The sequence below is a fragment of the Hemiscyllium ocellatum genome, chromosome 13 (genome assembly GCF_020745735.1).
Source record: "Hemiscyllium ocellatum isolate sHemOce1 chromosome 13, sHemOce1.pat.X.cur, whole genome shotgun sequence".
In the NCBI taxonomy this organism is placed as follows: domain Eukaryota; kingdom Metazoa; phylum Chordata; class Chondrichthyes; order Orectolobiformes; family Hemiscylliidae; genus Hemiscyllium; species Hemiscyllium ocellatum.
The window spans coordinates 13653600-13941957 of record NC_083413.1 but is presented as its reverse complement, the minus strand read 5'-3'; the positions used below and the strand labels follow the sequence as shown (position 1 = coordinate 13941957).

The following is a 288358-nucleotide window of genomic DNA, read 5'->3' as shown; positions in this document are numbered from 1 at the left end:
GGGAAATGAGGAAACTGGAGAAATCTGAGTTCATCCCTTGTGGTTGGAGGGTTCCGAGACGGAAGATGAGGCGCTCCTCCTCCAGCCGTCGTGGTACTATGGTCTGGTGATGGAGGAGTCCAAGGACCTGCATGTGGAGTGGGAGGGGGAGTTGAAGTGTTGAGCCACGGGGTGGTTGGGTTGGTTGGTCTGGGTGTCCCAGAGATGTTCTCTGAAACGTTCCACAAGTAGGTTCTGTTTCACCAGGCCATCTTAAAACAAAATTCTCAGATGTGGGCATAAAACCACATCTTCTGGACTTTTGTTTCTTGTTTTGTCTATTCATATTTCAGAATGTACCAAGTTGTTTTGTTCCTATTTCGCATCTCTAGCAGTTTTACTATTTAATTTTTTTGGGAATGTGCTGAGTTTGTGTTAATTAATCCAGTTTCCTGGGTGGTTAGTTTGTAATGTTGACTTATACCAACAGCATGGGTTCAATTCTGCCACTAGTTGAGGTTACCATGAAGAACTCTCCTTCTCAACCTTTCCTCTTGCCGAAGTTGTGGTGACCCTCAGGTTAAACTGTTGTCATCAGAATCACTTGCTAATGAGTACAGTTGCCTGCCTAGGAAATTCCATGTCACTGGTTATAGATTCTGTGGTTCATATGTGGCTATTGAACCTGATCCTAGAGCCACATCTCTGACCACATATTTGTTCGCTGTTTCCAAGAGGTGAAATCAACCCTGGCCTTGAGATGCATTAGGTGCTGAGTTGTGAGACTTTCCTATTTCAGATTTCCAGCAATTTAGTTTCATAGTTCATGCTTTTTTTTTGAGAATACGGTTGTGTTGGGTTCTGAGTTATTGTACTTTGCTGTTTCAGATTTCCAGCAGTTAATTTGTATAGATTATTGATTATTTTTTGAGATAGGATTCTGTTGTGTTCTGAATTGTTGTATTTTATTGTTTCAGAATACTAGCAATTTATTTGTATAGATGAGTGATTTGTTTTGAGAATGGGATTGTGTTTGGTTCTGAGTTGTTATACTTTCCTGCCTCACTTTACCAAGAATTTATTTTCATTTTTTTGAGAAAGGATTGTGCTGGGTTCTGAGTTATTGTACTTTGCTGTTTCAGATTTCCAGCATTTTATTTGTATCGATAATTGATTTACTCTTTTGGGAATGGGATTGTGTTTGGTTCTGAGTTATTGCACTTTCCTGTTTCACTTTACCAGCGATTTACTCTCATACTTTGTTTTGAGAAAGGGATTGCTTTGGGTTCTGAGTTATTGTACTTTCTTATTTCAGATTTCCAGCAATTTATTTGTATCGATAATCGATTTACTTTTTTGAGAATGGTTCTGAGTTAGTGTACTCTGCTGTTTCACTTTACCAGCAATTTACTTCCATAGATTTTGTTTTGAGAAAGGGATTGCGTTGGGTTTTGAGTTATTATACATTGCTGCTTCAGATTTCCAGCAATTTATTTGCATGGATAACTGGTTTACTTTTTTGGGAATGGGATTGCGTTGGGTTCTGAGTTGTTGTACTTTCCTTGATTTCCAGCAGTTTAATCGTTAAGTAGTTCTTTCTGAGAGTGGCAATGGGTCGATGTCCGGGTTGTCAGTTGCCTCGCGCTCATTGACGGATGAATGGGGGTGGCGCTCACGTGACGCAGAGGGGGCATCCCCGGGGTGACGTCACGGCGCCGATGTTGCAAGGTTCTAGAACGCGGTGTTGCGAATTTTTTTGTTTCTAAACATTCGGCGGCGGCTGGAAGTGGAGCCGGGGCTGGAGGGAGGGCGGAGGGGGAGAAGCAGGAGGGAAACCCATGCCCTGGCCCGGCTATCCTCCTGCTTGCTAGCCATGAGCCACCCGCCATCGGCCGGAGCGGGCGGCGGCGGCGGCGGGGTGAGCAAAACCGGCAAGCACACTGCTCCTTCCCCGGGCCCGAACGGCCTGTCGGCGGCGGCGACAGCAGCAGCGATTGCATCCGCCACCACCGCCGCTTCCTCCTCCTCCTCTTCCCCCGCTGCTGCTGCTGCCGCCGCCGCCGGGGCAGTGGGTGGCTGCGGGACGGCGGCGGCGATTATCGGTGTCGGTTCTCCCCCTCCTCCGCCCTTGCACCATCACCAGGCGGCGGCGGTGGCTGCCGCTGCTGCTGCTGCCGCCGCCGCCGCCCAAGAACTGACCTCGCTCTTCGAATGCCCGGTCTGCTTCGACTACGTCCTGCCGCCGATCCTGCAATGCCAGGCCGGCCACTTGGTGTGCAACACCTGCCGGCAGAAGTTGACCTGTTGCCCGACTTGCCGGGGCTCCCTCACCCCCAGCATTCGCAACCTGGCCATGGAGAAAGTGGCTTCGGCTGTTCTCTTCCCCTGCAAGGTAAGATGCTGTCACTCAGTCGGTGGCCCCTAGCGCACATTCTTCGTTGTATTTTTAAACCTCACCCTCCGCCCCCCCCCCACTTTGCACCACTGTTACTTTGGGTTTAAGACTGAGCAGCCCTCTGACACCCATTCAGTACCTCCAGGCATGTGCCCTCTGACATTGTTTATAGTTGACACTGTTTAAAAGCCCTTGTGTGAAATCCAAGGCACCTTTATCTACCCCCAGCCACATCCAAGTATGGTGGTGGCGTTCTGCATTTACTCCCCCCTGCTATTTAGGTGCCACTGGATGGTAAGCCAATGTCCCCCCTTAGTTGTCTCTGTACCTTTTGGGTTGGAATAATTTAAAAGGAACTTGGAAGTTCTGCAACAGGCAAGATTGTGGCCCAGGTGCAGGAGAATAGTCCTGAAATAGATGGCTGGTTTATTCAGCTGGTCCTGACATGATGGGCTGAACGACCACTTTCTGTTTATTACCTGCTTTAATGCAGTGTGAAGCAGGTCCTTTGGCCCAACAAGTCCACACCGACCCTCTGAAGATTAACCCACCCAGACCCATTTTCCCTCTGGCTAATGCACCTAACGCTACGGGCAATTTAGCATGGCCAATTCACCTGACCTGAAGGTCTTTGGATTGCGGGAGGAAACCCCGGCACACTCGGGGAGAATGTGCACACTCTGCATAGATAGTCGCCCGAGGCTGGATTTGAACCTGGATTCCTGGTGCTGTGAGGCTGCAGTGCTAACCACTGTGTCACCGTGCTATGCTGTCACTTTTCTGTTCACACAGGCAACATTTACAGATGTTTTTACTCTAGCTGTCTGGATAGAAACTTGGGAGGGAGGGCAGGCCATCTGAAGTCAGGCTGTGGTCATAATTTTGCCACAAGAGCTGAGGCACGTGGGTACACTTTCTGCCAGCTTTGCGGCATCGACAGCAGATGCCTCCCCATGTGTCCCACAGCCAGGTTTGTTTGTACGTGCACAAGGGAAGGCTGTTGCCACTTCTGCCAACGTTGCTACCACGGTGTTGGTTCTGGCTGTGTGAGGTTTGTGAGCTGATGGCATGACCGTAGGAGCTCTGAAGAAGGTGCCAAGAGACAACTGATTTTTGGTAGCAGATGAGGGAGCAAGTTGTGAGGGGAGGGAAAAGGCTGCAGGACCTCATCGAGTGAGAGATAGTGAATGATGTGAAACGACAAACCCGGGGGGAAGAAAATGACTTCAGATTAAACCATGAGAGGGTAATATTGGCCCAAGTTAAAGGTAGCAGATGACGGGTGTTAGCCTGAAATATGGACAAAGTGGAGTACAGGCATCTCTGTTGCGTAGAAGATGGAACATTTCATTTAAAGAAATCAGTGGCTGCTTTTGGATACAAGTAGATCTATGATTTTAGAGACATAAGGTAGCATAGGCTGTATGGCCTATGGTTAGGTAATTTTGAAGATCTGTTACTTTGATTTGGGCTAGAATTGGTTCTGTATAAATTCTTAACTCTGATGTGGTACATTTCAGATTTGAGAATGAAGCATCTGACTGATCATTTAAAATGTACTTGTGGCAACTTCGTTAAAATTACGCAGATTAGTGAACCGTCACTTTAATTGTGAAGATTCAAGACAGTTATTCATTCTTGTCAGTTAATGTTTGTGCTTATGGAAGGTGGCTACCAGGAAACTCAGTAAAGTCTAGTCTGACCATGTGTCAGAATCATTCAGTGATCAATGTCAGAACTTGTATTTCTGTGCAGATATATCTTTGAAAATTTGTAGCACAGTTTGCAGTCTGCTAATTCACCTAACCTGCATGAGTTCCTCAGTATAGTGTCCTCGGCCCAACTACCTTCAGCTGCTTCACCAATGATCTCCCCTTCATCAGAAGGTCAGAAATGGAAATGTTCACTGATAACTGCACAATGTTCAGCACCAATCATGACTCCTCAGATACTGGAACAGTCCATGCACAAATGCAACAAGATATGGACAACATCCAGGCTTAGGCTGACAGGTGGCAAGTAACATTCGCATCACACAATGACAGGCAATGACCATCGCCAACCAGAGGCAATCTAATCACCACCCCTTGATATTCAGTGGTGTTACCATCACTGAAATGCCCCCTGTCAACATCCTTGGGGTTACCATTTACCAGAAATTCAACTGGACTCCCCACATAACCACAGTGGCTACAAGAGCAGGTTAGAGGCTAGCAATGCTGTGGCAAGTAATTCACCTCCTGATTGCCCAAAGCCTGTCCACCAACAACAAAGCACAAGCCGGCAGTGTGAAGAAATACTCCCCACTTACCTGGATGGCTCTAACATCAAGACATCATCCAAGCCAAAGCAGCACACTTGATCAGTGCCTCATCCCCAAGCATCTACGTCCTCCATCATCGATGCTCAGTAGCAGCTGTGTGTACTATCCACAAAATGCAGTGCAGACATACACCAAAGTTCCTTGTATAGCACCTTCCGGACCCACGAACACGTCCTTCTAGAAGGTCAAGGTCAGCAGATACATGGGAACACCAACAGCAAGTTCCCCTCCAAGTCCTGACATGGAAATGTATTGCCGTTTCTTTACAGTTACTGAGTCAAAATCCTGGAATCCCCTCCATAAGAGCCAACCTACAGCATGTGGACCGCAGTGGTTCAAGAGGTAGCTCACCACCACCTACTCAAGGGTGACCAGGGATGGGCAACAAACAAGGCTGGATTAGAGTGGTGAAATCTACACCTAAAGTTTAGTAAGGCCTAGGAAGCTGTGAATACTGATTCAATATTGGAGATCAACAGATGTTTGAATGCAGAGTGAATAAAGGTATACTGCAATGGGTTGGGAACATGGATAAAAGTTGAACTTTGTCTTGTGGTTATCTACTGGTTGGAATTGGCTCGAGCTCAAAGAGTATAGGATTGTAGCTGAGCAGGCTTAAAGGGCTCTCTGGGCAATGTCCTGTTTTTATGTTCTTGTGATAATCCATTGGCCTGGCTAATGATGAGCTGGTTTGCCCACACTGGAGGACTGTTATTGTTGACTTGGAGGTACCTTTTATGGGGTTCAGACATTTCTGCACAGAGGCGTGTATAGCCTATCCTTGCACAGTGAACACACTGAGCCAGCATCTGCAAGATTGTGATGAGAGGTAGGTTTGGTAAGGGGAATGAATTTCAGCTTGAAGCTATGGTAACCAGGGACACTGTTGCAGAACTGCTTTCCAAAAGAGAAACTGTGCAGATGCTGAAATGAGTGCAGGAAATGCTGCAAAACTTCATCAGGGTTGGCAGCATCTGTGGAGGTAGAAACCGAATTAATGTTTCAGCACAGAACAGAAAGGTCACCGGAAGTTTCTCGTTTAACGTGCTGCCTGATCTACTGAGGCTCACAGGATTGTTACGATGCACAAGGCTGTTTGACCCATCGTATCTTTGCAGGAACAATTCCCTGAGGGCCCTTGCTCTGCCTCCTCCCCATAATCCTACACATTGTTCATGTTCAGGTAGCAAACCCATTTCAGATCCTGATCACTCATCGCTGAGATGTGGGGTGAAGATGTATTTCTTAAGGAATATTACTGTGAGGGTGTTTGTTGATTTGCTATTTGCCCTGAGACAGTGTATGGTTGCCTCATTGACTCCGTGCGATCTGAGTGCTTCAGTTATGACCTTGACGAAGGATTTCTGGGGTTACGACTGAAGGGTGCTATATATCATAGTCAAGTGGATGCAGGATTGGATGATTGTGTTCTCAAGATGTTGTTGTTGCACATGAATCAAGCATAGTAACATTGGAGTCAATGGGAATTGAGGGAAAATCTTCCTACTGGTTGGAATCTGATCAAGCTCAAAATATGGTTGTTCAAGGTCAATCCTCTCACCCCAGGGTGTCTCCGCAGGAGTTCCTTGGGGTAGATATTTTCCAAATGATTTGTTCATGAATGTAATCGCACACATCCTGGAGCAGTTAGGATTTGAACGTGAGCCTTCTAGCTCAGAGATACAGGTGCTACCGCTGTGCCATGAAAACCCTATCAATTAACACGCACCATACAACCGGAGAAGCAAACCTCAGCTTTTTTTTCTTAAACCTATACAGCTGTGTTATGGCACACCTCTGGAGCAGGTGGGTCTTGAGCCCAGGATCCCAGGTTCAGAGTTGGGCATCCTTCCACCACACCACAAGAACCTCGTTCCTCATGGTAGATGTTTTACTAATCCATTCCGAGATGTCATTATATACCTGTGAAGCAGGTGGGGTTTGAGCATGAGCCTTCTGGCTCAGAGATAGGGACACTACCACCGTGCCGCAAGAGCCGTAGATCCTTCTAGACATCCTCCGCTGCTTCACCAATCACTTTCCCTCCAACATATCAGAAACAAGAATGTTAGCCCATACTTGCACCTCAAGTTCCCAACTCCTCTAATGAGGCAGTCTTGGGCCACAGGTAGTTAGACTGAGGCAACGTTCAAGATCTGAAAGGCTAACTGTCTTCCTCTCCATGGACACTGCTGGACCTAGCGAGGGTTTTCCCAGAATTTTCCATTTTTATTTAAAGTTAGGCTTGGGCTGACAAATGGCAAGTAACATTTTGTGCACCCAAGTGTCAGGTCATGACCAACTCCAACCATGCAGAGTCTGACTGTCTTCCCTTGACACTCAGTGGCTCTAAAGTACTGAATGCCCCACCATTAACATCCTTGCGGCCAGGTGTTATTGACCAGAAACGCAACTGGACCAGTCCATATAAATACTCTGGCTGCAAGAGCAGATGAAGACTTGGGCATTCTGTGGTATTATCTCTCTTCAACTGTCCAAAGCCGGTCCACAGTCTAGAAAGCAAACGTCAAGGATGTGAAGAACACTCTTCACTTGACTGGATGCACCCAGTTCCATCAAAATTTCTGAAATGTAACAGCAGGACAAAGCAGCTGGCTTAACTAACACCACGTCCATCACCTTCAACCTTCACTGACTCTATCAAGGCACAACAGTGTTGTGTGCTATGTGCAAGAAACACTGCAGCAACTCACCAAGGATTATTTGAGTGGACCTTCCAAACCTACGATCCCCCGACCTGGAGGGTGGATTCACAAAGACACTACCACCTGCAAGCTGCTGCCTAGCCTTGTACCATCCTGACCTGGAACAATATTTCTGCTCATTATCACTGTGTCAAAGTCCCTTCCATGTAGCATCATGGACCTTCCTACACTACAGAGAGAGTGCAGTGGTTCTCCAGGGTAATCAGTAATGGGCAACAAATACTGAGCGAGCCAGCAGTGCCCACATCCTGTGACATATGAAGAGAGACTGGATTGGTTAGGACTATGTTCGCTGGATGTTCAGAAGAGAACCTACAAACTTCTATGTGGATGAGACAGGACAAACACCAGGAAGGATTTTGCTGATGACACAGGAGTCTGAACCATGGGTTGTAGTCGAAAGACTGGGACTGAGATGAGAAGAAATGTCTTCATCCAGAGAAGAGGGAGCCTGGGGAATTCTCTACCACAGAAACCATTTGAGGCCAAAATATCCAATGTTTTCAAGAAGGACTTGGATCCCTTTAGCTCTAAGGATATGGGGAGAGGCAGAAGCAGGGTATTGAGTTACATGACCAGTTGTGATGATATTAAATGTCAGCAGGCTTGAAGGGCTGAATGGCCTACTTCTCCTACTTTCTACATCGCTATAAAGAAGTCACTGTGACAGAATTGCGCAAGCTAGAGTGAGGGGTTGTGCAGCCCAGGCAGAGGAGTGGCTGATCTTAGAGGCACTAGTGATAAAGGCAGTAAAGTAAGGTACAAATGACAACACTCCATTAATGATCTAGATGAAGGAACTGAGGGCATTCTGGCTAAATTTGCAGATGATACAAAGATAAGAAGGGCAGGTAGCATTGAAGAGGTGGGGAGGCTGCAGAAGGATTTGGGCAGGTTAGGAGAGTGGGCAAGGAAGTGGCAGATGGAGCACAATGTGGGAAAGTGTGAGGTCATGCACCTTGGCATGAAGAATAGAGGAATGGGCCATTTTCTAAATGGGGAGAAAATTCTGAAGTCTGAACATCAAGTCCAGGATTCTCTCAAAGTAAACTTGCAGGTTGAGTCTGTAGTTAGGAAGGCAAATGCAATTATGATATTTATTTTGAGACGACTTGAATATAAAAGCAGGGATGTATTTCTGAGGCTCTATAAGGCTACATTTGGAGTGTTGTGTGCAGTTTTGGGCCCCATATCTGAGGAAGGTATACTGGCCCTGGATTGTGTTCAGAGGAGATTCACAAGAATGAGCCCAGGAATGAACAGCTTAACATATGAGGAATGCTTGAGGACTCTGGGTCTATACTCGGTGGAGTTTAGGGGTGGGGGTGCATCTAATCGAAACTTACAGAATATTGAATGGCCTGGACAGAGTAGGGGTTTCCATTGGTAGGAGAGACTAGGACCTGAGGGCACAGCGTTAAAGTAAAAGGAAGAGAGAGGGAGAATCCCCTTCAGCCAGAGTGTGGGGAATGTGTGGAATTCACTGCCACAGAGGGCTGTGGAGGCCAGGTTATTGAGTCTATTTGAGACTGATAACCCTTGACAATCAAGAATCTATGATGAGAAGGTGTTAAGACGGATCTCGAGGGTCCCGTCTTTGCGTATTCGTTTAGAAGGAGAGACAGAGACTTTACCGTTCGGCTCAGGCAAACGTTTATTACAGAATTTTGACTGGTAGATGATGCAACGAATTGTACAGCATGAATTCGTTGGAGAAGGCGTTCTGTCTTCCTCTTCGGATCTGGTGTAGTTATACTTCGCGCTTCCTCGAGTTCCCGGTCAGGTTCCCCTCGTTCGGTTCTCCCATTGGTCTGTTCACCTGTCTGTGAAGGGATCAGTGTCTCTATTGGTCGCACCGAGATACCTGTCCAGCTCCTGCTGTGCTGGACAATGGGCAGGCATCCTGGGCTCGGCAGTTTCCGATCTTACAATTTAATAGTCCATTGTTTGGAAGAGTCTCCTCATTGCTATGCGTCTGACAGGCTAGGCGTTTTCAATAGTTCTCCATAGTTGAATCAACAGGTATTATCATTTAACATAAGTTCCGATGGAGTTTTTCGTCAGCAAAAGACATTAACAAGTACTTTATCGATTAAGTGTTGTATTGGTGCAATTTACACTATCCGATAGTTACCGGTTTCCTTTATTAGCAATGAGTTCTTAATCAGGATGGTCTGAAACTGACTGACATGATCTAATCACTGAGGAATGTGGCCTCGGGCAGGCAGTCCTGCAGTTGCTGGGTTTATCCCACATGGCTGTGGTTTAGCTGTTACCTGACAATGTCTGTTCTAGTAATGATGCTCCCCTCCCTAGCCCCAGTGTGGGTACCCCGATAACAGATTATCCCCAACAAAGGCTAGAGAATGGGGATGAGTAACTTATCAGCCCTGATTGGCACACCAAGACGCGATGGGCTGAATGACCTAACTTCTGCTGCTATGTCTTTCTGGTCGATGAAGAAAAAAATGCCAGCAAGTTTGAAAACTTCACATCCGTAAATCTTGTCTCTCCTTATAGTCAAGTGCACTTGCCTGTCCATTGTAACTAGATGGATTTGATATAATTACAATTATAATTAGATACAGATAAATGCAGGAAGGATGCCTCCGTTAGCTGGAGGATGCAGAGTGAAAAATGTTTAGAACCAGGAACTGTAGTGTCAGGATGAGAACTAAATTATTTAACAGATGAGAAGGATTTCCTTCACGCAGGGTGGTGGTAAATCTGTGGAATTCTCTGAAGGCCCATCCATTGTGTATTATTCCGAGACACAATGTGCTAGATTTCTGGATATTAAAGGTATCAAGGATATGGGGAAAATAGTGTTGAGATAGAAGCCATGATCTGGTTCATTGGTGGAGCAGGCTCATGGGGCTGAATGACCATTTCCTGCTCCCATTACCCATATTCCTAATTGATATTTCAATAGGAGAAAGAGCAGGGCAGTGGAATTGATTGGATGGCTGCATTAAAATAGTTAGCATCAGCGCAATGGGTCATAAGGCCTCCTTGTAGTAATGTTTGATTCTCTGGCTCAGGGTCAGAGAATCTGTGGAGAGACCGAGTGAACCACAACGTACGTTTGTTGGTCTGCTTTACACTACTTGTTTCTGACTGCTCCTATGTTGTAGCTCTTTTGACATTGATTCCAGTGCACAGGCCTCTCTCTTTTAATAGCTCACACATATTGTTTCACACGTGGCCCTCTAACACATCCGTCATCAGTTCTGGTGAACATGCAGGGACCTTGTAGTAAATTTATTTGTTTGCTCAATGTTTGCAGTGCATCAGTCAATGGGATTATTTTATGGAGCCACAAAGCACAGAAACAATCCCTTTGGTTCTCTGTTGAAGAGTCATCTAAACTCAACGTTAGCTTCCTTTCGATCAGCAGATGCTGCCGAACCCCCTGTGATTTCCAGCATTTGTTGCTTTCAGTCTAACCAGTCAACATGGGCCATATTCCCAAGCCAAACTTAGTCCCACTTACCAATGATTGGCCCATCTCCCTCTAAACCTTTCCTATTCATGTACTTACCCAAATGTTGTTTAAATGTTGTAACTGTATCTACATTCATCACTTCCTCTGGCAGCTCATTCCTGTGAACCTGTGTTGGTGGGGAAAAGTTGCCCCTCATGTCCTTATTCCCCTCTCACCTTAAAAATATGCTCCCTAGTTTTGAACTCCCCTCCCCCCCCCCCCCCCCCCCCCCCCCCCCCGCACCAGGGAAAACCCCTTTGCTATTCACTCCATTTATGCCCCTTATGATTTTGTAAACCTCTGAGGTCAGCCCTCGACTTCCTGCACTCCAGTGGGAAAAAAAGTCCTGCAAAACCCAGTTTTAATGGATGCATCTAATGAGGTATTCAAAGTATCCAGTGTTCCCACACTGCATGAAGAGTGCTTTCACAAAAAAATGCATACGCTGTTAGTTTTAAAGCCTGCTTTGGCGAACAAGGATTAACACAGGATTCTGATGAGCTCAGTGAGTTTTGTTGAAAGTGGTAATATGTTACAGATCAGTGTCCTGCTCTGTTTCTAAGAAACTAGCCTAATCTGATATTCTGGTAGTTCAGTAAATTAAATGCTGCAGTGTTGAAAAGGCACAACTTGCATTTATATAGTGCCTCCCCAGGGTGGGGGAACATGGTGGCCTTGTGGTAATGCTGCAGGACTCCAAAGCTCCAGGCTAATGCAGTGGGGACACGAGTTCAAATCCTAATCAGGTTGCTGGTGGAATTTGAATTTGGTGAATAAATCTGGAATGTTCACTTAGTCTCCGTGGATGACTATTATTGATTGCCATTTAAATCCTCGCCAGTTCACCAGTGTCTTTAGGGAAGGAAATCTGCCCTCTTTACCACCTCTTGCCTACCTGTGACTCCACATCTGTCTTAGCTCTTGATTGCTGACTGAGCTGCCCACTTGTTGCAAGGCTAATTAGGGATGAGCAACAAATGCTAAATATACTAATGATACCCACATTCTATGAATAAATAAAGGCAGAGGGGGAGGGTATTTCAAAGTATTTTGCAACTATAGCAGCATAGAAACAGGCGTAGGCCAATCAGCCCCTTGAGCCTGTTCTAGCATTAAATGACCTAACGTTATAGACCTGTTTTGGCCCCAATCCCTTAATACCTTTTGCATTTAAAAAAGATCAATCTCTTATTTAAAAGTAACAATTCATGCAATGTCCGTTGCCATTTGAGGAAGAGTTGCAAACTTGTAGAGTCATAGAGCCCTTTCAGTGCAGATGGAGGCCGCTCAGCACGTCGAACCCTACTGACCCTCTGAAAAGCATTGCCTCCCACCCCGTTCCTGTAACCCCATACTTCACACAGCTAATTCACTGGGCCTGCTCATCCCTGGTCACTATAGGGGAAATTTAGCATGTCCAGTTCATCTAGCCTGCGCACCTTTGGACCATGGGAGGGAACCGGAGCACCTGGAGGAAACTCATACAGACATGGGGAGAATATGGGAAAACTCCACAGGTTCACCCAAGGCTGGAATCGAGCCTGAGTCCCTGGCGCTGTGAAGTAGCAGTGCTAGCCACTGTGTCACTCCCTTTCTGTGTAGAAGTATTTCCTAACGTCTCTCTTGAGCTTTCTGGCCTTAATTCTCAGACTATGCCCCCTAGTTCTCGAATCCCCAATCAATGGAAACAGTTTATCTTTATCTACCCTGTCATTTCCAGTTATACCTTGAAGACATTGATCAGATCATTCCTTGACCTTCTAAATTCTAGAGAAAATAGGCCTAATTTGTGTAATATCTCATCGTCCTCCCCTGAAGTCTAGATATCATTCCTGTAAACCTACAGTGTACCCTCTCCAAGGCCAGTATATCCTTCCTAAGGTGTGGTGCCCAGATCTGCTCTGTGTTCCAAATAAGGTCTTACTAGTTATGGACTAGATCACACTCCCTCCTCACCTAGACCCTATTATTTTTGTGTTTTAAAGGCAAGTGTCAGGTGTTGCCTTCTAGATACAATTTGAATGGTCAGACTACCAGTCTTGGATCAAGAGCACTTTATTCATACGTTACAGTTAAAACACAACAAAAAGAAAGAAGAAATCGGAATAACAACTCTATTGGAAAACTTAACATAATGCGTTATTTAACTACTGAACAGCAACTATTCCAATTTAGTAACATCGCATAAACGCACCATTTACAAAGGCAACTTCAGCAAAATAGATTTTCTCACATGCAATTGTAACAGCAGGAAGAGTTCCCCCACCTCCTCCCCACTCCACTGCTTCCTCTTTTCTGCCCCTCCCCAAAAAAAATCAAAACCCAGCTTTTAGCTGTGACAGAGAGAGGAAAAACAGCTTCCACATCCAGCTTCAAGACCCACCAACAACTGCTGAAAAGTTCAGACTAAAAATCCTGGTTTTGTGGGAGCTTGACCCCACCCATCCGGGCTGTTTCTAATGTTTCAACTTTTTTTTGTAAATAAGGTGCCTCAAACTGTTTACTGCATTAAAATAATTTGGCATCTCTGTCTTAAAACCTCTCTTCAGGAAAAAAAAGGACAGGACAAAATACACCTCTTAAAAGCTGGAGTATCACCATCACAATGGAGTTTGTATAACTGCAATGTAACGTCTGCATCCCTGTACTCCAGTTCTCTTGATGCAAAAGCCAGCATTACATTAGCTAACAATTCAGTTGACACTAGGTTCTTAGGGGGAGAGTGTCCTTGTCTCCAACCCATCACTCTTGTTGTCCACCAGTTCATAAGAAAACACTTACCAAATCCCTTGGTGGTGTTGACTGTTCCAGATTTTCTGTCTTCCTCGAAGGAGATCGGTGTGGACTTGTTGGACCGAAGGGCCTGTTTCCACACTATAGGGATTCTAAGATTATAAAGTTTCGTAGTGCATTTGCATAGCAGGGGGTGGATACTTCTAGCATCATGTAGCACACAAGGAGGCCATTTGGCCCATCTGACTGCAAGTTCCTTTTGAAAAGTATATCCAATTGCTTCCATCCTGGGAGTATAATGAGCTACAGCAAACAAAATTTGTTGCACATCAACATAAGGAACTATTCAAACAGGTTACTAAAAGCTGGGAAAATTAGTAGTTTCTTTAAAAGCATCTTAAAGGAAGGTGGAGAATTTGAGAGTAGGGGGCTCTGAAGGATATAGGGCCTCAGTGTCTGGTGATGAAACCATCATTGGCAATGAGGAAATAAGGAGTGCACAACTGACCAAACTGAACAAAGACTGCTCTTGGAGGCTCATGGGGCTGACAGAGGTTGAGCAGCCAGGGAGGGATTTGAACATTGAGGTTCACATTTTCATTTTAAAGTGCATGTCTGGAAATCAGTTAGCACCAAAATAGTGAATGAGCGACCTTGCTGGGGGAGCAGATCTTCAGTACTGCAGCTGGAATATGATCGGGGCAGAAACCTTCAACTGTGCCTGGTGAGCCAGCTTAGCTGGGCAATGCCATCTGGAGTAGTGAAAACCTTGGGAAAAGTCTGAGTGGGATTACCCGCTACAGTTTTAATAGCGAGAGAGCGATGGTCGGTTTCAGGAAACTTCAGTTCTTCATGTCTCTGATTTGCACTCTTTTCAGCACATCATGGTGGCAAGCACTCTGTCTACCCTCCCACTCGCCCCAACCTTCCAGGGACACAGTAGCCAACTTGGAGTCATTTACCAGAAAGCAAGATTGCAAACAGGCTCCAACCATCCCTGGTAACTTCTATTGTCTGCCCTTCTTCATTATGACTAACTTCAAAGTGGCAACTTAAAAAAAGCTGATTCTACTGAGGTGGCCCACTACTTACTGTGAATGTGCCTTTAAAAGTTGTCTTGAATTTTGGTCAGATTGAAACTAACAGCATATATTTTTGTAAAAAATCAATTTTACCAGTATTTTTGGAGTGGGGGATTTTTTTTGTGGCTTTTTTAATCCTTTATTTTAAGTGCCGAAAATATGATGCTTCGGACGGATAAAAGTTCTTAATACTCCAGTTCTTGATTATCATGTGCGGAGCTATCAATGTAATTTGTGCTGTGGATCTGTGCAGTTGTTATATAATTGGAAGTGATTGACGTTGCGTTGGGGGCTTGGTATTCATTTCAGCAGCTCTAGGCGCAGCTGTTGCACGGAAGATTTATTGCTTTGAAATTTCAGAGTCTGAAAGATTGGAGCACCAGCTCTTGATTGATGTGTCCATGAGACAGTTCTGAGGCAGCGTGACTTTGTTGGAGGATGTCTCATTTTATGGGACACTGAATCAAAGATCCAATCCCCACCAATCCAATCCAATTCCAAATGGATGCAAACGTCCTGCAGCACAATTTAAAAATAGAGCAAGGGAGCCTTATAGAGCCTCCGAAGTACATCCCTCCCTTGCTGTCATAACCAACGTTGCTTTTAAAGATAATCTGACCATTAGATTAGATGACTTACAGTGTGGAAACAGGCCCTTCGACCCAACCAGTCCACACCGACCTGCCGAAGTGCAACCCACCCAGACCCATTCCCCTACATTTCCCTCTGCCCCTAACACTGCGGGCAATTTAACATGGCCAATTCACCTAACCTGCACGTTTTTGGACTGTGGGAGGAAATCGGAGGAAACCCACGCAGACACTGGGAGAAGGTGCAAACTCCACACAGTCAGTCACCTGAGGCGGGAATTGAACCCGGGTCTCTGTTAAACACTCTGCCACCGTGCCGCCCACAAATTAGGATCCCATAAATGCCTTAGTGCTATCTCGTTTCCTACATTGTAACAGCGATTCCCCTTCAAACACTTAATTGACAGTTGCTTATCATAAATGCTAGTTCTCTTGTCAATACTTTAGCCTTTTCAGCTACAGGTTTGGGAAGTGGGGCTGCTTAGTTGAACTTTCACTTAGCTACTTAAACTGTACCGACATTAAGCTTTGGCTGCTTGTTTGCATCAGGATTTGTTGAGCATGGTGTTCCCAAGTTGTTTATAGCGGTTAATGATTTTTAATCCTGAAAGATTTTTTAACGTTTTCTGTAAAAGTTTTACCAGGTTGGAATTGGCTAAAGTAGCCATTGACCGTTCCAAGCAGTTGGCCAAGGAGGTGAGGGTCATAGTTCCTGAATACCTGCACCCCTCCCACCGCTGCATTCACACCCAGGCGTCCCACCTGGTGTCCACCAGTGCTCCAAAAGTGTTTGATTTCAAATAAACCTATTGAACTATAACCTGGTGTCATGTTATTTTTGTCCTGGTCCACCCCAGTCCAATACCGACACCTCCACATCATGACTCTCTGCCTTTAGAGAGAGAGGTGGGCACTGTGGAGGCTGGAGTATATTATTTTCCCCTTCAACTCCATATTGATGTATTGCGCCCCCCTCCTCTCTCTACCCTACCCTATTTTTGTTAATGTTGCACAGACCCTGTTTGTAAACTGTTCTTTAAGTGGCATGGATGATTTGATTTTTTTTTTCTCATATAGAGTCCGAAGTGTACAGCATAGATATTAGATTAGATTACTTACATTGTGGAAACAGGCCCTTCGGCCCAACAAGTCCACACCGACCCGCAACCCACCCAGACCCATTCCCCTACATTTACCCCTTTCACCTGATACTACGGGCAATTTAGCATGGTCAATTCACCTAACTTGCACATTTTTGGACTGTGAGAGGAAACCTACGCAGACACGGGGAGAATGTGCAAACTCCACAGCCTGAGGCAGGAATTGAACCCTGACCTCTGGCGCTGCGAGGCAGCTATGCGAGCCACCGTGCCGCCCTCCATCTTCCATACCAGGAACTGCAAGTCCATTTGGATAAAGGATCCCTGTCAACTATGGCCCAAAGGTGATTAAACCCTGGTCCTGATGTTTTTATAGAATTTCAGAGACTGTTTGCCCTCCCAGTTGCCTTCCTTTCCCCCAGGATCTTCCTTCCACAGCCCTCTGGGTGCCCTGGCATGCTCCATTTTCTGCAGCTACTCCCTTGCCTGCAACTTATGTTTCTGCTTTGTGACCCTGAAACCTCTGCTCCAACCACTCTGTCATATTCCTTGCTCATTGTATCAACATCAGGCGGTACAGTGGCTCAGTGGTTAGCACTGTTGCCTCACAGCACCAGGGTTCCAGGTTCGATTCCAGCCTCTGGCGACTGTCTGTGTGGAGTTTGCACGTTCTCCCTGTGTCTGCATGGGTTTCCTCCAGATGTTCTGGTTTCCTTCCAAAGACCTGACCAGGTCAGGTGAATTGGCCATGCTAAATTGCCCAGAGTGTTAGGTGCATTAGAGGGAAATGGGTCTGAGTGGGTTACTCTTCGGAGGGTCAGTGTGGACTGGTTGGGCCGAAGGGCCTGCTTCCACGCTGTATGGAATCTAATCACTAATCATGACCTGTCACATGAAGGGTTATTGTGCATATCTATATAAAGCAGTCTCCATCAGGCAAAGTGATGGAAGATCACGGTGACTGGGCGACAGCCTTTGTCTAGATACCTTATGTGAAGCCTTCTCCTGGATGTAATCATTATGTACTAAGTTAAAATAAAATATAGTGGTTGCTGGCAGCCTTGCTTCTTGCATTCCTCATCCTCTTCAGCGTTGGACACAGCCAAATGAGATCCACAGAATCCCCTTTTACTTCATGCACTTGTGTTTCCATGGTCTCCATTAATATTTAACTATCACCATTTCAATGTGTCAAAAAAGAAATCCAAAGTTTTCCACGACCTTATCAGGGAAAGAAGTTGGCAAAACAAGGAGGTATTAGGACAGGTTTGCCAAAGAGGTTAGAGCGAGAGAGATAAGGTGGTGTACAGAGCAATTTTCAGAGCAGAGAGCCCAGGCAACTGAAGGCAATAATAGGGAGCCTGAAATCTTGCAGACATGATATACTTCAAAGAAAATGTCTGATTAGTTAGAGTTACAGAGTTGACCGGTACTTGACCAGACTTGTGGACTAGTTGTCCCGGTTAGGGGACTAGTTCCCCTTGTATTCAGGAAGACGTTTTATTAGATTCCCTACAGTGTGGAAACAGGCCCTTCGGCCCAACCAGTCCACACTGACCCTTCGAAGAATAACCCACCCAGACCCATTTCCCCTCTGACTAACACTGGGCAATTTAGCATGGCCTGACTTGCACATCTTTGGACTGTGGGAGGAAACCGGAGCACCCGGAGGAAACCCACGCAGACACTGGGAGAATGTGCAAACTCCACACAGACAGTCGTCTGAGGCTGGAATCAAACCTGAGGCCCTGGTGCTGTGAGGCAGCAGTGTTAACTACTGAGCCACCGAGCCACCCCAATTCTAGCATTAACTGTGAACTTGACAGTTTTCTTGTTCTGTAATAATTCCTGGCTCTTTGACAGCAGACTAAGTTTTGTCAGTAGTGGCTGTTTTGTTAAGAGTGAATAGCATAGAGGTAAGCAGTAAACAGATTAGGAAGGTGTGGCAGGTGACCTTTTCTGAAGGACTTGCTGAACCAATTTGAATTTTTTAACAACAATAATTCAGCAGCTTCTATGTATAATAAATAAATTGGTAGACTTATTGTGTCAAGTATTGCAATTTGCCTGTCCTAACATGGCTCTCGTATGATTTATCAAATGACACTCATGTGAAACACCCTGGTTTATTTTTAAATGTTGGATTTACTATTATAAATACATATTGCTTTTGCCCAAAGCAATCTTTTTCCTTTGCAGCCATAACCTTCCGAGTGCTGGATCCTATCAGAACCCTGAATGCACTGTCTCTGAAACTCTGGGCTATATAGTCGAGAGATGGGTGGGGTGATGTTGATGGTTATGTATTCATTAGCTTGAGTCCGTCTCTGACCCCCCGACCCCACCCTCTGTTCCTCAGTATCTCCGTATGTAATGAACAATACTAATGTTTAACTTTAGCAGGAGTGTTCAGGAAGGAGTGAAAGCGTTGCAGAGAGACTGCAGAAAATATTTTGCAAGAATGCTTTTGCAGACTGTGGGACTTGAGCTGCTTTTTTTTCTTTATTCATTCATGGGATGAGGGTGTCATTGACGAGACCAGCATTTATTACCCATCCCAGAGGGCAGGTAAGAGTCAACCATATTGGCAGTGGGTCTGGATTCACATGTAGGCCAGACCAAGTAAGGATAGCAGTTTCCTTCCCTAAAGGACATTAGTGAACCAGATAGATCTTTCCAAAAATTGACGATGGTAGTTGTTAGACTTTTTATTTCCAGATTTTTGTTATGATTAAATTCAAATTCCACCATCTGCCATGGTGGTATTTGAACCTGGGCCTCCAGAATATTAGAGCTGAAAATGTGTTGCTGGAAAAGTGCAGCAGGTCAGGCAGCATTCAAGGAACAGGAAATTCGACGTTTCGGGCATAAGCCCTTCATCAGAAAGCCCTTCATTCCTGATGAAGAGCTTATGCCCGAAACGTCGAATGTCCTGTTCCTTGGATGCTGCCTGACCTGCTGCACTTTTCCAGCAACACATTTTCAGCTCTGATGTCCAGCATCTGCAGACCTCACTTTCTTCTCCAGAATATTACTTGCGTTTCTCGATTAACAGTCCCAAAAATGATACAGTTAGGCCATCACTCCTGCCCGGGAGGTAGGCATAGACTACAGAAGTTGAGGCTGTTCTCCTTGGAGAAGAATGAGGGTAGATTTGATTGAAATCTCCAAAATTGTGTCAGTTATCTGGAGAGAGGGGGAACGAAACTGTTCCAATTAGCAGTAGAGTGATTGGTGAAAGGAGCAGCAGTGAAATGAGAAAGAAGTGCTTTGGATAGTTTTCGGGTTAAACCCTGTTGCATTACTTGAGAGTGTGGTGGAGACCAATACAATGGAGGACTTCCAAAGAGAATTGAACAATTTATCTAAAAATAGAAAATTTGCAGGGCTGCCCTGAAATGAAAGGAGATGGATTTAGCTGAGACACTTTTGCAGTGAACCAGCACATACACGGCAGGTGGAATGGCCTTTCTGGTAACTGTTCCATGATCCTACTATTCAACTTCGACCTATTCACACGTGAAGGTTGAAGTGTTTCAGGAGCTGTGTCTCTCCATTGGTCACCACCTTCAAAAACTGAATGATGGAAATTAAAATGGAAAAGGCAAACCTTTTGATTATGCAACAGAAGCATTTTCGTCCAGTCTTAATGCAGTCTTCCTTTGACTTCATGAGATTCTAAAAACAGGTACTGCCAAGTTCAATACAAACCTCAACATAGGAGAAGTGCTGAATTGGGAATGTCACATCAATTCCAGATGCTCTGGGGTCATGAGCTCAAATTCCACCATGGCAGTTGATGCAAGTTAAATTAATAAAATCTGGAATTGGAAGCTAGTATTATAGTCTCAGAAATGGTGACTATGCTTAATTGTTGTGAGCGGCCATCTAGTTCACTAGTCTTTTTGGGAAGGAAGCCTGTAGTCCCTACCCAGACTGGTCAGTTTAAGACTCCAAACCCACAGGGATGTTGTTGATTCTTCACTGTCCTCTCAAATAGTCTAGCAGTTTACTTTCAGTTCAAGGACAGTCCAGAAAAAGCAACAAATGGTGACCTTTCCGGCAATGCCAACTTCCTGTGCAAGAATAAAGAAAAGTATGCTTTGATCTCCAAAGGAGTAGGCCACTCAGCCCTTTTGAGAGTGCGTTTGTTTCTCATTCAATATGTCCATGGCTGATAATCCAACTCTGTACACTCTTCCTGCATCACCCTCTTGCATACAACAGAACGAATCGTAGAATAGAATCCCTACAGTATGGATGCAGACCATTTGGCCAGTCCAGACCAACCTTCCAAAGAGCATCCCACCCAGACCCATTCCCCTACCCTGTCCCTGTAATCCTGAATTGCCCATGGCCAACCACCTAGCCTGGACATACCTAGACACTATGGGCAATTTAGCATGGCCAGTCCACTGCACGTCCTCTGATACGCAGGGAGAATGTGTAAACTCCACACAGTTACCAGAGGCTGAAACTGAACCCGGATCCCTGGCACTGAGGCAGCAATGCTAACCACTGAGCCACTACACCGCTCCTTTGATCCCCTTAGCCACAAAGCTATATCTACCTCCTTCTGAAAACATCCAATATTTTGGCCTCAACCGCTTTCTATGACAGAGAATTCCACAGGCTCCCCACTCTGAGTGAAGAAACTTCCCTTCATCTCAGTCCTTGATTGCCTACCTTGTATCCTTAAACTGTGATGCCAGTTCTGGAAAAAATCTTTCCTGTGTTTACCTTGTCAAGTCAAGTTAGAATCCTATCGAAGATTAGCCATTTTCAAACAAATAATTGATGAAGCCTCCAAACTAGGCATCTGTTTGATCAAGATGGATCTGCCCATCAAGGACCAAGGGGTGTGTGTGTGTGTGGCCAGAAGATGGAAATGAGGTTTGAATGAGTACTTCGCATCACTTTAGAGAAGAACAAGATCTAGAAACCGAGGAGGGGGTCTATAAATATCTGGACAAATTAACATTGAGAGGGGAGTGGTATTTGTGGTTTCAGCAGGCTTGAAATAGAATAAGACTCCAGCTCTCATGGGGTGTATTGCATGCTGCTGTGAGAAGCAAAAGATGAGTTTGCAAGAGTTCTGACATTCATCTCCAAATCCTTTCTGACCATGGGAGAATCATAGAATCCATACAATGTGGAAACGGGCTGTTTGGCCCAACAAGTCCCCACCAACCTTCCCAACGAGTATCCCACCCAGACCCAATCCTCTACCCTATTACCCTACAGTTTATCCCTGACTAATGCAGCTAACTTACACATTCCTGAACACTGGGCAATTTTGCATGGCCAATTCACCTAACATGCACATCTTTGGACTGTGGGAGGACACTGGAGCACCCGGAGGAAACCCACACGGACGTGGGGAGAATGTGCAAACCCCATACACAGTCACCTGAGGCTGGAATCGAACCTGGGGCTTTGAGGCAGCAGTGCTAACCACTGAGCCACCATGCCACCCCAAGAGGTGTTAGAGGACTGAAGGACAGCTAATGTACCATTCAAGATGGGGAGGGAAATACAGGTCGGTGAGCCAGACATCAATGGTAGATAAGCCTTTTGAGGGTGGGGAGGGGGAAGAAATCCGAATTCCTATCCAATTGGCAAAGCACTGATTTACCTGCACTTCACTCAAACTACTGTCCTGCATTGACTGTTTAAAACATGGTGTCCTGTACATTGGGAAGACCAAGCGTAGACTGGGTGACCACTTAGGAAAACAGTTGCGCATTGCCTACAGAAATGACCCTGAGCTTCCTGTTGCTGGACCCCGAAACGTTAACTCCGATTTCTCTCCACAGACGCTGCCAGACCTGCTGAGCTTTTCTAGCAATTTGTTTTTGTTTCTGATTTCCAGAATCCGTAGTGCTTTCGATGTTCACTTCGCATTTAAAACTGTCTCTAGTTGGTAGCCTGGACTTAGTGAGAAATGTGTCAAACTGGGAGGTGAGGGAAGGTGGAAATAGAGCTCATTCACTAATTACACACACAGATTAACTTAGTCAGGTAATGAGGGGCATTAGTCATACTTTCATTTTGAAAGAATGGCTTGTATTGGCATAGCGCTTCTCATTACCACCGGATGTCTCAAAGTACTTTGCAGTCAACACACTTTTGTAGATAGGCAAAAGTGGGTACTGCAGATACTGGAGATTTGAGTGGTGCTGGAAAAACACTGCAGGTCTGGTAGTATTCAAGAAACAACCCTTCGTGGTGAAGAGCTTTTGCCCGAAACATCGATTTTCCTGCTCCTCAGATGTTGCCTGACCACCTGTGCTTTTCCAGCACCACTCTAATCTAGACACTTTTGAAGATGTCATTGCTCATGTGATGTGAGAAGTATGATAATTTCTTGCAAAGTGAGCTCATGCAAACAGCAATCTGATGAACAACAGACGTTCTGGCTTGTTTTCGGTGTGTTGATGTTCAAGGGATAAATACTCTCTCTGTCACTGAGGACAACTGCTCATTTCTTCCTCAAAATGGTGGCATAGGATTGTAAATATCATCCGAGAGAGCAAATTGGTCTTAAGTTTAAAGTCTTCCGAAAAACGGCATCACCGACAGCTCAGCAGTCTACCATTGCTCCACTGGCAATGTCAGCAAAGTGTTTTACATCTGAATTGGAGCACTGGGGATCCAGGTTCGATTCCACTCTCTGGTAACTGTCTGTGTGGAGTTTGGACTTCTGCATGAGTTTCCTCTGGATGTTCCAGTTACCTCCCACAGTCTAAAGATGTGAAGGATATGTGGATTGGCTATGCTAAATTGCCTGTGGTGACTAGGGATTGCAGGCTAGGTAGATTAGCCATGGGAAGTGCAAGGTTACAGGCATCGGGCATTGTGTGTGGGCTGTTCTTTGGAGTATCAGTGTGGACTTGATGGGCTGAATGGCCTGCTTCCACCTGTGTGGATACTATTAGAGTGGAACTTGAACCTTCTAACTCCGAGGCGAGAGTGATACCAGTGAGCTGGGGATGACTCAGAGGCAAGGGGAGCTAGAATCACGTAGCACCCTGGTAACCTGTGGGTAGGTCATGACTGGCCACGGGTCAGCAGGGAGGCGCTCAATAGTGTTGAGTCACTGGTTAACTATAAAATATAGTTAGTTGGAAATTTCTGAATCTACTTCGGTCGCATTGTGGTTTTTACTGTAATGGGAAAGGCCAATCATTGCACGTATTTACTCCCAGTTTGGCTGGTTTATCGAGTTCAGCCAGGCTTCGCACTGTGGTTGCCACCCACATGACAGACGCTGTGCACAGATACACAGTGCCACGTAGGCTGTGGGACACGCTGTTTCCATTTCCTCTGTTGTTGTCACTTCACATTTCACTGGTGATTCAGCATGGGGTAGATTTACTGTTCTCCACCAACCGGCCTTCGAATGGCACAACCCTCATTTCTCAGCACTTTTTAAAATATATTTTCTGGGGTTTTTTTTGGCTCATGCAGGTCTGTTTATCTCTGTTACATTTAGCTGTTTTAATCAGGCAGATCGAGTGATGGATTTGAAAGTCTGATTTTGCAAGGGGCCTGCAGTATCTTAATTTCAGTCCTTTTCATAATGCTGTTCCCTGTTCAAGCCCTCGCTCCCTCTCACGCTCCCCTCAAAAGTTACTCTAAAATAACAGTACAGGTGGGCAACCCTTTATCTGAAATCCGAAAGGCTCCAAAGTCCAAAGGTTTTCTTTTGTGAAGTTTTTTTTTCTCATTAACAATGTTGTTTGGAGTGCACAGTTAACCCAAGTCGACACCCATTCGATGTGAGTCACTCAGGTGTGATGTGCGGGAGTGTGGCCCAGCAATGGCAGGCTTCAATTCTGTTTCAGGGCCTGTTTTATTCAGTAACTCTGCTCCTCCAGTAATTTTTTTTTAATTTCACCGTCAAACTGTCACTTGTTCTGAAATTCAAAAACTTCCAAATTCCGAAAACCACTGGTCACAAGCATTTCAGATAAAGGGGCCTGTTCAGCCACTCCCTACAGCTCAAATCCTCCAATCCCGGCAACATCCTTGTAAATCTTTTCTGAACCCTTACAAGTTTCACAACATCTTTCCAATAAGAAGGAGGCCAGAATTGCACGCAATATTCCAACGGAGGCCTAACCAATGTCCTGTACAGTTGCAAGTCCTTGAGGCAGCACTGTTGTGCCAATCTATTTATTCTAACTGGAAAAAGTGGTGCAGAGTATTGAGTACAGGAGTTGGAAGGTCATAATACGGCTGTATAGGACATTGGTTAGGCAACTGTTGGAATGTTGCATGCAGTTCTGGTCTCCTTCCTATTGCAAAGATGTTGTGAAACTTGAAAGGGTTCAGAAAAGATTTACAAGGATGTTGCCAGGATTGGAGGATTTGAGCTATAGGGAGAGACTGAACAGGCTAGGGCTGTTTTCTCTGAGCTTCGGAGGCTGAGGGGTGACCTCAGAGGTTTACAATATCATGAGGGGCATAGGTAGGGTAAATAGACAAAGTCTTTTCCCTGGGGTGGGGGAGTCCAGAACTAGAGGGCGTAGGTTTAGGGTGAGAGGGAAAAGATATAAAAGAGACCTAAGGGGCAACCTTTTCATACAGAGGGTGGTACGTGTATGGAATGAGCTGAAGTGGTGGAGGCTGGTAAAGTTGCAACACTTAAGAGGCATTTAGATGGGTATATGAATAGGAAGGATTTGGAGAGATATGGGCCGGGTGTTGGCAGGTGGGACCCGATTGTAATGGGATATCTGGTCGGCATGGATGAGTTGGATTGAAGGGTCTATTTCCGTGCTGTACATTTTTATGACTCTATGATTGTGCTCCTGTAGTCTACCTGGGAATTTATAGTGTAATCAGAGTTTGGGATATTCTCACTTTCTGTCACACTCGCCACAACCCCCCCGCCCCCGAAGGATTAAAGGTGAATTTGGTTAGCCGTAGCACTATTTATAATGTGTCTTATATGTTGATGAATCTTATTGTCATCAGTTGTCAACAGTGTGTCTGTTGAATCATTGTGTTGTCAGTTTGAGGAGCGTATGTTAATGCATGTACAAGAAGGCAGTTCATGGAACTAACCCTATTACGGTCATTCTGGGGTTTCTGCCTTGGCCATTTAGCTGAAACAAATTAACTGTTGCTCTGTATGCCACTTCTGTAGTGGGCTCTGAGTTGAGCCCCACTGTCTCCAACTTGGACCAAAGTCTGTCATGAGGAGCGTTATATTGGCTGGGGTGCCACCCTGCACAGTGCTGGGACTGAGGATAGTAACAGGAGTAGACCATTCAGCCCGTTGAGTCTGTTCTACCATTCAGTGGTAGCATGGCTGGTCTTTGGCCCATAGCCCTTAGTACCTTTTACTTAACAAAAAATATATCAATCTAACAACTGATCCTCTATCCACTGCCATTTGTGGGAGAGTGGCAAGCTTCTCCTACCCTCTGTGTGTGGAAATGCTCCCTAATGTGTCTCCTGAATGGTCTGGCCCTCGTTCTGAGACCATGTCCCCTAGCTCTCGACTCCCCAACCTTGGAAATGGTTTATCTTTATCTACTGAAAACTCTGATGAAGAGTCATCTATATTCAAAACATTAGCTTGTTCTCTCTCCATGAGTACTGCCTGACCTGCTGTGATCTCCAGCATGTGCTGTTTTCAGTACAGATTTTCCTAACTGATCTTTATCTACCCTGTCTTTTACTATTAATGCCTTGAAAATCACCCTTAATGTTCTAAATTGTCGAGAAAGTTTGTCTAATGTGTATAATGTCTCCTCAAACCTAACCCCTTAAGTCCAGATATCAATTTTGATTCACTTGTACCCCTCCCTCCCCAAAAAGCCAAAATATCCTTCCTGAAGTGCTCTGATCTGCTTGTTTGAGGTCCAACCAAAGTTCTGTACAACTGTAGCATAACTTCTGATCCTCGTTTTCCAGTTCCCTCAATATAAAGTCATCATTCCATTAGCATTCTTGATTATTTTCTATGCCTGCTTACGACATCTTAAAGATCCACACTCCTGAATCCAGGCACGTCCCGCCCAGCAGTGAATGTCCAATGTCAGTTGTTCCCAAACTGTTTCCCGCTTTGGTTCGTCGGGATTTGAACCCACAATGTTGGCATCATCTGCCTCTCAAACTGGTCATCCAGCCGACTGCAGTGGCGGGAGTGTAACACTCAGAGATGGCACCATCCCAACGAACATTAAGCTAAGACCTCACTGGTCCATTCAAATTTCCCACTGCTCTAAAGAGAAACAGTGGGAGGACTTCACCCCCAGTTCGCAGACTAATTAATATTTATTCTGGAAGCAGCATCACTGGCAAGTGCATTTTCCACTTATTAACACCTTGCTACTTCTCACATGCACAGTTTGTTACTTTTTTCTCCATTGCTTCCATCTAGAAAAACTTAATTTGCTCCACAGTGAGTAGACAAAACATATATTAATGCAAGTTCTTTCTTTCGTGGCAGGGTGAGTTTTGTGTCATCAATAAATCTTCCTTTTTTAATATAAAAAAAAGTTGTAAGCAGACATCATTTGGATTTCACAACAAAACAAAGTGCTCTTTAACAAAAGTGGCATGGTGGTACAGTGGTTAGCATTGCTGCCTTTCAGTGCCAGAGACCTGGATTCAATTCCTGCCTCGGGCAACTGCCTGTATGGAGTTTGCATGTTCTCCCAGTGTCTGCGTGGGTTTCCTCCCACAATCCAAAGATGTGCAGGTTAGGTGAATTGGCCATGGGAAATTGCCTGTAGTGTTCAGTGAAGGAGTAAATGTAGGGGAATGGGTCTGGATGGGTTGCTCTTCAGAGGGTCGGTGTGGACTTGTTGGGCCGAAGGGCCTGTTTCCACACTCTAAGTAATCTAATCTTTTTTTAAAAAAAAAGCAAAATACTGTGGAAACCTGAAACAAACGCAGAACGCTGGAGGAACCCGGCAGGTCTGGCAGCGTCTGTGGAGAGGAACAAAGTTAACATTCCTAATCTGGTATGACTCTTCAGAACTCAATTCTGCTGTTAGTTTTGGAGTAGTCATGCTGGACTCAAAATGTCAACTCTATTTCTCTCTCCACAGATACTGCTGAGTTTTCTCCAGAATTCTATTTGTTCCTACCTTTTTACTCCTTACCTAACATGGGAGTAAGGTGATGTTCACTGAGCTGCATTTCAGTAGCTCACATGGACAATATTTCGGTGGAGATACTCAGATGTCTGGGTCAAAGTTGATTTCTTGTATGAGGAGTGGAAAGGGAGGAGGGTACTGTCATTAAACATTGTTTGTTTCTCTGTCCCCTCCCAGTATGCATCGACTGGATGTCTGCTGACCCTCCATCACACTGAGAAGCCAGACCACGAGGATGCCTGCGAGTATCGACCTTACTCCTGCCCATGCCCCGGGGCTTCGTGCAAGTGGCAGGGCTCCCTGGAGCAGGTCATGTCTCACCTGGTGCACGTCCATAAGAGCATCACAACCCTGCAAGGGGAGGACATTGTCTTCCTGGCCACGGACATCAACCTGCCCGGGGCGGTGGACTGGGTCATGATGCAGTCTTGTTTCGGGCGGCACTTCATGCTGGTGCTGGAGAAGCAGGAGAAGTACGAGGGCCACCAGCAGTTCTTCGCCATCGTGCTGCTGATCGGCGCCCGCAAGCAGGCCGAGAACTTTGCCTACCGGCTGGAGCTGAACGGGAACCGCCGGCGCCTGACCTGGGAGGCAACCCCTCGCTCTATTCACGACGGTGTCGCCACAGCCATCATGAACAGCGACTGTCTGGTCTTTGACGCGGCCATCGCTCACCTCTTTGCTGACAATGGCAACTTGGGAATCAACGTCACCATTTCGACTTGCTGTTCGTGATATTTATGTGGTGGAGGTGTTTGGGGTTGCTGGTATTGTGATGATCTCTTGCTTATTTTATTTTTGGTTGTCTTCTCTAGATTAGACACAAAATCATTGTGAAGCTTTACTGACTGTGCCAATTTATTTAAATTATGTTGCCATAATAGCTTTTTTTAAATAAATATATATATATATTTCAGATTGGTTGCAATTCTTTAGATTTGCTTGTCACTCAGGTATCTAGTCCTCACCATTGTAAAGCCATGACCTACTTTTAAGGTCTTTTTATTCATTTATGGGACATGGACATCGTTGGCATTTATTGCCCTTTCTGAATTGCCCAGTTAAGAGTCAACCATGTTGAGAATATGTCGCATGTAGGTCAGACTGGGTAAGGATGGCATCTTTCCTTCCCTGAAGGAAGTTAGTGAACCAGATGGGCTTTTATGACAATCAACAGTGTTTATAAATGGCCACCTTTAATCTCGATTTAAAAACCAAAAGAACTGTGGATGTCAGAACCCAAAACTGAAAGTGCTGGAAAAGCTCAGTGGGTCTGTCAGCATTTGTGGAGAGAAATCAGAGTGAGACTTAACCTAGCTTTTCTCTTTTAAATTCCAGTTAATTTTCTATGGCAGGATTCAAGCCCAAAGATTAGCCTGGGCTTAGAGAGTCAAGTGACATTACCACGACCCCACAACCTCTCCATGATGTGTAATACACACTTTAGATTTTTTTTAGATTGGATTCCCTAAAGTGTGGAAACAGGCCCTTCAGCCCAACTAGTCTACACCGACCCTCCAAAGAGAAACCCACCCAGACCCTACTCCCCCTGACTAATGCACTTAACTCTATGGGCAATTTAACATGACCAATTCACCTGACCTGCACATTTTTGGACTGTGGGAGGAAACCGGAGCAAACCCACGGAGAATGTGCAAACTCCACACAGAAAGTCGCCGAGGCTGGAATCGAACCCGGCTCCCTGGTGCTGTGAGGCAGCAGTGCTAACCACTGAGCCACCATGCCACACTTGTTCTCTCTTTTCCATCTCTTTTTAACCCTGTTTTGTTTTACACTACATTGCTTTCAGACTTTAATTTTTTACTTTCCTGCTTTTCCCTGATAAGTTGAGAAGCAGAAATAAGCTATGCAGCCTCCTGAACTGGATCCATCATTATCTAGGTGCTGGTGGGCCACTGCTAACTCAACTCTTGAGTTGCTGTAGTCCCATGCATGTTTTACGTGCCTGTTGTAAGCTGGAGTTGTGAATAATGATGGAAGAGCCTTCAATTTTCTTTGTCAGCTGGCTAACAGGAGTGTCTCCTGCTCTTACTGCTTGCCAATGATGTGTGCTGGGAGGATCTACAGGTTGCTGATCATCTGTGTAGCTACTTTAGGAACACACCTTCCTTGGCCACCGAGTCCTGACATCAAAGCCCCCAGCTCCTGACTCAAAGGCAAGAATTTGTTTCTGAGGATAATTTCCTTTGTGGCTGTGGTTCATTGGGTACTTCTAGCACAGCAACCCAATAAATTATTTGCGTTTAAGGATAGATAGGTGATGGTAAGTAGGTACTTAGTCAGTGAGGCTGCGACTGAATGGAGTAAAATAAATACTAGCAACGAATGGAATGGAAAGCCGATTGAGTTGGGAGCAGGAGTAGGTCATTCAGACCCTTGGATGGGACAGTGACTCGATGGTTAGCTCTACTGCCTCACCATTTCGGGGACCTGGGTTCGATTCCATTCTTGGGCGACTGTGCAAACTCCACATAGACTGTCATCCTGTGTCTGCATAGGCTTCCTCCCATAGTCCAAAGTTCAGCAGGTTAAGTGGATTGGCCATAGTGTCCAGGGATGTGCAGGCTAGGTGGGTTAGCATTGGGAAATGCAGGTTATAGGATTTGGGGAGGGGGAGTTGGTGTGTGTGTGATGATCTTCAGAGGGTTGGTGTGGACCCAGTGGGCCAAATGGCCTGCTTCCACACTGGGGATTCTCATCTACTGTTGATAACCTTTCAACCCTTGCCTATCAAGAATCTCACCAGTTCTGCTTTGAAAATATCCAAAGATTCTGCTTCCATGCCTTTTGTGAAAGTTTGTTCCAAAGGCTCAAGACTCTGTGTAAGAATGTATTTCTCTTGATGTCTGTCTTCATAGGAGATCATTTACTTTGAAATGGCAACCCTGAGTTCCTGATTCTTCCACAAGTGGTTAACTTCCTTTCCACATTCACTTCTGGAAGTAAGACACTTCCGGGTCGAATGATCCAGTGTGATACCGTGGTGCCATATTGTTTGAAGTTGGCCAGTTCTGCATAGGATGGTGACCAAATCTCCAATATGGTTTCCTCCCCATACGGTTCCTCATTGGGAAGTGTCTTATAGTTGCATTTATGGGTATTAATGGCACATGTCTTCAATGCAGATGCTGACAAGCTATTACAATATATAACCTTAAGCATCACCCCCTCCATCCCCAAGCATTGAATGTGAAAAGGCAGCATGATGGTTCAGTGTTAGCACTGCTGCCTCTCCGCACCAGGGACCAGGATTCTATTCCACCCTTGGGTTGCACATTCTGCCTATGTCTGCGTGGGTCACCTCCGGGTGCTCCCACAGTTCAAAGATGTGCAGGTTAGGTGGATTGCCCACACTAAATTACCCAGTGTGTCCAGGGATGTGCAGGCTAGGTGGATTAGCCATGGGGAATGCAGGATTTCAGGAAAAGTCTGGGTGGGATGTTCTTTGGAGGGTCGGTGTGGACTTAATGGGCCGAATGGCCTGCTTCCACAGTGTAGGGATTCTAAGGCAGGATGTGTTCACTGTAGCAGTGGGTGCAGAAGTAACGGGTTTAACTCCAAACTTATACACATCTCCAGTTGGAGTGAGGCAGCTCAGTCTAATCAGATTTATACCAAGGTTTATATTCGCCTGGTCGCTCAGCTGTTGCCATCTGTTGCAGTTCCTTCCTCTTTCTCTCGTCAGAGGAAAGTTCTGTGCAACAGTAGGTGAAGGAAGTTCACTGGGTCACATGTAGAGAAAGTTCTCCGTACTAATGTTGAATTTTTTTTTTAGTTTTTAAAAGAAGCTGGTTTTCAAGTATCAGTTGCACTTCAGCCCCACGTTTCTAATTGATGGGTACCCCAAGCCAGGGTGGCGATCAGATGCAGGAAGGTTAGAGGTCCTCCTGGTGGGTGTAGCCAAAGTGACTATTGAAAAGTGGGTTGTCTACGGGGTCATTGTGCCTGGTTGTATGGCCCTCTTTCATGTTTACGTCCGCACCCAGTTGTCCATTTCAGAGAGCACAGACAGTGTCTACTAGCGCAATAGAGGCCTTTAGAAACCAGTGGATACCATGGGACTTGAGTACATCACCACCCACAAAATGATTATATAGTTTGACTTTTAAGTTTCTGTCCTGTAAGTTTCCATTGATAGTTTAGACTTTGTTATTAGAGTAGAAAGTGCTTGCATGTTTATTCAGCAAGGTCAAGCTCATTTGTAATTTGGCAGCGTTAGTCCAGGAACATGAGCCAGAATGTGGTGGAACTACAGTACTGAGAAAACAATGGCTGCAGTTAGTTTCTGTCTCTCTCATATAAATATACATACATACAGACACCTATGCATATGCACACGTACATATACATGCAGGTATGTATATATACGCACACATGTGTGCATGTGTATGTATTTTATATACCTATACACGCACACACCTATACAGGCACACTTGTGTTGGTGTGAGTATCTATGTATACACGTGTACGTTTTCTTGGCTGGTTAAAAATCTTAATGTTTAACTTTTTCACATTTTCTACATCAAAGATTAAAAATGAATGTAAAGACACAACGTTTACAGATGGGCTTCGGTCTGATCTGTACTTCCTCTTTTTTATATAAAAAAACTAAACCCTTCCACTCCTGGCCAGCTGGGATAAACTCCACTACTTCTTGTTAACCTACATTTCACTTCTTTCACCTCAAACTAGAATGCTAAGCAATTAAAAGTGTAAAGGAATTGCATTTTTTCCCAATGACTAACCTTACATTCCTGCACCTAAACAATTTTTAAATAGTGTCTGCTTTCCACATCATCTCTTTCCATTCTTTCACCTTCTATCCCTTCCCGTCTTTTTCTACTGTCCTCCTTTTTCCTCACTGCTAATCTGCTTTCCTCCATCTTTTTCTCCCTGCCTCCACCCCTTTCTCTCTTCCCCCACTGTCTGTCTCTTCTCTCTCAACAAACGGTTAAGCAACTATGTGCGGTTTGTACTCGGATTCAAGTTGTCATCCGTTGGTCCCCATGTTGTTTTCACTTTATTGTTGTAAGGGAGTGGAATTCAGCCACACACTGTTCCTGATCTTCATGAAGTTTGCTGGATAAATGCCAATGTAACTGCCTGATGTGGAAAATAGGGGGAACACATTGCCCCTGAAATAACTCAAGAAAAGTGATGAACCAAATAGATAAGATGCCCTACAGTGCGGAAACAGCCCATTTGGCCCAACAAGTCCAAACTGACTTTCCAAAGAGTAACTCACCCAGACCCATTTCCCTCTGACTAATGCATCTGACACTATGGGCAATTTAGCATAGCCAATTCACCTGACCTGCACATCTTTGGATAGTGGGAGGAAACTGGAGAAAGCCCACGCAGACACGGGGAGAGAGTGCAAACTCTACATAGTAACCAGAGGCTGGAATTAAACCTGGGTCACTGGCACTATGAGGCAGCAGTACTAACCACTGAGCCACCATGCCACCCCACAGATGTTAACGGCTGAGGATACTGGGATTGTATTCGTTGGAGTTTAGAAGATTGAGGGGAGACTTAATAGAGACGTACAAGATAATACATGGCTTGGAAAAGGTGGACGCTAGGAAATTGTTTCCGTTAGGCAAGGAGACTAGGACCCGTGGACACAGCCTTAGAATTAGAGGGGGTCAATTCAGAACAGAAATGCAGAGACATTTCTTCAGCCAGAGAGTGGGGGGCCTGTGGAATTCATTGCCACAGAGTGCAGTGGAGGCCGGGACGCTAAATGTCTTCAAGGCAGAGATTGATAGATTCTTGTTGATTCGAGGAATTCAGGGCTACGGGGAGAACGCTGGTAAGTGGAGTTGAAATGCCCATCAGCCATGATTGAATGGCGGAGTGGACTCGATGGGCCGAATGGCCTTACTTCCACTCCTATGTCTTATGGTCTTAAGGATAGGAATTTTAAAAATGGATGTAAAGTGACACTGAACTAAGCAAATGACTAGAGGAAATATGAAGGCATAAAGGAGAGTGCTTTGGGCAGCATGGTGGTTTAATGGTCAGCACTGCTAACTCACAGCACGAAGGACTTGGGTTTGATTCAGCCTTGGGTGACTGTGTGGAATTTGCACATTCTCTCTCTGGGTTTCTGCCTGGTGCTCTAGTTTCCTTCCACAGTCCAAAGTTGCACAGCTTAGTTGGACTGGCCATTGGTAAATACAGGGTAGAGGTGGGATACTCTTCAGAGGGTTGGAGTAGTCTCAATGGGCTGAATGGCCTCTTTCAGTGCTGTAGGAATTCTCTGAGATGATGAATGGCAGAATGAAGTGAAATAGTGTTATGCAGAAAGTGTTGGTTCAATCTGAGCAGTGGCTGAAACAAACATTTAGAAAAACTTAATTTAATCAAACAAAGCCAACATGGTCTTGTGAAAAGGGGATCATGTTTGACAAATCTGCTAGCATTCTTTGAGGATACAAGAAGCAGAGTTGAGAAAAGGGAACCTTTGGACGCAATGTCTTTGGCTATCCAGAAGTCATTCGATAAGGTGTCATTTTAAAAGTTATTGCACAGGATAAGTAGTGGGAGTAATGCATGGATTGAGGAATGGTTAACATATGAGAGGACAGAAAGTCATAGAATCCACACAGTGTGGAAGTAGACCATTCGGCCCATCAAATCTACAGCTAGTATTAATGGGTCTTTTTCAGGTCGAATACATGTATCTAGTGGAGTTTTCTTTATATTGATTTTCAGTATGTGAGTGTTGCTGGCTCAGCCAGCGTTTATTGCCCATCCTTAATTGAGGAGGAGACAGTGAGGTCTGCAGGTGCTGGAGATCAGAGTTGAGAGTGTGTTGCTGGAAAAGCACAGCAGGTCAGGCAGCATCCGAGGAGCAGGAAAATCGACCATTCGGGCTGGAGCCCTTCATTAGGAATGAGTTATCAGGTAAGTGTCATCCTTAATTGAATTAAGAGTCAACCACATTGCTGTGAGTCTGGAGTGATGTGTAGACTAGACTGGGTACGAACGCAGCTTCTTTCCCTGTTGAACATTAGTGAACCAGATGGGTTTCCTTCCCCTGACAACTGGCAATGGTTTTCATGGTCATCATTAAACTCTTAATGCCAGATTTTTATTGAATTCAAATTCCACCATCTGCCAGGATTCAAACCCAGGTCCCCAGAATATTTGCTGGATTAACAGTCCAGTGATAATAACACTAATTCATCACTTACCCACAATTCCTAGGATGAAGGACTTATCTTATTAAGAAAGATTGAACAAGAGAAGGTGCAGGATGTTGCCTGGTTTGGAGGGTAGGAGATATGAGGAGAGATTGGACAAACTTGGTTTGTTTTCACTTGAACATTGAAGGATGAGAGGTGACCTGACAGGAGTTTACAAAATGATGACAAGCATGAATAAGATAGGTAGTTGGACTCTTTTCCCCAGGGTAGAAATGCCAGTTAATCGGGGATATAGATTTATGCTAAAAGGGGTAAGTGTAAAGATGAGAGGTAAGATTTTTACACAGATAGTGGTAAGTGCCTGGAATGTGCTGCTAGAGGAGGTGATGGAGGTGGGTACAATAACAATGTTTTATTATGAATGTTGAATGAATAGGCAGGGATTAGAGGAATACGGACTACATAGAAGCAAAAGGTTTTTAGTTTAGAAAGGTATCATGTGTCAATGCAGTCTTGGGGCCAAAGGGCCTGATTTGGTGCTGTTCCTTGTTCAGCTAATAGCTAATTCAACTAACTGAAATTTAGAAATATGAGAGTAATCTTATTGAAATAAAACCCTGAGGGGTCTCAACAGGTGGACTGTGGGTAGCTGTTTTCACTTTGCAACCAAGATCAGTAGGTCAGGGAACATCCGAGGAGCAGGAAAGTCGATGTTTCGGGCAGAAGCCCTTCATCAGGCTTATTCCTGCAATGCCGACTCTCCTGCTCCTCGGATTTTGCCTGGCCTGCAGCGCTTTTCCAGCGCTACCCTTTTCGACTCTGATCTCCGGCATCTGCAATCCTCACTTTGTCCTGCAACTAAGATTAGTCCCAAAACCTCAATTATATATTATCTATGTGAATGACATGGATAATAAGGCAGTTCAGTTACTGTACTCAAAATGTTAACTCTGCTTTCTTCCCGCAGATGCTGCCAGACCTGCTGAATTTCTCCAGAAAGTTTTCAGATCACCAGCATCTGCAGTTCTTTGTTTTATCTCTGAAGTTGAACGAGACTGTTGCCAAACCCAGTTTCATATTTCACCGAAAGACAACCTTCTGCTCCCAGATATACGAACTTCACCAAGATTATGTATTGGCTCCTTCATTATTGCTCCTCATCTGTGGAAAGAAGGCAGAGTTAACGTTTTGAGGCCAGTAACTGAACTGCCTTATTGTCATGTCATTGACAGAGATAATATATAACTGAGGATCTGGGACTGAGCTTGAACAGGATGGCGTTGGAAAAACACAGCAGGTCAGGCACATATTTGCCTTGCCTTACCCACTGCTGATTCCCTCGTCCATGTTTTTAGAACATAGAGCTTAACAGCATAGTACAAGCCCTTTGGCCCTTGATGTTGAGCCGACCTGTGAAATTAATCTGATGTCCATCTAACCTACACTGTTCCATTATTATCCATATGTATGTTCAAATGCCCATTTAAGGCATTTAATGCCCTAAAAGTCGGCGAGTCTACTACTGTTGCAGGCAGGCCGTTCCACGTCCCGACTACTCTCTGAGTAACGAAACTACCCCTGATATCTGTCCTAAATCTATCACCCCTCAATTTAAAGCTTTGTCCCCTTGTGTTAGCCTTCACCATCCAAGAAAAATGGCTCTCACTGTCCTCCCTATCTAACCCTCTGATTATCTTACACGTTTCGATTAAGTCACTTCTCAACCTTCTCTCCAATGAAAACAGCCTCAGTTCCTTCAGCCTTTCATCGTGAGGCCTTCCTTCCATACCAGGCAACATCCTAGTAAATCTCCTCTGAGCCGTTTCCAAAGCTTCCACATCCTTTCTGTAATGTGGTGACCAGAATTTCATGCGGCACTCCAGATGCGGCCTTACCAGTGTCTTATGCAGCTGAAGCTTAATCTCGTGGCTCCGAAACTCAATCCCCCACCAATAAACATCAACACACCATATGCCTTCTTAACAACCCTATCAGTCTGGGTGGCAACTTTCAAGGATTTATGCATCTGGACACCAAGATCTCACTGTTCATCGAATTTTACCATTAGCCCAGTCCTCTGCATTCCTGTTACTTCTTCCAAAGTACTTGCACTTTTCTGCATTAAGCTCCATTTGCCACCTCTCAGTCCAGCTCTGCAGCTTATCTATGTCCCTCTGTAACCCACAACCTCCTTCAGCACTACCCACAACTCTGCCTGCCTTAGTGTCATCTGCAAATTTATTAACCCATCCTTCTACGCCCTCATCCAGATCGTTTATAAAAATGATGAACAGCAGTAGCCACAAAACAGATCCTTGCGGCACACCACTGGTAATTGAGCTCCAGGATGAACATTTCTCATCAACCACCACCTTCTGTTTTCTTTCAGCTAGCCAATTTCTGATCCAAACTGTTAAATCACTTTCAATTCCGAAACTCCTTATTTTGTGTAATAGCCTACCATGTGGAACCTTATCAAATGCTTTATTGAAGTCCATATACACCACATCAATGCCTTACCTTCATCCACCTGTTTTGTCACCTTCACGAAGAACTCAATAAGGTTAGTGAGGCCCAACCTACCCTTCACAAAACTGTGTTGACTATCCCTAATCAAATTATTCCTTTCCAGATGATTATAAATCCTATCTCTTGTAACCTTTTCCAACATTTTACCCACAACCGAAATAGGGATTGCTGGTCTATAATTACCAGGGCTGTCTCTACTTCTCTTCTTGAACAAGGGAACAACATTGGCTATCCTCCAATCTTCTGGCACTATTCCTGTAGACAATAACACCGTAAAGCTCAAAGCCAAAAGCTCTGCAACCTCCGTCCTGGCTTCTAAGAGAATCCTGGGATAAATCTCATCTGGCCCAGGGATCTTACCTATTTACCTACTTTCCAGAATTGCTAACACCTCTTCCTTGCGAACCTCAATCCCATCTAGTCTAGTAGCCTGTACATCAGTATTCTCCTTGACAACTTTGACTTTTTCTACTGATGAAAAATATTCATTTAGTGCTTCCCCCATTTCCTCAGACTCCACACACAACTTCCCACTACTATCCTTGATTAGCCCTCATTCTTCTATTCTCTATATACTAATAGAAGGCCTTTGGGTTTTCCTTGATCTTATCCACCAACAACTTCTCATGTCCCCTCCTGGCTCTTCTTAGCCCTCTCTTTAGATCTTTTCTGGCTAACTTATAACTCTCAAGCCCTCTAACTGAGCTTTCACACTCATCCTCAAATAAGCCTTCCTCTTCCTCTTGACAAGAATTTCAACTTCTTTAGTAAACCGTGGCTCCCTTTCTCGACAACTGCCGGATAGGTATATACTTATCAAGGACCCACAGTAGCTGTTCTTTGAATAAGCTCCACATCTCAAGAATGTCCATTCTATAGTTTCCTTCCCCTTCTTATGCATTCTAAATCTTGCCTAATCGCATCAAAATTGCCTTTCCCCCAGTTATACCTCTTGCACTGTGGTATATACCTATCCCTGCCCATTGCTATTGTAGACATAACCAAATTATGGTCATTATTGCCAAAGAGCTCATCTACCTCCAAATCTAACACCTGGCCGGGTTCATTTCCAAATCCAATATGGCATTGCTCCTTGCTGGCCTGTCTACATACTGTTAGAAAACCCGTCTGCACACATTGAACAAAAACTGACCGATCTAAATGACTTGAATTATCGTATTCCCAGTCAATATTGGGGAAGTTAAAGTCCCCCATAACAGCTAGTCTGTTACTCTCGCTCCTATCATAATCGTCTTTACTACCCTTTCCTCTACATCTCTGGAACAATTCAGAAGCCTGTTGAAAACTCCCAACAAGGTGACCTTTTCTTTCCTGTTTCTAACCTCAGCCCAAACTACCTCAGTGGATGAGTCCTCAAACATTATCTCAGCTGCTGTAATACTACCCTTGGTTAACAATGCCACTCCCCTGCCTGTTTTACCATCTTACCTGTCCTTGCTGAAACATCTAAATCCCGGAATCTGCAACAACCATTCCTGTCCCTCCTCTAACCATGTCTCTGAAATGGCCACAACATCAAAATCCCAGGTGCCAACCCATGCTGCAAGTTCACCCACCTAATTCCAGATGCTCCTGGCATTGAAGTACACACATTTCACACCAACTTCCTGATTGCTGGTGCCCTCTCGCAACCTTGTAAACCTATCCCTGACCTCACTACCCTCAACCTCCTGCACACTGGAAATACAATTCAAGTTCCCATCCCCCTGCTGCATTAGTTTAAACCCCTTCCAAAGAGCATTAGCAAATGTCCGCCCGCCAGGATATTGGTACCCCTCTGGTTCAGGTGAAGACCATCTTGTTTGCAGAGGTCCCACCTTCCCTAGAATGAGCTCCAATTATCCAAGAATCCAAAACCCTCCCTCCCGCACCATCCCTGTAGCCATGTGTTCAGCTCCGTTCTCTGCTTATTCCTCGCTTCACTAGCACATGGGGCAAGCAACAAAACAAAAATAACAACTCTGTTTGTTCTAGCTCTAAGCTTCCATCCTAGCTCCCTGAATTTCTGCCTTAGATCCACACCTTTCTTCCTACCTATATCATTGGTGCCTATGTGGACCATAACTTGGGGCTGCTCCCCTCCGCCTCAAGGATCCCAAAAACACAAAAAGAGACATCACAAACCTTGGCACCTGGGAGGCAACAAACCAATCATGAGACTCTCTCATTCCCACAAACCCTCCTGTCTGTCCCCCAACCATGAAGTCCCCAATGACTAAAGCTCTGCTCCTCTTCCCCCTTCCCCTCTGAGCTACAGGGACAGACTCTGTGCAGAGACCTGTGCCACATTGCTTACCCCTGGTAAGTGCCCCCCCTACAACAGTATCCAAAACGGTATATTTGTTGAGGGGAACCACCACAGGAGATCCCTGCACTGCTTACCAGCTCCCTTTCCTACCCCTGACGGTAACCCATCTACCTTCTTCACATGGCTGTGGATTAACCACCTCCCTGTAGCTCCTCTCAATAATCCCACTGCCTCCCGAATGATCTGAAATTCATCCAGCTCCAGCTCCAGCTCCTGTTCCTTAATATGGTTCTCGAGGAGCTGGAGTTGGATGCATTTCCCACAAATGAAGTCAGCAGGGACACTAGAGGTGACCCTTACCTCCCACACACTGCAGGAGGAACATTCAACTGCCCTAACCTCCATTCCCAATATTCTTAATTCTCAAATAGTCTACTGGAAAAAGAAGACAAATGAAATAAAAGAAAACACTTGTCACCTTACCAACCAATGTACGGATCTTTTTCTTTTGGTTAGCGGAGGAGGATGGGTGGGAGACACGACTCGAGTAGTGTTTTGGATAAAGCAACCGCCCAAATATGTGACCTCGCAAACTCCCAACTCCTGTACTCAATACTCTGACCAATAAAGGAAAGCATACCAAACGTCTTCTTCATGATCCTACCGACCTGCGACTCCACTTTCAAGGAGCTATGAACCTGCACTCCAAAGTGTCTTTGTTCAGCAACACTTCTTGGGACTTTACCATGAAATGTATAAGTCCTGCTAAGATTTGCTTTCCCAAAATGCAGCACCTCACTGCTCTATTCACTGATCATTTAGTGCTCACTGGTTGGCATTCACTGCCATTTTAGTAATATCATTGCTTTAAGGTTCTCATATTTTTCTGGAATCAATCTGAACATCACACAGGGCGCCTCTCACCTTCAATGCATGATCTGGGCCGACATGGCCCTTAATGTTAAAGTTCACTTGAGAATGTAACTTTAAAAAAGTTCTGGGATTTACATATGAAAGAACTGAAACCAACATGGCCATTCTAAAAGATAAGTGACTTAACCAGCAATCCAGGTCTTTTGCAATATGTAATTTCAGTTACATCACATTGTAAATATTTGACATAAATTCTGTCTTATGATCTTATACTCCACAACCACCTGATGAAGGAGCAGCGCTCCGAAAGCTTGTGCTTCCAAATAAACCAGTTGATTTCTAACCTGGTGTTGTGTGATTTTTAACTTTGTACACCCTAGTCCAATAACGGCTCCTCCAAATCATATTTTTCTTACTTCCCTCACTGGTCTCACCCAGGCCTAGACCTGTAATTTCCTCCAGGTCTTCAACCCTCTGAGATATCTGCACTCCTCAAATTTTCTTTGAGGACCAAGCCAAATTGAGGAGGGGAATCTCAGAGGAAAGGGTATGGAAGAGCCATTTGCTGTCCCTTTAAACTCACTGAGTCCAGCACGCTGCAATAGAATTGCCCAGGATACAGGGTGGGCAGGAAAGAAGGGGGAGTATCAATTATTCTGGGCATGTCCAAAAGGTCTAATGGTTGATTTAGTTCAGAGAAATAGCAGTCATTAGCTGATTAAATTGTCAATGGGGAAGTTCTGCACCAGATTGGCTACTTTGGGTATCAATGATCTTGACTGAGTATCTCCAATAACAATTGTTCCAACGTTGGTGGGCAGGTCTTCAGTCATTCAGGAATTCAGCTCCAGGATTTGTAGCAAAAGTGAGGACTGTGGATGCTGGAGATAAGTGTCGAGAGTGTGTTGCTGGAAAAACACAGCAGGTCAGGCAGCAATCGAGAAGCAGGAGAATCGACATTATCAGGAACGGGGCTGTGAGCCGAAGAGTTGGTGAAATAAATGGGAGGGGGTGTGGGACTGGGGGGAAGGTAGCTGAGAGTGCCGTAGGTCGATGGAGGTGGGTGTAATGGCGGTAGGCCAGAGATGAGGGTGGAGAGGTTAGATGGGAATGAAGATGGACAGGTAGGACAGGTTTCGAGGACGGTGCCAAGTTGGAAGTTTGGAACTGAGATAAGGAGGGGGGAGGGGAAATGAGGAAACTGCTGAAATCCACATTGATGCAGTGGGGTTGGAGGGACCCGAGGCAGAAGATGAGGTGTTCTTCCTCCAGGCGTCGGGTGGTTAGGGAGTGGCGATGGAGCAGGCCCAGGACCTGCATATCCTTGGCGGAGTGGGAAGGGGAGTAGAAGTGTTCGTCAAGAGGGCGGTGGGTTTGGTTGGTGCAGGTGTCCAAGAGATATTCTCTGAAGTGCTGTGTGTAGGTGTCCTGTCTCCCCAATATAGAGGAGACCGCATCGGGAGCAGTGGATACAGTAAATGATTTATGTGGAAATACAGGTAAAACTTTTGATGGATGTGTAAGGCTTCTTTGGGGCCTTGGATGGAGGTGAGGGGGTGATGTGGGTGCAGGTTTTGCAATTCCTGTGGTCCTCACCTTCCACCCCACAAACCTCCGTATAAATCACATCATCCTCTACCATTTCCGTCACCTACAAACAGACCCCACCTCCAAAGATATATATTCCCTCCCCACCCCTATCCACTTTCCGTAAAGACCATTCCCTCCGCGACTCCCTTGTCAGGTCCATGCCCCACACCAACCCACCCTTCCCTTCCAGCACCTTCCCTGCCACCACAGGAATTGCAAAGCCTGCACCCACATCTCCCCCCCTCACCTCCGTCCAAGGCCCCAAAGGAGCCTTCCACATCCATCAAAGGTTTACCTGCACTTTCACACATGTCATTTACTGTCTGTTGCTCCCTATGTGGTCTCTTCTACACTAGGTAGACAGGACACCTACTTGCAGAGCACTTTAGAGGATATCTCCGGAACACCAGCACCAACCAATCCCACCGCCCTGAGGCCAAACACTTGAACACCCCCTCTCACTCTGCCAAGGATATGCAGATCCTGGGCCTCCTCCATCGCCACTCCCTAACCACCCGACGCCTGGAGGAAGCACGCCCCACCTTCCACCTTGGGACCCTCCAACCCCACGGCACCAATGTGGATTTCATCAGTTTCCTCATTTTCTCTCCTACCTTATCCCAGTTCCAACTGTCCAACTCGGCACTGCCCTCATGACCTGTCCTACCTGTCTATCTTCCTTCCCACTTATCCGCTCCACCCTCCTCTCCAACCTATCACCATTACCCCCAACTCCAACTACTTATCGCAATCTCAGCTATTGTCCCTCCAGCCCCACTCCCTCCCATTTATCTCACTACCCCCTCAGCTCACAGCTTCATTCCTGATGAAGAGCTTTTGTCTGAAACGTCAATTCTCCTGCTCCTCGATAATAGACAATAGACAATAGATGCAGGAGTAGGCCATTCTGCCCTTCGAGCCTGCACCACCATTCAATATGATCATGGCTGATCATCCTTAATCAGTATTTTGTTCCTGCCTTATCTCTATAACCCTTGATTCCACTATCCTTGAGAGATCTATCCAACTCTTTCTTAAATTAATCCAGAGACTGGGCCTCCACTGCCCTCTGGGGCAGAGCATTCCACACAGCCACCATTCTCTGGGTGAAGAAGTTTCTCCTCATCTCTGTCCTAAATGGTCTACCCCGTATTTTTAAGGTGTGTCCTCTGGTTCGGCACTCACCCATCAGCGGAAACATGTTTCCTGCCTCCAGAGTGTCCAATCCTTTAATAATCTTATACGACTCAATCAGATCCCCTCTCAGTCTTCTAAACTCAAGGGTATACAAGCCCAGTCGCTCCAGTCTTTCAGCGCAAGGTAATCCCGCCATTCCAGGAACTGACCTCGTGAACCTACGCTGCACTCCCTCAATAGCCAGAATGCCTTTCCTCAAATTTGGAGACCAGACTGCACACAATACTCCAGGTGTGGTCTCACCAGGGCACTGTACAGCTGCAGAAGAACCTCTTTGCTTCTACACTCAATCCCTCTTATTATGAAGGTCAGCATGCTATTAGCCTTCTTCACTACCTGCTGTACCTGTATGCTTACCTTCATTGACTGGTGTACAAGAACACCCAGATCTCTCTGTACTGCCCCATTACCTAAATTGATTCCATTTAGGTAGTAATCTGCCTTTCTGTTCTTACCACCAAAGTGGATAACCATACATTTATCCACATTAAACTGCATCTGCCATGCATCTGGCCACTCACTTAACCTGTCCAGGTCACCCTGTAATCTCCTAACATCCTCCTCACATTTCACCCTGCCACCCAGCTTAGTATCATCAGCAAATTTGTAATGTCATTACTAATACCATCTTCTATATTATTAATATATATTGTAAAAAGCTGCGGTCCCAGCACTGATCCCTGCGGTACCCCACTGGTCACTGCTTGCCATTCCAAAATGGAGCCGTTTATCACTACTCTTTGTTTCCTGTCAGCCAACCAACTTTCAATCCAATCAAGAACTTTGCCCCCAATACCATGTGCCCTAATTTTGCTCACTAACCTCCTATGTGGGACTTTATCAAAAGCTTTCTGAAAGTCCAGGTACACTACATCTACTGGATCTCCCTCGTCCATCTTCAGAGTTACATCCTCAAAAAATTCCAGAAGATTAGTCAAGCATGATTTCCCCTTCATAAATCCATGCTGACTCTGACCTACCCTGTTACTACTATCCGGATGTGTCGTAATTTCATCCTTTATAATAGACTCCAGCATCTTCCCCACCACTGAGGTCAGACTAACTGGTCTATAATTTCCTGCTTTCTCTCTCCAACCTTTCTTAAAACGTGGTACAACATTAGTCACCCTCCAATCCGCAGGAACCGATCCTGAATCTATCGAACTCTGGAAAATAATCACCAACGCATCCATGATTTCTTGAGCCACCTCCTTCAGTACCCTGGGATGTAGACCATCAGGCCCCGGAGACTTATCAACCTTCAGACTTAACAGTCTCTCCAACACCAATTCCTGGCAAATATAAATTCCCTTCAGTTCAGGTCCTTCAGCCACTGTTACCTCTGGCAGATTGCTTGTGTTTTCCCCAGTGAACACAGATCTGAAGTACCAATTCAACTCTTCTGCCATTTCTTTGTTCTCCGTAATATATTCCCCTGTTTCTGTCTTCAAGGGCCCAATTTGGCTGGACTAGCTGTGCTTTTCCAGCACCACACTCTCAACTCTAGAATTTCTGCTCCCCACCCACCTCAAACACACAATCACTCTTACTTTCTTTAAGATGCTCCTTAAAACCCACCTGTGTGACCTAATATCTTCTCGACTTACAGTTCACTCGCCTCTTCTCAATGTCAATACGTTCATATTCCATCCCAACTGCAGGCACATTTAATGTAATAACATGTCCCGAAGGTCTTCTCAGGGAAGATAAACATTGGGAAGAGGTGTATGAGTTGATGCATCTGTAAACTAGAGTGTTAGGTAGAGATGTAGAACAGACACCAGAAAGAATCTGAAATACAACATTTTAACGTGAAATGGAGATGTTGAGCATCCAAATATCAAGGTGATACACTTCTCAGCAAGTTTACGCCAGTTTAAACAATGAGCTGTAAACCAAGGATGAGCAGGATTTATTCCCAGCTTCTCTGGAGAAAATTATATATGAAATAGGATCAGGGTTGGACCATTTGGCCCTTCTAGCTTGCTCCACCTTTCAATAAAACGGTCAAAAGTTTTAATCACTATCTTCTGCGAGTATAAATGGTGGGAAAATGCATGCCTCACTGCATTCTCAGTTACATAACTCTAGTCTTGATCATAACTGATCCCTTTTGATTTGTTGACACCTTTTCAGCCTGTCTTAAAGTTATTTGTTTGATTTTAAATTGTCTTCAATTGGGTAGGAAGTATGACTTAGGAAAAATAGCAACCAATTTACAAAATGCAAATGACAGGATTCTTTATTCTTGAAGGCAGTTGAATAAGTAAATTTAGGCCAAGACCCCAAGTTCCCACCTATTTTCCTTTCAAAAAGAACTGCAGCAATTTTTCTGCTTGCATGAGGAGGCACGCGGGCCTCGGATTTGACAACATTGCCACCAGAAAATGACACCTTCTGCAATTCAGCACTTGCTCAGAATTGTTGCTCAGAATTACAAGCTGACGTCTTGTAATCAGGTTTCTCGGGTTGGATCTGAGTCCTGAATGTTCTGATCACATTATGGCTCATTTAGTTTTACTGTACCCTCAGTACACGTGACAATAAATTCAGTTCAATTCAAGAAGGAGGTGCAAAAGACGAGTGACAGGAAAATAAGCAAAAATACGCATTAATAGAAAAGGATGAGTGATGACTGGAAGTAGGTGAGGCAGCATAGTTACATCTGAAGGGCTGGTGAATCCAAAACATTACCTCTGACTTCTGTCCACAGACGCTGGCAGACTTGCTGAGTTTTTCCAGCAATTTCTGTTTTTATTTTAGATACTTGGGAGTCTGCTCGTGGGCCTTATCAAATTATAGCTGTAGACCCAGGGTAGACACAATTTATGGGTTTAGTTACTCAGTCTGATTGACTCTCCTCTGCAAAAGGTGATAGGAAGTTCATGTGCAACAAAGACCCCAGCTTACCCCTTTTGGGCTGAAAGGCCTGTTTCTGAGCTGCAGACGTGCTGATAGATTATTCTTCCATCCACATGGTGACTGCAACTGTCCACATGGCATTAGCTGAGACTTGACCAGTACAGAGTACCATTGTAGCAATAACCTCCCTGCTCTTATATTCTCATCCTTGATCAAGTAGGGAACATGTCCATTATTGATCATCTTATTTACCTGTCCTGACCATGTTTTAATAATATTCAGATAATTCAACATCCTTCTGGTAGATGAGGAATGAAAGCTTTCTACTGTATTGAGGGGTGCGGGCTAAAGGCAGATAAATGGACTTAGGCCACAGATCAGCCATGATCTCAGGTGAATAGCAGAACAGGCCTGAGGAGCTGAGGGGCTGTCATTTAACTCTCCACCCTTCAGGCACTCTGCCTTTATTCCTGATGAAGGGCTTTTGCCCGAAACGTCGATTTTACAGCTTCCCGGATGCTGCCTGAACTGCTGTGCTTTTCCAGCACCACTAATCCAGAATGAGGGGCTGAATGGCCTACTCCTTATTACATGATGAGCAGTCAAAGATCTGGAATTCTCTGCCAGACAGTGTGGTGGATCAGGAAAGTGAAGGGAATTGGATAAGATGGAAAAACATCTGCAGGATTGGAGGGAAAGAGCCAGAGGAGGCTGGGTGGGGGGGGAGGAACCAGAGGGTGGAGGAAAAGGATTGCCAAATTGCTTGTGCACAGAGACGATGGGCCGAATTGCCACCAAGGGTAAGGTAATCCCACTCAATGCTGGGCGATCAGAAGACCCAGCAGCCCTGGGCCGAACGGCCAGCCAAGGAGGCGGGGCCGGTTGGGGCCACACCCCATCTCCCTCACGTGGCCGGATTGGCAACATTCGGCGGGTGTATCAGATTGAGGGGGGGCGTGGCGAGCCAATGAGCGAGCGGCCCGGTCACTATGGCAACGGGTCACAACAATGGGCGAGCGAACCCTCTGTGGCGGTGCTCAGGATCAGGGTCGGTGCGAAATCCGACACGAAGCGGAGTAAAAGGGAAAGCAGCGGCGGCGGGGGGAAGCAGGCTGAATGGTTCGTACTCCCCGTGGAGCCTGTGCCATAACCAGCCTGTCCCGCGATGAGCGAGTCCAGTGTGAGCCAGACGGAAAGCAGCGACAGCCAGGACCTGGAGAGTTCAGCCCAGGATGCGGACAAATCAGGTAACCTCTGTCAGACAAGGAAAACTAGAGGAAACAATGCGACTTCATTCATCCCCCCACTGCCCGACCACACAAGGGAGGCCACTCAGCCCCTCCGAACCAGCTCCGCCCTTCTGGGACATCTGAGCATGCGGAGGTGCTGGTGTTGGGCTAGGGGTGGACAAATCACACAACACTAGGCTACAGTCCAACAGGTTTATTTGGAAGCACTAGCTTTCTGATCGCTGCTCCTTCTTCAGGGGAACATAGGTAACTGTGATTGATGCCCCCTTCCCTCCCCCCCAGACTGGGTAATCCAGAGCCTCCTGGGCACGATTAAATTCGATTAATGAAATCTTTAAGGGATCTGAGATGCTCCTCCGAATGGACTCAATGGGCTGATGGTCTGCTTGCGCGTTTTAAGCATTCTATGATTCTATCTAAGGTCAGCAAAGGTGCCACAAAATATCATGGTTTGTCATAAAGACCGATCTGTTTCACTAATCTCCTTTAGGGAAGGAAATCTGCCGTCCTTACCTAGTCTGACCCACATGTGACTCCAGACCCACAGCAAAGGGAGGTTGACTCTGAACCGCTGTCGGAAATGGCGGAAGATGAGGCGCTCTTCCTCCAACCGTCGTGTTGTTATGTTCTGCCGATGGAGGAGTCCAAGGACCTGGAGTGGGAGGGAGAGTTAAAGTGTTGAGCCATGAGGTGGTTGGGTTGGTTGGTCCGGGTGTCCCAGAGGTTGGAGGAAGAGCGCCTCATCTTCCGCTTGGGAACCCTCCAACCACAAGGAATGAATTCAGATTTCTCCAGTTTCCTCATTTCCCCTCCCCCCACCTTGTCTCAGTCGGTTCCCTCAACTCAGCACCGCCCTCCTAACCTGCAATCCTCTTCCTGACCTCTCCGCCCCCACCCCACTCCGGCCTATCACCCTCACCTTGACCTCCTTCCACCTATCACATCTCCATCGCCCCTCCCCCAAGTCCCTCCTCCCTACCTTTTATCTTAGCCTGCCTGGCACACTCTCCTCATTCCTAATGAAGGGCTCTGGCCCGAAATGCGAATTTCCTGTTCCTTGGATGCTGCCTAACCTGCTGTGCTTTAACCAGCAACACATTTTCAGCTCTGATTTGCAGCATCTGCAGACCTCACTTTTTACTCACTGGCAAGGCCAACATTTGGTGTCCATCCCTAATTGTTCATGAACTGAGCAACCTGTTAGACCATTTCAGAGGCTAGTTAAGAGCCAACCCCTTTGCTATGGGCTTGGTGTCACATATAGGTGAGAACAGGTAGAGAAGGGAGATTCCTTTCCCTCAAGAATATTTGTGAACCAGATGGGTTTTTACAATCAATGATAATTTCATGGTCACCATTACTGAGACTAATTTTCAATTCCGGATTGTTAAAATGTAATTCAACTTCTACCAGCTGCTGTGGTTCCCAGACATTTTGCCTCGGCCTCCATCTTCCCTGGTTGAACTATTTACCCTTCATTACCTAAAGTGAAGGGTCAAAGGCATAGAGGCTCTAAGCTTCTATAGGTTGCAGTCTGGCATGTTTCTAATCAATACCTACTATATCCGTGAACTACAATAGGTAAACAGGTATTGTTCCTAACTAGCATTGGGTGGGTTCTGTTGTGTGCTGGATAACCTTCACTTTATTATAATTATAACACAAAATGTAGCTCTGCTTAATTTACAGAATAAAAATGAAATATCTGCTACTGAAAGCTGCATTTTGTATTAAATCTTATTCAGATGATAATGGATGAGGCACTCAATCAAACTCCATTGACCTCCATGTTGATATTTCAATTTTCACCCTTAATTAATAACATTAGATATTGCATGAAGATTAATTCCATAATTTCCTGTCTAAACATTTTAGCCTGTTTCTCTTTGTCATTCTCGTGAGTTTTAAGTTGACAATTATGCTGACATTAGTAAAACTGAGCATTCCATTGATCTGACTATTCTTTTGTCTAAAAATTATCCACCTTTACCATTTTTTTCTCTCTCCTCTTCAGTTACTTCAACCACATCAAGTATAGCAGAAAGCTTCACACAAACCGAATCAACATTCATTGATGGGTAAGAATACACTGCAACTGGAATTAAAAAGTTCACATTCTAAATATGTGATGGAATTCACCACAGAATCTGAAATGGTAACGGGCAGTTTTTTGTTTAATCACCTTAAGCATTAACTTCTTTAACCGTTTCAGATGCTGACTAAACAACTTTTGTCCTTCTGCCATTTTTTACTCGTTCGTTCTCAGGATTAGGACATCACTGGCTAGGCCAGCATTTATTGCCCGTCCCTAATTGCCCAAAGGGCAGTTAAGCAGCAATCACATACTATAGATCTGAAGTTACATGGAGATCAGAACAGGTGAGGATGGCAGATTTCCTTCCCTAGAAGACATTAGTGAACCAGATCAACAACAATCTGACAATCAACAACACTTTCATGGCCAGCATTAGACTCTTAATTCTAGGTTTTATTAACTGAATTTAAATCCCACTATCTGCTGTAGCCTGATTCAAATTTAGGTCCCCAGGATATTAGAAACAAAAACAGAAATTGCTGGAAAAACTCAGCGGATATTGCAGCATCTGTAGAGAGGAATCAGAGTTAACATTTCAGGTCTGGAGACCCTTCCTCAGAACTGTTTCTGATGTCTGAAATCTGTAGTTCTTTCATTTCTTTTCTCCCAGAATATTACTTGGGTTTCTGAATTAATAGTCTACCATTAGTCTGCCACAAGGCTATGACTCACATGACACAGTCCTGGTATTAATATCAGATTTTCAGCATTAATTTTTGTATGACATTTTAAATTAGGATTAAATATAACAATGTATTCAAGGAATTGAAAATCTGAAAACACTCGAAGCTTGTCAGGTTTGGGTCCATGCCAAGAAATGTCAGCTCTGCAGAATGGTTTGAAGAGTGTGCAAGAAACAGCAACAATAATGAAAACGAAAAAAAAGGAGTTTCACTAATCTAGCACCTTTTACCAGGAGAAATGATCGGATAAGATTAGGCACCAAGCAATGGGGGTTCTAGAAAGTTTCATGAAGCTGCAACAATTGTCACTGGCTTCAACAATAATTATATCGTTACAGATCATGCGAAATCTTGCGAGATCATGCGAAATCCTGCGAGATCATGCGAGATCTTGAATTGTAATATAGTTCTACATGAATGCAAGACCTTTGTTTTCTTTATTACAGGTGTTATAATTGCAGCTGATGTTATTGGACAGGTCAGATCTCAGACTGAAACCTGTCTTGATGGAATGGACTTTGCTTTTTTGGTTTTAGCATGGAGGGAAACATAAGTCCACAACGCTGCAGATTTGGTTTTAATGATAAAACAGAAGTTTATTATGCCAAAGAAATGAAGATAAAATAGAATGAACAGAGCTAATTACATATAACACATGTTGAGATTTCAAAACACGTAAACAAAATCCTGTTATTCCCAACACCATCCCATTACAGTACTCAAACACCAGAGAGAATTCCTTGCTGTATCCCACACGAGGTCTACCTCATTTGTGAGTTCAATTCCTGATCTTTGAGACTCTGATAGCATCTTCTTTAATCCATCATATAACTGACCTGAGGCTGTTTCAGTTTCACTTCACATTTGCTGTGTTTTAGCTAAGTCTTTATGATTTTGGAACTTTGGAACTAAACTCCTTGCACCGAGGTAGACTATTATTAACAATTCTAAATTATCTTCTCCCTTCCTCAGAAGCATCTAAGTTAAGTGAAGTCATAGAGTCATGCACCATGGAAACAGACCATGTGGTCCAACCAGCCCACACCAACCATGCAAATCTTCAGCTAACAACCCTGTAGAACGACCCTAAACTGTTTTAAATTAAAACACCATTTTCCGAGCTATGATATTTCCTGTAAGAAGACGATTGACGAGGGCAGTGTGATGGACATGATCTATACGGACTTCAATAAGGTGTTTGACAAGGGTTCCTCATGATAGACTGGTTAGCAAGATCAGATCAAATGGAAGGAGAACTAACCATTTAGATACAGAAGGTGGAGGGTTGCTTTTCAGACTGGAGGCCTGGGACCAGTGATGTGGCACAATGACCGGTGGTGTGTCTGCTGCCTTTCCTCATTTATATAAATGATTTGGATATGAACATAGGAGGTGTGGTCAGGAAGTGTGCAGATGCTACCAAAATTGGTGGTGGTGTGGACAGCGAAGAAGGTTACCTCAGAGTACAACGGGCTAATGGGTTAAGGAGTGGCATATGGAGTTTAATTTAGATAAATGTGAGGTGCTGCATTTTGGCAAGTCGAATCAGGGCAGGACTTATACACTTAATGGTAAGGTCCTTGGGGTAAGAGACCCTGGAATGTAGCTTCATAGTTCCTTGAAATGTAGAGTCGCAGGTAGACAGGATTGTAAAGAAGGCATTTGGTATGCTCGCCTTTATTCGTCAGTGTGGTTCATGCATGGAATGAGTTTCTCAAGAAGGGGTGGATGCAGGTACAGTTCAACATTTAAAAGTTATTTGGATAAGTACATAAATAAAAAAGGTTTAGAGGGCCAAATGTAGGCATGTAGGACTGCTTTAGTTTGAGAATATGATCATTGTGTGCTAATTGGACCAAAGGGTCTGTTTCTGTGCTTTTTGACTCTATGACTCTATGAAACAGGCAGCTTTTAATGACAGTCTAAAAGGAGTGGAATAGAAAGGAAATTCCAAACCTGAGAGCCTAATCATCTCTGAACAGGTTGATTAGAAAATAGTGTGTTACAGCATGCAATAAGACCTTCAGCCCTTAGAACAGCCAAAAAGTGGTTTTCATTTTCACCCTTAAACCAATAATATGTTGCATGAAAATTAACATCCCAATTTCCTGACTAAACGTGTAACTCTGTCTATCATTGACATAAGGTTTAAATTGACGATTAAAACTATACTGACATAAGTGAAACTTCTCCTGACTCTTTCTCTTTACTTAGATTAGCATTTGGTGCCATGTAAAGGTTAGTCCTACTTTCTAGCTCTGTAGTATTGTAGGTTTAAGGTACTTCAAGTATCTATCCAGATACTTTTTTAAAACATAATAAAAGTTAATGCCTCTGCCATCCTTTCAGACAGAGATTTCCAAACCGCACTATTCTCATCCACATTTCATGGACCTCTCCAAACAGATACCTATTAAAAGTAACAGTGATAGAAAGGTATAATTCTGTGAACTGCAAACAACAGAGTATTTGCACTTTTAATTGCATGTTTGTTTGAGTCTGTTTGTATTGACTTTTGTCTCTGTGAAACAGGCCCAGTGAAATCATTCCGGACATTGTGGGCTTTACTGTTCCAACTGTGGATTCTGACCAACTTCCACTAACATCAGTTCTCACACAGACTGATTCCAGCTGGCTGCTCAGTCAGAGCCACAGGAAATTTGGTAAGGAGCTGCATTGTCTCTGAAAGCAAACACTGAAACAAGGATGGAGAAAAATGACTGTTCGCCTGAATCAACACATTGTCTTAACTGTAAAGGGTGACTGAAACATCACCTGTCCCTAAAAAAAATTAAATTGTCTCCAATGATAATTGAGACAACTTGTAAAATGGGCAAGTTTTCTTTTCTGTAACATTTAGGATAGTTCAGTTAAAGTGAACACTGTTTACAGTTTTTTTTTGGCTTTTCCCAACACATTCCTCTCTATGTATTTACATACTGTACTGTCGCCTGCAGTATTGTACATATTCCATGCTGGCATTTAGACAAAATTATGGACGAACTTGATCTGGAAGTCTGCATTCTTCACTACTTCTCCAGTTCCTTCTTTGTGCATTGATTATAGATAGTCCAATTTTACAGTGTTGCTTCAATGACAAAAATGACTAGCTTTTACATAACACCATTAATTTAACGAAACAGCTCAAGGTTTTTTTCGCAAGAGGAAGTGTGACACCAAACCACACAAGGAATAGTAGGTTTTAAAAAAAGAATTTGAAAGGGGCAAAGGTGATAGAGTGGAGGGGAGGTTTAGGCAGTTGAAGGTATGTTCACCATTTCCACAGCAAAGAAAATCAGTGGTAGTGGGGGGGGAATGTGGGTGTGTTGTGTGAGTGGCCAGATTGGAGGTACACAGAGATCCTGCAGGGCTAGAGAAGTTATGCAGAGCCAAAGTCACTGAATCCTCAAATGTTCGACAGCAGAAAACGCCTTAATCAAAATTGCAAGTATATAGAGTGGTTGTTTACACCACACTCCTGTACTGCAGTGGACTGTGTATGAGCAACACATAAGAGCCCTGGAGAGATTCCAATAGCATTATTTCTCCTCTGAATTAAATGGGAAGCCTATTGAACAAAGGCTGGTCTCTTCCTTGAAGCCACTGCCAAAGCATTCAGGCAAAATCCCTGCAAAGTCAATTTTATTGAACTGGACATTCCGCCTGGATGGCCAAAAGGAGTTTTCCCCACCAGGCCCTGTTTTCACCACCACCAAATGGCCAAGTTGCAGGAAGGTACAAAGAAAGCACTTTAATGACACCCTGATGCTCTCCTTGAAGTGCTGCAGCATTGGCATTAATGGCTGGGAGGAGCCTGCTGCCAATGGGTTGAAATAGTGACAACTTATCCATTAAGCTGCTTCATGTTTTGAGTCATGAATTCTTAATGATGAGGCAGAGCATCAGAAGAGAGGGGAAGAAAAGAAAGCAGACACTGCTCTTTATATCCTCCTTTCTTGAGGAACATCCTGCTCCATGCCTCCAAAGATTTGTGGGATAAGAATTTGTTATTTCACATGAAGATCTGTGGCAGAGACTCAGAAGGTTGAGTTGATGTATTGAGGGACAGCTGAAGGTGACATAATCTCAGAGTAAACAGTCACCCATTTAAGAAAGAACTAAGGAGGAATTCACTCTGTTGGAGAATGGTATATCTGTGAAATTCTCTACTGCAGAGGGCTGTAGAGGCTGGTTTATTAAGGATATTCATTGCTGAGACAGATTCTTAATCATTAAGGGAATCAAGACTTATGGGGGAAAAGCAAGAAAGTCATGATCACATTGAATGGCAGATCAGACTCAATGGGCTGAATGGCCTACTTCTGCTTCTACATCTAATGGTAACTGCAACTCACTGGTGAACGGAGCTTGTTAATTATACTGAATTTAATAATGCACAAATATTTCAGTCCCATGTTTGCAAAATCGTAAACATTGGGCAATCTCTGAAATATCTTTTTAAACCAGGATATTTTTCATGAACAGTTCATGTCCTGTGATAGTCTATTTACAATCTAAGACCTATAAGTTTGTAAGTTATTTATATGGGCTGGATTCTTTAATTAATAACAAGTTGGGTTCTGGCATTACCACTTTAACTTGTGTTCTGTTTCCAGAAAAGAGACACATTCACTGAATGGAAACAGAGCTTGAGCTACAGGGGAGTATGATGTGAATAGAATGCTGTAATGGCTTCCTGCAGAATCTGCTTTCTAACATATTGTTCACTTGAATCTCATCCATTTTTTATGATCATGCCTCAAGAGAAACTCGAAATTTTAGAGAGAAGAGAATCAGAACTCTTTAGCCAGCTCTCAGCGTTTTTTAGCTCAACATCCACAGGTATTTCTATTGATATAAGTTAACGTTTTGCATCAAGTTAACCAATTTCCAGGGGCTTTCATTTATCCTTCCACACTCAACTGCCCTTACCCATCCCCACTTGATGTGGCACTATCCAAAATCCTTCCTCAACCAAGTTGATTCCTGCAAAGGTGGAACAACCTGTCAGTGGGAATAAATAAAGCAAAATCATGCTTCACTTATCCTCTGCACCCAGAATCAAATTAACCTTAGCACAACAAGGTTATAGGCAATGACCTAGTGGTATTATCACTGGACTGTTAATCCAGAGACCCAGGTTATGACCTGGGACCTAGGTTCAAATTCCACAATGGCAGAATGGTGGAATTTGAATCAAATAAAATATGGAATTAAGTCTCATGATGACCATGCATCCATTGCTGATTGTCAGGAAAACCCCATATAGTTCACTAATGTCTTTTAAGGAAAGAAACTGCCATCATCTGGTCTAGCCTACATGTGACTTCAGACCCCTAGCAATACAGTTGACTCTTAACTGCCCTCTGGGTAATTTGGGATGGGCAATAAATGCTGACTTAGCCAGTGATGCCCTCATCTTATAAGGAGACATCTTTGCCAAAGGCCTGGCATATTATAATGTTTGCAGTGGGCCTTACACCCAAAACCAAGAGGCTTTGAGCAGAGGGTGCAATGTGCCAAATGAAGGCTGATATCTGAATTGCATCTCAATCTCAACGTTCTTTCTGTGAAGAAAAGAGTGGTTCCCCAGTGCTGAAAAATAGGACGCACTGTGAGATAACATTTATGCAAATTGTCAGGAGTCTCAGGTCTTCTGGCTTCTCTAGCTCAACGCACTGAGGCCAACTGCAAAAACCCTTAACTGGGGAGATAATGACCAAATGGTATTATCACTGGACTGTTAATCCAGAGACCCCAGGTAATGCTCTGGGGACCTGCATTCAAATCCTGCCATGGTGGAATTTAAATTCAATAAATATCTGGAATTAACAATCTCATGATGATCATGAATCCATTGTCAGGAAAAGCCCATCTGGTTCGCTCCTCTCCTTCAGGGAAGGAAACTCTGTCCTTACCTGGTCTGATCTACACGTGACTCCAGACCCACAGCACTGTTGACATTTAACTGCCCACTGGGCAATTAGGAATGGGCAGTAGATGCTGGCCTAGCCAATGACTCCCTCATTCTGTGAATGAATAAAATCAAATTCAACTACTTGGCTCAGATGGGTTAACAGCCAGAAGTAAATCGTAGTATTTCTGGTCTCTGATATAATATCCAGCTGTTCATGTGCTTTCTAAAAATTGTTTGCAGTGTTAATTTGACATAATAATACTCTATGATATTACTTTGAATTTACAGCATGAAAGCAACCTGTTTGACCCAGTGTTGCCATATTTGTTCTCTGCACCCATCTCTTTCAACCTACTTCATCTCACCCTGCCAGAATAACTTCTTCTGTCCCTTTTCTACCTCATGCTCTTATTTACTTTAAAAATATCTTTTGTCTCATACATTCCAATCATTTCTCTTAGAATTTTAAAAACCCTAGATTTGGATTCTACCCACAAGTGGAAACGCTATGTTTATGCTGTGGTCATTGATGATCTTAACAATCTTTATTTGGTTGTCCCTCAATCTTCTATTTTCCCTGCGAGAACAATCTCAACCAGACTAACTTTCCCGGCAGGTCTTTACTCTCAGTTGGTCTGATGATTGTAAATCACTTTTGCAGATCTCCACCATCTCTAAGTGTTTTTTTCTCTGCAATGCAGAGACCAAAACTGCTTTGAGGTTTATAATGTACGTTGCACACTTGTTATATTCCCTCACCATTCTGTGGCACACACACCTGCAGCTTTACAGTTCCAACACTGGTTAGAGTTTCTCTCATTCAGTAGCCTTGGTGATGCCCTCTGAGGCATATTTACCGTCTGTTGTGAATTTCAACACTTATACTCACTTTGCCCAAATGGTTAGGGCCACTATTACTGCATCAGTTATATCCTTGATGATGAACAGTTGACAAAAGCACAGATAAACTTTCGGGTAACAGAATAGTGTTAAATTTATACATGACAACATAATGTTGACACTTGCACACTTAATGTGTTTTCTCATTTCAGAGCCTTTCAATAATCGAGTCAGCATGAATATTTATAGCATGGAATGAGGCCTTTCAGCCCATCCTGTCAATGCTAGTCACTAAACATTTATTTTAATCTCATTTTCCAACACTTGGTTTGTAGCTTTGTGTAGTATGATGTTTGAAGTGCTCATCCTATTGGTCCTTAAATTTCCTCAGGGTTCCCGCCTCTCTCACCCTTTCAGGCACTGAGTCCCATATATCCACAACCCATTGAATGAAAGATTCTTTTCCTCACATTCCCTCTAATCCTCCTACACCTGACCTTAAAACAGTGCTTCTGGTTATTTAAAGGGAAAGGTTAGTCTCTATCTTCCAGATCTATGACTCTCAGAACTTTATACATCTCAATCAGATCTCCCCACAGCCCCCTTTGCTCTGAGGAAAATAACCCCAGCCTATCTAATCTCTCTTCATCACTCCAGCCCAGGCAACATCCTGGCGAAACTCTTCTGCACCCTATCTAATGCAACCAATCCTTCCTATAGTGTGACATCCGGCACTGCACAGCACTCCAGCTGTAAAATTTACAGCCCAGGAGCAGGCCCTTCGGCTCAGGAATGAAGGGCCGAAGGGTCTGTTCATGGGCTGTAAATTTTCTATCCTTTGTTCTAAAGTTATATACAGCTCCATTGTAACCTCTTGTATTCAATACCGCGACTAATAAAGGCAAGTATCCCCTGTGCCTTAAATATTCCCTTAACCACCTGATCTGCCTGCCCTGCTGACTTTAAGGAGCTATGGAAGTATCTGTTTAAAACCTCAGCTTTATCTTCCTGCTTCATTTTATTCTTTCATGAAATGTTACCCATCCCTAAGTTCCCTTGAACAAAGTGAATCGCTGGGCCAGACCAGGTTGAGATGGTAGACTTTCTTCCCTTAAGAAACCAGATGCATTTTTACCACAACCAGTGATGGTTATCATTTTCACCTTAGGCTAGCTTTCAATTCCAGATTTATTAATTGCTCAGTGATACCATAATCCCAAAGCCTTTGGAGTCGTCTGGAGCGGTATTACTGTAGTGGTCAAGTCACTGGATTAGTAATGTTCGTGTTCAGAATCCCACCAGGACAGGAGGTGCATCTCGAATTCAGTAAAAATTGTAGGTTGTTGGAAAAACCGAACTGATTCACTAATGTCCTTTAGAAAAGGAAACAACTCTCCCCACCAGGTCTGGTTTACATGTGACTCCAGACCCACAGCCAATGTACTTGACTCTCAACTGCCCTCTGGGGCAATTAGGGGCAGGCAATAAATGCTGGGCTAGCCAGAGATGCTCTCGTCCTGTGTGTAAATAAAGCAATTTAATAAAAAGCTAGCCTAGTGGTAACCATGTAACCACAGTCAATTGTCATAGGAACCCATCACTAATAGTCTTGAGGGAAGGTTACCATCCTTACCTGGTGTCGCAATGTAATTCACCAGTAATGCTGGTCTAACCGGTGATGTGCACATCCTACGTATGAATAATAAAGAAACTAGTCCAGTGACATTATCACCTGGCCACCGTCTCTCCAGATTAAGTAAATATTCATGGGATATGTAAAGAGAATAGTGTCTGCTATTTGCTTGCATGAGGATTACTGCAGTCACAACTAGATTTTAAAGCACTAGGTCTATCATTTGATGAATAACATTTGGCTGGAAGGCCTCATCATATTAAGCTCCTCAAGATGTTGAATGTTGACTAAATACCAAAATAAAAACGGAGAATGTTCGAGAAACTCAGCAGGTCTGGTGAGAGAAAAGCAGAGTTAATATTTCAAGCCCAAAGATTGTTCTTTGTGACTGGTTCCTTTAACTTCCGAAATATTAGCGCTCTTTCTCTCTGTACAGAGTTTCCCCAGCATGCTCTATTTTTATTTCAGATTTCCTGCATCTGCAGTGTTTTGTTTTCACTTGGCAAAGTATCACTCAGTTTGGTGAAGAGAGGTTTCTCAGAAAGCAAAGGCTGGATGATTTGTTCTGTGTTGGTTTCAGATAAAGAGTATGAGTCAATCCTGGAAGACGATGTCAGTGATGTAACTTCAAAAGGGAGCCTTGATGACATCATTGTTCATTCTGAGGTGAGCAATGTGATTTACAACTGCTCAGAGCTCTGGATGATTCACATTAAACACTTGCAGGTTAAGGGATTTGTAGATCCTTCTCTTCCCTCTGTAGTGTAGAATGTAGACTATTAAGGGCTCTTGTGATGCAATGACAGTGTCTCTACCTTTGAACCAGGAGGCCCAGGTTCATAGAAAATAGGCAACCCTTCTCCACTTTTCAATGTAATCATGGCTGATCATCTAACTGAGTATCCTGTTGCCACTTTCTCCCCCCATGCCCTTTGATCCCTTAAGCCCCAAGATCTATGTCTAGCTCCATTCAAAATCTTGGCCTTAACCTAGGTGAGGAGGTTGAGGGGTGGCTTAGTAAATTTGCAGATGACACAAAGGTTAGAGGTGCAGTTGATATTGCAGGCTGCAGCGCGACATAGGATGCAGAGCTGGCCTGAGAAATGGCAGATGGAGTTCAACCTGGATAAATACGAAGTGATGCATTTTGGAAGATCAAACTCGAATGCTGAATATAGGATTAAAGACAGGACTCTTGGTAGTGTGGAGGAACAGAGGGATCTTGGTGTTCAAGTACATATATCCCTCAAAATTGCCACCCAAATGGGTAAGGTTGTTAAGAAAGCATATGGTGTTTTGGCTTTCATTAACAGGGGGATCGAGTTTAAGAGCCGTGAGGTTTTGCTACAGGTCTGCAAGTCCCTGGTGAGACTACACTTGGAATATTGTGTCCAGTCCTGGTTGCCCTACTATGGGAAAGATACAGGGGCTTTGGAGAGGGTGCAAAGAAGGTTTACTAGGATGCTGCCTGGATTGGAGGGCTTGTCTTACGAAGAGAGGTTGACTAAGCTTGGACCTTTTTCTCTGGAGAGAAGGAGGAAGAGAAGAGACCTGATCGAGGTGTACAAGATAATGAGAGACATGGATACAGTAAATAGCCAGAGACTTTTCCCTAGGGCAGGATTGACTGGCAGGAGGGGTCATAATTTTAAGATATTAGGAGAAAGATATAGAGGGGTCATCAGAAGCTTCTTTATGCAGAGAGTTGTGAATGCATAGAATGCGTTGCCAGCGGTGTTGGTGGAAGCAGAGTCATTAGGGACATACAAGTGACATGCACATAGATAGCAATGAGTTGAGGGGCGCATAGGTTAGGTTATTTTATTTTACACTAGGATTAAACCTCGGCATAACATTGTGGGCCGAAGGGCCTGTTCTCTGCTGTACTTTTCTATGTTCTATGTTGTATGTTCTACGTTAACTCCTTTCTGTGAATCCCACAGACTCCCCACTCTGGGCAAAAAATGTCTCCTTATCTCAGTCCTCAGGCCCATATCCTTAGTCTATGACCCCTGGTTCTAGACTCCCTGGTCATCACGAACATCCAGGATTTGTCTCATCTAGTCCTGTTAGATGTCAGGTCCCACCTGTTCTAGAGGTGTGTGCGAACATCTCTGAACGGGTTGCTTAGTAAAACAAACAGACTGCAAACATTGCATACAGCCCCACATTGAAACATCTAACATCAATAAAGCATATTGCCTCCTGTGTATGCCTTCTGTCAAATGCACTGATCTGCAGTATATTGCATGCCTGACCAGCTGTGCTTGTATTGAAGCTGCAGGCTATACACATTGCCTCCTTCAATGGACCTGTGTATCATCAGTTTACCACAGATCCTATGTGCTTTGAGCCAATTCAGATCACTACCTCAATTCTCTGATTGATTACAAAACAGTGAGCTCCCTCAGATTGACTTATCTTGAAATACAATATGGTATTGTCAAAAGCTAAGAAGGACCCGAGAGTCCTCACCCACGAATCACAAAAAAAAAACTAACCTCCAAGTTTGATGGATAAAAAGAAAGGCAAATAGAATGTTAGCTTTTATTTCAAGAAGAGTGGAATATAAAAGTAGGGAATTTTTTTCCAAAATTGTGCAAAGCACGAATAAGACCGTAATTGGAATACTGTGAACAGGTCTGGGCCCCCATCTAAGGAAAGATATCCCGGCTTTGGAAGCTATCCAGAGAAGGTTCACCAAGCTGATACCACAAGACCATGAGATAGAGGAACAAAATTAGGCCATTCAGCCCATTGAGCCTGCTCCACCGTTCAATCATGACTGCTATGTTTCTCGATCCCATTTTCCTGCCTTCTCCCTGTAACCCTTGATCTCCTTACTAATCAAGAGCCCATCAAAGTCTGTCTGAAACATGCTCAATGACCTGGCCTCCACAGCCCTCTGCAGCAATGAGTTTCACAGATTAACCACCCTGTGGCTGAAGAAATTTCTCTTCATCTCAGAACGAAAAGGTTGCCCCTTCACTCTGAGGCTGTGCCCTTGGGTCCTAGTCTCTCCTACTAGTGGAAACATCTTCTCCACATTCACTCTATCCAGGCCTCTCAGTATTCTGTAAGTTTCAATGAGACTAGCAGGTATGGAGGGAGCGACCAGGGTTAGTACATTAGGCCTGAACTCCCTGGAATACAGAAAAATCAGAGGTGACCTTATTGAAACATACAGGATTCTTAGAGGTCTTGACAGAGTAGCTGCAGAAAATGTTTCCCCTTGTGGGACAGTCTAGGACCAGAAGGTATAATCTGAGGATAAGGGATCACACATTCCTATAGGAAGGATGTTGTGAAACTTGAAAGGGTTCAGAAAGATTTACAAGGGAGGACATACTTTTAGGGCGAGAGGGGAAAGATTTAAAAGGGACCTTAGGGGCAACTTTTTCACACGGAGTGTGGTATATGTATGGAATGAGCTGCCAGAGGAAGTGATAGAGGCTAGTACAATTGCAACATTTAAAAGGCATCTGATGGGTATATAAATAGGAAGGGTTTGGTGGGATCTGGGCCAAGTGCTGGCAAATGGAACAAGGTTAATTTATGATATCTGGTCAGCATGGACGAGTTGGACCAAAGGATGTGTTTCTATGTTGTACATCTCTGTGACTCTATTTAAGACAGCGATAAGGAGGAACATCTTGTCTCAGAAAGTTGTATACCTGTGCAATTCTTTATCTCAGAAAGCTGCAGAGGCTGGGTCATTAAGAATATTCAAGGCTGAGACAGGCAGGTTCTAAATGAAGAAGGGATTTAGGGGAGAGTTGCAGATTATCAGATCAGCCATGATGTCATTAAATGACATAGCAGACTCGATGGGTTGAATGGCCTATTCCTCCTTTTTACGTGATGAACTGATCAGACGTGCTGATCCTCAGTAGGCTACACTTTTGGTTAGGATAGCACAGCATCGTCAAGTTTCAGAGAAGAACATGCTAAAGTCTACACTTCTTCAAGTCAACCACTTGCTTCAGTGTATTGAAAAGGCTCTTCATCATTTGTGTTTAAGGGTGCGCTTAACTAAATTGAAATAAGAAAAATAATACAGCAACGTAACCACTGAATGTTGTAATTGTTATTCAACTGCTCCCCTTCACTCATCGGACCAACATTACTATCTTTATTGCGTTGATATTTGACGTCAAGCTGTAACAAAGGTGAACTGCCTAAGTTTAAATGATTCCAATGGCTTAGCCATACAGACCAGGAGGGTTTAGTCCTTGGTCTATGTTGAGGGAATGTTTCTCATTTCCATCAATAGAAAAGGTACTGTATCCACTCTCAGTGTGGTCTGACTAACACAAACAAAATAGCAGCAATGCAGCTTAATTATATTGTGCCCTTGACACAGGAAAGTAAGTCACAGAATCACTGTAAGGTCAAACTTACACATGGGAGCCACATCAGGAGATTTTCAAAATTTGGTCACAAAGGGAAGTGTTCAGGGGCATCTTAAAGGAGAAAAATTACAAAGTTTAATGGAGAGATTTAAAGAAGAAATCCCAGCGTTTACTGATAGACAGCTGAAGATGCAGACACCACAGAGATTAAAATTGGTGAAATGCCAAGAGGCAATGCTGATAAGACAAAGGGCTGCAGGGGTACAAAAGACACCAGGCCCTGGAGGAATTTAGAAACAAGGATGAGAATTTTAAAACCAATGTGTTGATTGACTTGGAACTGATATCGCTTAACAGGCATAGGAGTGACAGTTTGGTGTGTGTAAGAACAAATGCAGTAGAGTTTTGGACAACCTCAAACTTATGGACAGTAGGATATGGGAGATCAGACAGGAGCCTCTTGAACTAGTCAAGTCTAATCTTTTAAGGTACCATGGGTATACAGTCCTAATCTTCCCCTTATGTGCTGGAAGTAGGCATCAGTGAGGACAAGATTGAAATGTGGCTACAATGTCCTTATGAACAAGTCTCACTGTGAAAACTTATAGATTGAATAATGGATGCCTGTAAAACATACCGGAAAGTGACTGGTAGATTTATAGATGTATGAGTGACAAAATTAATTTTTGGCTGGATTAGATTTCTGGCAATAGGCTTTTATTTGGTATTTATTATAAGCCCACTGCTCACATGGTTCCCTTGGCTACATCTTCTCATAGTCTGGAACCTGGAAGAATTCCATTCTCCCCTTTCCTTCAATGTTTCTTTTCCATTGGAGCAACTTTCTGAAAACTTTTTTTTTCTGAACTGAAGACTTCCCCAACAGTGGTTGGTGAGGGCTTTGACCCTGGCTGCCATTTTCCCCACACCAGTGATCTCAACCATTCCACCCAGTCCCACAGAGACAAATTGGGATTCCCCTTGGTCTTGTTATTCATTCATGGGATGTGAGCACCTCAGTCTGAGCCAATATTTATTTCCCATGCCTAGTTGCCCTGCAGAAGGTAATGGCGAGATACCTTCGTGACTATTGCAATGTACCCACAATGCTGGTGAGCGGAATGTTCCAGGATTTTATCCCAGCAACAGTGATGGAATGGCAATACATTTCCAAGTCAGGATGGTGAGTGGTTCAGAGGGGAACTTGCATCTGGTGGTGTTTCCATGTATCTGCTGCCCTTATCTTTCTGATTTGATTTGATTTATTATTTTCACATGTACCTCGGTACAGTGAAAAGTTTTGTTTTGTCTGCAGTAAAGGCACATCTTACCATACAAAGTGCATTTGGGTAATGGAACAGAGTGCAGAGTCTAGAAGGATGAGAGGAAATCTGATTGAAGCATATAAGATGCTAAAGGGGATTGACAAAATCGACGGAGAAAGGATGTTTTCCCTTGTGGGGAAGTCTGGAATGAGAGGTTATAGTTTTAGGATAAGGGGTGGCAGATTTAAAATAGCATTAAGGAGGAATTACTTTTCTCAAAGGATTGTAGATCTGTGAAATTGTGCAGTGGATGGAGGGGCACTGAAGAAAATTGAGGAGATAGATAGATATTAATAAATAATGGGTTAAAGAGATATGAGGAGCGGAGAAGAAAGTGGAGTTGAGGCCAAGGTGGGATCAGCCATGATTGTATTAAATGGTGGATAGGGGCTGAATTGGCTAACCCTGCTCCTCATTCTTACGTTCCTTATCTTCCTAATCAAATATAGAACAGATTAGCATACTTCCTTACCGTGTGGAAAAAAACACCAGAATATATATAACAAAGACAACAAATTGATGAGAAACACATTACATGGTTCGACAACCTCCTAACAGCTTTTGATTAACATTTCACTTCAAAAATAAGTAGCACACAGGCAGGACGACTCTTCAATGGCAGATGCCAATGGTAAATGTAGTGAGTACCAGACAATATAGAAGGAAACAGATTTCACAGAATCAGAGCAAGAGGCTATTCAGTCATTGTGATTGCTTTTGTTTTGCATAATGTCTAGTTTGACCAGTCAAGTAATATACTTTCATAAATTTTATAAGGTAAAGCATTTTTTTGGAAAACATATACATTGAGGAGAAAGCAAAGCCTACCAGAATACAATACTGCTTCACAATGAAGCTGTGCACATATATTTTTTCCTGTTGAACATTGCGTAATGTGTTTGTTGATTTTTAGTCTAAGCTATCTTAGATTACTTACAGTGTGGAAACAGGCCCTTCGGCCCAACAAGTCCACACCAACCCGCCGAAGCACAACCCACCCATACCCCTACATTTACCCCTTACCTAACACTATGGGCAATTTAGCATGGCCAATTCACCTGACCCGCACATCTTTGGACTGTGGGAGGAAACCGGAGCACCCGGAGGAAACCCACGCAGACACGGGGAGAACGTGCAAACTCCACACAGTCAGTCGCCTGAGTCGGGAATTGAACCCGGGTCTCAGGCGCTGTGAGACAGCAGTGCTAACCACTGTGCCACTGTGCCGCCCACTATTCTGGTAAATATATTCATTTTACCATTTGAAGATAATGAGACTCATGTTTTGGTATATGGTATATCATTGTAGGTTGGGGTACAATAGGAATGCATTTTTGTTTGATCAGAGATATCACTATCATGACGTTTATCATCATCAGCAAAGGATGATGAGAGATTTGTGTACATTTATTGGGATTGGTTTGGAGATGCTGGTGTTGGACTGGGGCTGTACAAAGTTAAAAATCACACAACTCCAGGTTATAGTCCAACAGGTTTATTTGGAAGCACTAGCTTTCGGAGCGCTGCTCCTTCATCAGGTGGTTGTGGAGAATAAGATTGTAAGACACAGAATTTATAGAAAAGTTTACAGTGTGTGATGTAACTGAAATTACATATTGAAAAAGGCCTTGATTGTTTGTTAAGTCTGTCATCTTTTAGAATGGCCATGTTGGTTTCAGTTCTTTCATATGTAAATCGCAAAACTTTTTTTAAAAGTTACATTCTCAAGTGAACTTTAACAATTGTTGTCATGTTGGCCCAGATCATGTATTGAAGGTTTTAGCTCTCTGTGTGAGACTGTCTGTGCCACAATGGTCAGACTGATTCTAATCAAAAAACGGATTCACAGAATCTGACATTGGATTCATGCAGTTTTTGAGCAAAGTAACATGTAGTTCTGCAAGTAGAAATTCACCCCACAAACTTATATATGTATATGTACCTGTGGATGTGGGTGGGTGGGTGTGTGTGTGTGTGAGGGGTGGGGTTAAGAGTGTCTGTGAGAGGGTGTGTATGGGTGTGAGAGTGAGTGTAAAGGGGTTTAAGTCTGTGAGAGGGTGTGTGTGTGGGAGTATATGTGTGAGTGTATGAGAGAGGGTCTGCGTGAATGTGTGTGTGTGTGTGTGTGTGTGTGTGTGTGTGTGTATGTGTCCATCTGTCTGTGTGTGTATAGTGCAAGGGGGTCACCTGTAGTGTGACATGAACCCAAGGTCCTGGTTGAGGCCTTCCCCATGGGTACCAAACTGAGGCGATGATGGTGTAGAGTGCTGAAACATCCATTGTGATGAGGAATGTTCCTGGTTTGACTGGTCCGTGGTTATTGTTCAACTGAACAACCAGCAACACTACAGGCAACCACCAGCCAACCCGACCAAACAGCACACCCATGAACTGAACACACTGGTCAGGACTTTGGACCCAGCTCTTCAGAGTTCCATACGCTCAGTCATCCCATGTACTTCTCGTGTAGGCAACTCCTATTACCTTCTGAAGATACACCAGGACACAAAGCCAATACACCAGGACGTCCCATCGTATCAGGCAATGAGACCTTGTGTGAGAACCTCTCTCGCTATGTTGAATTCGTCTTGAAACCATTGTACAGGGGACCCCCAGCTTCTGTCGCAACACTACAGATTTCTTATAGAAACTCAGCACCCTCAGACCAGTCGAACCGGGAACATTCCTCGTCACAATGGACGTTTCAGCACTCTACACCAGTATCCCCCACAATCACATCACGGCTACAGCCTCAGTACTCAACACCAACAACTGCCAATCTCCAAACACCATCCTACAACTCGTCCACTTTATCCTCGATCACAACATCTTCACCTTTGACAACCAGTTTTCATCCAGACACATGGAATAGCCATAGGGACCAAATTTGCACCCCAATATGCCAATGTTTCCATGCACAGATTTGAACAAGACTTCTTCTCTATGCAGGATCTCCAACCAACATTGTACACCAGGTACATTGATGACATTTTCTTCATCTGGACCCATGGAGAGGAATCACTGTAAAAACTACACAGTGATATCAACAAGTTTCATCCCACCATCAAACTCACCATAGACTACTCTCTACTATCTGTCTCCTTCCTAGACACATGCATCTCCATCAAGGATGGGCACCTCAGCACCACGCTGTACCGCAAACTCATGGATAACCTCACAATGCTACACTTCTCCAGCTTCCACCCGAAACATATTAAACCAGCCATACCATATAGACAAGCCTTACGCATACACAGGATCTGTTCAGATGAGGAGGAATGCGATGGGCACCTGGACGTACTTAGGGATGCCCTCATAAGAACGAGGTATGATGCTTAATTCATCGACCACCAGTTCCGACCTGTCGCAGCAAGGAACCGCAATGACCTCTTCAGGAGACAGACAAGAGCTGCAGCCGACAGGGTACCTTTCATTGTTCAGAGGTCCCAGGAGCCGAAAAACGTTGCCATGTTCTTCGCAGCCTGCAACACATTGTCAATGAGGATAATCACCTCACCAAGACCTTCCCCACACCTCCACTGCTCGCCTTCAAACAATCACCAAACCTTAAACAGATCATTGTTTGCAGCAAACTGCCCAGCTTTCAGGACAACTCCATACAACCTTGTCACGGTAGACACTGCAAGATGCGACAGAATGTCGACACAGATACCACCATTACACGTGGGGACACCTCCCACCATATACGTGGCAGGTATTTATGCAACTCAGCTAACGTTGTCTATCTCGTACACTGCAGGCAAGGATGCCCGGAGGCATGGTAGATTGACAAGACCGAGCAGAAGCTACGGCAATGGATGAATGGACACCGCACAACAATCAACAGACAGGAGAGTTCCCTCCCAGTTGGGGAACACTTCAGCGGTTCGGGACATTCAACCTCGGACCTTTGGGTGACCATCCTGCAAGGCGGACTTCGGGACAGGCAACAACGAAACATGGCCAAGCAGTGGCTGATAGCCAAGTTCAGTATCCCTGGGGGTGGCCTCAACTGAAACCTGGGGTTCATGTCACACTACAGGTGACCCCACCACGCTACACATACACACATACATACACACACACACACACACACACACACACAGACGCACACTCAGACAGATACACGTAGACACTCCTACACACACACATTCATGCAGACCCTCTCTCATACACTCACACATATACTTTCACACACACCCTCTCACAGACTTAAGCCCCTTTACACTCACGCTTACACACATACACACACCCTCTCACAGACACTCATAACCCTCTCCTCCCAACACACACACCCACATTCACACATACATGTGGGTGGCACGGTGGCTCAGTGGTTAGCATTGCTGCCTCACAGCACCAGGGTCCCAGGTTCAATTCCAGCCTTGGGCAACTGTCTGTGTGGAGTTTGCATATTCTCGTCATGTCTGCATGGGTTTCCTCCCACAGTCCAAAGATGTGCAGGTCAGGTGAATTGGCCATGCTAAATTGCAGATGCTGGAAACCAGATTCTGGATTAGTGGTGCTGGAAGAGCACAGCAGTTCAGGCAGCATTGGAGGAGTAGTAAAATTGACGTTTCGGGCAAAAGCCCTTCATCAGGAATAAAGGCAGAGAGTCTGAAGGGTGGAGAGATAACCTAGTGGAGGGTGGAGTTGGGAGAAAGTACAATAGGTGAGTGGGGGAGGGAATGAAGGTGATAGGTCAGAGGAAATGACCTGGGAGTTGCAGTAGGACAGGGACTCCCCGAGATTCTTGTAGAGAGAGGAGGAAAACTTCTTCAAGGCAGGCATCCTTGCAAGAGGATTTGCAGTAGGGTTAAAATCAACTTAGTAACAACAATGACTGCAGATGCTGGAAACCAGATTCTGGATTAGTGGTGCTGGAAGAGCACAGCAGTTCAGGCAGCATTGGAGGAGTAGTAAAATTGACGTTTCGGGCAAAAGCCCTTCATCAGGAATAAAGGCAGAGAGCCTGAAGGGTGGAGAGATAATCTAGAGGAGGGTGGGGAGAAAGTAGCATAGTGGCATGTCGATTTTACTGCTCCTCGGATGCTGCCTGAACTGCTGTGCTCTTCCAGCACCACTAATCCAGAATCATGCTAAATTGCCCATAGTGTTAGGTGCAGAGGGAAATGGGTCTGGGTGGGTTACTCTTCAGAGGGCCGGTGTGGACTTGTTGGGCCGAAGAGCCTGTTTCCACACTGTAGGGAATCTATTCTAATCATATATAAATTTGTGGGGTGAATTTGTACTTGCAGAATTACATGTTACTTTGCTCTATAACTGCGTGAATCCATGTCAGAATCTGTAAATCCATTTCTTCGATTAGAAACAGTCTGACCATTCTGGCACAGACAGCCTGACACAGGAAACTAACACCTTCAATACATTATCTGGGCCGACATGACACCAATTACAGTCATAGAGTCAAAAAGGTGTACAGTATGGAAACAGACCCTTTGACCCAACCTGTCCATGCCGACCAGATATCCCAACCCAATCTAGTCCCACCTGCCAGCACCTGGCCCATATCCCTCCAAACCCTTCCTATTCATATGCCCATCCAAATGCCTCTTCAATGTTGCAATTGTACCAGCCTCCACCACATCCTCTGGCAGCTCATTCCATACACATACCACCCTCTGTGTGAAAAAGTTGCCCATGAGGTCTCTTTTATATCTTTCCCCTCTCACTCTAAACCTATGCCCTCTAGTTCTGGACTCCCCGACCCTATTTACTCTATCCATGCCCCTCATAATTTTGTAAACCTCTGTAAGGTCACCCCTCAACCTCCGACGCTCCAGGGAAAACAGCCCCAGCCTGTTCAGCCTCTCCCTGTAGCTCAGATCCTCCAACATCCTTGTAAATCTTTTCTGAACCCTTTCAAGTTTCACAACATCTTTCTGATAGGAAGGAGACCAGAATTGCACGCAATATTCCAACAGTGGCCTAACCAATGTCCTGTACAGCCGCAACAGTTCACTTGTGAATGTAACTTGTGAAAAAAGATTTGCGATTTACATCTGAAAGAACTCAAACCAAAATGGTCATTCTAAAAGATGAGAGACTTAACAAACAATCCAGGTCTTTTTCAATGTATACTTTCAGTTACATCCGAATGTAAACTTTTGTGATAAATTCTGTGTCTTACAATCTTATTCTCCACAACCACCTGATGAAGGAGCAGCGCTCCAAAAGCTAGTGCTTCCAAATAAACCTGTTGGACTATAACCTGGTGTTGTGTGACTTTTAACTTAATTGGGATTGTCTGAGATGGTTGACCCAAAGAGATGATCTTGCATCTTGCCCCAAAACACAGTACATTGTGTTGTAGGGGAAAGGTGACTATTGATCCACAATAGCCAATATGAGAAGTCTCACTCAAGTTATACTGACATCAAGTCATGCATGTAATATTCACCAATTACTGTTAATTTATCCCATAGTCCCTGTGCTTTTCCCTGATTGTAACTGTGGTCTTTTTGTTGAAGTTTATTGACGATAAAATATCTGGAAGACTATTTGATTCTGACATCTACTCATTGCCCAGTGTTGGACCACCAACTATCCTGGCTTATAAACAAGAGTCCAAAGAGCAACCGATTGATTATAAAGCGATAAGACCAAAGGTAATTGTGACTCCATTATTCAGCCCGTAGTAAGTTTTATACTTTAGGATTGTGAATCTCCCAGGCAGTCAAGACTCTATCAGATGAATGAAATATAAGAAAATAATTTCTTAAATGCAAAAGGAAGGGATACATTTTATAGCCTGCCTTTCATGCATCGAGTATGTCCCAAGGCACTTAACATCCAATTTGTCTTGTATGTAGTCACTGTTATAGAAAACACAGCAGCCAATGTACACACATCAACTTCCCTTAAACAGCCTGCACTTTTTAGTGCTGTTATTAAGGGATAGCCATTGACACTGTACACCGGGAGAACTTGCTTGCTTATCTTCACTCATGCTTCAGTTGGGTAGTCTCTAACATGAAGGCTGCATGTTCGAACTCACTGTAGGAATTGGAACACAAAACTCTAGGCTGATCCTCCAGTGCAGTACTTTTGTTATTCACTCACGGGATGTGGGCATCGGTGATTAGGCCAGCATTTGTTCCCCATCTGTAATTACCCAGAGGGCAATTAAGATTCATTGCGATGGGTCTGGAGTCATATGTAGGCCAGACCAGTTAAGGATGGCAGATTTCCTTCCCAAAAGGACATCAGTGAACCAGGTGGGTTTTTCCTGACAATTGACCATGGTTTCATGGTCATCATTAGACTCTTAATTCCAGATTTTTCTTTCAGTATTGAATTCAAATTCTACCATCCGCCTGGGTGGAATTCAAACCCAGAACATTAGCTGAGTTTCTGGATTAATCGTCTAGCGATAATACCACTAAACTATCACCTGCCCACTGCTGCATTGTTGGACTGTCTTCTAGATAAGATGTTAAATTAAAAAATGTCTGTTGTTTTAGGTGGTGCTGCAAGATGACCCTTTCAAAGTAGAGTCAGGAAGTTATCCTTGGTGTCCTGCCCAATTGTATCCCTCAATCAACATCACAAATGAAACAGATGATCTAATTGTTACTGTATCATTGCTTACGGAGTTTGGCTCTCATACTTCCAAACTTGGATGTACATCATTGGCTGTTAAGCATTTCGGAATATCCTTAGATCATCACAGATGCTATATAAATGCAGGTCTCCTTTTTGAAATTGGGCAGTATCTGTTGCGTTCACCTACATCTGAGAGCACTCCCTCAGTACTGTACTGCACTGGAGTGTCAGCCTGGATGTTGTGCTCATGTTTCTTTGCAGAGATTGTGGTGAACCAGCCACAACCTTTTCACTCAGAGGTGAAAATGCTACAACGGAGCTATGACTGACATCTCTTCTACACCTTTCTGTAATATAGCATGCAAAAGGTAGAAGTGCTCCTGTTGACGCCCTTGGAGTATCCACTCCTTTTAAATGGTTTATTTGCATCAGATTTGGTAGTTGCTGCTCCTTTGACTGGGCTGCATCAAATACCATTACCCTCTTGCAGAGGATGCAACAGGTAACAAAGGATTCATGGGTGCTAACTTTGGATATCAATGGGGTATAACCAATGTGAGCATGAAGCTTCAAATACATCTTGCCTTATAGTGCTGGTGAACTTCTAACCTTTGCAGAATTAATGTTGTGTTTCTGTTTCAAGCTTATTGGAAGATTGCTCCCAAAACCACTTGTTTTACAAGTTTCCCACTCTTTTAGATTAGATTACTTACAGTGTGAAACAGGCCCTTCGGCCCAACAAGTCCACACCGACCTGCTGAAGACCCATTTCCCTGCGTTTACCCCTTCACCTAACACTATGGGCAATTTAGCATGGCCAATTCACCTAACCTGCACATTTTTGGGCTGTGGGAGGAAACCGGAGCAAACCCATGCAGACACGGGGCGAATGTGCAAACTCCACACAGTCAGTCACCTGAGGCGGGAATTGAACCCGGGTCTCTGGCACTGTGAAGTAGCAGTGCTAACCACTGTGCCACCGTGCTGCCCACCAAATGCCTTTGGATTGTGCCAAAATCTGCCAAGACCCATTGCAATGAAAATAATGTAGAATTAAAATTGTGCTTTAAAATATGTTCCTTGCTGTATTTAGAAACGGGAAGCTAGTGTAGTGTAATATTTACAGTTGATTATCACAAAATTCTGCTAATCAGAAGTTGCCATCTGAGAGATACCTGATTTTAAATAACTGAATTCTCTCAGGCAAACAGGACAATTTGCTCGATGTATTAGTTTACCTTTTTTGGTAAGCAATTATTTTCAGAATAATTAAATTTGCCTATTTTAGCTAAGTTCTCCTCTTCCACGGGACTCACTACAATGAAACAATGTTTTTGAAGATAATGTAGAATTAAAAATGTACTTTAAAATATACTCCTTGCTGTATTTAAGAACAGGAATCTAGTGTTGTGTAATATTTACAATTGACCTTTGCAAAATTCTGTGAATCCAATTTGCCATCTGATTTTAAATAACGAAACTGATTCTCTAAAATAAACAGGACAATTTGCTCGATTTATTTGTTTACATTATTTTTTGGTAAATTTTAAAAGCAATTATTTTCAGGATAATTAAATGTACCCATTTTAGCTAAGGTCACCTCTTCCACAAATAAAATTATTTTTGCCTGCCTTCCCAGAGGTTGGTGGTGTGTTACAGGTCACTCAGAGTGTGAGTTGCTGTCACATCATGTACTTTTACATACTTTGAGCTCAGGACAGTGATGGCAGAGATTCCAACAATCTTAGATCGGCGTGGATCTAGGGTCTTTTTGAGCCAGGGCCTTTGATAGGAGACCAGCAGATATTCCTATCTGCCAGTCATAATGGCAGTCTCCTGTGCTGTTGGGACTCCCATGGGAAATTCCCAGTGAATCTTCTTTTAATATATTGGTGGCTTGCTTCAAGTTGGATTGGACCAAGTAAAGCAAATAGCCAGGGTACACAAAGTACCAAAGGCATCTCCATCCCTGATACAGAGACAATTGATCATAAGTAACCTGAAGAACACCATTACCCAAGTGTAAAAAGAACAAAGGAGGGAGGATTGTAGTTCAGGATTCCTTTCCTTATTTCCCACAAAATCCTTGGATGTATTTAAACAGACCCTTTTCTCTTTTAGTTTAACTAAATGGTCTCATTTCCTTTTACTTTGCATATATTTCATCTCACTTCTGCCAAATCCAGGACACTCTTTTTGCACTCAGTGTGGAGTTTGCACATTCTCCCTGTGTCTGCGTGGGTTTCCTCCCACAGTCCAAAAATGTGCAGGTTAGCTGCATTGGCCATGCAAAATTGTCCATAGTGTCCAGGGATGTGCAGACTAAGTGGGTTAGCCATGAGAAATGCAGGGGTCCCCGGTTGTGGGGCTGGGTGGGATGTTGTTCAGAGGGTCAGTGTGGACTTGATGGGCAGAATGGCCTGCTTCCACACTGTTTCTAATTCTAAGATGACTCCCCTGCAGGGCTGTTAAACCACTGGTTCATTGCTACTTGAGTGTTAGCCCCCATCCCATGACTGCACTCTCAAATGATGGACCAATCAATTTGAAGGATGTGGTCTGGGAGGGAAACAATCTCAGAGAACACTGGAGAAACTCAGTGAGTCTGGCAGCATCTGTGGAGAGAGAAAGAGTTAACACTTCAAGTTCCGTCTGGCTCCTCTCCAGAAATGAGGACAGAACTGAGTGTTAACTCTTTCTCTCTTCACAGATGCTGCCAGCCTTGCTGAGTTTCTTCAGCGTTCTGTGTGTTGAGTCCTGATTCTTTATCTCCTAACTTCTGGAAAGAGAGGACTGGGAAGAAGTAGTTATTCAATCTAGGAATACTGTCCTGGCCTAAAAGTAAGAGAGAATTGGAACATATGACATGGTAACAGCCCAATATGCCCCTTGAGCCTGTTCCATAAGTTCAACAGACCATGGCTGACCAACTACAATGTCTTTCCCTCTATGTCTTGGTCTCATTTGTAATATGTAGAGAAAATGAAATTTAACAAAAGAAATGTACTATTATGTATATTCTGTATAATATCACATCGCTGTCTTCAATATAGGTAAAGAACACTTGGTTAAAAGATTTGAAGGAAATCAATGATTTTAAGGAGTATTGGCAGTGGAGCCGAAATAAACTAGTAAGTGTGATGTTTTCTGATGTTGATACTGAATGTAACTATTTCACTATTGGCTCAGCTCTATATCAGCAAAGCAGTGACTCTATCAGTCCATTACAATAATGAATCATTACATTATATCCCAGCAATATATATATATCATACATATCCCAGAACCAGTGTATCTAACTATGAACATAAGATGTAGGAGCAGAAGCAAGCTATTTGGCCCATCGATTCTGCTCCACCAATCAATCTGATCATCCTCAATTTTCCTGCCTTTTTGTCAATAGTGTCTATATGCTATTAGTGTAAAAAATGAGGTCTGCAGATGCTGGAGATCACAGCTGAAAATGTGTTGCTGGTCAAAGCACAGCAGGCCAGGCAGCATCTCAGGAATAGAGAATTCGACGTTTCGAGCATAAGCCCTTCATCAGGAATGGGAGATGACCTGGGGGGTGCAGTGAGAGAGAGACTCACTGAAATCCTTGTAGAGGGAGGAAGAGAGCTTCTTCAAGGAAGGCATCCTTGTAAGAGGATTCGCAGTAGGTTAAAATCTTCGAGTAAAAAATGAGGTCTGCAGATGCTGGAGATCACAGCTGAAAATGTGTTGCTGGTCAAAGCACAGCAGGCCAGGCAGCATCTCAGGAATAGAGAATTCGACGTTTCGAGCATAAGCCCTTCATCAGGAATGGCTATTATCCTGCTAACTCAGGACGGGGTCCTTAAGGGTTCCCATGTTGATGTTTTAAATCTATGCATTGTCAAGCTATTTGAAAATGCAAACAGTGCTTCCATTTCATAAGGGACATAGGGGTGTTAGTGTGAAGCATTAGGTATATTGTAAATAATGGTTTGTAGAAGCTGCTCTCACACTTCCCTCAGGCTAATAAATTAAATTAACATGACACTGAGCTGGCAAGAGCATTATCTTGGGAAAGTGTGCAGTTGGGTTTGTACTCATCACTCCTGTCCAAGGTCCTCACCTTGGTCAAAGAGAGATGTAAGTGGGAGGAACTGGGGAGACGATTCTAGCCTCACCTGCTCATTGGAAAGCTGACGGGGCTGAGTGTTAAAACACTAACCAACCCCACCCCATCCTGGTAGGGAGACTGGGCGTTAATTTTGCCCCAAGATGTCTGTTCTCATGGGCCCCCCCAATCAAGGTTGCCAACTGCGATTCAGTGTCTTCCTGGAGGTTTCATCACATGACCTCTCCCAGGTTCCAGCCAATAGTTGGCCAACCCATCCAGCCTTTTCATCCACTTGGAAAGCAAGAAGACTCATTACCCAACTGGAGGTTGCTTGACTGTCAGCCAAACAGCCTCCTTCTCCGAGACCCGTTTTCTACTTTTTTTTCTCTCTTGACAGGTAAAGGGAAGTGTTCATGGAGAAATCAATCTTTGTTGTTTTGCCGATGATTTTTCCAGGCTGCACAGAGATTGATGCTCAATTCCTGGAGACTCCAGGCCAATACTGAAGATTGCAAGCCCTGCCCTCTGTTGGCTGCTCATGGAAATGGCAGAGGGCAGGCATTATACCAAGCCCGATAACTCGATTAGACCAGGAGTGGGAGAATGCTAGCAGGTGGCAGGGAGTGAATGACACAACTAGAGAAACTAGAGAATGACAAACGTCTGGTAAAGTTTTTTTTATTCATTCACGGGGTGAGGGCATCGCTGGCTAGACCAGCATTTATTGCCCATCCCTAATTGCCCACAGGACAGTCAACCCTATTGCTGTGGGTCTGGAATCACATGTAGACCAGACCAGGTAAAGATGGCAGTTTCCTTCCCTAAAGGACATTAGAAGGACGCTGTAGGGATTTGGATTGAAGTAAAAAAGCAGGCTGTCCTGCTTTGTTTCTGAGTTTATCAAAGCCCTTGTTTTACATCTTCGATGATAAGACTGAGTGCAGTGTTAAGGTGGTGGGGCACCCTCACATCAGTTTTCAAAGTCACACAGAGATGCCACCAGGACAACTGGTTTGGGAATCGGGGACAGTACAATGATGTATTGTTGGGGAATCACCACTGAGAGTGGGGTTAGAGCTTGTGTTGTGGATGCAGGGTGTAGAATGTGGAAAAGAGTCCCACTTTCCATCACCTCTCAACAATAAGCCTTGACCAACTCACCTGCCAAAATGCCACCCCTTGCCCTTCCCTTCACTCCTGAACACTTACACTCGGAAGTTGGAGATTCCAAAGTTTGTTGGAATGTCATTGTGTATTACTGCAAACTATGGGGTCACATTCCAGACTATTTGGATTCAGTTGAGGTTACATTATTCTCTCTGCAATCTTTGTCCCCATTCTCAGACAGACCAACAATTTAATGTGGTCAACATCTGAGATGCTCCTCTGTAGAGTAGAAGTGAGTCTATCTGAACCACAAGTTGCTGAAATACACCTCCTAGTGGCTGCACAAGGGTAAGCTCTGAATCCACTTGCTTCCTCCATTCTGGGTCGAAGTACAAAGAGCATTACATGCAATTGCAAACACAGCACTCCGATGACACTAACAGAAGCTGTTTCTTGTCTTCCAAACAGATGCATGAAGAACATACTATGACTGAAGAACAGTTCAAGGGGAGCAAGAAGCCATTGGTGAGCACAGGACCCGGTGACGGAAGCACAGGGCGCAAAGTAAACCCAGCAAACACTGTCATCACCAAGGTTTCTTATTAAAGGCCTAACTGTATGAGATCAGGACAGGAATTATTATGCTAAGCTGGAACTAAAATAATTAAACTGTACACAAAAACACCAAAGGAAATCACGAGGGATATAAATGGTGTTGTGATGTAGTAATTACTGTTCATGTTTGAAATAGGTGTTATATTGTTCAATCCTCCCATGTTGAATAATGAAATCAAATTCTTAAGAGCTCCCATTATTTCCCAAAGAATCCAGGAACATAGAAAGTAGGAGCAGAGGGAGGCCACTCGGCCCATCATATCTCCTCCGCCATTCAATATGATCTTGGCTGATCATCCAACTCAGTACCTTATTCCCCCATACCCTCTTATCCCTTTAGCTCAATCTCCTTCCTGAAAACATTCAGTGTTTTGGCCTCAACTGCTTTCAGTGGCAGAGACTTCCACACTCTCTGGGTGATGGCGTTTGTCCTCATCTCAGTCTAAAAGGCCTACCCCTTATCCTGAGAACGTATCCTTGGAAGTATTCTGGCAGATCTTTGTTCTCCTTCAGCTGAGTTAAATCATCTCATTTCCTATTCCATCTCATTTCCTTTTCCATCTCACTTTTGCCAAATCGTGGATTACCTTTTCCTCAAATCTCTTCTCCATCAAATGCTGAGTTGAGGAATTCCAGCAGTTTTCATTGTATTCTCCAATCTCTCACTGTTTCCTCCTTTCGTGGGATCAATGTTTAGCAAGTTCCATTTTTCACCCTTACTGTAGAATGCTGTACTGATCATTTCAATATTTTGTGATCATCCCAAAGGACCATTCGACTCTGGAGCAGAAGTGGGCCATTCAGAGCATTCAATGAGATCATGACTAACGTGATAATCCCCAACTCAACCTTATCCCCTTAACCCTGTATTCCCTTGCTGATTAAAAATCTATCTATCTTGGCCCTAATGCACCAGCCTCAGCAGCACGCTGTGGCAAAATAAATCACTGCCCTCTGACAATAGAAATTCCTCCTCATCTTTCGCCAAACTGGGAACCCCTTATTCTGCGATTATACTCTCAGGTCCAAGCCCCTTAAGGGAAAGCAACTTTTCCAGATCTACCCTGACAAGTCCCCTAAGTAGCTTGTGTCTCAATAAGGTCACCCCTCATTCTTCAAAACTCTAATAAATAGAAGCTCAACCAATTCTACCTCTCCTCATAAAGAAATCCCTCCATACCCGGGATAGGTCTTCTCTGGGATGTCTCCAATGTCTGTCTGTGTTTCCTTATAAAAAGGGACCAGAACTGGTCACAGTATTTCAACTGTGGTCTGATTAGTGTCTTTTATAGTTTGAGAAAGACTTATCCATTTTGTACTCCATTCCCTTTGAATGAACGGCCAACAGTGTATTTGCCTACTCTACTACTTGTGAACTTGGGTGTCAGCTTTTTGTGATTTATGCACAAGTATCATATTGGACCTGGTGTTGGGGAATGAGCCAGGCCAGGTGATAGAAGTTGCAGTGGGGGATTTCTTTGGGAACAGTGACCATAATTCTATAAGTTTTAGACTACACGTAGACAAAGATGAGAGTGGGCCTAAGGGAAGAGTACTAAACTGGGCCCAGGCCAGTTATATCAAAATTAGGCAGGAGCTGGGGAATGTGGATTGGACACAGCTATTTGAAGGGAAGTCCACATTTGATATTTGGGATGCTTTCAAAGATAGGTGAAAGATAGTACAGGATAGGCATGTCCCGTTGAAGGCAAAGGGTAGGAAAGGCAAGATTTGTGAATCATGGACGACAGGAGAAATCGTACGACTAGCCAAGAGGAAAAGAGAAGCATACCTAAGGTCTAGGCAGCTAAGAACAGAATAGACCCTGGAGGAATATCAGAAGAGTAGGACCGGTCTTAAACGAGGAATCAAGCTGGCTAAAAGGGGTCATGAAAAAGGTTTAGCAAGCAGAATTAAGGAGAATCCCAAAGACTTTTATTCTTATATAAGAAGCAAGAGGGTAATTAGAGAAAGGATTGGCCCACTGAAGGGTAAGGAAGGAAGGCTGTGTGTCGAACCTGAGAGAATGGGTGAGATTCTGAATGATTACTTTGCATCAGTGTTCACTGAGGAGAGGAACATGATGAATGTTGAGATTAGAGATTGAAGTTTGATTACTCTGGATCACATTGGCATAAGTAGGGAAGATGTGTTGGGTAGGCTAGAGGTTATTGGGGTGGACAAATCCCCAGGACCGGATGGGATCTATCCCAGGTTGCTGAGGGAGGCGAGAGAGGAAATAGCTGGGGCCCTGACAGATATTTTTGTGGCCTCCTTAAACACAGGTGAGGTGCGGAAGGACTGGAGGGTTGCTCATGTTGTGCCCCTGTACAAGAAGGATAGTAGAGATACTTCGGGTAACTACAGACCAGTGAGCCTGGCGTCAGTGGTGAGAAGGTTGCTGGAGAAGGTACTATGGGATATGATCTATTTATATTTAGAAAAGAGTGGGCTTATCAGTAATAGGCAACATGGTTTTGTGTGGGGGAGATTGTGCCTTACCAACTTAATAGAGTTCTTTGAGGAAGTGACCAATTTGATAGATGAAGGAAGTGCTGTTGATGTCATATACATGGACTTTAGTAAGACATTTGATAAGGTTCCCCATAGTAAACTAATGGAGAAAGTGAAGTCACATGATGTGCAGGGTATTCTAGCTAGGTGGATAAAGAACTGGTTGAGCAACAGGAGACAGAGAGTAGTAGTTGAAGGGAGTTTCTCGAAATGGAGAATGGTGACCAATGGTGTTCCACAGGGGTCAGTGTTGGGGCCACTGTTGTTTGTAATATACATAAATGATCTGGAAGAGGGCACCGTTGGTATGATCAAGTTTGCAGATGACACAAAGATTGGTGGAGTAGCAGAAAGCATATGGGACTGTCAAAGATTACAGGAGAATATAGACAGACTAGAGAGTTGGGTAGAGAAGTGGCAGATGGAGTTCAATCCAGACAAATGTGAGGTGATGCATTAGGCAAATCTAATTCTAGAGCGAATTATAAAATGAACGGAAGAACCTTGGGTAAAGTTGATGGGCAGAGAGATCTGGGAGTGCAGGTCCATTGTACCCTGAAGGTTGCTGCACAGGTGGATAGAGTAGTCAAGAAGGCATATGGTATGCTTGCCTTTATCGGATGGAGTATTGAGTATAAGAGCTGGCAGGTCATGTTGAAATTGTACAGGACATTGGTTCAGCCACATTTAGAATACTGTGTACAGTTCTGGTCGCCACATTACCAAAAGGATGTGGACACTTTGGAGAGGGTGTAGAGAAGGTTTACGAAGATATTGTCTGGTATGGAAGGTGCTAGCTATGAAGAGAGGTTGAGTAGGTTAGGTTTGTTTTCACTAGAAAAAAGGAGATGGGGGGGACCTAATTGAGGTTTACAAAATCATGAAGGGTATAGACAGGGTGGATAGAAATAAGCTTTTTCCCAATGATTCAATAATGAGAGGTCACGCTTTCAAGGTGAGAGGTCATAGTGATAAGTTTAGGGGGGATACACACTACAAGTCCTTTACACAGAAGGTGGTGAGTGTCTGGAATGTATTGCCAGCAGAGGTGGTAGAGGCAGGCATGGTAGATTCATTTAAGATGCGTCTGGACAGATGCATGAGTAGATGGGGAGCAGAGGGAAACAAATATTTAGGAATTGGGTGTCAGGTTTAGACAGTGGATTTGGATTGACTCAGGCTTAAAGCACTGAAGGGCCTGTTCCTGGGTTGTAAATTTTCTTTGTTCTTTGTTCTTTATCCAAAATCCCATTGTGCTGCATCAGTCTGCACTCTTTACCCCATCCCTTCTGTTCCTTCTTTGCTTTCTTCACCTCCTAATTTTCTTTGCTCATTTCTCTGGTCTTCTCTTTTTCTCTAACCCAAATGGTTTCCAACTCAATTTTGATTTGAAACAGGAAATTCTCAAAGCAGTAATTTGAATTTTAGTTCAAGTCTATTTTACCCCTTTCTTTGCTCCCTATCCCTTGACATCTGTGACAATGCTGCCCCTTTAACAAGGTTATGTTGTCCTTGGTACTTTTCAAGAGGGATCATAAGGGTAGAGGTGCTGATTTGTCTAGAAATGGTTACTTTGAACAATAGCAGGGGAGTGGCCAGTTCTCCCAGTTCTGGCTTTTTTCTCTCGTCTGGTTAGTTTTAGCAGGCTATGGGGGACCGCAAGAAGCAGCTGCAGTGAAAACAGGTTCCATGTTTCAACAGAAGTCTTGCCTGAACTTCCTCCCTGAAAACTTCTCTGCCTGAGAGAACTTGTGTTTGAATTTGTGTTTTGCCAAGGGGTGTATTTATAAGATGTTGCAGGGATTGGAACAGCTTTGTTAAGTTGCAATATTGCATCCTATGGGTTACTTAATATGTTAAATTATTCTAAATTCTGTTTTCCTTTGTGTTTCATCCGTAACGTTTAAATAAATTCTGTTTTGTTTAAAGCTGTGTGGTTTGACCAGCTGCATCACTCCTGGAATATCCACTTTACGCCTACCTTAAAGAAAATAAAAAGTTAGGTTCTGGGTTACCTTTTTAAAGCATTTTGAGGGTATCTGGCCTGGTCCATAACTCATCCTTTCTTGTTAAAAATCTATCCATGACCCCTGATGTCTGTACCTGCAGGGGGCAGAGTATTAAATTTCCACTGGGTCTTTTACGCTACGAAATGCTTCTTGATTCCTTCTCAGCACAGTAGGTAACAGGAAAACAGTGTGTTTTTGTTATTGTACATCTCTATCACTACTGATGCAAACATCTTCCTTCCTTTAGGTTGAGGATTCATATCTTTCAAAAGCTCCCAGTCACCTTGGGTTGAACCAGTTCAGAAAGTCTGCGGTAGGTACAGGATCCTAATGCAATGCAATGTCTCTCATCCAGCAAGAGCTGGATTAACGAATTAACTCATTGTGTAAAATTTTTAAAATTCAATTGTGGCATGTGGGTGTCATTGGCTGGGTCAGCATTTATTGCCCATCCCTAGTTGTCCTTGAGAAGGTGGTGATGAGCTGCCCTTTTGAACTGCTGCCATCCATATGCTGTGGCTCAACCCACAATGGCCTGAGGGAGGGAATTCCAGGATTCTGAACCAGTTACAGTGAAGGAATGGCGAGATATTTCCAAGTCAGGATGGTGAGTGGCTTGGAGGGGAACTTGCAGGTGGTGCATGTATCTGCTGACATTGTCTTGCTGAGTGGATGTGGTCGTAGGTTTGAAGGGTGCTGTCTAAAGATCTTTGGTGAATTTCTGCAGTGCATCTTGTAGATAGTACACACTGCTGCTACTGAGTGTTGGGGGTGGAGGGAGTGGATGCTTGTGGAGGTGGTGTCAATCAAGCGGGCTGTTTTGTCCTGGGTAGTGTCAAGTTTCTTTGTTGAGTGTTGTTGGGGCTGCACTCATCCAGGCAAGTATTCCAACACATTCCTGACTCGTGCCTTGTAGCTGGTGGATGGGCTTTGAGAAGTCAGGAGGTGAGTTACCTGGCGCAGTATTCCTAGCCTCTGACCTGCTCTTGTTTTATGGTGAGTCCAGGTGAGTGTCTGGTCAATGTTACCCCCCAGGATGTTGATAGTGGGGGTTTCAGCGATGGTAACACATATATCTCATTATTTCAGAGGAAAACACTGGTGTCACACATGTTAATCCCAAGACATCAATTAACTCCTCATCAAGGTATCTACTAATGGAAAAGCAAATGACTGTTGAAGCTGGAAAACTCAAATAAAAAGACAAAATGTTTCAATTACTCAAGGGTTCTGGCAGCATCTGTGGATGGAGAAACAATGGATGAGATGTTACAAGAGGATAATTATTGGATTCAGTAGGCAGAGGTTCAGCAGATAGATTTCAACCCAGAGAGGTGCCAAGTGACTTTGGGAGCAAAACCATAGAAAGGCAGTATGTTATAATTGCTATTATTTTGAAACGTGTAGATATTTGTTTGTGTATATACAAAACAAAGGTGACAAGGCAAATCGCAGAAGTATTTGGGTTTATTAAGAGAGGAGGCGGTCTTGTCACATCATGATCAATAGACCTGTATCTGAGCCAGAGTTTCCAGGTTCAAGTCCCATGCTGGGATTCAGTAATCCAAAGAAAGTGTGTTCATAATGTCGTCATAGAGGTCAAGTATTGTCAGTCCTTTCAATATACATTCGTGACAGGCTGTAAGAGTGAGAGAGAGATTGGAGCCTCTACCATCTACCATCACTACCCCTAGCTACAGGACTACTACAGTAAAGGTGTATGTTGTGACAATAACTCAGACTCCTTAGGTTGCTAGTTGGTTGGATGGTGAATGTGGATTTGATCAATACCAACTGGACGGCCTTTAGTATAGGCAAGGTCTTTTCCCTGGGTGGGGGGAGTCTAAAACTAGAGGGCATAGGTTTAGGGTAAGAGGGGAAAAAAATTAAAAGGGACGTAAAGGGCAACTTTCTCACACAGAGGGTGGTGCACGTATGGAATGAGCTGCTAGAGGAAATGGTGGAGGCAGTTACAATTCGAACATTTAACAGGCATCTGGATGGGTATGTGAATAGGAAGGATTTAGAGGGATAGGGGCCAAGTGCAGGCAAATGGGGCTAGATTAGGTTAGAATATCTGGTTGGCCTGGACAGGTTGGACCAAGGGTCTGTTTCCATGCTGTCCATCTCTATGGCTCTAGCCCCTGTCCCTGAAAGGGTGGTTTAGGGACCTGCTTCATGGCCTTGCCCATGGTAGAGATTATTGTGATATTCCTGCCCATGGTGAAGATTATCATAATATGGATTGGACTGACCTTCAGGCAGAGAGTTTAAGATTAAGAAAGAGATCATTCTCTAAGTTTATAAATTACTGATTTGGCCTCAGCAGAAAAATGGCAGATGATCCTGGGTCCCACACTCCAGAAAATATATCAAACCTTTGGAAAAAGTACAGAGGGAGGAGGTTTCCTGAGGTTTTTGCCAGGATGAAAGACTTTAGTTATGAGGACAGGTTGGAAAGGTTTGGACTGTTCCCCTCTGAACGAAGATGGGTAAGAGCCGAGGTTTTCAAGACCATGAGAGGTTTTGAAGCACTTGGGGAACAAAAACTTCCTTTTGCTGAGTGCGTGACTAACTCGAGATCTGGAATGCTCCAATTGAAAGAGCTGTTGTATTATTGCATAGATTCCAGGCAGGCGGTGTTCATTTAAGATGATTAGATGATATCGCGACATGTGAGGTTCCAGTATAGAGATCTCTCTCCCATCTTCAGCAGTCACAGGAAAGTGTATAGTCAGTCAACCAGCTGACCATGAATGATGACGCAATCACTTAGTGTTTCCTTAACAACAGTAAGCAAGTGATGTGCATGTCCGAGATCTTACAGCAGTGTAAAGTGTTTATGTTGTTAATAAACTTCAAGACATCTGCCTCAACAAGAACTCAGTATTCCTGGCATATGTTATAAGGACAAACATATAGGGAATATTCACGCTGTTATCGTATTTAACTCAAGGAACCATATCAGGAACTGACACACTAAATGACTGTATGTGAGGATCAGGAACCTGCAGGATTTCGGACAAAGAGTGTGGTTATAGCACCATGTGCAAAGGCTATTTTAAAAAGGCAGCTCAAGCACAACAGGCTACTTTTGGTGCCATAGGACTCGACAATCCCTATAATGAGACACGGTTTTGTTTTTACTTTTAATCTTCATGCTGCAAGTTCATGTCAAGATAATAATGTATAGATACCACCTTTCCAGGCAATGCTGATTTCAGAGCAAGTCACTTTGAGATGGCAGTCCAAGGTGATGTATCCTCCATCTTGCCCATACTTCCACCTCTGTCTATAGGCTGATAACCAGTATACGTTTCTGAGGGAAACAGAGATTTTGCGATGATTGCTACATTGCTTTCTGATTTATTTAGAGTTACTAAGAAGAAACTGATAGTTGGTGACCTGAGAAATGGATTTAAAATCCAGTTACGATGAACTGGAGTACATTTCCTGAAGGGAAGCAGATTTTAAAAGAAACCCAGGTTCGATTCCCACCCTCAGGCGACTGCCTGTGTGGAGTTTGTACATTCTCCCCGAGTCTGCGTGGGTTTCCTCCGGGTGCTCCAGTTTCCTCCCACAGTCCAAAGCTGTGCAGGTCAGGTGAATTGACCATGGGAAATGCAGGGTTACAGGGATAGGGATGGTAGGGGGTGGGTCTGGGTAAGATGCTATTCGGAGGTGTGGACTCAATGGGCTGAATGACCTGCTTTCACACAGTAGCAATTCTATAAAAAAGCACTTCCAAAAGAGAATTAGATTAATATTTAAAAATATGAAGGAGCAACGTGGAAAGAACAGGGAGTGGGTCAGGCCAGATAATTCTTTCAGAGACATGCCATGGGAATGAGAGGCCAAATGAGTTCTTCCTCTTGCTCCTTCATTCTCAGACCAAGTTCGGGCACTGTATTGTACAAAGCAGCAGAGTTCCTCTCCATTACCCTCACACAGCTGTAGCTGCGTCAGTTACAGACTTCAGCATGCTGTGTTCCTGATGAAGGGCTCTGGCCCGAAACGTCGAATTTCCTGTTCCTTGGATGCTGCCTAACCTGCTGTGCTTTAACCAGCAACACATTTTCAGCTCTGATCTCCAGCATCTGCAAACTTCACTTTTTACACTGCGATGTCTTCTCTAGGTATCAGTCGGATTTGATTTGTGCCAATTTTGTGGCAAAAATTTGAAGCCCTTACCTACTCCCAAACAACTGGAAACACAGCCATTTGAAACTGTAAGTACATTCAGTCTTATACTTTCCCTACTTTTCATCTATTTCTGCGAGATCTTTTGTTGGTGACCTATCAAATGCAATAATTCAAATTCAATGTTTCTTGCTGACTCTGAATCTATGTAACCATTCTTTATGTGTGAGGTTTTACATTGAATGTCATAAATCTAACTGATACTGGTGCTAGTCCTAGTCATTTCCAAAAGTGGCTTTGCCTTTTTAATTCACTCGTGGCCTCTGAACATTCGGGTTGTAAGTTTGCTCGCTGAACTGGTGGGTTTATTCTCAGACATTTCGTCACCATGCTAGGTAACATCATCAGTGAGCCTCTGGTGAAGTGCTGGTGTTCTGTCCCGCATCCTATTTGTGTGTCTTGGTCTGTTAAGGTGGGTGATATCAGTTCTGGTTCTTTCTCTCAGAGATTGGGAAATGAGATCCAAATCAACGTGTTTATTGACGAAGTTTCAGTTTCAATACCAGGCCTCTTGGAATTCCTGTGTCTGTCTCTGTTTAGCCCAGTCGAAGTGGTGTCCTTCTTCATCTGTGTGTAAGGATACCAGGAATAGATGGTCATGTCTTTTGGTAGCTAGTTGGTGCTCATGTATCCGGGTGACGAGTTTCCTGCCAGTCTGTCCAATGTAGTGTTTGTGGCAGTCCTTGCAAGGTATTTCTGGCATTCAAACCGGAACTCCATCAATAAACACATTGATTTGGACCCCATTTTCCAACCTCTGAGAAAATGAACAGCAATTGATATCACCCACTTTAAGAGACCAAGACACATAAATCGAAAGTGGGACAGAACGCCAGCACTTCTCTGATGATGATACCGCGCATGGTGACTAAACATCTCAAAACAAACCTACCAGCTCAGTGAGCAAACCTACAACCCGAACCTCAACCTGAGCTACAAGTCCTCTCAAAAATTGCAGCCTCTGAATGTCATTGGTAGTTTTTATAGCATTTTCAGGAAGTAGTGGTGAGCCAGGTTCTTGAAGTATTGGTTGGTGTAGGTTCATCCACAGTGACATTAGGAAGAAATTCTGGATTTTGACTCAACAACAGTGAATGAACATCATTATTGCTCCAAATCAGGTTGGAGGGGAATTTGCAGGTCATGGGGTGTTCCAATGTCATTGGAAGGTACTGTCGAAGGAGCCTTGGGGAGTTGCTGTAAAACATCTAAAAGACATTGCTGCCAATATGTGTCAGTGATGAAGAGGCCACCTCCCAGCTAAACCAATTGCTTTCTCTTTTCATCTTCCATAAATTCCAGTTCATCTGAAATTCTGATCATTTGCCACTGGAATCAAGGCAGCATCGAGGTGATCACATTGAAGTGTACAAAATCCTAACAGGGCTCGACGGGATAGATGCTGGGGTAACTCTCCCTCCCACTCCACCGAGGACATGCAGGTCCTTGGACTCCTCCACCGGCAAAACATAACAACACGACGGTTGGAGGAAGAGTGCCTCATCTTCCGCCTGGGAACCCTCCAACCACAAGGAATGAACTCAGATTTCTCCAGTTTCCTCATTTCCCCTCCCCCCACCTTGTCTCAGTCGGTTCCCTCAACTCAGCACCGCCCTCCTAACCTGCAATCCTCTTCCTAACCTCTCCGCCCCCACCCCACTCCGGCCTATCACCCTCACCTTGACCTCCTTCCACCTATCACATCTCCATCGCCCCTCCCCCAAGTCCCTCCTCCCTACCTTTTATCTTAGCCTGCCTGGCACACTCTCCTCATTCCTGATGAAGGGCTTATGCCCGAAACGTCAAATTTCCTATTCCTTGGATGCTGCCTGATCTGCTGTGCTTTAACCAGCAACACATTTTCAACTGTGATCTCCAGCATCTGCAAACCCCATTTTTTACCCTAATGTTTCCTGTGGCTGATAAGCCTAGAAACCAGGAATCGCTGTCTCAAATTATGGCCCAGCTATTTGAAACCAAGAAGGCAAAAATGTTTGCTCAGAGCTCTCCCTCAGCTGCGGATGCCCATTTGTTGACTATAATTAGGTAAAGGTGAAAAGGTTTTTGGCTATGAAGGAAATTAAGGAATATGATGATAGCCCAGGAATATGGAATTGGGTTAGAACATTAGCCCTGATCTTACTGAATGGGCTATAGGTTTCAAATGATCCACTTCTGCTGCTACTCGTGTTCTTTTATTTTGTAATGCACTCTCCATCATAATCCTTGCTGTCTTAGTTTGCTGCCTGGACTCTCAGAGCCAAACATTTAAAAATTCTTGCTTTGGCATTTCAATATCCATCAAAATCTTGCATTTCCCTATCTCTGTTGTGTTAATAACACCCTCCAAGCTCTCCTAGATCTCTTGTGTGTCAGTATTCACACTTTTCCAGACACCCCATTCTTCAGAATTCCCTCCACTCTCCTCCTTACTTCTCAATTCTGTTTAAATTTGACAGAGCATCATCCGCTCACATTGCTCCCCACCCTCACCTCTCTCTTCAAGCTAGATCTTCCTTATTCTTAAATTATTCAAATGGCGCCATATTGCGGTGACAAATGAATGTATTTTATTGTACTCTTACTGTGAAATGTATGTGACAATAAAATTTTTAAAAATCCCCCTGCCTCGCTTAACTGCTTCATCTATCGGGTTAAGCTTCAGGACAGACTGATGGCTTTATTCAGGCATCTCTCAGCATCTGTCTTCAGGGGAAATGTGAACATTGTCTTCGATGACATACATTCCTCAGGTCTATTTTCCTCGTTGATGCAGCCACGCCTGTTGCCTCGCGACTCCTTTAAATAAAGCGACTCAGATCTCGAAAGAAACTTGGGGAACTCCATGTGTACACATCTACTCTGAGTCAGTTCTTCCGTTCTGCAGAAGGATTACAGGACCCGGAACGTTGACTCTGTTTCTCTCTCTCTCTACCATTTCTTCAGCGATTTCTGCTTTTGTTTGTTTCAGATCTCCACCATCCACAGTTCTTTGTTTCATCAACGTATTTAAATCTAGAAATTGCTGGAAAAGCTCAGCAGGTCTGGCAGCATCTGTGGAGAGAAATCAGAGTTAACATTTCTGAGGAAGGGTCACTCAACTCTGATTTCTCTCCATAGGTGTTGCCAGACCTGCTGAACATTTCTAGCAACTTCTGGTCTTGTTTCTGATTTACAGCATCCGCAGTTCTTCCAGTTCTCATTTTAAATCTCGTAATATTAACTAATATAGGTCATTAATATTAACTAAAATAGTTATATTATTACAGCTGTTAAATATACTTTTTAGGGCTAAAACAATCAAAGAGTATGGAGAGAAAGCAGCCAAAGGGTATTGAGTCGAAGGGCTGAATGGCCTACTCCTGATCCTGTTTTCTACATTTCTTCATAAACCTTTAATAATGTGTTTCTTTTTTCTTGGCAGCTCTTCTGCTGTAAACAATATCGCGACTTGTTTGAGTTTCTCCTGAAAGAAGAAGATGAGATGCGTTTGAAAGTGGCTCGGCAATTGATTGATATCTCTCCTCACCTTCCCTTTGGCAGTGTACACGAGAGAGAACAAGCCAAGGAAAAAGCAGCAATGAGGTAATTTATTACCTGTAATTGTGCTTCAGTTTAGTTTCAAAGTTTAGCTTCAAACAAAGAACAATACAGCACAGGAGCAGACCCTTCGGCCCTCCAAGCCCATACCAACACATTTTTCCTTTCCTTACTAAAACTGTCTTCACTTACAGGATCCATATCTCTCTATTCCCTTCCTATTCACATATTCATCCAGATATTTCTTGAATGCTGCCATTGTGTTTGCTTCCACCACTTCCTCTCTCCTTATTAATTGACCCTCCACCCTGGGAAAAAGCCTCATACTTTCCACTCTCTCCATGCTGTACACAATCTTATAAACTTCTATCAGGTCGCCCCTCAACCTCTTGTGTTCCAGTGAAAACAAACCCAGTCCATCCAATCTTCCTTCATAGCTAAAATCCTCCATACCAGGCAATATCCTGGTAAAACTTTTCTGTATCTTCTCTAAAGCATCTACATCCTTCTGGTAGTGTGGTGACCAGAACTGTACACAATATTCCAGGCGTGGCCTAACTAAAACTGCAGCGTAACTTGCCTCTCCTTATACTCAATGTCCCTTCCAATGAAGGCAAACATGCCGTAGGCCTTTCCTAGTACCTTGTATACCTGCACTGCCACCTTCAGTGATCTCAATGATGGAAGAGCTCAACACCTCATTTCAAATGTTAAGCTAAAGCTTTTGCAGCAGTCTTCAGCCAGAAGTGCCAAGTCCATCTCGACCTCCTCCGTGTGGGGCCCAGCATTATAGATATCAGTCTACAGCCAATTTGATTCACTCCATATGATATCAAGAAATGGTTGGAGGCACTGGATACTGCAGAGACTACGGGCCCTGACAACATTCCAGTGATTGTACTGAAGACTTGTACTCTAGAACTTGCTGCTCCCATAGCCAAGCTGTCCCAGTACAGTTACAACACCAGCATCTTCCTGACAATGTGGAAAATTGCCCAAGTATGTTCTGTACATAAAAAGGACAAATCCAACCCAGCCTATTACCGCTCCATCAGTCCACTCTCCATCATTAGTAAAATGATGGAAGATATCATCAGGAGTGCTATCATGCAGCATCTGCTCATCAATAACCTGCTCAGTGATGCCCAGTTTGGGTTCTGCCAGGGCCACTCAGTTCCTGACCACATTACAGCCTTGGTTCAAACATGAAGCTGAATTCCAGAGGGGAGGTGAGAGTGACAGCCATTGATATCAAGGCTGCATTCGCCCAAGTGTGGCATCTCAGAGTCCTGGCAAAACTGGAATTAATGGGTATCAGGGAGAAACTCTCTGGTGGTTAGAGCCATACCTGACACAAAGGAGATGGTCATGGTTTTGGAGGTCAGTCGCCACAGATCCAGGACATCTCTGCAGGAGTTCCTCAGGGTAGTGTCCTTGGCCCAACCATCTTCAACTGCTTCATCAATGACGTTCCCTCCATCATTAGTCAGAAGTAGGGATGTTCACTGACGATTACCCAAAGTTCAGCACCATTCATGACTCCTCAGATACTGAAGTAGTCCATGTTCAAATGCAGCAAGATCTGGACAATACCTGACAAGTGACAGGTAAGATTTGTGCCACACAAATGCCAGTCAATGACCGTCACCAATAACAGACACTCTAACCACCGCCCTTGACATTCAGTTGTGTTACCATCACTGAATCCCCCACTATTAACATCCTGGGAGTTATCATTGATCAGAGACTCAACTGGACTCACCAAATAAATGCAGTGGCTACAAGAGCAGGTCAGAAGTTAGGAATTTTGCAGCGAATAACTCACCTCCTGACTCCCAAAAGCCTATCCACTACCTACAAGGCACAAGTCAGGAGTCTGATGGAATACTCCCCGCTTGCCCGGATATGTGCAGCTCCAACAACACTCAAGGAGCTTGATACCATCCAAAAAAGTGAAGAAGGCATTTGATATGCTTTCCTTTATTGGTCAGAGTATTGAGTACAGGAGTTGGGAGGTTATGTTGCGGCTGTACAGGACATTGGTCAGGCCACTGTTGGAATATTGCATGCAGTTCTGGTCTCCTTCCTATCGGAAAGATGTTGTGAAACTTGAAAGGGTTCAGAAAAGATGTACAAGGATGTTGCCAGGGTTGGAGGATTTGAGCTACAGGGAGAGATTGAATAGGCTGGGACTGTTTTCCCTGGAGCGTCGGAGGCTGAGGGGTGACCTTATAGAGGTTTACAAAATTATGAGGGGCATGGGTAGGATAAATAGGCAAAGTCTTTTCCCTGGGGTCAGGAACTAGAGGGCATAGGTTTAGGATGAGAGGGAAAAGATATAAAAGAGACCAAAGGGGCAATTTTTTCATGCAGAGGGTGGTACATGTATGGAATGAGCTGCCAGAGGATGTGGTGGAGGCTGGTACAATTGCAACATTTAAGAGGCATTTGGATGGGTATATGAATAGGAAGGGTTTGGAGGGATATGGGCTGGGTGCTGGCAGGTGGGACTAGATTGGGTTAGGATATCTGGTTGGGATGGACGGGTTGGACCGAAGGGTCTGTTTCCATGCTGTACATTTCTATGACTCTATGACCATCCAGGGCAAAGCAGCCCGCTTGATTGGCACCACATCCATATGCATCCACTCCCTCCATCCCAACACTCAGTAGCAGCAGTGTGTACTATCTACAAGATGCACTTCAGAGATTCACCAAACATCCTCAGACAGCACCTTCCAAACCGATGACAACTTCCATCTAGGCCAAAGGCAGCAGATACATGGGAACACCAGCATCTTTAAATTCCCCTCCAAGCCACTCACCACCCTGACTGGGAAATATATCACTGTTCCTTCACTGTTTGCTGAGTCAAAGTCCTGGAATTCCCTCCCTAGGGGCAGTATGAGTCAATCCACAGCAGGTGGACTGCATGAGCACAAAAAGGCAGTTCACCACCACTTTCTCAAGGGCAACTAGGATCGGGCAATAAATGCTGACCCAGCCAGCAATGCCCACATGCCTCAAAATGAATGAATGAATAAATAAATAAATCTGTGTACCTGCATACCTAGATCCCTCTGTAGATTCCTTCGGGTTCTGCCATTCACTGTGTAATTTCCACCTGTACTTGACCTTCCAAAATGCATCACCTCACATTTGTCTGGATTAAATTCCATCTGCCATTTTTCTGCCCCTGCCACTAACTGATCTATATCCTGCTGTCAATATTCCTCACAATCTTTCTATTCTCCACAGACCTACTAACTAGACCAGCTGTGTTCTCCTCCAAATCATTTATGTAGGAGCTATATTTCCTATTGTCAAAAAAGCATGAAATAGTTGTCTCAGTACATGGATTGCCAGAGTCAATTGCTAGAAAATGACATTAGATGACTCCTCAATCACAACTGCCTAATGAAATTTGCATTTTGAAGCCTCATTTTCTTTCTTTTTGAGTATAGGTTAGTCCATTCCCCAATTGGTTTAATTTTCATAAAACGACTCAGGAAAGAATTGTAATCCTCACATAGAAGACAGGAGAATAATTGAACCAGTGTACCAAAGTAACTCAGTTTCCATCCCATCATACATTCTGAGTTTACATTTGCACAACTCCCTGTTTTTTCAAACATTCCTTGGAATTAAAGATAAAAGTTTTGAAAGCAAAACGATTTGGAGCATTGTACAAATTAACATTAAAAAAACTGCAGATGTGTAAATTGCTGGAAAAGCTCAGCAGGTCTGGCAGCATCTGTGGAGAGAATTCAGGGTTAACATTTTGGATTGAGTTACCCTTCCTCAGATCAGCCCTTTCTCTGAGAAAGGGTCACTCGACCTGAAATGTTAACCCTGAGTTCTCTCCACAGATGCTGCCAGACCCACTGAGCTTTTCCAGCAATTTCTGTTTTTGTCTTGGAGCATTATACATTCTCTGAGGTAAAGCCTAGGAAATGCTACAGCACCACGACCAGTGGGAGGTATTTGTTATTGAGGGACAAATGGAGAAAAATTATGATCCAAAATGTGGTATATTGGTGAAACCGAGCAGAGGCTATGGCAACGGATGAATGGGCACCGCACAATAATCAACAGACAGGAGTGTTCCCTCTCAGTTGGAGAACACTTCAGTGGTCCAGGACATTCGACCTCGGACCTTTGGGTGACCATCCTCCAAGGCAGACTTTGGGACAGGCAGTAGCGAAAAGTGGCCGAGAAGAGGCTGATAGCTGAGTTCAATACCCATGGGCAAGGCCTCATCCGGGACCTTGGATTCATGTCACACTACAGGTGACCCCATTACACTGTACACACACCCAGACACTCCTACACACACACACACAGACGCACACACACACACACACACACACACACACACACATATATAAGTTTGTGGGGTGAATTTGTACTTGCAGAGTTACATTGTACTTTGCTTAAAAACTGCATGAATCCACATAAGATTCTGTTAATTAATTATTTAGATTAGAATCAGTCGAAACATTATGGCACAGACAGCAGCACTTCAATACATTATCTAGGTTGACACCAATTGTTTAATGAGGTAAAAACAATGACTGCAGATGCTGGAAATCAGATTCTAGATCAGTGGTGCTGGAAGAGCACAGCAGTTCAGGCAGCATCCAACGAGCAGCGAAATCCGCTCATTGGATGCTGCCTGAACTGCTACGCTCTTCCAGCACCACTGATCCAGAACCAATTGCTTAAGTTCACTTGACAATGTAACTTTTAAAAAACGTTTTGCAATTTTCCGATGAAAGAAGTGAAACCATCATGGTCATTCTAACAGATGAGAGACTTAACAAACAATCAAGGTATTTTTCAAGGTATAATCTCAGTTACATCACAATGTAAACTTTTGCTATAAATTCTGTGTCCTACAATTGTGTATCCCACAACCACCTGATGAAGGAGCAGCGCTCTGAAAGCTAGTGCTTCCAATTAAACCTGTTGGACTATAGCCTGGTGTTGTGTGATTTTTAACTTTGTACACCCCAGTCCAACACCAGCATCTCCAAATCACCCAAAGTATAACAACTGAAGTCAGGCTTAGACTCAAAATAATGTGCAAACAACATGTTTAGATATTATATTATTGCCTACTCCAGCATACTGTGCTTTAATCCAAATAAATTTCATCAATTTTATTGTTACTGTATATTTTTGTTATGTGACTTGACGAAATTAAGAGGAATTCAAGCTTCTAAGAAAAAGATGTGCAAAATGTTTATTTCAGCTACACAGTAAGGCTAAGTTTTAAAGCCAATGGTTCCCTTGCTTAGGAAGGCTAATGAAGGAGGGTCATACCGGACTCCAAATGTTTACTCAGTTTCTCTCTCCACAAATGCTGCTGAGTTTCTGCAGCACTTTCTGTTTTTTCATATTTTAGATTCCCAGCATCAGCAGGATTTTCTTTCTGTTCCTTTGTTCGGGGCTGCTTTGCCAGGATACGTTAGCTCTCAGTGCCCTTGTACTTCTGTGATGTTTTACCAGGTTACGTGACAGAGAAATGGAAAAATACATGAAAAAGGCAAAAGAAAGTCAGCTCAAAGTGTCTGCCGGTATGTTTCCCTCATATAGTTCAGAGTTTCATTTGACTTTCCTTATATGTTTTGTTTATGTAATTTTACTTGGTGTCTCCTAGAAAATGGATCATGGACTTGGGCATTCAATACCAGCACATGTTGAGGATTGTTTAATGGGCAGGGTTAATTGGGATAAACAAGACATTTCGGGTTGGTAAGCTGTAACGAGTGGGATCATTACTGAGGCCTCAACTATTTATAACCTCTGATGTGGAGGTGCCAGTGTTAGACCGGGCTGGACAAAATCAGAAGTCACACGACACCAAATTATAGTCCAACAGGTTTGTTTGAAATCACAGCCATAGGTCACTTCACTGGACAAAGGAGCAGTGCTCCATAAGCTTGTGATTTGAAATAAACCATTTATCTGGGTGGGTTTCCTCCCACAGCTCAAAGACAGACAGGTCAGATGAATTGGCCATGCTAAATTGCCCATAATGTTAGGTGCAGGAGTCAGAGAGAAATGGATCTGGGTGGGTTACTCTTCGGAGGGTCGGTGTGGACCTGTTGGGCCGAAGGGCCTGTTTCCACACTGTAGGGAATCTAATCTAACTTAATGACTTAATGGAGTTGAGAAGAATGAGAGATGACTGTGATGAAACCTAGAATATTTTTAGAGAGCTTGGCAGGGTGGACACAGAGAAGCTATTTCCCCTTGTGGTAGAATCTAGGACCAGATGGCATCATCTCAGAGAAAGAGGTTCCCCATTTAAGACAGAGATGCAGAGAACGCCCTTCGCTCACAGACATGTTATGACACAGAAGAAGGTCATTTGGTCCACCATGCCTGTACCTGCTTGAAAATTGAGCATCATGACCTTGTGCCAATCTCCTGCTTTTGCCCCATACCCAACATATTATTTTTCTCCAGATATTCAACCAATATCGTCTCGAATGCCTAACTTGAATTTCCGTCCACCACCTTACCAGGCAATGCATTCCATTCTCTTGCTGGGTGAACAAGCTTTTCCTCGCTTCAGCCTTGCTTCATTTGCAGGTCACTTTAAATTCATGTATTTTCTTGTTGCTTTTGCGAGCGGGAGCAGTTTCTCCATATCCAGCCCACTCGTGATTTTGAAAACCTCGATCAGATCTCCTTTCAGCCTTCTTCTTTCCAAGGGGAACAGTCCCATCTTCCTCAATCTATCCTCATCACTGAAGTTCCTCATCCTTGGAGCCATTCCTGTAAATTGCTTCTGCAGTTTCTCTGATATCTTTCACAAAATATGATGCCCACACCAGAACTGGACTCAATATGCCAGCTGAGGTCTAACAAGTGTATTGTACAAGCTCTGTATCACCTCCTTGCTTTTGTATTTTATGGCCCTATTAGTAAAGCCAAGAGTACTGTATCCTTTACTTACTGCTGCCTCTACCTGTCCTGCCGCTTACGGTGATATGTGTACATACACATCCAGGTCTCTCTGCTCCTTCACCCTCTTAGAACCGCACACCGTCTTTCAATGCTCTTCCTACCAAAATGCATCACTCCTACATCTCTACAGGGAAACTCAGCTGCCATCAATTTACCCACTCCACCAAACTGTCAATGTCCTTTTGGATATATGAATGAATGAATGGTTGAATGGATGGGAGTGATTGGATGGATGGGAATGAATGAATGGATGAATTCATGTGAAATACAGCAAAATACAATGAAAAGCTTTCATTTGTCCCCATTGTCCTCCTTACAGTTTGCAGTTTTACCAAATTTGTGTTATCTGCAAACTTTGAAATTGGCCCCAACACATCCAAGTTCTAGATTATTAATATACGTTAGGAAAACAAAGGTCCTAAATTTGACCCCTAGGAAACTCTACGACAAACTGTCTTTCAACCCCCCCCCAAAAAAAAAATCCATTGACCATTCCCTCTGTTTCCTCAGAGAGCTGATGAAGCTGATGCGAGGCTGAGGTTTTACTCAGTGAAGGAATCCTGGAGTATGTGGTGATGAGGGTTTGCTGCAAATGTGTTGCTGGTCAAAGCACAGCAGGCCAGGCAGCATCTCAGGAATAGAGAATTCGACGTTTCGAGCATAAGCCCTTCATCAGGAATATTCCTGATGAAGGGCTTATGCTCGAAACATCGAATTCTCTATTCCTGAGATGCTGCCTGGCCTGCTGTGCTTTGACCAGCAACACATTTGCAGCTGTGATCTCCAGCATCTGCAGACCTCATTTTTTACTCGGTGATGAGGGTTTATCAGATCTGCCACAATCTCATTGGCGGGGAGAGCAGAGCCAATGGGCTAAATGGCCTGTCACTGCTGCTCCTTATTATGGTCTTGCCAGACCGAAAATAATTTATGTAACTTTGCTGACAGTGCAGAGACAGGTGGGACAGTAATCTGTGAGGCGGACACAAAGAGGCTTCACAGCAGTTATGATGGGCAATACTGTGGCAGGTGGGCCAAATGGTCTCCTGCTGCTCTGTAACAATTCTGTTATTCTGAGATGGAGTAGAATATGAGGAATACAGTTTGTGAGAAAGAATAGAATACCAGAATGTTTGTTTTAAAATAATGAGAAACTTGTAAAATTAGATTTTCACAGAGGCATGGGCATACTTTTACTAGAACCATAGTAAGTGAACAAAAAGGAAATTCGGAAATCTAAAGTAGAAGAGGAAGGGATAATCGCCACAATTGTATAGGGCTTTGGTGCAAACACACGTGGAATATTGTACAGTTTGGTTATATTATTGAAGGATAGAGATGCTTAACTAGGGGCTGTATAGTGATGGCATACTAGATTGATTTCTGGGTGAGATTATCAAGAGTCATCGGGTCATACAGAGCGGAAACAAACCCTTCGGTCCAACCAGTCCATGCCGAATATAGTCCCAAACTAAACTAGTGCCACTTGCCTGCTCCTGACACATATCCCTCCAAACCTTTCCTTTTTTTTGTACTTACCTAAATCTAACATTGTAATTTACCCACATCCACCATTCCCTCAGGAAGTACAAAAATTATCCCTCATGTCTTTTTTAAATCTCTCTCCTCTCACCTTAAAACTGTGCCCCCTCGTCTTGAAGCTCCCCATCCTCGGGAAAAGACAATTACTATTAAGTCTACCTATACCCCTCATTATTTTACAAAACTTCTATGCGGTCGCCCCTAAATCTCCCTTGACAGCAGGTCTGATGAGCAATACGGTGGCAGATGGGCCAAATAGACTCCTGCTGCTCTGTAGCAATTCTGTTATTCTGAGATGGAGTAGAGGATGGGGAATTCACTTCATTTGAAAGAATAGAAAACCACAATCCAGTCTAAATCAAAGCTTCTATACCCAACCACATCCTGATAAATCTCTCGTGAACCCTCTCCAGTTTAATAATATCCTTCCTACAACTGGGTGACCAGAACTGGACACAATAATCCTAAAGAGGCTTCACCAATGTCCTATACATTGACTTCCCAACTCCTGTACACAAAGGACCGAGCAATGAAGGCAAGTGTGCTAAATATCTTTTTAATCACTCTGTCTATATGTCATGCAAACTTCTAAGAATTATGTACGTGAACCCCAGGTCCCTCTGTTTTCTAACACTACCCAAGGCCGTACCATTAAATGGGTGATACATTGAGTAGATTAGGGCTGCATTCGCTGAGTTCAGATGAGAAATGATCTCAGATGCTTTCGAGGCCTGACAGGTTATATGCTGAGAGCTTAGTTTTAAATTTTTTTAAAATTCACTCATGAGACATGGGTATCATTAGCTGTGCCAGCATTTACTGCCCATCCCTACTTGCCCATGAGAAGGTGGGGGGTGAGTTGTGTTCTTGAACAGCTGCAGTCCATGTGCTGTAGGTCCACCCTTAACGCCTTTAGTGAGAGAATACCAGGGTTTTGACCCAGTGACAGTAATATATGGCAATATATTTCCAAGTCAGGATGGTGAGGGGCTTGGAGGGGAACTTGAAGGTGGTGGTGTTCCCATATATCAGCTGTCCTTGTCTGCCTATATGCTGCATGATTGAAAATGTTAGCAGTTTTTGAATTCTCTGTCATTGCTTTTCTCTCTCTGTTTCTCACCTCACCCTCTGCCATGTTCAATCCAGGGCCAAAGAAACTGACTACAATTACTTTTCAGTTATCCACGTCACTGGATTTCGTAACCTTAAAAGAAGTGAAAGGTGAAGGTGAAACTTGGGATAACATTTTCACGGAGTCAAGGGATGACTCATTCAGTTGGCACAAGGTACGTGTTGTCATAATTATTTTGTCAGTTCTATCACCTGACTGATTATTACATAAATTCTGGATTAGAGTGGTGCTGGAAAAGCACAGCAGTTCAGGCAGCATCCGAGGAACAGGCTGCTTGAACTGCTGTGCTGTTCCAGCACCACTCTAATCTAGAATCTGGTTTCCAGCATCTGCAGTCCTTGTTTTTGCCTACCTGTTTATTTCATAGGACTACATAGAATATACAAGATAAAGATATTAGACCCTTCAATCCAACTGGCCCAATCCAGTGCTTATACGACTTACCAGCCTTATCGGCAATACTCTTTGTCAATCCCTTTCTGGATAACCTTCTAAACCAGACTACATTGAATGTACGTGTTAGAGGAATAGAGTCTCACAATAATGCAACATTATTACATTTAACTTCATATATTCAAGATACATGACAATGTGGTCAACTCTGAAATAGCCTAGTTTGCCATCCAATTCACTGCCATTTGGGAATGGGCAACGAATGCTGACCTTGCCAGTGACACCCACACAGTGAAAGAATTGGAAAAAATAGAGGGTTTCTGCTGAATCTGTCTGTTAGTCATATGTTTCCAAAGCCAGAAAACATAGATGGAAAACAAGGAAAAGACCCAAGTCGCAAGATCGTACAGCATCTGTTTAGGGTGATTTTTTTTTAATTTCAAAAATATACTTTATTCATAAAATAATTTGATGGTCTGTACCGTTGATCATGCCATACATATGTAAACATTTACATACAGAGATCAGAATTTTATCATTTGTATAAACATTTATCAATCATATGTTCATATATTTAGCTGAGGCATCAGCAGAGCCCAAATGATTGCATGGGTCCCCTGTTTTTCTTAGGCAGGCAAACGTTACACAGTGGTCTTTCCCTACCGCAACACGTAGTCCTGGACCTTGGAATGTGCCAGTCTGCAACACTCAGTCGGAGTCAACTCCTTCAGCTGGAAGATCAACAGGTTTTGGACCGCCCAGAGGGCGTCCTTTACCGAGTTGATGATCCTCCAGGCACAGTTGATGTTCGTCTCGGTGTGCGTCCCGGGGAACAGGCCGTAGAGCACGGAGTCCCGCGTCATAGCGCTGCTCGGGACGAACCTCGACAAACACCACTGCATTCCTCTCCAGACTTCCTCTGCATAGGCACATTCCAGAAGGAGGTGTGTGACAGTCTCGTCCCCCCCGCAGCCGCTTCGAGGGCAGCGTGCGGTGCGGCTGAGAGTCCGGGCATGCATAAAGGATCTCACAGGCAGAGCCCTTCTCACCACCAGCCTTGATGCTTGTTGGAAAGTTCTGGCGATGAGGCATTCTGCCAAATGGCTTTGACAGTCTGCTCAGGGAACTGCTCAATAGGATCTGCCCTCTCCTTTTCTCGAAGGGTCTCAAGGACACTACGTGCTGACCACTTCCTGATGGACTTGTGGTCAAAGGTGTTTTTCTTCATAAACTTCTCCACGAAGGACAGGTGATACAGAACGGTCCAACTACTCGGAGCATTCCACGGTAGCGAGGCCAGGCCTATCCTTCCCAACACCAGGGACAGGTAGAACCTCAGTACATAGTGACACTTGGTGTTTGCGTACCGGGGATCCACGCACAGCTTGATGCAGCCACACACAAAGGTGGCCACCAGGGTGAGGGTGGCATTGGGTGTATTTTTTCCCCTGTTGCCCAGATCTTTGTACAGCGAGTCCCTTCCAACCCGGTCCATCCTTGACCTCCATATAAATTGGAAGATGGCCCAGGTGACTGCGGCGGCACAAGTTCTGGGAGTAGGCCAGACCTGTGCCACGTATAACAGCAATGACAGTGCCTCATACCTGATGACCAGGTTTTTTCCTGTGATGGAGAGCGACAGTAGCTTCCATCTGCCCAGTTTCTGCCTCACTTTGCTGATACGCTCCTTCCAATACTTGGCGCATGCCCCAGCCCCCCCCCCCTCCCCCGAACCAAATGCCCAGCACCTTCAGGTGGTCGGTCCTGACGGTGAAGGGGATCAAGGATTAGTCGGCCCAGTTCCCGAAGAGCATGGCCTCACTCTTGCCTCGGTTTACCTTGGCCCCCGAGGCCCGTTCGAACTGGTCACATATGCACATGAGTCTGCGCACGGACAGCAGATCTGAGCAGAAAACGGCGACGTCATCCATGTACAGGGAGGCCTTAACCTGCAGGCCCCAACTGCCAGGAATGGTCACCCCTCTCAGGCTCGCATCCTTCTTTATGGACTCGGCAAATGACTCTATGCAAACACAAGCAAGGCAGGAGAGAGGGGGCAGCCCTGCCTGACTCCAGATCTGACTGGGAAGCTATCTGATTCCCACCCATTGATTGAGACTGCACTGACAATGTTGGTGTAGAGCAATCTGATCCAATTGCAGATTCACTCCCCAAAGCCCATTTCATATAGCTGTGTGATATCCTGTCAAAGGCTTTCTCCTGGTCCAGGCTGATCAGGCAGGTGTCCAACCCTCTGTCCTGCACGTAGGCGATCGTATCCCTGAGGAGTGCGAGACTCTCAGCGATCTTCCTGCCCGGCACAGCATAGGTTTGGTCAGGGTGAATCACTGACCCCAGAGCAGACCTGACTCGGTTGGCGATAACCTTTGACAGAATTTTGTAATCCGTATTCGACAGTGAGATTGGTCTCCAATTTTTGAGTTCCTCCCTCTCCCTCTTCCGCTCGTAGATGAGGATGATGATGCCTTCCCTCATGAATTCGCTCATGCTACCTGCCCGAAGCACACTAACATACACCTCCAGCAGGTCCTGGCCAATCAAGTCCCACAGAGCAGAAGAGAGCTCGACCAGTAAGCCGTCGCTTCTGGGTGTTTTATTCTTTTCGAAGGACTCGAGGGCCTTGGTCAGCTTGTCCAGAGATAGCGGCTGGTCCAGCCTCTCCCGTGTTCTGTCGTCTAAGACCTCCGTGATAGAGGACAGGACATCTGTTTAGGGTGATTGGTATCAAGTTCAGAAAACTATCGGGGAGGAGTTCAATGTTTTACTGTTCAATGACCATTAGATGTTGTAGCTGGTATACTGTACAGTAATGGTGAGGGGGTGTTTGATCGGCAGCGGGATCCTCTCCCTGGCATTTATTATGATGTTACTATGGGTAGTGGCCAAAATCTGAACCAGTTTATCTGAAATCCCTCCCAATTTATGAATGTTAAACTTCTTAAAGGAAAAACATCAACACCTTCAGCAAAACAGTGACTCAAACAAACCAACTGAGTGTTCACTGTCTCTGTGAAGTTTTAGGATTAATGTAGAGACTGCAACCTTCACCTTTGTTTCATGTTTATTTTTGCACAAAGGATCGTCAGTCATCTTTCATGGTGAAATACTACAAGAACGGGAATAAGTTTCTTACTGCTTTCCCAGACGGAATGGCTCAAGTATTGTATCCTTTGTGGAAATTGAATTGTAATAGATGCAGAATGCATTTTATTGGGGTAACAAACATGCAATATTTCCCTCCAAGTGATGCGGTGAAAATTCTGATAAACACTTAGAACAATATTACTAAGCTGGAGAGGGTTCGGAAGAGATTTACCAGGATGTTGCCAGGATTGGAAGGTTTGACTTATAAGGAAAGGCTGGGACTTTTTTCATTGGAGCACAGGAGGGTGAGAGGCGATATTATGGAAGTTTATAAAATAATGACGGGTATTGTTAAAGATAATGGTCTTTTCCCCATAATGGGGGATTTCAAGATTAGGGAGCACATTTTTAAGGTGAGAGGAGAGAGATTTAAAAAAGACAGGAGGGGAAAATCTATTACACAGAGGGTGTTTCATGTGTGGAATGAACTTCCTGAGGAAATGGTGAATGTGAGTAAAATTACACTGTTTAAAAGATATTTGGATAAGTACGTGAATAGGAAAAGTTGGGAGGGATATGGGCCAGGTGGGACTAGATTAGTTTGGGATTATGTTTGGCATGGACTGGTTGGACCGAATGGTCTGTTTCCATGCTGTATGACTCTATGATTCTATAAATTATTGAGTGCACTCCATTTGCCTGTCTTTTCTCCCATCCTTGTTTTTAAGGGTTGGCCTGTGAACTTCCATGAGATTGATCCACACTTGTGTGTAAAGTACTTCACTACTTTGCCAATACTTCCAGCAGGGTAGCTGACCCAGAGATGCCCCGCACCCTCTGCCTGTTGTCAGGCATATTGCAAGGAATTACCAGCTGACAATCCATCTGTGGGACCACGTGACAAATACACTTCCTGCAGAAATACACGCAGTGGGGCCACTCAGTAATATCTAACCCAACGTCTAACAGTTTCTAGTGGCAAGGAAACATGGGCAGCATAAAACAGGTTGGCGATCCTCTGCCAGTCTGCTACCTACCAGTGCCAAGGACTGATTTCAGCCCCGGTAGTATTACTGTTGGTTGCTTTCATAGCATCTACTCAAATGCTCTTTCCCACCGGATTGGAAATGTGGATCTGGGTGGGCTGCCTGTGGAGTGCTCGGATATTGCAGGATAACCCTTTCCTCAGTCAACCTCCAGGGTCTCATACTTCCTGGCAAGGTTCACTCGGCAGCAGCAAGACATGGTAGGCATAGAGTGCTGCAGATGTTAGAAAACTGAAAGATAAACAAAAAATGGTAGAAATACTCAACATTTGCAGAGGTGAGTTGAGGATTATCAGGTCACCCATGGTTTTATTGAATGGTGGAGCACACCTGATCTTCTGAAGAAAACTATGATTTCAAGTTGGAGAAAGTGAGGACTGCAATTGCTGGAGATCAGGGTTGAGAGTGCATTGATGGAAAAGCACAGTAGGTCATACAGCATCCGAGGAGCAGGAGAATCGACGTTTCGGCCACAAGGGCTTTTGCCTGCAACGTTGACTCTCCTGTTCCTCGGATGCTGCCTGACCAACTGTGCTTTTCCAGCACCATACCCTCGAATGCAGATTTCAGCTGGTCAGGACCGACGATGAGTTGTGGATCAAAGATAGGATCCTGTTGGTCCTGAAGCCGATTGTAGCACTGCTACTGCTGTCCTCGCCAGGAGGGTTAGCATTCACCAGACTGACGTTCAAACTCGCATCAGGCAATGTATCTACCTTCCCAGGGGTTTCAAGCCTTCATTTCAGAAAAATAACCTGAAGGTTTGATTTGCTATGTTTCCTTAACAACAATCAGTTATCCCTCTGGAAATCTGGCAGTTCAGATTTTTACGGAAAAGCATAAGAAAATTAACTGTGTTGTGCTGGAGGACAAAGCCGATGAGCCAGCAATTCAGGCAGTGTTTTCCTCCTATGGCAGGTGTACCTGCTACCATCCGAATGGAGTCATCTGGTAGGTCACATCCTCCCTATAATTAAACCACATTGAAAATCTTATCCTTTCCAAAGATTTAAGTATCTTTTTTATTATTATTCATTCATGGGATGAGGGTGCCGCTAGCCAGCCAGCATTTATTGCCCAGCCCTAATTGCCCTGAAGGCAGTTAAGAATCCACCCCATCGCTGTGGGTCTCGAGTCATATGAAGGCCAGACCAGCTGAGGATGGCAGTTTCCTTCCCTAAAGGACATTCATAAACTGGATGTGTTTTTCCCAACAATTGGCAGTGGATTCATGGTCATCATTAGACTCTTAATTCCAGCTTTTTTTAAAAATGAATTCAAATCCCACCATCTGCCTCAGCAGGATTTAACCCTAGGTCCCTAGGACATTACCCAGGTCTGTGGATTAATAGTCCAACTATAATACAACAAGGCCATTGCCTCCCCCTATCGGTGGGCATGTTGCTGTACTACTTTGCTGGAGTTGTTTGTTTATTTGATTGTTGGTTAATTGATTGTTGCAAAGACAGTAGCAGTAGGGCGGCAATGGCCGAGTGGTATTATTGCAAGACTATTAATTAACAGACCCAGATAATGTTCTGGAGCAACAGGTTTGAATCCTGCCACAGCAGATGGTGGAATTTGTGATTCAATTTAAAAAGAAATCTGGAATTAAGACTCTAATGATTGGCATGAAACCATTGTCAAGTGGCGGAAAAACCCATCTGGTTCAGTAATGTCATTTAGGGAAGGAAATCTGCCATCCTTACCCAGTCTGTCTTACAAGTGACTCCAGAGCCACTGTAATGTGGTTGAATGCTCAACTGCCCTCTGGGCAATTAGGGATGGGCAATAAGTGTTGATCTAGCCAGTGATGTCAACATATTGTAAATGAGTTTTTAAAAAACTATTTATAATTTCAATTCTGTCTCTTTTCTAAAAATTGGCTTCGATTATTTCCAAAATAATCGATTATGTCTATGTATTTTAGTAAGTAACATCGAAACATCACCTTAGCTATACGTCCATTATTCCATGCACCTGTTTGATGCTCACCAACAAAGTTTCTGTTAAGAGATAGGTGAGATGGTGAGAAGGTAGACAGAATGATGTTTTAATCATCCATCAACTTCTAAGAGGACCACTTCCATCCACAAGAGCATCAATTACGTCAGAAACATGGTCAGTGTAGTAGCTGGAAATGATGAAGTGGGTCATCCTCTGGATAGGAGAAAGTCAGGACTGCAGATGCTAGGGGTCAGAGTCGGAGAGTGGCACTGGAAAAGCACAGCCGGTCAGGCAGCATCCAAGGAGCAAGAGAATCGACGTTTCAGGCATAAGTCATCAGGATTCCTGAAACATCGATTCTCCTGCTCCTTGGATGCTGCTCGATTGGTTGTGCTTTTCCATCCTCCAGATGGGTGAAAGTGGGAGGGTTCACATCAGGAAAGTGACATGGCATTGTTTATTAAAAATCAATTTTGGATCGAGACCCATATATAAAGGGCAAAGCCGGGGCACAGTAGGAACTTGAGTGTGATGGTCTGTGGATCCAAATGATTGGCAGGACTGTGGCTATTTTCCCTGGAGCATTGCAGGCCGAGGGATGACCTTATAAAATCATGAGGGGCATGGATGGGGTGAATAGTCACGTTCTTTTCCCCAGGGTATAAGAGTCCAAAACTAAAGGGAATAGGTTTAGGGTGAGAGGGGAAAGATTTAAAAGGAACCCAAGGAGCAACTTTTTCACACAGAGGGTGGTGTGTGTGTGGAATGAGCTACCAGAGGAAGTGATGGAAGCTGGTACAATTACAACATTTAAAAGGATTTTGATAGTTATATGGAAAGGAGGGATATGGGTCAAATGCTGGCAAATGTGACTAGATTAAATTAGGATATCTGGTCAGCATGAATGAGTTGGACTGAACGGTGTGTTTCCATGTTGTACATCTCTATGACTCTCTTATGACTAGATTTTCGTAATAAATGAGACAGGTGGTGTGTGTGTGTGTGTGTGGCACAGGGGCAGGGGGGTAACAGTGGAGAGAAGGTGTGCCTCTTATTACAGATGGTAATAGTGAACAAGGCAGATCTTAAGCTTAATTTTTGTCAGTTGGTTAACATGGCACTTAGTTAGTGAACAATTCACATGTGGTTACCAATGTTCATTAATAAACGAATACATGTTTATTACATCATAGAAATGTTACATGTATGATAGCTAATCTTAACATAAACAGCAAATGTTCAGCCTTTGTTACCCCAGCAGTATCCTTTTCAGATACTCAATCTGAGAGAAATAGCACTTCTAACTTTTAAAATTCTTACTTAACCGACTCTTTCCAAATTTTCTTTTTGGACTGCTGAAACGTTTTAAAGATTTCTTTCTAGTTTGGATGGCCTGGATTCCCTTTCAGTTTTGACAGTCAAGATATTTCTACAAACATTCACAGCCTGAAGATTCTACCAACCTAAAAAATGCCCTACTGAAAATTGAGTGAAAATGTTTCTTCTGAACCAGCAGCCCCAACCTTTTTCTTCTGTATGTCATAAATACAGCAGTGTGAACACTTCATTGATTAACATCATAGATATCTGGCTAGACACTTACTAAATCACACGATTTATTGGAAATTAGGTATTTATGTTACATTTCCAAATGACTTTCCAATCTGTTAAAGTCACCTTCTCAGAACTGAAACTAAAACCCTTTTGAGCTTTTTTTTTTAAATATCCAAATTTTAAAATGAGGGTAACATGTATTACACACATTTACCAGACCAGAGGTTCCATTAGGTGTTCTTCCATCAAATTTGTAAACCAACAACGTCACCTTGGCAGAACTGCAGGTCAGCAAATTTCCAGAACAATGGTTCGAGTGAAAAGTTTGAGTTTGGAAGGTACAGGTTACACAAGAACAGAGAATTGAACTCATCAGCAATTTTAAGGCAGTTGATTAAGAAACAATGACTTAAATGCATGAACAAGTGTACAACCTGCGACAGGCAAGAGTCGGTTTATCAGTCTGCAAGGATCTAAGAGATAGGGACGGATGGACCAGTAATACAAAGTGAGTCTTGGTCTCCATAACCCATGGTTAGTGATTGTAGTCACTTCTGCTTCTTACCAAAGTGTGAAGGAATTCTTTCCCCATCTTCTTCTTTCGCAGGGGCAGGGGGGTAACAGTGGAGACAAGGTGTGCCTCTTATTACTGATGGTAATAGTGAACAAGGCAGATCTTAAGCTTAATTTTTGTCAGTTGGTTAACATGGCACTTAGTGAACTATTCACATGTGGCTATTCATTCACCTGTGAAAGGCTGCAATTATGATAGATTAAGAAATTCTCACCAATTTGCTTGTCTTCCCTTTCAAGGGCCTGTTTCTAATTTATTCTCAGATGGTTTGTTTCAGCTCATGAGAGCCCACCTTATCAGGAATGTCAGCCAGACACATTAAGAGGTAACAGACCCATCCTATGTTTTTCAGCCAGCATGCATTCTTCATAATAGGCAAACTTCTTAAGATTTTATAACATTATTACACAACAATTTCTTACACTGCTGGTTGGATGTGCATGACAATGCCAGAGAAGAGCAGGGAGCTGGTATCCAAACCACTATTTATTCTTCAACTAACATCAGTGAGAAAGTAGGTTGTCAAGTCATTATTACATTGCTGTTTGTGGGATCTTGCTGTGCACAAATTGGTAACCATTAATTAGTTTAATGGTATCCTCAGGTTTTGAATGATACTACATAAAATCCAACTTCTCTCAGTATAATGAAAGGTTATTCTACAGTATCTTAGTGAGACCATATCTGGTACATTCTGGTCAGTTCTTATCTTATGTGAGGAAGGATGTTCTAGCTATGGAGTGTGTGCAGCAAATGTTTACTTGACTGATTCCTGGGATGGCAGGACTGACGGATGAAGAGAGACTGGATCAGTTAGAACTATATGCTGTACAGTTAAGAAGAATGAGAGTGTCTCTCATACAGACCTGTAAAATTCTAACAGGATAAATGTAGGAAAGATGTTCCCGATGACCAGGAAGTCCAGAATTAGGGCCACAGTCTAAGAAAATGGAGCAGGCCAATTAGAACTGAGATGAGAAAGAATTTCTTCATCCAGAGTCTCATGAACCAGTGAAGTTCTCTGCCAAAGAAAGCAGTTGAGGTCAAAACATTGAATATTTTAAGGAAAAATTAAATATAGTTCTTAAAGCTAGAGGGATCAAAGGTGTGGGGAGAAATTGGGAATAGAGTACTGAGTTAGATGGTCTGCCATGATCATTTTGAATAGCAGAGCTGGCTCTTAAGGGCCAAATGGCTTTCTCTTGCTCCTAGTTTCTGTTTATCTCTTAGAATAATGTTATGAACTCTTAATATAATGAGGGATGACCTTATAGAGGTTTATACAAATCATGAGGGATATGGATAGGATGAATAGCCAAGCTCTTTTACCCAGGTTGGGGGAGTCCAAAAGTAAAGAGCATAGGTTTAAGGTGAGAGGGGAAAGATTTAAAAGGGACCTAAGAGGTAATATTTTAATGCAGAAGGTGATGTGTGTCTGGAATGACCTGCCAGAGGAAGTGGGAGGCTGAAACAATTACAACATTTAAAAGGCATCTGGGTGGGTATATGAATAGGGAGGGATATGGGCCAAATGCTGACAAATGGGACTAGATTAATTTAGAATATCTGATCAGCTTGGTCAAGTTGGACCAAAGGTTCTGTTTCCAGGCTGTACTGCTCTATGGATATCTGACCTGCGTTAGTTTCTGGTCAAGAAATGTCTTGACTATAAAATTCTTATCCTCGCTCTCAAATCCTCTGCTATCTCTCCCTATATCTGTAGTCTCATCCAGCCCCACAGTCCTTGAGATATCTATGTTCCTCTAATTCCGACTATTTGTGCACTCCCAATTATAATTGCTACACCATTGGTGGCTGTGCCTTCAGTTGCCTAGGTGTCAAACTACAAGTCTCTATTTCTCCACCTCACTTTCCTCCTTGGTGACACTTCTTAAAATCCACTTCTTCGATTAAGCTGTTGTCATCTGAGCTGATGCCTTTTTACTTGGCTGAATATCATATTTTGTGAAGCACGCAAAACATTTCATTATGTTACAGGCAAAACATAAATATAAGTAGTTTTTGTTGAAATTCTGTGTATATATGTATAGATAACAGATGCATGTTTCTTTAGGTGACATTTCTCATACTTCTGTTATACACAGGATAAATATAAACGCATTGGGTGGCCACTATTTGGATAATCAAGGCACGCGAGTGAGGCGTTGGTACTGGAGAGACCGTTTGTCTCTTGGCTTCATACCTTTTAAACCAATTTTCATATCATTAAATGAAAACATTGGCGTTAGGATTATAGAGCAAGAACGGATTTTCATTACTTTTCTGGCAATGGGGAAGCAAGCAAGGTTCAAAGTGGGAACAAAACTGAAGGTAAAACAGTCAGCACATGTAAACTATTTGCTTAATTTTCAACCCTGTGTTCATTTCTCCCAGGCCCTCATTCCAAATCTTCCAATACTTTGATAGCCACAGCAACAGTTCAGTAATTTGATAATATAAGATTGGAAATGAAGAAATTTACAATTTGTTTAGCTATTTGGAGTACTGAGAGCAGATCTGGGCATGACATTAAGTGGCTGTAGTGGACTGCAGTCAGAGATTTACAGCACAGAAACAGACCCTTCGAACCAATTTGTCCATGCTGAGCAGATATCCCAACCCAATCTAGTTCCACCTGCCAGCACCTCCCTCCAAACCCTTCCTATTCATATACCCATTCAGATGCCTTTTAAATGTTGCAATTGTACCAGCGTCCACCACTTCCTCTTCCATACACGTACTACCCTCTGAGTAAAAATGTTGCTCCTTAGGCATCTTTTATATCTTTCCCCTATCCTTGCCCCTCATGATTTTGTAAACTTCTATAAGGTCACCCCTCAGCCTCTGATGCTCCAGGGAAAACAGCCCCAGCCTGTTCAACCTCTCCCTATAGCTCAAATCCTCCAACCCTGGCAATACCCTTGTAAATCTTTTATGAACCCTTTCAAGTTTCACAACATCCTTCTGATAAGAATATTCCAACAGTGGGCTGACCAATGTCCTGTACAGCCGCAACATGACCTCCCAACTCTTGTATCAGCCTTGATCTTCGTAAATGGCAGACGCGGGCAGAGTGACCTGATCTTGTTCCTTATTCATATGAGGAGGAAATGGATGTAGTGGTAATATTACTAGACAAATAAGCTACAGGCCCAGACTGATCCTGTAAAGGGACACAAGATCCAATTCTGCAATTGAAATTTAGTTTGCTGTATTTGTTATTCCATTTGTTTCATACACAAAAGCACTGAAACTGGAATAGATCCTTTAGAAAAGTGTGTTGATGTAAATATGAGCAAAAGTTGCACATTTCAGCTTTGCCATTTATCCAATGGCTATACGGTACCCAACATCAGCAAGAACGTGTTCACTTTGATTTTCACATGGCAGACTGCTGCTGAAAAATATCCGAACCCAATCGATATTCTTGTTTCCGAAGAACTATAAATGAATGCTGGGGATAGAAATACAGCAGATTTAATAACAGATAGACCCTTTACAATTAGTTTTACAGCCTAGCCACATGTTAAGATTAAGCAAAATGCAATATTCATAACTTCCACATCAGAGTCTAATAGTCCCATTAGAATACCTACAGTGTAGAATTGGCCCAACAAGTCCACATCGACCCTCCGAAGAGTATCCACTCAGACTCATTCCCTTACTCCTGTCACTTTACATTCCCCCTAACTAATGCACCTAACCGACATATGCCTGGCCAATTTAGCATGTCCAATCCACCCAACCTGCACATCTTTGGACACGCAGACACAGGGAGAATGTGCAAATTCCATGAAGACAGTCGCCCGAGGGTGGAATCGAACCTGTGTCCCTGGCGCTGAGAGGCAGCAGTGCTAACCACTGAGCCATTGTGCCATATTAACTGTATCTTCCTGTTTGCTTTCTTTCACTCAGTTCAGAAAAACATCAAATCTATCCCTTATAAGCAATCTGATAACAGAGGATGAGCTTCTCCTTCAGGCCAGCCAGCTGAAGGTTCGAACAGCGATCAACAAACTGTGCATTGCTTTGAACTTTCCAAATAACGACCCGGAAAAAATTCCACTTCCACTTTATCTTACTTCTCAACAACAGAGGCTCTCCCAACTCCAGGAAACTATTAGGATGGAAGAAATTGCTAAGATGTAAGAAAAGTCACCTGTGGAATTCAGATGAAGATACAGAATTTGACAGTACGATTTCTGTATGGGGTCAGGGCTGTGGGTGGGATGATTGTGTGGATTATATAAGTATTTGAATTTCAATTTGGACTAAAAGATTATCAAAATTGGAAAAAAAATGTTATTCTCTCAGTGTTGCACCTGGGAATAACATTGGTTAAAGTAAGGAGTCTGGCTTAAGTTGAAGGTCCTGTCCCTCCTTTTTAAGTCAGACCCACAAGTTTTTCATTATACCAGAATGGAGGCGCTGTCTTAAATCTTACATGCTGTCATTCTTACAATGTATCAGGTTTATTATCAAGATCATGAACATTTATATTTCAGACAATTTTTGGGTAAATTAATATAATGCTAATGTTATTTCATCAGTTTAAAACCAATCTCAATAAAATTTAGCATCTTTCTACAGCTGATTATTTTACAAAATGCATTGTTTGTGTTATTCCACTTGGAGTCTGGAGTTTTACCAGAGAAAGGTACTGGTAGAAAGGAGTTCAAGAATAATGCTAACAACAGCAGATGCATAGAAATGGATCAATAAACAGTGAAGCAATAAACATTTCTAATAAAACAAAGATGAATTCATCAGAGGGCAGAATTAGGAGTGTTTAAGATGCCAAAATGATACTAACCATTACTTGTTTCAATTTCAGCAAGTTAGGTGTTTTAATTGATTATGATTTTCCAGTTAGCACAGATGCTGGATCAATGGCTTGTGATACAGTGATGCCAGTAGCATGACTTCAGTTCTCATACTGACTGAGCTTACCGTGAGGAACTCTCCTTTTCCATCTCTCTCGCCTGAGGCATGGTGATCCCTCAGCTCAAACCACCACCAATCGCCTCTCTCTAATGAGAGAGCAGCCTTATGACCTGGCTGGAATATAGAGACTTTTATCTTTCATTTTCCATTGCAAATGCAATCGACCCTTTCGTCAGTCTCTCGATATTGCACTTACTGCTACAGGTTAATTTCAAACTCCATCTCAACAGTTCCTCCCTCCTTCGAAGCTCACTGACACAGCTAAGGTACTGAAATGTAGTTACATTTTAATAAATGTTTAGAACGTGAATGTTACTGGCAATTTAACTGGAGTCATCAAAGCTAACCAACCTAAGTGCCCAAACACCATCTGGTTGCGAACTGGCATGTTGGCAGTGCATTTACAAACTAAGACATTGCTGTAGCCTGTTAGACATAACATCTTATCTGTACATAATTAGTATTCCTTCCGCAAAGGAACAGGCAGTTTGCTCGCTAACAGAACCAGCTGAGATAATGATGCCGCTATTTTGCATTTTAAAAAGTTTTAGCAGTTTTAAAGTTGCTATACAAAGCAATATTTCTTCACAGATGAATTAATTTTTCCCAGTCTCTTTGATGGAACACTGTTGTTTGCAGATGCTGGTGTCATTGGGCCAAGGGTTAACATTTCTCCCATGAAGCTACAAAATGTTCTGAGTTCACTCTAATATACCTGATGCAAAAAAAAGCACGTGAAGGGGTGAGGAGCAAGTTGGTTTCCTCAAAACAAGCAGATCTCTTTGAAGATCTCAGAAGCCACAACATGCAAGGATGGAGCAAGGGACGGCCTAGTGGTAGTTTCACTAATCTATTCATCCACAGACCCTATTAATTTGGGGACCGGAGTTCGAATCCTGGCAGTGATAAAAATTTGTATTCAATTTAAAGTCGGGAATTAGGAATCTTATGATGTCCATGAAACCACTGGTTGTAAAGCACTTTGCATTCTGACTTTGTGAAAGGCACCAGAGAAACGCATGGCATTGGAGTTTCATTTGCTTTAGACATAACCTATGATCATGTTACTTTGGATAATCTGCTATCCAGTGAATTGTCAGCTTCTAAAGTGCTCTGAAATCAAGCTCCTTCCTCTACTGCAGTTTCACTGTATGCATTGCCTCCATCACGACTGATTATACGACTATTCAATGTCATTGAAACTTTTACTTGACCCTAGAGAGATGTTGATTCAGAGGCTGTTCAATAAACAGGTCCCACTTGCTGATAAAAATGTTGGAAGGAAGCCCAAATCTTAAATTATTCTGGCATATCATACTGAGAAAATAGGGTTAATTTACTCTGCGGACCTGCAGGAAATTGGATGCCTTACAGGTAGAATATAAGGAATTTACATTCCTATCCTTTGCCATTCAGAACCATTTGCAAGGCCATTTCCTACTTACTCAGAGTAAAAGAATTATACCATCATCCCCTGTTCAGAAATCAATAAGAACATTGCAATTAAAATTCTGACTACTCCCTGCAATTAAAAATGAATCACAACAGATCTGGCCATTAAGAGATGATTTACATTATTTCTGAAGAGGATGTGATCACTACATTGTGTTGAGTGGCATGTGGCTGTTGCTCGTCTTGTGGGCATTACTGACTGTAATGTGAAACTCTTGTACTGTATAAAGGAAGACTGCTTTTTTGTTTAGAGAGCTTCTCTTGACACGCTTCACAGGCATTGCAACGAGCATTAAGGTTCCTCCAGAGAGCTTGTACCTGCTTAATAAAATTTTGGTTGTTCACAGAAGTTGGTGTGTTGCAGTTGCATCAAATGTGGAAGAATTTCGCATACCCACATCAAACTTTGCAATACAAATATTTATGATAAATTAGCAAATTTTGAGAAGATTTGTTGCACAGATTGAGGTTCTGGATGCAGGTTTAATTAATTTATCATTTATTACTTCCTTTCTCCACACCACCTTGGCTAGCTTACTATTGAAAAAAGACAATGAAATGTGAGCGGTCAGATTTGCAGAAGTAGCCACTGACAGTGTGTGAGCAATCAATGCCACCTAATCCTTAGGAAGTCAAAGGAAATGTTATAATCATCTTTATTCTGACTGGTCAAAATCAAACCATGTTTTGTGCTTATATTACTTTATCAATGTCGATCATTTCTTAAAGCTCAAACTTTAGATTTTTGTATTTATTATTTGAAAACAAAGAATGGGAGGCTGAGACATTGTTACTATGTCACTAGATTTGCAATCCAGAACGCCAGGCTAATGTCAAATCCCTTCATAGCAGATGGCAAATTGTGAATTCAGTTTTAAAAATCTGTTAACACAAGGTGACAGATGAATTGTACAAAGCCAGTAATGTCCTTATTCACCCTAATCTGGTTATATCTCAGGTGGAAAGGGCACAGTACATTAACAACACTAATTTTAGAGTAAAGGCAAGAAAGCACATTTATAAAATAGCTAATTGCACACAAAATAATAAATTCAACTCCATTCTGCTACTGTTGGTTATGACAAATTAAAATCTTGGACAATTTTGGCATTAAAAAAAGGCACAGATCAGTACAGGTGGCTTTATTTCAGTCATTTCAAGAATGCATACAGTCCCTTCCTACAAATTCACATGGACCTAGAAAGCACTGAGCAAACAAAAGACAACCTGCAAATTTACCCTTTAGACACAAAACGATTAAGATGCGAGTGAGATAAGGCAGTCTATTGCAGTTTATAACAACAAAGAATAAATTTAAACTGAGGATTTAATAGGGAAGCAGGCATTACTGGGAAATACATTTTCTTGGAAGCGGCAGATTCAAACCACTATAAATGCCGGAGGAATCAGCACAGAAGCGCTTCACAGGAGGCTCCCAAGCACTGAGGATGTCACCTAGAAAGGGGACGAAACGTTTGCAACAAAAACTCTCAGCTCGGCGAACAGAACCACAACAACATTTTCTTGTTATTAGGCAAAAACTTTCAAACATTGATTGGGTGTGGATGTTCGCAGATAAAGGGACAGCTGGAAAATGGGAAGCCTTCAAAATTGCGAGGAGTATCCAGAAAAGTATGTTTCTGTTGGGGTGAAAGGCAAAGTTAGCAAGTGTAGGGGATACTGGGTGACTAGAGAAATTGAGGTTTTGATCAAGAAAAAGGAAGCATTTGTCAGGTATAGACAGCAGAGATCAAGTGAATCCTTAGAAGAGTATAAAGGCGGTCGGAATAAACTTAATAGGGAAATCAGGAGGGCAAAAAGGGACATGAGATAGCTTTGGCAAATAGGGTGAAGGAGAATCCAAAGGAATTCTATAAATGCATTAAGGGCAAAAAGGTAACTAGGGAGAGAATAGGACTCCTCAAAGATCAGCAAGGTAGCCTTTGTATGGAACGGTAGGAGATGGGGGAAGATATTAAATGAGTATTTTGCATCAGTGTTTACTGTGGAGAAGGACATAGAAGATACAGAATGTGAGGAGAAAGATGATGACATCTTGAAAAATGTCCATACTACAGAGATGGTGGTGCTGGATGTCTTGAAATGCATAAAGGTGAATAAATGCCCAGGATCTGATCAGGTGTACCATAGAACTCAATGGGAAGCTAGGGAAGTGATCGCTGGGCCCCTTGCTCAGACATTTGAATTATTGATAGTCACAGGGGAGGTGCCGGAAGACTGGAGGTTGGCTAATGTGGTGCAACTACTTAAGAAAGATGGTAAGGAAAAGTCAGGCAACTATAGACCAGTGAGCCTTATGTTGGTGGTGGGCAAGTCATTGGAGGAAATCCTGAGGGACAGGATTCACATGTATTTCGAAAAGCAAGCACTAATTAGGGATAGTCACATGGCCTTGTAGTGGGAAATCATGGCTCACTAAGTTGATTGAGGTTTTGCAAATAGCAGCGAGGAGGATTGATGAGGGCAGAGTGGTGAATATGATCTGTATGGACTTCAGCAAAACGTTTGACAAAGTTCCTCATGATAGACTGGTTAGCAAGGTTAGATCACAGAGAAGAGAGGGAGAACTAACCATGTGGGTAGAAGACAAAGGGAGGTGGTGGATGGTTGTTTTGCAAATTGGAGGCCTTGACCAGGAGTGTATCACAAGGATTGGTGCTGGGTCCACTGCTTTTCATCATTTATATAAATGATTTTGATGTGAACAGTTAGTCAGCTGGCAGATGATACCAAAATTGGAGGTGCGGAAGACAGCAAAGAAGGTTACATCAGAGTACAATGGGATCTTGATCACATGGACCAATGAGCCGAGGAGTGGTAGATGAATTTTAATTTAGATAAATGTGAGGTGCTGTATTTTGGAAAGGCAAATCAGAACAGGACTTATACACAATGGTAAAGTCCTGGGGACTGTTGCTGAACAAAAAGACCTTGGAGAGCAGGCTCATAGTTCCTTGAAAGTATAGTCTCAGATAGATAGGTCAGAGCATTGAGTATAGGACTTGTTGCGGCTGGAAGGATATTAGGCCATTTTTGGAATATTGAGTGCAATTCTGGTCTCCAATATAGTTTGGATGTTGTGAAACTTGAAAGGGTTCAGAAAAGATATACAAGGATGTTGCCAGGGTTGGAGGGTTTGAGCTATACAGAGAGACTGAATAGGCTGGTGCTGTTTTCCCTGGATCACCAGAGGCTGAGAAGTGACCTTATAGAGGTTTATAAAATCATGAGGCACATGGATTGGGTAAATAGAGAATGTAATTTCCTTGGGTTGGGTGTGGGGAGATGGGGGAAGAGTCCAGAACTAGACAGCATAGGTTTAGGATGAGGCAACTTTTTCACACAAACAATGGTGCCTTTTTGGAATGAGCTGCCAAAAAAATGGTGGAGGCTGGTATAATTACAACATTTAAATGCAACTGGTGGGTACATGAATAAGAAGGGTTTAGAGGGATATGGGCCAAATGCTGGCAGGTGGGACGAGATTAATTTAGGTTATCTGGTCGGCATGGATGTAATGGACTGAAGGATCTGTTTCCAGTCTGTATAACTCTTGACTCTTTCCACCTTTAAAAACCATTCTTGAATAGCACCTGGCTATTATGAAATATCTCATTCATTAAATGCAAATAGAATTTGTTCTTTAAAATTTGCAGCTCTTACTTCAGAAGATCAACATTTCAAGGTCAGTAATGGAAACATACTCCAAATAATTTTTCCAGAATACCCAAGGCAACAGAGATAAGGAGTTTCTTGTTTGAGGTAGGATTAGACAGGGTGACCAAGTTTAAAATTCAGTACCACCAAAATCATTGCAGTTTCAACTCACCTTATTGACACACCCAATACAACGTGGCATTACCAAGCTTGTTACAGCTAGAATACTTTAATCAGAAAGCGACTGCTTTGTCCGGACAAAAGCAGAACCACAAGATGCAACTCAGATTTTGGATGCAATGTTTAAATACATTAAGAATGAACACTCCACCTGCATAGCTAAATATAAAACACACTAATTTACCCTGTGTTTGACTATCAGTAAATAGCATAATCATGGATTAATCAGTTTCTCAGTCTGAATTTGTGTTAATAGCAGGTTAGCCAGTACAGGGTAAAAAGCATCAGCTTTTTGATGGAGAAAGAACAAAAAAGAGAGACAAAGATAAATGTCACTTTTCCCCCCATTTACTTGTTTTAGAAAAAGCACTATAAATCAAGCATCTTGGTGAAATCAATGCCCTTGTGTTTCAAAAGCAGACTTTATTGAAAGGTTTGAGAAGAAATTTACGAAAGATGATATTGTGTAACTTGTTCTCAAAAGATGAGGATGCAGAACAAGACAAGAAAGATGGTTTAGGCAAGTCACAAATGTTGTTTCAGATAAAGCAAGGAGGAAAAAATTTGCAATTAAATTCAAAGAGCAACACAACACATGACTGTTCAAAATACACTCAACAAGATATTCTTACATCATGTGAATTCAAAGATTTAAAGTAATTCAAATCTTTAAGCAGTATGAGGAATAATGACACTTTTTTTCTCATTTATGTATGGAACTATGGCTAAAGGGATTTTTTTACTAAAGGAAAGATATCAAATACTCTTTAAAAATAAAGTGCATTTTCTAATGAGTTTAAGATAGTACAGAATGCACAGATACATACAGTTTGAAATAATCCATATTGAAGAAATTATTATAGATCAACAAAACTAAAGCTGTGAAAGTCACATGCTGGCAATCTCATCTTAAATCTTTCAGTGCTGTGACCAAGTACAAAATAATTCTTTTGAAAATCTGATACATCTAAAATTGAAATTTTACTGCAAGAGGAGTAACTTTATGATTTGTGCTGATTTATTTTATGGTGTTTATTCTTGTTCCTCACCACTGGAACTCACTCATCACTCCCACCCACTTAAAAAAGGTCACATGGTGAGGAAGAGAAATCTGTTGAGAATTCATGGGAATGATTTTGAGGGCTGCCCATGTTTTCTTTCCATTTATCCCTCAAAGTTTAGTGAGTGGTAACCAATAATTCACTGAATTGATATATTTTATGTTCTATTTGATATTGCAAATTGATACAGACAGAATGTTGCCCAGAAATATTTTAAACTATTTAATTGGGACAATGTGCATCACCTCTAATTTTAGCACAGTGCACCCCACAAAAGGTTGTTAGGGAATGTTGTAGATGTTTATCCTTTCACCAAAACATAGTAGGCAAATGACAAGATTCACAAAGAACAAAATGAGACATCAGAAAATAAAACTCAGTAAAATTTTTCTTCCGGTAAAACAAATAATCAAAGGCAGACAAGAAAATAAAATTTCAAAGAGCTGCAATGGCATTATCGAATTGAACTTTGGCCAAAAATGTTTACTCCATTTCATTTCAAACTAAATTTCAAAAGTGCTGGCCACGTGTGATTTCTTTTTGTTCCCCTTACAAATGAGCTCAATGGGCCAGTTTATAGTTGATCCAAAGTTGTCATGGACTCAATATGTATTCCAAATAGGTTTGAGACACTTGACCTCTGCATCACCTTTTGAATTCCAGTTTCATCTTTTCACTGCACTGTGTTAAAACTTGAATTTTTCATTCTTATATGCTGGTTCTCCAATTCAAGGTCCAGGGATCATTTTTGTGGTTATATTATTCCATGCAAATCAGACATATTTAAATGGGCTTTCCACCAGCACTATCTTTTGCTACAAGGCTAGTTTCACCTCCTGAAACAAGACTCTTTATGCATCAAGTCTTTTTTAACCAATATTGTATGAACTGAAATGGCCATTTTCTCAATCACATGAAAAATAATATTCAGGCTAATTGGAAGCTCTAGTATAGGGCATAACAAAAAAAAAAGCTTTTTCCCTGTTGGCAAATATTTCAGTGTATGATTTCAAATTAATAACACTCCTACTAGGTACAAAAAGGTCAACCATAACCTCCTACATAGTGTGGATTTGAACAGGTTTACACCAGGGTACAGGTTAAATGTGCCTGCATTTAAATTATAATTAAATTCTAAATTACAATATCAAACATAAAATTTATAGTATACCACTCATTTAAAACACAAAATAACAGAACTGTTATTTGCCATCTGTATTATTTCATTAAATGTCACCATAAAGTCATATTAAATTACATATAAAAAAAGAAACTATGTTCATATTACAATTTGATATATGTGCAGTACACTACAAGGTGAACATGATCAGTGTATCTGAGCATTGAGGTCCTTTCCAGCTTTCAGAGGAGGTTTTCAAAGGACCGGTATGACTGATGGGGAGCATCCAGTCTGCACAAACAGTCAGTGCTGCTTTAAGCGCAGTCCTTCATAATCATCAGGCTTACCATTCTTAGAAAACATCCTCTAAAATACCTGCAAGACAAAAAAAGGGAGAATAAGACATGAGAACATTATCTGGCATCGTTCAACAATTAAAAGGTGCAAAACCTGGTTACTCATTATCCATTCACCACAAAATACAAGAATGGTTTTAAGACATTGAAAACTTTGATGATATTTTAATCGGTAGTTAGTAATTAAATTAGCTAAAGATAACAGCCATCTTTGTTCAATTGGTTGCATGCCCATCAGAATCAAGGCCTTTGATAAGGTGCCACACAGGAAGCTACTGAGTAAGATAAGGGGCCATGGTGTTGGAGGCAAGATGCTAGTATGGATAGAAGACTGGTTGTCTGGCAGAAAGCAGAGAGTGGGTATACAAGGCTCCTTTCTCAGGGTGGTAGCTGCTGAGTGTTGTTCTGCAAGGCTCAATGTTGGGACAATTGTCACTATATACATTAACGATCGAGATGAAGGAAGTTGATTGAGTTTTTTGAAGAAGTAACAAAGAGGATTAATGAGTGCAGAGCGATAGATGTGATCTATATGCACTTCAGTAAGGCGTTCAACAAGGTTCCCCATGGGAGACTGATGAACAAGATGAGATTTCATGGAATACAGGGAGAACTCGACAGGTGGATATAAGACAGGCTGAAAAGGTAGAAGACACAGGGTGGTGGTGGAGGGTTGTTTTTCAGACTGGAGGCCTGTGACCAGTGGAGTGCCACAAGGATCGGTGCTGGGTCCACTACTTTTCATCATTTATATAAATGATTTGCGTGAGAGCATAAGAGGTAGAAGCTAGTAGGTTTGCTGATAACACCAAAATTGGAGGTGTACTGGACAGCTAAGAAGGCTACCTCAGATTACAACGGGATCTGGGCCAGATGGGCCAATGGGCTGAGAAGCGGCAGATGGAGTTTAATTCAGATAAACGCAAGGTGCTGCATTTTGGGAAAGCAAATCTTAGCAGGACTTATACACATAATGGTAAGGGCCTAGGGAGTGTTGCTGAACAAAGAGACCTTGAAGTGGAGGTTCAAAGCTCCTTGAAAGTGGAGTCGCAGGTAGATAGGATAGTGAAGGCGGCGTTTGGTATGCTTTCCTCTATTGATCAGAGAATTGAGTACAGAGTTGGGAGGTCATGTTGTGGCTATACAGGACATTGGTTAGGTCACTGTTGGAACATTGCATGCAATTCTGGTCTCCTTCCTATCAGAAAGATGTTGTGAAACTTGAAAGGATTCAGAAAAGATTTACAAGGATGTTGCCAGGGTTGGAGGATTTGAGCTATAGGGAGAGGTGGAATAAGCTTGGGGCTGTTTTCCCTGGAGCGTCAGAGGATGAGGGGTGACCTTACAGAGGTTTATAAAATCATGAGCAGCATGGATAGGATAAATAGACAAAGTCTTTTCCTTGGGGTCGGGGAGTCCAGAACTACAGGGCATATGTTTAGAGTGAGAAAGGAAAGATATAAAAGACCGATGGGCAACCTTTTCATTCAGGGGGTGGTACGTGTATGGAACGAGCTGCCAGAGGAAGTGCTGGAGGCTGGTACAATTGCAACACTTAAAAGGCAACTGGATTGATATATGAATAGGAAGGCTTTGGAGGGATATAGGCCGGGTGGGACTAGATTGGGTTGGGATATCAAGTTGGACTGAAGGGTCTGTTTCCATGCTATACATCGCTATGACTCTGACTCTATAACTGAGGGCATTCTGGCTAAGTTTGCAGATGATACAAAGATAGATAGAGGGACAGATGGTATTGAGGAGCTGGGTGGCTGCAGAAGGATGTGGACAGGTTAGGAGAGTGGGCAAAGAAGTGGTAGATGGAGTATAATATGGGAAAGTGTGAGGTCATGCACCTTGGTAGGAAGAATAGAGGCATGGACCATTTTCTAAATGGGGAGAAACTCCAAAGGCTGAAGTGCGAGGAAACTTAGGAGTTCTTGTCCAGGATTCTCTCAAGGTAAACATGCAGGTTGAGTCAGTAGTTAGGAAGGCAAATGCAATTATGACATTTATTTTGAGAGGACTTGAATATAAAAGCAGGGATGTACTTCTGAGGCTCTATAAGGCTCTGGTCAGGCTACATTTGGAGTACTGTGCATAGTTTTCTGCCCCATATCTCAGGAAGGATGCAATGGCCTTTGAGCATGATCAGAAGAGATTCACAAGAATGGTCCCAAGAATGGTTTGGAGATGCTGGTGTCGGACTAGGGTGTACAAAGTTAAAAATCACACAACAGCAGGTTATAGTCCAACAGGTTTAATTGGAAGCACTAGCTTTCGGAGCACCACTCCTTCATCAGATGGTTGTGGACTCCACAACCACCTGAAGGAGCAGTGCTCCGAAAGCTAGTGCTTCCAATTAAACCTGTTGGACTATAACCTGCTGTTGTAAGATTTTTAATTTGGTGCCAGGAATGAACAGCTTAACATGAGGAATGCTTGAAGACTCGGTCTGTACAATGCTGGACTTTTGAAGAATGAGAGGGGGATCTAATTGAAATTTACAAAATATTGAATGGCCTGGAAAGAGTGGATGTTGGGAAGAGGTTTCCATTGGTAGGAGAGGCTTGGGCCCAAGGGGACAGCCTTAGAGTAAAGGGAAGACCTTTTAGAACAGAGATAAGGATAAACTTCTTCAGCCAGTGTGTGGAATGTATGGAATTCACTGCCACAGAAGGTTCTGGAGACCAGGTCACTGAGTATATTTAAGACGGAAATAGATAGGTTACAGGGAGAAACTTTTCAGCCATGATTGAATGGCAGAGCAGACCTGATGGGCTGAATAACTTAATTTCTGTTCCTATGTCTTATGGCCTAATCGGAAATACCGTGTTTGGCAGTGACTTTTTAAAACCTGAACGCTAAATGACAATAAGCACAGTCTTTCAGACAAAATTTTAAACGTTTCCTGGCTAATCAGGAGAAACACAAGATTCATGGATTTTTCACAACTGGTTGCCTCCACATCATGCCTGCTTAACCTGTTCCATTTACAGTTTTCTAATCACCTTCAAACACTTCTGCTCAAATTCCAACATTTTTTTTTCTTCTAAAGCTATTTCTGTAACAGAGAATTGCTTCAGAATCAAGTTTGCAAATTTTTCAAGCAGTATAAATTAAACAAAGTTAACTAAGAAAACTACTTCTATAATAGTAATGTCAGTAAAATATTCCAATGATTGATGAAAGGATAAAGGATCTTTCATTTGCTGAATAAAATTATACTTTTGAAAGGGATACTCACAAAAAAGGCTATTCAATGCCTTAAGATCTAGCTAAGATCGATGCAGTGGGATTGAATCCATGTGTACATTGAGCTTCATTTCATTGTCCAGAATTTGCACAAGCTGTTGCATGGATGGAAGATGGCCAGACTCTAGTTTGGACCATACTGGAACATCTAAAGAACAGCAGAATGAGAAGCTTCTTAAACACAAGTTACCAGTACTTTGGGTATGACTGTATGAGGAAGAGCTTCAGATTGTATAGTTTAAACTACACAAACAGAATTTACAACTCTCACATAAAAGCCACGTCATTATATTCCTGAATTTTAATTGTGGGGTGAAACGGGAAAAGAAAAGTTTTCGAAACAAAAAATTGCTGAAGGATTACTTCATGTTTTTGAAAAGAAGTAAACTGACAGTCACCACAATGTTTACATAGAAGCTAGGTCAAGTAGTAGACAAAAAAGATGAGCTGGAGCTAACGGCGTGTACAAGTCAGCTGGCAACAAGTAGCTGATTGCTTTGCGGACTAGTGACCATTTACAGATGACAAACACCCTCTGCCTGCTAGATAACTGAACAGCTTAGGTCTGCGATTAAGACAGGGAGAAGCCATCAGATCTCCACCAGCTCAAGAGTTCTTACTGCTCTCCGCAGTAAAAGCCACTTTAAGCCTGAAGAAACCAGGTTTATATTTTACTTCAATTGCTATGAACTGTGACTTTTAATTAGTGATTCAGAGATAAATTACTAAACCAGTCACCATGTGCCTTCTGCTAAAAAGTAAGAGGATCAGAGAAGAAAGACAGGGAAGCCGAATTCTGGTCAGTACAAGAATGCTATCAGCAGATCTCATCAATAGAGACCACTGAACCACTTCCCTAATTTTCCCCTCCATCCATAGCACACATGTTTCTTCCCTTGTGCACAGAAGGGGAAATTTATAAGCTGATTAGAGTATTTTAAGCAGGTGATTTATATTGTGACAGTACTTGAGTCCATTTACATGCAATAAGTAGCAATTCTTGTTAAGTACAAAGTTAAAAATCACACAACACCTGGTCATAGCCAAACAGGTTTATTTGGAAGCACTAGCTTTCGGAGTACTGCTCCTTCATCAGGTAGTTGTGGAGTATAAGATCATAAGACAAAATTCGTAGCCAAAGTTCAGTGTGTTGTGACTGAAATTATATATTGAAAAAGACCTGGATTTTTTTTTTTAAACGCTCTCCTTTTAGAATGACCATGTTGGTTTCAGTTCTTTCATACATAAATCGCAGAACCTTTTAGTTACATTCTCAAGTGAACATTGACAATTGGTGTCATGTCGGTCCAGATAATGCACTGAAGGTGTGAGGTGCCCTGTGTGAGGCTGACTGGGCCACAAAGTGCAGACTGATTGTAATGTAAAAAAAGGATTTACAGAATCTTACATGGATTCATGCAGTTTTTGAGCAAAGAGGGTTTCCTCAGATTACAACAGGATCTGGACCAGATGGGCCAATGGGCTGAGAAGTGGCAGATGGAGTTTAATTCAGATAAATGTGAGGTGCTGCATTTTGGGAAAGCAAATCTTAGCAGGACTTATACACTTAATGGTAAGGTCCTAGGGAGTATTTCTGAACAAAGAGACCTTGAAGTGCAGGTTCATAGCTCCTTGAAAGTGGAGTCGCAAGTAGATAGGATAGTGAAGGTGGCGCTTGGTATGCTTTCCTTTATTGGTCAGGGTATTGAGTACAGGAGTTGGGAGGTCATGTTGCGGCTGTACAGGACATTGGTTAGGCCACTGTTGGAATATTGCTTGCAATTCTGGTCTCCTTCCTATCGGAAAGATGCTGTGAAACTTGAAAGGGTTCAACAAAGATTTACAAGGATGTTGCCAGGGTTGGAGGATCTGAGTTACAAGGAGAGGCTGAACAGGCTGGGGCTGTTTTCTCTGGAGAGTCGGAGGCTGAGGGGTGACCTTATAGAGGTTTAAAAATTACGAGGGGCATGGATAGGATAAATAGGCAAAGTCCTTTCTCTGGGGTCGGGGAGTCCAGAACTAGAGGGCATAGGTTTAGGGTGAGAGGGGAAAGATATAAAGAGACCTAAGGGGCAACTTTTTCACACAGAGGGTGGTACGTGCATGGAATGAGCTGCCAGAGGATGTGGTGTAGGCTGGTACAATTGCAACATTTAAGAGGCATTTGCTGGGTATATGAATAGGAAGGGTTTGGAGGAATATTGGCTGGGTGCTGGCAGGTGGGACTAGATTGGGTTAGGATATCTGGTCGGCATGGACGGGTTGGGCCGAAGGGTCTGTTTCCATGCTGTACATCTCTATAACTCTAAACAAAAAGCCAATTAAATAAAGTGAAAACATTAGCGAAAAAATTAGAGCAAAATAATTCAGTGATTGTTTTTCCTTCAGTTTGTTTATTTGCACATTGCTGGAATTTTTAAAAATGCCATCAAAATGTGATATTAACTGACATCACATTTAATTTTCACATCGCTTGGCAAATAAAAAAAAACATTGTGTAACCTTGTTTATGTTCACAAAGTGTTATTTACTGATGCTTAAATTAGTTCACTAGTTTTTTAAAATTTACTGGACCAATATATTTCAAAGGGACAACAAATACAGTTGCTTAAAAGTGCAGTAGTGTTAATCTTATGACTTACCATTTAATGTAATCTCAAATGCACCTGTAGACATACACTGATTTTCAATCATGTTGCTGAGGAAGAACACCATCATACATGCATAGATCTAAATAAAACAAATGCATCAGTTTTAATGTGAGGTTCTAACTGAAACACTTCCCAATGACCGTTAGGTTGCATAGTTCTTCATATTTGGTCAATAGTTAATACCATCTGATATCAGATGTAAAATGGGTGACAAAAAAACACATCTAAAAGGAGGCCCCATTTATTTACTGGGAATGTTCATATTGCAGAAGGCAAATTTATACAGCAATAAGGAAAAGTAGGGCTTGGAGAAATCTAGAACAGGCTAATTAGAGCAGGTAAAAGCAAAAATGACATGCTAGAAATCTGGAACAAAATCAGAAAATATTGGAGAAACTCAGTGGGTCTGGTGGCATCTCTGTACACAGAAACAGAGCTAACATTCTGACTTTGACATTACTTCTTCTGTAGCAGTACACAGGGTGAGGAAAGGCAGAGACGATCAAACAAAAAAATTCAAAATACAGGACCGTATTTGATCATGCAAATTCATCAAAACCAGGGACAAATCTGGACACACAACCGTCTTGTAAATGAAATGCTCCAGGACAAGATTGTACAATTTGGATGAGAATACACAAAGCATAGTTCGTAAGTTTGCGGATGAAACCAAAATTGGCAGCATAGTGGACAATGAAGACGGTTATCCAAGAGTTCAACAGAATCTTGATCAAATGGGCCAATGTGCCAAGCACCGACAGATGGAATTTAATTTAGATAAATTAGATAAATGTGAGGTACTGCATTTTGGTAAGATGAATAAGGGCAGGGCTTATACAATTAATAATAGAGCTCTGGGGAGTGTTGTTGAACAGGAACCTAGGAGTGCAGGTGCATGATTCCTTGAAAGTGGCATTACAGGTAGACAGGGTGCTGAAGACAGCATTCAGCATGCTTGCCTTCAGTGGTCATAGCCTTCAGGATAGGACATGCTGTATATGTAGAAGACATTGAGTACTGTGTGCAATTCTACATAGGAAGGTCACCCTAATATAAGAAGGATGTTATTATATTGGAGAGGTTGCAGAAAAGAATTAAAGATGCCACTGAGACTGAGAAGTTTGAATTTAAGGAGAGCGATTGGATAGGCAGGGATCTTTCTTCCCTGGAGCATAGCAGGTTGAAGGGTGACCATAAGGAGATTTATGAAATCATGAGAAGCACAGATAAGGTGAAGAGCAAAGGGTTTTTCCCCGATGGGAGGGGAGTTCAACACTAGAGGGCGTAATTTTAAGATGAAGGGTGAAAGATTTAAAAGGGACCGGAGGGGCAACTTTTTTTTAAAAGAGGGTACTTTATATGTGAAATGAATTAACACCAGAAGTGATAGATGCAGGGACAGTTTGAAAAGATATTTGGACAGGTACATAAATAGAAAACATTTACAGGGATACAGGTTAAATGCAGTCAAATGGGACTCGTTTTGTTTGGGTAACCCGGATGGCATGGGCGCGTTTTGTTCGGTTAATCGAATGATGGATAACATAGTTGAGCCAAACATCAGAACCTTGCAATCTTGCTGGATAATTGAAGTTCCTCTGTTGTTTGGGCATTTTCTTTCCCAAGGAAGGATACCTATGCAGATGGCTCTATTATTAGCCAGCAATTGTGACAGCAAAGATCTTGAGAATGTATGGACTGCATGCACAATCTGATAGGGTGGTTGAGACAGAAAGCCTCACCACATTAAAAAGAATACTTGGATATGGTACTGCAACCCATGGGCCGATAAACAAGAGGCAGAAAATGGATTAAGACTGGATAGTCTTTTCAACTAGCACCAAGATGACCAATTGGTTGCCTCCTGTGCAGTGATGTTGCTATCTCAATGCTGCAACAATCATTGTGACTCAAAAACAATGCACTTCACAACAAAAACTGGATGCATGATACCTGCTGCGACCACAGTGAGACAAATTCTGACGACTTCAGTTACACATCAATAAATCCCGATCAGCTATTAAATGGCTTTAGGTCAAAATTTAGCAAGTGGAGCATTTTTTTCAAGACATAAGCATAGCTTACTGTTGCTGGAATTGTTTTTCAAACACTGCATTTGAGGAGAAATTTTCCACTTTAGCACTTTTTTCCTATAACTGGTTACCTTGTTCTGCTGACTCCAGTGCCAAATGCTAGGTGTTTCCATGCCCAAACTAGGAAAGGGGTCTTTACCAACTATAATTAGTCCTATTAAGACCAGCTTGAAGACTGATAGAAAGGATGCTACGTGTCTGTAAAACAAGACGACGAAACAAAGGTCAAATGCTTTGCCACATATTATATACAAATTAGTTCCGCATTCTAACTCTGTTCCTGCACATTACTACTAAATCCCTAAAACAGTACCAAAATCAATGGGCTGTAAAGGAGTGCTGGAACACAGGCATTTGGTCATTTCATTAAATTACTGGATTAATAAAATAACTGAAGAGAAGTTTATAGAAACGATGATTATTTGGCTCATCACTCCTCAACAGCCACATCAGCACAGTGACACTACCCTCAAACTGGAGTCAAAGTTATGGGTTTTTAGGCATATCACCCAAGCTGACATCATAGTATATTGAAGGTGAATGTGTGCGAGATTGTCAAAAATGCTGTCTTTTGGACAAGATGTTGAATAGAAATCCTATGGTTGTTTAATTACGCACAGAAAATCCAATGGCACTGTTCAAAGTAGTGCATGCATGGCTAATAGTATTCCGTATCAATATTTCATATTAACCAAGAAACTGATTAATTGCTTGTTTATTTAATTTACTGTCTTTAAGACTGTCCAACTTTGGCTTTCTTAGTCACTTACATTAATCCTGAAGTAAGCAATTGACTGTGAAGTGCTTTCCAACATCCCAAAGTGGTGATAAGGCTGTTTGACGTCCACCACAAATTTGTCAATTGAGCATTCAGGTCTATTTTAGGTATGTGCAATGTGTTTCCTTTTGCTACCCTACATGCCATATTGTTACAATCCAAGCTGATATCACAACTGGAAAAGTCAGATCCCACATTGAAATTTAGCACCACAGCTCACAAAATAAAACAAAGCATTGCTGATGCTGGAAACCTGAAATAAAAACAAACAGCTGGAGAAACCCAGCATGTCTGGCAGCATCTGCAGAGAGAACGCAAAGTTAATGATTTGAATTCAGAGGATTCTAACTGCTAAATCAGCTTTCTCTCCATGGATGCTGCCAGAATAGTTAAGTTTCTCCAGTAATTTCTGTTTTTGTTCTATAGGTCATACTTTGTTGTTTTATTTGATGAGGTAATCCTTCACTGAAACACAAGCACAACTTTGCAAATTATTAACATAAGAATAGCTCATTACACAAAGGAAATGATAAATAAAACAAATCAAAATATTCGGGGGGGGGGGAGACGAGGGGGAGGTGGGGGGGTCGAGAGGGAGGGGGGGGCGGTGGGGGGGAGGAGGGGGGGGGAACGAGGGGGGGGGGGGGGGGGGACGAGAGGGAGGTTTGGGGGGGGACGAGAGGGAGGGCATGAGAGCGTGGGGACGGGGGGGGATGACGAGAGGGGGGGGGGGGATGAGCCGAGAGGGAAGGACGGGGAGGTCGAGAGGGGCAAAAGGAGGTGGGGGCAAAGGGAGGGGAAAGAGTGCGAGGGGGGGGAAAAGAGTGCGAGGGGGGGGGAAAGAGTGCGAGGGGGGGGGAAAAGAGTGCGAGGGGGGGGGAAAGAGTGCGAGGGGGGGGGAGAGTGCGAGGGGGGGGGAAGAGTGCGAGGGGGGGGAAGAGTGCGAGGGGGGGGAAGAGTGCGAGGGGGGGGAAGAGTGCGAGGGGGGGGAAGAGTGCGAGGGGGGGGAAGAGTGCGAGGGGGGGGAAGAGTGCGAGGGGGGGGAAGAGTGCGAGGGGGGGGAAGAGTGCGAGGGGGGGGAAGAGTGCGAGGGGGGGGAAGAGTGCGAGGGGGGGGAAGAGTGCGAGGGGGGGGAAGAGTGCGATGGGGGGGAAGAGTGCGAGGGGGGGAAGAGTGCGAGGGGGGGGAAGAGTGCGAGGGGGGGGGAAGAGTGCGAGGGGGGGAAGAGTGCGAGGGGGGGAAAGAGTGCGAGGGGGGGGAAGAGTGCGAGGGGGGGGAAGAGTGCGAGGGGGGGGAAGAGTGCGAGGGGGGGGAAGAGTGCGAGGGGGGGGAAGAGTGCGAGGGGGGGAAGAGTGCGAGGGGGGGGAAGAGTGCGAGGGGGGGGAAGAGTGCGAGGGGGGGGAAGAGTGCGAGGGGGGGGAAGAGTGCGAGGGGGGGGAAGAGTGCGAGGGGGGGGAAAGAGTGCGAGGGGGGGGAAGAGTGCGAGGGGGGGGGAAGAGTGCGAGGGGGGGGAAGAGTGCGAGGGGGGGGGAAGAATGCGAGAGGGGGAGAGTGTGAGAGAGAGACAGATAGAGGGAAGAGTCATTTAAAAGGGACCCAAGGGGCAACCTTTTCACACAGATGGTGGTGAGTACGTAGAACGAACTGCAGAGGTGAATATAATTCCAACATTTAAAAGACATTTTGACAGGTACTTGGATAGGAAAGCTTTAGAGGGATATGGGTCAAATGCAGATAACTGGGACTAGTTCTGTTCAGGAAATCAGGTCAGCATGGAAGAGTTGGGCCGAACAGTTTGTTTCTGTGCTGTGTACTCCTGACTTTACCAAGTGGCATAGTCACTCAAAATCCTTCACTATATCCCATCACCACTGATTGTTCCAAAAAGTGAACAATCAGCAATTAGTAGAATTCATTTCTCAACAAATTACCTTCCAATGGTGAAGCTTGGCACTATTATATTCAAAACTCCAGAAGTCTCTACACTAATATTTCAAGACAGGTGCATTTTGTCATAGAAAAGCTAAATATGCATTAACTGCTCACAGTGTATATTTGAACAACACAGACCACCATCAACCAAGGAAAGGTTGCAGCAGTTGGAAGGACAAGTCACTTTACAAAACAAAACTCAATATATTTTAAAATAATTAAAAAATAGACATTACCTGTAGATAGGTTGTGGAAGGTAATTTTCTCCTTCGATACGGATGTCGGGATACCGCTGGCTAATAACCCGCGTATACTCCTCAAACACCTTCCTGTACCCTCAGGAGATACTTTGGGGGGGGAGGATAAAACAATGCAATTAGTTTCATCCTAAGGAAGAAGAAACATACTAAGGGAAGAACGAAGCAATCATCACTGACAAGGGAAGATAGCGACAGCATGAAAGCAAAAGAAAAGGCATACAATCTGGTGAAGCTAGAGGATTGGTAAGCCTATTATAAAAACAAATTTAAAATGAGCTATGTGGATGGGTAGGAGAGAGATGAAATATAACGGTAAGCTAGGGAGTAATAACACACATGATCACAAAAGTCTTTTTTTAAGATATATAAAAGGTGAGAGAGAAGTGAGTGTGGACATTGGACCACTGGAAAGAGAGGCTGGAGAAGCAGTAATGGGGAAACAAAATGCCTGGGGAACTGAATAGATACTTGGCATCAGTTTTCAAGTTGGACTTCACCATTGCATGTTTTTCACCAGAACTTCGAGGGGGCAGGCAGGAGGCTCAAGGTGAGCGCAGGGGCAATCACAAGGCAGAAGGTGCTGACTAGGGTGAAAGGTCTGAAAGTCAATAAATCAGCTGGACCAGATGAACTACACCCCAATTTCCTGAAGTATATAGCTGAGGAGATTGTAAAGGCATTGGTCTTTCAAGAATTACTGCAGTCAGGAAAAGGTCCACTACTTTTCATCATTTATATAAATGATTTGGATATGAGCATAGGAGGTATAGTTATTAAGTTTGCAGATGACACCAAAATTGGAGTAGAGCACAGTGAAGAAGGTTACCTCAGATTACAACAATGCAGGTTCATAGCTCCTTGAAAGTGGAGTTGCAGGTAAATAGGATAATGAAGGCGGTGTTTGGTATGCATTCCTTTATTGGTCAGAGTATTGAGTACAGGAGTTGGGAGGTCATGTTGCGGCTGTACAGGAAATTCCCACCCTACCGGCACCACTCCCTATCTCTTCCTCCACTACACTGATGACTGCATTGGCGCCACCTCATGCTCCCACGAGGAGGTTGAGCAATTCATCAACTTCACCAACACATTCCATCCTGACCTTAAATTTACCTGGACCATCTCTGATACCTCCCTCCCCTTCCTGGACCTCTCCATCTCCATTAATGACGACCGACTTGACACTGACATTTTTTACAAACCCACCAACTCCCACAGCTACCTGGATTACACCTCTTCCCACCCTACCTCTTGCAAAAATGCCATTCCTATTCCCACTTCCTCCACCGTATTTGCTCCCAGGAGGTCCAGTTCCACCATAGAACACACCAGATGGCCACCTTCTTTAGAGACCGCAAATTCCCTTCCCACATGGTTAAAGATGCCCTCTAACGCATCTCGTCCACATCCCGCACCTCTGCCCTCAGACCCCACCCCTCCAACCGTGACAAGGACAGAACGCTCCTAGTGCTCACCTTCCACCCTACAAACCTTCGCATAAATCAAATCATCCGCCGACATTTCCGCCACCTCCAAAAAGACCCCACCACCAGGGATATATTTCCCTCCCTACTCCTTTCCGCCTTCCACAAAGACCTTTCCATACTTGACTACCTGGTCAGGTCCACGCCCCCCTACAACCCACCCTCCCATCCTAGCACTTTCCTCTGCCACCGCAGGGGCTGTGAAACCTGTGCCCACACCTCTTCCCTCACCTCCATCCAAGGCCCCAAAGGAGCCTTCCACATCCAAGGTTTTACCTGCACATCCACCAATATCATTTATTGTATCCGTTGCTCCCAATGCGGTCTCCTCTACACAGGGGAGAGTGGGCACCTCCTAGCAGAGCGCTTTAGGGAACATCTCTGGGACACCCGCACCAATCAACCACACCACCCTGTGGCCCAACATTTCAACTCCCCATCCCAATTTGCCGAGGACATGGAGGTCCTGGGCCTCCTTCACCTCCGCTCCCTCCCACCAGACGCCTGGAGGAAGAACGCCTCATCTTCTGCCTCGGAACACTTCAACCCCAGGGCATCAATGTGGACTTCAACAGTTTCCTCATTTCCTCTTCCCCCACCTCATCCTAGTTCCTAACTTCCAGCTCAGCACTGTCCCCTTGACTTGTCTGGACGTGCCCTACCTGCATGTCTCCTTTTTCACCTATCCACTCCACCCTCTCCTCCCTGACCTATTACCTTCATCCCCTCCCCCATTGTACTCTACGCTACTTGTCCCCACCCCCAACCTCCTCTAGCTCATCTCTCCACGCTTCAGGCTCACTGCCTTTATTCCTGATGAAGGGCTTTTGCCCGAAACGTCGATTTTGCTGCACTTTGGATGCTGCCTGAACTGCTGCGCTCTTCCAGCACCACTAATCCAGAATCTGGTTTCCAGCATCTGCAGTCATTGTTTTTACCTCTGTACAGGACATTGGTTAGGCCAGTGTTGAAATATTGCGTGCAATTCTGGTCTCCTTCCTATCGGAAAGATGTTGCAAAACTTGAAAGGGTTCAGAAAAGATTTACAAGATATATGGTGGGCATGGACGGGTTGGACCGAAGGGTCTGTTTCCATACTGTACATCTCTATGACTCTAAGATTAGAGTAGTGCTGGAGAAGCACATCAGGTCAGGCAGCATCCGAGGTGCAGGAAAATCGATGTTTCGGACAAAAGCCCTTCATCAGGAATCCTTTCTTTTTGGAGGAGAACTTCTTCAAAGTAGGCATCCTTGGAAGAGGCTTTGCAGTAATGTTAAAAACAACTAGACAGAAGTGGGTACTGTAGATGCTGTAAATTAGAGTCATGATTAGAGTGGTGCTGGAAATGCATGGCATGTCAGGCAGCATCCGAGGAGCAGGAAAATTGACGTTTCGGGCAAAAGCCTTTCATCAGGAATGTCCTGATGAAGGGCTTTTGCCCAAAATGTTGATTTTCCTTTCTAAGTAGACGTGATTTATTTGGATTTCCAGAAAGCCTTTGACAAGATGCCACACAGAGAGCTACTAAACAAGCTAAGAGCCCATGGTGTTGGGGCAAGGTACTGGCAAGAATAGAAGGCTGGCTAGAAGACAGAATAGTGATAACTGGGTCTTTTTCAGGATGGCAGTCACTGACTCCTGGAGTTTTCAGGAGTCAGGTTTGAGACAACAACTATTCACACGATACACTAATGATCTGGATGAGGAACTGAGAGCATTGTTGCTAGGTTTGCAGATGACAAAGTTAGGTAGGAACAGATAGCTTAGATGGAGCGAGGAGGTTGCAGAAGGACTTGGACAGGTCAGGAGAGTGGTTACGCATGGAATACAATGTGGAAAAGTGTGGGGTTATGCATTTGGTCAGAAGAGTTCTAGACTATTTTCTAGGTGGGGAGAGGCTTAGCAAATCTGTAGCACAAACGGACTTGGGAGTCCTAGTTCCAAGTCCTTTGAAAGTTAATATGCAAGTTCAGTTGGCAGTTAAGACAGCAAATACAATGTTAGCATTCATTTGAAGAGGGCTAGAATACAACAGCAGAGATGTACTGCTGTATAGCTGTTAGGTTCTTTTACTCTTGAGATTCTTTCACACTTGATGCAACTATAACACACCAACTTCTGTGAACAATCAACCAAGTTTATTAAGCACAGTACAGTACAAGCTCTCTGGAGGAACCTTTAACATACACCTCACAGAGCTTACGGGGCCGTGGCAAAAGCTCTCCCTAAACAAAGGAAATTGTCTTTGTACAAAACTCTCAACATCATCGTCAGTCCTGCCCGAAAGATAACGCTCAGCCATCCTCTCAGTCACATGCCACTCAAGATACAATGCAGTGACCACCTCACCTCCAGAAACAATGGAATGTAAATCATCCTTCAATGGTCAAATCTGTTGCAAATTGTTTTTTGTAACTATAGGAGAGGAGTCAAATTCCAACTGTAAGTTTCGTATTGATTTCTGGATGAAAATGTAAATCATCCCTGAATGGCAAGGAAATAGCCATGTAAACCTCCCAACATTTCACCGATAAGACCGATAATTGTCATTTTTATAAATGACCTAGAGGAGGGGCTTAAAGGCTGGGTGAGCAAGTTTGCGGATGACACGAAAGTCGGTGGAGTTGTGGACAGTGAAAAAGGATGTGGCAGGTTACAGCGGGATATAGATAAGTTGCAGAGCTGGGCAGAAAGGTGGCAATGTAGCTAAGTGTGAAGTCATTCACTTTGGTAGTAGTAACAAGATGATGGATTACTGGGCTAATGGTAGGCTACTTGGTAGTGTGGATGAGCAGAGGGTGTCCATGTACACAGATCTCTGAAAGTTGCCACCCAGGTAAATAGTGCTGTGAAGAAGGCATATGGTGTACTGGGCTTTATTGGTAGAGGAATTGAGTTCCGGAGTCCTGAGGTCATGTTGCAGTTGTATAAGACTCTGGTGCGGCCTCATCTGGAGTATTGTGTGCAGTTTTGGTCGCTATACTATAGGAAGGATGTGGAGGCATTGGAACGAGTGCAGAGGAGGTTGACCAGGATGTTGCCCAGGATGTTGCCTGGCATGGCAGGAAGATCGTATGAAGAAAGGCTGAGGCACTTGGGGCTGTTCTCATTGGAGAAAAGAAGGTTTAGGGGAGATTTGATAGAGGTGTACAAGATGATTAGGGGTTTAGATAGGGTTGACAGTGAGAACCTTTTTCCGCTAATGGAGTCAGCTGTTACTAGGGGACACAGCTTTAAATTAAGAGGTGGTAGGTATAGGACAGATGTTAGGGGTAGATTCTTTACTCAGCGGGTTGTGAGTTCATGGAATGCCCTGCCAGTAGCAGTGGTGGACTCTCCCTCTTTATGGTCATTTAAGCAGGCATTGGATAAGCATATGGAGGTTATTGGGCTAGTGTAGGTTAGGTAGGCTTCGGTCGGCGCAACATCGAGGGCCGAAGGTCCTGTACTGCGCTGTATTTTTCTATGTTCTATGTTCTATGTAAGACAAAGACACATGACCTTACCCCCAGGGCATTCAATTTCTAGCAGGTCAGCAGAGCAAATTAACTCTTTTATATTTCACAGGAAAGGCTGTGTAAGGTTCTAGTCAGACCACATTTGAAATATTAAGAGCAGTTTCGGACCTCACATCTTAGGATTGATGTGCTGGAGGTGCCCACAGGCGGTTTACAAGAATGTTCACAGGGATAAGGGCTCATCATCTGAGAAGCGGTAGACAAATCTGAGCTTGCATTTCATGGAATTTAAAAGGATGAGGGGATCTCATTGAAACTTAGAGAATACTGAGAGGCCTGGATGGAATGGAAGTGGAGATGTTTCTACCACTAGACCCAAGTGCACAGCTTCAGAATGAAGAGACGATTCTTTAGAATTGAAATGAAGAGAAATTTCCTCAGTCAGAGTGGTGAATCTGTGGAAAAGATTGCCACAGAACTCTGTGAATGTATTTACGACAGAAAGACAGGTTTGTGATTAGTAGGGAGTTGGGGAAAAGGCAGGAAAATGGGGTTGAGAAGCATATCAGCCATAATCAAATAGTGGAACAGACTCAGTGGACCAAATGGCCTAATTCTGCTCCCATATCTTATGGCATGATCTAAGTTCTCTGTCTCAGTAAGATAGCTTTATATGGCATTTTCTTTTGAAACCAATGTGACATTTCAGATTTTAAGCCTTCAAAACACCTTTAATCAGTAGGTCCCTTTGTAGATAATGGCACTACTCAATGAAACAGAAGGGCACAGAAGGCAGCACCAGATTTGAATTGCCTGCTGATTTAGTTTGACATTTATAAATATGAGCCAGGGTTTCATAACTTGAGTTATCCAATCATTTTTGAGAGAAAAAAATACCACAAAGTTGAAACATGAGTAGACATGCTTGGATAGATTTGGATACTATTTCCCACAGTTGCTTACCCTACATAAACAAAACGACTAATTCATCTAGAAAGCTGCGAGTACAACTCAGCAAGGATTAAATATCTGAAGAAAAGGGATATGGGAAAAGACAATTGACATAGTTTCTCGCTTGAGGTCTTATGCCATGACCTCCGTCATAGAGCTGTGCAATCTAAAGAGGGAGTGACATATTTCACATCACCCATACCCAACATGATAAAAATGGACATGGGCAGTAAGATTGAGAAGGCTCTTTGATTACATTACATTCAAGAGAAAAGATGGCTGAGTGGTATTATTGCTAAACAATTCAGAGACCCAGGTAATATTCCAGGCACCTGAGTTTGATTCCCGCCATGGTAATTCTCATGGAATTTGAATTTTTTAAAAAATTTTGAATTCAGAGTCCAAAATCGAACATCACTACCATTCTTTAGAAGAGGAAACTGTCATCCTCATCTGGTCTGATCTATATGTGATCCCCAGACCCACAGTAGTGCGGTTGACTCATAACAGCCCTCTGGGCAATTGGGGCAACAAATGCCTATCAGCAACACCCATATTCCAGGAATTTTTTAAAAACACAATAAATGCTCAACAGAACAGGATCCTTGGAGCACATTGGTAGTGTTCCTACTTCTGGGTTAGAAGATCTGGGTTGAAGTCCCACCTCAGGTTGTTAAAAACCATTGATTCTTGTGGCACAGTGGTATTGTGCTCATTCAAGTCCCACCTGCCTTGGAGATGTGCTGTAACATGACCAAACAAGTTGACTAAAGATATTAAAATATATTAAAAATGGATCAAGTAAAGGATAAAAATCTAAAATTCTGAGGTTTCCCTTGACAATGACAGAAATGGTAATGATCAAAACTTACACGTGAAAGAAAGACTTTGTTGCAGACAGAACGTTATTTGCCCTGGACAGGTAAGTACACACTAGGAAAAAATGAGGACTGCAGATGCTGGAGATCAGAGCTGAAAAATGTGTTGCTGGAAAAGCGCAGCAGGTCAGGCAGCATCCAAGGAGCAGGAGAATCGATGTTTCGGGCATAAGCCCTTCTTCAGGGTTATGCCCAAAACGTCGATTCTCCTGCACCTTGGATGCTGCCTGACCTGCTGCGCTTTTCCAGCAACACATTTTTCAGGTAAGTACACACTGAAAGCCTCAGTGCTTAAGTGGTGCATAAAGAAACCTCACCATTTTCGAAAGATGTTTCTGGAGATGATTTCTATTCAATATAACAAAACGTAGATTGTTAAAGATGAGAAGAAAAACAGCCAAGGTCAATCAAGAGGCAAATTTGTGTGGGGCAAGCTAGAGGGAGGTCTGCTTAACAACAAATCAAATAATCCTTAGACAGCACGTTCTAAATCCATGAATACTTTCATCAAGAAGAAGGGCCACAGAAACATGGGAACACCACCCAAGTACATCTCCAAGTGACTTCTCATCCTGACTTGCAGGTGGAGATAGGAGTTAGGAAGGCAAATACAATGACAGCAGTTATTTGACAGGACTTGAATATAAAAGCAGGAACGTACTTCTGAGGCTCTATAAGGCTCTGATCAGCTGACATTTGGTGTCTTGTGCATCATTTTGGGCCTCAAATCTCAAAAAGGATGTACTAGCCCCGAGAGCATATTCAGAGGAGATTCACGAAAATGGTCCCAGGAATGAACAGCTTAACAGATGAGGAATGTTTGAGGACTCTAGGTCTATATTCAATGGAGTTTAGAAGGATGAAAGGAGATCTAATTAAATCATACAGAATACCAAGTGGCCTGGGCATAGTAGATGTTGGGAAGATGCTTCCATTGGTAGGAGAGACTCAGGCACAACCTTACAGTAAAGGAAAGATCTTTTGGAATGGACCGAAGGAGAAACCTCTTCAGCCAGAAAGTGGTGAATCTATGGAACTTGTGGCCATAGAAGGTTGTGGAGGCCAGGTCACTGAGTATATATAAGACTGAGATAGATAGGTTCTTGATCATCAAGGGGATCAAGGGTTACAGAGGGAAAGCAGGAGAATAGGGTTGAGAAACCTAGCGGCCATAATTGAATGTTGGAGCAGACTTAATGGGCTGAATAGTCTAATTCCTGCTCTTAAGTCTTATGGTCTTATATCACCATTCCTTCAGTATTGTTGGATCAATGCCCTGGAACACCTCCCCTGATGGCATTTGGGGGTGTATCTTCTCGAGGACAACTAGGACTGGGCAATAAATGCTAATCCAGACAGCAGCACCTGCATCCTGTGGCTGAAATTTTATAAACAGATGCTCAATGCATTGCGATTTCAGACAAACTAAAAATCTGACAAGTCTGCACTTGCTATCCTCTAGTCGAGATAACTGGGAGTCATTACAATTCCTTAACACAGCTATTGAGAAACTGGGAAGTACTAATCTGAATATGCATCATGTAGATATAGGAAATACAGTTTTAATAAAGCTACATCCTAAACACTTGGGCAGCACGGTGCTGCCTCACAGCGCCAGAGACCCGGGTTCAATTCCCGCCTCAGGCGACTGACTGTGTGGAGTTTGCACATTCTCCTCGTGTCTGCATGGGTTTCCTCCGGGTGCTCTGGTTTCCTCCCACAGTCCAAAAAATGTGCAAATTAGGTGAATTGGCCATGCTAAATTACCTGTAGTGTTAGGTGAAGGGGTCAACGTAGGGGAATGGGTCTGGGTGGGCTGTGCTTCGGCGGGTTGGTGTGGACTTGTTGGGCTAAAGGGCCTGTTTCCACACTGTAAGCAATCTATTCTAATCTACTTAGCCATCTAAAATTGGCATAGGTTCAAAAAGAGATTGATTACATTGTCTTAGGTGTGTAGCAGCAAATGTAGTTCCCCATAGTAATGGTGCCAAAACCAGATGGTAGCTATGTGCAGAATATCACAAAGTGAATGCAGTTACAAAGTCTGATTTCTATCCTATTCCACATTTGGGTGACTGTATTGAGAAGGCAACAGGTATCTTCATCCGAAAGAGTGAAGGAAATTTTGGCTTTCGTGACAGCAAATGGACTGTGCCAGTTTAGAGTCATTCCATTTGGAATGAAAAGCTCAACCACATTTCAAAGACAAGCCATAAAGTTATTTTGGGTTTACTCAATTGTGTAGTGTACATAGATGATCTGGTGCGTTTTAGTCACATACACAAGGAATATTTGGGCCATCTATTGGAATTGTTCAAGTTCAGGAGGCAGGTTTGTGATAAACCAGGCTAGGACTGAGTTTGCAAACGCCAAGTCACATTCCTGAACCATGTTGTTTGATATGAACAGCCTCATGGGATGTGAAAACAAAGATTACGGGGGAGTTTCCCATAACATCAACAAAATACTATGATTCCTGAGATTGAGTAGCTGTTAAATCAGAAGTTCATACCAAATTTTAGCAGTGTGCTTGCTCGAATGACTAACTTGTTGAAGAGGTGCAGAAAAATTCAGTAGATGGAAGAATGTCAGAAGGCATTCGACAGCCTGAAAGCTGTGTTAACCAGTGCTCCAGTATTAGTGACACCTAATTAAGCAAAGCCATTCACAGTGGCTATCAATACAAGGAATGTGGGTGTGCTATATTCTCGCAAGATGACGAGAAGATAGGAAGAGCTATTGGATATTTTTCTAGAAAACAGAGTAATCATCAACAGAAATATTCCATGATTGAGAAGGATACCTTGAGCTTGATGTTGCAACAGTTCAACAATTATATTGTCAGTCATGTGTCTAAAACAATTGTATATACTGATCACAACCCCTTAAAGTTTTTGGGAAAATTTTAGGATAAAATTCTAAATTTAGTTGAAACTTATTATTGCAGCCATTCAATTTGAAAATTATACATATGGCAGGACGAGAGAACATAATTGTCGATGTATTGTCGTGACTTTGATGAATAAAGACAGAGGTATTTGGTGGCAGGACAAAGCTGGACTGAAATGGACTATAGTGGTGAATGCTTGCATACTTTGAGCCAATGTATTGTACTGTACTAGCAGTGTAAGACTAAAGATTTTTAATAATGAAGCCACCTTTGTATACTGATGGGATTTTTTTTGCAGAGGAGGAGTAACAATACTATGACTTTAAGAGGTGTATTTTGTTCTTTTTTGTCAAGAAAGATGGAGAGAGAGAGATGCCAAGTAGTCTGTGCCAAAAACAATAACGTAAGCAATTTGTGAGGCCTTTGGTTTTTTTTCCCAAAAAGAAGGTTGGAAGAATACAAGCAACCTGAATGGTGAGTCAAGCTCCCACAGAACCAGGTCCCTTTGTTTTCAGTTTTAGCCATTAAGTAGCAGTTTCTGGGGTCTTGAAGCTGGATGTGGAAGCTCTTATTCCTCTCTCTGGCACAGCTAAAGGCTGGGGTTCTCTTCCTGCTGCTAGAATTGCATGTGGGACAATCTGTTTTAGTGAATTTGTCTTTGTCAAGGGTGTTTATAGGATGCTTCTAAATTCGAACAGTTAATGTAGTAGTTTATATATGCTCCAAAAGAGAAAATACTGGAGAATCTCAGCAGGTCTGGCAGCATCTGTAAGGAGAGAAAAGAGCTGATGTTTCGACTCTAACTGACCCTTTGTCAAAGCTAAAAAAAAGGGAGAAATAGGGAGGTATTTATATTAGGCTGAGAGAAGGTGAGTCATGGCCCCAGAAGCAAAGGTAGCAATAAAGAGATGATAATGACAGTGTATAGAGAGATTACAGGGAGATTAGGAGCTGTGAATAACCAAGGCTGAAGCCAATGCTGAGAGACAAAATATGTGAGGGGTTTGGGGGGTGATGAAGCAGAGGCAAAATGGAAAACAGAGGAGAAGGGCAGCAAAGGGTGAAGAGGAGAGAAAAAGGTGATGGGATGATGAGAGAGTGGGGATTGAGAGAAAGAGAGACAATCAAGAAATAAGAGGTACAGAACAGTGAAGAAAAAAATCTTAAAAAAATTAAAAAATGAAATAAAATTATCTGAAGTTGTGGAATTCAATGTTGAGACCGGCAGGCTGTAACGTGCCTAATCGGAAGATGAGATGCTGTCCCTCCAGTTTGCATTGAGTTTCGCTGGAGCATTGCAACAGGCCAAGGACAGACATGTGGACATGGGAGCAGGATTGTGTGTTGAAGTGGCAAGTCACGGGAAGGTCCGGGACCTGATTGCGTACAGACCGAAGGTGCTCAGCTGAGCGATCACCCAGTCGGCGTTTTGTCTCTCCGATATCGAGGAGATCACATTGGGAGCAACGAATGCAATAGACCAAACTGAAAGAGGTGCAAGTGAAACACTGCTTAATCTGAAAGGAGTGTCTGGGGCCTTGGATGGTGAGCATGGAAGAGGTAAAGGGGCAGGTGTTGCACCTTCTGCGATTGCATGGGAAGGTGCTGTGTGTGATGGGAGAGGTGTTAGGTGTGATGGGAAGGTGCCGTGTGTGATGGGAGCGGTGTTAGGTGTGATGGGAAGTGCTGTGTGTGATGGGAGAGGTGTCAGGTGTGATGCGAAGGTGACGTGTGTATTGGGAGAGGTGTTAGGTGTGATGGGAAGGTGCCGTGTGTGATGGAGAGGTGTTAGGTGTGATGGGAAGTGCTGTGTGTGATGGGAGAGGTGTCAGGTGTGATGCGAAGGTGCCGTGTGCATTGGGAGAGGTGTTAGGTGGGATAGGAAGGTACCATGTGTGATGGGAGAGGTGTTAGGTGTGATGCGAAGGTGCCGTGTGCATTGGGAGAGGTGTTAGGTGTGATAGGAAGGTACCGTGTGTGATGGGAGAGGTGTTAGGTGTGATGGAGGAGTGGACTAGGTTGCCCCAGAGGGAACGAGTGCAGACAGGGGGAGGGAAGGGAAGACGTGTTTAGTGGTGGCGTCGTGTTAGAGCTGGCAAAAATGGCGGAGGATTATTCTTTGCATGTGAAGGCTGGTGGGGAGAAAGGTGAGAACAAGAGGGACCCTATCCTTGTTCTGGGAGTGGAGGGAGGGGTTGAGGGTCGTGGCACGGGAGATGGACCGCAATCTGTCGAGAGCCCTGTCAACAACTGTAGGTAGGAAGCCACAGTTGGAGGAGGAGGAGCACATATTAGGAGCACCACTTTGGAAAGTGGCCTCATCGGAACAAATGCGGTGGAGGCGAAGGAGCTGAGAGAAAGGGTTAGATTCCTTACAGGACGTAGGGTGAGAACAGTTGTAGTCCAGATAGTTGTGGGAGTCAGTGGGCTTGAAATGGATTAGTGGATAGACTATTGCCGGAAATGGAGACAGAAAGGTCAAGGAAAGGAAGGCAAGTGTCAGAGATGGACCAGGTGAAGGAGGGATGGAATCTGGAAGTGAAGTTTATGAAATTTTCCAGGTCAGGACAAGAGCATGAAGCTGCACCGATGGCTAGTTTTGTCTCTGTAAACCTCTGCAACAGTACAAAACACTTGCAGGTATTGTGCATTTACACCAGTTATGTATGTCCATTTCCAGCCAACAAAATAACAGCGGACAGGATTGGCAGACTACAGTGTGTAACTGCATTTCAAAGATCTAAATACAATAAGTTTTTGAAAGAAACAGTTTGTTTATTTTTATGTAGATTCCAAAGGGAGATATTAGAGGAAATAGTTATTTTTTCTTTTTATGGCCCATGTACTCTCTGGTTTCTCAACAATAAAACTCAGGATCAAAAACATCTGAGAGATAATAAAAGGCATTGAAAACAGCTCTTTGAATCTCAAAGGAAATTGTAGACCTGATGAAAATAATGAAATTGAAACCCTAGAGTTCAGCTGTGAAATTAAAGCAAATTTGAGTACAAAAACACCAGAGTTAGCAAGATCACCAATTCAATGGCACACATCCTAACTTGTTTAGGGTCTGTTGACAAACAAAAACAGAAATTGCTGGAGAAATTGGGGGAGCGATGGCCTCTAGATATTATTGCTAGACTACTAATCCAGAAATTCAGCTCACGTTCAGGGGACCCAGGTTTGAATCCTGCCATGGCAGATGGTGGAATCTGAATTCAGTAACAAAGTCTGGAATTAAGAATCTTCTGAATACTGTCAAATCATTGCCAATTGTCCAAAGAATCCCTTCTGTCTCACTAATAACCTTCAGGGAAGGCAATCTGTCACCCTCATCTGGTCTGGCCTACATGTGACTCTAGACTCAGTGTGTTTGACTCTCAACTGCTCTCTGAAATGGCCGAACAAGCCACTTAGTTCAAAAGCTGTTAGGGACAGGCAATAAATGCTGGCCAACCAGGATGCCCACATCCGAGAGAATTTTACAAAAACTCAGGCAGCATCTATGGAGAGAAAACAGAAGTAATGTTTTGGGTCCAGTAATCATTCTTGTTTAGGGTCTATTACTATGTGCATCCACAGGTGTATGATATAACGTGTAATATGTAGGTTAGTGAAGTCAGTAAGTTTTCTGCACATCTTCGTTAGTTTGCCTCTCGTTTTCAGTCTACACCACTGGTTGGCCACAGTGTTAAAACAAAAGTATTTTCCTGTCAGTACACAGCTTCTCCAGTTGCATGTCCTCAGCTGTGCCTCCTACTGGCAATATGAAAACTGGCTCCCTCATAGCCCCAACCTGAAACTTCAAAGAAACCTGGAGGAGGTTTATCCCACCAGTGCGTGGTGGACACACAACTGGCATTCATGAACCAAACTTGCAGCAGTTATTGTTGTACAGCTCCAATGTCTTATGGATATCTTGGGAGAGGGCAAGGTTAAGAGAATAAATCTGGACAAAATCGGGAGCATAGCCCAAAGGTGGAGGGGAAATGGACTAATATCTAAATATGATATCTTTCTGACAACTCTGCCACCAAGCATTATCAAGCATGATGCTTTCCATTCCTTTTGTTTCCTCACAGACAAGTCCAAAGGCATTAAAAGATATATAAATAAAGAAATATCAGATTTATTAATATAATTAAACTGAAAATTTGGAGTTCAATTGTAAAATGAAAGCAAATTTAAAACAAAAATGCTACCAAAGTTCTGCAATATCACCAACTCAATAAACAGTTACAAGTTCGGTGTCTTCCTTTGCTAAGTCCACCCAACGGGGGAATGTATTGTATCAAGTCTGGTGGAGAGTTCAGACAACAAACTTTCTACTTTGCTCTGCCAGCTCACTTCTCATTTTCGTAGGTAAAAACAATGACTGCAGATGCTGGAAACCAGATTCTGGAATGGAGTGGTGCTGGAAAAGGACAGCAGTTCAGGCAGCATCCGTGGAGCAGTAAAATTGAAGTTTCGGGCAAAAGCCCTTCATAAGAGGTGCAGGCAGTGTGCCTGAAGGGTGGAGAGATAAATGAGAGGAGGGGAGAAAGTAGCATAGAGTACAATAGGTGAATGGGGGTGGGGATGAAGGTGATAGGTCAGGGAGGAGGGTGGAGTGGATAGGTGGAAAAGAAGATAGGCCAGTAGGACAGGTCATGGGGATGAGACTCTGCCTGTATTCCTGATGAAAGGCTTTTGCCTGAAACGTCGATTTTACTGCTCCTCGGATGCTGCCTGAACTGTTGTGCTTTTCCAGCACCACTCTATTCCATTTCTCATTTTCACCTAAGGAACACTGGGAAGGCTGGGAGGGGGACCCGACTTGTGCGGAGCTCAGGTTCTCCATAGTTTTGCCCAAACTTGTGTTCTCAAGAGGACATTCCAGTTTTGCTAGAGTGTACACGCAGGTGACCACCATGATGCCAACCCAAGTCTTAAGAGATGGAAGGCTGCCAATGTAGAATAAAAAATAATGTGCGAAACATACTTCGCTTCATCACTGAGGCATCCTGCGTGACTGGTTTGATTTCCTATGGGATACAAGAATAGACTGAGTGCAGAATCAATTAAAATGTTGACGTTTCAGATTGTATCCGCCTAAGGTAATATTACAGAAAATCGTCACATTTTGTTTCTTCCCTGATTCTATTAAGCTACAACACTCAGTGCTCTGCTTTTTCTCTAGTGGCAATTCAAAGTGAAGTAGTTGACGCTACTTCAGTGAATGTTTTTAAAGTTAAGATAGATTTTTTTTAAAACAATGAAGGCATTAAGGGTGACAGTGAGGGTGCAAAAAAAAAATCAGCCATGATCTTAATGAATGGTGGAGCAGGCTCAAAAGGGCCAGATGGCCTACTCCTGCTCCTAGTTCTTAGGTTATGTTTTTATTTCAATCACTCCTTTGCGGAGCCTTTCATTTCCTTTGCAAACCTAAATATACCCTGTGACTTACTCTGCGAGCATATCCCAGACTGGTGTTCTCGCATCACAATCAGCAAAGCTTACTATGAAACTGGAATGAGCACAAACCAACACAGACTATTATGTATCAGTATTTCGCCATTTGTGTTCCCTGATCTCCACTCAGAATTAGATTTCCTTTTAATATACAAGTCCTAAATCTATAATACTTCCAGTATTACAACAGTAACTACAACTTAGAAGCATTGGGCTTACCCAAAAGTGCAGGGTTAACTTAGTAAAACTACAACACGGGACTACTTCCATGCCAAACAATTGAAGCAGTATGCAATTGACAAGGCTAAGCAATCTCACAAGCAATGGATCTGATTCAAATTTTGTCGTCCTGCTACATCCAGTCATGAATGGCGGCGGGCAATCAAACAACTCTCAGGAAGTGGAAGCTCTTTGAGTATTCCCATCTTCAATGGTGAGGGAGCCCAGAATATCAAAACAAATGGCAAAAATGAAGCATCTGTATTAGCCTTCAGTCAAAATGCAAAATGGATGAACCATCTCTGCCACTTCCATTCCACATACCATCAATAAGCAGCTGATGGCATTATATATGCAAAGGGACTGGCGACATTCCCAACAGTACTGAAGACTGGTACTCCTGATCGAACTACATCCGTAACCAAGCGGTTCCAGAACAGCGACTGGCAATGGTGGACATCTACCAATTACCAACCTACCAGTCTATTCTCCATCATCAGCAAACTGATCAAAGGGGCTGTTGACAGTGCTAATAATTAGCATTTGCAAAGGAATAAGTGCCTTGTTGATGCTTCAATTGGATTCAGCCAGAGCCCCCTACTCAGTCCCTGACCTTATAGAACATAGAACAATACAGCACAGAACAGGCCCTTCAGCCCACGATGTTGTGCCGAACATTTGTCCTAGCTTAAGCACCTATCCATGTACCAATCCAACTGCCGCTTAAAGGTCACCAATAATTCGGACTCTGCCACTCCCACAGGCAGCGCAATCCATGCCCCCACCACTCTCTAGGTAAAGAACCTACCCCTGATATCCCCCCTATACCTTCCACCCTTCACCTTAAATTTATGTCCCCTTGTAACACTCTGTTGTACCCGGGGAAAAAGTCTCTGACTGTCTACTCTATCTATTCCCCTGATCATCTTATAACCTCTATCAAGTCACCCTTCATCTTTCGCCGTTCCAATGAGAAAAGACCTAGCACTCTCAACCTATCCTTGTACAACCTATTCTCCATTCCAGGCAACATCCTGGTAAATCTCCTCTGCACCCTCTCCAAAGCTTCACATCTTTCCTAAAGTGAGGCGATCAGAACTGCACACGGTACTCCAAATGTGACCTTACCAAGGTCCTGTACAGCTGCAACATCACCTTACGACTCTTGAATTCAATCCCTCTGTTAATGAACGCTAATACACCATAGGCCTTCTTACAAGCTCTATCCACCTGAGTAGCAACTTGCAAAGAGCTTTGAACATAGACCCCAAGATCCCTCTGCTCCTCCACCTAAGAACTCTACCGTTAACCCTGTATTCCGCATTCTTATTTGTCCTTCCAAAATGGATAACTTCACACTTGACAGGGTTGAACTACATCTGCCACTCCTCAGTCCAGCTTTGCATCATATCTAAGTCCCTTTGCAGCCGACAACAGCCCCCCTCACTAACCACAACTCCATCAATCTTTGTATCGTCTGCAAACTTACTGACCCACCTTTCGACTCCCTCTTCCAAGTTATTAATAAAAATTACAAACAGCAGAGGACCCAGAACTGATCCCTGCAGAACATCACTTGTAACTGGGCTCCAGGCTGAATATTTACCATCTACCACCACTCTCTGACTTCGACCGGTTGTCCAGTTCTCTATCCAATAGGCCAAATTTCCCACTATCCCATGCCTTCTGACTTTCCACATAAGCCTACCATGGGGAACCTTATCAAATGCCTTACTAAAATCCATGTACACTACATTCACTGCTCTATCCTCATCCACATGCTTGGTCACCTCCTCAAAGAATTCAATAAGACTTGTAAGGCAAGACCTACCCCTCACAAATCTGTGCTGGCTGTCCCTAATCAAGCAGTGTCTTTCCAGATACTCATAAATCCTATCCCTCAGTACCCTTTCCATTACTTAGCTGAAAATGTGTTGCTGGAAAAGCGCAGCAGGTCAGGCAGCATCCAAGGAACAGGAAATTCGACGTTTTGGGCATAAGCCCTTCTTCAGGAATCATTCCTGACGAAGGGTTTATGCCCAAAACGGCGAATTTCCTGTTCCTTGGATGCTGCCTGACCTGCTGCGCTTTTCCAGCAACACATTTTCAGCTCTGATCTCCAGCATCTGCAGACCTCACTTTCTCCTTTCCATTACTTAGTCTTACTTCGGTGGTAGGCAAACTGGCCTGTAATTCCCGGGGTTATCCCTATTCCCTTTTTTGAACAGGGACACAGCATTCGCCACTCTCCAGTCCCTTGGTACCACCCCTGTTGACAGTGAAGACGAAAAGATCATTGCCAACAGTTCTGCAATTTCCTCTCTTGCTTCTCACATAATCCTACGATATATCCCGTCAGGCCCGGGGGACTTGTCTATCCTCAAGTTGTTCAAAATGCCCAACACATCTTTCTTCCTAACAAGTATCTCCTCTAGCTTACCAGACCTTATGACAACCTTGGTGCAAACATGAACTGAACTCCAGAGGCAAGGTGAGAGTGACTGTCCTTGAATTGATCAGACATAAAATCAAGAAACCCAAACATAACTGGAGTCAATGGGATTGGTGATAAACTCTCCGCTGGTTAAGGCCATACTCAGCTCAAAGGAAGATTGTTTTTATCAGATATTCCCAAGAGACTTCCAGAGAGGTGTCCTAGATCCAATCTTTGGCTGCTTTATCAATGACCATCGACACATCATAAGCTCAGAAGTGGGGATGCGCAGCGAATCCCCACAGTCAACATTCTGGGAGTTGCCAACAACTAGAAACTGACCTGGACCAACCATATAAATTCTGCAGCTACAAGAGTAACTCAGCAACTGAAAATTATGTGAATAACTCACTTCCTGTCTTTTCTGTCCATTCAACAATTCTCAATCCATGCTCATGTATTATACCTCATCCCATGAGCTCGACTTTTTTGTAGTAACTTCTGTGGCATCTTTTGAAAATGCAAGTACACGTATGCTCCCAATTCTCCTATAGGCCTTGCTCATTTTGAGAATGTATTTCAAGTATAAGCAATCAGGGAAAGTGTTAAGTTCAGAGTTTTGTGAAACTAGAGGTTCAGCTGAGCATGACTCAGATTAAATAAGAACTCTGAGTTAACAATGGGGTGATGCAGGCAAGGTTAAATGGTTAACAAGGTAGAAAAGCAGTCATTAGGTAGAGCCATTTAACAATATTACAGGCATTCGGTATGTGAGGTCAGTTTAACAAAGTGAAACGTATTCATTATGTCACAACAGATGGCTTAATCTTTATTATTGACACTCACATTGTAATGGTCACCCAATCAATATGTATGTTGTCTTATGTGGCTGCTCCTCCCTGTAAAGCAACTATATAATCCCTTCAGAAAATGCTGGTCCAGAGAAGACCATAAACTCATGTCTCCGTGTACATGGGCGATCGTTCTCTCTCCCTCCAGGGCCCAGGATAAAGATAAAGGAGGTAAAACTATACTGTGTCTCAATGTTTTGCTTCGACTGGGGATGGGGTACGGAATTTGACAATATCAAATTCAAAAACTTCCAAAAGATTTGTTCTTTTTGACTTGAGATGCTCACAATTGTGAAAGGCACTATAGAACTCTTAAATATGCTTCAAAAACACTACCTTGCATTGTTCAAACTTGTAAAACGTATATGAGGAGAAAGTAAGGACTGCAGATCAGAATTGAGAGCGGTGCTGAAAAAGCACAGCAGGTCAGGCAGCATCTAAGGATCAGGAGAATACATGTTTTGGGCATAAGCCCTTCATCAGGAATGAAGTATAAGAAGTATGCATAAAACAAACCTAGCCACTCGAGATAGGGTGCAACAATATCTACAATTTATCTATTTCTTAACCTGAGGGAGAGACGACAAAATAGCATTCCTACAAATAAACATGTCAGATCAAGCTCAAATAAAATTAAATTGGCAGGTGATTAATCAGAATCGACAACACATACACTGATCCCAAGAGTGAAGCAACCAAATTAATCAGAGCCACCCACTGAAGAACCCTAATGTCATTTTTTTCCCTGCAAAGGTAGCTGCAATGTAAATAGCTGCAATGTCATTGGTCCATTTTCTAATTGGAAAAATAACATGAACATATGCATTCTGCTCGACAACCGTAATGTTAATCAGAAATGACAAGTTTAAGGCAAACTTCGCAATATTTAGAAAAGCCCAATTCAGGTGAAATTCCAAATACAAGTAGGGAGTCGAAAAAAAAACATGTTGCCATTTCACAAAGCAAAAAAACATTACTTATCCTCAAGTGACAAGTCCGGCTTCAAGTTCTACTGTGTTTATGAGGCTGAAATGTTGCTGCTCCTGTTAACAGAGCGGAGCGCAGCTGTGAAGGGATTGTTTATTGTTCCATAGCTTAGAGGGAAGGGTGTTACTGGAGCCCAAATCATTCTGCACACTTTGTTCTGCTCATACGAAGTACGGAAAAAGTGCGTCAATATCCTGGATGGTGGCGGCACCTCATGGGCTGATCAAACCACACATGATATAAAATCTAATTAGAACAATCTGGTTACAGGGCTTGAACAGCATGGAATACCAGAGTTTTATTTGTTATTTCAACCTAATTGCACATTGTTTGTCAAATTTTGCTGGCTCAACCCTTTTTTTGCCAGGTGACAAGTTGGCAAAGGTTTTTTTTTGGAACACTACTGGGTTAGCCATTACTCTTTAGAACCACAACCTTTGAAATGAGGAACACTAGCATGAAAGCACAAGATATTTTACATTTCTGGCAGGACATTAGATGTACTGAAATTTGTAAAGACAATATACATTTAGAAAGTAAGCATTTCATGAGCTGAACATTTAAATTGCTGGAAGCAAAGTTTTTGCATAATTCCTGCTACTCAGTTCAGTGAACCTTTAGGCAAGCAGCTTCATCTTGTGTAGAGAGAAATGCCTTGGGTAAACAAGCAAACTGTGTTACAATAATGCTGCATCACACTAAACCAAAACATCCAAAGGTCTGCAAAATACCTGAAAATTTAAACCTCGAAGCAGCAACTTATTCATTGATCCTAACTTTTCCAGATAGAATTTAATTGTCGGTATCATTACAAAAGGCAAAATGTTTTGATCCAAACACCTATATTGCTAGCTAAAATCCATTATTTAATTTAGCACTTTTTAAACGAAAAACAAGCTGCGGGGGAAGGGGTAGTGGCTGCCTCTTCTCGGGTATTTTCCTGAAAGTATTCAAATCTGCACTCAGCAGTAACCAACCTTTCTTTCCGCCCTGAAATCCTGCAACATGCTTGTTCGTCTCAAAGGCATGTGCATCTTTCCTGCTTCAAATGCTTAAATTTGATTAAGCATACTGAAATGCTCCCTAAACAAAATTCTCTGAATGTAACCAAGTCATAGAGGGCTCTTGTGGTGCAGGGACAGGGACACTAGGGAAGCCTACGTTCAAGTCCCACCTGCTTCAGAGGTGTGTAATAACATTTCTGATCAAGCTAATTGGAAAATTAAGTTAATTTTTTAAAAATTAAGAAATGTAACTAAGTCACGGAGGATACTTGTGATGTGGTGGTAGTGTCCCTATCCCTGAACTGGGAGGCTTGGATTCAAGTCCCACCTGCTCTACAAGTGTGTCATAACATTTTAGATCAGGTTGATTCGAAAATATCTGCAACCAAGGACTCCAGAACTAGAGGGCATAGGTTTAGAGTGAGAGGGGAAAGATGTAAAAGAGATCTAAGGGGCAACTTTTTCCACACAGAGGGTGGTGCATGTATGGAATGAGCTGCCAAAATAAATGGTGGAGACTGGTACAATTACAGCATTTTAAAGGCATCTGGATGGGTATATGAATAGGAAAGATTGAGAGAGATATGGTCCAGGTGCTGGCAAATGGGACTAGATTAGGTTAGGATATCTGGTCGGCATGGGCGAGTTGGACAGAAGGGTCTGTTTCTGTGCTCTACATCTCTATGACTCTAAGCCATATTCATCCTTCAACATATTTGGCAGACCATTGAGAATGGAGGAGGAGAAGAAATTTCTTCACTCAAAAGGCAGGGCATCTTTAGAAATGTCTGCTCCAGAGGGCTGTATATGCTCCATTGTTGCAAATGACTGAGATTGATAGTTTTCTACATATTGAAAATATCAAAAGATAGTACAGGAAAATGGTACTCAAGTGGAAGGTCAGTCACAATCTCTCACTGAATGCAGGATTGACATGAAAGGCTGAATGGTCCTCTCCTGCTCCTATTTTCTTTGTCATGCACAGAAGAGGCCCTTTGGCCCATCAACTCTGCACCTGTCTATATGAATTCCTTTTTCCAGCACTTGGCTCATAGACTTGAGTGTTATGATATTTCAACTGCTCATACATGTTCCTTTTTAAAAATTCTATTAAGTTTACCACCTCCATTGCCCTCCTAGGCAATGCAGTCCAGATTCCTACTACCCTCAGTGAAAAATGTTTTCCTCAAATTTGGTGGATTAACCATGCTAAGTTGCACATTGTGTTCAGGGATGTGTTGGTTAGGTCAGGGGGAAGTGTAGGGTAATAAGGTAGGGGAATGGGTCTGGGTGGGTTTCTCTTCAGCAGGTCAGTGCGAACTTGTTAGGCTAAAGGGGCCACACTGTAGGGAGTCTATGATTCAAAATCCCACTAAACTTTCTGCCCTTCACTTTAAAATTATGCTTGCTTGTTAATGACCTTTCAACTACTGACCCCTCCTGACCATCCTATCCGTGTCCCCCATAATCTTATACACCTCGATTAGTTCAATCAGAGCCTTTTCAGCTCTAAAGAAACCAACGTGAACATACTCAGCTCTCTGCATAATGTAACTGCTCCAATCCAGGCACCATCCTGAAAGAGATTAGTAAAGCCTATTTTTATTAACAGACAACTCATACCAGCAGTTCAAGGGACCTCAGAACACCAGGCAGAGTGCAGTCGTGACATCCTCCAAGATAAAGCAGCCCCCTTGAACAGCTTCCCTCCATCATCTTAAAGATGCATTCCCTGTGGTAATATCATTGCAGTGGACCCTACCCACAAAAGACATTACGCTAACTCGCAACTCTTCAGGAAGTAGCACCTCCCAAACTCACAATGTCTACACCCAGATGAATAAGAGCAGCAAATGCATGGGAGTACTGCCATCTCCAATGGTTGACAAATCCTTCAACATCCTGACTTGGAACTAACTTTCTTTCCTTCATCAGCACTGGGTCAACATTCTAGAAATTCTTACCTAATAGTATTAAAGTACAGATTTGAAGGAGCCCAGGGAAGTCCTTGTGGACTCAACCTATAAGCCTCTCTTGGTTCATCCCAGAGATTGTACTCTCTGGTAGACTGGGAACAAAAAGCTCTTACAGACAGTTTACTTTAATTTTAGTCATCCCCTTTATTTACCAATAGCATCACTGTTACAAAATAACACTGATAAGTTAAACTAACTAAGTTCTAATAACCGAGAGTAGGATATCAGCTCTTCAAGAGCCCTAGCAGGCTGCTCTGCTGTACCATCACAGACAGGCTCCCTTTATACAAAAAGTTTACAAAAACACTGCATGTTCTTAACTAGACAGACAACAGTGAAGGACAATAATTCGTAAGGGAGAGAAGTTAATTGATACCAAGTTTCATTTCGAGGTCAGAATCAAACATTTATTAATTTTACAAGGGAACAAACGTGAATGTTATCACTCAGTGTCCTGTTCACTGATGTGAAGTCAAATGCTCTGAATTGCCTTACAGCATCCAGTTATCACTTGATGAGAACCGATGTTTTTAACCTTCTGCACCTCTTTTTGTCGTGGCCCGACCCTTCCTGTTTGTCTATTTTCTAGTGTGCAGCAAACGTGTTCTATAATTTAACATTACATTTCAGTCTAAATGTTTAAGGACAAGTTTTAAGGCTATAGGCTTTCTCATGACCTCCCTTTTGTCATACTGGCCACGCCATGATACCACATCCACATCTTGTGAATTTATCAAAAAAGAAGCCATCAGTATCATAGCTAGCTAGTCTTTCTTTACAAGACTAAGGTGCAAGCAACTAAAATGTACAACATCAGAACTGAGCTCAATTCTATTTTCATCCAAAGTTCACAAATCAATCGTTTCCAGCATAGTTCACTGAGCATTGGAGAAACCCTTGGACGAATGTTCTCTACGCTAGCAAATAATGTCCTAATTATTTTGATGCCACAACTGGAAAGTAATTAAGTACAAATCAGGGATTGAAACTGGGCAATCCTTTCCACCACGAGCCAATGTCTTGAACATTCCATTATGGTTGCTCCTTGGTTACTGCTCAAAAATATTATGGTCTCCAGCCCATCAACTAGGTAGACGATATTCAATATGGCAGATTATTACAAAGTTAGCTTATCTCCAATGTGGAAACCTATTTAATTAAGATCAAGCAGAAACTAATGCACGTTAAAGCACTATTCAAAGAAAGATGAAAGGCCTCTTCAGCCCAAAACCATGTTCTTTCCTCTTTCAATATTACTATTATTAAGAAAGGTATTAAACCAGTTATCGCTGATAAAGCACATTTGCCAAGCAACATCATGGGACTTAAAATTTAACCTGTAGGTTCTTTATCAATCATTGATTCATAAATCCAATGAAAGCTGGTCACATTACCAGATAATAATTAGCCAACTCAGGACAGTTCAGGTATTACAAAAGATAGGGGAAGTATAACAATATAAAATAGTATACGCAAGAAAGTGAACAAAATATGCAGGCAGTAACCAAGTTGCAAACAGGCACCACACTGGAGTCCCTTCACAAAATAGATTTGTATCTAAGTCTGAACACAATACAGGACAATATAAAATAGTCGTAGTGCAGGAAATGTTCGTATATCTGATCTTAGAATTACATTCCTGTATAGGATCAGTCATTAGGTCTGTTTGTAAATTGGGGATTCCCTGTACTCTCTAATGCTGTCAAATCACATGAGGATGATGTCAAGACATTCTGGATTTCAACAGATATATATATGGGGAACTGTATAGCAGCAATCAAAGTGCTCAACTATAGCACAAATCACAGGAAGTCAGAGTTTGGTTAAGTCAGTATCACACATACTGGCAGCTTGGCTTGACATAGAAGCACATAGTGATATCCAAATTGCTAAAACAAACAAGAGAAAATCCTCAAGAATAAGGAGTATGAGAATGACAAAAGAAAGTGCTTGAAAGGAAGTGACTAAAAATAAATATAACAGTTTGTAAAATGGCACTTAAATGATTCCAAACTAGGTTTCAAGGAAAAAGTTATGATCTACTTCAAGACAAGAAATGACTCATTTAGACCTGCGAGCAGGAGGGAATATTGAGCTAAAAAATGGAATGGACTTTTATAGAAATTGCCAACAAAGAATATCTAACAGTTACTTTGACTGCATTTTATCATCTGATGATTTTATGATACAATAATAAGCATTGCATAGTAACGGAAGTAAAACCCTAGAAATTCTATACAAATCTACATGTTGCAACTTGGGTGGGGAGAAGGGGAAAGAGAGGGAGAGAGAGAATAGATAAGCAATGATGAGGATTTAATTTATGATGCGATTACAGGCTACATACATACATTGACAACAAAGAAATATCTTGTTTGCCATCTTTAGTTTTTATATGTCAGATAACAGATTTCAACAATCATAGCAACAACAGTTAGTTAACTGAATTAAAATCTGGGTGCACACTCAGATGTACCATTTTATCAACTTATGCTTTAATACAATTCATTCTCAGTTACTCTGTTCCAAATCTAAGTTTCTCCAGCTAGTCCTCAGGTGTCACAAGCTAACAACTAGCCTAACAGATCTTCCCTGTTTGTCATTGTACCATAAACATCCACACACAACTGTATTCCAAAAATTAATATTTTCAGAATAAATGCGCAATTTTTAGCCTGAAAATGTAATGATACATGAATTTTAAAAATAAACTTCTATTCAGCATGACAAAACACTGCATTACAGTCAACACTGCAAATATGTAAAAAAAAAACATAGACAGCAGTGCTAAAAATACTTAATACTCTACAACAATCGGGACCGGCCTGGCAAAATCTACAACAACTGCAGCCAGCCTGGCAAAATCTGCGATAACTGCGGCCGGCCTGGCAAAATCTGCGATAACTGCGGCCGGCCTGGCAAAATCTGCGATAACTGCGGCCGGCCTGGCAAAATCTGCGATAACTGCGGCCGGCCTGGCAAAATCTACGTTAACTGCGGCCGGCCTGGCAAAATCTGCGATAACTGCGGCCGGCCTGGCAAAATCTGCGATAACTGCGGCCGGCCTGGCAAAATCTACGTTAACTGCGGCCGGCCTGGCAAAATCTACAACAACTGCAGCCAGCCTGGCAAAATCTGCGATAACTGCGGCCGGCCTGGCAAAATCTGCGATAACTGCAGCCAGCCTGGCAAAATCTGCGATAACTGCGGCCGGCCTGGCAAAATCTGCGATAACTGCGGCCGGCCTGGCAAAATCTGCGATAACTGCGGCCGGCCTGGCAAAATCTGCGATAACTGCGGCCGGCCTGGCAAAATCTGCGATAACTGCGGCCGGCCTGGCAAAATCTGCGATAACTGCGGCCGGCCTGGCAAAATCTACGTTAACTGCGGCCGGCCTGGCAAAATCTACGATAACTGCGGCCGGCCTGGCAAAATCTGCGATAACTGCGGCCGGCCTGGCAAAATCGGCGATAACTGCGGCCGGCCTGGCAAAATCGGCGATAACTGCAGCCGGCCTGGCAAAATCGGCGATAACTGCAGCCGGCCTGGCAAAATCGGCGATAACTGCAGCCGGCCTGGCAAAATCGGCGATAACTGCAGCCGGCCTGGCAAAATCGGCGATAACTGCAGCCGGCCTGGCAAAATCGGCGATAACTGCAGCCGGCCTGGCAAAATCGGCGATAACTGCAGCCGGCCTGGCAAAATCGGCGATAACTGCAGCCGGCCTGGCAAAATCGGCGATAACTGCAGCCGGCCTGGCAAAATCGGCGATAACTGCAGCCGGCCTGGCAAAATCGGCGATAACTGCAGCCGGCCTGGCAAAATCGGCGATAACTGCAGCCGGCCTGGCAAAATCTGCGATAACTGCAGCCGGCCTGGCAAAATCTGCGATAACTGCAGCCGGCCTGGCAAAATCTGCGATAACTGCAGCCGGCCTGGCAAAATCTGCGATAACTGCAGCCGGCCTGGCAAAATCTGCGATAACTGCAGCCGGCCTGGCAAAATCTGCGATAACTGCAGCCGGCCTGGCAAAATCTGCGATAACTGCAGCCGGCCTGGCAAAATCTGCGATAACTGCAGCCGGCCTGGCAAAATCTGCGATAACTGCAGCCGGCCTGGCAAAATCTGCGATAACTGCAGCCGGCCTGGCAAAATCTGCGATAACTGCAGCCGGCCTGGCAAAATCTGCGATAACTGCAGCCGGCCTGGCAAAATCTGCGATAACTGCAGCCGGCCTGGCAAAATCTGCGATAACTGCAGCCGGCCTGGCAAAATCTGCGATAACTGCAGCCGGCCTGGCAAAATCTGCGATAACTGCAGCCGGCCTGGCAAAATCTGCGATAACTGCAGCCGGCCTGGCAAAATCTGCGATAACTGCGGCCGGCCTGGCAAAATCTACGATAACTGCGGCCGGCCTGGCAAAATCTACGATAACTGCGGCCGGCCTGGCAAAATCTGCGATAACTGCAGCCGGCCTGGCAAAATCTGCGATAACTGCAGCCGGCCTGGCAAAATCTGCGATAACTGCAGCCGGCCTGGCAAAATCTGCGATAACTGCAGCCGGCCTGGCAAAATCTGCGATAACTGCAGCCGGCCTGGCAAAATCTGCGATAACTGCAGCCGGCCTGGCAAAATCTACGATAACTGCAGCCGGCCTGGCAAAATCTACGATAACTGCGGCCGGCCTGGCAAAATCTACGATAACTGCGGCCGGCCTGGCAAAATCTACGATAACTGCAGCTGATCTGGCAAAATCTAAAATCAAATGGTAGTCAAGAGGCACAAGTATGAGTTTCCCACATGATTTTGAGAACATGATGTGTTTCTGGCACTGCCAGGCTGACGCTCATCTCCTGCCGGGTGTATGAATCAGTATCATGTACATACGAGGCAGCATAGCCCTTGACTTCCTTCCCTAGGCTCGGGGCCTACAGCCTCCAGAAGCCTGAGGCTCCGAGTTGAGCGGGTGCCGAGGCGAGGCGGGGTGGTAATGGGGGGGGGGAGGAAGGCGGTATCCGACGTCCCGCTCCGGCTTCTTCACTCACCAGATCTGGAAGCGCAGCACCGGGCCGGTCACATACTGCATCTTGAGGCGCTTGTCGGCCAGCCCCTGTCCGAGGCTGCCCAGGCAGGTGAGGGCGAACAGCAGGAGGGAGAGCGCGGCCATACCCGGCGGAGCCATCGTCGCTGCAGAGCGTCACCGCGGAGACCGAGGGGGGGGGGTGGGGTGTGGGGACAGTGCGCCTGCGCGGCCGGCTCGTGCACACGAGACCCCGTCTCCGTCACGTGACCACGTCTCCTTCCAGTGACCCCGCCTCCTTCACGTGACCCCGCCTCCTTCTCGTGACTCGCTCCTCCCACAACCTGCAACTTCTCTGCACCCAGCCTCCCAAGCAGTGCAGGTGTCCCCTACCTGTGTTCCAGGAGGCTGACTTGCTCCAGGGGGTGTGCAAGTGACACCTCTTTGATTAGAAAAATATCTCAGGTTTTGAGGGGATCGTTGCAAATGGAAGCCTAGTGAAAGAAAAAGGAACAAAAGTGATTGTGGATATGAAACTGGGGAAGGAAACCTGGATGGTTGATAATGAGGACTATGAGTGGGTGAAAATGAGGACTATGAGTGGGTTGGCCGTGCTCAAAGCAATCCATGTCATGACAGAATAAAAACCAAAGGAACTGCAGATGCTGGATCTGAGGAAAGGTCACTGGTAGAAGACAGGGTGGTGGAGAGGTGCTTTTCAGACTGGAGGTCTGTGACCAGAGGAGTGCCACAAGGATCGGTGCTCGGTCCACTGCTTTTTTGTCATTTATAAAAATGATTTGTATGTGAACATATGGTTAGTAAGTTTGCAGATGACACCAAAATTGTAGATGTCGTGATTACCTGAGATTATAATGGGATTTTATCAGATTGGCCAATGTGCTGAGGAGTGGCCAATGGAGTTTAATTTAGATAAATGTGAGGTTCTGCATTTTAGAAAGGCAAATCAGGGCAGGACTGGTAGGGTTCTGGGGAGTGTTGCTGAACAAAGAGGCTTTGGAGTACAGGCTCATTGATCCTTGAAAGTGGAGTCCCAGGTCAACAGGGTAGTGAAGGTGTTTGGTATGCTTGCCTTTATTGGTCAGTTCATTGAGTATAAGAGAAGTTGCTGGAAATGCTCAGCAGGTCTGGCAGCATCTGTGAAGAGAAAGGCTGACCAGACCTGAAATGAATTCTCTTCACAGATGCTGTCAGACCTGCTGAGTTTTTCCAGCAACTTCTGTTTTTGTTTCTGAGATTCAGCATCTGCAGTTCTTTCAGTTTTCATTTAGTATAAAAGTTGGGAGATGATATTGTGGCTTTATAGAACTTTGATGAGGCCATTTTCGGAAATCTGTGTGCAATTCTGGTCTTCCTGTTATGGGAAGGATGTTGTGAAATTTGAAAGGGTTCAGAAAAGATTGACAGCAATGTTGTCAGAGTTGAATGATTTGAGCTATAGGGAGAGACTGAATTGGCTGGGGCTATTTTCTCTGGAGTGCCAGAGGCTGAGGGGTGACCTTACAGAAGTTTATAAAATCATGAGGGGCATAGATGGGGGTGAATAGATAAGGTATTTTCCACAGGGTGGTGGAGTCCAAAACTAGAGGACATAGGTTTAAGGTGAAAGGGGAAAAATTTAAAGGGGACCTAAGAGGCAACTTTTTCATGCAGAGGGTACTCATGTATGGAACAAGCTGCCAAAGGAAGTGGTGGAAGCTGGTACAATTAGAACATTTAAACGGCATCTGGATGGGTATATGAATAGGAAGGGTTTAGAGGGATATGGGCCAAATGCTTGCAAATAGGACTAGATTTATTTCAGATATTTGGTAGGCATAACAAGTTATACACCTTTGACTCTTTGACCCAAAATATTAACTCTGACTTCTGACAACAGACTTGCTGAGCTTTTCCAATAATTTTTGTTTTTGTTGCCCATGTCATGACAGAATCTACAATAGAAGGGTGGGTAAAGGACATGGGAGGAGGTGTTCAGCCTCTAAAATTACTGAGTTTGACATTGACCTCTTCAGGCTAAGAAGATGTTTCCCTTTATGGGGAGCCTTGGACCAGAAGACATAGTCTCAGAATAAAGGGATGCCAATTTTAAACTGAGATGACAAGGAATTTCTTCTCTCAAAAGATTATGAGCTTTTGGAAATTTTAGCCACTGAGAGCTGTGGGGGCAAACTCCTTATGCATATTTAAGGCTGATATAGATAGATTCTTGACTGGTAGATAAATAAAGGGTTACAGGGAAAATAGAGTAAAGTAGATATGAGGAATGACAGATCAGCCATGATCATATTGAATGGCGGAGCAGGTTTTAAAAGCCAAACACTGAGTCTTGTTCCTATTCCTTATGGTCTTCTGGTCTAACACTGCAAGGTTTCCAAGCAGAAAATGAGGTGCTGTTCCACCTTATGTTGGGCCTCACTGGACCTACAATAGGTCCAAGACAAAAATGTTGGAATGGGAACACAGAACATAACTATCATCAAGATAAAAAACACTTTTGCCCAAATGCTATCAGTTCTGAACAGGAGTCACAGGCTTCAATACATTAACTGATTTCTCTCCACAGATAGAGTCATAGAGTTGTTCAGCATGGAGGCAGATCCTTTGGCTAGGCAGAAGTGGGTACTGCAGATGCTGGAGATTAGAGTGTTGCTGGAAAAGCACAGCAGATCAGGCAGCATCCGAGGAGCGGGAAAATCAACGTTTCGGGCAAAAGCCCTTCATCAGGACATTCCTGATGAAAGGCTTTTGCCCGAAACATCGATTTTCCTGCTGCACGGATGCTGCCTGACCTGATGTGCTTCTCCAGTACGACTCTAATCTTCGAGTCATAGAGATGTACAGCATGGAAACAGACCCTTCGGTCCAACCCGTTCATGCCGACCAGATACCCCAACCCAATCGAGTCCCACCTTCCAGCACCCGGCCCATATCCCTCCAAACCCTTCCTATTCATATACCCATCCAAATGCCTCTTAAATGATGCAATTGTACCAGCCTCCACCCCATCCTCTGACAGCTCATTCCATACGCATACCACCCTCTGCGTGAAAAGGTTGCCCCTTAGATCTCTTTTATATCTTTCCCCTCTCACCCTAAACCTATGCCATCTAGTTCTGGACTCCCCAACCCCAGGGAAAAGACTTTGCCTATTTATCCTATCCATGCCCCTCATAATTTTGTAAACCTCTATAAGGTCACCCGTCAGCCTCCAACACTCCAGGAAAAACAGCCCCAGCCTGTTCAGCCTCTCCTTGTAGCTCAGATCCTCCAACCCTGGCAACATCCTTGTAAATCTTTTCAAGTTTCACAACATCTTTCCGATAGGAAGGAGATCAGAATTGCACACAATATTCCAACAGACCCTTTGGTCTAACGTCCATACTGACCATATATCCTAAGTTAATCTTGTCCCATTTGCCAGCATTTGGCCCCTATCCCTCTAAACCCTTCCTATTCATATACCCATCCAGATGCCTTTGTAATTATAATTGTACCAGCCTCCACGAAAAATCTGGTAGCTCATTCCATATGTGCATCACCTGACAAATCTGGTGAGTTTCTCCAGCAATTTCTATTTCTGATTTCCAGCATCTACAGTTCTTTGTTCTGTTTTATCACAGAATCCCTCCAGTGTGGAAACAGGCCATTAGACCCAATAAGTCCACACAATAGAGTATCCCACTCAGACTCATTTCCCTACCCTAATACTCTACATTTCCCATGACTAATGCACCTAATCTACACATCCCTGAACACTATGGGAAATTTAGCATAGAAATTCACCTAACCTGCATATATCCAGACTGTGGGAGGAAACCCAGACAGACAGAGGGAGAATATGAAAACTTCATACAGACAGTCTCTGATGCTGGAATCAAACTCAGGTCTCTGGCGCTGTGTGGCAGCAATGCTAACGACTGAGCCGCTGTGCTGCCCTAAAGTCTACCTTCAAGTCTTGTGTAATAGAGTGACCAGCATCTGTATAAATGGGTAAAAACTACCATCTAAGGTCTTCCTGCCATATCATAACCAGGGTCTGTCAAGTTCCCCTCATGGCTTTATATGGAATATAAATATATTCTCATGTTTACAAATGTGACTGAATTGAAGCTCTAATGGGAAATGTCAAAATTAGTCAGTCATAGTCGTAGAGCATGGAAATAAACCCTTCAGTCCAACCCATCTATACTGACCAAGTTCCCCAAACTCAACTAATCCCACTTACCTGCGTTTGGCCCATATCATTCTATACCTTTCCTATTCATGTTCCTGTCCAAATATCTTTTAAATGTTGCAACTAAACCTGCATCTACCATTTTCTCTGGCAGTTCATCCCACATATGACCCACCCTCTGTGTGAAAAAGTTGCCGCTCAGGTGCCTTTTAAAGTTTTCTCCTCTCATCTTAAACATCTGCCCCCCAAGTTTTGAACTCCCCTACCCTAGGGATGAGAACTTTGCTATTCACCTTATCTCTGCCGCTCAGATCAATTGTACTTTCCAGAATGTCCATTCTTGAATTGTTTTGTAACTTTTGCGTTTACTTATTGATGAATAAATTACATTTATGAAATTTTTCAAAATGGATAAATAATTTGGGAAAGAAAAAAATAAATTGCATATCTAAATATAATGGGCTATTACTTTGTCGTAGAAGTAATAAAGCTTCATGGAGGATTTATTGACATAGATTTAGTGGATGAGTTTAGGATAAGACCAGTACGCTATTGCCTCAAAGTTCTGGGAAATGCTCTTTTATGATCAGCAGTTTTCCTTCTATATTCCTCCAAGAGGAATCTTGGGTAAGAAAAAAAGTTTAGAGGGAATGTGAGAAAAATATTTTAACCCAGAAGGTGGTGGGAATATAGAACTCACTTCCTTTGAGGGTAGTAGAGGTGGAGACCTCATGAGATTTAAAAAATACTTTTGGTGTGCACTTGCAATGCCAAGGCATACAAAGTGCTGGAAAATGGGATTAAAGTTTTAGGTGGTTGTTTTTGACTGGCACATCTCAGCTTTCAGGCAGAGGGAAAAGAGTTACATTTTATTTGAAACTTTAACTTTGTTTCTCTCTCCATTGATGTTATCACACCTGCTGAGTTTCTCCAGCATGTTCTAATTTTACTGCTATGCTACTTTGTTTCATGATTTATATGTATGTATATGTGCTCACACACACATATGTGTATATATATGATATATATATGTGGATACTGGATCTCCCTAAAGACACTGCCAACAGCAAATGAACTGCAGTACCGCAAGAAGACAGCTCAATACCACCTTCTGAAAGGCCACAATGAAGACCCAGACAGCAATGCACTATGTCCTAGTACATGCAACAAGAAAAAGGTTAAAATCTTACAAAAATTCCAGATTGAAGTCCCACACCAGGTAATGAGCATAAAACATCAATGATGTTCCAGTGCGCATTTGAAGGTGTGCTACACTGTCAGACGTGATTTGAATGAAATGTCCATTAATTTTGCTTTCTTCCCACAGATGCTGGCAGACCTACTGAGTTTCTCCAACAATTTCTGTTTTTTTTAAATTTCAGACCTCTAGTATCCACCATTCTTAGTTTTATTTTAATGGAAAACACCATCTGCCATGGCAGGACTTGAACCCATGTGCCCAGACCTGGGTCTCTGGCTGTATAGTTTAGAATAAGACCATTACACAATTGCCTCCAAAATTCTGGGAAATGCTCTAAAGATTCTTTTAGGATCAGCAGTTCTGGTTTTATATTGCTCCAAGAGGAATCATGGGTAGGAAGGAACATTTACAGATTGTAATCTGATCAGCAATCATGTGACACAATTAAGTACTAAGGAAAAGCCTGAGACATTTAGAATGATAATCCAATCCCAAAGATCACTTGAACTCTGATATTAGTTTACAGTCAAACACAGATAGAAGTAACAAATAATGCAGATGTGGCAGATTTGCACTTTATTGAAACCTTCATAAAAACAAACTGCAATGTTTACAAAGAAGTATTTAATATTAAATCACTGAAAGGCTACAGGGCAAGAGGCCATTCAATTCACTGTGTCTGTGCAGCATAGCAAATCAGTTTATCCTCACTAGCAGTCCTTTCCTCGAAGTTGTTTGCTCTTTCTGTTGCACATGCCCTTTCAAAACACCTAATTATATTTGCCTCCATCACATTCAGAGGCAGTGCATTCCAGATGATAATCACTCACCATGTTTAAAAGAGGCTTTTGTGGCTGCTGCTTTTGGTTGTTTTTGCAAATACCAGAATCATTTTGCTGTGGTTTTCACAATGGTAGCAGCATCTCCCCTTTGACTTTGTCCATCAGATCTCCTCTCAGTTCTGAAGTCAGGAAAATGCACTTTTATCCATGCATCTGAAATCACTCATCCTTGCAACCATTCTTGGAAATCTTTTCTACATCCTGTGTACAGCATTCAATAAGATTAATAGAAATCAAGTAATGACAAGTCTTGATTCCAGACTCCAGTGTTGCTGGCAGTGCAAATTGTTTTGCCTGTCTAAGAGATGTACAGCACGGAAATAGATCCTTCGGTCCAACTCATCCATGCCAACCAGGTATCCTGACCTAATTTAGTTTCATTTGCCAGTACTTAGCCCCTATCCCTCTAAACCCTTCCTATTTATATACCCATCCAGATGCCTTTTAAATGCTGTAATTGTACCAGCCTTCACCACTTCCTCTGGCAGCTCATTCCAGACACGCACTGTCCTCTGTGTGAAAAAGTTGCCCTTAGGTCCCTTTTAAATTTTTCCCCTCACCCTAAACCTATACCCTTTAGTTCTGGACACCCCCACCCCAGGGAATAGACCTTGTCTATTTATCTTATATATACCCTCATGATTTTATAAACCTCTATAAGGTCTCCCCTCAGCCTCCGACGCTCAAGAGAAAGCAGTCCCAACCTATTCAGCCTCTCCCTGTAGCTCAAATCCTCCAACCCTGGCATCATCCTTGTAAATCTTCTCTGAACCCATCAAGTTTCACTACATCCTTCCGATAGGAAAGAAACCAGAATTGCACGCAATATTCCATAAGTGGCCGAACCAATGTCTTGGACAGCCACAACATGTCCTCCCAACTCCTGTACTCAATGCTTTGACCAATAAAGGAAGGCATACCAAATGCCTTTTTCACTATCCTATCTACTTGCAACTCCACTTTCAATGAACTATGAAACCACTCCAAGGTCTCTTTGTTTAGCAACACTCCCTTGGACCTTACCATTAAGTGTATAAGTCCTGCTCTGATTTGCTTTTCCAAAATACAGCACCTCACATTTATCTAAATTAAATGCCATCTGTCACACCTTGGCCCATTGGCCCATCTGATCAAGTCATAGAGTCATAGAGATGTACAGCACAGAAATAGATCCTTTGGTCCAACCCGTCCATGCCGCCTAGATATCCCAACCGAATCTAGTCCCACCTGCCAGCACCCGGCCCATATCCCTCTAAACCCTTCCTATTCGTATACCCATCCAAATGTTGCAACTGTACCAGCCTCCACCACTTCCTCTGGCAGCTCATTCCATACACGTACCACGCTCTGTATGAAAAGGTTGCCCCTTGGGTCTCTTTTATATCTTTCCCCTCTCACCCTAAACCCTCTAGTTCTGGACTCCCCGACCCCAAGGAAAAAATATTGCCTATTTACCCTATCCATGCCCCTCATAATTTTGTAAACCTCTATAAGGTCACCCCTCAGCCTCCGATGCTCCAGGGAAAACAGTCCAAGCCTGTTCAGCTTCTCCCTATAGCTCAAATCCTCCAATCCTGGCAACATCCTTGTAAATCTTTACTGAACCCTTTCAAGTTTCACAACATCTTTCCGATAGGAAGGAGACCAGAATTGCATGGAATACTCTAACAGTGGACTAACTAATGTCCTGTACAGCTGCAACATGACCTCCCAGCTCATGTACTCAATACTCTGACCAATGAAAGAAAGCATACCAAACGCCATCTTCACTATCCTATCTATCTGCGACTCGATTTTCAAGGAGCAATGAATCTGCACTCCAAGGTCTTTTTGTTCAGCAACACTCCCTCGGAACCTACCTTTAAGTGTATAAGTCCTGCTAAGATTTGCTTTCCCAAAATGCAGCACCTCGCATTTGTCTGAATTAAATCCATCTGCCACTTCTCAGCCCATTGGCCCATCTGGTCCAGATCCGGTTGTAATCTTAGGTAACCCTCTTCGCTGTCCACTACACCACCAATTTTGGTGTCATCTGCAAACTTACTAACTGTACCTCTTATGCTCACATCCAAATCATTTATGTAAATGACAAAAAGTAGAGGACCCAGCACTGATCCTTGTGGCACTCCACTGGTCACAGACCTCCAGTCTTAAAAACCCTCCACCACCACCCTCTGTCTTCTACCTTTGTGACAGTTCTGTATCCAAATGGCTAGTTCTCACTATATTCCATGAGATCTAACCGTGCTAATCAGTCTGCCATGGGGAACCTTGTCGAATGCCTTACTGAAGTCCATATAGATCACATCTACCACTCTGCCCTCATCAATCCTCTTTGTTACTTCTTCAAAAAACTCAATCAAGTTTGTGAGACATGATTTCCCACGCACAAAACCATGTTGACTGTCCCTAATCAGTCCTTGCCTTTCCAAATACATGTACATCCTGTCCTTCACGATTCCCTCCAACAACTTTCGCACCACTGAGGTCAGGCTCACCGGTCTATAGTTCCCTGGCTTGTCCTTATCACCCTTCTTAAACAGTGGCACCACGTTAGCCAACCTCCAGTCTTCTGGCACCTCACCTGTGACTATCAATGATACAAATATCTCAGCAATCACTTCCCTAGCTTCCCCCAGAGTTCTAGGTTACACCTGATCAGGTCCTGGGGATTTATCCACTTTTATGCATTTCAAGACATTCAGCACATGCTCCTCTGTAATATGGACATTTTGCAAGATGTCACCATCTATTTCCCTACAGTCTATATCTTTCATATCCTTTTCCACAGTAAATACTGATGCAAAATACTCATTTAGTACCTCCCCCATTTTCTGTGGCTTCACACAAAGGCAGCCTTGCTGATCTTTGAGAGAAGGAAGTGAGGACTGCAGATGCTGGAGATCAGAGCTGAAAATATGTTGCTGGAAAAGCGCAGCAGGTCAGGAAGCATCCAAGGAGCAAGTGAATCGACGTTTCGGGCATGAGCCCTTCTTCAGGAATCCAGCAACACATTTTCAGATCTCCAGTCCTCACTTTCTCCTCATTCCTGAAGAAGGGCTCATGCCCGAAACGTCGATTCTCCTGCTCCTTGGATGCTGCCTGACCTGCTGCGCTGATTTTTGAGGGGCCCTATTCTCTCCCTAGTTACCCTTTTGTCCTTAATGTATTTGTAAAAGCTCTTTGGATTCTCCTCAATTCTATTTGCCAAAGTTATCTCATGTCCTCTTTTTGCCCTCCTGATTTCCCTCTTAAGTATACTCCTACTTCCTTTTTAATCTTCTAAGGATTCACTTGATCTATCCTGTCTATACCTTACATATGCTTCCTTCTTTTTCTTAACCAAACCCTCAATTTTTTTAGTCATCCAGTATTCCCTATACCTACCAGCCTCCCCTTTCACTCTAACAGAAATATACTTTCTTACTTGTAACCTAAGGTAAAACTAATATTCACTATCTACTACACCTCCAATTTTGGCATCGTCTGCAAACTTACTAACCATACCTATGTTCACATCCAAATCACTTATATAAAAAATGAAAAGTCATGATATTTAGTGACTTGGAGGGGAATTTGCAGGTATGGTGGTGTTCCCATGTATCTGCTGCCCTTGTACTTCTAGATGGAAGTGGTCATGGGTTTGGAAGGGGCTGTCAAAGGACCTTCAGTGAATTTCTGTAGTGCATCTTGTAGAGTACACACTGCTGCATCTGAACCCCAGTGGTAGAGGGAATGGATGCTTGAGGATGTGGTGCCAATCAAGTTTCTTTAATGTTATTGGAGCTGTACCTGTCCAGGGAGTATTTAATTGCACACCTGATTGGTACATGGTGGACAGGCTTTGGGGAGTCAGGAGATGAGTTACTCGCTTCAATATTCTCACCTCTGACCTGCTCTGTGTTTATGTGGTGAGTCCACTTGAGTTTCTGGTCAATGATAACACCCAGTGGGGGATTCATTGAACGTCAAGGAGTGGTGGTAGATTGTCTTTTATTAGAGATGGTCATTGCCTGGCATTTATGTGGTTCAAAAAGTTCCAGTTAACTGGGTTGACAACAAGGTGTATGAAGGGGAACTGGTAGATGTGGTGTGCTTGGATTTCCAAAAAAAAAATTGAGAACCATGGATTTCAGCAACGGCAAGAAGTGTGCAGACTTCCAGTTCTGAATTGGGAGGCTGCTCACAATGTGGTCTTTTGTACATTGGGGAGACAAAACACAGACTTGGGGAGCAAAGTGCAGAACACCTACATTCTAGTTGTAAAAATGACCAGAGCTTCCAGTTGCCTGCCAATTCAGCACACTACCAAGTTCCCATGCCGAGATTTCTGTCTCACTCTTGGTGCAACGCACCAATCAGGTTCAGTGCAAGCTGGAGGTACAACATCTCACTTTTGCCTGGAGATTCTATAGCCTTAAGGACTCAATATCAAGTTTTAGAACCTGAATACCTGAATCTGTAGGAAGTGATAGCCTAGTGGTAGTATCGCTGGACTATTAATTTAGAAACTCAGCGAATGTTTTGGGAAACTGGACGAAAATCCCATCATGGCAGATGGTGGAATTCAATAAAGGATCTGGAATCAACGGTCTAATGGCAATCATAAAACCATTGTCAATTGTCAGAAAAACCCACCTTGTTCAAGAATATCAATTTAGGAAGGAAACGTCTGTCCAAACCTGGTCTGGTCTACATGTGACTCCAGATCCACAGCATTGTGGTTGACTCTTAAATGTCTTCTGGGCAACTAGGGATAGGCAATAAATGTTGCCAGAGAAGCCCACATCCAGTAAGTGAATAAAATCACCTTCTTTCCCGACAACTAGATGACGCTGCAGTTCATGACATCACTCCTTTGGTGGTCTCACTGCAGGTGACTTCATTTTTTTTTATTCACTTGTGGGACTTGGGCATCGCTGGCTGGCTAGCATTGATAGCCCATCCCTATTTGCCCTTGAGAAGGTGATGGTGAGTTGCTTTCTTGAATCGCTGCAGTCCACTTGCTGTGGGTTGACCCACAATATTGGTAGGGAAGGAATTCTAGGATTTTGACCCAACGACTGAGAAGGAACATGGTGTATTTCCAAGTCAGGGTGGTGAGTGGCTTGGAACTTGCAGGTGGTGGCCTTCCTAAGTGCCTGCTGCCCTTGCCCTTCTCAATGAAAGTGGTTGTGGATTTGGAAAGTGCTGTCTAAGGATCTTTAGTGAATTTCATGCCTTTCAAATTCTCCCACTCACCTCTCACTTAAAAATGTTTACTTATTTCAATAAACTTGAGTTAAAGCACATGTTTCCCCTTTGCATCAAATTCCATCTTGAACCAAATTTCCAGCAGCACATTCACTCGGCCTCCATCTGACTCCACTGAAGTCTGCTTCACATCAACTGTGGTCCTAACTCCATATGAATGAGAGCTGGCATTGTAAAGTTGCTATGGCAGAGGACTGTCAAATAGGAGGCTGCATGTCGGGTAACTCCATCAGATGCCTCATGTGCAATCAATGTCTGCCACTTCATTACAATCAATGGAGCACTCCTAGCACCACAGTGGTACTAACCCAGTCACATTTGTCAGGGTACACATGTAAAACATAAAACAAGCTACAATATTCAACAGATCACATACCACCTGGTTTCTCAACATAACTATACAATATGCTCATCTTATAGCTTTTCACTGCACACTTTAATGGGAAAAGGACACATCCACAAAAGATGCGCTTTTGAGCTAAGTGCACTTTTGAGTTCTGCCCTGCTTAGATTTGTTACAGTCAGCCAGTGATTGCCTTGATTGATCAGGTTTCACCCCAAACAATCTGAATGGTTAACAATAACAAGCTACATTGAACATGACTGAGCTGATTAACGTATACAGGTTTCACCTCTAACACTGTCAGCATTTGTCAACAAGTGGTTATGCTGGGGAGAAGAATTGAAGACATTTATACTCAACTGAGCTTGGACAAAATAAAAATAACGCCAGTTGGTACATGTTTCATATGTAGTTGGGTTGTGAACACACTCCCTGGTTTTCAAAGTTGGGCCCACCAACAAAATTCTGGTGGTGTAGGGTGTAAATGAGTATCCATGACTTGCTAATGATGCAGACTGGTTCCTGCTTATGAAGGAAGCAACTTGTTTTTACAGTTTGGTCATGCAATCTACGAACTGCTGGTCAGACTAGATTATATGCACATTTGTAAATGCCCTTCAGAATACAGTAATAGGACTGGGCAGTCAACCATCGAGCCTATTCTGCCACTCAGCTAGATCATAGTGAGAATGTAAGAAAGAACAGAAGTCGACAACTCAGTCTTTCAAGGTCTTTTCACCATTCAATAGGATCATGACTGATCTGCCCCAGGCCTCACCTCCTGCTTTTAGATTTTTCTTCCCAAACTTTCCTACATTAAACTACATTGAGTCATAGAGATGTACAGCATGGAAACAGATCCTTCAGTCCAACTTGTCCATGCCAACCAGGTATCCTAAATTAATCTAGTCCTATTTGCCAACATGTTGTCCAAATCTCTCTGAACTCTTCCTATTCATATACTCACCCAGATACCTTTTCAATACTGTCATTGTACCAGCTTCCACCACTTCCTCTGGCAGCTCATTCCATACATGCACCACTCACTATGTGAAAACATTGCCCCATGGATCCCTTTTAAGTCTTTCCCACTCTATGCCTCCTAGTTTTGAGCTTCCCCATCCAGGGGAAAAGACCATGTCTATTCACTCTATCCATGCCCCTCATAATTTTATAAATCTCTGTAAGGTCATCCCTCAGCCTCTGACACCCCAGCGAAAATAGCCACAGCTTAGTCGGCCTCTGCCTATAGCTCAAACCCTCCGCCTGGCCACACCCTTGTGAATATGTTCTGAACCCTTTCAAGTTTTACAAAATCTTTCTTATAGCAGGGAGACTAGAATTACATACAGCATTCCAAAAGTGACCTGTAGCTAGGCTTTTGCCCACTCACTCAACCCTTCTATATTCCCTTGCAGATTTCTTACATTCTGATTATAATATGCCCTCCCACCTATTTTTGTATCATCAGTAAATATGAATACATTACATCCTGCGCACCCTCCAAATTACTTCTATGGATAGTAAACAGTTGAGCTCCGGGAACTGAAGCTTCTTGCAGTCAACTAGATACATCTTTCCAATCTGAAAAACAGCCATTAATCCCAACTTTCTGTACTCTGTGTGTTAACCAATCCTCAATCCATGCTAATACATTTCTCCAAATACCATGAGCTTATATCTTGTGCAATAATCTTTTATGTAACACTTTATTGAAAGCCTTCTGGAAACCAAAATGCACTTCATCTGCTGGTTCCTCTTAATCAACGCTGCTTGTTATATGCTTAGAGAATCTCAGGAAATTTGTTAAACTTCATTTACTTTTCATAAAACCACGATGACTCTGTTGTGTTAAGCTTTTATAGATGTTCAATTTCCTCCTTAATAGTGGACTCTGGCATTTCTCCGAAGAGAGATACTAGGCTAACTGCTCTAGATTAGAGTGGTGCTGGAAAAGCACAGCAGGTCAGGCAGCATCTAAGGAGCAGCAAAATTGATGTTTTGGGCAAAAGCCTTTTATCAGGATGGCTTTTGCCCGAAACGTTGATTTTCCCGCTCCTTGGATGCTGCCTGGCCTGCTGTGCTTTTCCAGCACCACTCTAATCTAGACTCTGGTCTCCAGCACCTACAGTCTTCACTTTTGACTAGGCTAACTGCTGCTTTCTCTTTATTTTTGAACAGGGGCGTCATATTGTCAGTTTTCCAATTTGTTGGAACCTTGAAGTTGTTGGAATCTTCCTAGAATATTTCAACTAAAGCCTACAGTATCGCTGTAGCCATTTTACCACGTGCATTATCATCGCTGCTCCCTCGCTCCCACCCCACCACTCCCCATGTACCCCACACTGTTTGAAGCAACAGATATGAAAGCTCTTCTTCATATCCTGACCAGCATTCCACCTTCAATCAAAACAGATTATTTGATCAGCAATTCATTGCTGTTTGTGGGGTCTTTGTGTACAAATTGGCTGCCTCATTCACCTATGTTTCAACAACAGATACACTGAAAATTACTTTATTGGCTGTAAAATTGATAAGAGGTGCTAAATTTGCAAGAAAGTACAAAAAATTAAAAGTTCCTTTTCTTGAACTGAAATACAAGTTTTTGACTATCGCACCAAAGTAGTATATTTTACTTCCAATAAACTTTTTTTTATATTCTTGTATCATCATTTATTTTAACACTGTCCAAATCTTTTACATTGCATAGTACAGTATTGGATTTCAATCACATAAATTCACAATGAAAATAATTTTCCAATAACAAATGAAACCAGGTATTGTGATCATCTTGGTATATTTACAGGCCCAATTCCAGGTCTTCAAGCTCCTTCAAAAGAGCATCTTCTTTCAGTATTTTCTCCAGCTGTAAATAGAGAGGCGTGTAGTCAAAGAAATCAGTTCATAGCAATAATGCTAATATAACCACGTCAGCAGAATAGTTCAAATCAAGAAAAGCTGAATTTGACTCCCTCTAGCAGCTTAAATGGGCAATTACCTAGCTTAGAGTTGAAAAAAAACCCAGAAAAGTCCAAGATTTGATCTTAATCTACTCAGAACAAGTTAGTCTCAACCAAGATGGTAACATGCACATGTTGTGAAAGTGAAGATTAGGAACAAGACTCCTATCCCTTACCCGTTACCGCCACAAAGCTAAGAAGGATAGAAGATTTTCATTGTCACAGGGTAAGACAGCATCATGCAGACTGCTGGAAGTTATAGGGTAAATCATGTGACTTAGAGTCATCGAAATATAAAGCACGGAAACAGACTCTTTGGCCCAACTCGCCCAAACTGACTAGATATCCTAAATAAATCTAGTCCGATATTCCACATTGTCATGCACACAAGATCAATGCAGAGAAAGACAGAGTAAACAAACACATTGATTGCTCTGTGGGATAAAGTATAAATACAGCTGTGACAATAATGAGAGTTCCAGGGAATTCTTTTCAAGGATGCAGACGGCAACCAAAGTCTTGCTGGGGAAAGGTATGGCTTTTCAAACAGGCAGTGTGACATAATTGCCAAGTGAATAGTATCAGTGGAGAGTATACACCTGTCCCTCTGGAGAGGGTGCACCTAGATTGTGACTTATTGCCTGGAAAAGTAACTGTAAGAGTTGTCCATAGTATATCTGTAGGTAGAGTCAACCTACCCCTGGAGAACGATCTGGTTGGAGAAAAGGTAATGCTTTCTCCAGTAGTTATGGAAAGATCACATGAGGTCAAAGAGACAGAGCAATTACAGGAAGAAGTTCCAGAGATGTTTCCTTCAAGCTTCGTGACCTAAGCAATGACTCAACAAAGACCATAACTGAAGGTCAAGTTGGTATTCAAAGACATAATTTGGCTATCTGAACATTTCTTTGGGGATTTGGAAAATCCGAGAGAAATGTTCAGTAATTCTCCTCCAATTGAACAGGCCAAACCAGGGCAGAATTAAGTAGCCCAACTGGTTTTAACTTAAGCTGAAGAAGAAGGCGGCATGCCAGAATAGTACTGTAATAAAAATGTGATTCTGATGAGGAAGTGGAGATCTCCTCACAGACAAAAGAACCAAGAGTGGAATGGCAGTTCACCAGCTGGTGGTACCACCTCAAATACTGTCAAATAGCTCAGGAAGTTGCTAGGGCAAGACATGGGAATCTGGAAGCCCCCAAGAACATGTAGGTAGATATTTACACTGGTCAGGTCTTCACAAGGACATGGTGCCACATTTGCCAGATGGTGGGAAAACAGTTAATCTGGTACCTCTAATTTCCATACCAGTTCTTCATAAACCATTTAGTGGACTATGTTGGACCTTTAATAAAAACAAACAGGACACCTATATATTTTTACTAATCTGCTACTAGATTTCTGGAGACTACACACTTGTGAACAATCACTGCTAAATTAATTGATGAGAAGTTAACCAGGTTCTTTTTTCAATATGGATTTCTGATGGAGATCCTTTTGGATCAAGATTTCAATTTGAACTTTAGTCAACATTTGTAACTGCTAGGATTTGTTTAAGTAAGTCAGATTAATGCTGATTGGTCAATGCATTGCTCTGAAAAATAAACCAGTGAATGACCCTTGTTGAGTTGAAACAGGCAGAATGCACGTACATGTTCGTTCTGTCTGTAAAGGAACAGGGGCCTATGTGTTAATACATGCAGCTTTCAATAGAAGCAAGCCAGAATGTCAATGCTAAACTGACTATCAGTATAATTCTTACACTTGGGATTATCCTGCAAATATTGTCCAAGTGTGCAATCGCATTTAATGTTGAGAATTTTGCAAGTGCCGTCTGGTTAAGTACAGTCAGTACCTTACTAGTTGAGAACAGTCAAAACAGGATGCTATTAGTGCTGTTTGCATCAGTATGTTGTTTTACACAAGCTGCCAGTCTTTGCAACATATGTCCTGCACCCCAGCATTGCAATGGCACTGAAATTCATACGCCACATTATTAATTTGTGATACAGACAGAATGTGTTTTTAGCAGCATCCTGTTAATGGAGGCACTATGTCGCTACTGCTTTTAAACAAACCCTGGTCATTAACAGGTGCATTCTCCATGACAGTGTTTTTATCAAACAGGTGTCCACTTATTGAACAACTAGCACTCCCATGCACTATACGTTCTTTTTCCTTTATTTTTATATATTTTGTGAATTATCCTGATTAGTACAAAGTGTAAACTTTTGACAAAGTGTGTCTGGTTTGGTAATACTCAATTTTATGATTACTGATTGGTTGGTCTCATTGTTCAAGATTTGATATAAAGCAAGTGTACAATTGACCATTAAATTTATGTTGCGACCTGTGTAGGAGAAGGACTTGAGAGAGTCAATGTACTCCTCCAGCCTTGGTCATAAACACATTTCAGAACCCATCGAACCAAAGTGGTAGCAAATATCTTCAATCTTCAGGACTGTCTGAGGAAAGGAGAAAAACAAACTCCCAACTTCTGATTTCTCTCATCATTTACTGACAGATCTACTGTTTGATTTCTGAGTTTCACTTCAGCACACCAAACCCTTCAGAGATCGCTGGGACAGAGAACAGAGACTTGTAGATGGCATCCAAATGAGAGCACGGAATGAACAGAGAATTGTTTGGTACTTGGCTATTTGCCAGCTGCATGCAAACCCCTAGATAGAAACCATTAACTTTTTCAGTACCTGGTTTTTTTCTAGTTGCTTGCCAGATGCTTCTTGTTCTTTTAGTTGTTCAATTGCTTTAAGTTTCTGCAACAAAAATGTCCTTTGTTAAGTGGTGAGCAGTCAAAGGCTTTGCGATGTGATCAAACCCATTTCTGTGATAAATGGAAGTGCAAACATGGTTTTACTGCAAAAATAGGAAAAATATTTTTAATTCATTAATCAAAATGGAAACATCAACATACACACACTGACTTGTTTTGCTGTTTGTCTTCTCCCCCACCAGCCCCACACATCTTCCTGAAAGCTTACTTTTTTGATGTTCTTAATTTTCTTATCGACTTCTGGGTCACCGTGCCCCTCAGAACACTGTACAGCTCTAGGTTCTGGGTCAGATGGTGCTTCATGTGTAATGTCTGACTTGCTCTCCTGCAGTGGGTGGGGGTGGGGGAGGGAGCGGGAAGAAGGGTCATTAATATCAACAATATCTGCTCGCACTCCCAAATGCTTTTGTAAAGCCAAGCCCTTAACAATTTGGAACCACAAAGAAAAGTGACTCTGATAGGTTAGGGAAGTAGCAGATGTTGCGAGGGTGATTTGAGGTGATTGAGATGGCGTGTGAAAATACCTGTTTTGCTGCCTTCCGAGCCTCTCGTTTCTTTTGATTTTTAAGAGCAGCTTTTGAAAGTTGCTTATCTGCAGTTTGTGGTTTCATGTTCTGAGGTGGCTCCTCCTCATGCTGGTTGGAAAGAAAATAGGTTATACACGATATGCAGGTGTAAGTTTGTGCGAAGATTTGTAGCTCGGGTGCTCGTTGGTGTGGTTCTGTTCGCTGAGCTGGGAATTTGTGTTGCAGATGTTTCGTCCCCTGTCTCGGTGACATCCTCAGTGCTTGGGAGCCTCCTGTGAAGTGCTTCTGTGATCTTTCCTCCGGCATTTGCAGTGGTTTGAATCTGCCACTTCCGGTTGTCCGCTGCAGAGGTCAGTATATTGGGTCCAGGTCGATGTGCTTATTGATTGAATCTGTGGATGAGTGCCACGCCTTTAGGAATTCCCTGGCTGGTCTCTGTTTGGCTTGTCCTGTAATAGTAGTGTTGTCCCAGTCGAATTCATGTTGCTTGTCATCTGCGTGTGTGGCTACTAAGGATAGCTGGTCGTGTTGTTTCGTGGCTAGTTGGTGTTCATGGATGCGGATCATTAGCTGTCTTCCTGTTTGTCCTATGTAGTGTTTGGTGTGCTGAAGTGAAACACTACATAGACAAACAGGAAGACAGCTAACGATCCGCATCCATGAACATCAACTAGCCACGAAACGACACGACCAGCTATCCTTAGTAGCCACACACTCAGATGACAAACAACATGAATTCGACTGGGACAACACTACTATTACAGGACAAGCCAAACAGAGACCAGCCAGGGAATTCCTAAAGGCATGGCACTCATCCACAGATTCAATCAATAAGCACATCGACCTGGACCCAATATACCGACCACTGCAGCGGACAGCTGGAACTGACAACCGGAAGCGGCAGATACAAACCACTACAAATGCCGGAGGAAAGATCACTGAAGCGCTTCACAGGAGGCTCCCAAGCACAGAGGATGTCACCTAGACAGGGGACGAAAGTCTGCAACACAAATTCCCAGCTCGGCGAACAGAACCACAACATTATAAATAAACATTTAATCAATGTACAATCAGCAATCTTTGGTTTAAATCTTACATATGCTCATTTTGCACTCACAAATTTACGGTTCACAGTACACAACATTTCTCCCCACTTAGCAAGCTATGCAACAAATGTTACCAAATTCATTTCAAATCCATCAAATGTCCTTCCTTCCCCTAGACAGGACCCAGCACCTTGCTTTCATGAACATGGAGAAATTTTAACATTGAATGTCAGCATGTTAAATAGCCATGGGCTGCATTATTGCAAAATTAGATCCTGCCCTCAACAGACATACTACTAAAGAGCAGTGTCTAGATTGAGATCAGGGATGTAAACCCTTAGTTATTTTCCAATTCCTGCTCAAGTGCATTTAAGTCAATTGAAATACTGTCGTCTGAGATAAGATCAGCAAGGCAGGAGGAGAGAGAACTTTTATTAAGATTAAAAATGTATGCATTTTTACATTTTGAACAAAAGACTTTTGAAGGAACAGGAACAACTTTTAATGGTTTTCCTTGCTCATTTTTACTGGGAGGAGAGATTGAGTCCAATCTTTGGAGTTTGAAGAATAAGAGGTCATCTCATTCAAATATCCAAGCAGTTGACAGAGGAGACGTCGATGCTCGTTTCCTCTGGCTCGAAAATTGCAAACAGCCTAATGTTTCAGAATAAGTGAACATTTAGAACTGAGATGATTTAATTTATTACTGTCACATGCACCAAGAAACTGTGAAAAGTGTCGGTTTATGATGAGGAGAAATACCTTCATTCAGCAAACAGTGCAAATTTTCTATCCTCGGGAACTTAGTTGCTGAAAACAGTCAGAACAGAGACTGGCAAAATTTAGTAAGGGGATCAAGTAAAATGGGCATGAAATGGGAAACAAAACCAGTATCAGCCTCGATCTCACTGAAGAGCAAAGCCTGAATCGAAGGATTAACTCCTGCATCTACTTTTAATGTTCTTATTTATCACTTGAAGATATATTCAACATAATATATTCTCTTAAATATATTCAACAGGATGAGGAAAGGCTTGATATTTCCCTCACAGAGGAATTAAAATGTGTAGAGTTATGGGCTATCTTTATGATATAAAACATAACTAGTCCCACTGAGACATGGCAAAATACAGCCTTTGCATGAATTGACTAACTTGACATTTAGCACCGGTCTACATGATAGCCTTAGAGTGAAATCAATTATGTCCATGTTTTTATGGATCATTATAGGTATACTTCACTGAGCTCTTTAACTCACATATAAATTCAAATCAATTTTATGCATTTTAAATTAGGATATCAACAGAACTTGGGTGTTCTAATTTAGAATTCATCTATCAATGAGCTAACAAGCTTAAAACAGCCATATTCAGAACTCGACAATGGCCAAATGCAAACTGGTCAAGCCAGTGAGTAAGAAGAACAAGGGCAAATGGGATCAAGTCCTCTTGTTTAAATTAGTTGGTTCCCAAGGCTCACTGTTTCACACGGTCCAGGTGATGTACATTAAGTACTTGAATGCTGATGTGATCATCCTCATCAGCTTGAGATGGTACATGAATCCAGGAACCAGGAGCTAAAAGAAAGGCATTACCTAGCTCTTCAGGTAGTTTCCAATCCACAGAATTTATTTCTATATCATTAACTATGATTATGTGATTCTGCTTAATACCTGCTGATTACATTAGAGTCATAAAGATGTACAGCACAGAAACAGACCATTTGGGTGCAAACAGTCCATGCCAACCAAATATTCTAAATTAATCTCGTCCCATTTGCCAGCATTTGGCCCATATCCCTCTAAAACTTCCTATTCATGTACCCATCCAAATGCCTATGAAATGTTGTAATTGTTCCAGCCTTCACCACTTCCTCTTGCAGCTAATTCCATACATGCACCACCCTCTGTGTGAAAATGTTACCCCTTAGGTCCCTTTCATATCTTTCCCCTCTCACCTTAAATCTATGTTCTCTAGTTTTGGACTCCTCCACTCTGGGAAAAAGACCTTGGCTTTTCACTCCATCCATGCCCCTCATGATTTTATAAATCTCTGTAAGGTCACTCCTCAGCCTCCAACGCTCCAGGGAAAACAGCCCCAGCCTGTTCAGCCTTTCCCTATAGCTCAAACCCTCCAACCCTGGCAACATCCTTGTAAATCTATTCTGAACCCTTTCAAGTTTCACAACATCTTTCCTATTGTAGGGAGACCAGAACTAAATGGAATATTCCAAAAGTGGTCTAACCAGTGTTATGTACAGCCGCAACATAACATCCCTATTCCTATACTCAATGCAAAGACCAATAAAGGCTAAATACCTTCTTCATTATCTATGTGGGACTCCACTTCAAGAAACTATGAACATGCACCTCAAGGTCTCTTTGTTCTGCAACACTTCCCAAGACCCTAGCATTAAGTGTATAAATCCTGCCCTGATTTGCCTTACTAAAATGCAACACCCTACATTTATCTAAATTAAACTATATCTGCCGCTCCTCAGCCCATTGGCCCATCTGATTAACATCCTGTTGTGTTCTGAGATAACAGTGTTTCTTCACTGTTCACTACAGCACCAATTTCGGTGTCATCTGCAAACTTACCAACCATTCCTCTTATATTCACATCCCAATGACTTATATAAATGACAAACAGCAGTGGATCCAGGACTGATCCTTGTGGCACACCACTGGTCACAGGCCTCCAGTCTGAGAAACAGCACTTTACCAGCCCCCTCTGCCTCCAACATTTAAGCCAATTTTGTATCCAAATGGCTAGCTCTCACTCACATGGATTCCATGTGATCTAACCTTGCTAACCAGTCTACCATGTAAAACCTTATCAAACACCTTGCTGAAGTCCATTTGGACAACATCCACTGCTTTGCTTGCATCAGTCTTAAAACTGACATTCTAAGGATAATGCAGTACAAGGTATTAAAGGTGAGTACCTCTTCAACTCATTTCAATTCAAAAGATAAAGAAGTGTAAATGAATTACTTGAATACTGGGTATGGCAAACTTAACAATGCAAGAAGTTTTCCAGGTCTGCATTTTAAACTCCTGGATGCTAAAAATCAGAAAGAAAGCAGCAGTCTTAACTGTGGTGTGAATAGCACCAGGAACTGGTGCAATCGCTCACAAGATAAGTCTGTCAAAGATCTCTCTTTGGATTCGTGGAACATGGTGCTCCATACACAGTTGAAATATCCTGTATTTATTGAGGCTAACTCACAATGACACATATATGTGTATACAGCAAACTCGGTTTTAACTGGTACCTTTAAACTGGCATTATCGATTAACTGGCAAAAAATTACATACCTCAAATACCAGACGTTTACTGCATTATCGTGATCTCTGCAATATCTGTTTAATCAGTTGAGGATGCGAGTGAGAAGGATCTCTACTGGTAAATTTTAATTATGGCAAAATTGCATTGTTATATAAGTGATTGATGGTGTAAATAAATTATAACAGTGATGTGTATACCCCCTGCTTTGCTGACTGTGCAAAACAGCAACGAGGGTATGATAGAAACATAGAAGATAGGAGCAGGAGTAGGCCATTTGAGGCTGATCATCGAGTTCAATACACTTACCCAGCTTCCCCAATATCCATTCAGCCACATTTAACTCCTCGAAAACACAATGTTTTGGCTTCAATCATTTCCTGTTGCAGTGAATTCGAAAGGCTCACCGCAATATGAGTGAAGAAATATCTCAGTCGCAAAGGGCTTATCCCTTATTCTTTCAAACTATGATTCCTGGTTCTGTACTCTCCCCACTATCCAACCTGTCTCGTACTGTTACAAATTCATAGGTTTCCATGAGATATTCCCTCATTCTTCTGAACTGCAGTGAATACAATTCCTCACTGACTCAATCTTTCCTCATAGATCAGTCCTGCTATTCTGGGAATCAACTTGGTAAACCTTCATGGCACTCCCCCTATAACATGAACATCCTTCCTCAGATAGGGAGACCAAATTGCACACAATATTCCAGGTGTGCTTTTGCCAATGTCATGTCTAACTGCAGCAAAAATCCTTGTTCCTGTAGTGGTGAAGTTTTTAATAAATGCACTGAAGTGCCAGTGATCAAATCTTGCAGGAGTGATTGAATCCACAACTTTTAACCCAGAGTGAACGAAAGGGTTCAGATGAATTAAAATTCAAACTTCCCATTTCTTATTTCCCGACTAAATTCATAGCATGCTGTTCAATATTCGGGTGGGAGAAGAATGTAGGGCATTTTTACACTGAGTCCTGAAACATTAATTTGACTTCAATGTATATTCAGAACAGACTTCTGGATGATGGCAAATTAAGAGCAAGAGCAAAAAAAAACACTATAAAAAGTTGTATAGATGTTAAAAAGGGAACCCAAATTCAAATAAGCAAACATACAGAACCACACTCACCAGTTTTGAGCTTGTTATTGGCTTGTTTCTCAATGCGGGGGGTCTGTAAGCTTGTGCAGGTTTGACATCAATACTCGGGACATCATTAGGAACGGTCTGATATTTGATGGGTTTCTCCGGGAAAGCCCCATCTACAAAAGGCTGCCATTGTACTTCCCAGAGCTCAGAGTTTGCTGGCACTTCAACTTTATGACGGACTGCGCCACTGTAGTGCCAGATCTTGTAGCCATTGCTAACCCGTAGTCTTGGTGAGCAGGTTGCTGTTACAATGTGCTCTCCATCTGGGCACCATGAGAAGACGGTTGTATCAGCAGCTTGGGGCTTAGAAATTTGCTTGTATTTTTTTACGTCCCAGACTTCCATCTGTCCTCGGAGGTTTCCAAAGCCCGCTAGCACGAGAATGTGTCCCTGAGGGCTGTAGAAGGCCGCATTCCGAGGCCCAGTGCCAAAATCAAAGACTGGGTCACACTTATGGTTGAAGACTGTAGCTTTGGCAGGCATGAAACCATACACAGCGCAAAATTCAAGTGAGTTTGGATTCCAGACTACATCATAAATTGGGCCATTTTTCGCTGAAAGAGAAAATTGTTTCAACAGTAAGATGCTGTCACTCCAGCGTAATATGGCAATAACAACAGCTTTGCATTCACATAGTGGCTTTAACAGGGCACTTCACAGAGGGGTAATCCTAGAAAAATGGATACTAAACTAAAGAAGACATTAGGAATTTTGGTGAGGTGCTGGCCTTCTTGCTCAAGACAGGACCATACGTTCAAGCCTTCTCATAGAGTTCAACATAAATTTAGGTTGACAATTTTTGCAGTAATGCGGGAATGCCAGAATAAGTGAAGGCCCTGCAAGTTTAACTGTGTGCAGTTGATCCAATGGCAAAGTGTAGAGCTCTCCCAGTACTCTGACCAACATTCACACCCTCAAAACTCAACTAAGAGCAGAAGATCTGATCATCGATTAACCTATTTGTGGAATTTTTTTGTTCCAATTGGTCATCAAATTTGTAAATAACAACAGTAATTGTACTTCAAAAAGCAATCCATAAGATGAAAAGCAATGTGGGCATGACAAAGGCCTGAGAACGCACAATGCGAATGCAAGTTACTTCAATCTATACAGCTGTATTCCATTATTCCAATGCATTCCCTGTCAGTCTTATGCCGAACACCCTTCACAAAATTGAGCTCACCCAAAACCTTCCTAAATTGCATCAAGTGTTCTTCACCCATCACCCAGTGCTCACTAACCTACAATGGCTCTTGGTCGTGCAACACTTTGATTTTAAACTTCTCTTCCTCATTTTCAATTCTCTGCCACGCCTTTCCCCCTCCCGATCTCTAGAACCCTCTTCACCTCAACAACCCTCAGAGATTTCTGCACTCTTCCAATTCTAACCTCTTCTACACCCTCAATTTTTAATTACTCTGCCATTGGTTGCTGAACCTTCAGCTACCTCAATATTAAAGCCTGGAATTTCATCCCTAAACTGGCCCATCTCTACCTCCCCTTTTAAGATATTCCTTAAAACTTATGCCTTTGACCATGACTTTGGCCACTTATCCTAATATGTCCTGATGTGTTTCACTGCTAAATTTTTTTGATAATAGTCCTTTGGAATGGCTTGGGGAAATTGTACTGCATTCAAGGGTATACTAACTTGAGAAGCAGTAAACTGCACTAAATACTATACAGGCACATCAAGCTATGGGGATTTACAGCATAAAAGCAGGTCAATTCACCAAGTCCTGTAAGATAGCACCCTCCAAACCCACGACCATGTCTATTTAACAGGGAGAGGACAGCCAATACGTGGCAACACCATCAACTGAAGGATCCACCTAGTCACTCAGTGTCTTGATTTGCAGGATTATGGGTATACCTGAATCTATTAGACTTACAGGGGTTTAAGGAGGCAGCTCACCACCAGCTTCTCAAGGGCAACTAGGGATGGGCAATAAATGCTGTTCCAGCCAGTCATACCCATTTCCTGGATTGAATTGAAAAAATATTTAATCTCTTGCACCTGCTCAAGTTCTGACATATCATACAACGTGGACACCATTCTTTTGGAGAGGAAGTAGATTGGAGAATAGGAAGTAGCTCATTAGTTTTTGGAGGGACATAACTGGAGGGATAACTCAAATGGTAAAGTCCTGGAAGTCTTAAGTTGGCTAACAAGCATTAGGAAAGAAGTTCATAAGCAACATGGCAACTTTCTCTTATTTTTGCCTTTCTGATTAATAGAAAATATTGCACTGAAATGGACTAGCAGCTAGATAGGATAGTGAAGAAGGCGTTTGGTATGCTTTCCTTTATTGGTCAGAGTATTGAGTACAGGAGTTGGGAGGTCATGTTGCAGCTGTACAGGATATTGGTTAGGCCACTGTTGGAATATTGCGTGCATTTCTGGTCTCCTTTCTATCAGAAAGATATTGTGAAACTTGAAAGGGTTCAGAAAAGATTGACAAGGATGTTGCCAGGGTTGGAGGATTTGAGCTATAGGGAGAGGCTGAACAGGCTGGAGCTGTTTTCCCTGGAGCGTCAGAGGCTGAGGGGTGACCTTATAGAGATTTACAAAATTATGAGGAGAATGGATAGGGTAAATAGGCAAATGGGATCGGGGAGTCCAGAACTAGAGGGCATAGGTTTAGGGTGAGAGGGGAAAGATATAAAGAGACCGAAGAGGCAACGTTTTCACACAGAGGGTGGTATGGGTATAGAATGAGCTGCCAAGGGAAGTGGTGGAGGCTGGTACAATTGCAATATTTAAGAGGCATTTGGATGGGTATATGAATAGGAAGGGTTTGGAGGGATATGGGCCAGGTGCTGGCAGGTGGGACTAGATTGGATTGGGATATCTGGTCGGCATGGACGAGTTGGACCGAAGGGTCTGTTTCCATGCTGTACATTCCTATGACTCTATTATATTTCATAGGGTAGATACGATAAGGAAGTCATTCAGGTTGTCATCACTCATCCATCTATAAAGCATCTGTGCTCCTTCATGACCGCATTCAGCTGCTCCTTGTACCTAATTCTTGCTTTTGCTCATTCTAGCATCTGTGTTTGGCGTCCTGTCCCATTTTATTTAACAGTAATGTTCTATATTCTTGTTTTCTGTGCTGTTCCACTAGACAGCCCAATACCCAAGATCAGAGATATGAAAAGGCCTGGCCCCAGATGGCTACATGCAAGTGTAGAATCAGGAATGCTCTGCCACAGCAAGATATCCCAAGTATTCTACTTGATTCATGACTGCTCTCCTCAGTACAATTAAGTGAATTAAGTATCTAACTCAGAAGTGGAGAATAATTTATCCCAGTTAACATAATCATGTGGGAAACCACAGGCAAATATCCACATCCAAATAATGAATAAAAACAGCAAAACAACAGTGTTCCAAACTCAAATGCACACATTCCTGGACAGCTGATCACATGATCTTATTGCAGTTTCCAAATGTTTCAGCATTCATTCTATAAAAGTGAGCACAATGCTATTATCAACACACTTAACCCAGCCTTCGATGCAATGAGTCCACAGTGTTGGCACTAAACCCTGCCATTTCCATTATGTTGCCGAATTGTTAGGGAATAATGACGATGGCCTATGGCTATTAGTGAAAGAACTCACTTTATGTCAACTGTAACCAAATATGCAATTATAAAATAAACAAATCTGATAAAACACAAACCAGAAATGTCAGCAATCATGAAACCATGACAACAGCGCACTGCAGCCAAGATTAGTGTGGTGCTGGAAAAGCGCAGCAGGTCAGGCAGCATCCGAGCAGGAAAATTAACGTTTCGAGCAAAAGCCATTCTGATGAAGGGCTTTTGCCCGAAATGTTGATTTTCCTGCTCCTCGGATGCCGCCTGACCTGCTGTGCTTTACCAGCACCACTCTAATCTTGACTCTCATCTCCAGCATCTGCAGTACCTACTTCCACCTAGCAGTGCACTGCAGCCTTTGCAATGCCTGCAGACTATGTTGTGAGTTATAAGAAGTGACAGCATTAGCAATTGTGTAGTAGCAACAAAACAAATACATACCAAGCGAATCCTTAAAAGTTGCAACCTCAATGCATGAAAGTTACTGTTAATAGTAGAGAGAATTAAAATTCTCAAAGCAGGTAGGCAATGCCTGAGCCAGGAGATAGCTAGGAATGATGGTTAGGTGGGAACTGCAAATATTAACTGCAGAACCAGCTCAGCTGAACCACAAATGCAAAGGGTTTCTCTTCCAAGTTGTGTGCAATCATGCTCGAGGGACCAATCTTCAGTTCTGTTTGAGAGGGCTGGTTACCCCATTCCCCAGAATATTAAAGAAATAATACTTACCTTGAGGCTCACGCGTTCAGGCAGAAGTTGTAATTTTTATGCTGTCTATCAATAGATCTCGAATAGACATGGCAATCTATTAACAATTTCTAACCTTTTAGAGAATTGGATTATAATCCAAAACAACCTAAATGTTTCAAATCTAATGCCTGAGAATTTTCAGTTGTGCACATCACAGATGACAGATATCTCAGGAGCTGGTCTTGACTTCAGGAAGTAGAGTGGAGGGCACGCCCTGTCTGCATCAATGGTGCTGAAGTGGTGGTGGCCAAGGACATCACGTTCCTGGGAGTGATGAACACTAAAAATCTGTCCTGGTCCACCCATGTTGATACTACAGTCAATGTCTCTACTTCCTCAAGAGGCTAAGGAAATTTGGCATGTCCATGAAGACTCTTACAAATTTTTATAGATGCAACATAGAAAGCACCCTATCTAGATGCATAGCAGTTTGATTTGTCATCTGCCCTTCCCAAGACCGAAAGAAATGACAGAGTTGTGAACCCAGACCAATCCATCACACAAACCATTTCCCATCCACTGACTTCATCTATACTGCCACTGCATCAGGAAAGCATTAACATAATCAAAGACCCCTCCCACCCCAGTTATAATCTCTTCCACCGTCCTCCATTGGGCAAAGATATAAAAGCTTGTATACATATAAGAACTTCCCCACTGTTATCAGACTTTTGAATGGGCTTTATTAATGTTAATATTGATCTCTCTTTGCATTTTTGGCAGCTGTAACATTGTATCCTGCACTCTGTCCTGTTACCCTGATACACTTGTCTAGAACAATCTGCCTGTAAAGCATATAAGATAATAGTTTTCATTGTACTTTGGTACATGACAGTAATAAATCAAATCAAATTGTTCAAAATTTGTGATTTCTATAACCCTATTTTTCCAATAAGTTATCTACTAATAACATGCAAATACGAGACTTGTACAGCCAATCACTGAGTATCACTGAGGTGCAAGTTACTGCCCTTGACATCAAGACTGGATTTGACTCAGTGTGGCATCAAGAAGCCTGAGCAAAACTATCAATCGAAATCAGAGGGAAAACGCTCTGCTGTTGCGAGTCAAAGGAAGAGATTGTGGTTGTTAGAGACTCGTCATCTCAGCTTCAGAATATCTTTGCAGCCTTCCTCAGAGTCATGTCCAAGACCCAATCATCTTCAGCTGCTTCATCAATAACCTTGCCTCCATCATAAAGTCAAAAGTGGGGATGATCGTTGATGATCACACAATGTCCCACCATCACTACCCCTCAGATACTGAAGTAGTCCATGTCCAAATTCAGGAAGGCCTAGACAATTTCCAGACATCTGGCAAGTAACATTCATGTCACACAAGTGCTATGCAATGACCAATACCAATAACAAAGAATCTAATCATCACACTTTGTCATTCAACAGCCTTACATCCTGGGGACTTATCACTGATCAGAAACTGAACTGGATTAGCCATATAAGTACCGTGGTTACCACATTAGAGGCCGGCAATCCTGCAGTAAATAGTTCACCTCCTTTCTCCCAAATCCTGTCCACCATCCACAAGCTGCAGGTCAGGAGTGTAATGCAATACCCCTCACTTGTCTGGATGAGTGCAGCTCCAAACCACTCAAGCAAATTGACACCATCCTGGACAAAGCAGCCCATATGAGTGGCACCATATCTACAAAACCCACTCCCCTATTACCAATACTCAGTAGCAGCTGTATGAACCATCCACAAGGTACATTGCAGAAATTACCAAGGCTCCTTCCAATTCAGTCACCATTGCCACAAGAATAGCCAATCCATGGGAACACCATTACCTGAAAACTCCTCTCCAAGCCATACACCATCCTGACTTGGAAACATATCGCCCTTCATTTAGCATCACTGGGTCAAAATCCTGGAACTCCCTCCCTAACTGCACTGTGGGTCACCTCCATCGAGTGGACAGTAGCACTTCAAGAAATATACTCACCACCACCTTTCAAGGGCAACTAGGGATCGGTAATAAATGCTGGCCCAGCCAGCAATGCATACGCGCCCATTACTGAATTTTTAACAAATATCTTTGACATTATTGTGTGACAAACAGATTTACGTAAGAAAGAAAAATTTGATTGCATTTACTAAACAACCAACTAGCAGGCATTAACAGCTTTCAGAACATATTTAATAAAACAAATGTGGAAAAAGAATACATACGCAGCTGCACTAATGCACTTTCTCCATTCGATGCTATATAGTGCAGGGTTTGTTCACCATAATATGATGCTCCAGACTTGTCGACATCTGTGCTGGCTATTACCAATACAGCAGTTCCTAAAGAAAGACAGTGGCTATTAGTAATCTCAGGCATGCACTCCTGCTCATGACTCCACCCCCATTCCCCCCACCATCACACCCACTCCAGGTACTGGCTCCGACCCCACTCCCAGCTCCACACCCATACCAGATCCCAGCTCCCAGCCCTGCCGAGTTTTCACCATCCCCCCAGACCACCCCCTCACTTTGGATGCTGCCTGAACTAATGTGCTCTTCCAGCACCACTAATCCAGAATTAGATACAAGCAGCAGAGTCCAAGTTCATGGAAAATGGGAGGCTGGCCAGCTGTGAATTGGAGTAACCATGTCTGGAGGTAAAAACAATGACTGCAGATGCTGGAAACCAGATTCTGGATCAGTGGTGCTGGAAGAGCACAGCAGTTCAGGCAGCATCCAACGAGCAGCGAAATCGACATTTTGGGCAAAAGCCCTTCTTCAGGAATAAAGGCAGTGAGCCGGAAGCATGGAGAGATAAGCTAGGGGAGGATGGGGGTGGGGAGAGTAGCATAGATTACAATAGGTGAGTGGGGGAGGAGATGAAGGTGATAGGTCAGGGAGGAGAGGGTGGAGTGGATAGGTGGAAAAGAAGATAAGCAGGTCGGACAAGTCATGAGGAGAGTGCTGAGCTGGAAGTTTGAAACTAGGATGAGGTGGGGGAAGGGGAAATGAGGAAGCTGTTGAAGTCCACACTGATGCCCTGGGGTTGAAGTGTTCCGAGGCGGAAGATGAGGTGTTCTTCCTCCAGGCATCTGGTGGTAGGGAGCGGCGGTAAAAGAAGCCCAGGACCTCCATGTCCTCGGCAGAGTGGGAGGGGGAGTTGAAATGTTGGGCCACGGGGCGGTGTGGTTGATTGGTGCGGGTATCTAGGAGATGTTCCCCAAAGCACTCTGCTAGGAGGCACCCAGTCTCCCCAATGTAGAGGTGATCGCATTGGGAGCAACGGATACAATAAATGATATTAGTGGAGGTGCAGGTAAAACTTTGATGGATGTGGAAGGCTCCTTTAGGGCCTTGGATAGAGGTGAGGGAGGAGGTGTGGACACAGGTTTTACAGTTCCTGCAGTGGCAGAGGAAAGTGCCAGGATGGGAGGGTGGGTCGTAGGGGGGCATGGACCTGACTAGGTAGTCACAGAGGGAACGGTCTTTGCGGAAGGCGGAAAGGGGTGGGGAGGGAAATATATCCCTGGTGGTGGGGTCTTTTTGGAGGTGGCGGAAATGTCGGCAGATGATTTGGTTTATGCGAAGGTTTTTAGGGTGGAAGGTGAGCACTAGGGGCGTTCTGTCCTTGTTATGGTTGGAGAGGTGTGGTCTGAGGGCGGAGGTGCGGGATGTGGACGAGATGCGTTGGAGGGCATCTTTAACCATGTGTGAAGGGAAATTGCGGTCTCTGAAGAAGGAGGCCATCTGGTGTGTTCTATGGTGGAACTCGTCCTCCTGGGAGCAGATACAGCGGAGGTGGAGGAATTGGGAATACTGGATGGCATTTTTGCAAGAAATAGGGTAGGAAGAGGTGTAATCCAGGTAGCTGTGGGAGTCGGTGGGTTTGTAAAAAATGTCAGTGTCAAGTCTGGAGGTAACTAAGGATGAAGGTTTCATCAGCAGAGGAGCTGAGACAGCAGTGGAGATACACAATGAAATGGAATTAGGCAGTCTTGCAGACCGACCAAATGTGTGGCCTGAATCACATACAGTTATAGAGATGTACAGCACGGAAACAGACCCTTTGGTCCAACTCGTCCATGCTGACCAGATATCTCAAATTAATCTAGTCCCCTTTAGCAGCATTTGGCCTATATCTCTCTAAACTCTTCATATTCATATACCCATCCAGATGTCTTTTAAATGTTGCAATTGTACCAGCCTCCACCACTTCCTCTAGCAGCTCATTCCATGCACGTACCACTGTCTGTGTGAAAGAGTTGCCCCTTAAGTCTCTTCTATATCTTTCCACTCTCACCCTAAACCTATGCCCTCCAGTTCTGGACTCCCCCACCCCAGGGAAAGGGCTTTACCTATTTACTCTAACCATGCCCCTCATGATTTTATAAACCTCTGTAAGGTTACCTCTCAGCTTTCAACACTCCAGGGAAAACAGCTCCAGCCTAGTCAGCTTCTCCCTATAGCTCAAACCCTCAAATCCTGGCAAGATCCTTTCATCATCTTGGGGAAAATAGAATCGCAAATACCTTCTAAATTAGCTTCAGCCAATTACTAAGCTGAGGCATGGAATCAATGGCCAGGAGGTCAAGTGTACCTCACAATGCCAGGGACTCAGGTCTGATTCCACCCTTAGGTTACTATCTTTGTGGAGTTTGCACATTCTCCCCTCATCTGCATGGATTTACTCCAGATGCTCCGGTTCCCCAGAACGGAGGCTAGCAAGGGGGAAGCGAGTCCTGGAGAAAACTTACCTCGGAACATCTGAAAGCCAGTACAGAGTGGACTGGAAGCTTGGAGCGAACCAGGACCGGTTGTTGGACTGGGGTCTGGGCTGGGCTGTCAAACAACATGTGGAAACCCCTGTGCTGAGCTACTGCAATGGTTAACACTGTTGCCTCACAGCACCAGGGACCCAGGTTCGATTCCCACCTTGGGCAACTGTCTGAGTGGAGTTTGCACATTCTCCCCGTGTCTGCGTGGGTTTCCTCCGGGTGCTCCGATTTCCTCCCACAGTCCAAAGATGTGCAGGTTAGGTAGATTGATCATGCTAAATTGTCTATAGAGTTAGGTGCATTAGTAAGGGGGAATGGGTCTGGGTGGGTTATTCTTCGGAGGGTCGATGTGGAGGTACTCTGGGTTCCTCCCACAATACAAAAAAGATGCGCAGAGCAGGTGAACTGGCCATGCTAAATTTCCCATAGTGTTAGGTGCATTAGTCAGGGGTAAATATAGGGTAGGGGACTGGGTCTGGATGGGTTACTCTTCGGAAGGTCGGTTTGGACTTGTTGGGCCGAAGGGCCTGTTTCCATACTGTAGGGAATGTAATCATCTAATCTAATATTTATTTGACTGTAATATCTATCCTTTTTACTACGTCATATTTCTAATTTATACTATGAATCACTGTAAAGTAATGCAACTGCTTTTTGTATCTAAGATTTTTACCGAGGTATTTTGGACCTAAGATGGCATCATAAAAGGTGACAATTACACTTTTGACTGTACTCAGTTGAGTACACATGACAATAAAGGATATTCTACTCTATTCCTCCCGCAGTCTAAAGATGTGCAGGTTTGGTGGATTGATCATATTAAATTGCCAATAGTGGGTGTGCAGGGGAGCAGGCTAAGTGAGACATCCATGGGAAATGTGAGATTATAGCAACGGGGTGGATCTGGGTGAAATGCTCTTCGGAGGGTCAATGTGGACTTGTTAGGCTCAATGGATTGCTTCCACATTGAAGGGATTCTATGATTTGCACTCTGGCGTAGGCCACAGAATATGGTGTTTGACACATGGCCAAAATGTCCATTATGGTTCAAATAACTGTTGACAGACTAATTAAAAATGGAAGCGAATGGAGGTATTGATTAAAGCTGATATCCCAAGTTCTACACTGACCCTGCAGTCACATTTACCTCTCTGTGATTGATGGAGGAATTGCAGCACTGCTATTGTTACATTCTGGAACCTTATTCTCTTTGTGGTTTGATACTATGATGGGTGATTATGGCATCCAAAAAGCTATTGTTAAATCTTTATGTTTTAGTGGTCACTTGCTGAATTCTTTCTTTGAACCAGAAATCCCAATTTCTGAAGCTGACAATTAATAAAACTTAATAAAACTGAAAAGAGAAGCCATACTGCTCTGCAACTTACATTAGTTTAAGAAATTCAATTATCAATATTGTCAAAATACTGACACATTTAAACCGAAGGACTGAAATTTTAATGTTCTTTAGCTTTAAGGCCACAAGAGGGCAACATACTAGGCATCAGAGCCACACAAAATGGGTTCATATCATTAAAGCACAGGAACAGGCCCTTCGGCCTGCCATGTCTCCACAGGGAATAATCCCATTCTCATGAGAGGAAATTAAGGAGGACATATCAATGACCAAGACAAATGTACAAAGTGTGCACACCTGCTACTGGCACCTCAATGTACAAGGGCTTATTTTCTCACTTTTTTCATGGTCTTTCGCATGCCACAAATGAGCCTGAAGAAATGTGGTAAAAGGCTAAACCTGGAACATTTGGAATGGGACTCAGATTATGTTAAAGTGAAGCTAACTCAATAAATGCTTTGGAAAATCTGCAATTACTCTCTTCTCAGTTTTACTCCAGAGTCATACACACTGATCATCCCAGTCAGTTGAACAAGCCCCAGAATTGTTAATTTTGGCATTTGCAAACCTTCAAGGGGAAAGGTTTTTTCCACTTAATACGTATTAATCACTCAAACTGGCTCTATAATAGTTCAGTCTAATGCTACATGTCTTAACGACAATTCACTTGAAATATGGCATGTTCATACAATGTTCATGGGGAATGTAATTTGACAGCGTTTGTTTGAAGGTAAATCCACATCTGTCATTTGGGAATCTTTTAAAGGCCGGTTGATTAGACTTCTCAAGACCAGCATGTTCCTGTAAAAGTGGAGGATAAGGATGGCAAGATTCGGGAACCTTGGATGATAAGAGAAATTGTAAGCTTAGTCAGAAAGAAAAAGGAGCCATATGTAAAATTGAAGACAGACAGAGCCCTCGTGGAATCTAAAGAAAGCAGAAAGAATTTAACAAGGAGTTAGAGTGCTAAAAATGACTCTGCCAAACAGGATTAAGGAAATCCCAAGGCATTTTATACATAACTTAGGAGCAAGTGATAGCAAAGGAAAGGGTAGGTCCACTCAAGAACAAAGGAGGGAATTTATGCATGGAGTCAAAGGAAATGGGTGAGGTCTTTAACAAATACTTTGCATCAGTATTCACAAAGGGAAAGGACATGGTGGATGGTGAGTCTAAAACGGGGTACCTTGATCTTCTAAAGCATTGTAGTATAAAAAGAGGTTTGGTGTTTTGAAAAGCATTAACGTAGACTAGTCCCCAAGATCTATCCCTGAACAGTGAAGGTGGTGAGGGAGGAAATTGCTGGGGTGTTGAAATCTTTGTATCCTCTTTAGTTATAGATGAGATCCCAGAGGATTGGAAAATAGCCAATGTGTTCCTTTGTTTAAGAAGGGCAACAGGGATAATCTGGAAAGTTACAGGCTGGTGAGTCTTACATATTTGAGAAGATTCTGAGGGACAGGATTTATTCATATTTGGTAAACTGCGGACTATTAGTTATAGACAGTATGGCTTTGTGTGGGTAAGGCCATGTCTCACAAACTTGATTGAGTTTTTTGAGGAAGTGGCAAAGATGTCTGATGAGGGCAGGGCAGTAGGTGTTGTCGGCATGGATTCTAGCAAGGCCTTTGACAAGGTTCCTCATGGCAAGCTAATACAGAAGGTAAAGTCACATGAGAGCCAGGAATGTGCTGGTAGGTTGAATACAGAACTGGCTTGGTCATGGAGGACAGGGAAAGGTGGCTTGCTGATTGGAGAACTGTGACCAGTGATTTCTGCAGGGATCAGTGTTGGGGTCCCTGTTGTTAGTAATATAAATATTAATGATTTGGAGGGGATTATAGGTAGTCTGATTAATCAGTTTGTGAATGACGCGCCACAACTGGGGGAGCTGTAGATAGTGAGGAGGATTGCCGGAGGATATCTTAGGATACAGGTAGGCTGGAAACTTGGGCAGAGAAATGACAGATCCAGACAAACGAAACGTGTTACATATTGAAAGATCTAATGCAGGAGAAAAGTATACAGTAAACGGCAGAACCCTTAGAAACATTAACATACAGAGGGATCTAGGCACATAAGTGGTTAAATGAGTTAAAAAGGCATATCGCATGCTTACCTTTAGTGATTGGAGCACAGAGTATAAATATTGGCAAGTCATGTTTCATCTGTATGTAGCTGTATATTTGTTAGACCACATTTGGAATACTGCGTACAGTTCTGGTCACAACAAAAGGATGTGGAGCCCTTAGATAGGATACTAAAAAAGTTTACCAGGACGTTGCCTGGCTTGGAAGGTATTAGTTATGACAGAGATTGAACAAACTCAGTTTGATTTCATTTATGTTGGAGGCTAACAGGGGATCTGATAGAGGTATGAGGGACATGGGTAGAATGGTTGGTTGGAGTCTTTTACCCAAGGTAGAAATGTCAATTACTGAAGGACAAAGATTTAAGATAAACAGTGAGCTCAAAAGAAACATAAGAGGCAATTTTTTTTTATACAAATGGTGGTCAGTGCCTGGAATGTACTGCCAGAGGGGATGTTAAAAGCCGATACAATAGCAATGTTTAAAAGACATCTTGAGAGATACATGAATAGGTAAGGAATAGAGGGATACAGACTGCACGGAGGCAAAAGGTTTCTTGGTTAGAAAACGAATCCTGTGTTGGTGCAGGTGGGCTGGAGGGCTAGTTCCTATACTTTACTATTCTGTGTTCCTTGTCTAACTAAAAGACTCGAAGGATGATTGGGCTTTCCTTTCCTGCCATCACCGGCAAATTACTGCTCTTCAAAACTAAGAATGTTGATTATTCAGTCTTGGGATTTCTATCCCTCACAGCTGAAAAATGTGTTGCTGGAAAAGCGCAGCAGGGAAGGCAGCATCCAAGGAGCAGGAGAATCGATGTTTCGGGCATAAGCCTGAATAATTCCTGAAGAAGGGTTTATGCCCGAAACGTCGATTCTCCTGCTCCTTGGGTGCTGCCTGACCTGCTGCGCTTTTCCAGCAGCACATTTTTCAGCTCTGATCTCCAGCATCTGCAGTCCTCACCTTCTCCTATTTCTAACCCTCACTCAATTTGAAATTCCAGTTCAGACAGCAATCACATGGTCCAGCTACTTTCTCATTCCAGTACAAGAAACTGAAATGGACTGGACTGGGACTGCAAGCTGTCCACACATTCGAAGTCCCAGGACTCCAAAGCTCAGCTAACTATTGAGATCTCAGAGCAGGGAGGAAGATGAGTCCCAGGAAACTGCGCTGCGAGGGGTGAAAATGGAGAGCCTGAGAGGGAGCACCCAGAGTGGGAAGGCCTACTGGCAGTAGAGAGGTACAAAACCCGCCTGTTATGAAATGGAGACATTCCCTCCCCACCTTCCCATATAGCCTGAACACACCACTTCCCTGTAAATTCAGGCTGAGCAGTAAATAACCCGAACATCACAGAATTATTACAGAGTTGGAAGAGGTGATTTGATCCATCTAGCCAGTCATGAATGGAACACCCAAGGGCTTCAACTTCGACGAGGCTAGGTGGACAGGCTGGTCTGAGCTTTGCCCATGTCACTGTGAAGAGGTCAGAGCAGACAGGAGCCTGGTGGGAAGACCATTCGAAGCATTTTACTGGCTCTTCCCTGTTTGCAACACTGCACGTGAGAGGATGTTAAATTCAGCCCCAATGTGTTAGTCTCAATTCAAGTCAACCTTACCTTTCTTATTCCAAAGCATTGTCACTTTGTCAGCCTTAAAAAAGCTTTTATTTGCCAAGGCAGAGGCAGGACCTTCGAATTTTGGGTACTGATACAATCGAACAAATGACGGCGCACCCTTGGATCCAGGCACATAAACTGCAACCTTTTACAACAATAAAAAGGTAGGTTCTGGTCAATTCTAAATTTGTATTTGAAAATATCGTTTGCACAGACATTTATTATATCATGGACAGTTCTCACCACTTCATGTAAGGACATCAGCACCAAACAATAGATACCATTATCCTACCGACTGACATCCCTACTTCATATACTTTGTGGGAAGATATCCTCACCTCACATACACGTCTCATTACCATTTTTCTTTCTGTTTTGCTTCCTTCTGTGGTATGCTAAGCTTGACATGATTTTGCGTTCCATTTATAGGGGAGAGACTATGGCCTAGACTGTTAATCCAGAGATGAAAAATGTGGTGCTGGAAAAACACAGCAGGCCAGGCAGCATCTGAGGAGCAGGGAGAATCAACGTTTCGGGCATAAGCCCTTCTTCAGGAATCATTCCTGTTTTCCAGCACCACACTTTTCAACTCTGGTACTCCAGCATCTGCAGTCCTCACTTTCTCCTTGTTAATCCAGAGACCCAGGTAATGTTCTGGGGACCTAGTTTTGAATCCCATCATGGCAGACAGTGGAATTTAATTTCCAAATTTTTGAAAATTGAATTCAAGAGTCTAATAATGACTATGAATCTTTTGTCAATTGTCAGGAAAACCCATCTGGTTCACTAATGTCCCTTAGAGAAGAAAACTGCCACCCTTACGTGGTCTGGCTGATATGTGACTCCAGACCCACAGCAATGTGGTTGACTCTTAACTGCACCCTGGGCAATTAGGGACGGGCAATAAATACCGCCTAGCCAGTGATGCTCTCATCCCGTGAATGAATAAAGAGAAAAAAAAACACATTATTGATATCTATATAGGTTTCCTGCCTGCCTGAAGTATCATTGAGTTCCATGGCAAGTTCCTCCACCTCTTCTGTAAATCAATGTGAAATCTGCCATGTTGAGTGATTGTAATCATAAATGCACAAACAATGCAACTGAAATCACAGTTCTAGGTAGTCACTATGAATTGCCACTGATCAATGCTGTTGAAAATTCCATCTGCCCTAAACTTCTCATCAATTTAAAAAAAAGACAGGTAGTTTGTAAAAGACAGCAGAATTCGGGATATTTCTAACATTAACTTTTATTTATTGTTTCAAAAACCATTGTTTTATGATGGTTAACATTACAGACGGAAATTTTCTTCCAAATTAAATTGCTTAACATATGACAAAAGCCTTAGATCTCAAAGGATCATGGACTAGGAGGGCTTAATATACTGGAATTGGAAAGGGATTAGGTAACAAACAGAAAAGAAAGAGTGGACATAAATGGAGCCTTTTCACACTGGCAGAATGTTACTTGTGTAGTATTGCAAATGTCATTGCTGGGGCCTCAGCTATTTACAAGCTACATTCATGATTTAGATAACGAGACAGAACAAAACATCAAAGTTTGCTGATAATATAAAGCTAAGTGGAAAGCGAGCTGTGGGGAGAACATGTACTGTATAGACAAGTTTAAGTGAGGGGCAACAAGTTGATAGATGCAATTTTCACATGGGAAAGTGTGAAGTAGTTCAGAATGGAACAGCAGAACATTTTTAAAAACTTGTAAATGTGGGTGCACAAAGAATTCTGACTGTGCTCATGCACAGAACATAGGAAATTAAAATGCAAGTATAGCAGGTAATTTTTGAAGGCGAACACATGTTGGTATTTATTACATTAAGATTTGAGTACAAGAGTAAGTCTTGCCACAATTATACTGGGTTTAATGATACCATGTCTGGAATACTGTCTGCAGTTTGCGTCACCTGAGTTGAGGAATGATAAATTTGCATTGCAGGCAGTACAGCAAAGGTTCAGTAAATTAGCCTCGGCAATGAGGTGGTTGGGGTATGCACAGAAGCAGAGAAAATTGGGCCTATATTTTCTGGAGTTTAGAAGAATGAGAGTGATCTCTCATGCGGAATTCTTGATACGGTAGACTCTGAGATATGGTTTCTAATGGTTGGGAAATCCAAAGCACTGGAGCACAGTTTCAGATAAACGGGTGATAATTTAGTGCTGAGATAATGAAAATTTACTCCACTCAAAGGATGTGACTCTTTAGAATTGTCTACCCCAGAAGGCTATGGATGTCCCATCACTGAATACAATTAAGGCTGGACAGACATGGTTCTCAGGGAACCAAGAGATATTGGGAGCAGGTAGAAAAATTGAGTTCAAGCTCAAGTTCAGCCATAATCATATTGAATAGTGGAGCAGTGTTGACAAAACCATATGGTCCCCATTTGCTACTACCTATTGCATTTTTTTACAAGTGTGAATAAGTAAAATTAAAGTCACCATGCTCCCAGAGAACTGTAGGACTGCTCTTCCATTAGAGAGAGAGAATTGGTGGTGGCTTAATCTGAGGCTCACCACAACTCAGGTTAGGGGTGAAGTCAAGAAGTTAATAGTTTCTTGGGTGACCTCAGCTGACCCATGGTGTTGGCATCACTCTGCATTATGTGCTAGCTGTCCAGCAACTGAGCTAACTGACCGCCAAAAGATTTAGATGTTGTGCCACAGAGGCATTAAGGTTCTGCAGGCTGTGCAGAGAAAAGCCACAAGGCTGACCCCTGGTAGTGTAAGACTAAGTTACAAGGAAAATTGGCAAAATCTGGGACTTTCCTCTGCTGAATAGGAGCAACACAAGACCGGCAGAGAGGATTGCAAAAATTGAGGTCTTGGGCTTTTGTCCTGTACATTCTATGACAATGTTGTTGTGGTTCTGTTCGCCGAGTGATCACCATAAATGCCAGAGGAAACATCACTATAAATGTCAGAAGCGCTTCACAGGAGGCTTCCAAGCACTGAGGATGTCACCTAGACAGGGGATGAAACGTCTGCAACACAAATTCCCAGCTCGGTGAACAGAACCACAACAACAACAAGCACCCGAGCTACAAATCTTCTCCCAAACTTTGAATTCTATGACAATGCTAAGTATGTAAAAGTAAACAATCTAGGAATGGTAAATTCACATTAAATTGTACCTGTACCTAAGTGGAAAAAAGTTCAAATCATCAAAAGGCAAATATTAGACTGGCATTAGGAAGTGAATCACGTAAAGAGTAACAAATACTAGGAATGAATCCTGGAATAATTTGAGGTACAGTTGCATGGTGCAATGAAAGTGATTGGGATGATGGGAGGATATTGGCATTGTGGCGGGTAATTTGAGCTGGAATTAGCTAAATGTACTTTCTCATTTGTCACAGAAGCAAGGTATGCAAAACAAATATTGCAGTTAAATTAATCAAAATAAGCAGCCAAACTTAAAAGGTTTTGATAACTTTAATTCCTACTCTAACTGGAAATGACTTTACCCAACAACAAACATCACTGTCAACATACTATTGGTAAACAAACAGCAACACACATAACAACTTGAAGTGAATGATGAAGTACCTTGCAGGGCTGAGGTCCTGGTGACAAAGCAAAATCTGCCACCTTCTGCAAATGGAGTTTGTTTGCTATTTTACCTGGGTTGGGGGAAAATCAACATCAGTTAAAATGGTCCATAGAATGGTGTTTTGCAAAACAGCAGTACAGTATTTATATATGAGCAAACATTATGAGGAAACTTTGTCTCACAGTCTTCTAAACATATTGATTCACAATCAGGATTTTGTACAAGAAATGAAATAGAGGGCATGATGGGAATCGGTGAGTTATGTATCTTTTTAAAAGTTATTCTTTGAGGGATTTGGGTCTCCCTGGTAAGGCCAGCACTTATGGCCCACCCCTAATTGCCCTTGATAGAAATTACACATGCTTTTTTTTTACAATATAATTCAATGTGCATCATTACATCAAATCTCACCAAACACACTTTCTACATAATTTTATGTTTCATTTTCAAAATGATTTCAGAATAACTACTTTTAGAAAAAAAATCTTAATTTTCTACCAGTCTCTCCATAAAAAGTATCAGTTCTCGCAGAGGAACAGCCCTCCAGACTTTCTCCCAAATGGCCCTTTTTAGTCTCTGATAGCGAAAATTAACACAAAACTGACTCTCTGTTTTTCTCCTCTGAACCTAGATATGTCAACGGTATTCTCACAAACAAAAGTAGACAACTCAGCGCAGATGATGGACTGAAGTAAGGATCTTTTGGGTTTGATTTAGCATTACACAATTTTATGATTTTCTGCATGTAGAGGGGACTGTGCACAGCTTGTCCTTTTCTCAAGCTGTTAAGGCCATTTTCTATCGAGACTGGTGAGTATTTACACACTTTACAATACATATCTTGGAAAACAGAATCTTATCCCTATTTGATGTGTACTGTAGTGACCACTGAACTGCTAATTTTTTTTCACATTTTGCTGTGACGTCATACCAACATTGAAAATGGTTGTTTTAAAAGCATGTAATATAAGTTTTATGGAGATACTCTCACAACTTGCATTGTATGCGATAATGACATCCAACATTCACTGACTAATATTCTGTACAATTTAATGGGCTCCTCAGTGATTCAGAGGAGGTCACATACCAAAGTCATTGCCCTCAAAAAACTGCACTTCATTGTTTACATTTCGAGCACAAATACTTTCATCATCTGACCAACAGGGGCACCTAAACCAAGAAAAGAAAAGTTGTTAACACCAACAATTAAAACATCAGCAATCTTGTTTTCAAAATCAGTCAGCTGTCACTGCACACTAAAAATTGTTAAATATTTTCTACATTTTACTGAATTATTCTCCAATATCTCACCATGCCTTGAAAACCCTTTCTGAATTTGCTTCACAATGTAACATAAATCTGCCAGTAGGGACAACTATTTTGACCCAGGGAAGTAGAGTCACAGAGATGTACCTTTCAGTCCAACTCGTCCATGCCAACCAGATATCCTACATTAATCTAGTCCCATTTGCCAGCATTTGGCCCATATCCCTCTAAACAGAAGTGAGACTGCAGATGCTGCAGATCAGAGTCAAGATTAGAGTGGTGCTGGAAAAGCACAGCAAGTCAGGCAGAATCCGAGGAGCAGGAAAATTGACGTTTTGGCAGGAGCCCTTCCTCAGGAATCTAATGAAGGGTTCCTGCCAGAAACGTCCATTTTCCTGCTCCTCAGATTTTGCCTGACCTTCTGTGCTTTTCCAGCACCACTCTAATCTTGACTCTGATCTCCAGCATCTGCAGTCCTCACTTTCGCCTAGTTGATTTTAACCTTAATGCGAATCCTCTTGCAAGGATGCCTACATTGAGGAAGTTATTCTCCTCTCTCTACAAAGATCTCAGTGAGTCTCTCTCTCTCACTGCAACCCCCGGGTCATCTCTTCTGCCCTGAAGCTCTTCAACCATGTCCTGAAACAGACTCGCTACCACAGCCACATCTTCTTCCTCAGTGCTTGCCTCCTCAACCAACTGATCCCACATGGACTCCGGACAACATTCAAACCAGCACAATTCCCTCATATCCCTCTAAGCCCTTCCTATTCAAAGATCCATCAGGATGCCTTTCAAACATAGTAATTGTACTACCCTCCATCATTTCCTCTCGCAGTTCATTCCATACACATATCACTCTCTGAGTGAAAAAAATTGCCCCTTAGGTTCCTTTTAAAACTTTTCACTCTCACTTTAAGCCGATGCCTTCTAGTCTGGACTCCAATAGACCTCGACTATCCATCCTATCCATGCCCCTCATGATTTTATAAACTTCTAGAAGTAAATTCTGCTATGTGCATTGAAAGCATTATTAAGGTCAGCTAGTCTCTCCACATGGATCCAGCTATGGATCTCAATATAAGATGTTTACAATTTTGCATTTGAATTTTGCTGATGACATTTTATTGCCTGTCATTGAAAGTGATCAAATCTTTTGTTGCATTATTGAAAGAAGGTACATTTTAAGAGCTTTCACCACTATGAAGTTCCGACTTCAGATAGTCAACTTCACTACAACTTGTGAGGGAACAATCATCTAATCCCATTTGCCAGCATTTGGCCCATATCCCTCTAAACAGAAGTGAGGACTGCAGATGCTGGAGATCAGAGTCAAGATTAGAGTGGTGCTGGAAAAGCACAGAAGGTCAGGCAGCATCTGAGGAGCAGGAAAATGTCCATTTTCCTGCTACTCAGATGCTGCCCGACCTTCTGTTGGGCTTGAGAGTCCAGTGGCTGATGGCCCACAACCACCAAGTCATCTTCTTCTGCACTCATGCTGGGTTCTGCATGGGTGAAGTCAAAGAAATTATCAAAGATTTAGGTCTCAGGCACTGCCAGAGGCGTGAAGCTTGCTTATTTTGGATGAGAAAGTGCCGTGCACAGCACCTCACCAATACCTGGAATCATTCTGTAATTTGACCCATTTTACATGGTAGGTCTAGCAGGCTGGGGAGGAAAAAGGGATCTATAGTTCCCAGAGCTCTTAGAGTTGATCGCATGTCATTTCTGGACCGGATAGAGAGTAACATGATTGAAACTGATTGCTATGGTTAGTCAACAACTCCACAATCATTGTGTCATGTGGCTAGTAGAAAGGGACCTTGGTCCTTTTTAAAAATTCCTTTGCACCTCAACATGCAAATCTTAAAGCCGTCCCAAGATGTACATGACTGCTCCTGAAGATCAAGTGGTCTTTGCTAGAGCACTTGGTCCAAGACCCATAGATATCAATAGGAAGCATATTTGCAAGGCTGAGATAATATTTATTTCGGATATCCATGATATAACCTCAAGTTTATATAGGGAATTAACTGTCCTTGATTAAATAAGCCATTTGTACACTATAGCTGAAGAAAGAAATCAAGTTCAAAGTCCCATGATATCATTTAAGTACATTGCACAATTCCTGTAATGATAATACAACAAGATTATCTCCAAGACAGCAGACCCAGGTTCAAGTCCCACCTCCTCCAGTGCTGTGGAATAACATCTCTGAACAGGTTAATTCAAAAATATCTATAACATCCAACAATATTTACTGCAGGTAATCTCTCATATTTACCAGCCTTGCATTTTCTTTTGGTAGAATGACTTGAGGCATTGACCAGTCCGAAGATCCCAAATCTGCAGGTTTGGTTCTCCTTGTGGATTATTTTTGGTTGCTAAAAGAAAGAAAACATGATAGCACGATGAAGTGTGTGTGTTTGCACTGTTTGCAAGGCTAGTCTTGACTACATTTTTATCGTATGTACACTATTTCTCCCCCATAGCCACCAGACACCTGCAAAATAAATGCGCAAAATATAAGCTTTTTTTTTGCCAATTTTCATTCTACTCCAGTCTATTTTGAAAATGCATTCATTGCTGGCATGGGAACATCTTTAGTGCTGAGGCTAGTATTATGTATGTGCATTGGCATTGAATGTTACCAGGGTACCTGACGATAGAAGCATTATAATCGGCTTAATATTGTCCTCACCCAACATTTACAGTCACACACAGTCAGCAGTGTGTCTCTGTCAATAAGGAGTGCAGTAAGCCCGGTCAAATTTTCTTCTTGCTAAAGTCAAATGAGGTGTTCAATATAAAATAAGTCTGGGATCTTCCTGATCTGTACAGCTCAGCTAGTCTTGGTCATGGTAGCGTTAGTGCCAGAGCTGAGCACTCATACCACACAGAAATGTAAACAGAAATTTACATGTTATTGTTGTATATGTGAAATTTCCATTAACTAACATTGCAAGACATTCTTAACCAATGTGTCGATTGCAAGCAAATTAAAATTGTTGTGTTATATATAGCTAAGCCAAAGTGCTTTATACCATATCAGTAAAGTAAGACAAGCCTCTGAGGGTTGAATTGATCCTTTTCAATAAAGGGATTGCAACTGCAATGAAAAACTGCTTTAAAAAAACATACGTTTAAATTTCACCTCCCCTTGAGTTTTTGCATTTTGTAGCTGTGATAAGTTGCATGCCAATAATGATTTATGATGTTTGGCTTTAAGAATTACAGGGTTTAGACACAGGAAATTGGTCATCTTGTTTAAATGAGCCATGCCAGCACTTATGCTACACACAGCTTGATATACCCTAGCCATGTATTCTCTATACCTTCCTCCCCTATATTGACAGCAACCTTGTCCTTAAATGCATCAATGCTATTTGTCTTAACTACTCCCTGTGGTGCTGAGTTCTGTACACTTCTCGCAGTTCGGGTAAAACAGCTGCACTTGCGTTGCCTACTTCGTGAATTTCTTATACTAACAAGACTTTGTTTTGGTCACACCCAAGAGTGGAAGTACCATCTCCACACACATTCTTTCCAACTGTTACTAACTCTGTTAGTTACCCACCTCAACTGTCTCAGAGCAGGCTAGTAGGAGGGTATTAATAAAGACAGAAATAGAATAATAGAAATGTTGTTAAGCATGAGAAAGGATTATTGAAGACAGTCAGCAACCACAAAGGCAATATATTTGACAGAATTATACAGAATATAGGATAAGCAGGGGTTTGGAGTTAAAATGCTGGTGCTCATATCAATAACCACAGTTTTTTGGGCAAAATTGTAATGAAATATTCTTTGTACATCATGACAGTCATTCAATGTTAACATGGTCATACAAGGATGAAAGAATCTTGGATGAGAAAGGCAATGTCATATCAGGCTTTTGCCCGAAAGTCGATTTTCCGGCTCCTCGGATGCTGACAGACTTGCTGCGCATTTCCAGCACCACTCTGATCTAAACTCCGGTTTCCAGCATCTGCAGTCCTCACTTTTGCCTACATCTCCAAACACATCTACCCAAGAAAAACGTTAAACCCATGACTGCCCCCACACCCAACATTTCTTAAATGACTCCAGGTTATTGCATCCACGATCCTACTCAGAGTTCATCCACAATCAATAAGGATTACGCAATATTCCAACAGTGGCCTAACCAATGTCCTGTACAGCCACAACATGACCTCCCAACTCTTGGACTCAATACTCGGACCAATAAAGGAAAACAAACCAAACGCTTTCTTCACTATCCTATCTACCTGCGACTCCACTTTCAAGGAATTATGAACCTGCACTCCAAGGTCTCTTTTGTCAGCAATACTCCCTAGGTCCTTACCATTAAGTGTATAAGTCCTGCTAAGATTTGCTTTCTCAAAATGCAGCACCTCACTGCATTAAACTCCATCTGCCACTTCTCAGCCCATTGGCCCATCTGGTCCTGATCCTTTTGTAATCTGAGGTAACTCTCTTTGCTGTCCACTACACCTCCAATTTTGGTGTCATCTGCCAACTTACTAACTGTACCTCTCATGCTTGCATCCAAATCATTTATGTAAATGACAGAAAGTGGAGGACCCAGCACCGATCCTTGTGGCACTCCACTGGTCACAGGCCTCCAGTCTGAAAAATAACCCTCCACCACCACCCTCCGTTTTCTACCTTTGAGCCAGTTCTGTATCCAAATGGCTAGTTCTCCCTGTATTCTATGAGATCTAACCTTGCTAATCAGTCTCCCATGGGGAACCTTGTCGAACGCCTCACTGAAGTCCATATAGATCACATCTACTGCTCTGCCCTCATCAATCTTCTTTGTTATTTCTTCAAAAAAACTCAATCAAGTTTGTGAGACATGACTTCCCATGCACAAAGCCATGCTGACTATCCATAATCAGTCCTTGCCTTTCCAAATACATGCACATCCTGTCCCTCAGGATTCCCTCCAACAACTTGCCCGCCACTGAGGTCAGGCTCACTGGTCTATAGTTCCCTGGCTTGTCTTTACCGCCCTTCTTAAATAGTGGCACCACGTTTGCCAACCTCCAGTCTTCCAGCACCTCACCTGTGACAATCAATGATACAAATATCTCAACAAGAGACCTAGCAATCACTTCTCTAGCTTCCCACAGAGTTCTCGGGTACACCTGATCAGGTCCTGGGGATTTATCCACCTTTAACCGTATCAAGACATCCAGCACTTCCTCCTCTGTAATCTGGACATTTTGCAAGGTGTCACCATCTATTTCCCTACAGTCTATATCTTCCATATCCTTTTCCACAGTAAATACTGATGCAAAATATTCATTTTAGTATCTCCCCCATTTTCTGTGGCTCCACACAAAGACCACCTTGCTGACCTTTGAGGGGCCCTATTCTCTCCCTAGTTACCCTTTTGTCTTTAATGTATTTGTAAAAACCCTTTGGATTCTCCTTAATTCTATTTGCCAATGCTATCTCATGTCCCCATTTTGCTCTCCTGATTTCCCTCTTAAGTATACTCCTACTTTCCTTATACCTTTCTAAGGATTCACTCAATCTATCCTGTCAATACCTGACATATGATTCCTTCTTTTTCTTAACCAAATCCTCAATTTCTTTAGTCATCTAGCATTCCCTATACCTACCAGCCTTTCCTTTCACCCTGACAGGAATAGACTTTCTCTGGATTCTTGTTATCTCATTTCTGAATGTTGCCCATTTTCCAGCCGTCCCGTCACCTGCGAACATCTGCCTCCAATCAGCTTTCGAAAGTTCTTGCCTAATACCGTCAAAATTGGCCTTTCTCCAATTTAGAACTTCAACTTTTAGATCTGGTCTATCCTTTTCCATCACTATTTTAAAACAAATAGAATTGTGGTCGCTGGCCCCAAAGTGCTCCCCCACTGACACCTCAGTCACCTGCCCTGCCTGATTTCCCAAGAGTAGGTCAGGTTTTGTGCCTTCTCTAGTAGGTACATCCACATACTGAATCAAACAATTGTCTTGTACATACTTAAGAAATTCCTCTCCATCTAAACCTTTAACACTATGGCAGTCCCAGTTGATGTTTGGAAAGTTAAAATCCCCTATCATAACCACCCTATTATTCTTACAGATAGCTGAGATCTCCTTACAAGTTTGTTTCTCAATTTCCCTCTGACTATTGGGAGGTCTATAATACAATCCCAATAAGGTAATCATCCCTTTCTTATTTCTCAGTTCCATCCAAATAACTTCCCTGGATGTATTTCCAGGAATATCCTCCCTCAGCACAGCTGTAATGCTATCCCTTATCAAAAATGCCACTCACCCATCTCTCTTGCCTCCCTTTCTATCCTTCCTGTAGCATTTGTTTCCTGGAACATTAAGCTGCGAGTCCTGCCCATCCCTGAGCCATGTTTCTAGCGGAAAGATGTTGTGAGGCTTGAAAGGGTTCAGAAAAGATTTACAAGGATGTTGCCAGGATTGGAGGATCTGAGCTATGTGAGAGGCTGAACAGGCTGGGGCTGTTTTCCATGGAACGTCGGAGGCTGAGGGGTAACCTTATAGAGGTTTACAAAATTATGAGGGTGGTACGTGTATGGAATGAGCTGCCAGAGGATGTGGTGGAGGCTGGTACAATTGCAACATTTACGAGGTATTTGGATGGGTATATGAATAGGAAGGGTTTGGAGGGATATGGGCCGGGTGCTGGCAGGTGGGACTAGTTTGGGTTGGGATATCTGGTCGGCATGGATGGATTGGACCGAAGGGTCTGTTTCTATGCTGTACATCTCTATGACTCTATGATTAATGATTTAAGAAAACTCGAACAGCAGTGATAAGTTTAATTTTCTTTGAGGCTGCACAGGCCTCCGAGGCCTGTGCATGGCAATGACTTCTGGCACTGAAGGTCAATGCTGAGATCGCCATGCCAACTGCCATGCATGAACCCTTGGACAGGCCAGCTTTGACAGGGTGTTGCCCAATACCATTCACATTTTCCTGATGTTTCTATCGAAAGCCACAAGTAATAAACAGGAACAAACTGCATAATTCATTGGATCCTCATACAAAATAAGTCTAAAATAACAAGAAATAATCATCTTGCAGCAAACAACGCTACTCGTATAAAATATCAAAGTTCAGAGCATTACCAAGTATAAATTGATCAATTGCAATTAACATTTGTTTTTCCACTAAACGACCTTGACGAATAACATTGGATTTCACAATAAGATAGTCTGCAATGTACATGCGATAGGCAGGTTGCCACCTGGCCATAAAAATTTGCAAATGTAACTTATTAGTTTCTGAGGCGGATACTTCACAAAATCACAGAATGATTACAGTACAGAAGGTCGCTCAGCCCATCATGTCTGTACCAGTTCAGAAATGAGCAATTCACTTCATGCTATGCTCCTGGCTTCTCCCCATAACTCTGCATATTTGTCCTTGTCAGATAACAGTTTAACTTTCTTCTGAATGTTTCAATTGAACCTGAACAAACCACATTTTAAGGCAGTATTCCAGCCTTCCATAAAAATATGCGATATAGTTACCCTGGTGTGGAGAGATTTTTGCAGTTTGTATTATGAAAATACAACATACTTATTTTAGACTCATATTCTTTTTAATAATCGATTTCTTCACAGGTTTGATTGCTTGTGTAGCGTATCTTACTTAACTGGTAATGAATCACTTGCAAACTATAATGGGGAGTTTTGTTCTTTCACATGAAATGGATGTTACTGACAAGGTCAGCATTTGTTGTCCATTCCTAATTTCTTTGAACTGAATGGTTTGTTTGGTGAGTTTAGAGGGTAGTTAACAAACCACACTGCAGAGAGTAAAAGCTACATCATTAAGTATTTTCAAGGCTGAGACAGGCATACTTTTAATCTGTAAGGAAATCAAGGGGTGGGGGGAAAGGCAGGAAAGTCATGTTGACAATCAGATTAGCCATGAACCATAAATGGTGGAGCATGCACAATGGGCTGAATGGCCTACTTCTGCTACATCATATGGTTTCATCATTGCTGGAAACATCATATTATAGTGGAAAACCATGATCTGTTCATTCCAAGACATATACCATTTGACTGGAATGTGTGTTTGCAAGCCTCCATAGTTTGCACTTATGTGACTAATGAAAACAAAAAGGTTGGACAGCAATGGCTGTCATCTGGCAGCCCCCTGTCACTTGATGGAAAATCCTGGCTTATTATTTTCTCTGCAACAAGTCAGACATCGCATGGGGCAGTCATATTTTAACAAAATAAATACTGTCACACTGACATTTCCTTGAACCAAATACAACCCACCTCTCCTCTTTTTAAGCAGTCTCATGAAAAGTATTATTGACGTAAGAACAAAAGGACAAAGTGGTGAACAAGGAACTACTCTACACTGAGTTACTCACTCATGTAAGGTTGCCACGTTGTCAAGATATTGCTTTGAGGAGAGAATTCCAGCAAAGTCACTCTAGGTAGGTCAAGTGTGTGTAATAACCGACTGTCTCGGGTATTCACAATATTTACACTAGAGAGAAAGAGGATAAATTATTCAAACAAAAGCTTATCACAAGTGGTTGCTGAATAATCAATACAACATGATAGCTAAAAAGGAAAGGGTTGATTAACTGGCTATGAGCAGCATGTTGAAAAATATAGATCAAATAGCGACATGCATACAGGGACTGGTGCATTCATTCATCTAATGGTATCCTGTCTATCAAATTTTACCTTCCGTCAAGACCACATCTTTTTACTTTACTCTAATAGTGGTCTGAACTGGGAAGATGACTATTCTACAGAAAAATATTGAGGACAGAATTGTTGTACTTTCAAAAAACAAGTTATTAAAGCTCATCTGTTTTGTTCAAGCAGTGGTATAAGACATTTGTACATGGGCTGGCTTTGGGGTTAAAGGGGGTGTCGGTACTAAGTGAAATTTGGCAAACAACAGGTTGATAATTGGTTTGTGGAGTTGTCACCAGTTGTGACAATAACTATCTGTTTGTCTCCTAGGTAGCTGAATGCTTAGTTAGTATGAATGATACTAGCCTTTGGACCACTGAAAGGACAGATAGTGTGTTTTTCTCACTCCAGTAAAAAACACCTAAATCATGAAGAAATCCAGTTTACTGCCTTCTACCAGTTGCTGTAAGCTGTTGCTTTTAACCAATAAATCAAAGAGTTCATAATTTACGAATCAGCTGCTCTATGCCTCCTGTGAAGGAGAGAGAGGACTTGAAGGAAAAGATCAGAGAACTGAAGGATTTAAAAGGAATACTCCATCAAATCAGGAAGACTGCCATTATTTAGCAGTTTCTCCAGTATTTTTTTCCTCGTACCCATGTCTGTGAGTACATGTATAGAGGGGGTTTTAGAAGAGGGTTCAGAATTTAGTCAGTGCTTACCTGTGATTAGAATCTAATTATTTATAATTATTAATGGTTCTTGCTAAATGCAGAAACCTGATCGTGTTTTATGTTAACCTAGTCTGTCCAACACCGATAAAGTGAGGATTTTGTATACTTTTGTAAAGTTTTGAACTTTTGTGACAATTTGGGAATATCAGGTCTTGATTTCCAATGCACTACCCCAGTGAAGTGTGACATTTCTTAAGTTCTTTTGCTCATTTGTACATCAACACACCACTTTAAAAGATGGTAACATGAGCAAGCAACTAAATGAAAAAATGAAACTTTTCAGCAGTCTAAGGTCCAACAGTGGACTGATTTTGTTTTTGGTGGGACTGCAACCTGGTTAAAGATGGAACCTTAAAGTATGTGACTCATTTTACATGTAGAAAGCTCAGTGACAAGAAACTGAAGGTTGCTACTGACTTTTCACCATTACACCAAGCAAACAGGGAACCATCATTGCTGAAAGTGAAGCCTTTGCAATTTTTGCTGTCTTCTCTGCAAAACACAAAATGGAAAGAACATGATTAATAGAAGGATTAGAAAAATAATGTATTGAAAATATTCTCTTACGTTTCTCTGCAGAAAATCAGCTTTCCCCAAGTAAATTCATGAAAATATTGACATAGTGCACATTTAGGGTGGCATGGTGGCTCATTGGTTAGCACTGTTGCCTCACAGCACCAAGGACTCGGGTTCAATTCTCAGGTGACTGCCTGTATGTGCATGGGTTTTCCCCCCCAGTCCAAAGATGTGCAGGATAGGTCGTTGCCCATGTTGCACTGTGATGTGTAGGTTAGGTAATTAGCAACTGGAAATATGGGTAAAAGGGAGGAGGGGTGGGTTTGTGAGGGATGCTCGTTGGAGCGTCAGTGTGGACTCAATGGGCCAAATGGCATGGTTCCACACTGTAGTAGGGATGCTATGATTGGGCGGCACGGTGGCACAGTGGTTAGCACTGCTGCCTCACGCGCCAGAGACCTGGGTTCAATTCCCGACTCAGGCGACTGACTGTGTGGAGTTTGCACATTCTCCCCGTGTCTGCGTGGGTTTCCTCCGGGTGCTCCGGTTTCCTCCCACAGTCCAAAAATGTGTAGGTTAGGTGATCTGGCCACGCTAAATTGCCCGTAGTGTTTGGTGAAGGGGTTAAGGTAGGGGTATGGGTGAGCCGCGTTTCGGTGGGTCGGTGTGGTCTTGTTTCCACACTGTAAGTAATCTAATCTAAATGACACAAAATCCAATGAAGCAAAATCCATTAGGTTATGCGGGATTTCCTGTTGGTAAGATGATAAACAATCGATACAATTGGTGCTTCAAACTTATTTTAATTCTAGTTTCCTCATGATTTAAAGCATTCTCTTTGTGTAAAGGGAGTGGGCAACTCTCCATAGTGTCTGTAAGTTGCTGGCTGATGGAGTAGAGACACAGATGGTTGATGAATGGATCTTTGCCAATCTTCCTGCTCCACTTTCAACTTCAACCATTTTATCTAGGGCTGCTACAATGTTGGTCAGTCACCCATTCCTCTTCCAATTCTACTCTTTATAAAGCTCTCACAGCCACATGGGGTTCTGCAACTGACCATGCTACAATTGGGCTAAGCAGCTGACAAAGAGTGGTGCAGAACTAATCAACCTCTGGACCTCTTTACTCAGACAGAAATACACGACTTCTGGTCTTGGTCCCAATGCATGACCCCATCATTCTGAGGAATTTTGACTTAGCACTGTAGATGTAATTCCCATGTCCTCTCATTTTATGCTGAAACACAGTGGACATAGCTTCAGCTTCTAAACATAGACAGACTTGTATTTATAGATTTTCATAGTTTCTCACTTGCAAAGGATCTCCCAAATGGTTTTACAGCCAAATAAGTACTTCTAAAACATTGCCATTGTTGTCATGCAGGAAATGGGTTACCCAATTTGCATGCAGCAGGCTCCTGCAAACAGCAATGTGACAATCACCTAGTAATGTGTTTTTATGGTCTTATTTCAGGGACAAATACTGATAAGAACACCATTGAGAACTACCCTGGTCTCTTCCAAAGTAAGTCCGTGGGAATCAAGACGGCGATCTCGATTTAGAGACATAACCATCAACAGTGCTGTCCTGCTTCATCTGATTTTTGTGTGCAAGCCCTTGGAATAGGGGCGTGACCTCACAACTTGCTGACTCAGAATACGACCAACTGAGTCACAGTTAACACTGAAATGATTTTCTTGCTAGGGTTTTCATCTAAATGTTGAGCCGCAATCAACACAAAAATCACAAGTGCAATAGAAACAGCTGAATTTAAAATACCTTGTGAAAGAGCTATTTTCTGTATAAGTCGGAGGGCCGTTGAGCATATAGATTCCTTCTGAGCCTCGAACTGTAACACACAATTATACAGGTTCACTGTAAAAACATTTCACACTTCATTCAGAATATTATTGTTTCACTATACCAAAAGGTGAAACTGACATTAAACATGGCTTCCAAGTTTGCTGATCACATATGTTTAGTCAGATCACATACAAGTCAGGAATTGTGTTACAGTTATCAACATGACGTTCACATATTGGGAGATTCAGAACAGCACTATGTAATTCAAGCTCTGAAACATGTTTATTTCAATATTCTATTTTTAGAATATTGCAACTCCTGGCAATTTTTTCTTCAGCAACTGGTTTCATAAGAAAATAAAGGAATCAATTTACTAGATAGAACTCCTTATCTATTAAAATCTAAACAGAATGACATTCAACAAAGTTAGAACAACCCTCATCCTCACTGCAACCACTCCACTCCCTTCCCTTCCCCCACTCTTTCTCCATGTGCTTTGATGCCTTTAAAATCTAAAACTTTACCTATTTCTAAAATAGTTATTATCATTTATGTTTTCTTTCAGTTAACACTGAGAAATATTTGTCCAGCGCCATGTGTGCAATCTGGTAACCAGGTCATCAGCCAGGCTTTAAAAATTAGCAAACTGAAAATATCATTGTAAACAAGTTTTATTCTCAAATCCAGGAATTAATTTGTCCTCCAATCTGATGGGAACATGATTCAATACAAAAAGAATGTGCAAATTAAAGAATATTTACTACAATAGGGAAAAGAAAAAGATATGTTTCTACTGTCACAATATCTTGAAGCATTTCAAAACAATTCATGGTTTTTGGATTGCAGTGAATGTTTTCTTAATATAAAGTACTGTCCTTGCAACATTTGATGACTACTTAACACTCTCCTCACCTCAGTGATTCCTCATAGTCCAGTGGAAGTGAAACATTTCAGACCAGAAGGGTATTGTATTACTGTTCAGCTTGTCCCAGTTATTGTTCACACATTGGTGTGTTCCAATGATACACCTCTCTTTAATTCTGGGATACCACACTTAACCAATCACTTACTTCAACTATGTACACACAACTGATCTCCGAGCTTAAACAACAGGATTCAGAAGGGCAGAGTGTTGCCTCCTCAAAGCATATTCTTCCAGTTACCCCAGCCAAAGTACAAAGGGATCTTGGAGTGCTAGTACAGGATTCTCTAAAAGTTGACTTGCAGGTTGAGTCCGTGGTTAAGAAATCAAAGGTAATATTGTCATTTATCTCAAGAGGGTTGGAATGTAAAAGCTGTGATGTGCTACTGAGACTTTATAAAGCTCTGGTTAGGCCCCAGTTTTAGGCCCTACACTTCAGGAAGGACATACTGGCACTGGAAAGTGTCCAGCAGAGATTCACATAGATGATCCCTGGAATGGTTGGCCTAACATACGATGAACAGCTGATGATCCTGGGATTGTATGCATTAGCGTTTAGAAGATTGACAGGGGATCTAATAGAAACTTACAAGATAATGCATGGCTTAGAAAGGGTGGATGCTGGGAAATTGTTTCCAAAAGGTGGGGATACTAGGACCCATGGACACAGCCTTAGAACTAGAGGGGGTCAATTTAGAACGGAAATGAGGAGACATTTCTTCAGCATGAAAGCAGTGGGCCTCTGGAATTCATTGCCACGGAGCACAGTGGAGGTTGCGACGTTAACTGTCTTCAAGGCAGAGAGTGATAACTTGTACATCTTGCAAGGAACTAAGGGATACAGGTAAGTGGCATTGAAATGCCCATCAGCCATGATGGGCCTTACTTCAACTCCTATTTCTTATGTCTTGTTCCTAAATCATTTCATCTCCGACTGACTGTCGTTCTTTGAATATTGACCTAAACTGTTCAAACTCCAGGAAAAAGAAGGAAGGAGAGAAATCCTCTGAATATATGTGAGATAATCTTACACACCCAAATTTGACAGTGGTGTCTATTAACAGAATCAATTCCCAGATCACTGAATATTTCAAGATATTATATATCATATCTTTTCAATTAGATATTTTTACTTGAAAGACTGTTGTTAGAATTGCAATATTCACAACTGCACGACATATGCGACAAACTGAAGACAAGCTATTCCCTTAAAACTGCATTGTGGTTCTTTCCCAATCTTGTAATTGAGTTACACACTGCTAAGGTGGACTTCGCTATCCAGGCTGGCAAAATTGTTGATCACCAGGCAGGACAAGAGAACCAGAGTTGAGTGTGTGGTGTGGAAAAGCACAGCAGGTCAGGCAGCATCCGAGGAGCAGGAGAATCAACACTGCGGGCAAATTCCCTTCATCAAGGCAAGAGAACCAGACAAGCAGTGTATGAATTCCCTGAGGTCCTGCTCAAGAATCGGTTGTCCAGTCTGGATTGTGTTGAGGGTGATAATTCCTCAGGGAAGTTCAACATGTGTCAAGCACATGGTATAGGAGGGAAGGAAAAGAAGTAGAAAAGCTGTAGAGAATGGAAAATCATTAGTGAGAGAAACAGACAGGTTCTTGTATGGCCACTGACATGACTTTAGGATGATATGTTTGCCCACGTGGTGCCCGGGTCAAGGATGTCATTGAGTGACCTGCAACTAATTCTTCTGCAGGAAGGAGCAAAACCAGAGGACGTGGGTCACCTTGATGCCAATTGCACAGATAGGACGGGTAATGTATTCAGGACTCAGGAAGCCAGATAAAACATTAGCAAGCAAGATGTCACAAGTAATAATTTCTGTTTACTCCCAGTATCAAACATAAGTGAATATAGAAACATATAGAAATAGGAAGGTAAGACAGATCAATGCGTGGTTGAAAGATGGTGAAGGAGGGAGAGCTTTAAGTTCTGGGATTGGTCCTGGGGGAGTTGGTACCCATACAAGTGGGACAGTTAAAAAGAGCCAGGACTAAGTACTTATGCAATACTTTTTGCTAGTGCTGTTGAGGAGGCTGTAAACTAATTCTGCAGGGGTGCAGGAACCAGAAGAAAACATTAGAGAACAACACCAGAGTGCACAAAATACTGGGAGAGACAGATAGCACTAGAATAGAGAATAGCACTATGGTTAATCAAGTATACAGTAACTTAGGCTTTATTCATTGTGCCCTACATTATAGAGCAGGGAAGTTATGCCAACCCCAGATCTCAGCTCAAGTTCACTCAATCCTCATTAACAAGCAAGGGATAGGGGAATAGATAACAACAATATGGATAATAATCCCATGTTCCACAAAGGACTGCGCAATCAGCTTACTGAGGCAAATTAGACAAGGCAATGGGGAAAAAAAGAGATGGGATCTGGGGTCGACCTCAGGATTACATGGATCTGCAGGTAGCGGTTCCGTGGATAATGAGAACCAAGTATGACACACTTTAAGAAGGACACAAACACACTGGAGTACAGAACAGGTTGACGAGAATGATTCCTGGGGTGAGAAACATCAGTTTTGAAGATAGCGTGGAGAAATTAGGACTCTTTTCCTTGGAGAGGAAAAGGTTGAGATGAGATTTGATTGAAATTTTCAAAATCATAAGTAGCCCAGAATAGCAGATAAGGAGAAACTGTTCACATTCGTGAAAGGAATTTTTCTTGCTCTTTTTGCAAATCACTTTAAAATCTGTGCTTTCTCATTCTTGATCCTTTCATCAGTGGGAATAGTTTCTGATCTGAAAGGCATTACCTGAAAGTGTGGAGTAGTCAGATTCAACTGAGGGAGAGGGCATTAGATGAATATGCAGGCCTACGTGAAATGGGTGGGAGAATGGCACTATGCCATGCTGATTTGGAGAGCTAGTGTAAACACTGTGGCCCAAATGGCTTCATTCTACTCCATAACAATTCGGTGATTCAGCATCTACCATGCCAATCCCTTTAACAATTTAGTAAATTTCTACAAAATCGCAGCTTATATTTCTAAGCATCAGGGAATAAAAATTCAGTACCTAAATCAATTAAAGAAATCCTAGGGTTCAGTCTGGTGTGATGTCACTTTAAGAGGTTATTTTGTCCTGTTTTTATTTTGAAGAGGGGTTGTAAGGCAGAGGTAGTGAGCTAGCTACTGAAAACCACTTGGATAAACAGCTTCAGAGGCCTTGGGTTTTTTTTAAATGCAGACCTGTATGCTCTTACAGGTCAGGATTTCTAAGTAGGATCAGAAGCTGTTGGGGTCTCAACAGAGTTGGAAGTTTCAGTGAATGTCTCTTAGCTGCTATTCTCTCTGAATTTTCTCTTGATGTTTTTTACCTCCTGGATTGGAGAACTGCATTGAGAATCTGTATCTGAATATGCCTCTTTTGCCAAGTGATATGTTTATAGCATATTACTATATTGGACCAGTTAATTAGTAAAAGCTACTGTATCTATTATTCTGTTAAGTTTCTAAGAGTTAAATTATTCTAAATCCGTCTTTTTTTTGGTTGTGTTATTGCATCTACGACAAACACTTTATATGAAAATGAGTAAAAGCTAGGGTCAAGGCTACTTTCTTAAAATATTTTGAAGTGGTCTGGTCCATAACACTGATGCTGCTGTACTCCCTCCACAATAAATTCATCCCTCTTTCGGCAAAGGCCTAGAAATGCATACAATACACTCAGTGCAGACTTACCAGTGTTCCATATAATTGAAACTAATCTTCTTTACCACGTACTCAAATCTTCTTACAACAAAGGCTAACATACAGGTTTGCTGGACCTGCACATTTGCATCCAGTGACTTATCAACAAAAACATTTACATCCCTTTGGATATCAATACTTTCTAATTTCCCACAAATTAAGAAATACTCTGCACTTTGGTTCCTTCCACCAAAGTGGATAACCTCACATTAATCCACATTCAGTTCCATGTACCATGCTCTTGCCCACCAACCTCGTGTGTGGGATGGGTATGAGTGTCTGTGAGAGAGTGTGTCTATGTGTGTGAGTGTAAAGGGGTTTAGGTTTGTGAGAGGGTGCACGTGTGAGAGAGTGTGGAAGCGAACGTGTGAGCGTATGAGAGAGGGTCTACGTCTTTTCATGCTTCCTCCTCACAGCTCTCAAAACTTCATGGGAATGTGTCATCTACAACTCGGAGAAATGCTCATTTGCCCCCATATCCAAATCATTGCTTTACACTGGGAAAAGCAATGATTTTGGCACTTCTTCACTGGGCATAGTGAAAATGACGCATTTATTCCTACTGTCTGCTCTACGCCAGTTAATTACCCCTCAGTATATGACAGTATATTACCCCCAATCTCAAACATTTTAATTTTGTTTACTATCCTCCTGTCAGGGACTTTAAGACTTGCAAAACTTCCAAAATACATCACAGGTTACTCCTTATCGACTCTGCTGGTAACATCCTTAAAAGACTCTATTAGGTTTGTCAAAAGTAATTCTCTCTTCAAAAATTCATGCAACTCTGCCCGCTCAAATACTAACATTGTCAACATACCTTAATCACATTTTAACATACAGTATTCCAACATTTTAAGTCTGATTAAAGTCAAGCTTGCCAGTCTTTTATTCACCGCTTTCTATCTCTTTCCTTTCTTAAACAGTGGGGTTATTTTTGTTGCCTTTCAATCTGCAGACACCATTGCAGAGTTAATAGCGTTTGAAAGATGATCAGGAATAGACTCATTATCTCTATCTGCATCTCTGTCAACATTCCAGAATGAAGATCATTGGATCTCAGGAAATTTGTCTACTTTCAGTCCCACTGCTATTTTTTCCAACTGCACTTATCTTTGACTAATTTTTTCACTTGCATATTCCCACTTGACTCTCGGATTTTAATTACTTCAGGGAGACTTGTGTCTTCCTCGAAGATAAAAATACAGCAATATTTACTTTCTCCACCAGCTACCTCTTATAAATTCTCCTGTCTCTGCCCTTATCTCTGCTATGAGGGTAAGCCCCTCATGCTTTCGAATAAAATGTGTTCCAGTATAAGAAACAGGAGTAGGAGTAGGCCATTCAGCCCCTCTAGCTTTCCCCATCATATTATAAGATCAAGACTGATCTGCCCCAGGCTCAATTCCCCTTTCACACCATCTCATGACCCTCTACTCCTTGATATTTCAAAAATCTGTGTCCTCTTTTAAATACCTTCAATGATCTACCTTGCACAATTGCCTGGAGTAGAGAATGTGATTAATACACTGCAGCGTAATAGCGTAATCTCAATAAAAGGACACAAGGATTCATTTTCAACCATTCTGAGAAACTGACCTGAATTCCAAATTTCTGTATCTTTGTTTTATTTAACCTATTTAATTTTACTTTGTCAAAGATGTGCAGGTTAGGTGCATTAACCATGGGTAATGTATGGTTAAAGGGACAGGATAGGGGGGTGGGTCTGGGTAGGATGCTCTTAGGAGGGTCAGTGTGGACTCAGTGGGCCAAATGGCCTGCTTCCACACAGCAGGGATTCTATAATTCAACTTAACCTATTTTTCGAAACAACCTCTAGAGCAGGTGGGACATGAACCCAGGCCTCCTGGTCCAGAGTCCTGGGAAACTCAATCCTCTGCTTCTTCCCTCATAAGCAGTTTTTAATTCATTTTGTTACTCTACCCCTAATCATCCCCAAAGGTACCCTGTCTGGTAATTTCAGAAAGGTATTCTGAAACTTAACGTATATTGTATCCATTGCATTCTCACTATTCACTGCATTTTTTTATGCCAAAGCTGACTAAGTTATTGTTTGAAATAAGCACAAAAAAACTATGATTTAGCCTGGACACCTTTTCAATAACAATTTGAAGTTTGTGGATTTAATAAAGGCAGATTAACGAGCTGATGAATGAAGGGAAAACAGCAAATGAAATTCAATTATCTGGAAATATCAGAACAAATGAATAAAAACTTCTAATGATACGTGAAAAGAAAGGATTTGAAAAAAACAAATGTGAGCCCATTACGGGCAGACAGAGAGAGAGAGAGAGAGAGATAGAGAATGTATAACGGGAGTAATAAAATGGCACTACTAATTATTAAATAGCGTGTCTATTTTCACAACAGGTCAAACAGAAATAATTGAGATCCAACAGATTAGTCAGAATGAGTAACTGGAATAAATTATTAGCAAAAAAAAACTGGATCAATTAATGGGTCTAAAATTTACAATTCATTGCAACCCAAATAATCAACATCCTACACTGTTGAAAAATGCAACACCAGGAATAGTGGATGCACTGGTGTGGTCTTTTGAAATTCCAAAGATTCTAGAATGGTGCCTGCAGATTAGAAGATTGTAAATGGAAACCTACTATTTCAGGAAGGGAGAGAGAAAATGGGGAATGACGGACTTGCGAGTGCCATCAGCGGTATTGAAGTTACTAAAGTTGATTCGAATAATTGTGATAACTGGATACTTAGAGATTAATGATATGAATGCAAAACATCAACATGGATTTATGAAAGGCAAATCACATTTGACAAGCTTTTGAGGATATTACTCACACAGGATAAAGGAGGAACCCGTGCACATTGAGTATTTGGATTCTTAGAAAGCTTCTGGTAGGGTCCCACACAGGAAGCCAGCAGATAAAATTAGACCACATGTATATGTGGTAATATATCGACATGGATTGAGAATTTGTCAATGGAAAATAAAACAGGGAGGACTAATAAATGTTTCATCTTCAGGTTGGCAGGCTGTGACTGCTGAGCATTACAAGGATCAGTGTTTGGGTCCCAGTTTTTCATGATTGATATCAATAATTTAGATATGGAGACGTTCTTTGTTATATGTGAGTTAGTGTCTGACAACACATCTGAATTTAAATTCTGCTACATTAACTCAGAGTTCTACAGCATGGAAAGAGACCCTTCGGTCCAATTTGTCTGTGCCGACCATGAGCCCAAACTAAACCCGTCCCATCTGCCTGCATTTGGCTCATTTCCCTCCAAACCTTTCCTATTCACAAACCTATCCAAATTTCTTCTAAATATGGCTATACCTGCATCCATCACTTCCTCTGGCAGTTCATTCCACACACTCTCCACTTCCCTCTGTGTAAAACATCACGCTTCATGTCCTTGTTAAAACTTTCTCCTCTCAGCTTTAAAATATGCTGCCTAGTTGTGAATGCCTCCACCCTAGGGAAAACATTTTGTCATTTATCTTATTTATGCTCCTCATGATTTATAAACTTCAATAAGGTCATCCCTCAACTTCCCATGCTCGAATGAAAAACACCCCAGCCTATTTTTAATAAATCAAACACTCTATTCCCAGCAACATCCTGGTAAATCCAAATTTGCAGATGACACAAAACTAAGTAGGAATGTGGGTCGTGAGGACATCATGAAAGGGCTTTAACAGGATTTTCACAGGCTGCATGATTGAGCAAAAACATGGCAGATGGAACATAATATGGATAAATTTGAGGTTTTCCATTTTTTAGTAGGGTAAATGGAGGTGTAGAATACTTCTTGAATTGTAAAAGATCAGTAAGTGTTGATGTCCAAAGGGATCTTATTTCTAAGTCACCAAAAACCAAAAGGCAGTGTCTCAAGTGAGAATTTGTTTAGGGTATAAGCAGGCAGGGAAAGAATTAAGTTCGAAATTTTGTGAAAGAAGAGGTTCAGCTGAGCATGACTCAGTTCAGATAAGTTAATAATGGGGTACTGCAGGCAAGGGTAATGGGTTAACAAGGTGGAAAAGCATTAATTATTTTGACCATTTAACAAGATGAGGTAGCATTCAGTATGTAATGTCAGTTAACAAGGTGAAAAGTATACATTATGTGAAACCAATTATTCATTGTGTAACACCAGATGGCTTAATCTTTATTGTTGATGCACGCTGATTGGAATGGTCACCCAATCAATATGTATGTTGCCTTATCTGGATGCTCCCCCCACCCCCCATAAAATGACTATATAGTTCATTGAAAAACTGCTGTCCAGAGAAGACTGTGAATTCATGTCTCTCTGCACATAGGCAATCGTTCTCTCTCCCTCCAGGGCCCAGAATAAAGATGAAGGAGGTAACACTATACTGTGTCTGAGTGTTTTGCGGCGGTGGTGGCGGCGGCGGCAGGGCAGCAACATAAGCACTTAGCAAACGTAATGATAGCATTATCATGCGTGGATTTGAGTACTACAGTAAAGATGAGATTGATGAAATTGCAGCTGGAGTCCTGTGTGTAGCTTTGGATCCCTGACATAAGGAAGGATGTATTTGCCATCTCGGAAGTGCAATGGAGGTTCACCAGACTGAATTCACAAGATGGTCAGACTGTCCTATGAAGAAGGATTGAGGAGATCAGCCTGCATTCTTGAGAGTTTTGAAGAATGAGAAGAATTCTCATGGAAAATTTTAAAAATTGTTAAGGATTGTATAGGTTAGATGCAAATTTCAGAATAAGGTGCAAGCCATTTAGTACAGAAATGAAAAGCAATTTCTTCGCTCAGCTGTGGTGAACAAAAAGGATTTCTGTGCCCAAGAGGCTGTACAAGTTCAATAACTGACTATATTCAAGACAAGAGATCAACAGCTTTCTTGATATTAAGATTATGAAGGGATATGGGGTAGTACAGTGCCTCAGTTATTAGTACTGCTGCTTCACAGTGCCAGGGATCTGAGTCTGATTCCAGCATTGGATGACTGTCTGTGTGCAGTTTGCACATTCTCCCAATGTCTACGTGGGTTTCCGCCAAGTATTCTGGTCTCCTTCCACAGTGCAAAGATATTCAGGTTATGTGGATTGGCCATGGGAAATGGCCCCATAGTGTCCAGAGATGTGCAGGCTAGTGGTGGTGGTTGGGGAAGTTGTCATTCTAAATGCGGGGTTTTGGGAATGGAGTGGGAGTGTAGAATTGATGGGCCAAATGGCCTCTTTCCAAACTGTAGAGAGTCCATGATCCTATGATATGGGACTGGTACAGGAATATAGCCTTGGTAGAAATGGTTAACCATGATTTAGAATAATGAAGTCAAGAGGCGATAGTCAAGAGCATACTTATCTACTTCTACTCCTTTGTTACAAAGTGGAGGTCTTGAGGAGGAGTGGGTTATATTCCAGTTCAAGTCCCACTCTAGAAATTGATGGCCAAGAAAGGCATGATCATAATGTCGTCAAACAGGTTCAGTATAAACCTGCAAATCCTTCCAACACAGACCAATGGCGAAGAGTAAGAATGGGTGAAATTGCTGACCAGTCACATAATGGAATTAAAATAGCGCCCCAAATATCACAATTCATTGCTCGAGGCTACATTATACAAAAATGCACGTAGCCATGGTGATCGGAACTCCTTAGGGAGCTGGTTGGCTCAGCTGACTAGACCAAATTGATGCCAAAAGCATGGGGTTGAATAGAGATTCCAGCTGGTATGTGGTGATGTAGCATGAGACTCAAAAGAACTCATGAAGAACTTATATTGTGCCCTACTGGTGCAAAATATCCCAAGGTGCCTAGCTGGAATGAAACAAAGATTGACACTAAGTTGCATTTGGAAATATTACAATAAGTGGTTAAATACTTGGTCAAAAAAGTATATTTTTAAGAGGTATCTCAAAAGATGAAAGAGAAGCAAGATTTCAGGAGGGAGTGCCAGAGCTTAGGGTCTAGGCAACTGAACCAATAGTGAAGGAATTAAAAATCTGAGATGTGTTAGAGAGCAGAATTAGATGAGTGGAGGGATCTTAGGTTGTGGGGGCTGGAGGAGAAGATTACAGAAAAGGGTGGGCAAGGCCATAGAGTGATCTCAAAATAAATATGAGAACTGTAAAATTTTCGAGTAAAAAATGAGGTCTGCAGATGCTGGAGATCACAGCTGCAAATGTGTTGCTGGTCAAAGCACAGCAGGTTAGGCAGCATCTCAGGAATAGAGAATTCGACGTTTCGAGCATAAGCCCTTCATCAGGAAAAATTTGACAGACCGAAAAACAATACAGGCCAATAAAAGCAGAAGTGAAAGATGAATGGTAACTTGATGTGAGTTAGTATATGGCCAGCAGAGTTGTGGACACACTCAAATTTATGGGGGTAAAAACTGAGGGCGGCTAGTTGAGGAAGATTTAAATCCACCTCTGTTGCTTATTATTTGTTGTCAGGGACCAGGCCAGGCCCCTCAAAATATTTCAAGAAGGTAGCCCAGACCCTACCTTTGCCATTTGTTTTAAGCAGGTGTAGAGTGGATATTTCAGGAGAGAATCAGCTGGTCAAACTACTTAGTTTTAAACAAAATAGAATTTTTTTTACAAGATTATTGAATGAAACACAAACAAAACAGATTACCAAATAACTTAACCTATCTGAAAACCCAACAGACTTTGCTAACATAATGATGCTGTTCCAAACACTTGCAACAATCCCCATAAACACCCCATGGCACAAAAGGTAAACTCAAACACCGGTTCTTACAGGATATAAATCAGAGAGAGTACCAGCCTGAACCTGCTTCTTTGGGTTTGGCAGTTTTTCTTCACACTACTGCTGAAAACAAACCAAACCAGAGAGAAGCTGAGCTGGGAGAACTGGTCACTCCCCTTTCATTGAACAAGGGTTTTTTTTTAAACACTTGAATGCCTTCTGCCTGAGGCAGTCTCTGTTAGCTATTATCAACTTGGCCCTAAAACCCATCACCTCCAGACTTTTCAGAATCTGTATCATTTACGACCTCTCTGAAAAGAAAGCCAAGGAATGCATAACTTTGTCAAAGGAGCAACTTCGTCACATTGTAAATTTAGTATATGATTGGAAGACTGGCTCAAAGAAGTCAAAACCAGAGATAATATACAAAACCTGGCTTAATTTTAATCACCATGAAGTCATTCACTGAAAATCACCTAAACGTGTCTATTCCGAATCAGTTTCTTTCAATTAGGTCACTGCAAAATTCCAATGAATAAAAAAACTCCAAAGTCAATGTAACTACTTCACATTTTTTGTTTTAAGTGAACAGCATTATAAAGCTCCTATCTCAAGAGTACAAAGAATTCAGTTTGAAAGTTGTTCAATATCATTCATGGCACATTTAGGCCAAGCAAGTGTTCACAGACAACACTATTTTTATCTCCTATACACCACAGGACATGTATCGTTTTTTTCCCAAAGTGCAGCTTTGTCTTACAAAAGAATTATAGTCAGTCAAAGAAACTTAGAATGGCCAAATGAATGAAAATCTTTTCTTTGTATTAAGGATAGTGCTTGTTTAAAAATGGATTAATTTCCTCCATTGAAATATTTCATGTTTATGTAGATCCTTCACCAGAATTAAGTGTACATGGCAGTAAACTACTCAGAGAGAGTTTGTCCTCTTCAAAATGAAACTGAAGCATCCTTTGTTCCGATAATGTATTTTAGTTCATTAATATTTTATGTAATTACATCAACATAATTAATTGCATGTGAAGTGTTATGAAACTTAAGACGTTTGACAAATTTCACTTGTGAATTTTTCATTTAAACTGGTGTACAAACTTTCATCTCAAAAATGCTTTTAACTGCATCTAAAATGCTTACAATTTAATTTCTTTGAAAGTAAATCATAATAAATATTTTACATGTACTTTTGAATTATTATTTGACTTATTACCTGAATTTCAGACTTATTTTCTCCATATGCCTTAGGTGAAAAAATTATGTTGTGAAGGACAGGTATACCCACATTAAATCATTTTAACAATCACCATGACTCATACTGAGATAGCAGAACTATGCCGAAGAACTTCAAATGGGAGGAATTACAAGAGATTCTGAGAGACTTTTGTAAAGCTTTTGACAAGGTTCTGCTTGGTAGACAAATTAGTAAAGTTAGATCCCGTGGGACTTAGGGTGAGCTTAATAGTTAGATTCACAGTAGGAGGCGTAGGGTGTTGGTGGAAGGCTGTTTTTTCAGACTGGAGGCCTACAGGGATAGGTAAGGGGCCCACATTTGTTTGTCATTGATATAAATGATTTGGATGAGAATATAGGAAGCATGATTAGCAAGTGTGTGGATGACACTAATATTGTTGGTTCAGTGGACAGTGGAGGAGGTTATCTAAGAATAGAAATACTTTCTAGACATTGATACAACTGAGTGGCTTGCTAGGCCATTTCAGAGCGCAGTTGAGAGTCAACCATAGTGCTATGGCTCTGGACTCACAATACGTAAGACCAGGTAAGGATGGCAGATTTCCTTCCCTAAAGAACATTAGTGAACCAGATAGATTTTTCTGACAATTGACAATGGTTTCATGGTCATCAGTCAACTCTTAATTCCAGATTTTTTTAATTGAATTCAAATTCCACTATCTGCCATGGTGGGATTTGATCGTAGGTCCCCAGAACACTACTCTGGATTTCTGGATTAATAGTCAAGGAATAATACCACTAGGCCATCGCCTCCCCATGGTGAAGGACAGGGTGACATCTGGGGGCTAGTGCCGCAATTGGGAGAGCTATCTCACAGACTAGTCAAGCAACAGCCTGACAGTCATTCTTATAGAATCATACCTTACAGGTAACACTCCAGACACCAGTATGACATCCCTGGATATGTCCTGCCTCACCGGCAGATCAGACCCAGCAGAGGTGGTGGCACAGTGGTATACAGTAAGGAGGGAATTGCCCTGGGAGTCCTTGACATCAATTGCAGACCCCCATGAAGTCTCATGGCATCAGGTTAAACACGGGCAAGGAAACCTCTTACTGGTTACCACGTACCGTCCTCCTCTGGCTGACAAATCAATACTCCTTCATATTGAACAATACTTGGAGGAAGTACCGAGGTGGCAAGGGTGAAAAATGTACTCTTGGGGGGGATTTCACTGTCCACCATCAAGAATGGCTCGGCAGCAGCATTACTGATTGAACTGGTTGGGTCTTAAAGGATATAACTGCTAGACATTGATACCAGCCTCGAGCCAATTCGATTCACTCCACGTGATACCAAGAAATGGCTGGAGGCACTGGATACTGCAAAGGCAATGGGCCTTGATAACATCCAGCAACAGTGCTGAAGACGTGTGCTCCAGAACTTGTTGTTCCCCTCGCCAAGCTCTTCCAGTACAGTTACAATACTGGCACCTACCCGATAATGTGGAAAACTGCCCGGGTATGTCCTGTGCACAAAAAGCAGGACAAATCCAACCTGGCCAATTGCCACCCAATGAGTCTACCCTCCATCATCAGTAAAGTGATGGATGAGGTCATCAACAGTGCTGTCAAACAACAACTGCTCAGCAACAAACTGCTCAGTGACGTCCAGTTTGGGTTTTGCCAGGGTCACTCAACTCCTGATCTCATTACAGCTTTGGTTCAAACATGGACAAAAGAGCTGAATTCCAGAGGTGAGGTGAGAGTGACAACCCTTGGCTGAGTATGGTATCAAGAAGCCCCGGCAAAACTGGAGTCAATGGGTAACAGGGGGCAAAAACTCTCCTGGTTAGAGTCATACCTGGCACAAAGGAAGATGGTTGTGGTTGTGGAGGGTCAGTCATCTCAGCTCCAGGACGTGTCTGCAGGAGTCCCTCAGGGTAGTACCCTCTGCCCAACAAACTTCAGCTGCTTCATCAATGACCTTCCCTCTGTCATAAGGTCAGAAGTGGGGATGTTTGTCGATGATTGCACAGCATTCAGCACCATTCACAACTCCTCAGATACTGAAGCAGTCTGTGCTCAAATGCAACAAGATCTGGACAATGCCCAGGCTTGGGCCAACAAGTGACAAGTAACACAAATGCCAGACAATGACCATCACCAATAAGAGATACTCTAATCACCTTGACATTCAAGGGAAAGCTCATCCATAACCATCAACCCCACTGTCAACATCCTTGGGGTTACCACTGACGAGAAACTCAACTGGACTCACCACATAAACACAGTGGCTGCAAGAACAGGTCAGGGACTAGAGATACTGTGATGAGTAACTCACCTCCTGATATCCCAAAGTCTATCCACCATCTACAAGGCACAAGTCAGGAGTGTGATAGAATACTCCCCATTTGCCTGGATGAGTGCAGCTCCAACAACACTGAAGAAGCTTGACACCATCCAGGACGAAGCAACATGCTTCACTGGCACCAAATCTACAAACATTCAATCCCTCTACCACCGGCGCTCAGTAGCAGCAGTGTGTGCTATCCACAAAACGCACTGCAGAAATTCACCAAAGATCCTTAGACAGCACCTTACAAACCCACAACCACTTCCACTTAGAAGGATAAGGGCAGCAGGTACTTGGTAACACCATCACCTGCAAGTTCCCCTCCAAGCCATCCACCACCCGAACTTGGATATATGTTCCTTCATAGTTATTGGGTCAAAATCCTGGAACTCCCTCCCTACCGGCATTGTGGGTCAACTCACAGCAAGGGGACTGCAGCGATTCAAGAAGGCAGCTCACCACCACCTTCTCAAGGGCAAATAGGGGTGGGCTATCAATGCTGGCCAGCAAACAATGCCCAAGTCCCACAAATGAAGAAAAAAAAGATTTTGATCAATTAGGTCAATGGGTTGAGGGATGGCAGCTGGAGTTTAATTTGGACAAATGTTAGGTATTGCATTCTGGTAAAACAAACAAGGGCAGGACTCATTCAATTAATAGGAGGGACCTGGGTGGTGGTGTAGAACAGAGAGACAAAGGAGTTCGGGTACGTAAGTCTTTGAAATTTGCATCACAAGTAACCAGGTATTTAGCGCATTTACCGACATTGTTTAGATCTCTGAGTATAGGAGTTGGGATGTCATGTTGAGGTCGCACAGGATTTTGGTGTACTGTCTCCAGTTCTGGTCGCCCAGTTATAGGAAGGGCATTATTAAATTGGACAGGGTTCAGAAAAGATTTACCAGGATGTTGCCGGAAATGGAGGGTTTGAATTATAAAAATTTGACTGGATAGGCTGGGACTTTATTCACTGGAGCATAACAGGTTGAAGGGTGACCTTTCAGAGGTTTATATAACATGAGGGGAATAGATAAGGTGAATAGTAAGGGGCTTTTTCCCTAAGTGGGGGAAATTCAAAACTAGGGGGTATATTTTTAAGGTGAGGAGAAAGAAATTTAAAAAGGACATGGGGGCAACTATTCACACAGACAGTGGTTCGTGGGTGAAATAGCTTCCAGAGGAAGGAGTGGATGCAGGTACGGTTACAATGTTTAAAAGATATTTGAATGAAGTTCATGAACAGGAAAGGCTTGGAGTGATATAGGCCAAATTGAGGCAAGTGAAACTAGTTTACTTTGGGAACATGGTGGGACTGAAGGATCTGTTTCCATGCTGTATGACTCTGTGAGATGATCTAAAGGAAAAGGGTGGATTTTAAGAAAGTGGGAGACAACTAAAGGGGTGATGAGGAGTTCCAAAGTGGCAGCCCCAAATTCCTTTCACCACAATGATTATAGATGTGCCATCATCATCTATGTGACAAATCTCAATAAGTAAGACTTATCTTATTTCTGGTTATACTGCATCTTGCCCGAATAGATGTGCTGTAAAAGGCCTACTTTCAAAGTTTAATGTAGCTTGCAGAGCTTTGTTGGACTCACCTGGGATTGACACTGACTCAATTTGAGATTGTCCTGCTCAGCAATCACCGATATGCAAACAAGAATTCAAAGTCTCAATTTACGAGGAAGAAAGACTATAAACTGTTTCATTACTTCTATGTCCAATGATCTGAAGGCATTAAGATATTTTCTCATCACAAAGCAACCAAAAACCAAACAAACCTAAGATACAGTCCAGCTTCTGATAAAAAGGCCAACCACTTGAATCTTTTCCTGTTTCTCCCTTAACAGATTGCTACCTGACCTAGATCAACAAGGCTATCTATGTGTGGAACCACAGGAGATGGGTGAGATACTAAACAAGTATTTCACATCAATATTTACTGTTGAGAAGGATATGGAATTTAGAGAACTTCGAGAAATAAAGTTGTGATATTTTGAAAAGTGTCCATACTACAAGAGGTGGAGGTGGTGGTGGTGCTGGATGTCTTAAGATGCATAAAGATGGGATAAATCCCTGGGACCTGATCAGGCGTATCCCAGACCTTTGTGGGAAGCTAGGGAAGTGATTGCTAGGTGCCTTGCTGAGTTATTTGTATCATCTGTAGCCAGGGTGAGGTGCCAGAAGACTGGAGGGCAGTAGTGTGGTGCTGCTATTTAAGAAGGGTGGTAAGGAAAAGCCAGGGAATTACAGATTGGTGAGCCTGATGTCAGTGGTGGGTAAGTTGTTGGAGGGGATGCTGAGGGACAGGATCTGCACGTACAGTAGAACCTCGATTATCAAATGAAATGTGTGGGGAGTATTTTGTTTGGATAATTGATTGTTCAGATAATCGATGTGATCATAAACAAACAGTAATTTATGAGTGCCGGTTATCCAGCAATGGATGCCATAATGCTGCTTAAGCAATAACTGATCTATCGTAAACAAGCGGTAATTTGAATGCCGGTTATTGGACATTTCTCAGTTTTCCGGCAATGCACACCATAATGCTGTTTAACTGATAACTGATTGCTGAGTTGTCTACTGCCGCTTTTATGGGACCTTGAGATCTCATTCAGATAATCCGAAATTCAGACAATTGATGTTCAGATAATTGAGGTTGTACTGCATTTGGAAAGGCCAGGACTAACTACAGATAGCCAACAAGGCTTTTTGCGTCGGAAATTATGTCTCACTATCACGATTGAGTTTTTTGAAGAAATGACAAAAAAGGTTGACGAAGGCAGAGTGGTGGGCATTGTCTATATTGACTTCAGGAAGTTTCCGCATAGTTAAATTGTTAGCAAGGTTAGATCACATGGAATCCAGGAGAGCCTGCATTTGGATACAAAATTGGCTTGAAGGTAGGAGACACAGGGTCGTTTGTCGGACTGGAGGCCTGTGACCAGTGGTGTGACACAAGGATCGGTGTGTTTCCAATGCTTTTTGTCATTAATATTAATGGTTTGAATGTGACTATAGCAGGATTGGTTAGTAAGTTTGCAGATGACACCAAAATTGGTGGTGTAGTGGACAGTGAAGAAGGTTATCTAAGAGTACAACAAGTCCTTGATCAGATGGGCCAATGGGCTGAGGAGTGGCAGATGGAGGTTAATTTAGAAAAATGGGATGTGCTGCATTTTGGAAAAGCAAACCAAGGCAGGACTTATACACTTAATGGAGAATTCACCACAAGGGTACACAGGAAACCAACACACACAGACCAAGTCCTAAACTATGAAAGTAACCACCCCAACACACACAAACGAAGCTGCATCAGGACACTATTCAAAAGAGCCACAACACACTGCAGTACACCAGAACTGCGAAAAGAGGAAGAGGAACACCTATACAAGGTATTCGCCAAAAACGGATACCCATGCAACTTTATCACCAGATGCCTAAGAGATAGACCACGGAACGAGGACATACCACAACCAAAAGGACTAGCCACACTACCATACGTCAGGAGCGTCTCAGAACTGACAGCCAGACTACTGCGACACTTAGGACTCATAACAGCACACAAGCCAACTTCCACACTCAGACAACAACTCACTAGAACAAAGGACCCAATAGCCAGCACGAGCCAAACTAACGTAGTTTACAAAATACCATGCAAGGACTGCACAAAACACTATATAGAACAAACAGGAAGACAGCTAACAATCCGCATCCATGAACATCAGCTAGCCACAAAACGACATGACCAGCTATCCCTAGTAGCCATACACTCAGACAACCAGGAACATGAATTTGACTGGGAAAACACTACCATCATAGGACAAGCCAGACAGAGAACAGCCAGGGAATTCCTAGAGGCATGGCATTCATCCACAAACTCCATTAACAGACACATGGACCTGGACCCCATATACAAACCACTACAGCTGAAACTGACACCCGGAAGCGGCAAGAACGTCCATCAACAGACACATCGACCTGGACCCCACATACAAACTACTACAGCTGAAACTGACACCCGGAAGCGGCAAGAACAAACCACTATAAATACCGGAAGAAACATCACAGCAGCGCTTCACAGGAGGCTCCAATAGCACTGATGATGTTCCCTAGCCAGGGAACGAAACGTTTGCAGCAAAAACTTCCAGCTCGGCGAACAGAACCACAACAATGGACACCCGAGCTACAAATCTTCAACCAGACTTTAAACTTAATGGTAGGGTTCCGGGGTGTATTGCTGAACAAAGAGACCTTGACGTGCAGCTTCAAAGCTCCTTGAAGGTGGAGCCATGTGTAGACAGGGTAGTGAAGGAGGTATTTGGTACACTTGCCCTTATTAATCAATGCATTGAATATAGGTTTATGGGCCAAATGCTGGCAAATGGGAGTAGGTCAGACTGAGATGTGTGTTCGGTGCAGACAAGTTGGACAAAAGGATCTGTTTCAATGAAGTATGGATCTATGACTCCAATTCCAGCATTGTTAGACCTGCTTTTATCACTTCACAACTCGTCTAGTTTTCTGCTGCGTTAGCAAACATCAAGCAAGTTATCCTTCATCACACCAATCCAACCTCTCTGGAAAGAAGGTAAATGTCCAGCCAAATTTCAAGCCTTTAAATGAACATAAGATCCAAAGACAAAAAGTAGGTAACTCAAGTTTGTGGCTTTTCACTATTTAACACAATCATAGCAAATCTCATCCCAACCTGAACTCCACTCTCCTGCCCACTCCCATATCCTTTTTATCCATTACTAAACAAAAATCTATCTATTGCCTCCTTAAATTTATTCAGTGTCCCAAGGGAGTGAATTCAACAGATTCATGATCCTTTGGGAAGAATTCCTCCTCATCTGTATTTTAAATCTACATAAAGCTAAATTCCTTAGCCATAAACTATGACCTCTCCAATTAATTACAAGCAGAGCCAAACATCGCACTCTCAACTCAGATTCAATCTGACTACTTGGCAGACATTTGCAGGTACCCCAGCCCACTGCTGAATATCAATTAAGGCATCCAGCAGCCTGGGCTATCCCTCTGGAAACATGGGTTCAAATCTTAACATAGCAACTAATAATAAACCCCGGAACTGAAAACTGGCTCAGAAATGGTGACCTGGATATTAACACTGACATTTGTGAAATCTCATATGATTGAAGAAAGGTCTTTTGTGAAAGAAATCTACAATTCTTACCGAGTTTGGCCTACATACAGCTCCATTCCCACGCAATATGGCTGACTCTTAACCGACCTCTGAAATGGTCAGAGACAGCAGTCAGTTCAAGAGTGAGTAGCAATGGGCAAAAATTGCTGGCCTTGTTAGCAGTTCTGGTCACCCCACCTTAGAAGATAATCTGATTACACATCTCAAACTGGTCACTCCAGTGTAAATTTCTTGAGCGGTGGGAGGGAGAAGCGTCTCCTCTTTGTAGAGGACTCAGTAACCAAAAGGTGCAGTTGTAAGGCAAGGAACAGAAAAGAATTTGAGGTAAAGAGGGTCTGGGAATCTGAAAACCACTGCCTGAAAGGGTGAGGAGACCAAAAAAAAAAGCAGATGCTGGAATCCAAGATAAACAAGTAGGAGGCTGGAAGAACACAGCAAGCCAGGCAGCATCAGGAGGTGGAGAAATCAACTTTAAGTGTAACCCTTCTTCAGGACTTGAAGGCTTACACGCGAAAGGTTGACTTCACCAGCTCCTGAAAGGGCGATCGAGGCAGTAACTCTCAAGGCATTTAAGTAGCATTTAGATGAACGCTTCAAACGCTACAGCAGACAAGGCTGAGAAGTGAAAAATGGGACCAGAATGGATGGGGACTGGAGGGACAGGGTTGACACGATCGGCAGAATGGCCTCCTTCCGTACGGTACGAAAAATAAATGGCGATCTCTACAAAATCACGTGCAAATATATTTAATTCTTAGCAATGCCAGGGCCTCCGACAAAGAATAAATTGGGTTAGGAAGGGAAAGGTAGCCTTGCTCCATTTTAATCAGACCCTGCACCAACCTGCCAGCAGCGGCGTGGACTGCGCCATCTTCAACCGGAAGTGTCATCACCGGCCACGCCCCCTCGCCGGATCCACAAACCGCTCCGGACAGCGCGCCTCCGTTCTCCACGGCGACATGCCCCGCCTCCCCTCACCCCGGGACCACGCCCCCTTTCCCTCGGAGCCACGTTCCCTCGCCGGGAACCACGCCCCCAGAGCTTGGTGTAGCTTTGCGCCCCGCCCCCCTCCTCCCGTGGCTGAGCAACACGTCGCTCCAGAAGCGTCCGTGCCCCGGTCACCAACCCGCCTCCTTTCAACCGCCAAGCCGGAAAACGACCAGGTACGGGACCCGCTGAAAGGTGTACCGCACTTTCACCCGCGCCGGACGGAATGGGAAAGGTTTCTCAACTGGGACTGGGGTTATTTTCGGTGGTTTGAGCCGAGGGAGCAGGGGTTTGGGAGGGGACTATGTTATGCGGGCGGAGAGCGAACAATGTATTTCCGGTTCCGGCGGGGCGCTGGTTTTAGTCTCCATAGGCTATAGACGACGGCTGTGGTGAGTAAGGTGAGGACTTTAAATGTCCCCAATGGACCGGGGTGAGGGCTCTCAATGTCCCCCAATGGACCGGGGTGAGGGCTCTCAATGTCCCCCAATGGACCGGGGTGAGGGCTCTCAATGTCCCCAATAGACCGGGGTGAGGGCTCTCAATGTCCCCCAATGGACCGGGGTGAGGGCTCTCAATGTCCCCCAATGGACCGGGGTGAGGGCTCTCAATGTCCCCCAATGGACCGGGGTGAGGGCTCTCAATGTCCCCCAATGGACCGGGGTGAGGGCTCTCAATGTCCCCCAATGGACCGGGGTGAGGGCTCTCAATGTCCCCCAATGGACCGGGGTGAGGGCTCTCAATGTCCCCCAATGGACCGGGGTGAGGGCTCTCAATGTCCCCAGTAGACTGGGGTGAGGGCTTTAAATGTCCTCGATGGGCCGGGGTGAGGGCTCATTCTCCCTTTGTCTGTGTGGATTTCCTCAGGGTGCTCCAGTTTCCTCCCACAATCTAGAGACATGCTGGTCAGGTGAATTGGCCATGCTAAATTGCCCATTGTGTTAGGTTCTTTATTCAGGTTTAAATAAAGGGAAGGGGAATGGTTCTGGGTGAGTTACTCTTCGGAGGGTCTGTTCCTATACTATAGGGAATCTAAATGCACCCAATAGACTGGGCACAGGGCTCTAAATGCACCCAGTAAACTGGGGCTCAAATCTTTTATAAGTATATGTTAATTCACCTTGTTTATGTGTATCTTAAAGTGTCTTTTCACTTTACCATGCTGTTTAATATCCTTGATTGGACAGCTGGTGCTGAAAGAGGTTGTATTTCTCACTAGCCTGCCTTAAGTGAAATTCTGGCACAAAAATCAGCATTAAATGTGCAAAAAGACAGGACATGTGAAAATCAGACAAAATAGATTTTTTTGTAAGATGGATAGTTTTAAAGCTTTTTTAAAAGATTCCCCCCCTTCTCCACTGCGCACCTGCCTTAATGATCTGTTGCTGTGATGACGTATAGATATTCGTACAATAATGAAAATGGTTGGTCAAACTTGATTGCCATTTAGTATCAATGTCATGGTAGTTTACAACTGTGCTTGTGGTTGGGGATTGGTTGTTCGCTTTCTCAACTTCTGAGTTTTGTTTTGCATCAACTGTTTTTTTTTGTTTAGTCCAATGTTTTTGTAATTCATCATCTCAGGGCAGGCTGTTAGGATTGTTGTGCTGCAGTGTATGCAGCATTTAAGAGAAGATGAAAGAATTCGCGTGTGGGCCTTCTCCTTGCTTTAGGAAATATTTCAGGTAGAATGTGATTATATTGGGCAGTTACTCTTGTAAGTGGGCAAGTAGGAACAGAACACTTGAGAAAACTGAATATTGCCATAGGCTTTTGAATCACCTGAGTCCCACACTGCAGTTTTTTTTTGCTTTAATCAATAATCTGAAGAATTTAAAATGCCTATAAAACATATTCAATAGGTACTTCAGTACTCAGATCCAGGAACCTAAAGCTTTTTGCCTCTGAGGCAAAAATCCTTTCAATTTCAGCTGTTAAGGGCATAACAATCATTTCTGTTTTTGCAAGTGTGCATTTGATGAGTTTTCTTCCAGTCTGGAGCTATACATACAGCTCAGTACTGGTACCTGTCAGTTCTAATGGTACAATAGTTTAGAAATTAGGTCAAGAGTGTGTCATGATTGAGCCAAGGCAGCTGTGCATTTTTATCATGTCATCTGTGGTTGTTAGGTTTATGAAGCCTTTAGCACAATAACATCGTGCTTTTCCATTTTTGTTTTTATTTTCTTGTTGGAGTAGAAGAGATTTAATCAAATAATGTGAAGAGCCGTCTGTTTATTTTTAATTTGACCCTTTTCCAGTTTAAAGTTACCACATATCATGCCCCATGAAGAAAATGCATAGTTTATTAATTATTCCTGAGCACTGGTGTTGCTAGATTGACAGTTACATACATTGGAGAAAGTGAAAGCCTCTGGAACACTAGTGCCTGTCTTAGTTTTGGAATCCTGTCTGTCCCCTGCCTGAAAATAAATTGCCTAAAGATGAGAAGTTGCCTCCATAGTGTTGATCTGTAAATAATTTTAATGAACAGTAGGAATTTAAATGTGCGTTATTTTTGAATTGATGGTATTGTTCTGGCGGTGGATGACATTTAAAATAAGCATGAAGAAAGTGACCTTAAAAATAAAAATTATTTTATATTAAAAAGGTTTGGATTAGTGTGTAACGCATGTCTTTTGCAGCAGGTATGTGTGGGAGCAGATCAGCTCTTCCATCAGAAGGGTTTCTGACCTTGCACTAAAGCAATCCAATCCAATCCGCAGATATAAATTTCTGACAGGGTGCTCTCTGTTTGAACTTTGTGTAACCTTTGACATGGTCGACCACTTTGACTTTTTCTTGTGTTGTCTAGCTCAGTGGAAATGCCATCACTTAATTTCACTCTTGTCTGTTCAGTCTTAAATGAATCTTTAGCGTTAGTATCTCTTTCCATTAATTTCTATTGTCTCTGGAGTTCCTCAAGGATGTGCAGCTACAGGCTGCTCTTTGGTAACAACTCCACTTTGTGCAATTATGCTGGTAACACCAACATTTTGACTCCTTTGTGCCTCCCATTAACATTTTATTAAACCACTTGATATTTACTCCTGGTGAACTGTGTTTTTCCTTAGTTAAAACATGAAAGAATGAAGTACTGTACCTCATAAACTTAGTTTTCGTTAGTCTTTCCATTCCTCTCCATGGCACAGTTCCACGCTGATCCAGATTGTATGGAATGTTTGCATCCCATTTGACTTTTGTTTTTGCCGATATATCCTCCCAACAGAAATTACTGACTTCCCATCTTGGTTGGATCATCTAGCTTTGTCATCTCTTCCATAATTGGCTGCTTTAAAGCTGTGCAATCCAGACTTCTGGACCTGTAGGTTCCAATTTACCCAAAACTCTGCCTATCTTCTTCCTGTCTTGTTCACCCTACCTACTTGTTCTTGTTAGCCTGTATTGGTTCCCAATTTCCCTCTCCATTTCCCATGCCTTCGTATTTGTACTTTGATTCTTATGTCTAAATCTCTTTCTGGTATTGCCCGTCCTATCTCAGTAATCTTTTAAAGCTCTACTCTCCTCTTCTGCATTACAGTCTCTTATGCAACCTCTTCTTATTTTGCATTGTTGACCAGGTCATCAACTGCCTGGGCCCTACACTGTGGAATTCCCTCTGTAGAACTGTACTTTTATTTCTTACCATTTTGACAAAACCTTGATCAAGTTATCAGAACCTCCTCCTTTGTCTGAGTATCCATTTTCATCTTTTACTGAATTTTAGGTATTTTTCCCACATTAAAGTAGCTGTACAAATGCAAGTTGTCTTTATGTTCTAATTAACTGTATAAGGTGAGCCCTACAAAATAGAGGCTGTGGAGGAGGAAATGCAAAATGCTTGTTTTTTAACCGTTGGGTTATTTGAGTAGATTGTTCACTAAGTCTGGATTATTGCTTATGTTTACATACCTCGCTGCTGCTTTCTAAACCATATTATCCTCCCTGTCATTTCAAGACTCAGTTTTGACAATGTTGATTTTAATCTCCAATAAGCCTATTGTCATTCAAAGTGAAAAATAGGTAATTAAATAAATGGCTATGTGCAGCTGATTTGAGGACAGTGTGCATACTTTAGTTGGCACAGGATTCATTCACAATGAATTATACAAACTTGAAGCAGAACAGTCAACCAGGTTCTGGTCAAGGAGCAGAGGTTGATGCAATCTGTCAGAGAAGTATATTACCTCCTCTCTTCAATTTTTCATATCCTGTTGGTCGGACAAAGATTAATTTTGGCTGTCGTCATGTAGCCTCCTGTATTGGCTGCTACCAGTTGTGAAGCTAAAAGTTCAGCTACTTTTCCAAGATTTGTTTGGTGAAGAATCAGGGAGAGAGTCGGCGGGAGCTGCTGCAGGGCAGGTGGTAAAAGAAATCAGACTATACTTGATCATTTTGTTCTTTGTGGATTTAAGCAAAGCTTTAGTAAATGCTGCGAACTGTTCAGAGCAATTGAAGGGGAAATCCAAGAAAGGAACAATGAGTTCTATTCGTTTAAAATAGTGATGGAAAAGGATAGACCAGATCTAAAAGTTGAAGTACTAAATTGGAGAAAGGCCAATTTTGATGGTATTAGGCAAGAACTTTCGAAAGCTGATTGGAGGCAGATGTTCGCAGGTAAAGGGACGGCTGGAAAATGGGAAGCCTTCAGAAATGAGATAACAAGAATCTAGAGAAAGTATATTCCTGTTAGGGTGAAAGGGAAGGCTGGTAGGTATAGGGAATGCTGGATGACTAAAGAAATTGGGGGTTTGGTTAAGAAAAAGAAGGAAGCATATGTCAGGTATAGACAGGATAGATTGAGTGAATCCTTAGAGTATACTTAAGAGGGAAATCAGGAGGGCAAAAAGGGGACATAAGACAGTTTTGGCAAATAGAATTAAGGAGAGTCCAAAGGGTTTTTACAAATATATTAAGGACAAAAGGCTAACTAGGGAGAAAACAGAGCCCCCCAAAGATCAGCAAGGCGGCCTTTGTGTGGAACCACAGAAAATGGGGGAGATACTAAATGAATATTTTGCATCAGTATTTACTGTGGAAAAGGATATGGAAGATATAGACGGTAGGGAAATAGATGGTGACATCTTGCAAAATGTCTAGATTAGAGGAGGAAGTGCTGGATGTCTTAACGGTTAAAGGTGGGTAAATCCCAAGGACCTGATCAGGTGTACCCGAGAACTCTGGGAAGCTAGAGAAGTGATTGCTGGTCCTCTTGCTGAGATATTTGTATCATTGATAGTCACAGGTGAGGTGCCGGAAGACTGGAGGTTGGCTAACGTGGTGCCACTGTTTAAGAAGGGTGGTAAAGATAAGCCAGGGAACTATAGACCAGTGAGCCTGACCTCAGTGTTTGCAAAGTTGTTGGAGGGAATCCTGAGGTACAGGATGTGCATGCATTTGGAAAGGCAAGGACTGATTAGGGATAGTCGACATGGCTTTGTGTGTGGGAAATCATGTGTCACAAACTTGATTGAGTTTTTTGAATAAGTAACAAAGAAGATTGATGAGGGCAGAGCAGTAGATGTGATCTATATGGACTTCAGTAAGGCGTTTGACAAGGTTTCCCATGGGAGACTGATTAGCAAGGTTAGGTCTCATGGAATACAGGGAGAACTGGCTCAAAGGTAGAAGACAGAGGGTGGTGGTGGAGGGTTGTTTTTCAGACTGGAGGCCTGTGACCGGTGGAGTGCCACAAGGATCGGTGCTGGGTCCTCTACTTTTTGTAATTTTCATAAATGATTTGGATGCGAGCATAACAGGTACGGTTAGTAAGCTTGCGGTTGACACCAAAATTGGAGTTGTCGTGGACAGCGAAGAGGGTTACCTCAGATTACAACAGGATCTGGACCAGATGGGCCAATGGGCTGAGAAGTGGCAGATGGAGTTTAATTCAGATCAATGCGAGGTGATGCATTTTAGGAAAGCAAATCTTAGCAGGACTTATACACTTGATGGTAAGGTCCGAGGGAGTGTTGCTGAACAAAGAGAGTGCAAGTTGGAGTGCAAGTTCATAGCTCCTTGAAAGTGGAGTCGAAGGTAGCTAGGATAGTGAAGAAGGCGTTTGGTATGCTTTCCTTTATTGGTCAGAGGTATAGTGTACAGGAGTTGGGAGGTCATGTTGCGGCTGTACAGGACATTGGTTAGGCCACTGTTGGAATATTGTGTACAATTCTGGTCTCCTTCCTATCGGAAAGATGTTGTAAAGTTTGAAAGGGTTCAGAAAGGATTTACAAGGATGCTGCCAGGGTTGGAGGATTTGAGCTACAGGGAGAGGCTGAACAGGCTGGGGCTGTTTTTCCTTGAGCGTTGGAGGCTGAGGGGTGACTTTATAGAGGTTTACAAAATTATGAGGGGCATGGATAGGATAAATAGGCAAAGTCTTTTCCCTGGTGTGGGGGAGTCCAGAACTAAAGGGCATAGGTTTATGGTGAGGGGGGAAAAAATATAACAGAGACCCAAGGGGCAACTTTTTCAAGCAGAGGGTGGTACGTGTATGGAATAAGTGCCAGAGGAAGTGGTGGAGGCTGGTACAATTGCAACATTTAAGAGGCATTTGGATGGGTATATGAATAGGAAGAGTTTGGAGAGATATGGGCCAGGTGCTGGCAGGTGGGACTAGATTAGATTGGGATATCTGGTCAGCATGGACAGGTTGGGCTGAAGGGTCTGTTTCCATGTTGTACATCTGACTCCATGACAGGAAAATTTAAATAGTAGTGAATTTTTTGAAGCAATTTCTTCAAAGTGATTTTTCTTTTCAATGCAAATCAAATTACCTATTTAAATGATAACTTAATTTCCTTATGCTTGGAATTAATTCACTTTTGTTTTGCTGAATTTTAGTCAGCTTGTGTGTGATACAAAACCAGCTTGGCCCAGCAAAATAATGGTGGCCAAACAGAGAATCCGGATGGCAAACGAGAAACACAGTAAGAACATCACGCAACGAGGGAATGTTCCCAAAAGTTCAGTAAGTCTTAGTTTTTGTGTCTCTACGTGTGCTGTAAAATTGAATTAAATCATTTGTGTCCTTTTGCCCCATGGAATTGCTTGATTTATGGCTAATAATAAATTAAGCTTCAACTAAATTTACCTATAAAGTGGTTCAATAATTAGATTGTCCAACTAATAACTGAGGCTTTGAGAATTAATTTATTTCCCCTTCCAAACCCTATCTCTGTTGGGATTTTATGTTACACAGAAAGCTTCAGGCTCTGTTAAAGTTCTGTTAAATTTTTAGTACTAGAAAATTTGAAAGTAATAGCCTCTTAAAGTCTGTCCACCACTCCTAATAATAGAATTCACTGCCCTTTTTTAACATTATTCCCTCCGTCACTGGTTTCCTCTTCCATCTCTTGACTGTCTTTCCAAATTTTTCACAATATGAATTGATCAGCTTTATGAGCCACTGAAAATCCCCAAGCTGAGATACTGTTTTCTGGTGGTAATGTTGGTAGTTCTGTCTTAATTGATTGAGAGCTTCATGATGCCTCATCAACATAAAGCAGTGATAAACTAATTGGAATCTTATGCATGTGTTTATCATTGTTATCTGTTAAGCTACTGTGCTGTACTACATAGTTAATCTGCAAGTTTCAGTGATAAGAATCAATATTATGCATTTTAGTTATTTCAGGCAATATCATTTCAAACTTACCCAGCATTAGTTATTTCCATTAGTATATTGTGAAGTAATGAATGGCATGTTTGTCATTCCAGAAAACAGCACCAGATGAAAAATCATCAGTTGGTCCCTGGCTGTTGGCACTTTTCATTTTTGTTGTTTGTGGATCAGGTAACTTTTAACTTTTTAAAACTCATTTTTGTAATATCAGCATTCAAGCTATGTGAAACGTAGCATAATTGAGAATAAAATCTGGTTAAAACTGCCATCATGAATCTTCAATAGTGAAGATGAGCTTCTTCAAAATGCTTTATGATATTGAGTGTCCATTGATGGTTAACTTGTTTGTCTAGTAGAATGCATTTTACGAAATATAATGTAAATTGTCATTTGCCAGCATAGAACCTGAGTACTGCTGGAAAAAGGTATGTTTAATCATTTTTTTGTTTTGCATTCATTGGGAGATAATTTTCAAAACTATCAATTTGAAGACAAAAACCAACATTCGTACTTTGTAATAACTTAAACTATGCCTGACAGTTGACTATCAATCATAATTAATTGGTGCATTTTCCATAGCTACTAAAGTCCACTGCTGTCAGTACCCAACATTGACTGAATTGTGTGAGGAGTCAGGACGAAGTGGCTAAGGCATTTTTTTGGGGGGGTGGGGTGGGGGTGGTGTGGAGAGGTGGGATTGGTCTTTGCTTTTAAACACTAATTAATATGAAGTAAAAGTGGGACAGTCTATTCATGTGCTGGAGCTGCTGTCACTGTGCACATAACATGGTGAAATCAGCAAGACAGACGTGGCAGTATCCTGACGCATGTCACAGCCAGCTGATATCACCAGCTCTCTCTGCACATGTGCAGAAGCCAGTGACCATTTGAGCATTTGGGTAATTCCTCAATTTTGTGCAGTCGCACTTTTTCGGGCAGTTTGCCTTTTAATCAAAAATTCATGTCCTGTAAATAGTAGAATTAATTTGCTTTGATTTAATTGAACATCAGACTTTTTATGGATGACTTGAGTGTTCTTTAAATTTGACTTTTACTTTCTACATTACTCCTCATATTTTGAGTATCTTCGTGTCATTTTCATTTATGCTGTTTCCTCGCCTGTTCGGTTGACTTTTCTTGGATGTGTCCATACCCCTGGTTTTATTTATCTTTTTGCTATGGCTCCTAATTTGAAAATGCCTGAATGTTGAAGGCAGAGATTCTTGTTTTTTTTTCTCCTGCTCAAGCCCTGGTATCAGTATCTGAGTGTTTAAGATTTATATTCCTGATGGAACTTATTTGGAGTATTGATCAAAGGCTTGGCTGTTGAAGCCTTCCATCACATGGGAGTAGCTAGCAGGGTGATAACCGCCTGAGTTTGATTTATCCTTCTTTGTGAATCAGACATAGGTGAACAGTTGTCCTTTTCAAGTTGGTGCTCATATTATAGCTGTTCTCGACCTATTGATTCAGGACACTGAGGGGGAAGGGTTGAATGGAGTGGTCAGGGATTGATGTTGGACACTTGCATAGAATGTTTCATCATAGGACGGGTTGGACCAGAGGGTCTGTTTCCATGCTGTACATCTCTATGACTCTATATCGAAAGGCCATTCAGCTTAACAAGTCTTGCTGCACAAGATCCTGCTGTCACTTGATTTGATCACTCAGTATAACATAGTCCTTGCTGTTTCATGTACTTAGCTAGCTTCCCCCCAGCTGCATCTGTTTATTTGCTTTTTACTGTTAGCTAGCCAGTTCTACGTTCATGTTATCTCTGAATGAAACTTCTCAATCATTCCTTACTGTGTTTGCTAATGCAGACAGCCTGCTATTTATGGCCTTCCAGTTTTGGACTTCTTTTTCTTCTTGCTTATTTGCATAACTGACCTACATTCTAGTATTGCCAAATATCCCCAGAATGTATTGAATTGGTGAGGAGAGCCTGTGAGCAATGACATGACAGACCTAGCCAACCTCTAAGCTAGAATGGGTCAGAAAAAAATCAATTTGTGCATTAGAATAACATTCAATAAATCGAAGAATTTTCTATTTGAATGTCAAGGTGAGACACCAAATGAGATCTGGAATATATTGACTCACCAGTCATGGTGAAGCAGCAGTTGTCAAAGTAAACAGAATGCTGAGTATATAACACCATATTTCTTCAATGTCACAAATGTATCTTAATTGGAGTGTGGCACACAGTTTTGACTGAGGCATGTTACACAAGGGCAGGTGACCAAACATTTGGTCAAAGTGGTAGGCTATTAGGCTGTCAGTAGTGTCTTAAATGAGAAGAGTTGGACAGTCAGAAATGATATATTTCCAAGTGAGGATGGTGTTATTTGGGCGGGATCTTAAATGGTATTGTTCCCATGTATCTGCTGCCTTTGTGCTGCTACTACGGAGCATCAGTGGTGGAGGGAATGCATGCTTGTGAATGTCATGCCAGTCAAGTGGGCTGTCAGACTTCGTGCTGTTGGAGTATACTCATCCGTGCAAGGTAGAAGCATTTTATCACATTTCAGATTTGTGCCTTTTTAGATGGTGGGGTAGGCTTTTGTGAGGTAGGTGGTGAGTTACTTGTTGCAGGATTTATAGCCTCTGATCTGTTTAAGTTTTTAAATGGCTAGTTCAGCTCAGTTTCTGGTCAATTGTAACCCCATGGTGTTGATAATGTTGATTAAATTGAAGGTTTTATTGGAAAGGCAAGGTAAATAATCTGAGAGGCTTGCCTCCTTCCTACTTTAGTCTCTAACTTTGTAACCGAGAAAGAAAAAATGATTTTTTTTTAATGTTACTTTTCTTGCCATTTGGCTCCTGAATTTTGCCACATTGCATTGCAACATTATCTTCAATGACAGAAGCTAGAAACGAAAAATTTGGCAAGTTGTCAGAAGTACCTTTGTTTTTAAAGCAGGCTACTTGGGTCATGCATTTCATATACACCTTCCTCTTTTTCACAGTAGTGAGAATTGGTTTGGTGCAAATGACATTGATGCCAAGAGTATAGTTAGTATCAGGTATCGTCAAGATTTTTTATTTTCTCCAAAGTAACATGTTGAATTTGTTAAATTTAAAATTATTACTGATCTTGGAACAAGTTGTTCCAGCCTCTGATTACTTCAAATTAAATCAGTTACTACACTTTTTAAGCAATAACTTGAGTAAATAGTCAACGTGACCCTTTGCTTTTAACACATTGTTATTCTCCACGTGTGACATTTGGCCATGGTATTTTTTTTAAGGTGCCCTTTGTGTTCTTGAAATATTTCCTCACAAAATTTAAAAATAAACTATCAGTAATATCTTGTGTCAGGTTTGGTGAAGATAATTCAACTTTCTCCATTCTACATTCCTAGCAGTCTTTGCTGTTCCCCTTTATCACAGGTGGTGATTTTTCTTGAATGTAAGACTGGGTTGCTCCTTGTACCACATTCTGTTCATTGTGCAGGCATTGTCTGGATGAGTCAAAGCATCTGAAAACACAACCTTTGGTTTAATTTGTCCATGCTGACCAAACTCCCAAACTAAAGTAGCGCTACCTGCCTGTGTTTGGCCCATATCACTCCAAATCTTTTGTATTCCTCTATTTATCCAAATGCCTTTTAAACATTGTAACTGTTCCTATATCCATTTCCTCTGGAAGTTCATTCCACACACTAGTCACTTTCTTTTTAAAAAAGAGTTGCCCAATGTCCTTTTTAAATCTTTCTCCTCACCTTAAAAATGTGCCTCAGTTTTGAGTTTCCACACTTTAGGGAAAAGACCTTTGCTATTCATCTTATCTGTGTCCCTCGTGATTGTATGAAGTTATATAAGGTCACCCCTCAACCTCCTAGACTGGAGTGAAAAAAAATCCCAGTCTATTTTTTTCAGACTCAAACTCTCCATTCCTGGCAATATCCTGGTCAATATTTTCTGAACCCCCTCCAATTTAATAATATCCTTCCAATAACAGGGTGACCACAACTGTACACAGTACTCCAGAAGAGGCCTCCCCGATGTCCTATACAACCTAACATCCAACTGCTATACTCCAAAGGTTTGAACAATGAAGGCAAGCGTGCTAAATGCCGCCTTAACCGATCTATCTACCTGTGATGCAAACTGCAAAGAATTGTGTACCCAAACCCTGAGGTGTGTCTGTGGCTCAGTGGTTAGCACTGCTGCCTCACAGCACCTGGGTCCCAGGTTCGATTCCAGCCTTGGGTGACTGTGTGGAGTTTGCACATTGTCTGTTTGCGTGGGTTTCCTCCGGGTGCTCCGGTATCCTCCCACAGTCCAAAGATGTGCAGGTCAGGTGAATTAACCATGCTAAATTGCCCACAGTGTTAGGTGCATTGGTCAGAGGGAGATGGGTCTGGGTGGGTTACTCTTTGGAGGGTCGGTGTGGACTTGTTGGGCCAAAGGGCCCGTTTCCACACACTGTAGGGAATCTAATCACAACCTAGTTATTAAGATAATTGAAACAAAAAAAGGGAGGAGGAATATTTTATTTATCCCATTCTTATAATTTGGAATGATTGAAAGAGTATTGGAAGCAACATTAAGAAAGGGAATCTGATAAATATTGGAAAAGGAACAAGTTGTATAACTACAGGAAAAAAACAAGGGAGTGAGACTCTTTAGATTGTGTCCATGCTAATTGTTTGAAAAGCAAAGGGCAAAATGGCTTCTGTGATAAGATTTTTGTCACCTGATTCCATTCATTTCTACATTTCAACCTTTTGTGAGGAAGTATCTCATTGTCCGCTTTGTCTTTCTGACAGCACAGCTATGTTTGTATTTGGAAGCTGTATGGGTCACCTTGACTTATTTTTCCCCCCTAATTCCACTAACTTTATCTTAAAGTGACCTTGTATTATGCAACACAGTGGGTGGAGAAGCTTTAGTCAGTTTTGGAATGGTCAATAATATATTTGCCATGAATCCGTCCTTGCGTTTAAGGAAAAATACCACCTGTACCACATCTATTATTCTTCAGACAGCTAGCCAAACCAAATCAGCCTCTGTATTTGCAGGACAGTAAAAACCTTCAGATATCCTTAAGATTGACCCCAACGGTTCATCAGACTTTTGAATAACCAGTCCCAGACTCTTTGAATAAACAATTCTAGACACCTAGGTTTGTAGTGTAAACAAAGGACTTGGTAATTAAACAGAGGAAAATTAAAAAATAAAGTGATCTAAATGATTTTAAACCCAATAGCCTTTATTTTCAGTCACACTCATGTAGTCAAATATAGTTAAGGGATAAATAAAAGAACTAATGAAGTTGGCTAGATTTCATTGGTTTTCACGATGCATTGTACCACAGGCATAGATAATTGTTTTTGGTTTTTTGAAGATGTCTATCAGGGCCTCCTTTTCAGTCCTCTGAGAAAGTTTGTGATACTTAGTTTCTAATCCCCGAACATTCAAGAGCTGATAATGCGAGGTTAGGCAGGTAGCTTTCAAACCTTCATGTTGTAGCATCAACTGCCAAACTCTCCCTGGAATCCATGTCCAAACTCTGTCTTTTCCCTGTCAGATTGATAGTCTTCCTCAGGAGGTCCTAGTTAGTGTTCAACATCAGACTTCTGCTTGAGCACAAGGTTTCTTCCAGATCTGCTGGAACCAAATCCCAAGTGTCGGCCTTGTTTGTGACCATATGTGCTATATATTTAAACATATTGTTCTTCTTCATCAAAGATTCTGTAGAACCATTTGATCAAGAACTGACCTGCAATTAATTTCCATCTGTTATCTCACAAACGTTTGTTTCTGTTCTCCTCTTTGTTTCAACACAAGCTGCTGCTCAGAATCCAAAGGTCATTTTCAGACGTGTTTTCAGTTCACACCATAATTGATCAAACAAATAATTAAAAGTCAGCAAGCGTTCCAAAAGGTAATAGTTCCGTCTTGCATTATATACTGAATTAGTGAAAATAATGCCCAGCTAATCATCATATAAAATGTCAGACCTGGGTACCAAGCTAATAGGTGCAGAAGTAGGGCATTTAACCTCATAAGCTTATTGTCATTTAATGCGATCATGGCTGATCAGTGACTAAACTCCATGTACCAGCTTTTGCCAACAGCAAAATAAATCAATCTTCAATTTAAAATTGTTAAATAAGTTCACTCCTGAAAACCCTGGGTTGGGTTTTTTTGACATTGCCCCTAGTCCTAGATTTCCCAACTTAGAATAGATTTGGAGAAGCTATTTCTGTGTTCCACTTAATTTATTAAATTTCAGATCAATCTTGAACTTTGTAAATTCAAAAAAATACAATCCTGGTAGCTATGATCCCATGGTATAACTTAACCCTTGTAGCTGCAGTATTGTTCTGTAAATAGCTGTAGCATCAGGAGTTGCTCTCAGTGCTTCAGATGTGAATTAACCATATTTGGAGTCTATGTTGTACTTTTTGTTTATTCCAAGACGAAACCCAACATTCAAGTAAAGATTTTCATTACTTACTATACAAGTGCATGATTATAATTTTTCTCATTTCATGAGATATGGGTGTCATTGGAAAGGCTTTCACTTGTCCGTTCCTAATTGCCCTTAACAGTAGTTGAGTTAACCTTGTTGCAGTGTGTCTGGGGTCCTTTGGATCAGACTAGATACGACAACAGATTTACTTCTATAAACAGCATTATTAATGAACCAGAAGTTTTTATAACAATTATTCAAACCAATTTTCAGGTTCCTGATTTCTTTAATTGAATTTAAGCTCTGTAGGATTTGACCCAATACCTTGGGGTTACTGGACCAGTGACATTACCACCATGCCACTATCTGCCTGATCTTCCAGTGTATTTATATGAGCTGCCCCGTCCCTTTGGGCCTCCCCGTTTCTAACTATTTGCAATTTTGCAAGTGCCTTGTCCTGCTCTTTTTAGGCCTGTAATGGCTGACCTTCCATTTGTTGACACCAGTTAATGTGCCTTGCAGTTTTGCTTATTCATTGAAATTGCTGATCTAATTTTGATTCTTCCTGCTTATTTGCAATGACCTCTCCTTTTGTGTCACTGGTACACTTGGGTATGTGACTTTTGACCTCATTATTTTAAGTTGATAAATGCAGTGAATAGTTCAGGTCCCAACATATCCTCATAGAATGACACTAGTCCACAGTCTGCTATTTACAGGATCTGCAATCCATACGGTCTCTTGTGCTGCTCGACCAGTTGTCTAGGTAGGTCAATGAGCTGCCTTCAATTCCGTGAGATTCAACAACACTAACTTGTTCTTGGGGCAATTTATTAATGTGTTCATGAACATTTAAGGCAGCTTTGAACGTCCACTCAGCATCACATCAGTATCTGAAAGAGAAATAAAGGTCAACATCCCAGATTTTGCTGATAGAGGTTTCTGGTGGTGTAGCACATTGATGGTGGGCTTTCACAATTGTTTCCAATGCTGACTGCTATTTCAGGATATTGGGTAAGCACAAGTTAGTGAAGAAATCCTGTAATGGCGGTCTATCAGTCAGGGTTCTCTGTCCTATGGCTGACCCCAGAACTAACAATCATGAAGCCAGTTAGAGTGTTAGGTCTCCTGCTATTTGACACCGCTTGAAACGTTTAGCATCTTGTTCATGAAGTGTTAGTGGATTTTTAACTGCAATATAATTCCTAAAATTTGAACAACAGAACTGGCCTGGGGAGGAGGGGGACAAGGTCTTGATTGCTGAGTGCTGTGAATTGTCAATTAGAATTTTGAGGTCCATTTTGAAAAGATTGAAAAATTAATAGGAAAATAAAATGTTGCAGAAGCTGCAAACTTGAAATAGAAAGAAACTACTGAAAATGCTGTTAAGAGTTAACATTTCATGGTGATAACCCTTCAAGTCTCTTCAGCATTTTGAAACATTAACTCTGTTTCTCTCTACACGTCTTACCTGACCCATTGAGTAGTTTCAGGAATTTCTACTTTGAATTTTTGTTGGAGTTCTACTTTGCTTTGCTTTCTTTTTTCACATTGACCCAACTTTATTTTTTTCCCAATTTTAAAAAATAGCTGGATAAATTTCAAGTGATTTTATTTTGTGCTTTGTGTTTCTTCACAATGTCTGTCTGTGTAGATAATTTAATGTAATGGTTTGCATGGACACCTTAATGACCTCACTGCAGCTCCAGGCTGTCAGTGACATCAGTGGAGGTTGCAATCAGCTACACTTGCACAGCAAGACAATTGAGGTGAATTTCTGGCCAAAGATTGCCTGATCTCTCAGCATGACCTGTTAACAGGTTAGTGGCAAGTGGCTTTGCTTCTGCCCTGGTTGACTGGAGACTGATTTTACATTGAACATGTTTATTATAGAATCATACAACATAGAGGTCACTGTACTAGAACTATTTAACTAGTGCGACATGCCTGTCATTTCCCAATTGGTTTTCCTACATTACTCCTTTCTAGCATTCATCTAATTTGTTTTAAAATTGTATTGAATTTGATTCTATCTCTGGCTGCCTGTTTCTGTTAATCAGACCATAGGATGGAAGAGCAGTAGTAGTTAATTCGGCCCATGTTTCCTCCTCCATTCAATGAGATCATGGCTGATCTAATAATCCACACTCAATTTTACTGCTTAATCCCAATAACCTTTGTTTCCCTATGTTATAGACCAGACCAGATCTCTAGTGCCAACACCCCACTCACCCAGCCATCCCCCCACCCAGCATCCACAGTACTGTAAGGAGATAGCCAGACCCATCCGTTATATTTCTTTAAAAGCAAGTGTGATCCTATTGGTCCACCACCAAGCTTTAATTAAAACACTTTATTCTTATAATGCAGTTAAAATACAAAAATAATTGACCTAATCTCAACTTTATTGAGCTACTTAGCAAGATACTTAACAACTGTTCCAGTGTAAACTGCATCCCACACAAACACAATTTTAGAAAAATGTAATCCAGCAAAACTGTTATGGTTCTCATGTGCTGTCTCTTTCTAGTCCAGAAAAAAGAAACAATCTGAATCTTTTGATTTTTAAGGGGAAGCCTCACTGACTAAGATTTTTAGCAGCCAGGAACTCAAACTTTTAGCTCAGCATGAGTGAATCCATGTGGAGTGGGAATGGCACAATAGGTCAGACAGCATCCAGGGAGGAGGAAAGTCAAAGTTTCACGCCAAAACATTGACTTTCCTGCTCCTCAGATACTGTCTGAACTGCTGTGCTTTTCCAGCAAAACAAAAAACCTGTTTACCACTGTCTGTCTGAAGGAGACATTCCAATGCCACTGTGGCAACACTGAAAGAGAAACAGTGCAGACCGCAGAGAGTCCAGTCACATCAAACCTTATTGATTTAAAATGTCAGTCAGAGTCTTGACTATTTGTAATGAGCCACAACAGTTCTCTGCAGTAACAACAAACCCGAAGACTTGCTCCACTTTGAGAGAAGAAATTCTTCCTGTTTTTTAAGTGGGCAATCCCTTACTCTTAAATTATGTCTTTTGGTCCAGACTCTGTCATAGGGGAAAATATTTTTTCTGCACCTACCCTGTCAAATCTCTTAAGAATCTTGTGTTTTAATAACGTGACCTCTCATTCCTCCAAGCTTACAGGCACAACCTACTCAATCTTTCCCCACACCATTCTCATTAAGAACTTTATAGTTTTTGTTTTACTATCCTGTAGAACCCTCTATCAGTACAATGGGTTTGTCTGCACCTCAAGGGCAGATAATTCACCCCATCTTACAATGGGTTTATCCGCACCTCAAGGGCAGGTGATTCACCCCATCTTACTGAGGGCATTTAGCATTGGACAAGGCCTTATCACATCCATGAATGAATAACACACAAACTGGCACTTCCTGGTCTATAGTTGCCCTGTGTGAGAGGGGCAGTGTGGTGTTTACATTGTAGGACCTTTCCCTAGGCCTGACAATGTCTGTTCATGAGTTCAGGGTGAGTCTGACCCAGTGTCGATGTTAGATATTTGTTCAGAATGACAGCCTTGTTCTCTAATCGACATCTGAATAGCTTTTGATAAGGTGTAAGCGATGTCCTTGGTGCCTTCCCAAAATGCTGGGTATCATAGGAAGATTGGAATGTCACATGAATGCCAACAATATTTTAAATTGAAGTCATTTTCAGTGTTATTTTGATTTAATTATGTTAGTGGTTCCACCTTAATTTGAAGGACCAGTTGGTACTCTGCCAGTGTCAGCACTGTTGGTTTATTTTCAAATAGGCATTCAGATGCTGCCTGCTGAAGGGCATACGCTCGAAACATCGACTCTCCTGCTCCTCAGATGCTGCCTGACCAGCTGTGCTTTTCCAGCACTACACTTCCCGATTCAGGTGCTCCAACAGATCCTGAAGGAAGGGTCAATAGTACTGACCGTTTCATAAACAAATCGGCATCTTCTAAGATGTTCAGAGCAAGTAACTATTAAAAGGGCAGCACGTTGACTCAGTGATTAGTACTGCTACCTCCCAGCACCCAAGACCCAGGTTCAGTTACACCCCTGGGCGACTGTGCAAACTCCCCACTGACATTCTCCCCGTGGGTTTCTTCTGGATACTCTGGTTTCCTCCCACAGTTCAAAGATGTTCAGGTTAGGTGGACTGACCTTGGGAAATGCAGGGGATAGGGTAGTAGGTGTGGGTGGGTTGCTCTTTGGAGGGTTGATATATACTCATTGGACCGAATGGCCTGCTTTCACACTCTAGGGATTCTATGAAAACTTGTTAAACTAGAAGGTGGGGAAAGTGGTGATCAAGGTAGTAGTTCTCCTTTCAGCAGTTTATTCATGCCCATTGGCAGAGGTTATACAATACTGTTCAAACATTACCATGTACAAGGTCACAGTGTCCCTATTAAAATATGCTACTTTATTGATTTTTTTTTACGTTGCCCTGGTTACCATATAACAATTTTGCCAGATTAATTTACAGTGCTTTTAAACTAAATATGTATGGCAGTTGTAAAATATTCAAGTAGAGGCCCAACTTTCTGTCATGCTTTTCACAGACCTTCACTGCTGGCCTTGGGCAAATCCATCAGAATTTGATCAGGGTTCCAAAGATTAGCATTGAGATGTGATTGCACAATGCTCTGCATTCCAGAGAGGGGGGAAAATGTTTTATGGGAGTTTTGAGGCTTTTAAGATTCCAAAAAGGAATTGACTGGTTAGCCAAAAAGCAATTACTGTCATGGGTAGAGGAGTTTGGAATAAGAGATAAAAACATGATTTTGAAAATTTAGTTGTGGGATGTGGATATCGCTGGCCAGGCCATCATTTATTGCAAATCCCTAATTACTGTCTTCTGAACAACTGCTGTCCTTGGAAGATATGTTGACTGTGCTGTTAGGAAGGGAATTCCTGGCCCAGTGACAATAAAAGAACAGTGATGTAGTTCCAAGTCAGAGTGGGGTGTGATTTGGAGGGACTTTATAGATGGTAGAGGTAGATGGAAAGTCTTGTCTTGTTCACTCATGGGATGTGAGCACCACTGGCTGAAGGTGGTAATAAACCACCACTTTGAATCACTGCAGTCAAGGTACTCTAAGTAGACAATGCTGTTAGGGAGGGAACTCCAAGGTTTTGACCCACTGACACAAAAGAACTAACAATATATTTCCAAGTCAGGATGATCAGTTTGAGGAAAACCTTAAGGAGGTGGTGTTTCCCTCTATCCGTTTCCTTGTTTTTTTTGAGGGGTGTGATCATGGGTTTGAAATGTGCTGTTGGCAGAGCTTTGAATTTCTGCGGTGTATCTTGCAGATGGATCATATCACTGCTCAGCAGCAGCAGTGGATATTTGTAGATAAGGTGCCAGTCAAGAGGGCTGTTTTGTCCTGGATGGTGTTGACCTTCTTGAATATTGTTGGAGTTGCACACATCCAGGCAAGTGCAGAGAATTCCACCACAATCCTGACTTGTGCCTTGTAAATAGTGGACAGACTTTGGGGAATTTAGTGAGTTACTTACTGCAGTATTCTAGCGTCTGGCCTGTTTTTGTAGTTGTAGTGTTTATATGGCTAGTCCAGTTTCTGGTCAATGAATAACCCTCAGGATGTTGATAGAAATGTTTAGTTAGGGTAAATAGATGCAGTGTCAAGGGGTGATGGTTAGATTGTCTCTTATTAAAGGTAGTCATGACCTGGTATATGTTTGGCAGAAATGTCTCTTGCCTCTTTAGACCAAGCCTGGGTATTGTCCAAATGCAACAAGGTAGTCAGAGCTGTACACAATGGAAACAGACCCTTTGATCCAACTCGTCCACGCTGACCACATCCTAATTAATCTAGTCCATTTGCCAGCATATGGCCCGTATCCCTCTAAACCCTTCCTACTCATATACCCATCCGGATGCCTTTTAAATGTAATTGTGTACCAGCCTCCTCCACTTCCTCTTGCAGCTCATTCCATACACTCACCGTCCTCTGTGTGAAAATGTTGCCCCTTGGCTTTCTTATAAGTCTTTCCCCCTCACCTTAAACCTGTACCATTTAGTTTTGGACTCCCCACCCTGGGGAAAAGACCTTGGCTGTTCACCCTATCTATGCCTCTCTTGATTTTATAAACCTCTATAAGGTAACCCTTAACTTCTGGTGCTCCTGGGAAAATAGCCCTAGCCTATCCAGCCTCTCCCTATAGCTCAGACCCTTCAACCCTGGCAACATCCTTGTAAATCTTATCTGAACCTTTTCAAGTTTCACAATATCCTTCCTGTATATGGAAGACCAGAATTGAACTCCGTATTCCAAAATGGGCCTAGCCACTACAGCCGCAACATGACCTCCCAACTCCTATACTCTGTGCACTGATCAATAAAGGGAAACATACTAAACACCACCTTCACTATCTTATCTACCTGAGACTCCAATTTCAACGAACTATAAAGCTGCGCTCCAAGGTCTCTTTTTTGTTTCAGCAACCCTCCCCAGGGCTCTAACATTAGGTGTATAAGTCCTGTCCTGATTTGCCTTTTCAAAATGCAACACTCCACATTTACCTAAATTAAACTCCGTCTGCCACTCCTCAGCCTCTTGGTCCATCTGATCAAGAACGGATTGTACTCTGAGGTAACCTCCTTGGCTGTCCACTATACCACTAATTTTGTTGTCATCTACAAACTAACCTTTTGACATAGACTGCTTCAATGTCTGAGGAGTTGCAAATGGAACTGAATATTGTGCAATTATCCGTGATTATCCCCACTTCTGCCCTTTTATGTTGGAGAAAAGGTCATTGAAGATGGTTGGGCTGGTGGTATCTTATGGTCCCCATTGCTACCACTGGCAATGAAGTGAATGAGTGTTGAAGGTGGTTTATATGATGCCAGCCAAGTGGGCTGCATGTGTTCTGGGTGGTGTGAGCTTTGAATTGTTTTCCGGCTACACTCATTCATGAAGTGGAGAATAGTTCATCAAAACATTTCTTCTGCCTTTGAGATAGTGGATAGGTATTGGGAAGACAGCAAGTGAGTTAATTGACTCCCAATTCCCAGCAGCTGACCTCTTGTAGCCACCATATGTCAAAGGCTCATTTTCCATTTGTAAACCCTTCAGTTGTGAAGAATAGTCATGCCAGACTCAACATTAATTTTTTCAGTCTCCACAGATGGTGCCAGACCTGAGTTTACCAGCATTTTTAATTTGTTTTTTAGATTTCCTGCATCCACAATATTTAACTTCTATTTACATAGCTCATCTAGTTCAGTGTTTGATCATTGGTGACCCTAGGATGTTGGAGTGGAGGATTCAACGATACTACTATCAATGAACATTGAGGGACAATGTTTAAATTCTCTGCTGGAGATAATCATTGGCACAAAGTGGCAGCCTAAGTGAGGCTGTTGTCTAGGTCTTGCTGCATATGGATATGGATCACCAGAATGTAAGGAGTCATGAATAGTGCCGATGGTAGTGGCATCTAATGGAGTAGAGTCAATGAAGCAATAGTTGAAGATGATTGGCCTTAAGACACAAACCTGAGGAACTCCTGTAATGATGTCCTCAGAAGGTGATAATTGACCTCCCAACAGCCATAACCTTTTTCTTTCATGTTAGGTATGACTCCAACCAGTGGAGACCTTTTCCCCTGTTTCCATTGACTCCAATTTTGCTTGATTTCCTTGATGCCATATTCCTTTGAATGATGCATGAACTCCGGGGCAGTCCCCCTCGCCTCCCCTTTGGAGTTGAGCGTTTTTGTCAAAGTTAGACCGAGGTGCTAATGAGATCTGGAACTGAGAGGCCCTGTCAAATGTCATTGAGCAGGTTATTTTCTTTGTAATAGCTGCATAATAGCACTGTCAACAACCTCTTACATTGCTTTGATTTAAGAGTAGACTGATGAGGTTGTAAATTACAAAGTTGGTTTCTCCTGCACTTTGGGTGGGTCATAGCTGAGCAACTTTGCATATTATTGGATAGATGCCAGTATTGTATCTATATTGGAGCATCTTTGATAGAGGCCTTGTTAGTCCTGGAGCAATAGTCTTTAGTACTGATGCAGGGAATGTTGTCAGCCTATAATCTTTACAGTTTCTAGTACTTTCATCATCTTTATCATGTGTGATGAATTGAGTAAGCTGAAGTCTGGAGTCTAGGGTGCTGGGCACTTCAGGAGGGGATTGAGATGGATCATCCATGAGGCACTTCTGGTTGAAGTCGAATGCAAATGCTTCAGTCTTGTCTTTTGCACTGGTATGTTGGACTCTCCCATTACTAAAGATAGGGATGTTTGGAGTGCTCATCCTTGTACGTTTAATTCTCCACCATCATTGGCTGTGGCAAGTTTATTAAACTTAGATCTAATACATTGGTTGTGGAATCACGTAGTCTGGCCTGTTGTTAATGTATTGTTTATATACATTCAGTGTGTATTGTTGTGACCATTTCGAAGAGCAGATTGCAAAGGGAACAAAAACAAATTGAATCAAATTTTCCTTCACGAATGAGATGATAGGTAGGGACTTGCTCCCGTGCTCTTTGTAATGCTAAGGACTGATTTCCAGGATACTCAACTGCTGGTAGCAACTTGCCTACTTTCGCCAGTTGTCAGGCAGTTAAGTGTGGCTCCCTGAATACAGTATTAGAGGCACAACTCAGAAATTCATGTTGAATTGGAGCTGAATGCGTGAGTCCCCGTTCGCTTCCTTTTCCCATTCCTTCCATGCTGAGGATGTCCACCAATGCCAGGCCTCTGAAACAGGTTTCTAGAAGGTGAACAAGAGTGAATGACTTTCTGTCGCTGAACTGTGGAGGCTGCAGAGTTCTGGCTTCAGAGTTGAAGGTGTTGTTAACATGCAGATCAACCTGGAGCTCTCTTCCATTCAGAATCATTCCATAGACTTTGGCAGGGATGGTGCTGCCTTGCATTACTTTACTGAGTAATTTAGGTGGTACGGATCACAATGCCAAATGTTGCAGATTCAAAACACTGATGTAGTCCTAGGCTGGGAATAAGACTGAAAGCTTCCCTGCTCCTGTCTACCTTGCCTCTATAGAATATAAACATTGGGAAACCAGGCAATACAGATTGGAGCAATTACCTTCTCAGTAATGTTGAATTTCCAATGGGAGAACACTTTGCACATACGTAATGCGCTGCTTGCATTTCAAATCCTACTGAAGACTGCAAGAAGACCGTCTGATGCCTGACATCAGGGAGCATTCCGCAAATAATGTTATCATCTTATTTGATTCCCAGCAAGGGAGCCTTGTCAGATGTGATAGAATCCAGGTCTTACAATATTACCCATCAACAGAACATCCATAGTAAAGGGCTTCAAATCCAACTCGTTCGTCCTCCAGTATTTAGTTTTGGTTCCCATCTTCCATCATTTAAGTCAGTGCACCAACAAGTACAGAAATTGGTCATTTTGAAGCCTTTTCCACGGATGATTTGGGTAAAGGATTACTTTCAATGTCGCATTCATGACTTCAAACAGACTTGGAAACTGTACATAAGTTCGTTAGTCAGTTTCAATAACCAATAATCACTGCAATATGTTGTGGTGTTACAGGTCCTAAAGACATGTCTGACATCATTTCTATTTCATCCGTGTTACGTGGAGTGACACTATCTTTTCTCCAGTACTTCGTGGAGTATAATGATTTAGACACTTTCTGCCCGCTTATGTGCATCTTGTTCAAGTCCACTAGACAATTCTGTGTTTCGTGGCTACCTATTTGATATCCCGCTCTGAACTAAGAAACTTATTTTAAATCATTTTGAAAAGCAAATCAGCAGATGGCCATTAACTGAAACAGCATGCACTTCCTCTCCCCTCCAACAATTGTTTAGCAAAGTGAAAGTTTTCTGAATGTTAATTGAAAGTGGGGCTATGCACAACTTAAGTTGAACCTGCTTTGGCTGTTGAGATTGAACTTGCAGTTCATTCCAGCACTCTGAAAATATTGGATTAGTGTTCAAACTAAACCTGAAACAGCCTTCTGATTTCAAAAGGTGCTAATTAATTCAGTTTCCTTCCAGCCCCAGGATTCCTTCACATAGATTCTGTGCTCATGTCTGGTCTTATGTAACCTTGTTTTTTTTTAAATACGAAAACAGTTCTGATGGGGATCGCAACCTTTCCAAGACTGGCATTTGGTTGTAGTTTGATTTTTAAACTGACACAGCTTTTTTTTTTCTCCTTCCTCAGCTATCTTCCAGATTATTCAAAGTATCCGGATGGGCATGTGAAATGGACAAAATTCAAATCTCTGCCTTTTTAAGTGTCTTGCTGTTAATTCCAGCTGTGAGTCTGACCATTCCAACACTTCCTTTGTCTTACAACCAATGGATTTTACAGAACTCATCTTTCTGTAATTGCTTTTGAAGAAACTTCTAATTCCATGGTGTTGCTAAAAGTCTAGTTCATTCCTTCATGTGACCCAAGAAGGCAAGGATATAGTAAAAGCCATCCAACAGTTTAATTTTGTATTTTAATCAGGGAAATAGTTTGTAAGATCATATTTAATGTGAATACTTTATCATTATATATAGTTGGTATGTAGGTTTAAAAGAGAACCTTTATGGTGTACTCAGACATTTTTCCCCTTTCTTTCACACAAATCCTTGAAAATTGTAGAGAAGGTGGTTCTCCTCCCTGTTCAATTTGAGATACAAAATGTGCATCTTTCTAAATTAAATTCATAATTCCAGAAAAGTGCCTTCTTTTGTATATTAAAATGTACATCCATTTTAGGGCTTAGGTCTGAATGCTTCTCTGATCTTAGAACGTGAATTGATTTTGGTGTTTATTTTTGTTGAATTAAGGGTAATCTACTCTCGTGTTTTAAAATATTTGTGTCTGGTCGATTGAAGAACTAGCTGAATTCGGGAGGCCGAAGAGAATGGCTGGGGGGGGGGGGGGGGGGGGGGGAGTGGGTTCTGTTTTAAGCGACCCAAGGCAGTCATCTGTATGCTTACGAGCTTAAAGCTGCCCGATTCTCTTGGGTGAGCAGCCAGTTCCAAGGTGGTTATGTCCACAGGCAATTTCTTCTCTCGGTGGTAATTGAAACAAGCTAAATGTAAGAAGCTTCTCCATTGCCAACACTGTAAGGTCTGATAATGTTATGAATCACGGCATGCTGATAACTCCACATTTCGTGATCGCTTGATTGCTGCTTTGTCTTACCAGGTCCAATCGATTGTGTTTGACTGTAAGCAGCTACAGCACTTGTTGCCGAAATAAATATATTTTTGCTTGAAATGGCTGATGTACTCTAATTCTCATGGTCTCCAATACAACTCATTTTTTTTGTATCAGTCAATGAGAGGAAAACAATGATCAATCAACCAGATATGCATGCTGTGTTGATATTCTGTTGGGAGTTGAGGTCAGGTGTAGCCTTTTCGTAGGGACCAGATCAAACTGATGTAATTCAACACTCCCTTTGTATCATATAAGACCATAGGTTATATGTACAGTCCTTGTTTGCCATCTGGGCAACTAGAAATGAGCAAGAAATGCTCACCTCACCAGTGACTCTCTCATCCCTTGATTGAATAATTTCTTTAAAAATGCCTTGAGCAGAAGCAGCAGCAAGAATTGATTGGGTTGAATGACCTCCTTGTGCCATATATTCTGTGAATTGCCTATATAAACATGTCATCGTGCTGTAATTGCATTCTCCAACCAATGGTGGTGTTGCAGCTATAAATCCTGTGTTGTGCTGACGCATCCTTGTTATGCCTGATTGATTTTATGGACTGCACATTTCAACCAATCAGCTTAAGAGATGAGGATCCTTCCAATAAATAAGATGTTGTTGTGTTTCTTATTTGCTTCCAATTAAGACCACAAATGAGTCATGATGACAATTGACAGCTGATGTATAAGTGAGTAGAGGGGAGCTAATGAGTGACCAGGGTTTTTTGGAAATGTCAGCGTCCATCTTGCTGTCTCAGCTTGACTGTACAACCAATGAAAATTCCTCTTCATAAAAGGTTATATTTGCCAATAAAATTGTCTCCTTTGTATGTATTTAAAATCTCTCCAATAATACTTCCCTCTTGGTTCTAGTTTATAGAGTTTGAATGAAAGGGTTGAAAGGCAAAAAGATACACTCAAAACAGAAAATTCACTGCAAATATTCCAGCCTGCACTCTCAGACAGAAGTTCAGGCCTCTTCTGATGCCAATAGTTTCTACCTGGCTTTGGATAGAGTAGTATTCCTCAAATATGCTTAAGAGTAAGACAGCATTTTCCATTGTCCAAACCTGTCTTTGTTTCAGAAAACCTATACTGTCATACCCTTAAAAACATGAAGTAGTCTCTCATTGTTTTGTTGAACACATTACATTTCACTGGATTAAGATGATTTGTATTATTTTTGACTGGTGTCTCGTACATGGCAGTTGCTTAATCATTCATTCAAACTGAGCTGAGGTTTACATAACTTATATACCAGAAAATATGGTAGAGGCCTATTCCAAGATGGTTTTCAAAAGAGAATCATCTGAAGAGAAAACTGGAGGACGTGAGGGGAAAAGGTCGGAGTCATGCTTGGCACAGAGGAAGGTAGTTGTGGTCCTAAACCAAAAAAACCAAAGAGCACTGCGGATGCTGGAAATCTGAAACACAAACAATTTCTAGAAAATCTCAGCAGGTCTAGCAGCATCTGTGAAGAGAAATCAGTTAACATTTTGGCTCCAGTGACCCTTCAGAACAGTGATCCTATTGTTCAGAATAAAACCTAGAAACCGACAGGGGAATTTTTATCTTCTGTCCCTTACAACTGTCTTTTTTCTGATGAAATCCTTTCTGCAGTTTCCTATAGTTCAAAATGCGTGCAGAAAAAAATGAATTCATCAAAACATAGAGCAGGAACAAGTCATTCAAGCAAATTTATTGTTTATCTGATCACAGCCACTATTCCATATTGATGTCCCACTTCCTCTATAACTTTTAACTCTTTATATTGATACCATAAAGCAAGTGCAAAGTAACTTTTTTGTGTAGATCAGCTTTAGGAAGGATAGCCAAACCCTGGAGAATGCTGGATAGGTTTGCCAGAATGGTACCAAAATAAGACCTGTTTCACTGCCATTGGATGTTTCTGCACTTTTACAGATGTTTTTGAAATGTGTTCATTGTTACTGTGAGGATATGACACAGCCAGATTTTTAGTTAGATCCCACAGCCATCAATATAATAGTCACTCGCTTTGTGCTGTTGATTGAGGGATAAATACTGGCCAGGACATTGGAAATTACTTTAATTCTTTCAAATATGGCCATGGGTAGATGGGATCTCTATTTAAAGTCTCAGCAGAAAAGCTGCACATTTGACAGCCCCCCTCCCCCCTTCTCGGTTCAGCACTGGAGTGTTGGCCTTTATTTGGATGAGACCAGTTGGTTAAGTGACTGGAGAAATTGGGATCATTCAAATTGCAGGGAAGGTTAGGACAATATTTGATACGCACGATCAAAATTCCTTAATTTTGATCAAGTCAATTGGAACCATTGGCAGGCAAACTAGCTTGAGAATGCAGATTTTTAAGCTGTTTATAATCTTGTTTATTACCTGAAAGGACGGTGGAAGAATTTAATTATAACTTTCAGAAGGTCATGAATATATTGAGCCAGAAATACTCTGCTTTCCTGTTAGCTTGTCCTGATACTCAATTCTTCAATGGCGGGATAGTGGAGGTCAGGACCCTGAGTGGGTTCATGAGTTGAAAGTTTGGTGTTGTAACTTCCAAGGCAGCGATGGCTATTGTGGAATTCAATTTGAACTAAAACACATGGGTCCTGCACTCAGAACACCCTCCTCCCAAGCCCTTGAAATTCACCCTTTTTTTCCCCACCTTCCCAACTCCTTTGTGGTTCCTACCTGGACATCACAACAACTTCCAACTTTCAAAATAAGCATCTTAAGTGGGGGAAAATGTTTGCCTTGTTTTCTGAGTCTGCGTAGCTCTGCCTTCAATATATTCGACTCAGTCTGCACAACTCTCAGGCCAGAGAATTTCCAAGGTTCAAGATACACCGAGAGAATTTTTACCTTGATCTTAAAACAGGTGATCACTTTACTCTAGAATTCCCCCACAAGTGGAAAGATACTTATGGAAGGGGGATTTTTTTTCTTTCAAGGGGAAAATGATCCTTCAAGCGTGCTTTAGGTCCTCACATGAGGGCCTTTTTATTCTTCAGTGCTGAAAAGGTACATGTTGTGGGTCAAGTGACTTCTTGTCACTTCTATTCTCAAGTAGCTGAGGCTGACTGATTTTGATGTCTTTAGATTAGATTACTTAGAGCGTGGAAACAGGCCCTTCGGCCCAACAAGTCCACAGTGACCTGCCGAAGCGTAACTCACCCAGACCCATTCCCCTACATTTACCCCTTCACCCAGCACTACGGACAATTTAGCATAGCCAATTTATCTAACCTGCACATTTTTGGAGGAAACTGGAGCACCCGGAGGAAACCCACGCAGATACGGGGAGAATGTGCAAACTCCACACAGTGTGTCGCCTGAGGCGGGAATTGAACCCAGGCCTCTGGTGCTGTGAGGCAACAGTGCTAACCACTGTACCACCGTGCTGCCCAAATTTAGAAAAAGTAATGGGTCTTCAAATAAAGTCTTTTTCAAACCTCCACGGTCTCATAATTCAAGCAACATAAGCCTGCAGAAAGGAAATCTGAGCTCTGTGTGAAGATGTTAGGACTGTAAATGCTGATTTTGCAGGCTGGTCTGCAACCTACACACTTCACTACAAGATTAGCTACTAGTGGAACCAAATGCCTCAAAAAAAAATTGCATTTTAGTAAGTAATTTATATTTGAGGTTACCGGTCTCATTTTCATATGTACAATATGGTGAGACTGTGCCTGTTCTGCCATCTGGTGGCAGTTGCTGATACTGCATCATGTATTCTGCAAGATTCAGAGGCTGGGATCTCTTAAATTCTCACTTTTTGAAAAATAAATCTTCAGTTACATTTTGTTGAGCTCAGCAGGCAGTTAGCATCAACTGTTTGTGATTTGTATGTGTATTTCTTTCCATGTTCTCAAAATTGATTCCAAATAATTCTCTATTTTCATTAACAGAATCTGATATAAAGCATGACACATAAAAAAAATATGGTTATTAGTTTTGATTGCCTGTAACTTAAATGTTACATGTGAACTTTTTTTCTTGTGGAAGGTCTGCCAAAAGTTTAATGAACATTTAGGACATTGAGTAACTGGAGGGAAAAAAAAATGTTCCTTCTGATAAGAGAGTCAGTCATAAAGGACAAAGATATATTTTTTTGTTAGACACGGGAATAAAAGTTTCAAGGTTAATGAGAATGGTTTGTGTTTTGAATTTCACATTCAGCTGTGATTTTATTAAATGGTGGAGCAATCTCAAGATGCTGAATGGTCAGCTGCTTCTTAGGGCAGCACAGTGGCTCAGTGCCTTGCAGCGCCAGGGACCCAGGTTCGATTCCAGCCTCAGGTGACTGTCGACGTAGATTTCCTCCGGGTGCTCCAGTTTCCTCCCGCAGTCCAAAGATGTGCAATTCAGGTGAATTGGCCATATTAAATTGTCCATAGTTATAGGTGCGTTAGTAAGGAGTAGGGGAATGAGTCTGGGTGGGTTATTCTTCAGAGGGTCGGTATGGACTTGTTGGGCCGAAGGGCCTGTTTCCATGCTGTAGGGGAATCTAATCTAATCTAATTCTTCTGTTTCGCAATGTGTGGCATGGAGGGGAACTTTCAGAAAGTGGTATTCCCTTGTATCTAATGTCCTTGTCCTTTTAAAGGACATGGATTTGTAAGATGTGTTGAAGGAGCATAAGTAGGTTACTACAGTTCAGCTTACAGAAGGTACGTCCTATTGCCACTGTGTGTCTATGATGAAAGGCGTGAATGCTGAAGATTAGTGGTGCCTTTGCTTCAAATTAAAGGCTTCTTTTTGGGTGGCACGGTGGCTCAGTAGTTAGCACTGCTGCCTCACAATGCCAGGGACTGGAGTTTGATTCCAGCCTTTGGCGACTGTCTGTGTGGGTTTGCTCAGTGTGTTCCAGTTTCCTCCCACAGTCCAAAGATGTGCAGGTTAGGTGAATTAGTTGTACTAAATTGTCCATAGTGTTCAGAGCTACATAGGTTAGGTGCATTCTTCAGGGATAAAATGTAGAGTAATGGGGTAGTGGAATGGATCTGGGTGGGATACTCTTCGGAGGATTGGTGTGGACTCATTGGGCCAAATGGCTTGTTTTCACACTAGGGATTCTATCATTGTGGGTAGGATGCCAATCAAGTGAATTACTTTATCCTAGCTCATGTCAAGCTTCATGACTGTTGGAGGTGCATTTGTTCAGGCAATTGGAGAGTAGTCAGTCATTCTCTTGACTTACGCCCTGGAGATGGTGGATGGGCATTGGGAAAGCTGGAGGCGTGTAACTTGTTGCAAAATTACTTGCTCTTGTAGCCATAACATTTAATGGCTGATCCAATTCAGTTTCTAGTCTTTGGTAACCCCAAGACATTGGTTTCAGTGATGGCAAAGCCATTGAAAATCAAGGGACGATGGTTAATATCTCCCTTGTTGGAAATAATCGTTACCTGGTTCAAATGTTACTTGCTGCATGTCAACCGGAGCCTTGAATGTCATCCAGGTCTTGTTGAATTTGTACCTGGACTATTTTACTGATTGAGTTGTTTTGTGCAATCATCAATGAACATCTTACATGTGATAATAGCAGTGAAGAAGCAGCTTAAGATGGTTAGACTCTGAGGAACTCCTGCAGTGAAGTTCTGGTGCTGAGATGATTGACCTCCAACAACCACAAGATCATCTTTTGTAGTTGGTATGATTCCAATCAAACAGAGGATTTTTTTTCCCTAATTTCCATGGGCTCCAAAATATCAGGGGCTGCTCTATGCTATCATTGACTTCAAGGAGTGTGACTTACCTGACTTCTGGTGTTCAGCTGTTTGTCCACATACACACCATGGCTCTAATGAGGTCTGAAGCTGAATGGCCATCGTGGAAACTAAAATGAGTTGCAGTGAGCTGCTTATTCCTTTGCAAATGCCACTTGATAATCTAGTTGATGGTCCTTTCCATCATTTGGCTGATAATTGAATTGACCCATGGGGCACTAATTAAAGTCATAGAGATGTACAGCACAGAAACAGACCCTTTGGTCCAACTCGTCCAGGTATCCCAACCTAATCTGGTCCCATTTGCCAACACTTGGCCCTTATCCCTCTAATCCCTTCCTATTCACATTCCCATCCATATACCTTTTAAATGTTGCAGCTGTACCAGCCTCCATCACTTCCTCTGGCAGCTCATTCCATACATGCACCAGAAAACATCTGGACTCCCCCAGCCCAGGGAAAAGATTTTGTTTGGTCGAGTTGGTTTTGTGCTACACTTCGTGTACTCTGACACAGTGTCAGATAGATGCCAGTGTTATAGCTGCACTGGAACAGCTTGGCAGAAGGTGGATGGGTTCAGCTCCAACGACACTCAAGAAGCTTTACATCATCCAGCACAAAGCAGCATGCTTGATTGGCACCACATTCACAAGCATCCATTTCCTCCACCACCAACACTCAGTAGCAGCAGTGTGTACTATCTATAAGATGCACTGCAGAAATGATACCTTACAAACCATGACCACTTCCATCAAGATACACGGGAACAACATTACAGCATATTTTTGTCCTAGCCACTTGCACATTCTAATTTGGATCTATATTCTCATTCCTTTACTGTCACTGGGTCAAACTCCTGGAACTCCCTCCTTTAATGGCATTAAGAGTCTACCTACAGCATGTGGACTGCAGCAGTTCAAGAAGGCAGCTCACCACCACTTTCTCAAGGATAACTGGGATGGGCAATAAATGCTGGCCCAGCCAGTGACGCCAACATCCATAGGAGCAGAAGTAGGCTATTCAGCCTATCAAGTGTGTGGCGCTGGAAAAGCACAGCCGCCCAGGTAGCATCCGAGGAGCAGGAGAATCGACGCATAAGCCCTTCATCAGGAATGGTTTTAACCTTACTGCGAAGCTTCTTCCAAGGATGGCTAGCTAGAAGAAGTTCTCCTCTCTCTACAAGGAGCCTCATTCCTGATGAAGGGCTTATGCCCAAAATGTCGATTCTCCTGCTCCTCTGATGCTGCCTGACCTGCTGTGCTTTTCCAGCCCCACACTCTCAACTCTTCAGCATCTGCAGTCCTTACTTTCTCCATTTCAACTTACTAAGTTTGCACCACCCTTCGATGAGATCATGGCTGATCTGAGAATTCTTTGAGTAGAAGAAAAAATCAACATGAAGGAGATTTATGAGTTGTTAGTTGGGGAGAGGCTTGGTGGTTTTCCTATTGTTGTAAGTGTTTCAGCTGTTTTGATCATAAATATTACAAAAGCTTGAAACGACAGGAAGTCTGGAGAGAAAATGTCCATACACACAAGGTTTTTGACAATACGCCACCTGATCTGCAGAGTTGCACACAGTGAGCAAAGAAAGTTCACACTACCTTGACAGAGGGAGGGGGAGGTAAAAACAATGACTGCAGATGCTGGAAACCAGGTTCTGGATCAGTGGTGCTGGAAGAGCACAGCAGTTCAGGCAGCATCCAAAGTGCAGCGAAATCGACGTTTCGGGCAAAAGCCCTTCATCAGGAATAAAGGTCTCTCCACGCTTCAGGCTCACTGCCTTTATTCCTGATGAAGGACTTTTGCCCGAAACGTCGATTTCGCTGCACTTTGGATGCTGCCTGAACTGCTGTGCTCTTCCAGCACCACTGATCCAGAGGGAGGGGGATCTGAGTGCAGAGTTGTAAGGGCATTGAAGTAGTTGAAAGTGGATGGCAGAATATTAGAGTTATGAAGGCAGGTGAAACAAAGGCTAGAATTGGGCGGCACGGTGGCACAGTGGTTAGCACTGCTGCCTCACAGCACCTGTAGACCCGCGTTCAATTCCCGACTCAGGCGACTGACTGTGTGGAGTTTGCACGTTCTCCCCGTGTCTGCGTGGGTTTCCTCCGGGTGCTCCGGTTTCCTCCCACTTTCACAAAGATGTGCGGGTCAGGTGAATTGGCCAAGCTAAATTGCCCGTAGTGTTAGGTAAGGGATTGGGTATGGGTGGGTTGCGCTTCGGCGGGTCGGTGTGGACTTGTTGGGCCGAAGGGCCTGTTTCCACACTGTAAGTCTAATCTAAACATAGTCAACAAAGGAGCTATTTAGTGATTAATGTACATACTTCAAGACAAGGGAGTCTAGTGAATAATGCTAATGAACTGAGGGCAGAGAGAGAGACACTGAAGAATATTGATTTGACTTATTATTGCCACATACCTAAGTATGGTGAGTTTAGTTTTGTGAACAGTACAGGCAGATCATGACATACAAGGACATATAGAACTTTAAACAGAGCAAAGTTAAAAATCACACAACACCAGGTTATAGTCCAACAGGTTTAATTGGAAGCACACTAGCTCAAGCGATAGTTTCACTTGAATGTAACTTTTTAAAAAAGTTTTGTTATTTACATATGAAAGAAGTGAAACTAACGTGGTCATTCTAACAGATAAGAGACTTAACAAACAATCAAGGTATTTTTCAATGTATAATTTCAGTTACATCACAGTGTAAACTTTTGCTATAAATTCTGTGTCTTACAATTGTGTCCTACCAACCATCCGATGAAGGAGCGACGCTCTGAAAGCTAGTACTTCCAATTAAACCTGTTGGACTATAACCTGCTGTAGTGTGATTTTTAACTTTCTGCACCCCAGTCCAACACCGGCATCTCCAAATTATAAACAGAGCAAGGCATTATATTAGAGCAATTAATACAGAGGTATGACTTGAAAGAGAGTAGGAATGGTGTTGAACGTCTCTGTTAGAGGATTTTCACACAAGAAAAAGGTGGAATAAAAAAGGTTGGAGGTACTCGCAACAAGTTGAAGAAAGCTGTGGGAAGGGATGATATGTGAAACAAATCATTAAATAGACTCGTACAGGCTGAACTGAAGGCCAAAAAAGAGGCAGTAACTCTAACGGGAATTCAATAAAGGCCACCGAACATTCAAAGAGATAGATAATGAGAAGTTGCTGACAATTAAATTTCTAAAGGAGATGATTGCTGAGAAATACAGGAACAAGAGGGAAGCAATAGTTCAGGGATTTTAACAATCCTAATGTTCAATGGAATAAAATAAGATAATTGTAAAAGGCATGGAATGTGTAGGGTTCTTGAAATACACAATTACAAACACAAATACAAATGTTGAATTTTTTTTGAGCAGTAAATAGCAAACCCACCAAAGGCAGGGACTCTTCTGGCTTTAGATTGAAGCTGGGTCACTGGAATGTGTTTCAGTGGAGGAATATGTTGATAATGATCAGTAAAAAGGCATGGTCAATGTGTAAGGAGACTTCACCTGAATGAGGCAAAGTCTGAGTGGGTGGACCGTTGTGTGCAGGAACAGAAATAGGCCATTTAGCCCATCGAGTCTGCTCCACCAATCAATGAGATCATGGCTGATCTAATAATCCTCAACTCTACATGCCAGCCTTTCCCCATATTATTTGATTTCTGTACTGAAATATTTGTGTACTTCTGCCTTGAATATATTTAATGACCTAGTCCTCTGTGGGAAAGAATTCCAGATTCACAACTGAGAGAAGAAATTTGTCTCATCTCTTCCTTCATTTTACCCTTTATTCTGAGATTATGCCATCGGGTCGTGGACTCTCCCACAATGGGAAACCTGTCAGGTCCCCGAAAGATCTTGTATTTCAATAAGGTCACCTTTCATTCTTCTATATTCCAATGAGTACAGGCCCAAGCTACTCAACTTCTTCTCATAAGCCAGTACCTTCATGCCTGGTATTAGCTTAGTAAACCTTCTCTGGACTATCTTTACTTAGATCCAGGGCCCATATCTGTTAAGAGTATTCCAGCTGCAGTCTGGCGAGTGTCTTATGGAGTTTTGTTCAAATTCAGAATTTGGGGTAAAGGGTAACAGAGGTGCTTTAACTAAGGTTTACTACAAGAAATAAAGACTCCAGTTTGAGAGTTGAGTGGGAAAGGATAAAAAGCATGGATGGAGAGACCAACGTGCAGTGAGACCAGTGTCAGAGAGAGATTACAAACCAAATGTGATGCAACTACAAGGAAAGCAGCTCATTGGTGAGTAGGCCTGTTGAACTTCTTTTAAAATTGTAAATTTTTAGTAGGGTATTTTTGTAAGTAATTAATAGATAGAACATAGAACAGTACAGTACAGAACAGGCCCTTCAGCCCACGATGTTGTGCTGACCACTGATCCTCATGTATGCACCCTCAAATTTCTGTGACCATATGCATGTCCAGGAGTCTCTTAAATGTCCCCAATGACCTTGCTTCCACACCTGCTGCTGGCAACAAATTCCATGCTCTCACAACTCTCTGTGTAAAGAACCCACCTCTGACATCCCCTCTATACTTTCCTCCAACCAGCTTAAAACTATGACCCCTCGTGTTAGTCATTTCTGCCCTGGGAAATAATAAGTTGAATAACATCAAGTCGAGCTACCATAGTCTTACCAGAGCATAGGGCTGCTCTCTCGTTAGGCAGAGACACCTGAGGACCACCATACCTCAGGCGAGGGGAGACGTTGAGCAGGAGAGTGCTTCAATGGTAACCTCCACCAGTGATGGGAATTGAAGCCATACTGTTGCCATCACACTGCTTTGCAAACCAACTATCCAGGAGAAAGTAAGGACTGCAAATGCTGGAGATCAGAGTCGAGACTGTGGTGCTGGAGAAGCACAGCAGGTCAGGCAGCATCCGAGGAGCAGGAGAATCGATATTTCAGGAATAAGCCCTTCATTCTGATTCTCCTGCTCCTCAGATGCTGCCTGACCTGCTGTGCTTCTCCAGCACCACACTCTCGAAACCCACCATCTAGCCAATATCGTAGGATAAGTAAAGTCAAAGAGTTAAGTGTCTAGTTCAACAATTGGTCTGGGTGCAATGGGTTTCAGTTTATGGAGCACCGGCACCAGTACTGAGGTAGAAGGGAGATGTTCCAGTGGGACAGGCATCACTTGGACTGGTGACCTGGCAAAATTGAATAACTGGGGCTGTGGAGAGGGCTTTAAGCTAATAAGAGTGAATAAATTGGGTGCAGGGAAGCATAGGCTTATATAGCAACAGAGGGCTCCCCAATAGTGACTGTGCTTTGGATAGAGAATATGTCTGGAGACAGAGGATGTGTAAAAAATGGCAGTATATTACTCATCATAATCCAAAGCTGTGCAAAGGTCAGGTGAATTGGCCATCTAAATTGTCCATATTGTTCAGGGATGTTTAGGTTAGGTATATTAGTCAGGGGTAAATGTAGGGTACTAGGATAGGGGAGTAGGTCTGGATGGGTTACTCTTTGGAGGGTCGTTGCGGACTTATAGGGCCAAGTGGCCTGTTTCCACACTGATAGGAATTCTATGATCTATAATTACTCATGGGGACTTTAATATTCAAGTGGAATATTCAAATTGGCATAGGTGGCCACGAGGAATATTTCCTCGGCTCTTCAGAACATTTTCCTAGAACTATATGTTGTGGCTTCAACCAGGTATCTGGTACTTTGGAACAGAAATGACATTGCTGCAGAAACCCAGCAGGTCTGGCAGCATCTGTGCAGAGAGAAAGCACAGTTAACGTTTCAGGTCCAGTGACTCTTCATCAGACCTGCTGAGTTTCTCCAGCAATTTCGATTTTTGTTTCAAATCTCCAGCATCTGCAGTTCTTTGTTTGAATCTGGTAATGTGTAACAAAAAAGGTTTAATAAATTATCTCAAAGTAAAAGATTCCTTTGGGAAAAGTGACCATAACATGGTAGAGTTTAGCATTCAGTTTGGATCGGAACCAAGTGTGCTCAACTTAATTGAGGGTAATTACTAAGGAATGAGGGCAGAGCTGGCTGGAGTGGATTCAGAAAGGAGTTTAGCAGCAAGGACAGTTGTGAAACAATAACAGACGTTTAAGAAATATTCATGACTCACGACTAAGACATATTCCAGTGAGAAAGAAGAGTTCCAGGAAGGAGATAAGCCAAACACGTTTAACCAGACACGTCAAGGATAGCATCAAATGGAAAGAAAAAACATTCGATGTGGCAAGGAGTGGTGGTATTCCAGAGTACTGGGTAAGTGGCAGGAAGTTGAGGGTCATTTTATTCTCGATGTTATCAAGCTTCTGGAGTGCTGTTTGAGCTGCATTAATCCAGGCAAGCAGTTCTCCCCCAGTGCTCCTGACTGGTGCCTTGTGGAACACCCAAAATGCTGAGAAGTGTAGAGGAACAAAGGAACAGTGGAGTGCATGTCCAAACATTTCCTGAAACTAGCAGGTTGGGTAAAGATGGTTTAGAAGACATATAGCATACTTTTATTAATGGAGGCACAGAACAGAAACATAGGGAGGTTGTAAATGTATAAAAATATTCACTAGGGTGCAGCTCAAGCACTGCATTACAAAAGAAATGCGATTCTACTTAACAGGGACAGGGAAAGCTTATTCCCAGGAACAGGCAACTGTACTGTGAAAAGTGGCTGGAATTGTTTTCTCTAGACTAGAGGAGGCTAAGGAGAGATTTAATTGAGGTGTATAAAGCCCTGATGAGCCTCATTGGAAACGGTTAAGGAAGGACTGATTTCCACAACTGGTCACTCCCCTAGTGTTTGACAGGATGAGAGTGGAGTTGACAATTTATTTCTGAAACACACTCCTGAAAGGGTGACACTGAAAACCTCACATAATAGTTTAAAGAAAGCTCCATCTAGTGGCCAGAGGCTGTGACTGTTCCGTACCATATGGGATGTTGTGTAACCAATGGAAAATTTGAACATTGAACCCTTTACATGAGCAAATCTGAAATGCGTGTAAAAACATGTCGCAGGATGTGAGTATGACATACTTCAAAAATACACAGATAAAAGATCTTTTAAGATATAAACAGTTGAAGTAAAACAATATGGATGTGGCAAAGTGGTTTAGAAATATATTTCTTTATAATTTCAGGTGAGGTGATTGCTTCTGGCCTTACTCAGATTTCCAGTGCTGGGTTTACCCTTCGCTTTGTCTTTTCTTGTTTTCCAAATAAGGGGAGAGCCAGGAGTTTTGGGTGAAGATAATCTCAGCTCTTTATAATTTCTGAAACCACTGAACATCCAACACCGTAGTTCCGACTCACGTTGACACAAGCGGAGGCAGGATGTGGGCAGAATGTAGGTTGAGCAAGATAGGCTATCGTTTCAGTGACAGGCACACAATAAAACGGGAGGCACACGTCCACAAGTGAATGGTTGATTACAGTCATACTCATACAGCTCAGAAACAGAATCTTCGGTCCGAACAGTCCTTGCTGACCATAATCCCAAACTAGTCCCTGCCCATGATCCATACCCTTGCAAACATTTCTTATTCACGAACTTATCCAAATGTCTTTTGAGCATTGTCATTTACCACTTCCTCTGGAAGTTCATTTCATACTTGAACCACTCTCTGTGTAAAAAAGGTTGTCCCTCATGTCTTTTTTAAATCTTTCTCCTCTCACCTTAAAAATATGCCTCCTAGTTTTGAAATCCCCCATCCTAGGGAAAAGACACCTGCCATTCACCTGATCTATGCCCCTCATGATTTTATAAACCTCTACAAGGTCACTCCTCAACCTCCTACACTCCAGTGGAAAAAGTCCCAGCCTCTTCAGCCTACATTTATGACTCACACCCGCCATTCCCAGCAACATCCTGGTTAATCTTTTCTGAACCCATTCCAGTTTAATTATATCCTTCCTACAGCGGGGTGACCAGAACTAAACACAGTACTCCAGAAGAGCCTTATTGACATCCTGTACAACCTCAACATGGCATCCCATCTCCTCCACTACAAAGGTCTGAGCAATGATGGCAAGCATGCGAAATGCCTTCTGAGCCACCCTGTCTACCTGTGATGCAAATTTCAAAGAACTATGCACCTGAACCCCTGCTCTCTCTGTTCTACAACACAACATAGCTATTAAGATAATTGACACACAATAAAAGGAAAGAGGAATATTTTGCTTATACCATTCTTATGATTTGAATGGTTGAAAGAATAATGGAAACAGAATCACCAATAATCTTTTTATAACTCAAACCCTTCATTTCCTGCAACACCCTGGTTAATCTTTTCTGAACCCTCCAGTTTACTATTATTCTTCCTATAACAGGGCGACCAGAACTGGACACAGTACTGCAGAAGAGACCTTACCAACATCCTGGACAACCTCAACATGACATCCTAACTCCTGTACTCAAAGGTCTGAACAATGAAAACAAGTGTGCTCAATGCCTTAACCGCCCCGTCTACATGTGAAGCAAACTTCAAAGAATTATGTCCCTGAACCCCGAGGTCTCTGTTTTACAACACCACCCAAAGCCGTACCATTAATTGAAGAAGTCTTGCTCTTGTTTGTTTTACTAAAATGCAGCACCTCACATTTATCCAAATTAAACTCCATCTGCCACTCCTCAGCCCATTGACTCAATTAAATAATCAAGATCTCTTTATAATTTTAGGTTATGAACTCACAAGCTGAAAATTTACCCCTGTATTTGGAAGCAATCAGATTCATTATTCTCAACATGAAATGGAAACTGCTGAAAACACTTATTTCTCTTCTCATTGATACTTCGATACAGTGCTGGTGATTTCCAGAGTTGACAGTTTCAGTAAAATAGCTAACACAGCAAAATGTTACCTTGCCATGTTCTTACATGTAACAAGCCAGAAAAAAAAAACTTACTTCAACGATGGTCATCAGTCAGTAGACTTAAATATCTGGACTGCCACTCCAGTCCCATTCACTGAGATGATAATGTGGCTGTGACCTTAGTGAATCTGTGCTCACACCTTCAGAAATTAACTTCCAGAGGTTAGTTAATGCCTATGAAACAAGGAAAGTGTTCTGGGTAAGGTTCAGAAATAGAAAGGGGTCTTGAAAACTGATCTTTATTGAGCAAACATCCAATTCCCATTTTAAAAATTACTGAGAGATCTGTTTTCATCACTCTTTAAGAATCATTGGGCAAAATACATAAAAATAAACATACCCCCTGATTCTTTTACCAGTTAACTTAGATCTGTGAGTTAATTACTGGTCTCCCCGATAGATGGAAACAGTTTGTCCTTCCTTAGAGTAAAAACTTTAAAAATGGACACTTCATTAAAGCTCCCTTCAACCAACCTGGTGTTTGAACAGATTTTGTTTTCATGGAGTCACACAACACAGAAACCAGACATCTCAATCTGACCTAGCCCCATTTTCCAGCATTTAAACCCCTCCTATTCATATACCCATCCAGATGTCTTTTAAATGTTGTAATTATACCAGCCTCCACCATTTTCTTTGGTAGCTTATTCCATACACACACACACACCACCCTCTGTGTGAAAAAGTTACACCACAGTTCCTTTTTAAATCATTCCTCTCTCACCCCTCTAGTTTCAGACTGCCCTACACTGGGAAAAAGACCTTGGCTATTCACCCAATCCATGCCCCTTATAATTTTATAAAGTCACCCCTCAGCTTCTGATGCTCCAGTGAAAATAGCCTCAGCAGATTCAGTCAATCCCTACAGCTCAAACTCTCCAACATCTCTATATTTTTTTCTGCACCCTCTCAACTTTTAACAGCATCGTTCCTGTAGCAGGAAGACCAAATTGAATGCTGACTTCTAAAAGTAACCTAACCAATGTCCTGTACAACCACAACATGACATTCCAACTCCTATACTCAGTGTTCTTCCGGCAATGCAAGCATTGCTGTAGAGGCCATTATTCATTGCACCTTACTAATTCCCTTGAGAAGATGGCAGTGAGACACTACTTTAAACTGTCGCAGACCATGTGGGGCACATACATACTCAGTGCCGTCAGGGAGAAAGTTCTGGGATTTTGATCTGAAAGAACGATGATATGTTTCCATGTTAGGATGGTGTGTGGCTTGGAGAGGAATTTGCAGTTGGTGTGCTCCCATGCTGCCCTTGTCGATGCTGGTGGCCAAGGCTGGGAGATGGGAAGGATTCCAGTTCCTTTTCGTCTCTTCATATAACCAAGGCCCCCATCCTTAGGGCACTCTCGTAAATCTCCTCTGCTTTCCTTCCAACAGCTTACTGAAACGGAGTATTGGACCTATATTGTAGCAGAAGACAGGCAATGATCTAATGTAACAGACATAGTTGTTTTCACTTAATGCCTTCATTTATGAAACAAAAATCCCAAATGCTTTTGCCAACAGCCTTAGCAACCTGCCCTACCAACTTCAAATTAGAATATCTGGACCCCACTGCCCCAGTTCTCCACTCTATCACCCTCAAATTTGTACCTTTTCATTAATACTGCTTAGTCTGAATTCCTCAAAAAGATTTCTAAGGGTCACTGAACCCAAAATATTAACTGTGATTTCTCTCCTCAGACCTGCTGAGCTTTTCAAGCAATTTCTTTTTTTGTTCCTTGAAAACACATCGCTTCACATTTTTGTTTTCCGCAGATTTCCTCTGCCTGTTTCACCAGGCAGTATCTGTCTGATGTCAGTAACTACCATCCTTCTGTTTTCTCAAGGCAAGAATAAATGAGGAAGTGACATGAATGTAGTATCTGATACGAATGCAAGAATCTGATTGGTTTTTGTTCTCCTCCAGCCACACTCTGATTAGACCTGTCTTAGTTGTCAAATGGTAGCTGTTTACCGGATCAATGGGATCAATGAGATCAGAAGTATGCAAGCTGCTTGCTTTTGCCGGCACCATCATACATTACCACGGGCTGCACAGGAAACTGATGTTCCCATTCATTTGCAATTCTCTCAAACATGGTCAAGAAAATACTGTGGAGCTGCAATGAGGCCATAGCACTTTGGAAATCTGCAGCCCTTTCCCACAACTTCAACTCTTATAAAATCCAAAACAGATAGCTGGGATCTTACAGACATGAGCACAAACAGAAATAAACTATATAAACTTAGAATCATAGAATCCCTACAATGTGGAAGCAGGCCATTCGGCTCACTGAGTCCACATTGCCCCATGAACAGCATCCCCATCCAGACTCGCCCCATCCCTGCATTTCCATTGGCTAACCCACCAATCCAGAGCACTATGTGACAATTTAGCATGGCCACTCCATCTAACCTGTGGGAGGAAACCCAAGCAGAGAAGGGGAGAACGTGCAAATTCCACACAGACAGTCACCCGAGACTGGAATTGAACCCAGGTGCCCTGAGACAGCAGTGCCAACCACTGAGTCACTGTGTTGCCCCAATTTGACAGATCAATGTGGGCGGCACGGTGGCACAGTGGTCAGCACTGCTGTCTCACAGCGCCTGAGACCCGGGTTCAATTCCTGACTCAGGCGACTATCTGTGTGGAGTTTGCACATTCTCCCCGTGTCTGCGTGGGTTTCCTCTGGGTGCTCCGGTTTCCTCCCACAGTCCAAAGATGTGCGGGCCAGGTGAATTGGCCATGCTAAATTGCCCATAGTGTTAGGTAAGGGGTAAATGTAGGGGTATGGGTGGGTTGCGCTTCGGCGGGTCGGTGTGGACTTGTTGGGCCGAAGGGCCTGTTTCCACACTGTAAGTAATCTAATCTAATCTAATAATCAGTTCAGAAATTTGGAAATTTGAGAACAATTACATATCAATAAGCTTGGTTCCATCTCTGATAGTTTGTGCCATTTCAATTATCATGAAGAAATTACTGGTGATTTTAAATGCATTTCAGACTGATCCTCTGAACAGGTGAGTACAGAAATACCTTGCCGACGATTTAGAATATGGAACTTGCCACTTGTGAGTAGCTGAGTACAAGAGCTGAGATGTCTTTGAAAGGAAGCATGATCAGAATAAGGGACAAAGGTTGAGTTTGGGTTAGACAAGTAAAAGGAGTGAGGAAGACTTGTGTGGAATGTAAACACATGCATCAGACTAATACGTACAAACAGGAGGAGTAGGCCATTCAGCCCCTTGAACCTGTCCAGCTGTCAGGCATGACTGGGCAAAAGTGAGGACTGCAGACGCTGGGGATTAGAGTCAAGAGTGTGGTGCTGGAAAAGCACAGCAGGTCAGGCAGCATCCGAGGAGCAGGAAAATCAATGTTTCAAGCAAAAGCCCTTCATCAGGAATAAGGCTAGGAACCTCAGGGGTGGAGAGATAAATGGGAGGGGGGTGGGGCTGGGGGGAAGGTAGCTGAGAGTGCAATTGATGAATGGAGGTGGGGGTAATGGTGATAGGTCAGAGGGGAAGGTGAAGTGGATAGGTGGGAAGGAAGATTGACAGGACATGTCATGAGGGTGGTGCTGAGCTGTAAGGTTGGATCTGGGATAAGGTGGGGGGAGGGGAAATGAGGAAACTGGTGAAATCCACATTGATGCCATGGGATTGGAGGGTCCCTGGGTGGAAGATGAGGTGTTCTTCCTCCAGGCGTCGGGTGTTGAGAGAGTGGCGGTAGAGGAAGCCCAGAACCTGCATGTCCTTGGAAGAACGGGAAGGGGAGTTGAAGTGTTCGGCCATGGGACGGTGGGGTTGATTAGTGCGGGTGTCCTAGAGATGTTCTCTGAAGTGCTCTGCGAGTAGGCGTCCTGTGTCTCCAACGTAGAGGAGACTGCATCGGGAGCAATGGATACAGTAAATGATGTGTGGAAGTGCAGGTGGAACTTTGATAGATGTGGAAGACCCCTTGGGGCCTTAGACGGAGGTGAGTGTGCAGGTTTTGCAATTTCTGCAATGACTGATCTAACTAATCTTAAATCCACATTCTCATCGCCTGATAACTTTTCACCCCCTTAATTAACAAGAATCTATCTACCTTTGCCATAAAATATTCAACAACTCTGCTTCCACCAGCTTTTCAGGAAGAATTCTAAAGACTCACAGAAAAATTTCACCCAAACTGTCTTAAATAGGCGAACCCAATTTTTAAACAGTGACCCCCTAGTTCCAGGTTCTGCCATAAGAGGACACATCCTCTCCATATAAATGGCCTGTTTATGCGCTGCAACACCAAAGAAACATGTCATTACCCCGAAAACAGCTTTGCAAAATTGTACATCTAGGCAAAAGGGAGTCCTGCAGATGCTGGAGATCAGAATCTAGATTAGAGTGGTGCTGGAAGAGCGCAGCAGGTCAGGCAGCATCCGAGGAGCAGGAAAATTGACGTTTCGGACAAAAGCCCTTCATCAGAAAAAATTGTACATCCGTATATTGAAGATTCAGAATTCATCATGTGACAAAGGATCAGTGCTCCAAAAGCTGGTACTTCCAAATAAACCTGTTGGACTATAACCCGGTGTTGTGTGATTTGTAACTTTGATGATCCATATCTTCAGTTAACAAATTAATTCTGAATTGCGTGTAATTTCTATGAAATAAAAAGGAATTGTAGTAAACATTTATGACTTGCTGCTTTTCACATTTAATATCGCTTAGAGAAATTAAATGTAAAGCTGTGAACAAGTATTTTATCAAGGCTGATGATCCATATTTTGGAGGTGCCAGTGTTGGACTGGCGCAGACAAAGTTACAAATCACACAACACCAGGTTATAGTCCAACAGGTCTACTATATTTGGAAGCACTATCTTTTAGAGCTAGTTCCTTCATCTGATTATAACTGCTCAGAAAGGAAGGGGAAAGAGGAGCAGAGCAGTAGTCATTGGGGACTCCATAGTTAGGGGGACAGATAGGAGGTTCTGTGGGGATGAGAGAGACTCACGGTTGATGTGTTGCCTCCCAGGTGCCAGGGGTCGTGATGTCTCTAATCGTGTTTTCGGGATCCTTGAGGGAGAGGGGGAGCAGCCCCAAGTTGTCCACATTGGCACCAATAATGTAGGTAGGAAGAGAGATGGGGATTTAAGGCAGAAATTCAGGGAGCTAGGATGGAAGCTTAGAGCTAGGACAAACAGAGTTGTTGTCTCTGGTTTGTTGCCCGTGCCACGTACTAGTGAAGCGAGGAATAGGGAGAGAGGAGTTGAACACATGGCTACAGGGATGGTGCAGGAGGGAGGGTTTTGGATTCTTGGATAATTGGGGCTCTTTCTGGGGTAGGTGGGACCTCTACAAGCAGGATGGTCTTCATCTGAACCAGAGGGGTACCAATATCCTGGGCGGGGGGGGGGGGGCGGGGGGGAAGTTCGCTAAGGCTTTTGGGGTGGTTTAAACTAATCCAGCAGGGGGATGGAAACCAAAACTGTAGTTCAAGTATAGAAAAGGTTGAGAGTAGGGAGGTCCAAAATCAAGTTTCAGGGACACAAGATGGCACCGGCAAGCAAGAAGTTGGTTTGAAGTGTGTCTACTTCAGCGCCAGGAGCATCCGGAATAAGGTGAACTTGCAGCAAAGGTTGGTACCTGGGACTTCGATGATGTGGCCATTTCGGAGACTTAGGGCAGGGACAGGAATGGTTGTTGCAGGTTCCAGGATTTAGATGTTTCAGTAAGAACTGAGAAGATGGTAAAAGAGGGGGAGGTGTGGCCTTGTTGGTCAAGGACAATATTACGGTTGCAGAAAGGATGTTTGGAGACTCGTCAACTGAGGTAGTATGCGCTGAAGTTAGAAACAGGAAAGGAGAGGTCACCCTGTTGGGAGTTTTCTATAGGCCTCCAAATAGTTCCAGAGATGTAAAGGAAAGGATAGCAAAGATGATTCTCAATAGGAGTGAGAGAGACAGGGTAGTTATCATGGGGGACTTCAACTTTCCAAATATTGACTGGGAACACTATAGTATGAGTTGTTGTGGTTCTGTTCGCCGAGCTGGGAATTTGTGTTGCAGATATTTCATCCCCTGTCTCGGTGACATCCACAGTGCTTAGGAGCCCCCTGTGAAGCGCTTCTGTGATGTTTCCTCCGGCATTTATAGTGATTTGTATCTACCGCTTCCGGTTGTCAGTTCCAGCTGTCTGTTGCAGTGGTCGGTATATTGGGTCCAGGTCGATGTGCTTATTGATTGAATCTGTGGATGAGTGCCATGCATGATGGTACAGAGAACACCGAATGAAGAATTCACCACAAAGATATACAGGAAAGCCACACACACACAGACCAAGTCCTAAACTATGAAAGTAACCACCCCAACACACACAAAAGAAGTTGCATCAAGACACTGTTCAAAAGGGCCACAACACACTGCAGTACACCAGAACTGCAAAAAGAGGAAGAAGAACACCTATACAATGTATTCGCCAAAAACGGATACTCCGCAATTTCATCAACAGATGTCTAAGGGAAAGACAACAGAGTGAGGACATGCCACAACACAAAGGACAAGCCACACTACCATACATCATTTCTGAACTGACAACCAGACTACTGCAACCACTAGGACTCATAACAGCACACAAACCAACAGCCACTCTCAGACAACAACTCACCAGAACGAAGGACCCAATACCCAGCATGAGCAAAACCAAGGTAGTGTACAAAATCCCATGCAAGGACTGCACAAAACACTACATAGGACAAACAGCTAACGATCTGCATCCATGAACACCAACTAGCCACGAAACGACACGACCAGCTATCCTTAGTAGCCACACATTCAGATGACAAGCATAATGAGTTCGACTGAGACAACACTACTATTATAGGACAAGCCAAACAGAGAACAGCCAGGGAATTCCTAGAGGCTTATGCCCGAAACATCGATTCGCCTGCTCCTTGGATGCTGCCTGACCTGCTGTGCTTTTCCAGCAACACATTTTTAAGCTCTGATCTCTAGCATCTGCAGTCTCACTTTCTCCTACCAAAGCTTTAAAGTCTTGAGAAAGGACAAGTTACAACAGGACACTCCATGGCAACATGCAAGGAACGGAAAGTATAAAAAGTAAAGAAAGAAGGAAGTTCAGAGAAGCATAGAGTTTCCTTCCTCCTTCAGCGTTTCACTTATTACATCGGGTTACTATGATGCTGGCTGATCACAATTCCCATTAAGCATTATTTCAGATATTCTTGTCCCTAACCCTACCCCATTTATCTAGGTTAATGACCAGCATTGAAACACACTGGCTTTACTTGGTCTAGTGGCTGAGTCCTTCTGGAGCCATTGAGTCCCAGAGTGGGATTCACCCTCAGGTCCTCTGGCTCAGAGGCAGGAGGAGCAGCCACTGAGATTACTGTCCAGTCCCCAGTCTCGCAGGGCACCACAATTGCAATAAAACAGGTAAACTAAACAAGAGATTCAGGGCAGAAACGTTACCATTCAGATGTCTTTAGATAGTATCAACAGCTCACAGCTTATGTGCAGGCACAAATAGCAATAAGGCAGGCAAGTTAGGAATAAGGAATTGTTGCTGTGTTTATATCCAGCTTTGGTGAAACCACAGCTGAAACACTGCATTTTGTTCAGATCTTAAAGGAAGATATACTTGATCAGTGATGAGTGATACCGGGATAGATGACAGTTCCGGACGAGAGATGGAGTTGGATATGTCTCTATTTTCTGGTGATATGACAAATAGATACTCATTGAAATGAGAGGGCTGAACAAGGAAGATAGCTAGAAGCTGTTTCCCCTTGGTTAGCTAAAGCTGAGATTTAAAAGATTGATTTTTAGGATTGAGGTGAAAGAAGTTTCTTCACTTGCACCTTCGTAATTATCCACATTGCTCATTAGCAACTTGGATAATGGCATTGAAATCAAATCTCCAAATTTGCTGATGACACAAAGTTAGTTAGCATTGTAGGCGACAAAGAATTATTGATTGGTTTGACGAATAGACAAAACTGTGGCAGTTGAAGTTCAGTGTAAGCAAGTGAGAGGTTATTCATTTTGGATAACTTTCTGGATGGTGTGAATTTAAATACAGTGGATGAACAAAGAGACCTGGGGTGTGGATGCATAAATCTTTAAAATGTCACAAACGTGCAGAAAATAATCAAGAAAGCTATTGGAAACTAGCCTTTATATCTCGAGGACTGGAGTACAAGGTTGCAGGAGTTGTGCTGCAGTTACACAACACCCTGGTTAGACCCCACTGAGAATAGATCTGGGCACCACACCTTAGGAAGGATAGATCTGTCTTGAAAGGAGAACAATGCAGGTTTACCAGGATGATACCTGGAGTTCAGGGTTAAGTTATGAGGAGAGATTATACAAATTACAAATTGTTTTTCTGTGAGTTTAGAACATTAAGGGGTTATCTGGTCAAAGTCTTCAAGATATTGACAGGAGATGACAGGCTAGATAAAAACAAATTATTTCCACTGGTTGGAAATTCCAAGAATTAAGAGGGATAGTCTGAGAATTAGGGCCAGACCATTCAGGAGAGATGTTAGGAAACACTTCTAAACACAAAGGCTGGGAGAGGCTTGGAACTGCCTTCCACAAACGGCAGTTGGTGCTAGATCAGTTGATTGTTTTAAATCAAAGATAGCTTTTCATTCAGCAAAGGGACGATCAGATGTGGCTCAGAGGTAGGGATATGGAGTTTGGCCACAGAACGACCACTGTAAAGCAGAACAGGCCACTCCTGTTCCTATGTAAAAGGGATGGTTTGTTCAGTAAAATATCCTTTTCTCAGACCCCCGCCCGCCCAAGGAAATCAAAGGGGTGAGGTTAGCTAGGAAAGTGAAATTGGTCAGCAATGTCTGACTGAACAACACAGCAGACCTAAGGGTCATATCGTCTACACTTGCTGAGGAATGCAGGAATAGGAGTTGGTCATTGAGCCTGTATCACAATCTAATATGATCACAGCTGATCAAGCACTTCAATGCCTTTTTGTTATATCTTATGGTATTACAGTCTCACTATCCACATAATCTTTCATGCCACTGGTAATCAGAAAAATTGATCTATTCCTTTTGACTTTAGACATACTCAAAGGCTGAGCTGCCAGAACCATCTGTGGTAGAAAATTCCAAAAATTCACAATCCTTGAGTAAAAAAATTCTCACCTTCATCTTAAATGGCAATTTATTTTTAAATGATACCCCTGGATCTAGACTCCCTAACTAGGGGAAATACCAGAGCTGAAAATGTGTTGCTGGAAGGGCGCAGCAGGTCAGGCAGCATCCAAGGAACAGGAAATTCGACGTTTCGGGCATAAGCCCTTCATCAGGAACACATTTTCAGCTCTGATCTCCAGCATCTGCAGACCTCACTTTCTCCTCCAGGGGAAATACCATACCTGCATTTACCTTGTCTATCCCTTTCAGTATTTTGTAGCTTTCAATTAGATCATGTCTCATTTTTTAAACACTACAGAACATAGGCCTAGTTTATAATCTCTCTTAGGTGAACCTATGTTGCATTCCCTCTAAGGTAATAATTCCATTTTTAACTGAAAAGGAACTAGATTAAGAGTTTTAAATATACTTTGGCTTTAGAAGGAATGGAGTCCTGAAACAATGACCATGAAATTAAGCTTCCTGTTGCAAATTTTAACAATGAGAAGATGCAAGTTACATTTGAGAGAGGAAGAGAGTCAGCTCCAGAACAGGAAGATCTGAAATCACCAGCTCACCATATAAGGGACAGGAAAATACTAGTTTTTAAAAATGGATAAACATCCCTGTTAAAAATATGGAGATAGAGAGCAGATTCAGCCACTGCAGGGTCAATAGCCTTGAGCACCTTGATCATGCAAACAAAAGGAAGCTTACAAACGTAGAACTGAATCAGCAAAAGAGAATCAGGATTGGGACTGACGGCCTAAGGTAATCTACAGGATCAGCAAGTAGAAGATCAATTTCCTAAAGCAGCAATAGTTAATGTCAGCAACTTTTCAGTGAAGTATTAATTCACAACTTGTAACCACCTTGACTCAAGAGCTGAGTTCGCAAAGGCATCTTGATTAATTGGGCCAGTGGGCTGAGGAGCAGCAGATAGAGTTTAATTTGGATAAACGCGAGATATTGCATGTTGGTAAAACAACCAAGGGCTGGACTTATACAGTTTATGGTCAGGCCCTAGGTGATGGGACAGAGAGAACTAGAGGCTTAGGTACATAGTTCTTTGGAAGTTGCATCACAGGTAGACAAGGCAGCATTGGCACACCTGCCTTAATATCCCAACCATTTAGTATTTTGCCCCATTTCTGCAGCAACTGATTGGTTGAAACATATCCTCAAATCCAGCTTGAAGGTGGAAAGATTTAGCTCTCTAGTCCCCACTAAAACCATCACTTCTCTCCTGGCTATTACTCCCACTAGGGCCCCTATCTTCATTCATTTACATCTGCAGGGCAAACATTTTAAAATATCTAATGGGCTTCAGGCTTAGCCGTCCACCACTAAATCTGGCTGGAATACGAAGTATTCTTGGATCCTGTTCTCATATATTAGAACTGATCAGTATTCTGGAATTGGATTTAACCTTGAACGTAGGACGGTTGATAAGTAAATTCACAGATGATACAAAAATTGGTAGTTTGATAAATAGGGAACAGGACTGAAATATATCGGAAAGATGTTGTGAAACTTGGAAGTGTTCAGAAAAGATTTATAAGGATGTTGCCAGGGTTGGAGGATTTGAGCTATCAGGAGAGGCTGAACAGGCTGGGGCTGTTTTCCCTGGAGCGTTGGACGCTGAGGGGTAACCTTATAGAGGTTTACAAAATTATGAAGGGCATGGATAGGGTAAATAGGCAAAGTCTTCTCCCTGGTGTTGGGGAGTCCAGAACTAGAGGGCATAGGTTTAGGGTGAGAGGGGAAAGATATGAGAGAGACCCAAGGGGCAACTTTTTCACACAGAGAGTGGTACGGGTATGGAACGAGCTGCCAGAGGAAGTGGTGGAGGCTGGTACAATTGCAGCATTTAAGAGACATTTGGATGGATATATGAATAGGAAGCTGAAAATGTGTTGCTGGTTAAAGCACAGCAGGTCAGGCAGCATCCAAGGAACAGGAAATTCGACGTTTCGGGCCAGAGCCCTTCATCATAGGAAGGGTTTGGAGGGATATGGGCTGGGTGCTGGCAGTTGGGACTAGATTGGGTTGGGTTGGGATATCTGGTTGGCATGGACGGGCTGGACCAAAGGGTCTGTTTCCATGCTGTACATCCCTATGACACGTTTAAATTATAGGAGGATAAAGATGGCAAGAGGGAAATGAAATTCAATCCAGATAATTAAATTCAAGTTGAGCGGAACAACTTAGGCAAGGGAATACATGATGAATGGTAGGACTGATGGAAGCATTAAGGATCAGAGGAAACTTGGTGTGCATGTCCACACCAAGATAGCAGGACAGACAGATACAGTGGTTAAGGCACACAGGATACTTGCTTTTATTAGCAGAGACTAAGATTTTAAAGAGCATGGAAGTGATGCTGGAACTGTTCAAAAAGTTGGTTAAGCCACAGCTAGAGGATTGCATGCAGTTCTGGAGGAGGGATGTGACTGCATTGGAGTCTGCAGAAGAGATTTACCAGGCAGTCATCTTGGCTGGAGAGTTTCGATTCTGACCAGAGATTGGATAGACCAGGATTGTTTTTCCTTGGAGCAGTTTTGGAAGAGCAGAGGAGGGGTGCAGAGACATGATTCAGATTATAAAACTACAGGGGCATCGACACAAAGAAACTTTGTGTCCCTTGGTGCAGGGATCAATGGACAGGGCCATAGATTGAAGGGGCAAGAGGTTTACAGATGATGGCAGGATTAGCATTTTCCCACCAGACTGTGGTGGGAATCTGGAACCCGCTGCAATGGTGGTAGCGGCAGAAGCTCTCATCACATTAAGTGTTGAGATATATACTTGTGATGCCAAGGCTGTAGGTCAAGTGCTGGAAATTGGGATTAGAATGGTTAGGTGCTTGGTTTTGACCATTGCAGACTCACTCAGTCAAAGGTCCTTTTTGTGTGTAGATCTCCATGGAATACAAAGCTAAGCTCCTGCTTATTTTCTTGATTGATAACCGCCTTCTCCTTCTAGGAATACCTGCCAACAACTCATGGACTACTTTGGTGCTAAAAGCAAGAAAACTTGATCAGCTGCCTATCAGGTGCCTCCCTTCCACTAGCCCACCTGACCAAACTTCTCATTATGACCCCCATGTCACACCCCCAAACTCCCATCTCATTTCCTGCCCTTAGTTCACTTCACCTATCAGATCCAAATCCTAATCCCTGAAACTTAATCTCACAAAACTGATTGTCCCAATCTCCCTGCCCATCCCCCATGTTGACTGATAAATCACTCTCTTCAGGTCCTGCCCTTTTCTCCTTTTAATCTGCTGTCATTACCACTCTCTTCAAAACAGCCAACCTGTGAAGCCACTCCTCCAACCCCTTGCTCTTCAAAGTCCTTGAAAGTGCTGTCACCTAAATACACAGAATATAGAATGTTACAGCGCAGTACAGGCCCTTCGGCCCTCGATGTTGTGCCAACCTGTTAAATTAATCTGATGCTGCAAATGTGTTGCTGGTCAAAGCACAGCAGGTTAGGCAGCATCTCAGGAATAGATGCTGCCTAACCTGCTGTGCTTTGACCAGCAACACATTTGCAGCTGTGATCTCCAGCATCTGCAGACCTCATTTTTTACTCGAAAATTAATCTGATGCCCACGTTTCCATTACTATCCATATGTACGTCCAATGCCCTTAACGTCGGCGAGTCCACTACTGTTGCAGGCAGGTCATTCCACGCCTCTACTGCTCTGAGTGAAGAAACTACCCCTAATATCTGTCCTAAACCTATCACCCCCTCAATTTAAAGCTAACCTTCACCATCAGAGGAAAAAGGCTCTGTCCACCCTATTAACCCTCGAATTATCTTTTACGTCTTGATTAAGTCACCTCTCAACCTTCTTCAGTCCAGCGAAAACAGCCTCTGTTCCCTCAGCCTTTCCTAATAAGACCTTCCTTCCATACCAGGCAACATCCTAGTAAATCTCTGCTGAACTCTTTCCAAAGCTTCCACATCCTTCCTATAATGTGGTGACCAGAACTGCACGCAGTACTCCAGGTGCGGCCTTACCAGTGTCTTGTACAGTTGAAGCATGACATCATGGCTCCGAAACTTAATTCCCCCACCACTAAATACCAACACACCATATGCCTTCTTAACAACCCTTTCAACCTGGGTGGCAACTTTCAGGGACTTATGCACCTGGACACAGACAGGTTCATCTAAACTGCTAAGAATTTTACCATTAGCAGAGTACTCTGCATTCCTGTTACTTCTTCCAAAGTGAACTACCTCACACTCTTCTGCATGTTTCCTCCTGGCTCTTCTTAGCCCTATGCATTCTAAATCTTGCCAGAATTCCATATGAGACACCATTCATGACACCAAATGACCTCTGGTCAAAGGTAAAAATGGTGAAATATGTGGGGTTGGAGGAGTCTACTCTTACCTAGCTCCAAGTCTTACAAAATTGCAGACAATCACTTGCAGAGGCTTGTTTACCTACACCTGTTATGGATCTCTGGTGCCAGGAGAATACGTAGTCAGCCTCCTCCCATTTCTCATCTACACACCACCCCTTTGTAATAACATCTGAATGCAATTTTGATATATACCAGCCGTACTGCACCATGACTTC

General features: G+C 42.7%; 5 protein-coding genes across 9 annotated transcripts; 3 read left to right on the top strand and 2 right to left on the bottom strand.

Annotated features, from left to right (window-relative positions):
* Window positions 1-1665: 1665 nt before the first annotated feature.
* LOC132821430 (E3 ubiquitin-protein ligase Siah2-like) lies at window positions 1666-28445 on the top strand. The gene is made up of 2 exons (XM_060834015.1): window positions 1666-2371; window positions 27707-28445. The coding sequence occupies exons 1-2, from the start codon at window positions 1853-1855 to the stop codon at window positions 28262-28264; spliced, it is 1077 nt and encodes a 358-aa protein (XP_060689998.1). The 5' UTR covers window positions 1666-1852; the 3' UTR covers window positions 28265-28445.
* A 21988-nt stretch (window positions 28446-50433) lies between these two features.
* LOC132821672 (glutamate-rich protein 6) lies at window positions 50434-112174 on the top strand. The gene is made up of 12 exons (XM_060834382.1): window positions 50434-50450; window positions 52585-52715; window positions 59023-59108; window positions 70611-70748; window positions 77345-77440; window positions 89639-89799; window positions 95266-95333; window positions 99421-99560; window positions 102898-102983; window positions 104746-104901; window positions 110131-110356; window positions 111941-112174. The coding sequence occupies exons 1-12, from the start codon at window positions 50434-50436 to the stop codon at window positions 112172-112174; spliced, it is 1539 nt and encodes a 512-aa protein (XP_060690365.1).
* A 3374-nt stretch (window positions 112175-115548) lies between these two features.
* Window positions 115549-159595, bottom strand: LOC132821780 (thioredoxin reductase-like selenoprotein T). The gene is made up of 6 exons (XM_060834550.1): window positions 159415-159595; window positions 131762-131872; window positions 128887-129013; window positions 126714-126801; window positions 124064-124219; window positions 115549-120835 (listed from the first exon to the last, which is right to left on the bottom strand). The coding sequence occupies exons 1-5, from the start codon at window positions 159549-159551 to the stop codon at window positions 124095-124097; spliced, it is 588 nt and encodes a 195-aa protein (XP_060690533.1). The 5' UTR covers window positions 159552-159595; the 3' UTR covers window positions 115549-120835; window positions 124064-124094.
* Window positions 159596-173618: 14023 nt separating this feature from the next.
* On the bottom strand, window positions 173619-234748 carry eif2a (eukaryotic translation initiation factor 2A). Of its 3 annotated transcripts, none has more exons than XM_060834544.1 (14): window positions 234623-234748; window positions 213682-213751; window positions 211801-211875; window positions 210373-210491; window positions 204271-204370; window positions 201808-201890; window positions 200717-200790; window positions 197151-197295; window positions 189530-189646; window positions 182971-183542; window positions 177505-177615; window positions 177189-177305; window positions 176898-176963; window positions 173619-174092 (listed from the first exon to the last, which is right to left on the bottom strand). In XM_060834544.1, exons 1-14 carry the CDS (start codon window positions 234648-234650, stop codon window positions 174027-174029), a joined length of 1743 nt encoding a protein of 580 aa, XP_060690527.1. In that variant the 5' UTR covers window positions 234651-234748; the 3' UTR covers window positions 173619-174026. The 3 variants fall into 3 exon arrangements, with proteins under 3 accessions (XP_060690527.1, XP_060690529.1, XP_060690528.1); XM_060834546.1 differs by lacking the exon at window positions 234623-234748 and adding an exon at window positions 233810-233847; XM_060834545.1 differs by lacking the exon at window positions 234623-234748 and adding an exon at window positions 213844-213869.
* A 36-nt stretch (window positions 234749-234784) lies between these two features.
* LOC132821779 (stress-associated endoplasmic reticulum protein 1) lies at window positions 234785-259740 on the top strand. Of its 3 annotated transcripts, none has more exons than XM_060834547.1 (4): window positions 234785-234942; window positions 241610-241736; window positions 242486-242561; window positions 259016-259740. In XM_060834547.1, the coding sequence occupies exons 2-4, from the start codon at window positions 241653-241655 to the stop codon at window positions 259054-259056; spliced, it is 201 nt and encodes a 66-aa protein (XP_060690530.1). In that variant the 5' UTR covers window positions 234785-234942; window positions 241610-241652; the 3' UTR covers window positions 259057-259740. The 3 variants fall into 3 exon arrangements, with proteins under 3 accessions (XP_060690530.1, XP_060690532.1, XP_060690531.1); XM_060834549.1 differs by lacking the exon at window positions 234785-234942 and adding an exon at window positions 235093-235158; XM_060834548.1 differs by lacking the exon at window positions 234785-234942 and adding an exon at window positions 235116-235167.
* The last annotated feature ends 28618 nt before the right edge of the window (window positions 259741-288358 follow it).

Excerpts from the sequence above, each read along its gene's own strand:
- LOC132821430 (XM_060834015.1), top strand. The coding sequence starts at position 1,853 with ATGAGCCACCCGCCATCGGCCGGAGCGGGCGGCGGCGGCGGCGGGGTG. Across the intron at positions 2,372-27,706 it reads CTGTTCTCTTCCCCTGCAAG|TATGCATCGACTGGATGTCT; the intron begins GTAAGATGCTGT and ends GTCCCCTCCCAG.
- LOC132821672 (XM_060834382.1), top strand. Across the intron at positions 95,334-99,420 it reads TCAGCTCAAAGTGTCTGCCG|GGCCAAAGAAACTGACTACA; the intron begins GTATGTTTCCCT and ends TGTTCAATCCAG. Across the intron at positions 110,357-111,940 it reads AAGTGGGAACAAAACTGAAG|TTCAGAAAAACATCAAATCT; the intron begins GTAAAACAGTCA and ends TCTTTCACTCAG.
- eif2a (XM_060834544.1), bottom strand. The coding sequence starts at position 234,650 with ATGGCGCAGTCCACGCCGCTGCTGGCAG. Across the intron at positions 200,791-201,807 it reads TTTTGAGGGCAATGACTTTG|GTAAAATAGCAAACAAACTC; the intron begins GTATGTGACCTC and ends CCCCCAACCCAG. Across the intron at positions 177,306-177,504 it reads CTCGGAAGGCAGCAAAACAG|GAGAGCAAGTCAGACATTAC; the intron begins GTATTTTCACAC and ends CACCCACTGCAG.
- LOC132821779 (XM_060834547.1), top strand. The coding sequence starts at position 241,653 with ATGGTGGCCAAACAGAGAATCCGGATGGCAAACGAGAAACACAGTAAG. Across the intron at positions 241,737-242,485 it reads GGAATGTTCCCAAAAGTTCA|AAAACAGCACCAGATGAAAA; the intron begins GTAAGTCTTAGT and ends TTGTCATTCCAG. Across the intron at positions 242,562-259,015 it reads TTTTGTTGTTTGTGGATCAG|CTATCTTCCAGATTATTCAA; the intron begins GTAACTTTTAAC and ends CTCCTTCCTCAG.